The sequence below is a fragment of the Bombina bombina genome, chromosome 3, assembly GCF_027579735.1.
Source record: "Bombina bombina isolate aBomBom1 chromosome 3, aBomBom1.pri, whole genome shotgun sequence".
NCBI classification, from domain to species: Eukaryota; Metazoa; Chordata; class Amphibia; order Anura; family Bombinatoridae; genus Bombina; species Bombina bombina.
Genome location: NC_069501.1, coordinates 286855804 through 287128055, shown reverse-complemented (window position 1 = coordinate 287128055; position 272252 = coordinate 286855804). Strand labels below are relative to the sequence as shown.

The 272252-nt window shown below is 39.7% G+C and overlaps 1 protein-coding gene across 1 annotated transcript; it reads right to left on the bottom strand.

Annotated features, from left to right (window-relative positions):
- Nucleotides 1-28844: 28844 nt before the first annotated feature.
- On the bottom strand, nucleotides 28845-166263 carry ABHD11 (abhydrolase domain containing 11). Its single transcript, XM_053706342.1, has 7 exons — nucleotides 166172-166263; nucleotides 162883-163110; nucleotides 141349-141484; nucleotides 138798-138971; nucleotides 83828-84010; nucleotides 77291-77472; nucleotides 28845-30802 (listed from the first exon to the last, which is right to left on the bottom strand). Exons 2-7 carry the CDS (start codon nucleotides 163002-163004, stop codon nucleotides 30664-30666), a joined length of 936 nt encoding a protein of 311 aa, XP_053562317.1. The 5' UTR covers nucleotides 163005-163110; nucleotides 166172-166263; the 3' UTR covers nucleotides 28845-30663.
- Nucleotides 166264-272252: the final 105989 nt, after the last annotated feature.

Below are 272252 nucleotides of genomic sequence, written 5' to 3'. Positions count from 1 at the left end.
CCGCTCTGCTGAGAGAATTTACCTCCCTTCAAAGAAGTTTGAAGACCCCTGAGATCTGTCAGAGATGAACCGGATCATGCAGGAAATATAAAAGTAGCTGACTGGAATTTTTTGATGCGTAGCAAAGAGCGCCAAAAACGGCCCCTCCCTCTCCCACACAGCAGTGAAGAGAAACGAAACTGTCACAATTAAAGCAAAAAACTGCCAAGTGGAAAATAATGCCCAAATATTTATTCACACAGTACCTCAGCAATGTAAACGATTCTACATTCCAGCAAAAACGTTTAACATGAGAATAGTTATTAAAAGGATTAGTGACCTTTAACACAGTAGTTCCGGTGAAATACCATCCCCAGAATACTGAAGTGTATACATACATGTCATTTTAACGGTATGGCAGGCTTTTCTCATCAATTCCATTCAGAAAATAAAAACTGCCACATACCTCAATGCAGATTCATCTGCTCGCTGTCCCCTGATCTGAAGCCTTTACCTCCCTCAGATGGTCGAGAACAGCAATATGATCTTAACGACTCCGGTTAAAATCATAGTAAAAAATCTCTGTCAGATTCTTCCTCAAACTCTGCCAGAGAAGTAATAACACGCTCCGGTGCTATTTTAAAATAACAAACTTTTGATTGAAGTCATAAAAACTAAGTATAATCACCATAGTCCTCTCACACATCCTATCTAGTCGTTGGGTGCAAGAGAATGACTGGGACTGACGTAGAGGGGAGGAGCTATATGCAGCTCTGCTGGGTGAATCCTCTTGCATTTCCTGTTGGGGAGGAGTTATATCCCAGAAGTAATGATGACCCGTGGACTGATCACACATAACAGAAGAAAACAACACTAATTAAATTTGTACATAAGAAAACAAAACAACGTTTTTTATACACAGTCACTATAAGAATTCTCACAGCTCTGCTGAGAGAATTTACCTCCCTTCAAAGAAGTTTGAAGACCCCTGAGATCTGTCAGAGATGAACCGGATCATGCAGGAAATATAAAAGTAGCTGACTGGAATTTTTTGATGCGTAGCAAAGAGCGCCAAAAACGGCCCCTCCCTCTCCCACACAGCAGTGAAGAGAAACGAAACTGTCACAATTAAAGCAAAAAACTGCCAAGTGGAAAATAATGCCCAAACATTTATTCACACAGTACCTCAGCAATGTAAACGATTCTACATTCCAGCAAAAACGTTTAACATGAGAATAGTTATTAAAAAGGATTAGTGACCTTTAACACAGTAGTTCCGGTGAAATACCATCCCCAGAAAACTGAAGTGTATACATACATGTCATTTTAACGGTATGGCAGGCTTTTCTCATCAATTCCATTCAGAAAATAAAAACTGCCACATACCTCAATGCAGATTCATCTGCCCGCTGTCCCCTGATCTGAAGCCTTTACCTTCCTCAGATGGTCGAGAACAGCAATATGATCTTAACGACTCCGGTTAAAATCATAGTAAAAAATCTCTGTCAGATTCTTCCTCAAACTCTGCCAGAGAAGTAATAACACGCTCCGGTGCTATTTTAAAATAACAAACTTTTGATTGAAGTCATAAAAACTAAGTATAATCACCATAGTCCTCTCACACATCCTATCTAGTCGTTGGGTGCAAGAGAATGACTGGGACTGACGTAGAGGGGAGGAGCTATATGTAGCTCTGCTGGGTGAATCCTCTTGCATTTCCTGTTGGGGAGGAGTTATATCCCAGAAGTAATGATGACCCGTGGACTGATCACACATAACAGAAGAAATAAAGTATTATAGGAATATATCAATGTTGAATATTGTCCAATTAGCTTAAGAACTGAATAGGACTGAAATATTGTTGCAGCATACCACAGCAGAATTAATTATGAAGATTAGGCTTACCGGAGAAACTATTCGTTTGAGAGAGCTGAGTGATACAATGTATCGTTATAGAGCGCTGTGTAGTCCGACTGTGCTGAAGTTGGCGTGTGACGTCACAGCCTCGTGGCTTGCATGAGCGTAATTGTATCCCAGCTGACTGCCGAAGCAGTGTAATCCGGAGCAAAAGAAAATGACAAAGTGTTAAAGGGCGCTGTGGATAAATAACATAATATAGTTTTACCAAATGCTGAATCGTAGGAAATGTGAACAGTCTTCACTTTGGTAGATTGATCTGGTTGCGTGAAACCGTCTGTTAGGAAACTCAGTACAGAGCAGGAGTTGGCTTGTAGTGTATGAGAGGTATAACTTCAATACTAAGCACTTTGTGAAGTGGGAGGCAACCTTAAATAGGGTGGAGAGGATAAGGTGAGCAGAGAATTAAAGGGATAGTGATTACTGACAGGTAATATGAGAGGAAACCCTGACAACTGGGGAGGATGGGGGAGGGATATTTAAGCCTTTGGCTGGAGTGTCTTTTCCTTCTACTGGTGGCCAGGTGTTGTATTTCCAAACAGTAAGGAATTAAGTTGTGGATTCTCCCTGCCTTATGGAAAGAAATAAAAGGTATCATTTTTGTGGGTTCCTCACAAAAAAAGAAAGTTAAAATGTATTTGTAAATGTAATGAGGGCCAAACTAACTTGGCTCATAGAAAGTATGTTATTTGATGGGACAGTTATTTATTAAACCATTACTTATCTTTATTCAGTAGTAGTACTGTACGCTTAATTTGCTTATACGTTTCCTGTAACCGCTATCCTTACAAATTCATTTTATATATTTTTTTATTTTATTTTTTCTTTATTAATTTATATTGGTTTTGAACAAAGAAAACATACATGTCATATAGCATGTAATAATTACAATACCAGATGGAACATTTCTCTGATATTCGCTGAAAAACCATAGTTCGGTAATTGAAGTCTATAAAGACTGTTGGAGGAAGCAAAAACATCAGATGTAGTTCAGAGTGATTTTAAGACAATGTAGTTTTCCTCTATAAGGTATCTAGTAATAACTGATTAATACTCAGCAATCAAATATAGAAACCCAAAAGAAAAGAGGAAAAGAGAATAGAGAGAAAATGTCTGGAAAAGAAGGGTGGGAATGGAAAAGGAAGGGAGGAACCAGACCTAGTGAAGAGTTTGCAAAGGCGGAATAGGGTGAAGGTGTCTGTGATATAGGTAAAGCTGCTTGAGTATAATTAGTGGACTAAATTTTTCTGGTTAGCTTATTTGTGTTTGCAAGGTTTCCCAGTAAAATGTAATATCTTGGAGCATAGCTAGTTTATTTCTTCTAAGGTAAGAGTACTCAGGGGTTATCCCATGCTTCCCTGCTTGTTCATGGATTTTTAATCATGTCAAAATCATTTATTTTTTTTACTTTCTTTACCCTTGAGTGCTCAGGATTTCTGTTGTTTACTCTTCAAGTACCAATCAATGTGTGGGTTCTCTCTTTATCCCTTTACAAATAAGTATTTTTTATAAAGTAAGAAGTAAATTGCCCCAACTCTGCCTGGTTTGTTCCCTTTTGTACACAGATAATGTATAGTTCCAGGTACTGTATTTCTTTTTATCTTATATCCCATTTTATAAAGTCTGGAATAATGACAAGGCCCTATGCGTGACTACTTTGTGGTAGGAGTAGTGTGATGTCACCGACAAAGATTTAAATGCGGATTCCCTTTAGTGTTTTAAGTCTATATACTAGTCTTATGGCACAGATGCATCTGTTTCATTGTTGTAATAAAAAAAATAAAGCTACCTTTGCAGCTTTTTGCGCTATGTGGAGCAGTTTCGCATAAGCAAGCTAGCTGGGACAAATTTAAGAAGCAGAAACTGCTTCTTCTACCTCTCCGCCACCTCAGAGGTGGCGAGATCAATTACCCTGACACTCGTTTGGTGTGATTGACATGCCCTGCTCTAGTGCAACTGGTTGCGCTACATTAGGGCGCGGCATTGCACAAGAAATCTTTTGTGCAATATTTGTGCAATGCAACATCTCAAGTGGCAATTGCAGGCAGGGTCAACCTGTTTGCGTGCAAGGATGGTAATTTTGGCCTAAGCAGTGTTTTAAATTTTTAATATTTTTTTTTTTTACCTAATTTGTGAAGGGTCCAATACTTTTTGTCACTGCGAACAGCATGGCAAAGCAGCAATTTTCCTGGTTGCTAGGAGACACCATAAAATAGCTGCAGTCAGTTTATTGTCGCTGCTCAGTAGAAGACTTTTGCTGCAAAAATGATCCGACAATAGAACTTTTGTAATGGTAACATGAGAAAACAAGTTAATTGATGTTTTTACCACAATCTGTTTCTTTTTGTTTACTTTGGTTTAAAGGGACATGAAACTAACTCAAAATGTTTCTTCTGTGATTAAGATAGAGCATGCAATTTTAAACAACTTTATCATTTACTTCTATTTTCAATTATTTTGTTCTGGTGGTATTGTTTGTTAAAAAGCAGGGATGTAAAGCAAAGAAGCGTGCATGTGTCTGGAGTACTATATGGCAGCAGCTTTGCAAGAATGTTATCCATTTGCTAGAGCACTAGCTGGCAGTGCTATTTTCTGCCATATAGTGCTCCAAACACCTAGGTATCTCTTCTACAAAGAAAACCATGGGAATTAAAGTGATGGTAAATTCGCCCAGAGTTGGGCTTCTCTAACTAAAATAGTGGGAAGATGGGACTCTTCATTGCACTCCCCTATCTGCTCTGCAGAATCTGTCATTTATCCAGAATGGTGTATATATAAGATTAGTGATATGTTACTACAGGTTTTTGTGGCACTTTAGTAGATTATTGATCTGACTTTCTTCAAGGTTCTGGAAACATTTTGTCTTGCCTTTATTTATACAATGTATTTATTGTCTTGCCTTTATTTATACAATTTATTTATTGTCTTGTCTTTATTTATACAATTTATTTATTGTCTTGTCTTTATTTATACAATTTATTTATTGTCTTGTCTTTATTTATACAATTTATTTATTGTCTTGTCTTTATTTATACAATGTATTTATTGTCTTGTCTTTATTTATACAATTTATTTATTGTCTTGCCTTTATTTATACAATTTATTTATTGTCTTGCCTTTATTTATACAATTTATTTATTGTCTTGTCTTTATTTATACAATTTATTTATTGTCTTGTCTTTATTTATACAATTTATTTATTGTCTTGTCTTTATTTATACAATTTATTTATTGTCTTGCCTTTATTTATACAATTTATTTATTGTCTTGTCTTTATTTATACAATTTATTTATTGTCTTGCCTTTATTTATACAATTTATTTATTGTCTTGTCTTTATTTATACAATTTATTTATTGTCTTGTCTTTATTTATACAATTTATTTATTGTCTTGCCTTTATTTATACAATTTATTTATTGTCTTGCCTTTATTTATACAATTTATTTATTGCCTTGTCTTTATTTATACAATTTATTTATTGTCTTGCCTTTATTTATACAATTTATTTATAGGATGTGAACCTGATTCTGCAGGTGATAAAGAATATGTTTAATACTATGTTAAAAGAATTTCTCTGTGGAAAAAAATATAAGGATTTCAAAAGCTAAGCTTTCTCAATCTACCAGTTGTGGGGTTCTGTTGCTCCCCAATTTTAAAGGGACATAAAAACCCCCAAAAAATTATTTCATGATTTAGATACAAAATACAATTTTAAACAACATTGCAATTTACTTCTTTTATCTAATTTGCTTCATTCTTTAGGTATCATTTGTTAAATAAATAGCAATGCACATGGGTGAGCCAATCATACAAGGCATCTATGTGCAGCCACCAATCATCAGCAACTACTGAGCCTATTTAGATATGCGTTTCAACAAAGGATATCAAGAGAATGAAGCAAATTAGCTAATAGAAGTACATTGGAAAGTTATTTAAAAACAAAATGTATGCTTACCTGATAAATTTCTTTATTTCCAGACATGGAGAGTCCACAACGTCATTCTAATTACTAGTGGGATATTCAACTCCTGGCTAGCAGGAGGAGGCAAAGAGCACCCCAGCAAAGCTGTTAAGTGTAACTGCCTTACCCATAATCTCCAGTCATTCAGCCGAAGGAAATGGAAAACAGAATTTATGCTTACCTGATAAATTACTTTCTCTTGTGATGTATCGAGTCCACAGATTCATCCTTTACTTGTGGGATATTCTCCTTCCCAACAGGAAGTGGCAAAGAGAGCACACAGCAGAGCTGTCCATACAGCTCCCCCTCTAGCTCCACCCCCCAGTCATTCGACCGAAGGCCAGGAAGAAAAAGAAGAAACCACAGGGTGCAGTGGTGACTATAGTTTAAACAAAAAAACCACCCGACTCAATAGCCAGGGCGGGCCGTGGACTCGAAACATCACAAGAGAAAGTAATTTATCAGGTAAGCATAAATTCTGTTTTCTCTTGTAAGATGTAGCGAGTCCACGGATTCATCCTTTTCTTGTGGGATACCAATACCAAAGCTTTAGGACAAGGATGAAGGGAGGGAACAAGACAGGTACCCCAAACGGAAGGCACCACTGCCTGCAAAACCCTTCTCCCAAAAATAGCCTCCAAAGAAGCAAAAGTATCGAATTTGTAAAATTCGGAAAAAGTATGCAGCGAAGACGAAGTCGCTGCCCTACAAATCTGTTCAACAGAAGCCTCATTTTTAAAAGCCCATGTGGAAGCCACTGCTCTGGTAGAATGAGCAGTAATTGTTTCGGGAGGCTGCTGGCCAGCAGTCTCATAGGTCAAACGGATGATGCTTTTCAGCCAAAAGGAAAGAGAGGTAGCAGTCGCCTTCTGACCTCTCCTTTTACCAGTTTGAAGTTGTTTGTCTGAAATCCTTAGTTGCCTGTAAATAGACACAACCTTAGGAAGAAAACCGGGTTTGGTACGCAAAAACATAATTTATGTAAGAACTTACCTGATAAATTCATTTCTTTCATATTAGCAAGAGTCCATGAGCTAGTGACGTATGGGATATACATTCCTACCAGGAGGGGCAAAGTTTCCTAAACCTCAAAATGCCTATAAATACACCCCTCACCACACCCACAAATCAGTTTAACGCATAGCCAAGAAGTGGGGTGATAAGAAAAAAGTGCAAAAGCATAAAAAATAAGGAATTGGAATAATTGTGCTTTATACAAAAAAATCATAACCACCACAAAAAGGGTGGGCCTCATGGACTCTTGCTAATATGAAAGAAATGAATTTATCAGGTAAGTTCTTACATAAATTATGTTTTCTTTCATGTAATTAGCAAGAGTCCATGAGCTAGTGACATATGGGATAATGACTACCCAAGATGTGGATCTTCCACGCAAGAGTCACTAGAGAGGGAGGGATAAAATAAAGACAGCCAATTCCGCTGAAAATAATCCACACCCAAAATAAAGTTTAAATCTTATAATGAAAAAAAATGAAATTATAAGCAGAAGAATCAAACTGAAACAGCTGCCTGAAGTACTTTTCTACCAAAAACTGCTTCAGAAGAAGAAAACACATCAAAATGGTAGAATTTAGTAAAAGTATGCAAAGAAGACCAAGTTGCTGCTTTGCAAATCTGATCAACCGAAGCTTCATTCCTAAACGCCCAGGAAGTAGAAACTGACCTAGTAGAATGAGCTGTAATCCTTTGAGGCAGAGTTTTACCCGACTCGACATAAGCAAGATGAATTAAAGATTTTAACCAAGATGCCAAAGAAATGGCAGAGGCCTTCTGACCTTTCCTAGAACCGGAAAAGATAACAAATAGACTAGAAGTCTTTCAGAAATTCTTAGTAGCTTCAACATAATATTTCAAAGCTCTAACTACATCCAAAGAATGCAATGATCTCTCCTTAGAATTCTTAGGATTAGGACACAATGAAGGAACCACAATTTCTCTACTAATGTTGTTAGAATTCACAACCTTAGGTAAAAATTTAAAAGAAGTTCGCAACACCGCCTTATCCTGATGAAAAATCAGAAAAGGAGACTCACAAGAAAGAGCAGATAATTCAGAAACTCTTCTAGCAGAAGAGATGGCCAAAAGAAACAAAACTTTCCAAGAAAGTAATTTAATATCCAGCAAATGCATAGGTTCAAACGGAGGAGCTTGAAGAGCCCCCAGAACCAAATTCAAACTCCAAGGAGGAGAGATTGACTTAATGACAGGTTTTATACGAACCAAAGCTTGTACAAAACAATGAATATCAGGAAGATTAGCAATCTTTCTGTGAAAAAGAACAGAAAGAGCAGAGATTTGTCCTTTCAAGGAACTTGCAGACAAACCTTTATCCAAACCATCCTGAAGAAACTGTAAAATTCTCGGAATTCTAAAAGAATGCCAGGAAAAATGATGAGAAAGACACCAAGAAATGTAAGTAATATATCTTTCTAGATACAGATTTACGAGCCTGTAACATGGTATTAATCACAGAGTCAGAGAAACCTCTTTGACTAAGAATCAAGCGTTCAATCTCCATACCTTTAAATTTAAGGATTTGAGATCCTGATGGAAAAAAGGACCTTGTGACAGATGGTCTGGTCTTAACGGGAGAGTCCACGGTTGGCAAGAGGCCATCCGGACAAGATCCGCATACCAAAACCTGTGAGGCCATGCTGGAGCCACCAGCAGAACAAATGAGCATTCCTTCAGAATCTTGGAGATTATTCTTGGAAGAAGAACTAGAGGCGGAAAGAGATAGGCAGGATGATACTTCCAAGGAAGTGACAATGCATCCACTGCTTCCGCCTGAGGATCCCTGGATCTGGACAGATACCTGGGAAGTTTCTTGTTTAGATGAGAAGCCATCAGATCTATTTCTGGAAGTCCCCACATCTGAACAATCTGAAGAAATACCTCTGGGTGAAGAGACCATTCGCCCGGATGTAACGTTTGGCGACTGAGATAATCCGCTTCCCAATTGTCTATACCTGGGATATGAACCGCAGAAACTAGACAGGAGCTGGATTCCGCCCATACCAGTATTTGAGATACTTCTTTCATAGCCAGAGGACTGTGAGTCCCTCCTTGATGATTGATGTATGCCACAGTTGTGACATTGTCTGTCTGAAAACAAATGAACGATTCACTCTTTAGAAGAGGCCATGACTGAAGAGCTCTGAAAATTGCACGGAGTTCCAAAATATTGATTGGTAATCTCACCTCCTGAGATTCCCAAACCCCTTGTGCTGTCAGAGACCCCCAAACAGCTCCCCAACCTGTCAGACTTGCATCTGTTGAAATTACAGTCCAGGTCGGAAGAACAAAAGAAGCCCCCTGAACTAAACGATGGTGATCTGTCCACCACGTCAGAGAGTGTCGTACAATCGGTTTTAAAGATATTAATTGAGATATCTTTGTGTAATCCCTGCACCACTGGTTCAGCATACAGAGCTGAAGAGGTCGCATGTGAAAACGAGCAAAGGGGATCGCGTCCGATGCAGCAGTCATAAGACCTAGAATTTCCATGCATAAGGCTACCGAAGGGAATGATTGTGATTAAAGATTTCGACAAGCTGAGATCAATTTTAGACGTCTCTTGTCTGTCAGAGACAGAGTCATGGACACTGAATCTATCTGGAAGCCTAAAAAGGTTACCCTTGTCTGAGGAATCAATGAACTTTTCTGTAAATTGATCCTCCAACCATGATCTTGAAGAAACAACACAAGTCGATTCGTATGAGATCCTGCAAAATGTGAAGACTGAGCAAGTACCAAGATATCGTCCAAATAAGGAAATACCACAATACCCTGTTCTCTGATTACAGACAGAAGGGCACCGAGAACCTTTGTAAAAATTCTTGGAGCTGTTGCTAGGCCAAATGGCAGAGCCACAAACTGGTAATGCTTGTCTAGGAAAGAGAATCTCAGAAACTGATAGTGATCTGGATGAATCGGAATATGCAGATATGCATCCTGTAAATCTATTGTGGACATATAATGCCCTTGCTGAACAAAAGGCAGGATAGTCCTTATAGTTACCATTTTGAATGTTGGTATCCTTACATAACGATTCAATATTTTTAGATCCAGAACTGGTCTGAAGGAATTCTCCTTCTTTGGTACAATGAAGAGATTTCAATAAAACCCCAGCCCCTGTTCCAGAACTGGAACTGGCATAATTACTCCAGCCAACTCTAGATCTGAAACACATTTCAGAAATGCTTGAGCTTTCGCTGGATTTACTGGGACACGGGAAAGAAAAAATCTCTTTGCAGGAGGCCTTATCTTGAAGCCAATTCTGTACCCTTCTGAAACAATGTTCTGAATCCAAAGATTGTGAATTGAATTGATCCAAATTTCTTTGAAAAAACGTAATCTGCCCCCTACCAGCTGGGCTGGAATGAGGGCCGCACCTTCATGTGGACTTGGGAGTTGGCTTTGGTTTTCTAAAAGGCTTGGATTTATTCCAGACTGGAGATGGTTTCCAAACTGATACCGCTCCTGTGGGTGAAGGATCAGGCTTTTGTTCCTTATTGTGACGAAAGGAACGAAAACGATTATTAGACCTAAATTTACCTTTAGATTTTTTATCCTGTGGTAAAAAAGTTCCTTTCCCTCCAGTAACAGTTGAGATAATAGAATCCAAATGAGAACCAAATAATTTTTTTTTTTTTTTTATTATAAATTTTTTATTGAGTATAAGGATTAGTGATAACAATTGGGGACACGCAGGATCCCTGGTAAATATAAACAAGACGTTCAAGTACACATATCCAAAAATAATGAACGCAGATACAGCACATAAAGATATATCCATATATAGAAACAAATGATAAACAAATTAATTCTAGACAATGGGGAGATAGTGTTCCTGTAAAATAACAAAAATAAAGTTTGTGGCGAAAATAGTCCGCCTAGTTTGAACCCTAGTGTGGGTTCTATAAATGGGGAGGGAGGAGGTGAACTAGTGCAGAGCATTCTGTGTGTCTAAACATAATGGTGAGTAAGCATAACACAGTATAAGGATTAAAAAAAAAAAAGTGTTACTTGTCTTAAACATAATATTAATTCCTTAGATTACCCTCTGGTTTAGCACGCCCTAGAGTATTATAGAAAGCATAGCACTAGGCTTATCGTTGAGTCTAGGACCCATCTACCAAGCAATGGGGTCTTGTCATATAAAATAAATAGACTAAGTATCTTAAGCTAACCCTTCTCCTCGCTGTATATAAGAGTGTATATAAATTAATCCTAGGTTGGCGTGTTCACGTGTTAAAATTCCTTTATGTGGGCTCCCTCCAGACCCTGGCCACTGGCCTAGAAAGAGGAACACATGTGATGTAAGGGTTGTCCCGGGCAATAGTAAAAAGGATAATGATACAAAAGAGTACAATAGTAATATATACTTGTACCTATCGAGGGCCCCCTCAAACCCCCAAACCGGACAAGCGTATATACAGGGTTTATCATTATCGTTAAAGGTATAGTATCAATGACCCTCGTATATCACAGTTATATAACCGCTGTGACATTAGTTTCAAATGCACTTAAACAATTGTCTCACCCGGGGCTCCCTACTAACCCACAGGCGAGGTGTAAGAACCAGATGTCTGCAGCTATTGGTATGAAAGTCATCTGCCAACCACATGGTAATAGAAAATAGCGAACTAAGGTAGCATTAAAGACCCACAGCATTGTTAACAAGATTCAAGCAGCACTTATATGTCTCTTTGGACCTACAAGATTGAGGTAGTGGTATGACCTAGCCTATAAAATTAGAAATGTGATATGCCTGATTTTGGGCGCTTGATATTAGCAAACTACAACATATATAAAAAAAAATGCATACACCAGTCAATGAACCTTGTAAAGCAATGCAAAAGAACACTCTCTGAATGTGTGGAATAGATTATGCTCAATCGATAACTCACTATATATTATCTATAGCCAAATAGAGGATATAAAAATGTTAGCCTTAGTGGCCGCTTAACACCAAAAAGGAACATGACAAAAGATAGGGGTGTGTGAACATTCACATTCAACATGCAGTCAAAGAAGAGAAAAAAAAAAAAAAAAAAAGGGAAACAAAAAGCAACCTACAATACATCATCATGTTAAGCAGTGACATATATGTACAAACTGGCCATAGTCAAATCGGTTAATAGCAGCCTCAGAAGTGTATTCAGCTGCGATAGGAGAGCCCTGAAAATGTGAACTATGCACTACAATTCAAAAAGTCTGTTAGGTGACATCTAATGTAAAGTTGTTCCTGGGTTATCCCAGGAATATGCCCTCCTTATGCAGGACCTATATATGGTGTCGCATAGTTATTGGCACATATATATATATAGAGGCACTAGGCATGTAACATTTAAAACATGTAGTGAGAAACCATAAAGCCGCTTGAACAGAGTAATGAAATTTATCAAACATAAACTCGTATATACACTTAACATAACTGATGTCTATAGGCGAGAAGTGTAAATCCAAATGTATGAGTTCTTAGCGACAAACATCCACTGCACATCAGCGCTATTTACCCCACACCTAGTCTAGTAAGAGTGGGGGCAAACTAGTTTACCCCTCTGCCGGCATGAACAATCCCAGGTTTTTTGTTCAGATTTGCAGATGCTGCATGTGGATCCTTGGAAGGTAGGAGCAAGTCGGCCTGTCTCGCCAGGAGATAATTCCGGTAGAAGGCCATGATAGAATAGGCCCCTTCAATCCAATGGAGCTGATGGGGTAACTCCGGGTCCCCTGCAGCTTCTTGCGGGGGCAAGGTCCAGTTCTGAGGTGGATCGTATGAGCCATCTACAGGCAAAGCTGCGATTAGGCAAAGCTGAGAGTCACAGGGCCAGGGCAAGCCGGAATCGTAAACTGCAGAGTCAATCCAGGTATTTCCCTGGGTCCTGTCTTCTTGGGGCATGGGCAGTGCCCCGTCCACCGCAGCAGCTACGTGTCTAGTGTGTTCAACAGAGCCTGCATGTTCCTCCACATCACGGCCTGTACCGCTACTGACGCTAGCCCCACACTCCACATGATCGATCGTGTCTCCTACTAATGCGGTCTGCTGCTTTACATAAGGGCAGTTAGGCAATCTCCGAGCGGGTATATTTTCCATGGTGGTGGATATTATCTGTTTCAGCTCCAGGAAATGTGCATCAAGGAGCTCCAAGAATTTTACTTCCCACGTGGTAGTCGCCATCTTGGCCACCCGCATCCGGTAGTGATATGGCGGCTATCCTAAGTGTCTGTTTGTGAGCAGAGGTTTGCAGCCAGAATTCTAAGTACCCAGCTCAGGGTAGTGTTTTCGATTTGACCAAGGGGTCAGGAGAATTGTGGACAGGCACAGACCAGCCTTCAATAGTAGAGAAAACTGTCACCCGGCTCTAAATCTGTCTTGCCGCATTCCGGAGACTTAGCTGTAATATTCACCCTGAGGGCTTTATAGTCCGGTCCAAACAATGGTCTCTGTTGTAGAGATCTCAAGGGACAAGTTTATATGCAATAATGTAAAGATTATACTTTAAGTGAGTCTATTATTTTCAAGTTAGCCTCTGGAGCTCTTCACATACACGTCTACTTGCTCCGGTAGCTAGCTCCTCCCCCCACAATGCCAGAACCAAATAATTTATTACCTTGGAAAGAAAGGGAAAGCAAAGTTGACTTAGAAGACATATCAGCATTCCAAGTTTTAAGCCATAAAGCTCTTCTAGCTAAAATAGCTAGAGACATATACCTGACATCAACTCTAATGATATCAAAGATGGCATCACAAATAAAGTTATTAGCATGTTGAAGAAGATTAACAATGCTATGAGAATTATGATCTGTTACTTGTTGCGCTAAAGCTTCTAACCAAAAAGTTGAAGCTGCAGCAACATCTGCTAAAGATATAGCAGGTCTAAGAAGATTACCTGAACATAAGTAAGCTTTTCTTAGAAAGGATTCAATGTTCCTATCTAAAGGATCCTTAAAGGAAGTACTATCTGCCGTAGGAATAGTAGTACGTTTAGCAAGAGTAGAGATAGCCCCATCAACTTTAGGGATTTTGTCCCAAAACTCTAATCTGTCAGATGGCACAGGATATAATTGCTTAAAACGTTTAGGAGTAGTAAATGAATTACCCAAATTATTCCATTCCCTGGAGATTACTTCAGAAATAGCATCAGGGACAGGAAAAACTTCTGGAATAACTACAGGAGATTTAAAAACCTTATTTAAACGTTTAGATTTAGTATCAAGGGGACCAGAATCCTCTATTTCTAATGCAATTAAGACTTCTTTAAGTAAAGAACGAATAAATTCCATTTTGAATAAATATGAAGATTTATCAGCATCAACCTCTGAGACAGAATCCTCTGAACCAGAGGAACCATTATCAGAATCAGAATGATGATGTTCATTTAAAAATTCATCTGAAAAATGAGAAGTTTTAAAAGACCTTTTACGTTTACTAGAAGGAGGAATAACAGACATGGCCTTCTTAATGGATTTAGAAACAAAATCTCTTATGTTAACAGGAACACTCTGATTATTAGATGTTGACGGAACAGCAACAGGTAATGTAACATTACTAAAGGAAATATTATCTGCATTAACAAGTTTGTCATGACATTCATTACAAACAACAGCTGGAGGAACAGATACCACAAGTTTACAGCAGATACACTTAACTTTGGTCGATCCAGCACCAGGCAGCGTTTTTCCAGAAGTATCTTCTGACTCAGTGTCAATCTGGGACATCTTGCAATATGTAATAGAAAAAACAACATATAAAGCAAAATTGATCAAATTCCTTAAATGACAGTTTCAGGAATGGGAAAAAATGCCAGTGAACAAGCTTCTAGCAACCAGAAGCAATAAATAATGAGACTTAAATAATGTGGAGACAATAGTGACGCCCATATTTTTTAGCGCCAAAAAAGACGCCCACATTATTTGGCGCCTAAATGCTTTTGGCGACAAAAATGACGCCACATCCGGAACGCCGACACTTTTGGCGCAAAAAAACGTAAAAAAAGACGCAACTTCCGGCGACATGTATTCATATGCATTATCCCAAATATGAAACTGACTGTCTTAAATAAGGAATGTTTGAACATCCTGAGTCAAGGCAAATAAATGTTTGAATACATATATTTAGAACTTTATATAAAAGTGCCCAACCATAGCTCAGAGTGTCACAGAAAATAAGACTTACTTACCCCAGGACACTCATCTACATGTAGTAGAAAGCCAAACCAGTACTGAAACGAGAATCAGTAGAGGTAATGGTATATATAAGAGTATATCGTCGATCTGAAAAGGGAGGTAAGAGATGAATCTCTACGACCGATAACAGAGAACCTATGAAAGATACCCCGTAGAAGGAGATCATTGAATTCAAATAGGCAATACTCTCCTCACATCCCTCTGACATTCACTGCACGCTGAGAGGAAAACCGGGCTCCAACCTGCTGCGGAGCGTATATCAACGTAGAATATAGCACAAACTTACTTCACCACCTCCATAGGAGGCAAAGTTTGTAAAAACTGATTTGTGGGTGTGGTGAGGGGTATATTTATAGGCATTTTGAGGTTTAGGAAACTTTGCCCCTCCTGGTAGGAATGTATATCCCATACGTCACTAGCTCATGGACTCTTGCTAATTACATGAAAGAAACTACCTTATCTGCATGGAAAACCAGGTAAGGTGAATCACACTGTAAAGCAGATAACTCTGAAACTCTTCGAGAAGAAGAGATATCTACCAAAAACAAAACTTTCCAAGATAAAAGCTTAATATCTATGGAATGTAAAGGTTCAAACGGAACCCCTTGCAGAACTGAAAGAACTTAATTCAGACTCCATGGCGGAGCCACAGGTCTATAAACAGGCTTGATTCTGACTAAAGCCTGACTAAACGCTTGAACGTCTGGTACCTCTGCCAGACGTTTGTGTAAAAGAATAGACAAAGCAGATATCTGTCCTTTTAAGAAACTAGCTGATAATCCTTTCTCCAATCCTTCTTGGAGAAAGGACAATATCCTGGGAATCCTAATCTTACTCCATGAGTAACCCTTGGATTCGCACCAAAAAAGATAATTTCGCCAAATCTTATGGTAGGCTTTCTAACCTGAATCAGGGTATCAATAGCCGACTCAGAGAAACCACGCTTTGATAGAATTAGGCGTTCAATCTCCAAGCAGTCAGACGCAGAGAAATTATATTTGGATGTTTGAAAGGACCTTGTATTAGAAGGTCCTGCCTCATTGGTAGTGTCCATGGTCGAACAGATGACATGTCCACTAGGTCTGCATACCAGGTCCTGCGTGGCCACGCAAGCGCTATTAGAATCACCGAAGCCCTCTCCTTCTTGATTCTGGCAACCAGACGAGGGAGGAGAGGAAACGGTGTAAAAACATAGGCCAGATTGAAGGACCAAGGCGCTGCTAGAGCATCTATCAGCACCGCCTGGGGATCCCGGGGTCTGGACCCGTAAAAAGGAAGTTTGGTGTTCTGACGGGACGCCATCAGATCCAATTCTGGAGTGCCCCATAGCTGAGTCAGCTGGGCAAATGCCTCCGGGTGGAGTTCCCACTCCCCCGGGTGAAAAGTCTGACGACTTAGAAAATCCGCCTCCCAGTTGTCTACTCCTGGGATGTGAATTGCTGAGAGATGGCAAGAGTGATCCTCCGCCCACCTGATTATTGTTGTTACTTCCATCATTGCTAAGGAACTCCTTGTTCCCCCTTGATGATTGATGTAAGCTACAGTCGTGATGTTGTCCGACTGAAATCTGATGAATTTGGCCGCAGCTAGCGGAGACCATGCCTGGAGCACGTTGAATATCGCCCTCAGTTCCAGAATGTTTATCGGGAGAAGAGCTTCTTCCCGAGACCATAAGCCCTGAGCTTTCAGGGAGTCCCAGACTGCACCCCAGCCCAACAGACTGGCGTCGGTCGTTACGATGATCCACTCTGGTCTGCGGAAACACATTCCCTGAGTCAGGTGATCCTGAGACCACCACCAGAGAAGAGAATCTCTGGTCCCCTGGTCCAGCTGTATTTGAGGAGACAAATCTGCATAATCCCCATTCCACTGTTTGAGCATGCATAGTTGCAGTGGTCTGAGGTGCATCCGTGCAAAAGGGACTATGTCCATTGCCGCTACCATTAGCCTGATTGTCTCCATGCACTGAGCTACAGATGGCCGAGGAATGGAATGAAGGGCTCGGCAAGTGGTTAAGAGTTTTAACTTTCTGACCTCCGTCAGAAATATTTTCATTTCTACCGAGTCTATTAGAGTTCCTAGGAAGGAAACTCTTGTGAGGGGGGAGAGAGAACTCTTTTTGATGTTCACCTTCCACCCGTGAGACCTCAGAAAGGCCAATACAATTTCCGTGTGAGACTTGGCTCTTTGGAAAGTCGACGCTTGAATTAAGATGTCGTCTAGATAAGGAGCCACTGCTATGCCCCGCGGTCTTAGAACCCCCAGGAGGGACCCCAGCACCTTTGTGAAAATTCTGGGAGCAGTGGCCAACCCGAAAGGAAGAGCCACAAATTGGTAATGCTTGTCCAGAAAGGCGAACCTGAGAAACTGGTGATGATCTTTGTGGATAGGAATGTGCAGATACGCATCCTTTAGATCCACGGTAGTCATATATTGACCCTCCTGGATCATTGGCAAGATTGTCCGAATGGTCTCCATCTTGAATGATGGGACTCTGAGGAATTTGTTTAGAATTTTGAGATCCAGGATTGGTCTGAAAGTTCCTTCTTTCTTGGGAACCACAAACAGGTTTGAGTAAAAACCCAGCCCTTGTTCCGCAATTGGAACTGGGTGGATCACACCCATTGTGTGTAGGTCTTCTACACAGCATAAGAACGCCTCTTTCTTTGTCTGGTCTGTAGACAGCCGAGAAATGTGGAACCTTCCCCTTGGAGGGAAGTCCTTGAATTCTAGAAGATATCCCTGGGATACAATCTCTAAGGCCCAGGGATTGTGTACGTCTCTTGCCCAGGCCTGAGCAAAGAGAGAGAGTCTGCCCCCTACTAGATCCGGTCCCGGATCTGGGGCTACCCCATCATGCTGTCTTGGAGGCAGCTGCAGGCTTCTTGGCCTGTTTACCCTTGTTCCAGCCCTGGTAAGGTTTCCAGGCTGACCTGGGCTGCGAAGCGTTACCCTCTTGCTTTGTAGCAGGGAAGGATGAAGCGAGACCGCTCCTGAAATTCCGAAAGGAACGAAAATTATTTTGTTTGTTCTTTATCTTAAAGGACTTGTCCTGAGGGAGAGCATGGCCTTTTCCCCCAGTGATTTCTGAAATAATCTCTTTCAATTCAGGCCCGAAGAGGGTCTTTCCTTTGAAAGGGATGTTCAAGAGTTTGGATTTTGACGACACATCGGCCGACCAGGACTTTAGCCATAGCGCCCTGCGCGCTAAAATGGCGAAACCTGAATTCTTTGCTGCTAACTTAGCTAGTTGGAAAGCGGCATCTGTGATAAAAGAATTAGCCAGCTTAAGAGCCTTAATTCTGTCCATAATGTCCTCATATGAGGTCTCCGTCTGGAGCGCATCTTCCAGCGCCTCGAACCAGAAAGCAGCTGCAGTGGTTACAGGAACAATGCACGCAATAGGTTGGAGAAGAAAACCTTGTTGAACAAAAATTTTCTTAAGTAAACCCTCTAATTTTTTATCCATAGGGTCTTTAAAAGCACAACTGTCTTCAATTGGTATGATTGTGCGTTTAGCAAGTGAAGAAATAGCCCCCTCCACCTTAGAGACCGTCTGCCACGAGTCCCGCATGGGGTCAGATATGGGGAACATTTTCTTAAAAACAGGAGGTAGAACAAAGAGAATACCTGGTCTATCCCACTCCCTAGTAACGATATCCGCAATCCTCTTAGGGACCGGGAACACATCAGTGTAAACAGGAACTTCTAGATACTTGTCCATTTTACACAATTTCTCTGGAACCACCATAGGGTCGTAGTCATCCAGAGTAACTAATACCTCCCTGAGCAATAAGCGGAGGTGTTCTAGTTTAAATTTAAAAGCCAACGTATCTGAATCTGTCTGAGGAGAAACCTTTCCTGAATCGGAAATTTCTCCCTCAGACAGCACATCCCTCACCCCCATTTCAGAGCGTTGTGAGGGTATATCTGATACGGCTACTAAAGCGTCAGAATGCTCAGAATCTGTTCTTAAAACAGAGCTATCACGCTTTGCAGGTAACACGGGCAGTTTAGATAAAAACACTGAGAGAGTATTATTCATAACTGCCGCCAAGTCTTGCAAGGTAAAAGAGTTAGACGCACTAGAGGTGCTAGGCGTCGCTTGAGCGGGCGTAACTGGTTGTGACACTTGGGGAGAGGTTGACGGGCTAACCTCGTTACCTTCTGTCTGAGAATCATCTTGGGCCACATTTTTAAGTGCAACAATATGTTCTTTAAAGTGTATAGACATATCAGTACAAGTGGGACACATTCTGAGGGGGGTTCCACCATGGCTTCTAAACACATTGAACAAGGATTTTCCTTGGTGTCAGACATGTTAACAGACTAGTATTAAAACAAACAGGCTTGGAAATCACTTTAATCAAGTAAAAACACACTTTGAAAAAAACGTTACTGTGCCTTTAAGAGATAAAAAAGGCACACAATTTTGCAAAACAGTGAAAAAATGCAGCAAACTTTTCGAAATGTTTACAGTATGTACCTAAAGCATTAGTAAGATTGCACCACTAGCAATAAAAACGATTAACCCCTTAATGCCAAAACCGGATCGACAGTAAGCCAAAAAAACGGTTAAAAAACGTTCAGCACCCTGCCACAGCTCTGCTGTGGCCCTACCTGCCCTTAGGAACCAGATTTGTGGGGAAAAAACTTCTTATAGGCCCTGAAACTGCAGCCGGACCCTCCATGTGAAGCAGCCTGAACTTCTAGTCAAATATAACTGCGCATCTGAGGCGCAAAATTAGGCCCCTCCCACCTCACTACGGCGCTTGTGAGGCCTAAAGAAACACTCCCAAGTGTTTGAATAATAGCCATGTGGGTAACAACCCCTGAAAGAAACCCAAAGTAACTCTCAAAGTGTCTCAAACAAACAAAATTTTCAATAAAAACCGTTTGCCATGAAATAGTGTCAACCAGCATAAACTAGCCCTCTTATGTAAGCTTAAAATTCCATACTTAGTTTCTGAATACAGCTTACCCTCCCCTCATGGGGATATTATCAGTCCTTTCTAGCATTATCACAGTCTTGTCTAGAAATAAATGACTGAACATACCTTTTTGCAGTCTAACCTGCAAACCGTTCCCCCCAACTGAAGTTTTCTTGTACTCCTCAGTCCTTTGTGGGAACAGCAGTGGATTTTAGTAACAACATGCTAAAATCATCTTCCTCCCTGCAGAAATCTTCATCTCCTTTCTGCTAGAGAGTAAATAGTACACACCGGCACCATTTAAAATAAACTTTTGCTTGTAGAAAATAAAAACTACATTTCTAACATCACATTCACTTTACACTTCCGATTGCTTAGAGCCGGCAAAGAGAATAACTGGGGGGTGGAGCTAGAGGGGGAGCTGTATGGACAGCTCTGCTGTGTGCTCTTTGCCACTTCCTGTTGGGAAGGAGAATATCCCACAAGTAAAGGATGAATCCGTGGACTCGATACATCTTACAAGAGAAAAGAAAAAACACATAGGTGAAAAAGGTGCCTGAGGTTTACTCAAAAAAACTGCAGAATTAAAATTAAAAAGAAGAGCGGGGTCGTGGACATGGAGAGTCCACAACGTAATTCCAATTACTAGTGGGAACCAATACCCAAGCTAGAGAACACGGAATGAACAGGGGGGGGGGAGAAAAAAAGGCAGGAGGACCTAAACAGAAGGCACCACCGCTTGTAGAACCTTTCTCCCAAAAGAAGCCCCAGCCGAGGCAAAAGTATCAAATTTGTAGAATTCGGAAAAAGTATGCAGAGAAGACCATGTTGCCACCTTGCAAATCTGTTCCACAGAAGCTTCATTTTTGAAAGCCCAAGAAGAGGAGATAGCCCTAGTGGAATATGCCGTAATTCTCTCAGGAGGCTGCTGTCCAGCAGTCTCATAAGCCAAACGAATCAAACTTCTCAACCAGAGAGACAGAGAAGTAGAAGTGGCCTTCTGACCCTTACGTTTTCCAGAGAAAACAACAAGTAGGGCAGAAGTTTGCCGAAAATCTAAAACTTCAGAGCGCGCACAACATCCAAGTTATGCAAAAGATATTCCTTCTGTGAAGAAGTTTTAGGACAAAAAGAAGGAACAACAAATTCCTGATTAATGTTTCGATCCGACACCACCTTAGGGAGAAACCAAAATTTAGTATGAAGGACCGCCTTATCTGCATGAAAGAGAAGGTATGGGGAATCACACTGCAGAGCTGAAAGCTCAGACACTCTGCAAGCGGAAGAAATAGCAACAAGAAACTGTCAGGGTTTTTTCCGTGTTTTGTTTGCCATGTTCTGCTGGCAGCCATTTTACTCACTTCTCTTGCTGACTCTGGTGCATACTGTGTGATGCTGCTCATTTCCTGCACTTCCTTAAATTTGTCTCAGACCTGTTTGTGAGAGCTCCTGTGTATTACCTGGCTGTCTGATGTCCCTCCTTATTCCTGATCCCTGGCTTGTTCCCGACTCTTCTGTTCTCCTTGTTCCTGATTCCAGCTCGTCTGACTATTCGCTTTGGCTCCTGACTCGGCTCATCTGACTATTCGCTTTGGCTCCTGATTCGGTTCGTCTGACTACCAGCTCTGGTTTTGAATCCTGGCTTGTTATTTGACTTGTGGACATTTTATTATTTTTTCTATTAATAAAAGTTGTGATTATTTTTGCACTTCTCGTCTCAGTCTGATTCCTGGCATCCTGACAGAAACAAAACCTTACTTGATAACAATTTTGATATCAACAACATGCATTGACTCAAACGGAGCCTGCTGCAAAACTGTAAGAACTAAATTAAGGCTCCAAGGAGGAGCAACCGGTTTAAATACAGGCCTGATTCTAACCAGGGTCTGAACAAAGGCTTGAACATCTGGTAAGTCTGCCAGACATTTGTGCAAAAGGATAGATAATGCAGAAATCTGACCCTTTAGAGTACTGACCGATAAACTCTTTTCCGGTCCATCCTGATAAAATACAAAATCTGGGGAATGCTCACCCGGCTCCAGGAGAACCCCTTAGATTTGCACCAATAAAGATATTTACTCCATATCTTATGGTAAATCTTGCGAAAAACAGGCTTTCGAGCCTGAATCATAGTTTCAATGACTGCTTCAGAAACTAAGCATTCAATCTTCAAGCAGTCAGCTTCAGAGAATCTAGGTTTTGATGGAAGAAAGGACCCTAAATTAGAAGGTCCTTCCTCTGAGGTAACCTCAAAGGAGGTAGAAAAGACATCCTTACCTCATATTGACCGTTTAAAATATAAGTCTTCTCTACTGTTCTTACATACTCTACATACTGTCCCAGAGAAGTGAATACACAAAAAGTGCCCTGTATTCCTCTAATAAAGCTCTCTATGAACCATATCCAAAGTCCCTTCAGCCAAATATCCTCCTTAAACATAGAATATCCTTAACAATAAAGATATTATTTACCAAGCCGTATCCCATAGCCATAGTCTGTCCTATGAGTCCTTATTATAAAGGATACATGTCCTAATATGGATCAAAAAGAGGATTAACCTCTTAAGTGCTGCTGTCCTTCAAAACCTAGCAGGAAAAAGGCACTTACCTGAGAAACAGCTGTAGGACAGATGCTGCTACATCGGAGTGACAGGCACTTTCCTGACATAGACCTGTAGTAAAAGGAAGAACAGAGTAATTAACTCTGGCTTTCTGCAAGGGGAAGCAAAATGTTAAAAGCAAAGCAAAGACTACCTCGCTGCCTTTTAACTGCTTAAAAGCCACCACTACTCTTACTAGAGAGATTGACATGGACACAGCTAAACCCCATTCCTTGCTTGCAGGGAAGAGTACCCATAAAAGGATTATATCTTCAGACACCAACTTTGCAAATCCTCCATTGACAGAGGCAAAGAGAATGACTGGGGGTTATGGGTAAGGCAGTTACACTTAACAGCTTTGCTGGGGTGCTCTTTGCCTCCTCCTGCTGGCCAGGAGTTGAATATTCCACTAGCAATTGGAATGACGTTGTGGACTCTCCATATCTTAGGAAAGAAATCACATGCTCTTTCTAAACCATGAAAGAAAAAAAATTGAGTTTCATGTCCCTTTAAGTATTATAATTGGGCATGCTTATGCAAATATGCTGCAGAATGGCTGTTAGAGCTATCAAATAACGTGAGTTAAGATCTGGAGAAATAAGTAGTTATGCCATACTCATTAAAAGACTTACTTTATGTGGATGGAAGGACTTTACTAGTTGTTCTGCCGAAAATGATTTCTATCACTATATTTCTTTCTTTTTTCTTTTTTTTTCTTTTTATTAGGAAAAATATAAAATACAAAATCAGAGAAAAAAAATAGCATTCTTACACTATCATGCAAATTTATTTACATAGCTTAGAAGTATGGAGAGGCAATATGACTATGCCTCTAATAACAAATTCTAATAAAACAGTTGTCAACACAGAATATTCAAGAATTTGGGGTATGCCTGTAGCCAAGATCACCAGCATCACAAACCCAACTAGAACTGGACAAAACAGAGCCATATAAAAGACAGATAGACAGACAGACAGAAAAAAACGGAAAAGGAGAAAAAAAAAGGGGAGAGGGAGGATGGAGGCGTTTCTTATAGTTCTTAGTCCCATTGAATTTATAAAATTTAGTGTCAAGTGCCTCTGATAAACCTGTCTGGCCAGCCGTTCTTTAATTGATTTTATTGAGGGGATCTTATTCTTTATCCAGTTCTTAAAGATCAGGGATCTAACTAACACAACTCCCCATTGAATAAATGTATACTTCGACCCCCATTCCGGTACTTTGTTTACAAATAGTATATTTTCTATTGTTATTTTAATTTTTTCCTTTAGCACTAATGAAAAAAAGAATTCAACTTAACCCCAGAGTTGTCGGAGTTTGGAGCATTTGAAAAGCAAAAAGGGATTGAAATCTCCAGGGATTGTACACATGGATAGCACTCAGATTCCCAGATAGGTGGAATAATCGACTAAGTTACAAGATGGCGGATATATAGGATAATTTAAAACATAACTTTTATTGGACTTTAAAAATAATGGAAAAACAATATATTTAAAAACCCAGGAATGTATCAACTTAAATCGGAGTTACAGGTAGACATCCAATAACCGGATTTCTGATAAACACTCAAAATGCCAAAATTATGAATTAGTCTAATGAGAGTTAGATCCAGGATAGGCTGTTAATCCCAGGTCGTGAGACTAATTCTACTAAATTAATCACATGAAGTTATCAGGGTGAATAAAAATCAGGCACTACTATTGGTCAACGATTATGAGGATAATAATATGATGTATCACATATAATTATTAGTTGTGTGGATAATAGTGATATAATGTGATGTACCACGTGTAATATGTAGATGGTTATGGTATATTGTGGTATACCATATACTTTTGGATTGTGCAGTATCACAATCAGAGTTAATTCACATTATTCATAAACATAAATCAGAGAAAGGTATTGGCTACATATATTTGTAGCTAGTAAATTGTTCATCAAGTATAAGTATCAATTCTAGATGAAAAACCTCCCTTCCTGAAATGGCAGATATAGTGTGTGATAGTTAGCTGAGAGTTAAAGGGACATTATACACTCATTTTTTCTTTGCATAAATGTTTTGTAGATGATCTATTTATATAGTCCATAAAGTTTTTTTTTTAAACTAATGTATAGTTTTGCTTATTTTTAAATAACATTGCTCTGATTTTCAGACTCCTAACCAAGCCCCAAACTTGCAGTGGGCTTTCCAGCTACCTTTTCAACACAGCCAAACTGACAGCTTCTAAGTAAGTTTTTAAACAGTTTGATACTGGATTTTTATATCAGTATCTGTGCATATTATTCTTTATAGTAGTGTCTATTAAATGCAGTTATATGAAAATGAGTGTATACTGTCCCTTTAAATATCTGTAGGTAATGATCATAGTATACTCAAATGGATTACCTATAGTATATATTTATCCTATGGATATCAACAATCCTATATTGCTCTGAAAGTATGTGTGTGTCAAAACACCTCAGCTACACCTTTTTGGATAGTTTAATTAATCACACTGCATTGCCCAGATTAAAGTATAATATAACTAGGTACAGAGAATAATTTACCCCATAATAACTGTCTCTTATAGGAATTATGTTTATTTATTACTTGATCCACAGTCTAATACAAATGAAATGTGTAAATTGAAATGTAAATAACAGATCTTTCTGGCTTTAATCGCACCAATCTTATCAGTGCAATGGTGCTATGCACTTAATTTTGAGGCTTAGGTAGTACTCTTTGTAATGAACCTGAAATGTCTATGAATAATTTATGCTGCTTCTATTCGAATGTTGGAGTTTGGAGCATGTAGCTAATAAATGTAAGATATTAGGGTCTGCTTCTCTACATTTCTTGCATGCATTCTCAGTTTGCAACTTCCATTTTTGTGCTCTCCTCGGAGTAATATAGTCAAATTGTATAAGTCTAAATTGGGACTTTGGCTGAACCTGTTAAGCCCTGTATGATCCCAAAACTTTTCTCGATCTTGGCATCCGAACTAAAAAGGAGACATTTTATCCCATTTGTTATTATACTCTTTAATTAAATTCTCCTCTAGTGTAGTTTGTAGGATACCGTATATACTCGATATTAGGCCTTTTTTAATTTTAAGACAGTCTAATAATAGAGGACTATGACATAGGTTGGGTGTAATTTTAATCATCTGAAGTAAATAATGTTTTGCCTGCCTAAAATGTAGCCATTCTTTTTTAGAGATATTATAGATCCTTTGAAAATCTCTGAAGTTATATGGTTTTGTGGTTAAGGGATCGAGCAAGTGTTTAAAGGGACACTAAACTCATAGCTTTTTCTTTCATGATTCAGATAGAGCATGTCCTTTTAAGCAACTTTCTAATTTACTCCTATCATTAAAATGTCTTCATTCTCATGCTATCTTTATTTAAAAAGCAGGAATTTAATGCATAGGAGCCGGGCCATTTTTGGTTGAGAACCTGGGTTATGCTTGCTTATTGGTGGCTAATGTCAGCCACCAATAAGCATGCGTTATCCATGGTGCTGAACCTAAAATGGGCTGGCTGCTAAGAGAACGACAAAAAATTAATAATTGGAGTAAATTAGAAAGTTGCTTAAAATTTCATGCTCTATCTGAATCATGAAAGAAACAATTTGGGTTTAGTGTCCCTTTAAGCAAGATAATTGTTTTACTTTTCCAAATTTGGAATGCCCCGCAATGTACCCCTGGTGTGAATCTCGGGTTCCCTAATAGAGGCAAGTATTTTGAAACGGTGTAACTCCCTCTTATATTTCTTTCTATACGGCAAAAGAACAAAAATTGGTGTAAATTATACTATATCGAATACCTTACCTATTGCTGGTTCTCTGTTCCCAGAATGTTAAAATTCATCAATATTAAATAAATGGAAAGACCATGGTCTGGAGTATTTCTCACAGATAAACTCTTGTTCTTTTAAATACTTTGACGTAGTACAGAAAGAATTAAAAATCTAACAAAGATTTTTTTGCATATCTCCATGTTGGACATCGTGGTTTGCGGATTTAAAAGCTAAATTTGGCTGGGTTTGCTGTTGGCCTTAAATGGACAATTGTTTTAAAGGACCAGTAAATACAGTAGATTTGCATAATCAACAAATGATAACAAGACAATGCAATAGCACTTAGTATGAACTTCAAATGAGTAGTAGATTTTTTTTCTGACAAATTTCACATTTGTCTTTTTTCACTCCCCCTGTATCATGTGACAGCCATGAGCCAATCACAAATGCATATATGTAAATTCTTGCACATGCTCAGTAGGAGCTGGTGACTCAAAAAGTGTAAATATAAAAAGACTGTGCACATTTTGTTAATGGAAGTAAATTAGAAAGTTGTTTAAAATTGCTGCTCTATCTGAATCATGAAAATTTAAGTTTTACTTGATTGTCCCTTTAAATGATGTAAAGTGGTAATTTGTCAATATCTAAATGGTAAAATCTTCTGATAGAAAGAAGTCATGATAATTTGATGCAGTTAAGGCTTCCTTTCTTAGTATAGCAAAGACCAAAGTTTTGGCTAGCATAAGAGAATCTCATGTAAAATGATTTCACAGAATTGATATAACTCAATCATATAAACAGATGGTATAAAGAAGCAAATGCCTCTTGTTAGAAATGTTACAGCTCTCAAGCAGATATAGTGCATCTCTTATGACATTGTCCAAAAATAACATTCTGGAATAAGTTTGTTTGGTGGGAGAATAGGGGGCTAGGATTGACTATTAAGCTTGATAAAGAGCATGCTTCTGGAACTTCCAATTTAGATTGAATTAACTTTATTATTCTTTTGGTCAGAAACCATCTTAAAAAATGGAAAAGTAAGAACGCATCTAAGGTGTATGAGTTAATTAATCTATGTTCCAATCATCTAACAATAGAACAGTTTGACCCAATAGTGTTTTCAGAAAAACTAATGTGAAAATGGTATAGATTTATTCATTATCAAGAGAGTAAGATTTAATTACAAATTGTATATCCCTATAAAAGGGGCCTATAGGTTCAACAAGGTTATAATATATAGGTTTTTTTCCGTACCACACAGAGATGTATTAGGTTTATATTGTTTATTGCTTAGATTGTTTAGTATTTTAGGAGTGGTCTAAGAAATTGAATATTTTCTGTTTTATTCTGAATCAATGCTTTTTTTTTTGTTTTGTTTGTATAGTTGTATAAAGAAATTTGTTTCATATCATTCACTGAATTGATTTGAGATGATATTAGAAAATTATTAAAGTAGTAAAAGAAATGTTTTTTTTCTCTCTCTATACATTAGTTATACAGTTTATTGTTGAAACTATTTAGTATGGTTTTGAGATTGATGCCTTGTATACATTTTTGTTTTGATAAAGTCCATTATGGACAAAACTATTTTCTTTCCTGTTACTTGAAGAATGTTATGTTGTCAACTATTTACTTGAAAAAGCATTGAAAATGTTGTGGCATTGTACACAGCCAGAAGGGTTTTAGAGCTAAAGCACTGCTGTGTGTTCTTTATTTTCTGGGGGATTTTTTATTTGTTTTTTTTTTAAGAAAGAGAGGCACATACATTACATTATAATACAATAATAAAAAAATAATAATTTTTTTGTGTGTGATTTCTCTCCAAGCTGGTGAGATTTTTTAATGGGCCCTTAGCCACCATTTTAAATGTTTATTTGCACGCTCATGCTAGTGCTGCTTGCTCCCTTTTCTTGATCTAAAAAAAAACGTGAAACCCAAAATTGTTCTTTCATGATTCAGATAAAGCGTACAGATTTAATCAACTTTCTAATTTACTTCTATTATCAATTGTGCTTCATTCTCTTGGTATCCTTTATTGAAGGAGCAGAAATGCACTACTGAGAGCCAGCTGAACAAATTGGTAAACCAATGATGAGGTATATATGGTAGGCCAATGATGAGGTATATATGTGGCCCCAGCTCCTGAGCCTACTTCGGTATGCTTATCAACAAAGGCTACCAAGAGAACAAAGCAAATTAGCTAATCGGAGTAAATTGGGAAGCTGTTTAAAATTGTATGCTCTATCTGAATCATGAAAGAAAAGTTTCATATCCCTTTCACATCAATAGCAGTTTCTTTCAGTCACAGATTTTAAATTAACACTGAATAATTATCACCATTTAAAGTTTTTCTAAGAACTACGTACCTTTCTGGATGACATAAATATGTAGGAGGAATGCTCATTGTACACATGGCCTTTTCTACAAATGCAAAGGCAACAAATAATAATATGTACACAGGCTAAGAGTTAAAAGTACTTTATTGCAGGATATTATTTTAAAGTGATTTTATTTGCAACAATTAATTTATAAATATTTGGTAAATAAGTAGGACTGAATATGCCAGTTACAAAGGGACATGAAACCCCAACATTTTCATTTGTTATTCAGATAGAACATGCAATTTTTAAAAAAACTTTCCAATTTACTTCTGTTATCAAATTTGCTTCAATCTCTTGTTATCCTTTGCTGAAAGAACAGCATTTCACTACTGGGAGCTAGCTAAGCATATCTAGTCAGCCAATCACAAGATACAAATGTGTGCAGGCACCAATCACTAGCTAGCTCCTAGTAGTGCATGATATGTACATATTCTTTTTAACCCTTTCAGTGCTAATGACGGCTCTGAGCCGTCGCAGAGTTTCCCACTCTGGTGCTAACAACGGCTCAGAGCCGTCGCTAGCACTCTCCCACGTTGAGGGAGATCTGGGGTCTCACACCCGCTCCTACCCTGGTGATCGGGCCTGTATAGTGACATCGCCGGGGCTTCACGTTTTGAGCGGTGAAGTCACACGCAATGACGTCACCGCGCAACTTTATTTAAAAATAATGTTAAGAATAGGAAAAGGGGGCATGCTGCTTAGAAGCCTGTATCTCATGCATCTAAGCAGCTACAGAACCCCAAGACCCACCGTTGGAAAGGTAATCGCCTAACCTTTACATCAGTGTAAGTCTTGGGGATCTGGAGGAAAAAAAAAGTTTAAACAAATAAATATTTCAGAAAATAAAAAAAATAAAAGTCTTTAAACAGCTTAGCACCCAGGTGGGAAAGTGCTTAGCACTCAAAGGGTTAAACAACAGATACCAACAGAACAAAGTACATTTGAAAACAGAAGTAAATTTAAAAGTTTCTTAAAATTATATGCTCTACCTCATTGTTTCTCAACCGCGGTCCTCAAGGGCAGGTTTTCATTACAGCTAAACCAGTGCACAGGTGAAATAATCAGCTGATGGGTGAGAGCAGGTTAGTAACCATGGTTACTGATCAGCTGATTATTTCACCTGTGTTTAGCTATAAATGAAAACTTGGGGGTACTTGAGGACCGCGGTTGAGAAACAATGCTCTACCTGAATCATGAAAGACTAATTTTGACTTTTTTTTATCCCTTTAAGAGAGGGTTATGTTAAGAGAGGGTTATATATGTTATGCTATAACAGAAATGCGTATTTTTAAATTATGTCCAACCCAGAAAAATGTTATTGCAATTTTTATTTTTTTTATTTTTTTACAAAATTAAATAAAAACATAGTCAAAATAATATTCAGAACACTAGTAGAAGATTGAATAATCAATCTACTAAGCATGAGGCTTAACATCAAAATACTTGGAGTAGTTAGTAACTAGAATGCATATTTTATTCTTGACAACAAATCAGCAACTCAGACAGAAAATAAAACTGGCATAGACCTTTGTCTCTATAAGTGGAGGATGAGTCTTTGAAAATAAAGTTATACATATTTCTCTGTGTTATTTAAACATTTCTGAAACTTATGAAAATCTTAAAAATCCAACTAGAGTAAGGTTTTGCAATTATAAGTATTTAGGACGGTACAATAATGCAAAGCACACTTACCTAGAGCTTATAAACGAGAACCACAATTCCTGATCATACATCACTTAAAATGCTAAACCACTGTCAGTTCTCTCTTTTTAAGCAAGTTCCTTGGAACGTTTTCTATTGGTTGGCTTACTTGTTGTAGTTTTAGATCTCAGGCTGAACCCTAAGCAAGTCACTGGATCTCAAAGCTCTCAGGGCACAGAGAAAATAAAGACTGTATGAATTATGTAGTTTGTACAAAATTGCAGATTGCATTTAGAAAATCCTCCGTTTTGTCTGCATGTACCCAGTGGCCAGATCCTATGATGTACTCCACATTTGCATAAGGGAACAGGCGTTCAATTTCATTGTAATTCTCAGAGCTAGAGGGACAATAATAATATTAAAATTAACAACAAATAAGTAAAATGTTGTCCACCCTATTTTCAAGACCAATGTAATATATGTATACAAGTATGTGTTTGTGTGTGTCGAGCAGTAATGCTGGTACCAAACCATCAGTCACTTAAAGGGAGATAGAGAATATAATTTGAAACCACTTTCTAATTTACTTCCATTATCCAATTTGTTTCATTCTCTTGGTATCATATGGGTGAGCCAATGACAATAGGTATAGGTATATATATATATATATATAGCCACCAATCAGCAGCAGAACCTATGTTCTTTGCTGCTACTCAGCTTACCTAGATAAACCTTTCAGCAAAGTATAACAAAAGAAGGAAGCAAATTAAATAATAGAAGTTTCGTGTACCTTTAATTGGCAAGTCAAGAGACTTATTAAAAGGAACAGTAAAAGCAGTGCTGAAAGAAAAATACCTTTTGTTTTTATACTTGTAGTAGCATGTCCATTGCAGGAATTAAACACTGGATTGCAGGCATCCTAACTCTCCCTGAAGTTCAGGGAGTCTCCGTGATTTTAATAGCGGCCCCCTGATTCCAGCAAATGGAATGCAATCTCCCTGAAACTCCAAGTACTATGATCCAATGTGGCCCAAATATGGAAAAGTGCTTCTTTAAGGAATGCCTTTAGTTGGTGGGACGTTATAAAACCCTTAAAGCATGCATCAGTAACTAAAAAGCCCTCACTGATTTTAATAAAATAAAAACACAAATACTACCTTATTTACTGCATGTAATTAAACTTCGCATTCTAAAATATTTAAGCATTCAACAAGCGTACGATCACTGGAAAATAGGTTTGTTGTATGTGGTTGTGCAATAAAGCTACTTGTTTTTAATGTGACTTTAGTGGGAATCTACTTTAATGATAAGTCTTTATCTTATTTGGGGTTTCAAGGTGTCCAATATATAACTGGGAGGGGTGGGGGAGGTGCAGAAGCGGGTGAACCCACCTCCCTGAAATTAGTTTTTGTAGGTTGGGATGTCTGCACATAGCTTCTACGGAACACTAGTATTAAAAGAAAATGATCTACCAAATTAGTGGTAAACTCTGCTCCCCTCCTATTATGCTTCAATTCAAAGCAACAGATTGATCATTTTGATTTGAACTGGTCTTTGGTTGCAGACCCTTGCATGAAGTATCAGGGAAGGGAGTGCAGAGTTAAAAAAACATTTCTATGTGGGAGGATTTAATGCCAGAAAATACATTTTTACCTGACCTTATACATACATTCAGGGCCAGATTACAAGTGGAGCACAAACATTTGCAGGCGAGCAATAAAGGGTTTATTATGGAGTCTTGCTCTCGTCTGACTTACCGATTGTATTACGAGTTGAAAGTTAAAAAAAGTTAAGTTAAAAAAATATTGTGCACACAAAAAAGTTATAAAGGCTCAAAAATATGAGATCTCAGGCAAAGGGCTTTAACATTGCGATACATACACGTCTAGATGGATATGTATGTGAGATATATATATATATATATATATATATACATACACACATACACACAGTATATATAATCGCGTTTGTAATGCATCCGTCGGTATCGCCAGTTGCGCACGCATCCTCAAAGGAATGTTGGCAGTGCGAGGCAGCCAAAATAATTAACATGGATTCAGAGAAGCTGCATCCAGGTGGATTCCGAAAATTTTCGGAATCCACCGGGATGCAGTGAAGGCAAACTGAGCATAACAAAAAAAAAACAACAACAACAACAACAAAAAAAAAACGCCCGTAATAAGTATATATAAAAAAAAAAAAAACCTAACCGTTCGCAATAAGTATTTTTTTTAAAAAAAAACCCAATAAAATTATTAACCCCTAAATTCGCCAACCACAACATCGCAAACTACCTAATACATCTATTAACCCCTATTCCGCCAACCCCCCACAACGCATTAAACCTAATTTACCTATTAACTCCTAAACCGCCAACCTCCACAATGGAAAAATCTAATTTAATGACTAAGCCCCCTAACCTAACACCCCCTAAATTAACCCCTTAATTACATTTAAAAAAAATACTATATTACAATTAAAATCATTTTTTTTTAAATTACATTGAATTAATCTAAAATTACAGAAAATAAAAAAAAGGATAACATTACAAAAAACAAACAAACACACCACTATCCAAAATCCTATGAAAATAAAAAAGCCCCCCCAAAATAAAAACACCCCCTTATCTAATAATAAACTACCAATTGCCCTTAAAAGGGCTTTTTCTAGGGCATTGCTATAAAGATATCAGCTCTTTTACATTAAAAATAAACAAAGTCCCCCCTAACAGTAAACCCCCACACCCACCAAACCCCCCAAAATAAAAAAAAACTAAACTACCCATTGCCCCTAAAGGGGCGTTTGTATGGGCATTGCCCTTAAAAGGGCATTCAGCTCTTGCAAATTTCCCAATAAACCCTAATCTAAAATAACAAAACCCCCCCAAAAAAAACAAAAAAAAACCTAACACTAAAACCTCAAATAGGTGCCGACGGTTTCAGAAGTCCGGCGGAGAAGGTCTTCTTCCAGGCGGGTCCATCATCTTCATCCACAACAAAGGCGGTCTTCCCAGATGTGTGCGGAGCGAAGGCGTCGCGTTGCAGAGGTCCGGAGCGGTCTTCCCAGATGTGGCGATCCTTCGCGGCGCTAATCCTATTGGCGGTTTTAAAAAATTCAGCTAATAGGAATGCAAGGTACCCCAAATTGATTGCAGGACCTTGCATTCAATAGACATCAGATGACCACCGCTGAGGATCGCCACATCTGGGAAGACCCCTCCAGACCTCTGCTCTGCGCCGTCTTCGCTGTGGATGAAGATGATGGACCCGCCTGGAGGGAAGACCTTCTCAGCCGGACTTCTAAAACCATGAGTACCTATTTGGGGCTTTAGCGTTAGGTTTTTTTAAAAAAAAAATTTTTTTTAGATTAGGGTTCATTGGGCAATTTCAAAAAGAGCTGAATGCCCTTTTAAGGGCAGTGAAAAAGAGCTGAATGACCTTTTAAGGGAAATGCCCATACAAATGCTCCTTTAGGGGCAATGGGTAGTTTAGGTTTATTAGTGTTAGTTTTTTTTTATTTGGGGGGTTTGGTGGGGGGGGGGGGGTTACTGTTAGGGGGGACTTTATTTTTAATGTAAAAGAGCTGATTTATTTAGGGCAATGCCCTACAAAAAGCCATTTTAAGGGCTATTGGTAGTTTAGTATTAGATTAGGGGGTGTTTTTATTTTGGGGGGGATTATTTATTTTTATAGGGGTATTGGTTTAGGTTGCACCGGCCGGTTGCAGTATTGTGACAAAAGCGTTTGGAAATGTTCAAAGAGTTAATTCCGGCAATCTAGAAACAGTGTACTCCCAGCTTAAGCATTAGCAATTACCGTGATTTCATTACCTCATATCATTGAGGTCACAGATTGCAAGTGTGTTTTATCTTGTTTTTCATTATGCTCAAATTAAACGGAGTGTGCGGTGTGTGTGCGTGCATGTTATATGAGAATGTGTGTGTGTATTGTTTGAGTGTGTGTGTGTGTGTGTGTGTGGTGTGTGTGATCTGTGTATATTGTATGAGAGTGTGTGTGGTGTGTGTGTATTGTATGAGAGCGTGTGTGGTGTGTGTGTATTGTATGAGAGCGTGTGTGGTGTGTGTGTATTGTATGAGAGCGTGTGTGGTGTGTGTGTATTGTATGAGAGCGTGTGTGGTGTGTGTGTATTGTATGAGAGCGTGTGTGGTGTGTGTGTGTATTGTATGAGAGCGTGTGTGGTGTGTGTGTGTATTGTATGAGAGCGTGTGTGGTGTGTGTGTGTATTGTATGAGAGCGTGTGTGGTGTGTGTGTATTGTATGAGAGCGTGTGTGGTGTGTGTGTATTGTATGAGAGCGTGTGTGGTGTGTGTGTATTGTATGAGAGCGTGTGTGTATTGTATGAGAGCGTGTGTGTATTGTATGAGAGCGTGTGTGTATTGTATGAGAGCGTGTGTGTATTGTATGAGAGTGTTTGACTACAAAAACATAATTTATGCTTACCTAATAAATTTATTTCCGGATATGGTGAGTCCACAGAATCACAATTACTAGTGGGAATATCACTCCTGGCCAGCAGGAGGAGGCAAAGAGCACTACAGCAAAGCTGCTATATATGTCACTTCCCTTACCCATAATCTCCAGTCATTCGGCCGAAGGAAAAATGGAAAAAGAAGATAACACAAAAGTGTAGAGGTGCCTGAGGTTTTAGATAAAATAACTGTCTTAAATAGAGGGTGGGCCGTGGACTCACCATATCCTGACAAAAAACTTGCACATCTGGCGCATCCGCCAAACGCTTATGCAATAAAATAACGCAGAAATCTGACCTTTCAGAGTACTAGCTGACAAACCCTTCTCCAGACCCTCCTGGAGAAAAAGACAAAATCCTAGGAATCCTGACTCTACTCCAAGAGTAGCCTCTGGATTCCCACCAACACAGATATTTACGCCATATATTATAGTAAATTTTTCTTGTCACAGGCTTACGAGCCTGAATCATGGTCTCAATGACCGACTCTGAAAACCCACGCTTACATAAAATCAAGCGTTCAATCTCGAAGCAGTCAGCTTCAGAGAAACGAGATTTGGATGAAGAAAAGGACCCTGAAGTAGAAACTCCTTCCTCAGAGGGAGTCTCCACGGAGGTAGAGACGACATTTCCACTAGATCTGCATACCAGATTCTGCGAGGCCACGCCGGCGCTATGCCCTCTCCTGCTTGATCCGAGCAATGACTCTTGGCAGGTAAGCGAACGGAGGAAATATGTAAGCTAGACTGAAATTCCAAGGGACCGCCAGAGCATCTATCAAGAAAGCCTGTGGCTCCCTTGACCTCGAGCCATGCCTCAGAAGCTTGGAATTCTGCCGAGAAGCCATGAGATCCAGTTCTGGCTGCCCCCAATTGAGGATTAAACTGGAAAATACTTCCGGATGGAGTTCCCACTCCCCCGAATGAAAGGTCTGTCAGCTCAGAAAATCCGCCTCCCAAATGTCCACTCCTCGGATGTGGATTGCAGAAAAACAAGTGAGACTCCGCCCACCGGATTATCCTGGCCACCTCTGACATGGCCAAGGAACTCTGAGTCCCCCCCCTGGTGGTTGATGTACACCACCGATGTTATGTTGTCTGACTGGAACCTGATAAACCGGGCAAAAGCTGAGGCCAGCCCAGTAGAGCATTGAAAATCGCTCTCAGTTCTTTAATGTTTATAGGGAGAACGGACTCCTCCCGAGTCCAAAGACCCTGAATCTTCAATGACTCCCAAATTGCTCCCCAACCTAGAAGGCTGGCATCCGTGGTCACGATCATCCAGAAAGGTCTGCGAAAGCAAGTTGCCTGGGAGAGGTGTTCCTGAGACAACCACCACAGAAAAGAGTCCCTTGTCGCCTGATCCAGAACTATTTGCGGAGACAGATCCGCATAGTCCCCGTTCCATTGCCTTAACAAGCATAACTGCAGAGGTCTGAGATGGAACCGAGCAAACGGAATGATGTCCATGGAAGTTACCATCAGACCAATTACCTCCATACATAGAGCCACTGACGGCAGAGGAGAGGACTGAAGAACAAGACAAGAGCCAAAGATCTTTGTTTTTCTGACCTCTGTCAGAAATATCTTCATTAGTAGGGAGTCTATTATGGTCCCTAAAACACTACTCTTGTTGCTGGAATCAGAGAACTCTTTCCCAGATTTACCTTCCAACCATGGGAGCGAATAAAAACAACAAGATCTCCGTATGAGAGTTTGCTTGTTGAAAAGATGGCGCCTGAACCAGAATGTCATCCAGATAAGGCACTACTGCAATGCCCCGAGACCGGATCACTGCCGAAAGAGTCCCCAGGACCTTTGAGAAAATTCTGGGAGCTGTGGCAAGGCCGAATGGAAGAGCCACAAACTCTAAGCAAACCTTAATACCTTCTGATGATCCCGGTGAATGGGAACATGAAGGTACGCATCCTTTAAGTCTAGGGTTGTCATAAACTGACCCTCTTGAACCAAAGGAAAAATGGAATGTATAGTCTCCATCTTGAAGGACGGTACTCTGAGGAACTTGTTTAAACACTTTAGGTCTAAAATAGGTCTGAAAGTCCCCTCTTTCTTGGGAACCACAAACAGATTTGACTAAAATCCCAGACCCTGTTCCTGTGGAGGAACTGGAACTATAACTCCCAGGGCAAAAAGATCCTTGATACAATTTAAGAACACCTCTCTCTATCTGGTCTACAGATAATCTTGAAAGAAGAAACCTGCCTCTGGGAGGAAACGTCTTGAATTCTATCTTGTACCCCTGAGATACAATTTCCACGGCCCACAGGTCTGGGGCATCTCGTATCCAAGTTTGCAAATTGAGAAAGCCAGCCCTTTACTAGATCCGTTCCTGGATCAGGGGCCGACCCTTCATGCTGACTTGGAGTCAGCTGCAGGTTTTTTAGACTGTTTCCCCTTGTTCCAAGACTGACCAGACTTCCAGAAAGACTTGGATAGTTCCTGTTTGGAAGAGGAAGCGGAGGGTTTATTTCTAAAGTTACGAAAGGAACGAAAATGACTCTGAAGCCCTTTCTGCTTATTCTTCTTATCCTGAGGAAGAAAGATCCCTTTCCTCCTGTGATATCTGAAATAATTTCAGCCAAACCAGGCCCAAACAAGGTCTTACCCTTGTAGGGAATAGCTAATAACTTAGACTGAGAAGAAACATCCACAGACCAGGATTTTAACCAAAGGGCTCTGCGAGCTAGAACTGCAAAATTGGCTAATTTAAGAGCCTTAATCCTGCCCTGGATCTCCTCAAGAGGAGTATCTGTCTGAATAGAATCAGACAAGGCATCAAACCAGTAAGCTGCAGCGCTGGTAACAGTAGCAATACACACCGCAGGCTGCCATTGAAGACCTTGGTGAACATACATTTTCTTTAATAATGCCTCCAATTTCTTATCCATTGCATCCTTAAAAGAACAACTATCCTCAATGGGAATAGTGGTCCTCTTAGCCAAAGTGGAAATAGCTCCTTCCACCTTAGGCACTGTTTGCCACGACTCTTTAATAGAGTCAGCTATAGGAAACATTTTCTTAAAAATAGGAATACCAGGTCTCTCCCACTCCCGTGCAATAATCTCAGAAGCACGGTCTGGAACAGGAAATACCTCCACCGCAGAGGGAACATCAAAATACTTGTTCAGCTTACTAGACTTCTTAGGGTTAACAACGATAGTAGTATCGGAGTCATCCAAGGTAGCCAAAACCTCCTTAAAGGGACAGTCTACCATAGAATTGTTATTGTTTTAAAAGATAGATAATCCCTTTATTACCCATTCCCCAGTTTTGCATAACCAACACAGTTATATTAATATACTTTTTACCTCTGTGATTACCTTGTATCTAGGAACCTTCTTCCAGCCCCCTGATCACATGACTGTGACTGTTTATTATCTATTGTCTTACATTTAGCATTGTATTGTGCTAAATCTTAAATAACTTTCTGTGCCTGAACACAGTGTTATCTATATGGCCCACGTGTACTTTCTGTCTCTTTGTGTTGAAAAGAGATTTAAAAAGCATGTGATAAGAGGCAGCCCTCAAAGGCTTAGAAATTAGCATATGAGCCTACCTATGTTTAGTTTAAACTAAGAATACCAAGAGAAAAAACAAAATTTATGCTTACCTGATACATTCCTTTCTCCTGTAGTGTAGTCAGTCCACGGGTCATCCATTACTTATGGGATTATATCTCCTCCCTAACAGGAAGTGCAAGAGGATCACCCAAGCAGAGCTGCTATATAGCTCCTCCCCTCTACGTCATACCCAGTCATTCGACCGAAACCAAACGAGAAAGGAGAAACTATAGGGTGCAGTGGTGACTGGAGTTTAATTTAAAATTTAGACCTGCCGTAAAACAGGGCGGGCCGTGGACTGACTACACTACAGGAGAAAGGAATTTATCAGGTAAGCATAAATTTTGTTTTCTCCTGTTAAGTGTAGTCAGTCCACGGGTCATCCATTACTTATGGGATACCAATACCAAAGCTAAAAGTACACGGATGACGGGAGGGACAGGCAGGATCTTTACACGGAAGGAACCACTGCCTGAAGAACCTTTCTCCCAAAAACAGCCTCCGAAGAAGCAAAAGTGTCAAATTTGTAAAATTTGGAAAAAGTGTGAAGCGAAGACCAAGTTGCAGCCTTGCAAATCTGTTCAACAGAGGCCTCATTCTTAAAGGCCCAAGTGGAAGCCACAGCTCTAGTAGAATGAGCTGTAATTCTTTCAGGAGGCTGCTGTCCAGCAGTCTCATAGGCTAAACGTATTATGCTACGAAGCCAGAAAGAGAGAGAGGTAGCAGAAGCTTTTTGACCTCTCCTCTGTCCAGAATAAACGACAAACAGGGAAGAAGTTTGGCGAAAATCTTTAGTTGCCTGTAAATAAAATTTCAGGGCACGGACGACGTCCAGATTGTGCAGAAGTCGTTCCTTCTTTGAAGAAGGGTTAGGGCACAATGATGGAACAACAATCTCTTGATTGATATTCCTGTTAGTGACTACCTTAGGTAAGAACCCAGGTTTAGTACGCAGAACTACCTTGTCTGAATGAAAAATCAGATAAGGAGAATCACAATGTAAGGCCGATAACTCAGAGACTCTTCGAGCCGAGGAAATAGCCATTAAAAACAGAACTTTCCAAGATAACAGCTTGATATCAATGGAATGAAGGGGTTCAAACGGAACACCCTGTAAAACGTTAAGAACTAAGTTTAAGCTCCACGGTGGAGCAACAGTCTTAAACACAGGCTTAATCCTGGCCAAAGCCTGACAAAAAGCCTGAACGTCTGGAAATTCTGACAGACGTTTGTGTAAAAGGATGGACAGAGCTGAGATCTGTCCCTTTAAAGAACTAGCAGATAAACCCTTTTCTAAACCTTCTTGTATTAAAGACAATATCCTAGGAATCCTAACCTTACTCCATGAGTAACTCCTGGATTCGCACCAATGTAAGTATTTACGCCATATTTTATGGTAAATTTTCCTGGTAACAGGTTTTCTAGCCTGTATTAAGGTATCAATTACTGACTCCGAAAATCCACGCTTTGATAAAATCAAGCGTTCAATCTCCAAGCAGTCAGCCTCAGAGAAATTAGATTTTGATGTTTGAAAGGACCCTGAATCAGAAGGTCCTGTCTCAGAGTCAGAGACCAAGGTGGACAGGATGACATGTCCACTAGATCTGCATACCAGGTCCTGCGTGGCCACGCAGGCGCTATTAGAATCACCGATGCTCTCTCCTGTTTGATCCTGGCAATCAATCGAGGAAGCATCGGGAAGGGTGGAAACACATAAGCCATGTTGAAGACCCAAGGTGCTGTCAGAGCATCTATCAGTACCGCTCCCGGGTCCCTGGACCTGGATCCGTAACAAGGAAGCTTGGCGTTCTGGCGAGACGCCATGAGATCCAGATCTGGTTTGCCTCAACGTCGAAGTATTTGGGCAAAGACCTCCAGATGAAGTTCCCACTCCCCCGGATGAAAAGTCTGGCGACTTAGGAAATCCTCCTCCCAGTTCTCCACGCCTGGGATGTGGATCGCTGATAGGTGGCAAGAGTGAGACTCTGCCCAGTGAATTATCTTTGAGACTTCCATTATCGCTAGGGAACTCCTTGTCCCTCCCTGATGGTTGATGTTAGCCACAGTCGTGATGTTGTCCGACTGAAACCTGATGAACCTCAGAGTTGCTAACTGAGGCCAAGCCAGAAGGGCATTGAAAACTGCTCTTAATTCCAGAATGTTTATTGGAAGGAGTCTCTCCTCCTGAGTCCATGATCCCTGAGTCTTCAGGGAATTCCAGACAGCGCCCCAACCTAGCAGGCTGGCGTCTGTTGTTACAATCGTCCAATCTGGTCTGCTGAAGGGCATCCCCCTGGACAGATGTGGCCGAGAGAGCCACCATAGAAGAGAATTTCTGGTCTCTTGATCCAGATTCAGCATAGGGGACAAATCTGAGTAATCCCCATTCCACTGACTTAGCATGCACAATTGCAGTGGTCTGAGATGCAGGCGTGCAAAGGGAACTATGTCAATTGCCGCTACCATTAAGCCGATTACCTCCATGCATTGAGCCACTGACGGGTGTGGAATGGAATGAAGGACACGGCAAGCATTTAGGAGTTTTGTTAACCTGTCCTCTGTCAGGTAAATTTTCATTTCTACAGAATCTATAAGAGTCCCTAAGAAGGGAACTCTTGTGAGTGGTAACAGAGAACTCTTTTCTTCGTTCACCTTCCACCCATGTGACCTTAGAAATGCCAGAACTAACTCTGTATGAGACTTGGCAGCTTGGAAACTTGACGCTTGTATCAGAATGTCATCTAGGTACGGAGCTACCGATATTCCTCGCGGTCTTAGTACCGCCAGAAGAGAACCCAGAACCTTTGTAAAGATTCTTGGAGCAGTAGCTAACCCGAAGGGAAGAGCTACAAACTGGTAATGCCTGTTTAGGAAGGCAAACCTTAGGTACCGGTAATGATCCTTGTGAATCGGTATGTGAAGGTAGGCATCCTTTAAATCCACTGTGGTCATGTACTGACCCTTTTGGATCATAGGTAAGATTGTCCGAATAGTTTCCATTTTGAATGATGGAACTCTTAGGAATTTGTTTAGGATCTTTAAGTCCAAGATTGGTCTGAAGGTTCCCTCTTTTTTGGGAACCACAAACAGATGAGTAAAACCCTTGTCCGTGTTCCGACCGCGGAACCGGGTGGATCACTCCCATTAGTAAAAGGTCTTGTACACAGCGTAGAAACGCCTCTTTCTTTATCTGGTTTGCTGACAACCTTGAAAGATGAAATCTCCCTTTTGGAGGAGAAGCTTTGAAGTCCAGAAGATATCCCTGGGATATGATTTCTAACGCCCAGGGATCCTGGACATCTCTTGCCCAAGCCTGGGCGAAGAGAGAAAGTCTGCCCCCCACTAGATCCGTTTCCGGATCGGGGGCCCTCACTTCATGCTGTCTTAGGGGCAGCAGCAGGTTTTCTGGCCTGCTTGCCCTTGTTCCAGGTCTGGTTAGGTTTCCAGCCCTGTCTGTAACGAGCAACAGATCCTTCCTGTTTTGTGGTGGAGGAAGTTGATGCTGCTCCTGCCTTGAAGTTACGAAAGGCACGAAAATTAGACTGTCTAGCCCTTGGTTTGGCTCTGTCTTGAGGCAGGGCATGGCCCTTACCTCCAGTAATGTCAGCGATAATTTCTTTCAAACCGGGCCCGAATAATGTCTGCCCTTTGAAAGGTATGTTAAGCAATTTAGATTTAGAAGTCACATCAGCTGACCAGGATTTAAGCCACAGCGCTCTGCGCGCTTGAATGGCGAATCCGGAGTTCTTAGCCGTAAGTTTAGTTAAGTGTACTACGGCATCAGAAATAAATGAATTAGCTAGCTTAAGGACTCTAAGCTTGTCTATAATCTCATCCAACGGAGCTGAGCTAATGGTCTCTTCCAGAGACTCAAACCAGAATGCCGCCGCCGCAGCCGTGACAGGCGCAATGCATGCAAGGGGTTGCAATATAAAACCTTGTTGAACAAACATTTTCTTAAGGTAACCCTCTAACTTTTTATCCATTGGATCTGAAAAAGCACAGCTATCCTCCACCGGGATAGTGGTGCGCTTAGCCAGAGTAGAAACTGCTCCCTCCACCTTAGGGACCGTCTGCCATAAGTCCCGTGTGGTGGCGTCTATTGGAAACATTTTCCTAAATATAGGAGGGGGTGAAAAAGGCACACCGGGTCTATCCCACTCCTTGTTAACAATTTCTGTAAGCCTTTTAGGTATAGGAAAAACGTCAGTACACGTCGGTACCGCAAAATATTTATCCAGCCTACATATTTTCTCTGGAATTGCAACCGTGTTACAATCATTCAGAGCCGCTAATACCTCCCCTAGTAACACACGGAGGTTCTCAAGCTTAAATTTAAAATTTGAAATGTCTGAATCCAGTTTATTTGGATCAGATCCGTCACCCACAGAATGAAGCTCTCCGTCTTCATGTTCTGCAAATTGTGACGCAGTATCAGACATGGCTCTATTATTATCAGCGCACTCTGTTCTTACCCCAGAGTGGTCGCGTTTACCCCTAAGTTCTGGAAATTTAGATAAAACTTCAGTCATAACATTAGCCATGTCTTGCAAAGTGATTTGTAAGGGCCGCCCTGATGTACTTGGCGCCACAATATCACGCACCTCCTGAGCGGGAGATGCAGGTACTGACACGTGAGGAGAGTTAGTCGGCATAACTTCCCCCTCGTTGTCTGGTGAAATTTTCTTTACATGTACAGATTTGCTTTTATTTAAAGTATCATCAATGCAATTAGTACACAAATTTCTATTGGGCTCCACATTGGCCTTTAAACATAGTGAACAACGAGATTCCTCTGTGTCAGACATGTTTAAACAAACTAGCAATTAGACTAGCAAGCTTGGAAAATACTTTTCAAATAAATTTACAGGCAATATAAAAAACGTTACTGTGCCTTTAAGAAGCACACAAAACTGTCACAGTTGAAATAACAATGAACCAAATTAGTTATAGCAACCAAATTTTCACAGTAAATGCATTAAGTTAGCAAAGGATTGCACCCACAAGCAAATGGATGATTAACCCCTTAGTACCCAAAAACGGATAACAATTTAAAATATAAGCGTTTTTATCACAGTCAAAGCACAGTCTCACAGGTCTGCTGTGAGTGATTACCTCCCTCAAAACTAGATTTGGAGACCCCTGGGCTCTGTAGAGACGTCCTGGATCATGGAGGAAGAAATAGGAAGACTGTGACTGAATTTTTACTGCGCAATAAAACGCCAAAATAGGCCCCTCCCACTCATAATACAACAGTGGGGAAGCTCAGTAAACTGATTTTATTCATAAACAAACGACAGCCATGTGGAAAAATAATGCCCATAAAGTTTTATCACCAAGTACCTCAGAGAAAAATGATTAACATGCCAGTAAACGTTTTAAACATAAAATTATGAAATGTTATTAAAAAGCCTGCTGCTAGTCGCTTTCACTGCAGTATAGGCTATCAGTTATATGTATACAGTATCTTCTTAGTGAAGTGCCATTCCCTAGAAATACCTCAGTGTAAACATACATAAATATCAGCCTGATACCAGTCACTACTACTGCATTTAAGGCTGTACTTACATTACATCGGTATCAGCAGTATTTTCTCAGTCAATTCCATTCCTTAGAAAATAATATACTGCAACATACCTCCTTGCAGGTGAGCCTGCCCGCTATCCCCTGTTTTGAAGTTACCTCACTCCTCAGAATGGCCGAGAACAGCAAATGGATCTTAGTTACGACCGCTAAGATCATATACAAACTCAGGTAGATTCTTCTTCTAATGCAGCCTGAGAAAAAACAACACACTCCGGTGCTGTTTAAAATAACAAACTTTTGATTGAAGTATTAAAAACTAAGTTTAACAACCACAGTCCTCTCACACGTCCTATCTATTAGTTAGGTGCAAGAGAATGACTGGGTATGACGTAGAGGGGAGGAGCTATATAGCAGCTCTGCTTGAGTGATCCTCTTGCACTTCCTGTTAGGGAGGAGATATAATCCCATAAGTAATGGATGACCCGTGGACTGACTACACTTAACAGGAGAAAAGCAAATTTGATGATAAAAGTAAATTGGAAAGTTGATTAAAATTAAAAGTCCTATCTGAATAATGAAAGTTTAATTTATACTTGACTGTCCCTTTAACAAGTGGAGATGTTCCAGCTTAAATCTGAAGGAGACAACTTCAGCATCGGCAGAAGGAATTATACTGCCCGAATCTGAGATTTCACCCTCAGATGCACCCGAAGAATCTTCATCCTCAGATTTCTGAGAGGAAATACTATGATTAGCCACTTCTGGATCAGAAACCGAAGTTACTGTTTCTTTAAATTTCCTTTTGCGTTTTCCCTGCAGCATGGGAAAAGCAGACAGCGCCTCAGATACCACAGAGGATACCTAGGCAACATTATCTTGCAAAGTAACCCCAGATGGAGCATGAGAGGAAACGCAGGGCACTGCATGTGCAGATGAATAGGATTGGGACGCTTGAGGAGACAGCTGCGGCACATCTGAAACAGGAGGCTCCTGAACAGCATCCGCCTTAGCTAATGATGGCTCAGGGTCAAAAAGTCTATTTCTATAAGCTAAAGTTCTTTCGATACATGAAGAACAAAAAGGTACTGGGGGTTCTACCTGGGCATCAAAACATAAGCTACAGGTAACATCCTGCACAGCCTCTTGATCCATAATACAAAAAAAGGATATAATACAGAGCAAAAACATTTTCATAAATAAATGTTCCTTTTAAATGTATCAAATCAAGAAAACATATCCCAGGCAGCACTCTACAGCTCAGCAGAATTACTGAGGTGCCCTACCTGTCCTGCAACCCACAGCAAACTGAGGAAAAAAATTATCCCGTTTACAATCCGGATTCCAGAGAAGCAAAAACAGAATTTATGTTTACCTGATAAATTACTTTCTCCAACGGTGTGTCCGGTCCACGGCGTCATCCTTACTTGTGGGATATTCTCTTCCCCAACAGGAAATGGCAAAGAGCCCAGCAAAGCTGGTCACATGATCCCTCCTAGGCTCCGCCTTCCCCAGTCATTCGACCGACGTAAAGGAGGAATATTTGCATAGGAGAAATCATATGATACCGTGGTGACTGTAGTTAAAGAAAATAAATCATCAGACCTGATTAAAAAACCAGGGCGGGCCGTGGACCGGACACACCGTTGGAGAAAGTAATTTATCAGGTAAACATAAATTCTGTTTTCTCCAACATAGGTGTGTCCGGTCCACGGCGTCATCCTTACTTGTGGGAACCAATACCAAAGCTTTAGGACACGGATGATGGGAGGGAGCAAATCAGGTCACCTAGATGGAAGGCACCACGGTTTGCAAAACCTTTCTCCCAAAAATAGCCTCAGAAGAAGCAAAAGTATCAAATTTGTAAAATTTGGTAAAAGTGTGCAGTGAAGACCAAGTCGCTGCCATACATATCTGATCAACAGAAGCCTCGTTCTTAAAGGCCCATGTGGAAGCCACGGCCCTAGTGGAATGAGCTGTGATTCTTTCAGGAGGCTGCCGTCCGGCAGTCTCATAAGCCAATCTGATGATGCTTTTAAGCCAAAAAGATAGAGAGGTAGAAGTTGCTTTTTGACCTCTCCTTTTACCAGAATAAACAACAAACAAGGAAGATGTTTGTCTGAAATCCTTTGTAGCATCTAAATAGAATTTTAGAGCACGGACAACGTCCAAATTGTGTAACAAACGTTCCTTCTATGAAACTGGATTCGGACACAAAGAAGGTACAACTATCTCCTGGTTAATATTTTTGTTGGAAACAACCTTCGGAAGAAAACCAGGCTCAGTACGTAAAAACCACCTTATCTGCATGGACCAGATAGGGCGGAGAACACTGCAGAGCAGATAACTCAGAAACTCTTCTAGCGGAAGAAATTGCAACCTAAAACAAAACTTTCCAAGATAATAACTTAATATCTACGGAATGTAAGGGTTCAAACGGAACCCCTTGAAGAACTGAAAGAACTAGATTAAGACTCCAGGGAAGAGTCAAAGGTCTGTAAACAGGCTTGATTCTAACCAGAGCCTGAACAAACGCTTAAACGTCTGGCACAGCTGCCAGCCTTTTGTGAAGTAAAACAGATAAAGCAGAGATCTGTCCCTTCAGAGAACTCGCAGAAAATCCTTTCTCCAAACCTTCTTGTAGAAAGGAAAGAATCTTAGGAACTTTTATCTTGTTCCATGGGAATCCTTTAGATTCACACCAACAGATATATTTTTTCCATATATTATGGTAAATTTTTCTAGTTACAGGCTTTCTAGCCTGAATAAGAGTATATATTACAGAATCTGAAAACCCACGCTTTGATAAAATCAAGCGTTCAAACTCCAAGCAGTTAGTTGGAGGAAAACCAGATTCGGATGTTCGAATGGACCCTGAATAAGAAGGTCCTGTCTCAAAGGTAGCTTCCATGGTATAGCCGATGACACATTCACCAGGTCTGCATACCAAGTCCTGCGTGGCCACACAGGAACTATCAAGGTCACCGAAGTCCTCTCCAGACTGATCCTGGCTACCAGCCTGGGAATGAGAGGAAACGGTGGGAATACATAAGCTAGGTTGAAGTTCAAAGGTGCTACTATTGTATCCAATAGAGTCGCCTTGGGATCCCTGGATTTGGACCCGTAACAAGGGACCATGAAGTTCTGACGAGAGGCCATCAGAACCATGTCTGGAATGCCCCATAATTGAGTTATTTGGGCAAAGATTTCCAGATGGAGTTCCCACTCCCCCGGATGCTCCTCCATCGCCAGGGAACTCCTTGTTACCCCCTGATGGTTGATATATGTAACAGTCGTCATGATGTCTGATTGAAACCTTATGAATTTGGCCTTTGCTAGTCGAGGCCAAGCCTTGAGAGCATCGAATATCGCTCTCAGTTCCATTATGTTTATCGGGAGAAGAGAGTCTTCCCGAAACCATAGACCCTGAGTTTTCAGGGGTTCCCAGACCGCGCCCCAGCCCACCAGACTGGCGTCGGTCGTGACAATGACCTATTCTGGTCTGCGGAAGCTCATTCCCTGTGACAGGTTGTCCAGGGTCAGCCACCAACGGAGTGAATCTCTGGTTATTTGATCTACTTGTATCGTCGGAGACAAGTCTGTATAATCCCCATTCCACTGTCTGAGCATGCCCAGGTGCAATGGTCTTAGATGAATTCGTGCAAAAGGAACTATGTCCATTGCCGCAACCATCAAACCTATTACTTCCATGGACTGCGCTATGGAAGGAAGAAGAACAGAATGAAGTACCTGACAAGAGCTTAGAAGTTTTGATTTTCTGGCCTCTGTCAGAAAAACCTTCATTTCTAAGGAAACTATTATTGTTCCCAAGAAGGGAACTCTTGTTGACGGGGACAGAGAACTTTTTTCTATGTTCACTTTCCACCTGTGAGATCTGAGAAAGGCTAGGACAATGTCCGTATGAGCCCTTGCTTTTGACAGAGGCGGCACTTGAATCAGGATGTCGTCCAAGTAAGGTACTACTGCAATGCCCCTTGGTCTTAGCACCGCTAGAAGGGACCCTAGTACCCTTGTGAAAATCCTTGGGGCAGTGGCTAATCCGAATGGAAGTGCCACAGGTAATGCTTGTCCAGAAAGGCGAACCTTAGGAACCGAAAATGTTCCTTGTGGATAGGAATACGTAGGTACGCATCCTTTAAGTCCACCGTGGTCATGAATTGACCTTCCTGGATGGTAGGAAGGATCGTTCGAATGGTTTCCATTTTGAATGATGAAACCCTTAGAAACTTGTTTAGAATCTTGCGATCTAAAATAGGTCTGAATGTTCCCTCTTTTTTGGGAATAATGAACAGGTTGGAGTAAAAAACCCATCCCTTGTTCTCCTAATGGAACAGGATGAATCACTCCCATGCTTAACAGGTCTTCTACACAGTGTAAGAATGCCTGTTTGAAGATAATTGAGACCCGTGGAACCTTCCCCTTGGGGGTAGTTCCCTGAATTCCAGGAGATAACCTTGAGAAACTATTTCTAGCGCCCAAGGATCCTGAACATCTCTTGCCCCAGCCTGAGCAAAGAGAGAAAGTCTGCCCCCCACCAGATCCTTCCCAGATCGGGGGCCAACACTTCATGCTGTTTTGGTAGCAGTGGCAGGTGACTTGGCCTGCTCACCCTTGTTCCAGCCTTGCATCGGCCTCCAGGCTGGCTTGGTTTGAGAAGTATTACCCTCTTGCTTAGAGGGTGTAGAATTTGAGGCTGGTCCGTTTCTGCGAAAGGGACGAAAATTTGGCTTCTTTTTAGCCTTAAAAGACCTATCCAGAGGAAGGGCGTGGCCCTTTCCCCCAGTGATGTCTGAAATAATCTCTTTCAAGTCAGGGCCAAACAGTGTTTTACCCTTGAAAGGGATGTTAAGCAAAAGCACTCTGCGCGCCACGATAGCAAACCCTGAATTATTCGCCGCTAATCTAGCTAATTGCAAAGCGGCATCTAAAATAAAAAAGAGTTAGCCAATTTAAGAGCTTGAACTCTGTCCAAAACCTCCTCGTACAAGGATTCTTTATTGAGCGACGTTTCTAGTTCTTTGAACCAGAAACACGCAGCTGTAGTGACAGGAACAATGCATGAAATTGGTTGTAGAAGGTAACCTTGCTGAACAAACATCATTTTAAGCAAACCCTCTAACCTTTAATCCATAGGATCTTGAAAGCACAACTATCTTCTATAGGAATAGAAGTGCGTTTGTTTAGAGTAGAAACCGCCCCCTCGACCTTGGGGACTGTATGCTATAAGTCCTTTCTGGGGTCGACTATAGGAACTAATTTCTTAAATATAGGGGGAGGACAAAAGGTATGCCGGGCCTTTCCCACTCCTTATTTACTATGTCCGCCACCCGCTTGGGTATAGGAAAAACATCGGGGGGCACCGGAACCTCTAGGAACTTGTCCATCTTACCTAATTTCTCTGGAATGACCAAATTGTCACAATCATCCAGAGTAGATAATACCTCCTTAAGTAGTGCGTGGAGATGTTGAAATTTAAATTTAAAATTTACAATATCAGGTTCTGCTTGTTGAGAAATTTTCCCTGAATCTGAAATTTCTCCCTTAGACAAAACCTCCCTCCTGGCCCCTTCAGATAGGTGTGAGGGTATGTCAGAACAGATATCATCAGCGTCCTCTTGCTCTTCAGTGTTTAAAACAGAGCAATCACGCTTTCTCTGATAAGTAGGCATGTTGGAAAAAATGCATGCAATAGAATTATCCATTACAGCCATTAATTGTTGTATGGTAATAAGTATTGGCGCACTAGATGTACTAGGGGCCTCTTGTGTGGGCAAAACTGGTGTAGACACAGAAGGGGATGATGCAGTACCATGCTTACTCCCCTCATTAGAGGAATCATCTTGGGCAATATCATATCTATGGCATTATTATCCCTACTTTTTATATATCACATATATTTAAATGGGGAGACACATTGGCTTTCATACATATAGAACATCGTTATCTGATGGTTCAGACATGTTAAACAGGCTTAAACTTGTCAACAAAGCACAAAAAACGTTTTACAATAAAACCGTTACTGTCCCTTTAAATTTCAAACTGAACACACTTTATTACTGAATATGTGAAAAAGTATGAAGGAAATGTTCAAATTTCACCAAAATTTCACCACAGTAACTTAAAGCCATAAAAGTATTGGTTGTAGAAGGTAACCTTGCTGAACAAACATTTTAAGCAAACCCTCTAACCTTTAATCCATAGGATCTTGAAAGCACAACTATCTTCTATAGGAATAGAAGTGCGTTTGTTTAGAGTAGAAACCGCCCCCTCGACCTTGGGGACTGTATGCTATAAGTCCTTTCTGGGGTCGACTATAGGAACTAATTTCTTAAATATAGGGGGAGGACAAAAGGTATGCCGGGCCTTTCCCACTCCTTATTTACTATGTCCGCCACCCGCTTGGGTATAGGAAAAACATCGGGGGGCACCGGAACCTCTAGGAACTTGTCCATCTTACCTAATTTCTCTGGAATGACCAAATTGTCACAATCATCCAGAGTAGATAATACCTCCTTAAGTAGTGCGTGGAGATGTTGAAATTTAAATTTAAAATTTACAATATCAGGTTCTGCTTGTTGAGAAATTTTCCCTGAATCTGAAATTTCTCCCTTAGACAAAACCTCCCTCCTGGCCCCTTCAGATAGGTGTGAGGGTATGTCAGAACAGATATCATCAGCGTCCTCTTGCTCTTCAGTGTTTAAAACAGAGCAATCACGCTTTCTCTGATAAGTAGGCATGTTGGAAAAAATGCATGCAATAGAATTATCCATTACAGCCATTAATTGTTGTATGGTAATAAGTATTGGCGCACTAGATGTACTAGGGGCCTCTTGTGTGGGCAAAACTGGTGTAGACACAGAAGGGGATGATGCAGTACCATGCTTACTCCCCTCATTAGAGGAATCATCTTGGGCAATATCATATCTATGGCATTATTATCCCTACTTTTTATATATCACATATATTTAAATGGGGAGACACATTGGCTTTCATACATATAGAACATCGTTATCTGATGGTTCAGACATGTTAAACAGGCTTAAACTTGTCAACAAAGCACAAAAAACGTTTTACAATAAAACCGTTACTGTCCCTTTAAATTTCAAACTGAACACACTTTATTACTGAATATGTGAAAAAGTATGAAGGAAATGTTCAAATTTCACCAAAATTTCACCACAGTAACTTAAAGCCATAAAAGTATTGCACACCAAATTTGAAAGCTTTAACCCTTAAAATAACGGAACCGGAGCCGTTTTTACATTTAACCCCTATACAGTCCCAGGTATCTGCTTTGCTGAGACCCAACCAAGCCCAGAGGGGAATACGATACCAAATGATGCCTTCTATAAGCTTTTTCAGTGGTTCTTAGCTCCTCACACATGCATCTGCATGCCATGCTTTCCAAAAACAACTGCGCATTAGAGGCGCGAAAATGAGGCTCTGTCTATGACTAGAAAAGGCCCCCAGTGAAAAAGGTGTCCAATACAGTGCCTGCCGTTTTTATTAAAACAATCCCCAAGATTTAACAACTATTAAAAGTAATAATCTGCCAAATATACTTAGTAAAGTAATCGTTTTAGCCCAGAAAAATGTCTACCAGTTTTTTAAGCCCTAATGAAGCCCTTTATTATTTTACTTAAACTAAGAAAATGGCTTACCGGTTCCCATAGGGAAAATGACAGCTTCCAGCATTACCGAGTCTTGTTAGAAATGTGTCATACCTCAAGCAGCAAAAGTCTGCTCACTGTTTCCCCCAACTGAAGTTAATTCCTCTCAACAGTCCTGTGTGGAAACAGCCATCGATTTTAGTAACGGTTGCTAAAATCATTTTCCTCTTACAAACAGAAATCTTCATCTCTTTCCTGTTTCAGAGTAAATAGTACATACCAGCACTATTTTAAAATAACAAACTCTTGATTGAAGAATAAAAACTACATTTAAACACCAAAAAACTCTAAGCCATCTCCGTGGAGATGTTGCCTGTACAACGGCAAAGAGAATGACTGGGGAAGGCGGAGCCTAGGAGGGATCATGTGACCAGCTTTGCTGGGCTCTTTGCCATTTCCTGTTGGGGAAGAGAATATCCCACAAGTAAGGATGACGCCGTGGACCGGACACACCTATGTTGGAGAAAAACTTAAATTATGCTTACCTGATAATTTTCTTTTCTTCAGATGGAAAGAGTCCACAGCTGCATTTATTACTTTTGAGAATTCAGAACCTGGCCACCAGGAGGAGGCAAAGACACCCCAGCCAAAGGGCTCAAATACCTCCCCCACTTCCCTCATCCCCCAGTCATTCTGCCGAGGGAACAAGGAACAGTAGAAGAAATAACATAATTTATGTAAGAACTTACCTGATAAATTCATTTCTTTCATATTAGCAAGAGTCCATGAGCTAGTGACGTATGGGATATACATTCCTACCAGGAGGGGCAAAGTTTCCCAAACCTTAAAATGCCTATAAATACACCCCTCACCACACCCACAAATCAGTTTAACGAATAGCCAAGAAGTGGGGGGATAAGAAAAGAGCGAAAGCATCAAAAAAATAAGGAATTGGAATAATTGTGCTTTATACAAAAAAATCATAACCACCACAAAAAAGGGTGGGCCTCATGGACTCTTGCTAATATGAAAGAAATGAATTTATCAGGTAAGTTCTTACATAAATTATGTTTTCTTTCATGTAATTAGCAAGAGTCCATGAGCTAGTGACGTATGGGATAATAAATACCCAAGATGTGGAACTTCCACGCAAGAGTCACTAGAGAGGGAGGGATAAAATAAAGACAGCCAATTCCGCTGAAAAATGAATCCACTACCCAAATCAAAAAAGTTTCAATTTTTATAATGAAAAAAACTGAAATTATAAGCAGAAGAATCAAACTGAGACAGCTGCCTGAAGTATCATTCTACCAAAACTGCTTCTAAAGAAGAGAAAACATCAAAATGGTAGAACATAGTAAAAGTATGCAAAGAAGACCAAGTCATTGCTTTGCAAATCTGATCAACAGAAGCTTCATTCTTTAAAAAGCCCAGGAAGTAGAAACTTACCGTAATCCTCCGAGGCGGGAATCCACCCGACTCCAAATAAGCATGATGAATCAAAAGTTTAAGCAAGATGCCAAATAAATGGCAGAAGCTTTTTGACCTTCCTAAAACCAGAAAAGATAAAAAATAGACTAGAAGTCTATCTGAAATCTGAATAGCTTCCACATAGAAAGTAAGAATCTCACCAAAGAAGTCTTAGGAAAACAATAATTCCTTCCTAGTGTTTGTTAGAATTTACAACTTTAGGTAAGAATTGAAATGAGGACAGCAAAAACCACCTTTTCCTGATGAAAAAAATCAGAAAAAAAGAGATTCATAAGAAAGAACAGATAATTCAAAAGCTGTTCTAGCTGAAGAGATGTCCAAAAAGAACAATACTTACCATGAAAGAAATTAATGTCCAGAGCAAGCATATGCTCAAATAGAAGAGCCTGAAAAACCTTCAGAACCCAATTAAGACTCCAAGGAGGAGAAATTGGCTTAATGACAGGTTTGATACGAATCAAAACCTGAAAAAAATGATGACTATCAGGAAGTAACACTGCCTTATCCTGATGAAAAATCAGAAAAAGATATTCACAAAAAAGAGCAGATAGCTCAAAAATTCTTCTAGCAGAAGAAATAACCAAAAGGAACAATACTTTTCCAAGAAAGTAATTTAATGTTCAGAAAATGCATAGTTTCAAACGGAGGAACCTGTAAAGCCCTCAGCACCAAATTGAGACTCCAAAGAGGAGAGATTGAATTAATGACAGGCTTGATACGGACCAAAGCCTGAACAAAACAATGAATATCAGGATGATTAGCAATCTTTCTGTGAAAAAAGAACAGAAAGAGTAGAGATTTGTCCTTAAAAAAGAACTGCAGACAAAACCTTATCCAAACCAACCTGAAAAAAATAAAAAATTCTATGAATTTTAAAAGAATGCCAAGAAAAGTAGGTCTTCCAGACTCAATAATAAATCTTTCTAGAGACAGATTTACGAGCCTGAAACCAAGCGTTCAATCTCCATCCCTTCAAATCTAATGATTTGAGATCCTGATGGAAAAAATGGGCCTTGAGAAAGAAGGTCTGGTTTAAACGGAAGTGTCCAAGGTTGGCAACTGGCCATCCGAATGAAATCCGCATACCAAAACCTGAGAGGCCATGCTGGAGCCACCAGCATAACAAACAAATACTCCATAAGAATTTTGGAAATCACTTTGCAAGAAGAACTAGAGGCGGAAAGAAATAGGCAAAAAGATAATTTCCAAAGAAATGTCAATGCATACACTACTTCCGCCTGAGGATCCCCGGACCTGAATAGGCCCCTGGGAAGTTCTTTATTCAGATGAGATGCCAACAGATCTATTTCTAGAAATGCTCACATCTGAAAAATTGAAAAACATATCTGGGTATGAGAGACCATTCTCCCGGATGTAAAGCTTGATTAACAGAGATAATCCGCTTCCCAAATATCTATACCTGGGGAAAAAAACCACAGAATTTAGATAGGAGCTGGATTTAGCCTAAGCTAATATCCGAGACACTTCTGTCACAGCCTAAGGACTGATAGTCCTACCCTGATGATTGACATACACCAGTTGTGATATTGTCTGAAAAACAATAAACGTCTCTTCCTCAAAAAGAAACTAACTGAAAAAACTCTGAGAAAACACGGAGTTCTAAAATATCAAATGGTAATCTCGCCTCCTGAGATTTCCAAACCCCTTGTGCTGACAGAGATCCTCAGACAGCCTCCCAACCAAAAAGACTCACATCTGTAGAGATCATGGTCCAGGTTGAGAACTAAATGATGGTGATCTTAACCACCAAATCAAGAGAGATAAATATTAGGATTTGAAGATTTAAAATGCGAAATCCTAGAATCCCTGCACCATAATTCAGCATAAAAGACAGGAAAGGTTCTGTCTATTGAAAATGAGCAAAGGGAATTGAATCCAATGCTGTGGCCATAAGACCTAAAACTTCTATGCATATATAGCAACTGAAGGAAATAATAGAGACTGAAGGTACCGACAGACGGAACCCAATAAAATTGTCCCTTGTCTGATAGAGACAAAGACAGTGACACAAACTATCTGGAAACCTAAAAAAGGTGACCCTTGTGAGAGGAATCAAGAGCTTTTGAAAAAAAGATCCTCTATGTCCTGAAGAACAAAATGAATCACATGAGATTCCGCATCCTCAGAAAATAATCTGAATAAATACAGAAAAAATATGCATTTATTGTATCTAATGAAAACAAATAATGCTATCACTGACCAAAAAAAGGCAGAATAGTTTGAATAAAAACTCCAAAACCCAGTTCCTAAAAATGGAACTGGAAGAAATACCCCAGAAGATTCCAGGTCTGAGCAGCACTTGAACCCCACGGGTGACCAGCCATGCTTCAACAGTACCCAAAATAAATAGGACCGAAACACACTTAAAGAAAGTGTTAGCCTTACTGGAATAAAATCAAAGAAATTTGGACCGAATAGAACCAAATAAATTTCAAAAAAGTCTTAACCTGCCCCTTGCCAGCCAAGCTGGAATACGGCACATACATCGCAATTTAAGAGCTGATTTCGAATTGAAAAAATTTCCAATTAAAAACATGTTACTTGGGAAAGAATTCAGGAATTCATTCCTTAATAAGAACAACCAAACTAGTATAAGCTTAAAGTTTTAGTCTTAAAACTCAATCTTGAAGCCCAGAGTAACAGTTAAGAATTGAATCCAGGGGGGCGGAGCTAACCGCCAGAGCAGGAGGACGTGTTGAATGGGAGCTCCTCTCTATCTTTAATTTAAAGCTTTGATAACTATCGGAAAAACCTAAATCCTACAATCCTAAAGTGGATAATCTAACACCGGGACTATCTGAGTCACCTAGGAAAACAAACTAGGTGCCATTGACTATCTCCAACTGCGGGGACACAGGTTTGGCGTGTGTGAGCCAAGTAGCTGGGAAGGAGAGTTGCCGCCAGACAGATCACCAGCGCCGCCGAAAGCTGCACGACTAAGTGGCTGACACTCCGGAGGGTCGGGGATCCGCTCCGGAGTGTTTTGCTTGACTACACGCTTGCCAGATAAAGGGATAGACAGCTCCGGAGGCCCGCTAGTCATCTAACACCGAGGCGCGCACTGACAACACCGGGTGTTTCCCGGACCTGCACACAAGCCTCGAAGCTGTACATCGAACAGTGGCCCACGTAAAGTCAGCTAGAAAGCTGAAGCGCAGCCTGTTCAGGAGTGGGTCCTGAGTAGTTTCTCCCAGCGCCATCAAAGATTTGGCGCGAACGCCCGCCATCTTCCTAGCGAGACTACGCAGCAGCAAGGGCACATATATCTCCGCTCCGGAGGGGAATCCTCAACGCCAGCTCAAGTCACTTCATAGAAGGTGAGATTGCCTATGAATAAAACTTATAAGCAGCAATATCAATCAGCTTGAAGGTCTATGCCCTCCCTTTACCTACCCTTTGCAGTCTGGATATAACGGCAAAAGACAACTGTATTATACCTATCTGCCCAGACGGCTCCTGCCTAATACCTTAATACCTTGACAGGAATCGCTAGAGACTATGCACAGTATTACTGAGAGGGGATACATATTCCTAGTGTAACCTTTACATAGTTCAAAGACTGTGAGACACACTAGCAAACCCCCAAACTTTATTACTGAGACAGAGATACCAAAGAGGCTCCTTTGCACAGTCACACAGTGTTTCTTGCAAGCTAGTAGTTTTACTGTTTAAGACAGAAGTAATAAAGTCAATCTGCCGGATTTCTGTGGTCCCTGGGGACCAACTACGATCCTACTCCAGCAGGCCTTAAGAAAAGGCGCGAAGACCCGCCATCTTGGGGCCCTCTCACCTTTACAGCTTCTCTGCAGAGAGCCCAGTTGCTTACACGGCTCACGGCCCCTGAGATATATCACGAATCCATCAGCTTTCCACATCATAAGTGCCCCACTGCAAGACCGGGTAAGAGCCAGTTTGTTCAGCTGATATCCTTCTCTATCTCCTCTGACCCCGGTGAGTAGCCTGCATACATGTAACTTTGTCACACGACAGCAGGTACAATAAGAAGCACCTGCTATAGAGACTTTTTCTCTCAACCATACCTTCCTAAAGAAAGTAACTTTATTGGGATTTACTCATTACCCACGTTAAACGGACATTACATCTGCCACACATTTAATACTGATTGCTTGACTGGGAAAAGTTGTACTCTCACATATACCTAAGGCCACACTTTATACAGAAGAACTTCCAACTATAAGTGTACTGTTGGTGTCCATTTATTGCTGCTGCGTCAGCACAGGTGTCCTCGAGCATCAGCTTGAGGTGGAGTGTTATTTTAATCTGTCTAACAACCTTATTCCTTTTCAGGCCCTCAGATACTGTAGATATACAGGACACACAAAATTACAATTAATCACTGCTCTGTTTTACTGCTTGCCTAACTGCTATTTGTCTCTACAGGTTGCTCTCTTCATTATTAATGTGTATTGTGTTTAGATATATACGTGTAGCTGAGCTAGAGTAATCCCTCAAGACTCACCCTTTCCGGCCTGGCTTGTCCAGGCTGGTCACTTCCACTTCCCTTTTCCCCTTCCCTCGGGTCGTATCCCTCTACCCCGAGTGCAGTTAGCCCCACAATATTGCTGATGGAGTAGTGTGTACTAACTACCCCTTATAGTGGCACAGGCAAAAACAATTCTGTTTTGATGTAATATACCCTTTAACTATGTAGGTAGCTCCTTGATGCCGTGACCCCAGTCAGCCTGATTTAAGCAGACCACTATAGTGCTATCATTATCCTCAATTTTGCTGAATGTCCATGCAGAGCCGAAAAATGCCCCAAACTTTCAAAAGAAAACAAAAGCCCTCTAATACACCTAAACGTACAGTGGTGGACCATTTCAGTAAACCCCTCTCTAGATCCCTAGCTGGCACAGATGAAGAGCTCACAGATGTCAGTGATTCTGCTGAAACCCCTAATGAGTCTGCCCTGCTCCAATCAATGGGGCGATCCCTACACGCCGGCCATGAGGTTAACAACAACCTTATGGATTCTATTACAAAACTCTTGGCCTCTCACCATGACTCTCTCTCAAAGAAATTCGAGAAGAGCCATACAGATCTGAAACGTGATATAGCTTCTATTGGAGAACGCACTGACACCATTGAACGTAAGCAAGAAGATTTAATGATCGACCACACCAATCTGCTTGGCTACTCTCAGTGCCTAGCTGAACAAATCTCTGATCTAGAGGTCAAGCTAGCCGACCTCGAGGACCGCACCCGACGCAACAACATCCGAGTGAAGGGTATTCCGGAGTCTGTCCTCCCTCAGGACCTAGACAAGTACCTACGAGAGTTTTTCACCACTATTGTTGGCCCAGAGGAAGGTCAGGAAATGCTGATTGATAGGGCACACAGGGCACTGAGACCCAGGTCAGCAGAGGGAGATAAGCCGAGAGACGTTGTAGCACGGCTACACTATTACACCTTTAGAGATAAACTACTCCGAGCATTAGTAGGTGGCAGAAACCTCCCGGAACAGTACTCTGACCTACAAGTCTATCAAGACCTCTCCCCACACACTCTCCAACTAAGGCGCCACTATCAGCCCTACACTAGATTGTTGAGAGACAAAGCCATAAAATATAGATGGGGATTTCCTGTGAAGCTTCACGTCACTAAGGATGGCCACCAATACACAGTATCCACCCCACAACAAGCTAGAGAACTCATGCAGAGGTGGGATTTGTTACCTCCAGATCCGCCTGGTGATCACCACGACAAAGATCCCACCAGAGGACTGAGAGCCTCGGCCCCTGAGTGGCGGCCCCTTCCCCAGAGACTAAGCAACACCCAGAAGAAACATCAACAGCGATCGGGCCAGACCCCCTCTACCAGTAGTGCCACTGATGAGCCTCACACAACTTAAGATCCCCTTTGCTAGGCTCTTCCTCCTGCACCCTGTGTAGGGAATTACTGTACTTTTCTTTGAGAGGTTAGATATCCCCTCTAGGGGCTATCTTCCCCCTCTAAAGCCACCTTCACGACTGCTCATGGATAATTTCAGCAAAATTCTGTCTATCAGGTTTCTCTACCTTCATATTTCAATTACTACCTTAGAGTGTCAAAATGATATCATTACTATTGATTGTGGTTTGTTCCCTATTTTGATAACATATTCAAACATGCTGACATTCTAGAGAGTTTGCTTTCCCTAAGCTTTGCTCCATCCGCAAGTTGACTGCCACGCATCATAGGCGATGAGGAGTCTGGGGTACAATTAGACGAAGCTTGACTATAATTTAGTCGTACCACTACCTTACTTTGTCCTCCCCATGCTCCCCTCGCCACGCTGAAGTGTCACTCAAGTGTACTGTTGGGATACTACCCCTTCTTTGATTGTTATGTATTTACAGTTTTACCAGCCGATTCAGAAGTAGCGTAATTTGCTATTATTCAGGATGTCCTTACCGCCACTGTCTATGGCTTCTTCGCCATTCCCAAATGTATATTCAGATGTCCTGAGAACTTTGTAATGTTAGTATTGTTTGTTTTCCCTTTTTCTTATTTTATGTTTCTTTTCTCTAGGAATTTTGCTCTTGTTATATGAGGGCTGCCACACACTATGGGTGGTGGGGAATGCGGGGTGTAACCAGACGAATTTGGACTTTGGTCCACTGTTTGTTACTATCTGACTTCGTCCTCCCCGCCCTCCCTTCACCACGTTATAGGGTCTTGCATGAGCTTCATTCTTACCATATTACCTTTACCAATGATTGTTATTTGTTTATAGTTGGACTGCCATGTTAAGGTATATTGAATTTTACCAATGCTCGACCTATCTTGAGATATGTATTTATTATGCTTGAGCCATCACACACTCCAAGTAATAAGATATATCAGACACCTGTAGAAGAACCCCAATGCTAGTTTAGATCAGAAGCACGAGCCAAAAATGGCTGACTGGGGTTAGGCCTCACACTTGGCCTCCCCCCCACCTTGATAGTTGTGTTCTCTTGCTATCACTAGCAAGAGCACTCATTGAGATAGTGTAACTTACACATCACACTAAGTCTTGACAGTCCTTGTGACACTATACATTACCCTTAAGTGGAAGAGCGAAGCTTATCTTCATTCCAACACCTTATCTACTTCCTTCCCCTCAACTACTCCCCCCCCTGCAACCTACTTTTCCCCCCTTACCCCCTCTCCCCTCTCCTCTACCCAAAAGAGACCTCTACTCTGTGAACCCTATGGCTCCTATTACTGTAGCCACCCTGAATGTCCAGGGTTTAAATTCCCCTACTAAGCGAAGTCTCCTGTCCAATTTTTTGAATGCCCATAGATTACACATTGTTTTTCTCCAAGAGACACACTGGAATAAAGAACTTAGACCCTTTCGTAACCCAGCCCACTATCCCATATGTGAAACTGCATCTTTTACTGAAAAAAAGAGAGGAGTAGCGATCCTACTTCACAGAGATGTCTGCTGTACTACAGAGTACATAGAACGTGACCCCGAAGGCAGGTATCTGATTTTGATCTGTACCCTCAACGGTATCTTATATACCCTGGCTTCAATCTATACCCCAAACGTTAAGCAGATACCCTTTTTGAGAAAGTTTCTAAGGAGACTGAGTGAAGTTAGGAGAGGCCACCTGTTGATAGGAGGAGACCTGAATCTGGTTTGGGACCCCATCTTAGACAAAAAGACTCCTAAAGCTTATCCCACTGACCGCAACCTTAATACTCAATCCAATGCACTACGCAAGCTCATGTACCAACATGGTCTCTACGACATCTGGCGCTGCCTCGCCCCAACTGACAGGGACTACACCCATCACTCCAAACCACATAACTCCTACTCCAGGATTGACTACTTGCTTTGTGACTCCTGGACGTTGGACCAATTCTGCACCCCACGTATACGACCGTGCCCATGGTCTGACCATGATTTGGTAAGTGTTGGATGCTTGGAGTTGCGTCCCCCCGACAGTAGGCCCTCCTGGAAACTCCCAGACCACTTTCTCTCTGAAACAGAAATTCCCCAAATTATTGAGACCATCTCAGACTTTCTAAGACTCAACGACACGGGCGACACAAGCCAGGAAATATTGTGGGCCTCATTTAAAGCCTATCTTAGGGGTCACTTTATTAAAATGAGCTCAATCCAGAAGGCTAAAAACAAACTCCCCCTTGCAAAATTATATGCTGAATTGAGGCTTACCAAATTGAGTAACAAAAATGCTCCATTGCCTACCCTAGCTGAACAGATAGGTTCCATCAGAGAACAAATCAACAAGAGAGAGCAGCTTCGGGTCCAAGCCAATCTAGTGAGACTTAAACAGTTATATTTCTACAAAGGGAACAGAGCTGACAGGTTGCTTGCCCGTAAACTTAGAGACCGCGCGGTTCAAGCTAGAATCCCCCGGATAACCACATCTGCGGGCGTAGTTCGTTCTCCAAAAGCCATAGGGAAGGCATTTGCTGCCTATTACACCTCCCTATACAACCTGAAAAATGAATCCTCAGGGACTGAGGTAGACAGACTAGCTATCCAGCAGTTCCTGGCAAAATTAAACCTCCCTTCTTTGAATGTAGAATCAGTTGATGATCTACTTGTCCCGTTTGACATAGAGGAAGTAAAGGCGGCTATCCTCGCTTTGAAGCCTCATAAGGCACCTGGCCCTGATGGGTTCACGGGTCTATTCTACCGTAATCTTGTCCACCTCTTATCCCCTGTTCTACTACGCCTCTACCAGGAAGTTGCAGAAACTGGAACTTTCCTTCCCGAATACCTAGAGGCTAGCATTCTGACCATTCCCAAAGAAGGGAAAGATCCCTCGCTTTGCGAGAGCTACAGACCAATTTCGCTAATTAACGTGGATGTCAAGGTCTATGCCAAAGTCTTGGCAACTAGACTTGGAAAACATCTACCCTCACTTATCCATTTGGACCAAGTGGGATTTATTCAGGGCAGGCAAGGTACTGACAACACCCGTAGACTCCTAAATATATTCATGGAAGCGGCTGATATGGAATTGCCCCTCCTCGCCCTGTCCCTGGACGCAGAAAAAGCGTTCGACAGGGTGAGGTGGGAATACATGTTCTGCACTATGGAGCGTTTTGGGCTCCCCAGAGTGTTCCAGACTGCTGTTGCAGCCCTCTACGCCTGCCCGACGGCGGTGGTTAAGGGATTGGGTTTTTGTTCACCTAAATTCCCCATCAGCAATGGGACCAGGCAGGGGTGCCCCCTGTCCCCGCTTCTTTTCGCCCTGGTTATGGAGCCGCTAGCTGAGGCAATTAGGGAAAATATAGGAGTCCAAGGCCTTCAGATACATGATACCCTACAGAAGGTAGCGCTTTTCGCCGATGATCTCACCCTCTTCTTAACAAACCCGCTAGATTCATTGCCCCCTCTCCTTGAAATTATTGATGCCTTTGGCAAAATATCAAACTACAAAATTAATGTCGCTAAAACAGAGGCCTACACGATATTTGTTGGGGAGAAGGAACAGAGACATCTCAGGAGGTCTTATTCCTTTAAGTGGTCTACGATTGGTATCAGACACCTAGGGATATTTCTATCCCATGTAAAGGACACAGTGATACAGGAGAATTATGCAACTCTACTAAAGAGGTTGGACCCTAAGCTGAAGTCTAAGAAATACGAGGAAATCTCATGGATGGGCAGAATAGCTGCCCTTAAAATGATGATCCTCCCCAAATTAACCTACATTATGAGGTGCATCCCCATCCCAGTCCCAGAACGGATCTTACGCGGTTTCCAAACCTTATTCAACTCATATGTTTGGGAAGGCAAGAGACCGAGAGTAGCGGCGGCCACGTTGCAGGCCCCAGTAACCAGAGGTGGACTGGGCCTACCTAACGTTCAGCTATATCATCAGGCGGCCATGCTTACGCATGTCTCAGCGTGGGGACCTAGCTTACCTCCTACTAGGTGGAGGGAACTAGAACAAGCTTCCCTCCCGGCATACATTGATCTTTCAGACCTACTATGGGTCCCCCAACATTTAGCTACTCGAATACCAGTCTCAAACCAGCTTATCAAAGGTTGCCAATCAACTTGGTTCCAACTGAGACACAACCAGTTGATAGCTCCGCATCCGTCCCCCATTCATCCTGTCTTGTCACTCCTACGGGAACTACCTAATGTCAAGCTAGCTCTCTGGAAGACCCATGAGATTGCCTCCCTGGGTGATTTTTACCAGAATGAAAACCTCCTCACAAACCAAGATATGATAGCCAGGTTTGGCATCCCTCGTCAGCTAGACTTTGACCTCACGAGACTCAGATCCCTTATGAAGGCTTGGGGATTCCTGACTGACAAGATCAGGGCCCCCACCATCTGGGAGATAAGATGGAAAACTAACCAACAACTGTACAAACCCCTGACTGCTCACTATCAATCTCTTCTGGGGCCCCCTACCCTTGTAAAGACAAGGCATATGATCTCCTGGGAAACTGAAATGGGATTGACCTTCACTCCGTTGGACTGGTCTAGGGCTATACAACTAACCAAAGCTGCTCTCCATTGTGTCACTCTATACGAACTTTACTTCAAGATCATTACAAGGTGGCACCTGGTGCCGACCAAGCTTCGCACTATATACCCTAGCCACTCTCCCCTGTGTTGGAGAGAATGTGGCGAGATCGGCACACCACTACATGTGTGGTGGTCATGCGATAGACTGAGACCGCTCTGGTCTAAGACCTCTGCGATTTGCGCAGCGCTGGAGCTCCCGACACCTGACGCCCCGAGCCTAGCCCTTCTGCATATAGGGGTAAAAAAGATTCCGAAATATAAGAGATATTTGTTGGTCTACCTGCTGACATCTGTAAAGATGCTGATAGCCAGAAACTGGAAGAAACAACAGCCCCCACGATGGCAAGCAGTGGTTGACCATTTGCACTACATCAAATCAATGGAAGACTACGTCTTCCGCATACACAACCAATCTGCTATCTTTAGCCAGATATGGGAACCTTGGGAATCACTCCTTAAATTGGCTACGTAACTCCCCCTTCCCTTGGCCATTGTTGGCCTGCTCTGGCTGGGTCCCTGGTCGTCCTAGGAGCTGTGCCCCGCTGTTACTGAGCTAAGATACCGAGACATAAAATTCTCCCCCCCCCTCCCACCTCTGATTCCTTCCCTTTCCTCTCCCCCCCCCCCTTTTTTTCATGTGAGGATATATAGAGTAGAATCTCGCACTCCACCTATCATACATGTTTAGTATGAACACCTATTAGTTTCCGCGCATGGCTGTCAGACATATTAAGTATGGCATACACTGCGATACTTTAATTAAAATATAAAACTTTAATGGTTCCTTAGAATGACCAAAACATCACAACAGATATGTTCAGCACGCATTGGGCAATATCTTTATTATGTTTATGAGTTTTTTCCTAGATGCACTGTTCCTGATTGTAACTCATTCCTCCTCCACTTGACTGCGTGTAACCTCATTTTGATTTATGCCAAATACTATTTGTGTTGTTTTCTGGTTTATGTACCCTATTTATTAATAAAAACTTATTATGAAAAAAAAAAAAAAAAAAGAATTGAATCCAATTATAAAACAAATAATTGATTATCTTAGAACAAAAGAAATATGGATTTTTAGAAATCACAAAATTCTTCTAGCTCAAACAGCTAAAGACATAGATTAAACCTCATTTGCGAAAATATTCAATAAAATGAAGACACAAATGAAATTATTAGCATGATAGTCCAGTTAAAGGACCAGACAATACAGTGGACTTGCATAATCAATAAATGCAAAACAACAAGACAAATGCAACAGCACCTAGTCTAGTAAATTTTGTCCCTTTAACAATGCTAAAATAAATCATAATCTGATACTTGATCTTAAAGTAAACAGAAAAACTGAAGCAATTGCAACATCCAAATAAATCACAGGTCCGAGAAAAGTACCTGAAACTAAATAATTTTCCATAAATAAGATACAACCATCTAAAGGAAAATAAATACTATTTTGCTATAGAAACAATAGCATAATTAGTAGGGGTAGAGATTAAGGTCCAAAATAATCAACACCTTTTCAACAAAGAACAAATGTACTTTAATAAAAAAACAGAATTTATGTTTACCTGATAAATTACTTTCTCCAACGGTGTGTCCGGTCCACGGCGTCATCCTTACTTGTGGGGATATTCTCTTCCCCAACAGGAAATGGCAAAGAGCCCAGCAAAGCTGGTCACATGATCCCTCCTAGGCTCCGCCTACCCCAGTCATTCGACCGACGTTAAGGAGGAATATTTGCATAGGAGAAACCATATGGTACCGTGGTGACTGTAGTGAAAGAAAATAAATTATCAGACCTGATTAAAAAAACCAGGGCGGGCCGTGGACCGGACACACCGTTGGAGAAAGTAATTTATCAGGTAAACATAAATTCTGTTTTCTCCAACATAGGTGTGTCCGGTCCACGGCGTCATCCTTACTTGTGGGAACCAATACCAAAGCTTTAGGACACGGATGAAGGGAGGGAGCAAATCAGGTCACCTAAATGGAAGGCACCACGGCTTGCAAAACCTTTCTCCCAAAAATAGCCTCAGAAGAAGCAAAAGTATCAAACTTGTAAAATTTGGTAAAAGTGTGCAGTGAAGACCAAGTCGCTGCCCCACATATCTGATCATCAGAAGCCTCGTTCTTGAAGGCCCATGTGGAAGCCACAGCCCTAGTGGAATGAGCTGTGATTCTTTCGGGAGGCTGCCGTCCGGCAGTCTCGTAAGCCAATCTGATGATGCTTTTAATCCAAAAGAGAGAGAGAGGTAGAAGATGCTTTTTGACCTCTCCTTTTACCGGAATAAACAACAAACAAGGAAGATGTTTGTCTAAAATCCTTTGTAGCATCTAAATAGAATTTTAGAGCGCGAACAACATCCAAATTGTGCAACAAACGTTCCTTCTTTGAAACTGGTTTCGGACACAGAGAAGGTACGATAAGCTCCTGGTTAATGTTTTTGTTAGAAACAACTTTTGGAAGAAAACCAGGTTTAGTACGTAAAACCACCTTATCTGCATGGAACACCAGATAAGGAGGAGAACACTGCAGAGCAGATAATTCTGAAACTCTTCTAGCAGAAGAAATTGCAACTAAAAACAAAACTTTCCAAGATAATAACTTAATATCAACGGAATGTAAGGGTTCAAACGGAACCCCCTGAAGAACTGAAAGAACTAAATTGAGACTCCAAGGAGGAGTCAAAGGTTTGTAAACAGGCTTAATTCTAACCAGAGCCTGAACAAAGGCTTGAACATCTGGCACAGCTGCCAGCTTTTTGTGAAGTAACACAGACAAGGCAGAAATCTGTCCCTTCAGGGAACTTGCAGATAATCCTTTTTGCAATCCTTCTTGAAGGAAGGATAGAATCTTAGGAATCTTAACCTTGTCCCAAGGGAATCCTTTAGATTCACACCAACAGATATATTTTTTCCAAATTTTGTGGTAAATCTTTCTAGTTACAGGCTTTCTGGCCTGGACCAGAGTATCGATAACAGAATCTGAGAATCCTCGCTTCGATAAGATCAAGCGTTCAATCTCCAAGCAGTCAGCTGGAGTGAAACCAGATTCGGATGTTCGAACGGACCCTGAACAAGCAGGTCTCGACTCAAAGGTAGCTTCCAAGGTGGAGCCGATGACATATTCACCAGATCTGCATACCAAGTCCTGCGTGGCCACGCAGGAGCTATCAAGATCACCGACGCCCTCTCCTGATTGATCCTGGCTACCAGCCTGGGGATGAGAGGAAACGGCGGGAACACATAAGCTAGTTTGAAGGTCCAAGGTGCTACTAGTGCATCCACTAGAGCCGCCTTGGGATCCCTGGATCTGGACCCGTAGCAAGGAACTTTGAAGTTCTGACGAGAGGCCATCAGATCCATGTCTGGAATGCCCCACAGCTGAGTGACTTGGGCAAAGATTTCCGGATGGAGTTCCCACTCCCCCGGATGCAATGTCTGACGACTCAGAAAATCCGCTTCCCAATATTCCACTCCTGGGATGTGGATAGCAGACAGGTGGCAGGAGTGAGACTCCGCCCATAGAATGATTCTGGTCACTTCTTCCATCGCTAGGGAACTCCTTGTTCCCCCCTGATGGTTGATGTACGCAACAGTTGTCATGTTGTCTGATTGAAACCGTATGAACTTGGCCCTCGCTAGCTGAGGCCAAGCCTTGAGAGCATTGAATATCGCTCTCAGTTCCAGAGTATTTATCGGTAGAAGAGATTCTTCCCGAGACCAAAGACCCTGAGCTTTCAGGGATCCCCAGACCGCGCCCCAGCCCATCAGACTGGCGTCGGTCGTGACAATGACCCACTCTGGTCTGCGGAATGTCATCCCTTGTGACTAAGGTTGTCCAGGGACAGCCACCAACGGAGTGAGTCTCTGGTCCTCTGATTTACTTGTATCTTCGGAGACAAGTCTGTATAGTCCCCATTCCACTGACTGAGCATGCACAGTTGTAATGGTCGTAGATGAATGCGCGCAAAAGGAACTATGTCCATTGCCGCTACCATCAACCCGATTACTTCCATGCACTGAGCTATGGAAGGAAGAGGAACAGAATGAAGTATCCGACAAGAGTCTAGAAGTTTTGTATTTCTGGCCTCTGTCAGAAAAATCCTCATTTCTAAGGAGTCTATTATTGTTCCCAAGAAGGGAACCCTTGTTGACGGAGATAGAGAACTCTTTTCCGCGTTCATCTGAGAAAGGCCAGGACAATGTCCGTGTGAGCCTTTGCTTGAGGAAGGGACGACGCTTGAATCAGAATGTCGTCCAAGTAAGGTACTACAGCAATGCCCCTTGGTCTTAGCACAGCTAGAAGGGACCCTAGTACCTTTGTGAAAATCCTTGGAGCAGTGGCTAATCCGAAAGGAAGCGCCACGAACTGGTAATGCTTGTCCAGGAATGCGAACCTTAGGAACCGATGATGTTCCTTGTGGATAGGAATATGTAGATACGCATCCTTTAAATCCACCGTGGTCATGAATTGACCTTCCTGGATGGAAGGAAGAATAGTTCGAATGGTTTCCATCTTGAACGATGGAACCTTGAGAAACTTGTTTAAGATCTTGAGATCTAAGATTGGTCTGAACGTTCCCTCTTTTTTGGGAACTATGAACAGAATGGAGTAGAACCCCATCCCTTGTTCTCTTAATGGAACAGGATGAATCACTCCCATTTTTAACAGGTCTTCTACACAATGTAAGAATGCCTGTCTTTTTATGTGGTCTGAAGACAACTGAGACCTGTGGAATCTCCCCCTCGGGGGAAGTCCCTTGAATTCCAGAAGATAACCTTGGGAGACTATTTCTAGCGCCCAAGGATCCAGAACATCTCTTGCCCAAGCCTGAGCAAAGAGAGAGAGTCTGCCCCCCACCAGATCCGATCCCGGATCGGGGGCCAACATTTCATGCTGTCTTGGTAGCAGTGGCAGGTTTCTTGGCCTGCTTTCCCTTGTTCCAGCCATGCATTGGTCTCCAAGCTGGCTTGGCTTGAGAAGTATTACCCTCTTGCTTAGAGGACGTAGCACTTTGGGCTGGTCCGTCTCTACGAAAGGGACGAAAATTAGGTTTATTTTTGCCTTGAAAGGCCGATCCTGAGGAAGGGCGTGGCCCTTACCCCCAGTGATATCAGAGATAATCTCTTTCAAGTCAGGGCCAAACAGCGTTTTCCCCTTGAAAGGAATGTTAAGTAGCTTGTTCTTGGAAGATGCAGCAGCCGACCAAGATTTTAACCAAAGCGCTCTGCGCGCCACAATAGCAAACCCAGAATTCTTAGCCGCTAACCTCGCCAATTGCAAAGTGGCGTCTAGGGTGAAAGAATTAGCCAATTTGAGAGCATTGATTCTGTCCATAATCTCCTCATAGGAGGAGAATCACTATCGACCGCCTTTATTAGCTCATCGAACCAGAAACATGCGGCTGTAGCGACAGGGACAATGCATGAAATTGGTTGTAGAAGGTAACCCTGCTGAACAAACATCTTTTTAAGCAAACCTTCTAATTTTTTATCCATAGGATCTTTGAAAGCACAACTATCCCCTATGGGTATAGTGGTGCGTTTGTTTACAGTGGAAACCGCTCCCTCGACCTTGGGGACTGTCTGCCATAAGTCCTTTCTGGGGTCGACCATAGGAAACAATATTTTAAATATGGGGGGAGGGACGAAAGGAATACCGGGCCTTTCCCATTCTTTATTAACAATGTCCGCCACCCGCTTGGGTATAGGAAAAGCTTCTGGGAGCCCCGGCACCTCTAGGAACTTGTCCATTTTACATAGTCTCTCTGGGATGACCAACTTGTCACAATCATCAAGAGTGGATAATACCTCCTTAAGCAGAATGCGGAGATGTTCCAACTTAAATTTAAATGTAATCACATCAGGTTCAGCTTGTTGAGAAATGTTCCCTGAATCAGTAATTTCTCCCTCAGACAAAACCTCCCTGGCCCCTTGGTTATGGGCCCTTCAGAAATATTATTATCAGCGTCGTCATGCTCTTCAGTATCTAAACCAGAGCAGTCGCGCTTACGCTGATAAGTGTTCATTTTGGCTAAAATGTTTTTGACAGAATAATCCATTACAGCCGTTAATTGTTGCATAGTAAGGAGTATTGGCGCGCTAGATGTACTAGGGGCCTCCTGAGTGGGCAAGACTCGTGTAGACGAAGGAGGGAATGATGCAGTACCATGCTTACTCCCCTCACTTGAGGAATCATCTTGGGCATCATTGTCATTGTCACATATATCACATTTATTTAAATGAATGGGAATTCTGGCTTCCCCACATTCAGAACACAGTCTATCTGGTAGTTCAGACATGTAAAACAGGCATACACTTGATAACCAAGTACAAAAAAACGTTTTAAAATAAAACCGTTACTGTCACTTTAAATTTTAAACTGAACACACTTTATTACTGCAATTGCGAAAAAACATGAAGGAATTGTTCAAAATTCACCAAATTTTCACCACAGTGTCTTAAAGCCTTAAAAGTATTGCACACCAAATTTGGAAGCTTTAACCCTTAAAATAACGGAACCGGAGCCGTTTTTATATTTAACCCCTTTACAGTCCCTGGAATCTGCTTTGCTGAGACCCAACCAAGCCCAAAGGGGAATACGATACCAAATGATGCCTTCAGAAAGACTTTTCTATGTATCAGAGCTCCACACACATGCAGCTGCATGCCATGCTGTTCTCAAAAACAAGTGCGCCATACCGGCGCGAAAATGAGGCTCTGACTATGATTAGGGAAAGCCCCTATAGAATAAAGTGTCTAAAACAGTGCCTGCCGATATTATTTTACAAAAAATACCCAGATTAAATGATTCCTCAAGGCTAAATATGTGTAAATATGATCGATTTAGCCCAGAAAAAGTCTACAGTCTTAATAAGCCCTTGTGAAGCCCTTATTTACGATCGTAATAAACATGGCTTACCGGATCCCATAGGGAAAATGACAGCTTCCAGCATTACATCGTCTTGTTAGAATGTGTCATACCTCAAGCAGCAAGAGACTGCTCACTGTTCCCCCAACTGAAGTTAATTGCTCTCAACAGTCCTGTGTGGAACAGCCATGGATTTTAGTGACGGTTGCTAAAATCATTTTCCTCATACAAACAGAAATCTTCATCTCTTTTCTGTTTCTGAGTAAATAGTACATACCAGCACTATTTCAAAATAACAAACTCTTGATTGAATAATAAAAACTACAGTTAAACACTAAAAAACTCTAAGCCATCTCCGTGGAGATGTTGCCTGTACAACGGCAAAGAGACTGACTGGGGTAGGCGGAGCCTAGGAGGGATCATGTGACCAGCTTTGCTGGGCTCTTTGCCATTTCCTGTTGGGGAAGAGAATATCCCCACAAGTAAGGATGACGCCGTGGACCGGACACACCTATGTTGGAGAAAGTAGATTTGTTAGTGTCAATATCTGATGAAGAAAATTCTGAATGAGAAAAAACATCATCAGAGAAGGATAAATCAGTATGTTGTTGGTCATTTGAAACTTCAATAAATAAAAAAGAAGTTTGAAAAAGACCTAAAAATTTTATTAGAAGGCACAAAGTCAGACAAAGCCTTTAAAATAGAATCAGAAAAATATTTCTTAAAAATCTTCTAAATATTTCTTGTACATAAGATGTAAAAAGAATGGCAATATATAAAGCATAAATATTAATGGATTCTGAATGTAAAAGTTTATCATGATAACCTATTACAAACCATAGCTAAAGATAAACATTCATAACATTTAAAATAAATGAACTTAGCTTTGGTAGGACTGAACTCAGTCAAGAGTTTTTCCAGAAGTAGCTTCTGATCCAGGGTCAATCTGAGACATCTTGCAATATGTAATAGAAAAAACAACATATAAAGCAAAATCTATCAAATTCCTTAAATGACAGTTTCAGGAATGGGAAAAAATGCCAATGAACAAGCTTCTAGCAACCAGAAGCAACTAAACAATGAGACTTAAATAATGTGGAGACAATAATGACGCCCATATTTTTTAGCGCCAAAAAAGACGCCCACATTATTAGGCGCCTAAATGCTTTTGGCGCCAAGAATGACGCCACATCCGGCGACGCCGACATTTTTGGCGCAAAACGTAAAAAAAAATGACGCAATCACAAACAACTTCCGGCGACAAGTACGACGCCGGAAATGACAAAGAAAATTTTTGCGCCAAAAAAATCCGGAGACCATTGAATTCAAATAGGCAATACTCTCTTCACATCCCTCTGACATTCACTGCACACTGAGAGGAAAACCGGGCTCCAGCCTGCTGCGAAGCGCATATCAACGTAGAATCTAGCACAAACTTACTTCACCACCTCCACGGGAGGCAAAGTTTGTAAAACTGAATTGTGGGTGTGGTGAGGGGTGTATTTATAGGCATTTTAAGGTTTGGGAAACTTTGCCCCTCCTGGTAGGAATGTATATCCCATACGTCACTAGCTCATGGACTCTTGCTAATTACATGAAAGAAATCAGGGTGAAAAGGTGCCAGAAGAACAAAAATAACAGACGCCCCACAGAAATCATACGGGCGGGGAGCTGTGGACTCCTTCCATCTGAAGAAAAGAAAATTATCAGGTAAGCATAATTTAAGTTTTTCTTCATAAATGGAAAGAGTCCACAGCTGCATTCATTACTTTTGGGAAAACAATACCCAAGCTATAGACTAGAGGACACTGAATGCAAAAACAGGAGGGTACAAGAGGCGACCCATTCTGAGGGCACCAGGCCTGAAAACCCCTACCCAAAAAAATATCGCTTCGTCCGAAGTCGAGAACAACTTTGGAAAAAAAAAAGTAAAAAAGGCCCAAGGACACTGACCCGCAGATAGTCCACAAGCCTTGCTAGAGACCGCAGGCTCCAAGAGACACCTTCCGCCAGCAGTCGGTTTCCAAACACACCCCTTACTAAAGAAAGGGAACAAACTACTGTATCCTTCCACAAAGAAAAAAAGACATAGAGAAAAACATTATTGTACTTGTAAAGTGCAGCTAATCCCCCTTAAGGGACTCAAGGCGCTGCTCATTTTATCAACCTCAAAAGGAGAAAAGGCTGAGTAGACCTCACCGGGGATCGAACTTGCAACCCTCGGTTTGCTACAGTGCATTAGTATGCTGAGCTAGCTGACCAGCTAGCATAAGGAACTCCAGAAAAGATCCCTAAAAAGGGCACAACGAGTCCTAAACAAAAACACAGAGCAAAAAACCTGAGAAACCGGGTCAGGCTAATAGAGACCCAACCAGTCTCCTAGAAACAAGGGGAGGCAACGCCCAGACCCCAGAAATACAAAAACCACGGGATAAGGCGGGGGTCTGAAACAGAGAGAGGATCTTCCCCGAACCCAGTGCAACCGAAGACGAAGGTCCCCAAATCGCAAAAAGGTAGCTCAGAATACCGAAATATTAAAAAACGAAAACCTCGTGCAGCAAGCTCAGATAGGTCTGACGAACAACACCTGAAGCAAAAACACTGCACGCTGCAGTCATCTAAAAATGACTCTGAAACTTAAATACTTGCAGGGCAAGTAAAAAGCAGATTGCTAAGTATCCACTAACCAGCGGATAACGTTGCAGACTATCTAAGAGCCGCCAGTCCTTCCCACAAATACTGAACGTGAAGAAAGGAGAAACCTCAAAGAGGCTTACCGTACCTCGAATGCTCAGAGGACGAAATAGCAGAGCAACAGATCTCAGATCTTGCTCCAACACCGGACCAGCCCAAGCGACAGACATGTCTGATAGACAGGGGGGACAGAAAGACCCCAACCCAAGCCCCCAGGGAATGGAAAGAAAAAGGGGGGACCCACCCCAACAGAGCTCGGGTGCCAACCCAATCCGCTCCTCCCAAATAAGGCACACCCAAGGAGAAGCCCCTAGGACCTGGAACAGAAAAAAGTGCAATAGATCCATAGGAAGACCTGTCACAACTCTCTTAGACAGTCTCTACGTAGAGAGATCAGAGCCCACAGAGCAGCAGATGCTGCCCCTTACAGAATATAAGCCACCTGATTCAACCTCCTAAAAACAGGGCAGGACAATGACCCTCCAGAGAGGAAACCCCAGCTCATAAGGAAGAAAAACTATCCCCTCAAAAGGGAAGGGCACAGATAAGAACAGCGTACATGTCCACAAGACACAAAGCCATAGTATGATCAAAACACAGACAGAAAAAAAAAATCAACCAGACACCACTGTTGACCCAACAGAGAAAAAACTCCCCATGAGAGGAGCACACTCAGTCCGAAGGACAAGTCAGGCCTTAAAGTTTATAACCAGTACCCAAAAGGTGGATGTGAACTCTGGCCTTCCTCCTTGCAAGCCCAATGAGCTAGCCCCTATGTCGCAACATAGGGTCCCTGAAAAAACTGGGTCATCCCGAACCAGTCCACAGGATCATAAGTCTCTAGACATTCAAGAAGGATCCAAGACAAGAACCCTGGACCCAGAATCGTCCTAGCACGAACGACACCCTTAGGAACACAAGATACCCCATCTGAAGCAATCGGACCTCACAGGGGATGAAAACCGGGGAACCCGGAGAAAGGGTACAGGACTCACTCATAATTCCCAGTCCAAAGGGAAGAGAACACCCTTAGCCGGAGTTCACCAACAAGGTGCTAGGCTGCGACAAAGTCACACAATTTCTCTAGAGCCCAAAGGCCCCAAGGTCAACACAAAGGGAAATGAGAACGAGAATAGAGTCACCCGAAAGAGAGAGTAGAAAAGAAAGGCTAGTCTCCATAATCCTTTCAGATTAACGTTCCAGAGGACCACACCCAAGGGAGAAGAATGCAAAGCATACCAAACCCAGGCAGAAAACATCCCCTAAGCAAAAAGCTTGGAAAAAGAGACAACACCTCCTATCGCCCCTGATATGGAGACGACTAACTCCCGAAGGAAGACACTCACGGCCTTCACTTCCTAAATAAGCGGCCAAAGCTGCCAGAAAAACCAGACGAAGTCCAGAATGTCTGACCCAAAGGAAGAGGACCTCTAAAAGGAAAAAGTCCTAAAAGGACACTTCCAAATAGACCTTGAAAGGCAAAACCGTAAGAACGGTGGTATGATGGACCTAAATCCACCAAGCCTCCAACCCACAATGGGAAGGAACACTCTAGTTCCCGGAAAAAAAGGAAACGACTGAGCATGTTGCCGCGGATCTCAACGGAGTCCTGGCCCACTAGATTGAAAGGCGAATGAGGACTAAACCAATCCCCCATGCCCCTAAGCAACCACTGACCATCAAGTCCTCTCGGGATGCCAGTTGAAGCTTGTAAAATAACAAGTAAACAACACAAATCACATTGTGATCACTAGGCGCCCTCACCAGACCAGCCGGATATAAAAAAGGCGCCACGTGCCTGAACTAGGCCTCAAAGACAGAAGGATTTGTACCCAGTCAGGACCAGCCTGAAACTAAGGGCCCCAGCACTGTCAAGGCCACATAGAGTCTCAGACAGAACATAGGACTAGTACGTCCTCACTCTTGAACAAACTTTTGTAAACGTAAACAGCGCGACCACAAAATCACGAGTATCAATTCTAGACAAGGAAGTTCCTGAAGGAAACATCACACAACAACATGAGCTTTAGTTGGCCCAATAGGGGTCCGAGACTGCCAAGCTCAGAACTGGAAAAGGATACACAAATAACAAAGGCTATACGAAGATTACTTCATCCCCTTATGTCTATGCAAGCAAGCTAGTTGAAGATTAAGACTGAGAATCCCCAGACCCATTAAGAGTGGGATCCTCCAGCAACGGCAAAACATGCCTCAACAGAACACGAAGGCACGCCAGTCTAACGAAAAGGCGCAACATACCTCCGCCGGGACAAAAGAAAACACCGGCCCTGAAGGTTGACCCGAGGCCTCAGGGGCAGTCGCTCCCCGGAGGGCTAAACTGGACCAGGCGATCCCACACCTGACGAGCGCTGGTTAACGGAACATGGACAATATCGTAAGCATACTCTCGGGAGTTGCAGATGCGCCACGCCAAAGATATGGCCATGCGGATCCGGTGGGAACAGGCCACACTCCATAGAAGGATAAGTAGCGTTTGGGTTACATGCATGAGTAGTAAGAGTTGGTGGTAGGGAACTCGCCTCGTGGGAAATAGAATCCCCAGAGGCGGATGGCTCAGTGGGCACCAGATTCCCTGATCCAGAGGAACAGAGCCCTCTAAAACGCCATTCGGAACATACCTGATGGGCATGTATCACCCGGGCCAATTCATATTCTTCGCAAGAAGTAGAGTCTGAATCGAAGACATCCGTCTCCAAAAATCAGAATCCTCCATAACTGGGATATTGAATAAAAAATGGACTAATAAGAAAAATCTAAACGGCACCTTACACCCCCAATGGCTGGGGCACTCACCACCTCCAGGGAACCAGACACCAGCGGACCAGGATTTCTCCGTCGCCACACGGTCAGGAATGCGGAAATGGAGAGCCAAAATGTGGCCACGCACGGTCACAAGGTAAACCGTGCAGTCCATGAAAAAACGAGCCCGACCGCAAAAGCCGCGTCACTAGACATTATGTTCCAAAATAGCCATGAGCCGAAGCAACACTACACAGTAGCAGACCGAATCAGATAAACATGATTATATACCCCCCTGTTCAATAACCCCCTTTAGGAGATATTAACCCTTGATTGCGAGATACAAAAAAAGAGCCTCACTGAGACCCTATGTTAAAGTTATCCCCGAAAGGTTGTAGCCCCTCTCGGATAAACAGTTGTAATTACAATACATCCATGATGAAAGTAAATAAAACTATCTTACCGGAATCTATGCAGTGGAACAGGAACACGGCCCTTCAAGTGTGACAGATAGTAGCGTTGCTTCTGCCATGGATTTGAGAGAAAAAGCAGGCAGCGAAAGTCGTTAACGCGGATTGCTTGTGGAGCTGTTAATATGAGTCGGGATGGTTTCACAGAAAGACTCTCCCTGCATCTCCGGACTCTAACTTTCACCCATGCTCTCACTGAGAGGCTGACAGGACTACTTAAAACTTCAGTCCCATGACGAAGAGTACTACCCTCCATAAGAGACTATCGAGAACTTCTGACACTTCTCGGCTAACCTTTCTGAGATGAAAGGTAAAGAATGACTGGTGGATGAGGGAAGTGTAGTAGGTTTTTGAGCCTTCGGCTGGGGTGTCTTTGCCTCCTCCTGGTGGCCAGGTTCTGAATTCCCAAAAGTAATGAATGCAGCTGTGGACTCTTTCCATTTATGAAGAAAACAGCAAGAAGCCTTCTAAACAGCAAAGCCATCTGAAATATGCGCACCTCACTCTACAGGAAGTGAAGAAAAGCGCAAAAAAACTGGAGATTATGGGTAAGTGAAGAGACATATATAGCAGCTTTGCTGTAGTGCTCTTTGCCTCCTCCTGCTGGCCAGGAGTGATATTCCCACTAGTATTTGATGATTCCATGGACTCACCATATCTTAGGAAAGAAAGTACTTCAGAAATTTCCAGAGCAAGCATAACAACAAGGTTGTGAAGGTAATTGGTATCATTCTTGCACTGGGTCTTGGGATAAAAAAGTTTGAAGAACCCTGCTGTAAATTACTCTTAACGTAATACTAGAAAATATTTTGTGGTAATCACAGAATAATTGTTTAAAACTCACCTAATATAAGGAGAATCAGCACCACCTAAAAATAGTGTTGGCCCAGGATATGGCTCATGAAACTCGGGGAAGTCCATGAGGTCATGCAGGTGGGAAGAGATAGCCTCCAGATTCACTCTCCATTTGAAATTGCCATTCTCTTGGACTAAGTTAGTTATAAGAAAATTGCGAACTGCTGGTTTCTGTACGTAAAAGAAAACCAGACTGTAAAATAGGTGGGATGTGTACGGCATCAAAAAAACAATAACTGATAATGCATATAGTTGATTTTATATACACAGAGTTTATTTAAAGAGACATTCTAATACTGTACAAACTTTTTTGCATTACAGACCTTTCATAATCTTTATTAGTTAGCCAATCAGGAGTGCTAGTTGCACGGCTCACAGAACAATTAATTAATTTTGTGTTAAGAAAACAAAGTTGAATGGTAGCTAAAAAAACAGAATTTATGCTTACCTGATAAATTTCTTTCTCTTACGGTGTATCCAGTCCACGGATTCATCCTTACTTGTGGGATATTCTCAATCCCTACAGGAAGTGGCAAAGAGAGCACACAGCAGAGCTGTCCATATAGCTCCCCTCAGGCTCCGCCCCCCCAGTCATTCGACCGACGGTTAGGAGAAAAAGGAGAACCATAGTGTGCAGTGGTGACTGTAGTTTTACAAAAAATAAATTTGAACCTGACTTAATTGCCAGGGCGGGCCGTGGACTGGATACACCGTAAGAGAAAGAAATTTATCAGGTAAGCATAAATTCTGTTTTCTCTTACATTGGTGTATCCAGTCCACGGATTCATCCTTACTTGTGGGAACCAATACCAAAGCTTTAGGACACGGATGAAGGGAGGGAACAAGTCAGGTAACCTAAACGGAAGGCACCACTACTTGTAAACCCTTTCTCCCAAAAAAATAGCCTCCGAAGAAGCAAAAGTATCGAATTTGTAAAATTTGGCAAAAGTACGCAGTGAAGACCAAGTCGCTGCTTTACAAATCTGTTCAACAGAAGCCTCATTCTTGAAAGCCCATGTGGAAGCCACAGCTCTGGTGGAAAGAGCTGTAATTCGATCAGGAGGCTGCTGTCCAGCAGTCTCATAAGTCAATCGGATAATGCTTTTCAGCCAAAAGGAAAGAGAGGAAGCGATAGCTTTTTGACCTCTCCTCTTACCAGAATAGACAACAAACAAGGATGACGTGTGTCTGAAATCTTTAGTTGCTTTTAAATAGAATTTTAAAGCACGAACCACATCAAGATTGTGTAACAGCCGTTGCTTCTTAGAAACTGAATTAGGACACAGAGAAGGAACAATGATTTCCTGGTTAATATTCTTATTAGAAACCACTTTCGGAAGGAAACCAGGTTTTGTACGCAAAACAACCTTATCTGCATGAAACACCAGATAGGGTGAATTACACTGCAAAGCAGACAATTCTGTAACTCTTCGAGCAGAAGAAATAGTTACCAAAAACAAAACTTTCCAAGATAATCACTTAATATCTATGGAATGTAAAGGTTCAAACTGAACCCCTTGAAGGACTGAAAGAACTAAATTTATACTCCATGGAGGAGCCACAGGTTTATAGACAGGCTTGATTCTGACTAAAGCCTATGCAAACGCTTGAACGTCTGGTACTTCTGCCAGACGCCTGTGTAACAGAATAGACAGAGCAGATATCTGTCCCTTTAAGGAACTAGCTGACAATCCTTTCTCCAATCCTTCTTGGAGAAATGACAAAATCCTAGGAATCCTAATCTTACTCCACGAGTAACCCTTGGATTCACACCAACAAAGATATTTCCACCATATCTTATGGTAAATTTTCCTGGAGACAGGCTTTCTAGCCTGGATCAAATTATCTATAACTGATCCAGAGAACCCACGCTTAGATAGAATTAAGCGTTCAATCTCCAAGCAGTCAGTTGCAGAGAACTAGATTTGAATGCTTGAATGGACCTTGAATTAGAAGATCCTGCCTCGATGGCAGTGTCCATGGTGGAACAGATGACATGCCTTCTCCTGTTTGATTCTGGCTACCAGACAAGGGAGAAGGGGAAACGGTGGAAAAACATAAGCCATATTGAAGGACCAAGGCGCTACTAGAGCATCTATCAATGCCGCCTTGGGGTCCCTGGACCTGGATCCGTAAAGAGAAAGTTTGGAGTTCTGACGGGACGCCGTCAGATCCAACTCTGGAATACCCCATAGCTGGGTAAGCTGAGCAAAAACCTCCGGAAGGAGTACCCACTCCCCCGGGTGAAAAGTCTGACTACTCAGAAAATCCGCCTCCCAGTTGTCTATTCCTGGGATGTGAATTGTAGATAGATGGCAGGAGTGATCCTCCGCCCATTTGATGATCTTGGATACTTCCTTCATCGCTAGGGAACTCTTTGTTGCTCCCTGATGATTGATGTACGCTACAGTCGTGATGTCCGACTGAAACCTGATGAACCTGGCCTCCGCTAGTTGAGGCCATGCCTGGAGCGTGTTGAATATCGCTCTCAGTTCCAAAATGTTTATCGGGAGAAGAGACTCTTCCCGAGACCATAGGCCCTGAGCTTTCAGGGAGTTCCAGACCGCACCCCAGCCTAACAAACTGGAATCGGTCGTGACTCTGGTCTGCGGAAGCACATTCCCTGAGACAGGTGATCCTGAGACAACCACCAGAGAAGATAATCTCTGGTTTTCTGGTCCATTTGTATCTAAGGAGACAATCTGCATAATCCCCATTCCACAGTTTGAGCATGCACAGCTGCAGTGGTCTGAGATGAATTCTGGCAAAGGGAACAACGTCCATTGCCACAACCATTAACCCGATTACCTCCATGCACTGAGCCACAGAAGGCCGAGGAACAGAATGAAGAACTCGGCAAGTAGTTAAAAGTTTAACTTCCTAACCTCCGTCAGAAATATTTTCATTTCTACCGAGTCTATTAGCGTTCCCAGGAAGGGAACCCTTGTGAGCGGGGACAGAGAACTTTTTTCGATGTTCACCTTACACCCGTGAGACCTTGGAAAGGCCAGAACTATTTCTGTATGAGCCTTGGCTCTTTGAAAAGACGACGCCTGAATTAATATGTCGTCCAGATAAGGTGCTACTGCAATGCCCCGCGGTCTTAGTACCGCTAGAATGGACCCTAGCACCTTTGTGAAAATTCTTGTCCAGAAAGGCGAACCTTAGGAACTGATGGTGATCTTTGTGGATAGGAATATGTAGGTACGCATCCTTTAAATCCACGGTAGGCCAGAACTATTTCTGTATGAGCCTTGGCTCTTTGAAAAGACGACGCCTGAATTAATATGTCGTCCAGATAAGGTGCTACTGCAATGCCCCGCGGTCTTCGTACCGCTAGAATGGACCCTAGCACCTTTGTGAAAATTCTTGTCCAGAAAGGCGAACCTTAGGAACTGATGGTGATCTTTGTGGATAGGAATATGTAGGTACGCATCCTTTAAATCCACGGTAGTCATATATTGATCTTCCTGGATCAATGGTAAGATTGTCCGAATGGTTTCCCTTTTGAATGATGGAATTCTGAGGAATTTGTTTAGAATTTTTAAATCCAGGATTGGCCTGAAAGTTCCTTCCTTTTTGGGAACTACAAACAGGTCTGAGTAAAAACCCAGTCCTTGCTCTGCAGTTGGAACTGGGTGTATCACTCCCATCTTTAGAAGATCTTCTACACAGCGTAAGAACACCTGTTTCTTTGTCTGGTCTGAAGACAAACGAGAAATGTGGAACCTTCCCCTTGGGGGAGAGTCTTTGAATTCTAGAAGATACCCTTGAGCAACAATTTCTAATGCCCAGGGATCTGGAACATCTCTTGCCCAAGCCTGAGCAAAGAGAGAAAGTCTGCCCCCTACTAGATCCGGTCCCGGAGCGGGGGCTACCCTTTCATGCTGTCTTGGTAGTAGCAGCAGGCTTCTTGGCCTGTTTACCCTTGTTCCAGCCCTGCAAAGGCTTTCATGTTGCTTTGGGCTGGGAAACGTTACCCTCTTGCTTTGCGGTTGCAGAGGTTGAAACAGGTCCGCTCCTGAAGTTGCGAAAGGAGTGCAAATTAGCCTTGTTTTAAGCTTTAAAAGGTATATCTTGTGGAAGGGCATGGCCCCTTTCCCCCAGTGATATCTGAAATTATTTCTTTCAACTCTGGCCCGAATAGGGTCTTCCCCTTGAAAGGAATATTAAGTAATTTTGTTTTGGACGACACGTCAGCCGACCATGATTTGAGCCAGAGCGCTCTTCGCGCCACAATGGCAAAACCAGAATTTTTCGCCGCTAATTTAGTTAATTGTAAAGCGGCATCTTTAATGAAAGAATTAACCAGCTTTAGAGCATGAATTCTATCCATGACTTCGTCATATGAAGTCTCCCTCTGGAGCGACTCCTCCAGCGCCTCAACCAAAAAGCCGCTGCAGTAGTTACAGGAATAATGCAGGCAATTGATTGAAGAAGGATACCTTGTTGAACAAATATTTTCTTTAGTAACCCTTCTAATTTGTTATCCATAGGATCTTTGAAAACACAACTGTCTTCTATTGGTATAGTTGTGCGCTTAGCTAGTGTTGAAACTGCTCCCTCTACCTTAGGGACCGCCTACCATGCGTCCCGCCTGGGGTCAGTTATGGGGAACATTTTCTTAAAGATAGGGGGGGAACAAAAGGTACGCCTGGTCTCTCCCACTCCCTAGTCACAATATCCAAAACCCTCTTAGAGATCGGAAACGCATCAGTGTATACAGGGACTTCTAAAAACTTGTCCATTTTACACAATTTTTCTGGGACCACCATAGGGTCACAATCATCCAGCGTAGCTAAAACCTCCTTAAGCAGTACGCGGAGGTGTTCCAGCTTAAATTTAAATGCTAATAAATCTGATTCTGCCCACTGAGAAATTTTACCTGCGTCACAAATTTCTCCCTCAGACAGTACATCCCTCACCGCCACGTCAGAGGGTTGTGAGGGTACAACAGATAAATTATCCAAAACTTCTGATTGCTCATCCTCTGTTCTTAAAACTGAGCTATCACGCTTTTTAGGAAAAACAGGCAGTTTGGATAGAAATGCTGTAAGGGAATTATCCATGACTGCTGCTAATTGTTGCAATGTAATAGGGGCCAATGCGCTAGAGGTACTAGGCATCGCTTGCGCGGGCGTAACTGGTGTCGACACATGGGGAGAGGAAGGAGGGCTATCCTCATTACCTTCCGATAAAGAATCATCTTGGGCCACATTTTTAAGTGTCACTGCATGGTCTTTAAAATGTTTGGATATGTTAGCACACTTTAAACACAAATGTAAAGGGGGGACCGCCATGGCTTTTAAACACATAGAACAAGGTCTATCTGTAGGCTCAGACATGTTAAACAGACTTAGACAGCACTCAAATACAGTAAAATACAATTTTTGAAAAAACAGTACTGTGCCTTTAAATAATAAAAAGCGCATACTTTTTTTACTAAACCTCCAAAAATCATCCAATCTTTATGAAATTTTCACCATATGATCCTAATGATTTGAAATGATTGCACAGTAAATTTCAATTAACCCCCTACTGCCCAAACCGGAGCAAATTAACCATGCCACAGCCTTTGCTGTGGTCCTACCTTCCTTGGGGATTAGTTTTGATCGAAAATAAGCCTCTCTGAAGTCCTCAAGTAATCTTTGGACCCTTCACATGTATCTGCATGAAGCTGTTTGTAAAATCAACTGCGCAACTGAGGCGCGAAATTCAGGCCCCCTCCATCTTCCCTCAGGAGTTTGTGGGGCCTTCCCAAGCCAAAATAGGTGTCTAAATATATGCCATGCGGAATAAAACCCCAAAAAGTGTTTTAAATGCAATATAAAACTTGTATAATGTCAGATTATCTTAAAAAATAATCTATTGCCCCTTAACAGTGTCCACCAGTGTATTGAGCCCTTTCAATAAGCCTTCCTTCTATACTAAGTCTCAGAATATGGCTTACCTTTCTCACATGGGGATTCTGTCAGTCTTCCAGCATTACTAAGTCTTGACTAGAAAATATTGACTGAACATACCTTATAGCAGTTAAGCCTGCAAACTGTTCCCCCCAACTGAAGTTCTCCTGTACTCAACAGTCCTGCGTGGGAACAGCAATGGATTTTAGTTACAAGGTGCTAAAATCATATTCCTCTCAGCAGAAATCTTCATCATTTTCTGCCTCAGAGTAAATAGTACAAACCGGCACTATTTTAAAATAACAAACTTTTGATTGAAGAAATAAAAAACTACAAACTAACACCACATTCCCTTTACACTCCTGTGGAGATGCTACTTGTTAGAGCGGCAAAGAGAATGACTGGGGGGGGCGGAGCCTGAGGGGAGCTATATGGACAGCTCTGCTGTGTGCTCTCTTTGACACTTCCTGTAGGGATTGAGAATATCCCACAAGTAAGCATGAATCCGTGGACTGGATACACCAATGTAAGAGAAATTAAGGAATGTATAAACTTCCAATAAATAAGGTACAAAATGATTGTGGTTGATGAGACCTATATAATTTTTACTTGATTGCTTGTACCTTCACAATTGTACTAAGCTGTTCATCTGCCAGTCTTCTAGCTGTGGATCGGGGCATGTTCCCTTCCAGACGTACATTTTGCATGGCTGTAATAAACTTTGGGAAGCCAGACTGTGGAATAGACTGTGGAATAGACTGAGAAGGGCTGATATCTACAGAAACCAAACGCTCCACCAACTGAGGCTATGGGAAAAAAAAATAACAAAAAAGAAATACAGACAATGATTATTTTGTCAGTGAAATTGGACAAATCTTATCTGATGGCAGAAAAGACTATAGCTTTGCAACATGTGGCAGTTACATCCTAATGCACTGAAGTCATATGTTTTATATAAGATATGATTTACTGCCAAATAGGTTCATAGAATGTACTATGCAAACTCTTATGTTTAACTACACCTGTGTTCCACGGTTAGAAGAGAACCAAATAATTCCTATAAATCAGTTTTTGTTAGCGATGCCCCTCCAGTACACCTTAATGGGCATAGTATGTTTAAAAATCAGTGTTTTAATCATGTCCTTAAAGGGACAGTATACACAATTTTTCATATAACTGCATGTAAGACACTACTATAAAGAATAATATGCACAGATACTGATATAAAAATATAGTATAAAACCATTTAAAAAAACTTACTTAGAAGCTTCCAGTTTAGCTCTGTTTAAAAGGTTACTGGAACACCCACTGCAAGTGGGAAATATCAGACACTCCCCACCCCCCTTTGCATACGAAAAGACCCTTTACACAAACAGAAACAAGCTGGAGTAGGTATACGTTAGTATTCTCCTAAAACTTTGGGGCTTGGTTAGGGGTCTGAAAATCAGAGCAATGTTATTTAAAAATAAACAAAACTATCCATTTAAAAAAAAAAACAAAAAAAAAAACTTTATGGGCTATATAAATAGATAATTTATAAAACATTTATGCAAAGAAAAAAGGAGTGTATAATGTCCCTTTAACACCTGACCTTCTTCTACAGCTACTTGAGGACTTTGAGTTTACAACATCTGCCGTCAATTATAACATCTATATACTAATAGCTACAGTTTAAACGTTCTTTACTGTAAACTAGTGTTTGCTAAGGAATTTAGCCATGGGACTTTTACAGTGCTTTTTTTTTTAGTGAACCCCAGGAACACAAAAATAGCACACAGCAAATCATCAGCTGATCACAATCAGGTCTTCACACTAAAAATGAGCACACATTAAAGGAATAGTCTAGTCAAAATTAAACTTGTATCATTCAGATGGAGCATGCCATTTTAAGCAACTTTCTAATTTACTCCTATTATCAATTTTTCTTCATTCTCTTGCTATCTTTACTTGAATGTAAGCATAAAGGGAAACTGTATTCAAAATAAATGTGTCATCCATATGAAAGGAAAGCATCTTAATCTTGCTGATTTGTTTAATGTGAAGCAAAATCGGTTTAAATTTTTAAATAAAACTATTAAAGTGGGGCCAGTTATGTACTTCCTGCTAATGCTTAACAGCTGACAGGTACTTCCTGCTAATGTTCATTGTCTTATACATACATCCTGCTAATGCTCCGTGAGCTATGTAGAATATAACTATAAGGCAACGAGTCACTTTTCCTTTATATTTATTCAGGCAATAAAAATATTAGTATGTTTAAATATCGCTCTTTTGAGTAAAATGTCCCTTTAAAAGGGACATAAACTCCAAATTTTTCTTTCATGATTCAGATAGTGCTCACAGTTTAAAATAACTTTCTAATTTACTTCTATTTTCACATTTTCTTGTTATTCTTTGTTGAAGGAGCAGCAGTATACTACTGGGAGCTAGCTGAACAGATCCAGTGAGCCAATCACAAGAGATATATATGTGCATTTGCCAATCAGCAGCTAGCTCACAGTAGTGTATTACTGCTCCATGATTTTAAACAAAGGATACCAAGAGAATTAAGCAAATTACATGCTTTTTCTGAATCATGAAAGTTTAATTTTGACTTTACTGTTGCACTTCCTGTAACTTAAAACAAACAACTTTAGCTTCAAAAATATATGTTTTATGGTTAAATAGTGCTCTTTCAAATCTATAATATAAATTTACAGAATTTTCTGTCACTTTTTAAAAGGGACATTATACACTAGATTTTTCTTTGCATAAATGTTTTGTAGATAATCCATTTATATAGCCCATACAGGTTTTTTGTTGTTGTTGTAAAAATGTATAGTTTTGTTAAGGGCTGATGCTCCAATTTGGTAGTTACAACCCCCTTTAAACTACACTTATTTATTTACTCTACTAATAATAATAAACACACGGACACAGAGAGCTGGGTATAAGACCATATCATGGTCACGTTTATTTAACCTTTAAATAAACCTGACTTCAACTGAAGTCATAACTAAACGTTTAACTCGTGGTGGCATTCGAGGCCTAGTAAAGAAGTATAACAGCTCCATATGACTAGAGGTCGCAGCCAGGTGTTATGGAATTGGAAATCGCAAAGGGGGGCCGCAAAAAACGTGTCTCCACCCCATTTTTCTAGGAGGCGCAGACGTCCTAAAGGATCTTCAGCCAGCAGACCCGCGGGGCGGGGGCCCCCAGGTCACGACCTGAGGACATCTCCCCCGCCAATTAGCCCGACTGTCACCCCTACAGACTCTGCCCTCAGGTGTTTATAGCCACGACCTCCCGCCACAAGAGACAGGCTTTCTCAGAAAAAACTGATTCTTGCCGCCACCAGCTAAATATGTGTAACTAAGGCTCTTTTGAGGTCCGCCATGAAGATCAACAGCCCTTTGTCTGCCAAGTGCACGCCGTCTGGGCGATATAGCTGCTTCTTATCGGCTGAAATCTGTTCATGGCGAACCACAAAACCACCTACAGCCACAACTGCTCTACCCAGCTCCCTGTTCCCCTTCTTCCTCACTCTATAAGCTGTTTTGGGCGTGGGAAAAAACCACCAACACAACCGGGGGATTATGTTGGACCATGCCAACCTCACCCCCTGGAAACGTTGCACAAATCCACTGCACGTCGGATCTCATGATGTTGATGAGGTCCAGCGCCGGTGCGCAACCTAAGTCATTGCCCCCCATGTGCAGAATGATGATATGAGGCTGTCCCCATCTGTGCCTGGCATCTTGAAGGAGGGCTGGCAAACCATTCCATTGTAAGCCTCTACGACCCAACCATCTCACCAAGGCCTTTGACACCGCTAGCCCAAGCTGGTGCCCGTCGGGATGGGAGAGAGCCCGCAGGGCCGCCCAGTGTACGTAGGAGTGCCCCACGATCCAAACGCGGGTAGGGCCCCCCGCCACACCTAAAATGGATTACAATGATTAAGAACTGTAACGCCAAACGAAACTAGGCAACACGTTAACTATCAATTAGTCCTCCCCCCCTTCTCTACTATGCCTCAGTTGGGGGGCGCACGTATCCCTTGTAGCAATTTGATTTCCATCTACCCAATCTCTGAATGTTTTGCGCCTCCCATCCCAACGCAGCCGCGCTGGTTGCCGCCCCTATGCGGAACGAGTGAGGAGTAATCCTGCAGTTCCCCAAACCAGCCGCGATCGCCGCCCGCTTAAGGACCACGGCAAACTGGTACCTAGACAGATTAGACCCGTCGGCATGTACCAGGAACTGCGGCAGGTCCTGCGTACGCCGCGTTACGTATGCCCTGGTCACTCGCACCGGGCAAGCTTCCTAAATCGAAGGGGTCAGGGTCACCCATGCCCCCTTTCCGTCCTGGTCTGTCTTGGAATGCGGGATGAACAAGATCAGATTATCCCCGGCCCATTTAACATGAGCCATCTGTAACCCAGACTTAGCTGCCTGTTTAGAGGCAGAGACCAACTCCCCAGGCCTCAGTGCCGCAAAAAATGCCAACGAGAAGGCGCATTCAAACAAGGCCTTCTCATAGGCATCTAAGCAAACGGAATCTAAAACACTAATCAGTCCGAGCAGCCTGTGCAATGTCACAGGCTCCCTCGCGTCTCGTAATCTCCCTTCCAGCCTACCCCAACCCTTGACCACCTGCCTCACTATAAACCCTTTCGTAACATTGGGGTATTCTAGCAGGTTGCTGAAAAAGGATATAGCGGCTATTTTAATAGAGATTGCCCCCTTTGATATCCCCTGCTGATTCCAGCGGGCAAGCCAACATAGAAACAATTTCCGTGGGACTCCCCTTAAGTCCACGCTATGCGCCGAGCAATACTCTACCCACTCACCCCAATGTTGTGAGTAAGCCCTCCAGGTGTTCGGAGCCAGCGACGCCTGCACTAAGTGCCGAATGGAATTCCAAGCCCCGCCACCTGCCAAACAGAGGGGGGACAGGGTAAGCCGCACGCTGCTGCATTAGGCGCCAGCCTACGGAACTGTTCCCACTGAAACCTAGATAGCGCGTCCGCCAAGGTGTTATTCACCCCCGGGACATGCCGTGCCACAAATTGCATGTTATACTGTAAGCATCTGAGTACCAAGTGACGTATGTACCGAACGACCACCAGTGAGGAAGCGGATAACCTATTAATGGCGAACAAAACACAATGCACCGGTTTCTTAGGACCAGACCCTACAGCTCAATTGCCACAACAATGGGAAAGAGCAACAACAACGTTAGGTTCCTAGTCAGGCCTGCCTGTACCCATGACAACGGCCATGGTTCGGCACTCCACTGCCCATTGAGGTAAGCCCCATAGCCGAACGCCCAGGCTGCGTCAGTGAAGAGGTGGACTGCCTGGCTAGAAGCTTGGGGTGCCCGCCATAACAGTGTCCCATTAAAGTCTATGAGAAATCTCTCCCAAACCAGGAGGGACTCTCGCATTTCCTCCGACACCTTGATGGCCCGCGAGCGCTGAGGAGCGGCCAGCTTAGCTTCCATCCTCCTATTAAACGCGCGACCCATGGGTATCACCTTACACGCAAACTTTCTTCTTTGAAAATCCCAGGAAGAAGAGGCAGGAATCTTCCAGAACCTTCCTTATAAATTGGTAAGTCTAAGACCTCCCCTAACCTTGCAACATTGTTGCTAACACACTACACTGGGATTTTCACTACCCTGGCAGGCCCAGGCCCTTAACTCCATTACAGGAGACTTTGCTACCTTACATTCCCCTTATTTTTAAATAACATTGTGCCGATTTTCAGACTCCTAACCAAGCCCCAAAGATTTTGAAGTAGACTGTTGTCTACCTACTCCAGCTTGCTCCTGTTTGTGTAAAGTTTCATTTCATATGCAGAGGAAGGGGGGGGGGGGAAGTGTCTGCTTTCACTGGGTGTCCCAGTTAACCTAATCAAAAGTGCTAAACTTGGGGGGCGGAGCTAGCCACTGATGGAACAGGACGTGTGTGTTAGTAGCTCTGTCTAAGAATATGCATAGATCTGAATAAAGAGCAGATAAAGCAGTGAAAATCATACTTTTTTCCTCCTAATTATTTGCACTTATATCTGTGTGCATTTGGGTCTTAGTTGAAGGTTCTGGTGAGAACTTTACACGCAGCCTCCACATCGACTGCTTGCCTAAGGCGACATCAAGGCAACAGCAGGGGGGCTTGCTCTCCGGAGAGTCAGGGCTCCGCTCCGGAGGCTGAACTACCCACCCTAACAGAGATCTGCAGTTGAGGAGAAGGTCTTAATCCCTACAAGACTTCACCGGAGTGCAGCAAACTATTTACCTAACCCTAGCGCTCCTGGATTTACCCCACCGCTACTGATCCCGCCTCACAGCTAGACACACACTATATCTTGTTCCAGAGGGCCGGGGATCCGCTCCGGAGCTCTTATTTGCTGATCGGTGTCTGCCGGGGTCAAGGAGAACTCATCCTCTTCCCTTAGAGGAGCTTCAGGTTGGGGCCCACGTGGGAAGGAGATCTGTGACTTGGAGGCCCTGCAGAGCCTCGCGGTTTACCAGGAGCCGTCTCAGACGAGGAGAATAGGCAGAAACTTCATCCAGGAGCCATAAGGAGGTACCCGGGCTCGGGAAACTAACTTTATCCCAAGGACAGGGAGACAATTGCCTACTCCACAAGGCGGTTGAAAAGGGCGCGAATAACGGCCATCTTGGGCCTCTGCATTATCCCTTTACAGAGACCATCCGGACTCACGCAGCACAACAATACCGGAGCCTTGTGACTCTCTTTATCTGGCTCGGATTTTCGGAGGGGACATCAGATCACGGCAGTGAGAGACTGGGAGGCCTTTCAACCCTGAATACCCACGACCCATTGCAGGTCCCTTCCAGCCCTGAGTGCCCCACGTGGACCGGTGAGAGTAAATTCAAGCATACCACACTTGTTAGCTGGGTGTTTAGGGACTTCCACACATAAAATTTTAAGTGCACACACTGGGGCAACTAATTCTCCTACCAGAGATTGGGGAGCAATCTACAAGTCTATACTCCCTGGGTAGCAGGTATAGCTAGTGCTGTAGGGGACGCTCCTTACAGAGGAGTTGAACTAGACATTACCAAGGGAATTTGGGAGACTTATCCTCATCCATTGCTACAGTACCCAGCGCAGGGCCCCTCAAGGCATCTGTTTTCTACCAGTTTGCTCTCACATGCAGGACTGTGAACACTGATTATTAGAGGCCAACGTTAAGTTAACCCTGTCAGTTTGAGCTAGGCCTAAGCAGTGCTCTCTGTGAATCCCCTCTGTTGATTAGGAGATAAAGTGCCTCTCTTGGGCAATATAATAAGCAATCTTAAGTCAGTTCTTTGCATTCATACGGACTCTATAACCTGTTTTCACACACTGAACTGTCACCTTAACTTTGTGTCTAAGGCTGCTGCGTCAGCATAATTGTCTTTTAACTCTCAGCCCAAAGTGGAATGTAATTTTAGTGTCTGCCTGATAACTTCTATTTTTCTTTACAGGTTTCTTTTATAGTATCAACCATAATTGCTCATTAGATAAAGGTTTTCTAGGTTGCCCCCTCAAGACTCCCCCTTTATGTTTTTTGTAAGCAACTAGTTATTGGGACATTAGAGCCTAAGGGGGGTCCGCTCCCCGATTAAAATACTTTCCCACTGCTTAGACTGATATTTACATCCAGTTAGCCCCCAATAGGCGTTTTAATTTGTGCGCTAATTTTGTGAAGCCCATTTGAGACTCTCCCTTTCCGGCCCACTAGCGTGAGCTGGTCACTTCCACCTACCCTTTCCCCTTCCTACAGGTCGTATCCCCATTTCCCTGAGTTTAGAGGGGGCACATTGAGTATTGAGTACTAAGTGTTGATTATTACATACTGCAGCTTGCTGAGTGGTTTTCTTACGACGCTCGGAGACACCTTGGAGACCTAAGGTTTGGTCAGTATCATATATTCAGCGTGGTATTAATTCACTCACCAAGACCAACTTCCATGGTCTCAGATAAATAGGTTTTGTACAGTCTCTCCTCACCTCCCCACTCCTGCCCAGTTCGTCTGGGTGGGTCATATCCTACTTCCTTTTCCCCTTCCTTTGGGTCGTATCCTTTGTATCCCAGAGGTGGGGAGTAGAGCTGCAGATAACGTTACCCTTGTTGTAACTTGCATGTTGTCCACAGTCCACTGACCAGTCTTTCTCAGTTACACAGGTCTCAATAGGGCCTCCCTGCCTCAAGGTGAGGACATAAGATTGCTGCCTGTACTTACCATGTGATAGATTCTGTTTAGGTGACACTCAGCCCCGCTCTATAGGTTTTAGAGTAATGCTTGTTATGAATATGTGATGTGCTAACCTTACTTTTTTTCTTCAGTGGAGACATACGTTTGGTATTGGCAAAGAGGCCTTGGGTCTAGGTTTACATTTTTGCTGGACATTTCTAGAAACACCTTGCCTACTCAATATGCCTCATTCAGGTAGAAAGCTTCCCAAATCAACTCTGAAATCTAAGAAGACGGTTTATGACCACTTTGCACAACAGCCTAAAGATCCACGTATGGAAGCCCAAAGGGATATAAGTGACCCTGACTCACAGGATGAGGAGTCTCAATCTAGTATTCACTCTGCGTCTGCCTCACATCACTTTATCACTGAAACAACTTAGCAGAAAATGTTAGCGCAAGAAATACAACGTAGTTCGGCTGAACTTAAAAAGGAGATCTCTGAAATAGGAGAGAGAGTGGATTCCTTAGAACGAAAACAGGATGATATGGTGGTAGACCAGTCTAACCTTCTCTCCTACTCAGAAAATTTAGCAGAACAAATTTCCCAACTAGAACTTAAGCTAGCAGATATAGAGGATAGATCAAGGCGCAATAACATCAGGTTCAGGGGAATCCCTGAGTCGGTCGCCCCAACTGAGCTACAAGAGTTTCTGATGGAACTGTTTTGTGACCTAATAGGCACACCTGAAGGCCTAACTAACACCATGTAACGAGCACAAAGGGCTTTGCGCCCCAAAACTGTGGCCTCTGACAAGCCACGAGACGTCATAGTCTGTTTCCACAGCTTCTTGTATAAGGACAAACTGATCCAAGCAGCCTTCAAGAAACCTCCTTTAAGCAAGAGATTCAAAGAGATACAACTCCTACCTGATCTCTTGGCTCACACCCTTCAGCAAAGGAGGCATTTCCAGCCTGTCACTATCACTCTGCAGAAAAATAACATCAAATACAGATGGGGGTATCCCACTCGAATTATTATCACTAAGGATAATCAAACATACATGGCTACAACCCTAGCTCAGGGCCTATCTCTATTGGCGAATTGGGGTCTTTGGCCGGAGCCTCCCCTGCAACGGGACTCTCCTCATCCTAAATTACGAGCATCTGCGCCTGAGTGGTCTGTTAAAGACCAAAGAGTCAAAAAACCAAGGATGCTCCAACTTACAGACAATAGTTAACGCAGTTGATCCCTGCCAACTACCTTCCTCTGAAGGCCTGTCCGATATAAAACTCTGATATAGGTTTAGCTTTGCACTATGTACTTTGTTTATATGCTTTGTTGATGTTTTGCTGACTAAGTTATAGTTAAATGTTATTTACTAATAGTTCATTATCATTATGGTATAGAGCGGGGTTGATGATGTTCTCAGCCTCACACATTTAAGTTCTTCACCTAATTTACTCCGCCCCCATTTAGAAGTCCGTGCGAGGACTCTATTAGGTGGATTATTTCCACCACATTTTAGGACACTCATTTAGTGTCCGCCCTTTACCCCCTCTATTCTTCCCTATACCATTACCCCCCTTCTATTGCTACATTCCATATCCTATCCCCAGTGACATAGCTTTACTCTTTTTTCCCACTACCATCTATGTCCACTATTAGATTATTAACTCATAATGTTCGTGGTCTCAATTCTCCTCATAAGCACAGCCTACTATTAAGGTCCCTAAAACACCATAACCCTAATGTGGTCTTTCTTCAAGAAACCCACTGGCTAGGAAGAGAACCCCTCAAACTTAGCTCCAAGGCTTATACGCACATTGAAACAGCCTCTTTCACCAAGAAAGCTAGAGGGGTGACGATCCTACTGCATAAGCGACTTGCCTTTGAGTCAATACAAGTTGTCAAAGACCCTCAGGCGAGATATATTATCCTAGTCTGTAAGTTAAATCATGTTAGTTATACCCTAGCCTCTATATACCTTCCAAACACTAACCAATCAAGATACCTCAAACACATTCTTCATGTACTTGCACAGGTCCAACAGGGTAGGGTCCTTATAGCTGGGGACTTTAATATGGTCTGGGATAATACAGCTGACAGAATGTTGGAGAGGTTTCCGGTGAGAAGGCGGAGCTTTGTTACATGCTGCTCCAGGACGGCGTTCAGACCGATGGTTGCTATCTGAGCCTTCATTCCTTGCCCCCTATTGCAGTGGATGTTCGGGGCACATTGCGAGGCGTAAATCACGCCAGCCGGAATAGGAAACCCCAAGGCCGTGTGGGCCGCGGAAGATACCGCAGCTAAGTTGTATCACTGGAGAAAGTTGTAACCACAAAAAGGAAAAAAAAAAAAACTCTTTGCATAGATTTATAGCAACGTTAAAAGAAGCCTGACCTACCATGCTGTTGTTTCCTAACTGACCGGGGTGATTGTGGAGAGCGGTCGAGCCGATAAGGGATTGGGAGCCGCTTGGTGCTGGTGGTGAAGAGTGACTCTTCTCATTAGAGGGCAGTGCCGAGCTGGTGCGCTCCGGAGTGGACGGTGGCGGTGTGTGCTATCTGGAGGGCGTGTGTACAGCGGTCCGGGAGAGCGGTAGGCGCGCGGAGGGATCCGGGCGTCACGCTCACGCAGGGCAGCAACGCCGAAGTCCCGGCCCGGCCTCCGTATTGGGTCCCCTGGAGGAAACTGAAAGGGAACGTAAGGAGCGGCACATAGAGACACCCCAGCTGAAGCATCCCGACCCCGCTCTGTGACCAGTTATCGCAAGTATTCACAATATTATCTCAGCATTTGACATTTTTGTGATCTACCCAGGTCAGTCAGGCTCAGTATTTGTTGGATATCGATATGGTCGGTATGCTGTATTAAATTGAGACTGTTATTAAGTAATGGTGATATCCCCTGTAATCACAAAGAGGTGCAGAGGTCACTGTTTTGCAGATACAGTGTTCCCATAAGAGGAGGGAGAAGCGGGGAGGAAGGAGAAGGAAGAAAGGAGGGAAAGAAAAAAGGGAGAAAACAGCCTGATACGTTGATAACACAGTAACCCTTGGTTCTTTAAAATCCAGGAATTGGACATACACAAGAAGCAAAAGAGCTACTGTTGTGGATATCTGGTCTTAGGTTTCTAGATTGTATGCAGAAATACAAGAACATTTTTTCTCTCTCTTTCTAATCCAAGGGGGACTTGAACTATCACCCTCATAAAGTATAAGGCCGGGAGGTCGCTGAAGGAGCCTCTGACCAACCGTCTGAGGCATTTTTTTTATTTTTTTTCCTCTGTTGTTTTGCCTGATTTATCTCAGAGTATCATGTAGAAAGATTGGTATTTCTCAACAGTGTTGCCGGGGGCACATAAATATGTAAATCATAGTATCAGAAAGAAATGGTGTGACAAGGTGTCCTGAGCACCAGCCCAACCTGTTTTTGTGCACAAAATGTCATAAGAGGGGTAATCACGATATTATTATTCACATTAAGTCACTAGTTTGTTTATTGGATAGATAGTTTGTATTTAAGTATTCACAGACCACATTCCCAACCAGGGACATCAGCCAGATCACGACTTAGATTAGTCAAAAGGAAGGAAATCACAAACAGATGTAGTCACTGCCTGTTCAGCTCAGGAGGTCCTCATAGAAAGGAAGCAGCAGTAACAGCGTAGGAGACGGATCAGAGAAGCCTGAATCACGCACATATCACAATTATTTGCCTTAAGGGATTGTTATTTGTTTTCTTTTTTTTTTTTTTTTTTTTTTTTTTAAAATCCCACACTTGATGGAAAAGTTTGTAACACACGGGAAAAATAATTCACCCAAAATGCCCGTGAAATCTAGAGAAAAGAAAAATACCAAGTTGGGTGACGTTAGTGTGGACTTACCATCTGAAAATGTATCAGCTATTATTGATACTCAGGTGTTAATAGGTCAACTCACAGCCATTTTTGCTCCCCAATTTGAAGGAATCAAAAAGGAACTTGGAGCTATCTCCACCGAGATAGCAACACTTTCCGCTGAGGTTAAACAATTTTCTGCAAGAATAGGGGAAGCAGAAAATAGAATTTCTACAGTAGAGGATAAGGTGTCGATCCAAGATGGTATTATCCAAGCTCATGAGGCTAAATTAAATAACATGCAATTACGTCTGGAGGATCTTGAGGATCGCTCCAGGCGTAATAATATTAGAATCATTGGCCTACCTGAGTCCTCAGAATTCGAGGATCTTATTAAATTCACTTCTATCACTCTCCCCCAGGCAATTGGTGTAGCATCCCATCTGCTCCCCCTTGCAATTGAGAGGGCACATAGAGTTGGTCCTAGGAGAGATTCAGCCTCTGGGTTAGTTAAACCTAGGATGTGTATCGTAAAATTGCTCAAATTTCAGGACAAACTTGAGGTATTAAAATTAGCAAAGAAAGTATCCACTCTGACATTTGGGAACAGCAAGATATTGCTTTTCCAAGATTTCTCTGTAGAGACATCAGCACGGAGAAGAATAATGGCACCCTTCTGCTCTCAGTTGATTAGCAGAGGTATAAAAGCCAACTTATTCTATCCAGCTAAAATCATAGCTGAAAATAAGGGGGTTAAATTTATTTTTAATGAAGTCACAGAAGTTAAAGAGTTTATCCGGACTCTAGATCCCTAATGAAATCCAAAACTTATGAGTAGGATAGTAAGCATAAGGTGGTTAGGGAATATAGGTCTGGTTGGTAAAATAGAGTTAATATGTTTACTTTTCTCCAAGATAAATCTGCTTATATGTTTTTATGTACAGATGTATGTTACATTAGTATTCTATTGCTCCACGTTAGTAAAGTTGTTGAATTTTGTGGTCAAGAAAGAGCAACTGCAATTTATTAGACATCTGAAGTTTATTAATGTTTCTCTTCCTCTTTTTTTTTTTTTTTTTTTTTTCCCCTCCCCTCCTTGTCTTCTCCTCCCCTCCCCCCTGTTGCCTCTCATGCCCTCTCTCCCTCCGTCCCTTCCATTAATCTCAGCTGGACACTTAGTTGTCGGATAAGGTTATGTGTAGCGGGATTGTAGTAATGCAGGCAAAATGATGGAAAACAGCGTCAAAATATTATCATGGAATGTGGGAGGGATCTCTTCTCCGGCGAAACGTAAGTTAATTATTAAGACGCTCGCCAAAGAAAAGCCAGATCTAGTGTTTCTGCAGGAAACCCATCTGGACGGGGCCGAAGCTGCTAAACTCAAAATTAATTGGGTTGGTAAAGTAATCTCCTCCTCTAGTACCTGTAAAAAACGGGGGGTTGCGGTGTTATTCCATAAGGATTTGAATTATAAAATTATACATGTTGAAATTGACCCCGCGGCCAGATTTATATTACTGCAAGTTATGATTGGCACAGTGAAATATATTTTCTGCAACATCTATGCTCCAAATAAATTTTCAACTACATTTTGGGAGCATATCCAAAACAAAATATTTCCGTTTCAAAGAGAAAATTTTATTATATGTGGAGATTTTAACATGACCATATGTCCAGAGTTAGATCGTTTTTCAAAAAAAAATGTTGCAGAATATGGTAAACATGCAAAGTTTTTTAAGAGATTCTGTGTCAAATTTGGTTTGACTGATATTTGGCGAGTTCAAAATCCGTGGGCTCGGGCTTATACATGTGAGTCTAAAGCCCATAGGACCTTCTCTAGAATAGATCTCTTTCTGATCTCAGAATCATTAGTAATACAACAAGTCAAAGCCGGCATTGGTGAGTTTATGATATCCGATCACGCTGTCATTTCTTTATGCTTTATTAGATCAGAGGAGCTTAAATCCCCTGGATCCGTTTTTTGCTTTCCGCGTTTCTTATATACGAATGCTCGGTTTACGTCATGGATTAAAAAGATCTGGCGTGAATATATAACTCTGAACCATGAATATAGATATAAAGTAGAGATTTTTTGGGAGGCTGCTAAAGCAGTGATACGTGGAGAAATTACTGCTTTTATGAGCAAACGCTCAAAAAAAATGAAGGAGCAGGGCCTTCAGTTGGCTAATGACATTAAGACGGCGTACAGGAAAGTTCTTCTTGATCCTTCCTCTTTAAATTGGTTAGCATATTTGGAGTGTAGGAAGGTAAGAGATGTTTTTTTAAAACAAAAATCACAAGAGGAGGAGGCTAGACTGAATTTAAAGTACAAGAGCTTTCATGGGTGCTCCGCAAAGCATCTGGCGCGTCTCACCAGAAATAGAAAAAAGAAGAACTTTATTGCTGTTATCAAAAGTGGTGATGATAGGGTTTTTAAATCAGTTGAAATCAGCCAAATATTTTATAAGTATTATCAACAACTTTATACTGAGATTGATAGCAATCAATATTCCCAGAATATCTTCTGGTCTAGAATTACAACTCCAAAGATTCAAAAAGACGAGTTGGTAATGTTAAATCAACCGATAACTCAAGACGAAATTAGCGATGCAATTGATAGACTTAAATTAAATAAAGCAGCTGGCCCAGATGGGCTTCCTGCTGAATTTTATAAATCATTTAAAGATTATTTATTATCGGTTTTGGAGGAATTATATAATAATTATTATCTTTCCGAATATGTAACTTCAAAATATTTTGCGGCTGCAAACATTACACTTATATTGAAAAAAGGCAAAAATCCGGAAGATCCGGCCTCTTATAGGCCGATTTCAGTCCTCAATACTGATTATAAAATAATGGCGGGGATCATCTCAGCTAGGCTGAATTCTTGTTTACAGAAATTGATCCATACAGATCAAACAGGGTTTATGTCATCAAGAAATTCAACTAAGAACATACGAAAGCTTACCGCCTTTCTGGATTATGCATGGAGTCTAGAGCCGGAGTCAAATAATACGGCAATAGCAGATTCAGCAGTTTTGACTTTAGACGCGGTCAAGGCTTTTGACTCCATTACCTGGGAACATCTATTTTACTCGTTGGAAAATTTTGGGTTTCAAGGTAATTTCATCCGATATATTCATAAAATTTATTCTAACCCTATTTCTTATTTGTTGGTAAATGGTATTAGGTCATCAGAGATAATTTTACACAGAGGCACTAGGCAGGGTTGCCCATTATCTCCTCTCTTATTCAATGTAGCAGTAGAACCCTTAGCGGTTAGATTTCGCGATGTCTTAACTGGTATCCCACTTGGTCAATATAGTCTGAAGACTCTGCTCTATGCAGATGACATTTTGATCTTTATAGACAATGTCCATAATTGTATTCCAGTAATCATGCAGACTCTTGCCGAGTTCAGTTCATTTTCAGGTTATGCGGTTAATTTGGAGAAAAGTGAACTAATGTCAACAGGTAATAGTCACTCTTGTGTGGGGGATATACCATTCAAATTAGTGAAGTCAATTAAATACTTGGGACTGGAGCTACACAAAAATCCAAAATTATGGTATGGGGCAAATTATTCTCCATTATTGGTAAAAATTAAAGAGGATCTTCAGCTTTGGGTATCTTATCCTCTCTCGATTTCAGCAAAGATCAACTTAATAAAAATGATTATTTTTCCTCGTCTTCTCTATGTCCTTCAAAATTTACCTCTCTTTATATCTAATTTAGATGTAAAAAAATTATATAGTTATTTTTCTAAATTTATCTGGAAAAACAAAAAACCCAGAATAGCTTTAGCGAAACTCATGCAGAAGGCAAGCGTGGGAGGGTTAGCTCTACCGGATGTCAAACTATATAATGTCGCGGCTCTGGTAAAATTTGCTTTTGATTGGGTTGCTGAAACTAACTTGATAACTGACAGTCAAGAGGAAGCATTTTATATTCGTCCTTTTTCGTTAAAAGCTATTCTGCATTGTAGTACCAAACAGCTTCCGTTCAATATCTGCAGAATGATATCTTTTAAAAATATTGTCATCGCATGGCAGAAGTTTTGCCATACGATAGGATTAGATCCGTCCTTTTCGGATTTCCTACCTATTCAAGGTAACCCCAAGTTTATACCAGGCATTCATCATAAGGTATTCAAATCCTGGGCAAATAAAGGTTTATTGCTGATCAAGCAATTGTTAGATGAAAACCATCTGATACTCACAGCAGAACTCATCTTTCAGACTTATGATTTACCTAGATCAGATCTATTTGCTTATTTTCAAATTAGACATTATATATATGAGCAAAATTATATGGGCAGGCAGGTGGCAGCGTGGTCGGATGTCAGAACCCTAATTCAAAAATTCATTGGCGGGGTCTCATCTATCTCGTTGATGTATGACATTATGCTGTCCAAACAAAGTGAAAAATATCTAGATAAGATCAGTAATTGGTTATACCCAGTTATTTCTGAGATAGATAATGAAAAGATTGTTCAAAGTTTTAATATGTTACATAAATGTAGGATATCTATGGGCTGGAAGGAATCACATGTGAAGCTCTTGAATAATTTTTATTTACATCCGCTTAAAATCCAAAAAAAATTCTATCTCTAGTATAAGTAATTGTCCTCGCTGTGCTAATCATAATGCAGATTTATTTCATATGTTTTGGTACTGCCCCAAAATCAATCAGTTATGGCTTAAAGTTTGTTTCTGGTTTAATGCCCTCTACGATATTAATATGGCGGTGACCATACAAGAGGTGGTTTTATTGTTTAGTGCTATAGATAGTAGATACCCCCGTTTGATTCGTATCATCAATACGATTATTTTGGCGGTGCGTCATCTTATTCTCAAGAACTGGAAAGCAAATAGAGCTCCGAGTTTCGGACTGCTTCTTAAAGAGATTCAAGAACAAGTAGTTTTTGAATCATTTCATTTAGTGGATGCCTCTGAGAAGAGAATAGATGATTTTCTCTGGGGATGGTTTCCAATCATTAAGTCTTACTCCGTTCCAATCCAAAGACAGATACTTTTCCCATTTCGTTCGTCTATCAGTTTCACAGAAATGGTACTTTTGGGGAAATTTCCGGCCGCGTGGATCAGCAGTGGGCCATAGAGTATCTGACACTCTTCGTGGGTGTTTGATTGAGATCTGGATGGTGCGGTGGGGGGGGGGGTGGACAGGGGGGAATTTGTGGGTTTTTTTTTTTTTCTCTCTCTTTTTATCATTTGTAATTGTTGAGTTTTACGCAGGTTAGAAAAATCCAGTAAGACAAAGAAGATTACGGCAAAATATTTGTATTCATAACGTTCGATTTTTATTTGTACACATTTTCATGAAATGTCTTGCCATTGTTTGTTTTCATCATAATATCGTGTCTCTTGGAGATCAATAAAAATTTATTTAAAAAAAAAATACAGCTGACAGAAAAACCACCTCAGCGACGGCAGCACCTACACCAGCCAAACAATTATCTAATAGGTTTCGACACTTAATGTCGTGTTCGGGCCTCTATGACATATGGAGAGCCCTTCACCCACAAGATTATGACTACACACACTTCTCACATCCTCACAGACTGTACTCCTGACTGGATTACATATTTTCTACTGCAGACTCTCTAGACCTAGTTAAGCAGGCTAGAATTTCCCTTAGCGCCTGGTCTGACCACGACTTGGGACAGGCCGACATATACTCGACCAATACTACTCACCCGGGATTCAATTGGCGACTTCCCCATCATATTCTAGAGGATGTTCCCTTTAGGGAGGAGCTCCGTAGAGATATAACACATTACATACAAACCGATGACAATGCTTCTGTTAGGGATGACTCCTTATGGGGTGCAGCTAAAGCTACAATCAGAGGGCTGCTGATCACAAAACAAGCACATCTCAGGAAGCAAGCTGGCCTCACCCTCTCCCAAGCCCAAATCAAATTGAGACAACTAGAAGCACAAAATAGGAATGCTGTAAATAGAGATATCACATCTCAAATCACTGAAGTTAAGAACCATATTTCTCAGCTTGAGCTTCGTAGAACCCAGAATAACCTTACAAAACTAAAACAGCCGTTTTATTACAAAAGCAATAAGGCCGATTCCTTATTAGCTAACAAAATAAGAAATAGGGCAGGGGCTTCACGAATTCACTGCATACGAACCTCAAAATCCCTCCTTCGAGTTCCGTCCCAAATAGGGGAGAGGCATTTGCTGATTATTATTCGAAATTATATAATATAGCCACATCTGAATTTCCAAGGCCTACTCCACAGGAGGTTTTGCACACTTATCTTGAGTCCTTGTCACTCCCCACACTCTCCCCGAACAACGCAACCTTCTCAGTTCCCCTTTTTCGCTCTCAGAAATTCTGTCGGTTATCAGAAATGTGAAGTCCTTCAAGTCACCTGACCCTGACGGTTATCCGGTTCATTTTTATAAAATTTTTGCTCGGGAGCTCTCTCCCCTACTACTGAAGTTAAAGAGGGACATTTTCACAAAGAATTCCTGGAAGCCAGTATAGTAACCATTCTAAAACCGAACAAGGATCCAACCCTTTGTGCCAGCTATAGGCCCATCTCCTTAATAAATACGGATATAAAATTCTATTCTAAGATTTTGGCCAACAGGCTTGCTAAATTACTCCCCTTACTAATTGACCCAGACCAGGTGGGTTTTGTACCCCAGAGGGAGGGCCCTGATAACACGAGAAGGCTCCTCAACATTGTCTCTCTCTCTCTGCTCGGCTCCGGAAGCCGCTTTCGGTCATCTCTCTTGATGCTGAGAAGGCCTTCGACCGAGTAAGATGGCAGTAACTATGGGCGGTCCTTGAGTGCTTTCATCTCCCTGGTGATTTTATAGGGGCAGTCAAAGCCCTCTATTAGACTCCCACAGCTTCGGTAGGTGGTCTAGGTTTCCGTTCTCCCTCCTTTACCATCACAAATGGCACTAGGCAGGGTTGCCCCTTGTCTCCGCTGCTGTTTGCCCTATCAATTGAGCCCTTGGCGGAACAAATAAGAGCATATTTGGCACCTCGCACAAAATCGCACTCTTTGCGGACGATGTCACGCTATTTTCGGCTCAGCCCATGCAGAATATCCCTAGGCTACTGGACACGCTTGCCTCTTTTGGTGCCCATTCTTATTATAAATTAAACCTGTCAAAGAGAGAAGTGTATACACAGGGTTTTACAGATGCCCAATTGGCCTCCTTAAAAAAAAGGTTTAACTTCAGTTGGACGGATCATTCTGTTTTACACTTGGGAATTAGACTATCTAGTAGTTTCCCCCAAATCATTAAAGACAATTACCTTCCCCTTCTTGCATCGCTTCGCTCCTTGAGGAGAGACTGGAACATGCAGCATGTATCCTGGCTAGGCAGGGTCACTGCGCTGAAAATGCCGTTCCTCCCTAGAATCACCTACCTGTTCCGATGCCTTCCCATTAAGATTCCCAAATACCTTCTGCTCCAATTCCAGAGTGGTTTCACGAAATGTATCTGGCAGGACAAACCTCCCAGAGTTGCACATAAACTTCTCCAACTCTCTAGAACCTCGGGAGGTATTGCCTCTCCGTCGGTCTTCCGATACTATGAAGGAGCTATGCTCACCCATGTGTCCCAATGGGGAGTCAAATTATCTTACTCCAAATGGAGATCAATTGAGCAAGCCTCCTTACTGCACCATCTTAGTTTACAAGACCTAATCTGGACTCCACAGCACTGTCGCAGAGAGTTGGAGCTAATAAACCCAGTTATCATGGGATGTCTAGATTTTTGGGAAAAAATCAGGCATCACCCTAATATTGCCCCACACCCTTCCCCTATCTCTTCTATTCCGGGTCTCCTCTCGGGCCTACGGGACTCTCAGCCCAATAAATGGGGGCAACTGGGTGTCAATCTAGTGTCGGACCTGTGGTCTACGACCTTGCAAGATTCTTACAAGCAGCTTACCCAAATAGGCGATGGAGCAGGAGTACTTTATTTGCCCTTTGAGTTCCACAGAATTAAGAGCTTCTTGAATAGCTGGGGATTCAAACCGAATCTTTCCTGTCCATTAACCTTGTGGGAGACTAATTGGGCTCAGGGGGCCAGGCTCTGTAAGCCCCTCACGCTACATTATAGACTGCTAAGCGGATCACAAAGTCCTGAAACGCCAGCCCATTTGGCCCGATGGGAGACATTGTTAAGCATGCGGGTCCTACCTGAAAGGTGAGAGCGTGCCTTTTCTTTGACACAGAAGGCTATTCACTGCACAACGCTATATGAAGTATACTTCAAACTTCTATCTCACTGGTACTATGTACCTACTAGGCTAGCGAAGATGTTTCCGAGTGCATCTCCCGAGTGTTGGAGGAAATGCGGGCACAGAGGTAATGCGCCGCATATCTGGTGGGAGTGCCCTGTGATTCAACCTCTGTGGCGGCAATGCTTCGCATTTCTTTCTCGTATCGGAATTTCCCTCTCTAGGTCACCCGCTTTAGCCCTCCTGCACTTACACCTTCATGCTTTACCCAAACACCAAGCATACATTTCCATATACCTATTTACGACCATCAAACATGTTATAGCCTGTTCATGGAAAAAGGAGTCATCCCCTAGCTGGACCACAGTTTGTAACACCATGGCATATATATATATACCATGGAAAAGGACATATTTTATAAATTAAACAATTCCGACTTATTTGAATTGGTATGGTCAGACTGGAAGGAACAAAATGATACTGACTGGAAGCCTAACATAACCTCTAGTGATACTTAAGTTGAGACCTGGTCCCTGTGGACAATAAGGACCTACACAAATTGACCTAGTTCAAATATTAAGCACCCCCCCTATCCTCCTTGTTTCCCCCCCTCTCCCTCTCTCCCCCTCCTAACCTTTATGTTCCCCCCTTCTCTTCCTTTACATATATATTTATGTGAGTTTAAGAGGGACTGTAAACCCTCTCCTTGTCTCCAATTTACCTTCAAACTCTTCTACCTGAAACCCATGGGACTTTGTCTGAGCCCTCTATGCGAGGCCTCGTAGAAGACCCTAACAACCCGAACAATTTTCCCTTCCGCCCCCACCTTATTAGCCCAAGACGTAATAGGGACACCATTCTATGAAGAGTAAAATTTACCACGAGTCCCCAAGTATTTATGTTATTTACTGTATGTATAGTGGATTTTGAGTAACCTAATATTGTTTACTTGTATGTAACATTGTCTTGTTACTGAAACGCTCATTCAAACCCTGTATTGCGATTTTATTATCTTTAATAAAATATTTAAAACTCAAAAAAAAAAAAAAAAAAAAAAAAAAAAGAAGCTAAACTTGGAGCTTCTAAGTAAGTTTTTAAAAGGTTTTATATTGGATTTTTAGATCAGCATCTGTGCATATTATTCTTTATAGTAGTGTCTATTACATGCAGTTATATGAAAATGGGTGTAAACTGTCCCTTTAAGGTATTAGAGATAATGATATTTTATAGTAGTCTATTTTATAATGCAAACCTTTAAAAGGGACCTTGTAGTTAGAAGACATTTCTGTTGTCATGCTATAGAAGAACATATCAGCCTAGTCTAAATATTTTTTTAAAACAAATTAAAATAGTCCGAAAAAAACACGACACAAGGGCGCCAAATGCCCTAATACATTCTGAAGTCAATAACAATAATATTAGACGGTGTAGTGTGAGATCACTTCCGTTAGAGGAGGAACTGCGCCTAGACGCGCGAACCTGTAGATCCCTGTTCTCGGAAGCTGGCATCCTATTCTGAAATCCCTCCATGCCGAATATCCATATTGCCTTGAACGACAGCCGAGGTTGGGGACTCTCTGGGCGGAACAGAAGCTGAATGCATGGGACTTGGTCCCTTTGCGGAGACCAGACTGTTCGTGGGTGGCTACCCTAAAAGCCATGTAAATGTTGCACTACTGATAAATAAACTCCACAGTGCGATCGGGGTTGGGTGAAATTAGGGTGCTTTAATATGAACTGCAATAAAATGGAGGACATTCATCACTGAGGGAACAAGTGTGTAATTGAACTCAATAATACAGTATATAAAGCATAACAACTGTGCAGGTACAGTGCAGAATTATTGTGATTAACATCCAAATGCAGAATCAACATGTGCTCTGTCTGCTGAGAACATCCTTCCCCAAAGCTGCACTAAGGAAGATGCTACATGTCCTATAATCACACTGCATTTACTTTCCCTTGTCACTGGAACATTAGCTAGACCAGTTTAATCTATTATATTCCCAGTTATGCTTATAAGAATCATCTCCCTTACCTGCAATAAAATGGAGGACACTCATCACTGAGGGATCAAGTGTGTAACTGAAAGAAGGTTCCCCTCAGAAACAAGTAACTAAGTTTCCCTTCCCACTTACAGTGCAGCAGGTGCTCTGGTAAATGTGTCCTCTCTCTACAAACAGGAGTTTAGCTTAGAGTGTCAATGTGTCCTCACTAAGAGAACCTTAACATGGTATTAGATTATTATTTTGGGGGTGTCTATTTTTACATTCTTTACACTCTCCCCCACAAACTTTTATGTCGTCCACGACATATGCCAACCCTGTATGGTAAAACAATATGTGCTTGTCGTCTGACAACACCGTTGGGTAGTCAGGAGTACGTGTTACCAGAGGAAACATCCTCTCTGTGACAGTTACTCCCATATTCACAATTTCTCACTAGGCCTATTGCGCGCTATAGTACCTGGTGAGGTATTCTTGCTCGTACAGCAAGCTATTTGGTAAACCCCTTTCCTCACTTACTTGTGTAAGTTACTGTAGTCAGACTACAGATGGTGGTAACCTAGAGTACACACTCTTACTCTGTCCCTTTACTTGACCCAGCATGGTGGAAGACTAGATACACATTCACCATGTCAGTTTATAATTTCAACCAATACCTTTGGACAAACTTTTCCATCTTATCTAGTTCCATCATCTCAAAATTACTGCTTTTGCTTTACCATTTGTACATCTTTAACATTTGCTCTGTACATGAATAACTGCTGCATAATTTTATATGCAAACATTAGAACATTAAACCTGACAGCTTTACCAATGTTTAGAATCTACATCAAAACAATCTGGATCTAGATACCAATCAGGGTAGACAGGTAAAACATTTCTACACTGTATGGCTTGTACTGTTGGATCTCTGGAAACTATGCTGGGTTGACCTAAAGTATCATAAGTCAAAGTCTTTGGTTGTCTCCTTTCTCGGCTGGATTTTAGTCTTTTTAGAGGAATGGTATCTGAATAGTCCACATCCTCATCGCTCACACTTTCAACTATCTCTGTCGAGTTTTCAGGTGATGACATTTCCTCTTCCATGTCTCCTGATGGATTCTCAGATCTCTCATCTTCAGAAGAATTTTCTTCTGTAACAATCTCTGTAAGATTTTCATTGGTCCCTAACTGATGTGGGTAGAACTCATCAGCTTCTGGATTCAGATCTGTTGTGTTTCCATCTCTGTGATCGCTTTGAGATATAGGAATGAAAGCTTTCCAATGTTCCTGTTCCGTCTCTGACTCACTTCCTGTCTCATCACTGAAGTTTTGTGCAGATTGTAATGCAGTATTCTTACGGTTTTCTTGGTTTCTTGCAGTAGGTCTGTCTTTTGTTTTGTGACCTGGATCTACAGGTACATAATCACATGGCAACAACAAATTGCGATGCAGAACTTTGATTTTTCCTTTTCCAGTTTCCGGCTTAACTTCATAAACTGGGCTGTCTTTACATTTCCTTTTAAGAACAACATAGACAGTATCTTCCCAATAGGATCTTAATTTTCCAGGATCTCCTCTTTCTGTGAGGTTTCTTACAAGTACTCTACTACCGGGTATTAGTTCAGCTCCATAAATCTTCTTGTCATAGTGTGTTTTACCTCTTTCTGCACTTTTAGTAGCTGTTTCTGAAGCAACTTTGTAGGCCTCATTCATTCTTTTTGTCCAGATGTTCACATATTCAGAAGAGGTATGATATTTTTCAGTTACTGGAGTATCAAACATGCTATCAATGGGTAATCTTGGAGATCTTCCAAAAAGAAGGAAGAAAGGAGAATATCCTGTAGCTTCACTCTGTGTACAATTATATGCATGTACTACCTTTGCAAGTGAATTTTTCCAATCTTTCTTTGATTCGGATGACAAAGTGCGAAGCATGGATAGAAGGGTGCGATTGAACCTTTCCACTTGTCCATTACCTTCTGGGTGGTATGGAGTTGTATGAGAGTTTTGGATGTGGCAGTGCTTGCCTAATGCCACAAACAGTTCGTTTTCAAATTCTCTACCCATATCATGGTGAATCTTGGTAGGAAATCCAAATTTCAGGACAAAATCATTAAATATTTTGTCTGCAACAGTTCTTGCTGACTTGTTCCTGGTTGCATATGCTTGAACAAATCTTGTAAAATGGTCTATTACCACTAAGATATATTCATATCCACCTTTACATGTCTCAAGATGAAGGAAGTCAATGGAGACCATTTCGAAAGGATATGTTGTGGTAATATTACTCAAAGGAGCTCTAGTAGGCTTGTTTGGGCGTTTATCCTTTAAACAGGTACACTGTTGAGTAATGTAATGTTCAGTGTCCCTTTGCATATGTGGCCAAAAGAATCTCTGATGAGATTTACAGTCCTCTCAACTCCTAAGTGTCCCATCTCTTCATGTAATTCTTTAAACACTAATTGATGGTACTTCTTTGGCAACACTGAGAACCTGATAGTGTTTTTCTTCTCATAATTCCTTCATTGTCAAGATAAAGTTTATGCCATTGTCTCAGGAGTATAGAAAAATCAGAAGACTCACCTTGGCGCTCATGTTTTGATGGAAACTTATTCTCTTGTTTATATTTCCATACTTTTCCAATTGCAGGGTCTTCCTTTTGTGCTGTTCTGATAGTCCCTTTGGGAATTTCGGCTACACTTTTTAATTCACCATTGTCTGTCATTGGAGTTGTATTGGTTATTGTCAGTGGACACTGCCAAGGCATTCTTTCCTCTTGGTTTACTTGAATAGCCTGGGAGATGCTGCTGATGACTTTGGGATCTATTTCTTGAGAACACTGTTGCATGTACTGCTCAGGACTCAGTGGCATATGAGAAAGTACATCTGCATCCATATTTCTTTTTCCAGGACGATACTTAATGGTAAAGTTGAAATCTGCCAATTCAGCAACCCATCTGTGACCCATGGCATTCAGCTTTGCTGTTGTAAGGACATAAGTTAGTGGGTTATTGTCAGTGTATACCTCAAAGGCGGGACAGTAATATAGGTAGTCTCGAAATCTGTCACAGATTGCCCATTTCATTGCTAGAAATTCTAACTTCCCTGAGTGCATGTGGTAGTTTTTCTCAGCAGGTGTTAGAGTTCTAGATCCGTAAGCAATTACCTTTAGTTTACCATCCTGTTCCTGGTATAACACAGCACCCAGTCCTTCCTGAGAGGCATCACACTGGAGTATGAATGATGTCAAATAGACTGGATAACCCATAACTGGAGGATGAACTAAAACTTCAGTTAGCTGGCTTAACACTTCCTGATGGTCATCAGTCCAACCAATTAAATGATGGGAGGGAAGCTGACCTTTCACCTTTGGTCTAGATTTCTGTTTCTTTCTTGTCTTGCTATCAGGCACGGACATCATAGCAGGTACCAAGTCTGCTGATAGCAGTTCATAAAGTGGCTTTGCAATTCTGGAGACGTTTCGGCTATAGGGACGGTAGTAAGAGATAAATCCTAATAATTTCTAAGTTCTCCCACAGTCTTTGGTCTTTTATCTCTCAATGCAAGTACAGGTGCGATTTCTGCTGGATCCATGGAGTGGCCATCTTTTGATACAACTTTACCAAGAAATCTCACTTTGTCTTTAAAAAGTTCACATTTTCTGACTGTTAGCTTAACTCCATGTTGTTAACGTTGAAGAACGACCCGTACGTGTTCTACATGTTCAAGGAATGACTTGCTATGGACTAGATTGTTATCTAGGTAAGGTAGACAAATCTCGTCTCTTAATCCTAGTAAACATGATTCCATACTTCGCTGGAATTCTGCAGGTGCTGAGCTAAGACCAAATGGTATTCGGATCCATTCATATAGACCCCAAGGTGTAATAAAGGCAGTTAATGGTCGACTCGGTTCTTCCACAAATCCTTGATGATATGCTTTACCTTGATCTAGCACGGAGAACCATGAACTTTCTCCTAAACTATCAAGCATGTCTTGAATCCTTGGAATTGGATGACGGTTAGGAATGGACTTCTGGATTAACTCTCTGTAGTCACAGCACAGTCTTAAACTACCATCCTTCTTTCTCACACACACAATAGGTGAAGAATATGAAGATTTCGATTTGGCAATCCAGCCCCGATTTAGCAGATCTTGCAGGTATTCCTTAACTTCTTGGTGCAGGGGTTTTGGTACAGACATATACGTTCTCTTGACAGGTATGTTGTCTTCTAGGCGAATCTGTAACTGTAAGGAAGGAATGTATCCAACATCAGAGTCGTCTTTTGCAAAAGCATTGCATTCGTCCCTTAACATATTTCTGATTATCTGCTGATGTTCCTTTGTGAGATGTTTTACGGACACTTCTGGATCCCATAATTCTCTCTTGGTGTGGTTCTCCAGAGAACTGACCTTGTTTATATTGTCTATTTTATCCTCTGGTCCTGTCGTAGATACATGAATTTCTTTACTTACTGAGTGGATAGAGACATCTACCAACTGTTTCAGCTTCATCTGGGCAGGGTACAATGTCTTTATAGGCTCAATGCATCCAAGCTTAGTTAGGCCAGATGTCGTGCTTGGTTGTGTTCCAAACAGGAATTGTTAGTTTAGAGAACTGTCCCCTTCGAATGGTTACTAATGTCTCACATACATGTAGTCCATCAGGTAACTGGTGAGTGTCACAAGGTGTGAACAGAACTGTCTGATTTTGCAGTGAAGGTCCTTTGGTTCTTTGTACCAGTCTTTATGTTTGCATCACAAGATTGTACACATCTTGCTTGTAGAAGTTTAACCAGAATTTTGGCCTTACTTGTTGATACTGCCAGTGCTGTTCTTAGTACATCAACCAAACCAGGAATGGATTTGTTCCCTCTGCACATGTAGCTTTGAATACTTCTTCAATGACATTATAACCAATAATTGGTTGCTCTGCTACTTTACAGTCGTCTGATACTACCAGTGGCACTAAGAGTGGTTTTCTGTCATTGTTGCTTGATGTTAGCTGGAAAGTTACTTCAACCCAACCAGAAAAGGGAATTTCAGTCTCATTGGCTGCTTTTCCGCATAAAACTCCTGGTCCAAGCAATTCTTCCAATGATCTGAGCACTGTATGTGGCAAGAATCTTTGACTCCAACTCTCATTGATTAGGCTAACTTGAGAGCCAGTATCCCACAAAGCTTGAACTGGAATGAAGTCCATTTCGCAATTCACAAGACATCTTTTCCCAATGAGATTTAACAATTTTCTATGGTGTTTTGTGGTAACACCGTTCATTTTTGGTGGCAGTCCATTAGTAGAATTGTATGGTTGCTGGGCACGCTGAGCAATGCAGTCTTGTATTCTTCGTGAAGTATTCAGCTTTAACCTTTCCTTTGCTGTGTTCCTTGCTATATGAGGACTCTTATCTGATACTTCTTTGATATAGGGCAGTGTATTAATCTGGGACACAGGTGTGCTGTAGGTTACTGTCCCTTGATAGCAACCCTCTCTCTTTTAACGGTCTGTTTTCTCACTCTGCATCCTTTTGCAAAATGTCCCAATTGACCACATTTGAAACAATGGTTACATGTGGTTCCCTGACCTGTGCTCTCACAACATTCACAAACCCTTTTGCTTAGTCTCGGTGTAGCTGTAGGCCCTTTAAATACAAGCTCCTGCTGTGCTACTGAACTTTGCAAAAGTGTTTTCATTTCTAGCATTTCTTTTTGCATTTACAGTATTACCTTTTCAAGATCCAGTTTAGTATTCTGAATTTGCTGAGTATTTTGGTTACTTACTTGTACCTGCATCAATGACATGGTGTCAGCGGATTTCTGAGAACAATGTAGATGACTGGACTTACACTCCATCCTCATAGATTTGCTGATTTGAGATTTCTTCTGCTTTCTCTCTCTTTCAATCTCCATATTGGCAGCTTCATTCATTTTCTCTATGAGCAAATCATCTGAAGCAGATGGGCTTTAGCTGAAACTTGATGTGATCACTTACTAATCCAGTACCTACAGACCTTAAGAATTTCTTCTGTATTAATTCCATTCCAAAGTGTTCATCTGATCCTTCTCCTTGTGAAACAAACAAGAGACGATCTTTCAGTTCAATTGCTCTAAACAGAAAATTCTGAAGTGTTTCTTTGGTATTTTGTGAGACGATCAGTTGTTGGTACAAATCTGACGCATTCTCTTCCTTGTAGTGACTTTTCAGGATTCTTTTCAGTTGCACTAGAGTCGGCTCATTCTTCATTTCCAACATACCTCTAAGACTTAAACCAGGACTTATGGCCTTGACTACGGATTCCACAATCTCTATTTCAGAGTATCCTCTTTGTAGTCCCATGTCAATCTGGTGCATGAGGTTAGGATAGGACAATTTGTCTGTCTGTCCCTTCTCACCTATCTGACCAGCAATTTTAAAGTCCTTTCTTATTGCAACTTCCGGTAAGTTACTATAATGAGGTGTCTTATCCGTTAAAACATGTTCTTTTCTTAAATGACTGTCCCTTGAATCTTGACTTTTAGTGCCGAGTTCTTTAATTTGATCCTCTATGATCTAAGTTGTTTCCTGAAATTTTTCCTGCATAATGCAGTACTGTTGCTTTAAATATTCCAACTGTTGTTGTTACGGTTGGGGGTCTTTGTCACTATCACTTACTGCTTCAGCATCCTTTCTCTTCCCTAATTCAGAGATGAATTTCCTAGTTGTCTGTAGAAATTGCATAACAGCCTCTTCACTCTCTACCAGTTCATCCATCATATCGTTAATTATCCTCATGTAATGGCGGCGGTTTTTGCCTTTCGCCATACTCTCTTCTGACGCTTTAATAACCTGGCAGGTTGCAATCAGTTCACTGACTGTCATCTGTGTTAACGATCTGCTGATTTCATCTTGTAACTTCTCCATATACATTTTTGCAGCTTTTGGCATCAATGGGGTTAATTTAGTATATATCCTCCTTTGCCTAATTCCTTGTTTCTATTCCCCTCAGCAGACAGGTTGTTTCTTCACCATACACTATTACAGGGATTGCACCAAGTTTCTTTCACTCACAGACTGCTATTTCTATATGCAGCATTCACTTCTGTGTCTTTTCTGTGACATTCACCCGGCCCCACGTTGGGCGCCAATATTGTTGCACTACTGATAAATAAACTCCACAGAGCGATCAGGGTTGGGTGAAATTAGGGTGCTTTAATATGAACTGCAATAAAATGGAGGACACTCATCAATGAGGGAACAAGTGTATAACTGAACACAATAATACAGTATATAAAGCATGACAACTGTGCAGGTACAGTACAGAATTATTGTGATTAACATCCAAATGCAGAATCAACATGTGCTCTGTCTGCTGAGAACATCCTTCCCCAAAGCTGCACTAAGGTAGATGCTACATGTCCTATAATCACACTGCATTTACTTTCCCTTGTCACTGGAACATTAGCTAGACCAGTTTAATCTATTATATTCCAAGTTATGCTTATAAGAATCATCTCCCTTAGCTGCAATAAAATGGAGGACACTCATCACTGAGGGAACAGTGTGTAACTGAAAGAAGGTTCCCCTGAGAAACAAGTAACTAAGTTTCCCTTCCCACTTACAGTGCAGCAGGTGCTCTGGTAAATGTGCCCTCTCTCTACAAACAGGAGTTTAGCTTAGAGTGTCAATGTGTCCTCACTAAGAGAACCTTAGCATGTTATTAGAATATTATTTTGGGGGTGTCTATTTTTACATTCTTTACATAAACCTTCACTAGAAGACAGAAGGAAAAGCAGAACCCGAGAGCTGGCATGAGTGGAGACATTCTGGTAAAAGCTCCCAAGGGTAAAGAGAAAACTAAGCTGTAGCCCCTGAAGAGCCCTGCCTTACATGTCATCGGTGCGGTCACTAGACCTGGAGTGTGTTCCGTGCGACTTTGGCTACGTGGAGTTCTGGTGGTAACCAGGGGGGGGGGGGGGAAACTTGTCGAGCAGGACCTGCCCCAGGTAATTCAGGCTGAAGGGCTGGGAAACCTCAGAGAAGGTATAGCCCGCGACTTGAGAGGAAACGTTAAACAGCTACCTAAACACCTCCTACAAGGAAGACGACTAAGTGGGGGTAAGAGAAATTATTACCTACCTGGTTTTGGTACCGATTATACACTCGATCCCCAAGATTTACATGAACTAAATGCTTATGTATGGACTGTGACAACGCTTTGGAGGCAAGTTTTATGGGGAATATAGTAAGACCTAACATGTCTCTCCCATGGGAAGACTGAGGGTTAATGGAGTTGACACATTTCATGCTACCTTAACGGGAATATAACTATTTTAGGAGCGGAAACCCCCGTAGTTAATTCGCCTACTGGAGGGCTGGCATTGATGGTACCCCCTTAAAAAGCTCCGGAAATTGAGTGAAATTGAGTGAGAAAAGTTCTCCAGGGACGGTAAAATAGATACAAAAAGCCCTGCTTATATCTTTTCCCCCATACCCTAAATAAGGTTCTGTTAATATAAACCTTAGACACCGGACAGAATAGGGAGTAAGGAAAAGGATAGAGGAGAACTCCCTGAATAACGGGCCTAATTTGTATCTGGATATTCATGACATAACTGTTCGGAGCATTGCGACCATGACTTTGGCTGTATAACAGTAATATATACCTGCCTAATCTTTTGAAAATAAGTTGATTCTACATTACTCAAAGATATCAAAAAGTACTGCCTTTTTCCCTTTTACATTCACCTGCTGGTCTGGGAACGTGATATGAACTAAAGTCGCTGGACATTAGCTAGCTGCTGGTTTTGATCTGTCTTTGAGGGTTAAAAGTTGTTTTTTTTTTTTTAAATAACTTTGCCAAAATATTAGCAAATTAACGAGTTGAAACTAAGCCTAAGCTTTACTTTTATCTGAATAGGGGTATTATGTCCATGTAATGTTGTTAACAATTTACTATAGGTTGTTGTAATTTGATACCTCCTCTTATTTTGTCTTAAGTGATTGAACTAGGTCGCCTCTGACTTAGGGCTAGATTTATCAAAGGCTAGGCGAACTCTGTGTGCTTCGCCTGTAACTGCGCCCCAACTCGCCTCCTGAGAAGAGCACGTGTGCGCCTTAATTCATAAAAAAATAGACGTAAAACTTAGCGCAGGCGAGCTGGGGCGTAATAATGTTAAATTTCGCCTGTCGAAAAAAGCATTTACTCCCTATTTATCACAGTACATCCCTATAAATATTTACATCGCCATGTTTTGATTATTAAAAAAGCGTTTTAAGGTAACTATTTAGCTTATATTTATATTATATAATGTTTCTGTGCTGTTTTTGCCATATGTTGATAATTTAAGATCACAAAAATAAATATATCGATATATATATATAGCTAACTGTTGGTACCCATATGCGCCTGTGGAAGCGCAAATTTCTGGCAATAACAGTCTCTTCTTGGCGCTGAGCCTTTGAAAAATTAGTTAAAAGAAGAAAGTACTGCATCACAAGATGTAAAAGCATATATTATAATGGTGTTCGCCTCAGTCTGTATATACAATATACAACACGCAACTGAAGCCGAAATTTCAGTTCCCTATCGGCGCCAAGCAATGATAAAAAAGAAACTGGGTGTATTTGTAGGTCGGGCTGTTAAATTACGCCTATTACTAATGTATATTGTTGCACTCGGGAGTGCGCCCATGCGCCTAGGCGAATGCAAGCGGAGTGCAAAGAAGTTTCTTTCAGATTTGCGCAATTATAGGCGCAGAGTGCTTTGATGAATATGACGATCAGTTTGTATGCACTATTTTGGACGGAATTATAGGAGAATGGCTTTGATAAATCTAGCCCTTACGCTGACTTACTAGATTAAGGGGAGTTGGTAGTCTTGCCTAGACGAGCCTACTATCAAAATAAGAGGCAACGATATATTGTTTAACAAAAAGTTTTTTTTGTAGCAACCTGCTTTAAAGTGTAAGGTGGTTAATCTGCATCTTTTCTGTTTGTTTTATCTACTATTGATTGGTGTGTCAGTATTAACCTAATCTGTTATTTTGGCTTGCGTCTAAACTGCACTTTTTAGAGCTAATATAGCTCCTTGGTCTTGATTTACACTCTTTATATTAGACACACGACGACACTTTTTGTACGAAAGTTAATGTAAAAGGGGGGGAAAAAAAAGAGGAAAAAATAATCACCATTTTTACATGGTATGGTGCCCTAACCAAAGGCACAGTGCACTACATGTTATAAAAGATAGAGTCTTATACCCTATCAGTAAAAATTTGTTAAACACCTTTTTGTGAGGTCAACTCCTCCACACTTGTTTTGTTTTATTTCTTTCACTTTTTTTGGGGGGGGGGGGGTTCTTCACTTTCTTTCCTTGATAGAAATATTTATCACCCACTCTAAAACCAAATCACCAGCCATGCCTCCTAAACAACGTGAAAAAAAAAAAAGCCCTGATTTAGAATAAACTATGGATCTGCAGGGAGTACAACCCGGTAATTATGATCCACAAATACCCCTACAACAAATTTCTGATTTAATGATCCCCAAATTCAATTTAATTAAATCTGAGATATCTGGCCTTACAGATGAGGTTAGACAGTTCTCAAGAAGATTAGCAGAGGCAGAATATCTGACCTAGAGTACTCAAGAAAAACTGACTAAAACCCATGAGGAGGCAATTAAAAATGTATATGCTAAGGTAGAGGAATTAGAGGACCGCTCACGCAGAAACAATGTGAAAATAGTTGGCCTTTCGGAAACAATTCAGTCCCAAGACCCAATTAAATTTGCCTATTAAGATTTACCAACACTGCTGGGTCTGCAGACATTAGATACATCTTTTCTGGTAGAAAGGGCACACAGATTAGGAAGCCTTAGAACAGATAGGGATGAGAGGCAAAAACCTAGACCCATTATGGTGAAGTATTTAAACTTCCAAGATAAATTAACAATCACGAGGCAGTTCAGACTAAAAAAAACGATAATGATAGGGCAGGAGAAAATCCTTTTATTTCAAGATTTTTCGTCTGAGACCGCAATGAGACGTAGAGAAATGTCCCCATATTATACGACACTAATAAAAAAAAAAGGAGTTCAGGTTAGACTCATGTACCCAGCTAAAATATGTTTTAAAAGCGATAATGATAATATTACATTAAGAACAGCTCATGAGGCTAGAGAATATATTAGGTCTCTCCAGGAGTGTACTACGAAATAGTCTTGTGGATACTAGTGATAGTATCTGCAAAATAATCTGTCTCCCCTAGTACGATTTTACTAAAATACAGGATAACTGCCACTCAATTGGGGGTATATTTTAAACCCATGCTTAATAATAAAGGGGTACAAAGAATGGATGTATATTCTATTTTTTATACGAAGTTGTACTACCCTGAGAACAGTCATTGGTAGTTTGTGGGGGTTTTTTGTGGGTTTTTTTTTAATGTTTATTAGATAGAAGTATGGTTAACATTTTATCATGGAATGTAGGTGGGATAACCTCCCCGGCCAAGAGGAATATTATTTTTAAGTTATTAAAAAAAAAAAAAATAACCCTGATATCGCTCTCTTACAAGAGACCCACTTACAAGATGATGAGATAAAGAAACTTAAATGCAAATGGGTTTGTGAAATTATTTCTGCAACTGGGCCGAAACATAAGAGAGGGGTAGAGCTTCTATTTTAAAAAAACTTCAGATATAAAATTTTAGCGCAGGAAAGGGATCTGGGGGCGAGATATATTATAATAGAATTAGAATACGGAGATACCTCTCTGGTTATTTGTAAAGTATACGGTCCTAATGAACTAGATCCAGGGTTTTGGGATAAATTATATATTAAACTCTTCCCCTATATAAACAAAAATGTGATAATAGCTGGTGACTTTAATATGACAACAGCCCCAAGAATAGATAGAATTAGTATTGGTAAAAAAGCAGAAGAAAGACTATACTGTGCTTTCCGTAATAAACTAAATTTGTTAGACATTTGGCAAATTAAAAACTCTGATACGAAAGCTTTTACATGTATGTCTAAATCATATAAAGTAATGTCACGTATAGATCTTTTTCTAATAGATTAAAAAATGCTGTCTCGACTTAAAACCTACCATAGAAGATTTAATGGTTTCAGACCATGCGATAATTGGCCTATCGATAGATGGTATCTGACATCGGAAGGCAGGGGCTAATAACTTTTATTTCCCTAAACATCTCGCACATGATATTGACTTTAGTAGGTTCCTAGTCCAGAAATGGAACCAATATAAAATAGAAAACGATAATTATAAACATAAGGCTGAATTATTTTGGGAAGCTGCTAAAGCGGTCCTCCGTGGTGAAATAAAGGCCTATTTAGTTAAATGGCAAAAAAAAAAAAATGTAGGCACGTGACATACAATTGGCAAATCAGTTAAAAAAACAAATATAAACTTTATATTAACGATCCTAATAAAAGTATGTGGATCGCCTATATAAAAGCTAAAGCAGAAAGATGTTTTTTTTAAAAATAAAAACAGCAAAAGAGGACAGAAGATCAAATGCATTCTTATCCAGTTACCATGGTAGGTCAGCCAAATTTCTTTCCAAAATAATTAACAGGGAACAGGACGGGAAAAAGAATATAAGTAGTATTAAAAAAGGTAATATAAGGTTTACATCATCAAAGGAGATAAGACAGGTTATGTATGAATACTTTCAAGAAATATACACAATGGGACCTTGTAATGAAAGGGCTAAGGAAAATTTCTGGAATAAAGTGTTTCTCCCACAAATGACAGAGGATCGAGTAGAATTAAATCAACCTATAAAAGTAGAAGAAATTTTGAAAGCTATAGATAAAGCCCAACTAAATAAAGCGCCAGGACCAGATCAAATCCCCGCTGAATTTTATAGAATTCTTAGAGAGGAAAATGGTACCACTCTAAGAGATCTATTTAATCAATATTTTGTTAAGAATTTTGCAGAATCCAGCCTATTTTTTACCTCTACGGTTACTCTTATACATAAAAAAGACAAATATCCGGAAAACCAGAGTGCATATAGACCGATATCATTATTAAATAATGATTACAAACTTCTTACAGCTATAATAGACAGGTTGAAAAAAACAGAATTTATGCTTACCTGATAAATTTCTCTCTTGTGATGTATCGAGTCCACGGATTCATCCATACTTGTGGGATATTCTCCTTCCCTACAGGAAGTGGCAAAGAGAGCACCCACAGCAGAGCTGTCTATATAGCTCCTCCCTTAGCTCCGCCCCCCAGTCATTCGACCGAAGGCTAGGAAGAAAAAGGAGAAACTATAGGGTGCAGTGGTGACTGAAGTTTTTTAATTAAAAATATACTACCTGTCTTAAACAGACAGGGCGGGCCGTGGACTCGAAACATCATAAGAGAAAGAAATTTATCAGGTAAGCATAAATTCTGTTTTCTCTTGTAAGATGTATCGAGTCCACGGATTCATCCATACTTGTGGGATACCAATACCAAAGCTTTAGGACACGGATGAAGGGAGGGACAGGACAGGTACCCTAAACGGAAGGCAACACTGCTTGTAAAACCTTTCTCCCAAAAATAGCCTCCGAAGAAGCAAAAGTATCGAATTTGTAAAATTTGGAAAAAGTATGAAGCGAAGACCAAGTCGCCGCCTTACAAATCTGTTCAACAGAAGCCTCATTTTTAAAAGCCCATGTGGAAGCCACTGCTCTAGTAGAATGAGCAGTAATTCTTTCAGGAGGCTGCTGGCCAGCAGTCTCATAAGCCAAACCGATGATGATTTTCAGCCAAAAGGAAAGAGAGGTAGCCGTAGCCTTTTGACCTCTCCGTTTACCAGAATAAACAACAAACAATGAAGATGATTGACGAAAATCTTTAGTTGCTTGTAAGTAGAACTTTAAAGCACGAACCACATCAAGATTGTGCAACAGACGTTCCTTCTTTGATGAAGGATTAGGACACAGAGAAGGAACAACAATCTCCTGATTGATATTCCTATTAGAAACAACCTTAGGAAGAAACCCAGGTTTGGTACGCAAAACCACCTTATCTGCATGGAAAACAAGGTAAGGTGAGTCACACTGTAAAGCAGATAACTCAGAAACTCTTCGAGCTGAAGAGATAGCTACTAAAAACAAAACTTTCCAAGATAGAAGCTTAATATCTATGGAATGCATAGGTTCAAACGGAACCCCTTGAAGAACATTAAGAACTAAGTTTAGGCTCCATGGTGGAGCAACAGGTTTAAATACAGGCTTGATCCTGACCAAGGCCTGACTAAACGCTTGAACGTCTGGGACATCTGCCAGACGTTTGTGTAAAAGAATAGACAAAGCAGATATTTGTCTTTTTAAGGAACTAGCTGATAATCCCTTCTCCAATCCTTCTTGGAGAAAGGACAAAATTCTAGGAATCCTAATCTTACTCCATGAGTAACCCTTGGATTCACACCAACAAAGATATCTGCGCCAAACCTTTCTAGCCTGAATCAGGGTATCAATGACCGACTCAGAGAAACCACGCTTTGATAGAATCAGGCGTTCAATCTCCAAGCAGTCAGACGCAGAGAAATTAGATTTGGATGCTTGAATGAACCTTGGATTAGAAGGTCCTGCTTCATTGGCAGAGTCCACGGTGGAACAGATGACATGTCCACCAGGTCTGCATACCAAGTCCTGCGTGGCCACGCAGGCGCTATCAAAATCACGGAAGCTCTCTCCAGCTTGATTCTGGCAACCAGACGTGGGAGGAGAGGAAACTGTGGAAATACATAAGCCAGATTGAAGGACCAGGGCACTGCTAGAGCATCTATCAGTACCGCCTGGGGATCCCGGGACCTGGACCCGTAACAAGGAAGTTTGGCGTTCTGTCGGGACGCCATCAGATCCAATTCTGGTGTGCCCCATAGCCGAGTCAGCTGGGCAAATACCTCCGGATGGAGCTCCCACTCCCCCAGATGAAAAGTCTGACGACTTAGGAAATCCGCCTCCCAGTTCTCTACCCCTTGGATATGGATTGCTGAGAGATGGCAAGAGTGATCCTCCGCCCATCGGATTATTTTGGTTACCTCCATCATCGCTAGAGAACTCAGTGTTCCTCCTTGATGATTGATATAGGCTACAGTCGTGATGTTGTCCGACTGAAATCGGATGAATTTGGCCGCAGCTAGCTGAGGCCATGCCTGAAGCGCATTGAATATCGCTCTCAGTTCTAGAATGTTTATCGGGAGGAGAGATTCCTCCCGAGACCATAAGCCCTGTGCTTTCAGGGATTTCCAGACTGCACCCCAGCCTAGCAGGCTGGCATCTGTCATTACTATGAGCCACTCTGGCCTGCGGAAACACATTCCCTGAGACAGGTGGTCCTGAGACAACCACCAGAGAAGAGAATCTCTGGTCTCTTGGTCTAGATGCAGTTGAGGATATAAATCTGCATAATCCCCATTCCACTGTTTGAGCATGCATAGTTGCAGTGCTCTGAGGTGTAGGCAGGCATAAGGAACTATGTCCATTGCCGCTACCATGAGTCCGATTACCTCCATACACTGAGCCACTGATGACCGAGGAATGGAATGAAGAACTCGGCAAGTGATTAAAAGTTTTGATTTTCTGACCTCCGTCAGAAATATTTTCATTTCTACCGAGTCTATCAGAGTCCCTAGGAAGGAAACTTGTGAGAGGGACAAGAGAACTCTTTTTTATGTTCACCTTCCATCCGTGAGATCTCAGAAAAGCCAACACGATGTCCGTGTGAGACTGGGCTAGCTGGAAAGTCGACGCCTGGATTAAGATGTCGTCTAGATAAGGCGCCACTGCTATACCCTGCGGTCTTAGAACCGCCAAAAGGAACCCTAGCACCTTTGTGAAAATTCTGGGAGCCGTGGCCAACCCGAAAGGAAGGGCCACAAACTGGTAATGCCTGTCCAGAAAAGTGAATCTGAGGAATTGATGATGATCTCTGTGAATAGGGATGTGTAGATATGCATCCTTTAAATCCACTGTAGTCATATATTAACCCTCCTGGATCAGAGGAAGATCCAAGATCGGTCTGAAAGTTCCCTCTTTTTTGGGAACCACAAACAGGTTGGAGTAAAAACCTAGCCCTTGTTCCACTCTTGGAACTGGGTGGATTACTCCCATGGTATGTAGGTCTTCTACACAGCGTAAGAACGCCTCTCTCTTTGTCTAGTTTGCAGACAATTGAGAAATGTGAAATCTCCCCCTTGGGGGGGGGGGAGGGAGTCTTTGAAGTCCAGAAGATATCCTTGGGACACAATTTCTAAAGCCCAGGAATCGTGAACATCTCTTGCCCAAGCTTGAGCGAAGAGAGTCTGCCCCCTACCGGATCGGGGGCTACCCCTTCATGCTGTCTTAGAGGCAGCAGCAGGCTTCTTGGCCTGTTTACCTTTGTTCCAAGCCTGGTTAGGTCTCCAGACTGACTTGGATTGGACAGAATTCCCCTCTTGCTTTGCTGCAGGGGAAGCTGAAGCGGGACCTTTGAAGTTCCGAAAGGAACGAAAATTATTTTGTTTGGTCCTCATCATATTTGTTTTATCGTGAGGGAGGGCATGGCCTTTCCCTCCAGTGATGTCTGAAATAATTTCTTTCAGTGCAGGCCCGAATAGGGTCTTTCCTTTGAAAGGGATGTTCAATAACTTAGATTTTGATGACACATCAGCAAACCAGGACTTAAGCCATAACGCTCTGCGTGCTAAAATGGCAAAACCCAGATTCATTGCCGCTAATTTAGCCATTTGGAAAGCGGCATCTGTAATGAAAGAATTAGCCAACTTAAGGGCCTTAATTCTATCCATAATATCCTCTAATGGAGTCTCCACCTGGAGAGCCTCTTCTAGAGCCTCAAACCAGAAAGCAGCTGCAGTAGTTACAGGAACAATGCATGCAATAGGTTGGAGAAGAAAACCTTGATGAACAAAAATTTTCTTTAGGAGACCCTTTAATTTTTTATCCATAGGATCTTTGAAAGCACAACTGTCTTCGATAGGTATAGTTGTACGCTTAGCAAGAGTAGAAATAGCTCCCTCCACCTTAGGAACAGTCTGCCACAAGCCCTGTATGGTGTCAGATATGGGAAACATTTTCTTAAAAACAGGAGGGGGAGCGAACGGAATACCTGGTCTATCCCACTCCTTAGTAACAATAGTCACAATCCTCTTAGGGACTGGAAAAACATCAGTGTAAACAGGAACCTCTAAGTATCTGTCCATTTTACACAATTTCTCTGGGACCACTATAGGGTCACAATCGTCTAGAGTAGCTAATACCTCCTTGAGCAATAAGCGGAGGTGTTCAAGCTTAAATTTAAAGGCCGTCATATCAGAATCTGTCTGAGGGAGCGTCTTTCCTGAATCAGAAATCTCTCCCTCAGATAACAAATCCCTTACCCCTACTTCAGAACATTGTGAGGGTATATCGGATACGGCTACTAAAGCGTTAGACGGCTCAGCATTTGTTCTTAACCCAGAGCTTTCCATGTAAACCAGGCAGTTTAGAGAAAACCTCTGTGAGGGTTTTATTCATAACTATGGCCATGTCTTGTAAAGTAAACGAATTTGACGCATTAGAGGTACTTGGCGTCACTTGTGCGGTTGTGACACTTGGGGAGAGCTAGATGCTAAACCCTCATTTCCTTCTAACTGAGAATCATCTATTGCAATATTTTTAAGTGCTAAAATATGCTCTTTATAATTTATAGACATATCAGTGCAAGTGGGACACATTCTAAGAGGGGGTTCCACAATGGCTTCTAAACACATAGAACAAGGATTTTCCTTGGTGTCAGACATGTTAAACAGGCTAGTAATGAAACAAACAAGCTTGGAAAACACTTTAATCAAAGTAAATAACACTTTAAACAAAAACGGTACTGTGCCTTTAAGAGAAAAAAAGCTGCACAAACTCTGCAAAACAGTGTAAAAAAGCAGTAAACAAAACGAAATTTTTACAGTAGCATCATAAAGCCTTAGTAACTTTGCACCACTATGCAAATAAACAATTAACCCCTTAATGTAAAAACCGGATTGAAAAAACTTCAAAACCGGTAAAATAACGTTCAGCACCTTGCCACAGCTCTGCTGTGGCACCTACCTGCCCTTTAGGAACGATTTGTGGGGGGAAAAAACCTCTTTACAGCCCTCAAATACAGCAGGAATCTCTGGAGAAGTAGCTGGATGCTTCTGAGGTAAATAAACAGTGCAACTGAGGAAAATAGGCCCCTCCCACCTCACTCGATGTTATGGGGCCTAAAAGAAACACCACAGAGTGTTTCTTAAACTAGTCATGTGGGTTAATAACCCTTAAACAAGCCACAAAGACCCCTTAAAGTCCCTCAAAAAATGTTATATTTGTAATTAAACCAAAAGTTTTTTCCTATTAGTATCACCAGTAACTATGAGCCCTTTATGCAAGCTTGGATTCCTCTTTTACTGAATAAAGCTTACCTTTCCCTCATGGGGATATTGCCAGCCTTTTATAGAAATAACACAGTCTGTCTAGAAAAAAATAGACTGAACATACCTTAATGCAGTTTAGCCTGCAAACTGTTCCCCCAACTGAAGTTTTCCTGTACTGTTTAGCCCTTGTGAGAACAGCAGTGGATCTTAGTTACAAAATGCTAAGATCATCATCCTCCTTGCAGAAATCTTCATCCCTTTTCTGCCAGAGAGTAAATAGTACACACCGGTACCATTTAAAATAACAAACTTTTGCTTTAGAAAATAAAAACTAACATTTTTGTCACCACACTCACTTTACCCTTCCTAGCAGTTAAGCAGGCAAAGAGAATGACTGGGGGGCGGAGCTAAGGGAGGAGCTATATAGATAGCTCTGCTGTGGGTGCTCTCTTTGACACTTCCTGTAGGGAAGGAGAATATCCCACAAGTATGGATGAATCCGTGGACTCGATACATCTTACAAGAGAAAATATATTAATAATTTGATACATGAAGGTCAAACGGGATTCATACCAGGGAGAAATCCAACAAAAAATATCCGGAAAGTTTTATTGGTCTTGAGCCACTATTGGAACCAAATTAAGAAGACCAATAAAACTTGTGAGGTAGATTTAGCCCTCTTAACGTTAGACGCCGAAAAAGCGTTAGACGCTATAGTATGGGACCATTTATTTGCCTCACTATCCCACTTTGGTCTAACTGGTAATTTCCTTAATTTTGTAAAACTAATCTATAAAGAACCATATTCCCGTCTTTGGGTAAATGGGCAGCTCTCCCCCAAAATTTTTTGACTAAAAGGGACTAGGCAGGGTTGTCCCCTGTCACCACCACTCTTTAATCTATCAACTGAACCCCTAGCGGTCAGACTTAGACAAACAGAGGGTATTAAGATGGGAAATGGCAAGGTAATTTTATCATCATACGCCGACAATTTAATTCTTTTTTTATCTAAAACTTCTTAAAGTATTACAATACTAATAGATATAATTAACGAACTTGGTTCATTTTCAGGTTACAAAGTTAACCAAGGAAAATCTGAATTACTATGGATCAAACGCCCCATAAAAAATATATGTCTAGACACCCGTTCCAAGAGGTTGAGCAAATTAAATATTTAGGATTATATTTAAGTTTAAACCCTGGGCTCTGGTATATACTAAACTACAGTAAATTCTTTCAGGACAGTAAAATCTCATTAGAAAAATGGAGACCATTACCCATTTCATTGACCGAAAGAATTATGATATTAAAGATATTCTTATTTCCACGTCTATTGTATATATTGCAAAATTTGCCAATCTTTTTTAAAAACATAGATTTAAAAAAGTATGATAAAGAATGTAATGTCTTTATATGGGGGAAGAGGAGGGCGTGTCTCTCTCTAAAAACATTTTGTACCTAGATAAGGAATTTGGAGGGTTTGGACTTCCAAACCTTAAACTATATAATCAAGTCTCAGTTCTTAAAATAGCAATCGATTGGATAACAGGAAAAAACAATTGCTCCTTATTGGAAATGGAGTCTAGCCTAATAAAAACGTTTACGTTAAATACCATTTTACACATCCCTGTAGTGAAGTTACCATCTTCTATACTGAATATTAAAGTTATTAGTAACGCTGTTAAAGCATGGCAAAAGTGCTGCGCAGACCTTAAGATAAACTTCAGTTTATCCAAGTTCTTTCCCATACTAGGACATCCTGACTTTACACCAGGCCTGAGCTTTCGTATTTTTCTGCTTTGGAAAAGGAAAGGGTTAGAATTAGTAACACTGTTAAAGCATGGCAAAAGTGCTGCGCAGACCTTAAGATAAACTTCAGTTTATCCAAGTTCTTTCCCATACTAGGACATCCTGACTTTACACCAGGCCTGAGCTTTCGTATTTTTCTGCTTTGGAAAAGGAAAGGGTTAGAATATTTAGTTCAATTAACTGATAAAGAGACGGGGTTGTTCAAAACTTTTACTCAAATCCAAGAAGAATTTGAACTCCCTAGACAGCATTTCTAAGCGTTTTTGCAGATTAGACAATTCTATAACCATCTAACACAAAATCAACTTAGTAGCTGGGATCTGGGGACAATAGATAGTGGCATACAAATTTACCAAGCTGGCTAATATTCTATATCAATTTGGTATAAAATGATTATGAAAGGTCGAGGTAAAAACGCATATAGAAACTGTAACTAATAAATGGCAAAAATTCTTTCCAGAAGTAGTAGCTCAAAATATTAAACAAAGTGTAGAGATAGCGGGTTTTAAGTACACGTCCTGGGAAAAAACGCATAGTTATATTATAAATATGGCATATATTACTCCAAAATGGAGGACTCCGGGGAGCTGCTTTCATTGTTTGCTTCGCAAGCATAAATACTTCATTGTTTTTGGTACTGCCTGAAGATCGAGCAGTTTTGGAAACAGGTCACGTTTTGGCTCAACAAATTTTTGAGACAACCTGTAACCTTTTCTCCTGTATTTTTTTTTTCTCCAAACAATATGCAAAGGAAGAGTATCTTTTAATTATAACTGTAATACAGATTGCCAGAACTTTAATTCTGCTATATTTGAAAGCCAAAAATTATCTGAGTATTGTGGAATTTGGCCAAAAAATTATTTTGCAACTAATTATAGAACAGCTGAATGTTGAGCCAAACAATGAGAGACAGTTCAGAGTTTTTTTCCCCAAATGGTCCGATATCATTAGATCTAGTTAGTGTTTCATTATCTAGTTGGCCTGGGAGGAAATTCTTTACTGACGTGTAAAATCCATATAACTCAAATTGGTTAATATATATATATATATATATATTTTCTCCCCATCTTGTCTTGTTGTTTTGAATATCGTTATTTTATGTAATTGTTTTAAGTAATTAAAATAAAAAGAAATCCCAACAGTATAATTACGAGCTGTCTGATCTACACTCGATATATAGTCCAAGAAGGACTTGGTTGATTTATATTGTTTTTACATATTTGCTTTGAATTTGTCTTTATTTGTTTTGATCTATTTAAGACTCCCTACGAGGTGCAATGGAATTATAAATATGAACTGCATTACCTGTTACACTGTTGGATTATAAATAAAGAAATATAAAAACAATAATATTAGACTGACATCCACTAACAATTATTCAGACCTGAGGCTTCCGGTGAGGGAGGAGTACACGCTCAGTTTTAGGAGAGCAGTGTTTCTGTGAAACCATTTCCCCAGATGCCTATGCTCCTGTGCCTGCATTGCTGCAAGAGCTAGGAGGAGACCCATGGTGAGTCTGGCAGCAGAAGTATGTGCTAGTCACAACATTTTGGGGCCTAGACGCTGGGGCCATACCTTAGTTTACCCAAGCAGAGCCGCAACAGTCCGGATCACTGGTGGTGGAGATCGAGGCTGTTTACCGCCATACAAGTGCGATGAAGGTGAAGCCCGGTCTTGACAGAAAGAAAGAACAGGAGGGAGAAGTTGGAGATGCCGCAGTCCCTGTGGGGAGGTTTGAAGGGTTGTACCCCTAATTTGGAGCATGTGCTACGGGATAGGAGCGGAGGTCTGCTGAGTCTTCCTGTATACTTGTGTGGCAAAAGCAGCAAAGCACAAGTATTGTTTACTTCATTATAACAAAAGTCTTCACTAGTCTATATATATGCATTACTTTCGGTTGAGGAGGCACCATATTATGATAAAATCAAAATATAAAGGTGGCAAAAAGCAATCAATATATGTTTGACATTGGTTATAAATCTGTATGATCAATATGTCAAGTGAAGTGCATACTGTGAAGCTAAAAAAAATTGTGATTATCTATAATGGAAAATATGATAAAAATTAGCTAAGGTCCTGTAAAGTTCTTTTCTCCTTTCTCTCTTGGTTGGGGAAAATAAAGAGGAGAGTTAATAATTGTGTTTGCTATAATATACCGCTTTTTGGATACTACTACTTAAAAGATCTGTATAAACTGCAGCTGGGGGAGTGAAATATATCTAGGTGATAGATATATTGGTTAAAACTAGAAAAACATTGTTCCCTGCACATATAGAAGTTGAGACCCTGAAGTGAGCTTTAATAAGTTTCTATTGTTTGAGGCATCTAATGTTTAGGAACAAAAAGAAATAAGATTCTGACATTTACTTTTTAGCTGATATATAGATATATATATATATATATATATATATATATATATATATATATATATATATATATATATATATATATATATATACATATACACACACACACACACACACACATATATATATATATATATATATATATATATACACATACATACATACACACATAAATACATATACATACATACACATATATACATATAAGGTTTTAAGAAGGGAGGGACAAAAAAAAAAAAAAAAAGGAGCAACTCGCATATATATTGCACATCCAGGACTGAAACTTCAGTCGACCCAGCTGATCCAAAGGCCTCTTAGTCACCACCACCCGCAGAACACAAAAGTCATTCCAATAGTATAATCTCTGTAGTGGATATGACAAAAAAAACTACATGGCCAAGTATAGTTGCAAATGAGAATATATAGATATAGAATATCACTCACATAATAAATGCACCTAACATATGTATAACACAAGCTGGAGCTTCACAGCCAGCTGGCTGATGACCACAGGTAAGCCGGAACCAAAACTCCCTTCAGACCTCATTCCTAAATCAAACTATCATCCAAGGACTCCACAAGCAAGTATGTGAATAAAAAAACATAACATTTATTCAGAATTCAGCATTTCTCAGCCAACTAGGGCCGATTCCTCTGGCTAAAATAATCACATGCGTGCTATATAAATCCTAATAACACATATGATTAGCTTTTTATGATTAACATTTTTGGATTAACGTAGGCCTCGCATGTGATCGATCAATCCTTGTCCTTTGACAGCTTTTTTTGGTCAACACCCATTGACGTACTAGCCATAGCAGTGGCAGTTACGTCATAAATGGGGGTATGCGTTGGGCCTGTGTTTTTTAGGCCCTGCGTTTGTGGTGGTCTCCTATCACGCGTAGGATCCGTTTACACCATCAATGGGGGTGTGTATTGATTGGCGTCTCTCTGACTTTTTTGGTATACATTGCGGCATCATTTATTGTGATCTACCGGATCAGTTATCTCTGGTTAGAGAGTTTGGAGCATTTTCACTTTGCCAATTTGAGTCATATTTCACTTTTTTGTTTTTGGAATATGAATTTATTATATTGCAGAAATTGTCACATTATGGTATGAATAAGTCCACGGTAGGCAGATCAGTATGATTCTTTTAGGATTTTGCTATAATATGTGTTATTTACACTTGACAATAGGGGCACAGCGGTTATTTTTGAGTATATGTATGAGATTCTTATTTATCATGAGTGGGATGATGGGGCACTATATGTTTGTTTATGGGATTGTAGCCATGGTTACATCAACATGGAGGCCCCACACATATTTTAACAATTAATGATTTATGATTAACCAATCATATGTGTTTTTAGGATTTATATAGAAAGTATACTAGTATGTGATTGTATTAGCCTGAAGAAACTAGTTGTTTTCATTTTTAATATATTTTATGTTTTTTATTCACATACTTGCTTGTGAAGTCCTTGGGTGATTTTTTAATTTAGGATTGGGACCTGGATGGAGTTTTGGTTCCGACTTACCTTTGGTCATCAGTCAGCTTGTTGGCTGTGAAGCTCCAGCCTGTGTTATACACGTTGGGTGTATTTATTATGTGAGTGATATTCTATACCTATATATCCTCATTTGCAACTATACTTGGCCATGTGGCTTTTTTTTTTTTGTCATATCCACTACAGAGATTTTACCATTGGAGTGACTTTTGTGTTCTGCAAGTGGTAGCGATTAAGAGGCCTTTGGATCCTGCATTACCTGAGAGAACAGTCAGCTGGGTGACTGTGAAGTTCCAGTCTGCGTGATTTGCACCTGAAGGTGCAATGTATATGTGAGTTGCCCTTAACAATATCATTGTTATTGACTTCAGATTGTACTAGGCCATTTGGCGTCCTTGTGTCGTATTATTAAAATTACTATTTTAGAATGTCTTTTGGAAGGGATGGGAATAATCCCTTTAACAAGGAGCAGCTTTGGTTGTATATTGGATCTGGGAGAATACTTACCAGTTTTGGACTATATCTGCTATATCAGGTAGTATTGTTAGTGTGTTATTCCAGAGAGCGCCCCTATTTATATTGCTGTAATTGTTTAACAATAGCCAAATGCCACCTACCATTTGCCTAATTTGAAGGAGCCAATCTAGGCTTTAGTCTGCAGACAACAAGGATAGCCTCGGTTATTATGTTAATATAAAACACATTGTTATAAAATCCTCAATTTTCAGATCTAAATTTACAATAGAAGGGAGCAAAATAAAAGTCTCAATGTGTTTACTGTGCCTTTGAGTGTTGACATTATTGGGGGTTACCCTACTTTCTCCATGTACACAATTTTCACAAAATATTTCATACTAGTCCTAAAGCCTGTGTACACGGGCCATTTTCTGCAGGACAGCGGTCCCACCCGCCTGGACACACCCACTCCAGACAGTTCACGCCCACTCCGACAGGCCACGCCCCATCACGCCAAGCCCTCGTTCGGTCATGCCCCTGTCATGGCCGCTCCCGCCCAGTCAAGTCACACCGCTCCCGCCCACCCTCTCTGCTGTCTGATCCTCACTGACTGATCCTTCCTTACTGTCTGGTATGTTTGTCTTCGCGCAGTCTCTACTGCGCATGACAGCTTCGGACAAACATACCTGGCCTTTTATAATATAGGATGCTTGTGTGTGCTGATTTATTCTGTCATGTCAGTTACTCAGTGTACTAAATTTATTGTGTGTCATTCCTGTGTCAGTGTGTAAATCGACATGTAACAATTTCATCACCCAGAGCCATACAGTCTGAAATGGTGCCTTCTTGAAGAGGGTAAAAATATTTCAAAAATCGTCAGGGGATAGACATGGCAAATACACAAAAACCGACCTTGTGACTAATTTAAGCATAAAGAAATTGGTTTTAAGTGTAAAATTGTTTCTATTACAAACTTGTAACTTGGTGTGTTTCTACCAAAGCCACCTTTATAACGGTATTGGGGAGGGGCAAAAATAAATATATCTTATCTAAGCAGACTGCTTGCATCAAAGGACCAGTAAAGTCACACAAACTTTCACAATTCAGATAAGCATTTTAATCAACTTTACCATTAACTTCTGTTATCAAATTTGCTTTGTTCTCTTGGTGTCATTTGTTGAAAAGCATGCTCAGGAGCAGCAATGCACTGCTGGCAGCTTTCCGCTGATTGGTGGCTGCTTACATATACCTCTTTTCATTGGCTCACCTTGTGTTCAGTTTGCTCCCAATAGTGCATTGCAGCTCCTTCTACAAAGCTCTTTATAAAAATATAGTTTTCTACAACTATTTAGGACATATTAACCCTGTTGTGTTCACATCGGAACAAAGTTAAAATGCAAACACTATTAGTAAAAATGAAATCAAGCGATAGTTGATGCGATCGCGTAATTTTAAGGCCGGGATTGGATTATGGGGGACTGCCTACACTGCTAGGCATGTCACCCAAGCCAATTGTTGCCTACATCAGAGGGGGAAGCTGCAGGACACCATATATGGTAGGACGTTACATGCCATCCTAACGCCGTTAAAGCCCAGCGCTGTTAGGAAAGCAGGGAACATCCTAAGAGCATGAAGGGGTTAAAGAAAATAACGGCTAGATTATGAGTTTTGCGGTATGAGTGAAAAAGCAGCGTTAAGGCTCTTCTTCACTAAAGCTGGTATTACGAGTCTTGCAAGTTTAGGGGCACCGCACACTTTTTTGGCCTTAACGCAAATTAACTTACGCAATTTGCGTAAAGTCTTTTTTCAATGGGACTTCCACAGCGCCAGTATTACGAGTCTGCCTGGGAGGCCAAAAAGTGAGCGGTACACCCTATGCCGCCAAGATCCATACCGTAAACTGAAAGTCAGTAGTTATGGGTTCTATGCTACAACGCCGTAACATAAAACTCATAACTAAAGTGCTAAAAAGTACATTAACACCCATAAACTACCTATTAACCCCTAATCTGCCACTCCGGACATCGCCCCCACTAGAATAAACATATTAACCCCTAAACCGTTGCACTCCCGCCTCACAAACACTAGTTAAATATTATTAACCCCTAATCTGCCACCCCTAACATCGCCGCCACCTACCTACACTTATTAACCCCTAATCTGCCGCCCCCAACGTCTCCGCTACTATCCTAAATTTATTAGCCCCTAAACCTAACACCCCATAACTTAAATATAATTAAAATAAATCTAAATAAAACCTACTATTAATAACTAAATTATTCCTATTTAAAACTAAATACTTATCTATAAAATAAACCCTAAGATAGCTACAATATAACTAATAATTAAGCTTGCATTCTATTGGCTGTTGCAATCAGCCAATAGAATGCAAGCTCAATCTTATTGGCTGATTGGATCAGCCAATAGGATTGAAGCTCAATCCTATTGGCTGATTGCATAAGCCAAAATGATTTTTTCACCTTTAATTCTGATTGGCTGATAGAATTCTATCAGCCAATCGGAATTCAAGGGACTCCATCTTGGATGACGTCACTTACAGGAACCATCATTCTTCAGTCGCCGTCGTCAGAAGAGGATGCTCCGCGCCGGATGTCTTGAAGATGGACCCGCTCCGTGCCGGATGGATGAAGATAGAAGATGCCGTCTGGATGAAGACTTTTGCCCGTCTGGAGGACCACTTCTGCTGGCTTGGATGAAGACTTCTTCCGGCTTCGTTGAGGATGGATGTCCGATCTTCAAAACTGTAAGTGGATCTTCAGGGGTTAGTGTTAGGTTTTTTAAGGGTTTATTGGGTGGGTTTTATTTTTAGGTTAGGGTTTGGGCAATTGAAAAAGAGCTAAATGCCCTTTTAAGGGCAATGCCCATCCAAATGCCCTTTCTTTTTAGGGCAATGGGGAGCTTAGGTTTTTTTAGTTAGGTTTTTATTTGGGGGGTTGGTTGTGTGGGTGGTGGGTTTTACTGTTGGGGGGGTTGTTTATTTTTTTTTTTTATTTTTTTTTACAGGTAAAAGAGCTGATTTCTTTGGGGCAATGCCCCGCAAAAGACCCTTTTAAGGGCTATTGGTAGTTTAGGCTAGGGTTTTTTTTATTTTGGGGGGGCTTTTTTATTTTGATAGGGCTATTAGATTAGGTGTAATTAGTTTAAATATCTGATAATTTATTTTTTTTATTTTGTGTAATTTAGTGTTTTGTTTTTTTGTAATTTAGGTAATTGTATTTAATTTAGGTAATGTATTTAATTGTAGTGTAACGTTAGGTTTTATTGTAAGACAGGTTAGGTTTTATTTTACAGGTAAATTTGTATTTATTTTAGCTAGGTAGTTAGTAAATAGTTAATAACTATTTAGTAACTATTCTACCTAGTTAAAATAAATACAAACTTGCCTGTGAAATAAAAATAAAACCTAAGCTAGATACAATGTAAGTATTAGTTATATTGTAGCTAGCTTAGGGTTTATTTTACAGGTAAATATTTAGTTTTAAATAGGAATTATTTAGTTATTAATAGTAGGTTTTATTTAGATTTATTTTAATTATATTTAAGTTAGGGGGTGTTAGGGTTAGACTTAGGTTTAGGGGTTAATAAATTTAGTATAGTGGCGGCGACGTTGGGGGCGGCAGATTAGGGGTTAATAAATGTAGGTAGGTGGCGGCGATGTTAGGGGCGGCAGATTAGGAGTTAATAATATTTAACTAGTGTTTGTGATGCGGGAGTGCGGCGGTTTAGGGGTTAATATTCTGAGTATTTTGAGGAGAAACTCTCACTTGATTTCCCGACAAGCGGATAGCTTTATTCAGCACTTTTTGGATTACCTGCTTGGGCACACATGTAAGGGTAGAAGGCGGAAAAGATCAGCACTCTGTCATTGCGGCTTTTTTGTGAAACGGATTCACCTGCATCACCTGGTTTCCGGCCGTGAGGTATGACGGCAGTGTTCCTTCCACAATCACTTACATCTGGCTTACTATTGATGTTAGTGTAGAAGGATAATTTACCGGATATCGGTCTTCACGGCTGTTTGTATGCTGGACTTACCTGTCGTTTAGCCATGTGATGTGACTGTAGCGGCCTTCCAAAATCCCTTACGTGTAGTTTACTGAAGTATGGTGGTCATCCTTTATCACAGTTCCTGTAGTTGCAAGCTATAACAGGTTTCTGGGAGATTGAAAAGTTAAACTTCTCCTTTTGTGGATCATTCTGTGTTATGGCTACCTGCTTACACCACCCAGGACACTGAACGATAAGTACCTTAACTATTTTAGTATGAACTGTGCCTTTTTCAGCTCTGCAAGTGCAGACATATTTAAATAAGAGCATTTATTTCAAGTGTTATATTTCTTCCTTTATTTTATTATTGTGTGCATCTAATATGGATGATGTTTATTGTTCTATTGCCATTGGGTATATTAGATTATTGTAAACTGTGCACAGTAGGTTTGGTATAGGATAATTTACTATATCAATTAAATATTTCTTTATTAGACAAAGAGTGCTGTTGTGTGGTATCTTTTTTTTTTCTTTTGTATTATTGATTAGTTAGCTTAATACCTTAGAACCGATATTACCGTATATCATAAGTCTTAAAGATTATTAGTAGACCTGAGCAAAGTTTATAATTTTAGTCTAATTGTAAGTATTAGTTATATTGTAGCTAGCTTAGGGTTTATTTTACAGGTAAATATTTAGTTTTAAATAGGAATTATTTAGTTATTAATAGTAGGTTTTATTTAGATTTATTTATTTATTTTTTTAAATTCTTTTTATTGAGAGCCAACACATGGATACATCAATCAACAGTTCCAGACATTATCATGAAGATTACATCCAAAGATACAGTAGGCACACAATCTACTTAGAGGTAGCATTGTTCAGGACATAACAGAAATTCAGGAGATCAATACATGACAGATAACCCGAATACCTATAACAATTTACAGTCTTGTTATCTACATATGTTCAGCTCCCTCATTTTATATTTTCATCCCCAACTAAACCCCGAACCCCCCCTCAACCCTCCAAACACTAAACACCAACTAATAACACACAAACCAAACCAACAAACCCATCAATCAAACCAGACATAGCAAACAACCAGTCCCATCCACCGAGTTATCTAAAGTTTTAGCATTCGTAGCCGCCCGACTAAGCCTAATGCTCAGGTCCGTATTACTTATAGATTCCGCCAGAGTATGAGGCGGCACAGTGAGGTGCTGGGTAGTTTTCCATGCAGATGGGCTACATACAACCATTATAATATCTATACTGCCAGCCCAGTTCCAAAAACACTGCATTGCTTTATATAAATAAAACAGATTGCAAAGTCTTGATTTAGTTCAAAAGGCATCTGCAAAGGTTAGAGGGCAGTGTAAAAAAAGCAGTACATGTATAACCTGGCTGGGTATATATTTAATGCCCTACTACCTGAACGACATCCCTATTTAAAATTAATAATTTTCTGACCCTGGCAAAAGAAACAATTTGACTCATTCAAACACAAGATAAAATGTAATTAGAGCAAGAACAACACAGTTATAGTATGAGATATTTCCATAAGGAGTTACGGCGTTATGTAGGAGCATACTTATATATGTTAACCAAGATTAAACTAACTACAGCTTTGCAGAGGGAATTAATTACTTGCCGTTGGCTACGATATTAGGGTTCTCAACTATATAGGTGATACAAGAGAATATTCAGAAGATATAAGGAGGAATCTGACGCCACTAATAAAAGGCTGTTCTAATTTTTTGTGTTTCTAGTAGTGTTACGCTCGAGAAAGTATAATCAGGCGCGGACAAATAAACATTACGTCTAAGTGCTGAGGAGAACAGCGTATGTAACGCCCACATTCCAGTTCACCCAAAGCAATGGTCCGTTGAGCGTAGAACAAACAACTTGCTTAGAAAACGAAATAAAATAATGCTGCACACAGAGCATTTCTGCTTAAGCAGGGGGATGAGATAGAGAGAGTACAGGTGGGGAAATGAGAGAGGGAAAGTACAAGATGGGCCACAAGAAGATTAGACAAACATCTTTTCAACCTAAGAAAAACAGACTGACACCCCAATGCCATACCAATCTGCCCTTAATGGATCTTTTTTTTTAACTTACAACAAATACAAACACACAAACCAAGCAAACAAATTAATCAGTCAAACAAGGGATAAAAAACAACCAATCCCATCCACAAAGTTATCTAGAGTCTCAGCATTCATAGCACCACATAACTGGGTTGCACAATACTGCTATAATCTTCACACTGTTAGTCCAGCCCCAGAAATAATGCAGTAGTTTATATAATCAAAACAGGTTGCAAAATCCCAATTTAGTCCTAGATGTTTCTGCAAAGTTAGAGGGCAATGTAAAGATTCAGTACATAGATAGCCTTCACTGAGCAATTTTTAATACTTCACAACCTAATTAAATTGGACTCAGTTGATAGTTTCCTTTAAAGACAAGCACAAAGTAAGATGCAAGTAGAGCAAGAACAACAAAGTTGGAGTATGAGGTGTTCCCTTTATTCACTCCTTAAATCAGGGGCTAATGCAGATTGATATATTTATAAGGAGTTAAGATCTCTTGTAGGAACGTACGTGTATGTGCTTATCATGTTTAGACCATCTACAGTTTTGCGACAAGAATCATTTGCCTACCATTGGTTGTAATAGTAGGGTGTTCAACTATATAGCTGATGCAAGAGAACATTCAGAAGGATTACAAAGCCAGTTCTGCCGTCACTAATACAAAGCTGCTCTAATTTCATGTATTTCTAGTCATGGTGCTTTCTAGAAAGATATAATCAGGCGCTGGCAAATAAATACTGTACTGAAGTGCTGAGGAGAGCAGCATATATGTTTAACACCCTAGATCACCCAGAGTAGTGTTCCGTTAAGTGTGCAGTAGACCAATAAAATAAAACTACACACCAGGCATCTCTGCATAAGCAGGGGAATGGGAAAGGAAGAATATAAGTGCAGACACAGGAGAATTAGGCAGAATCAGTTAAATCAATAATACACAGTTCCCAGCATTTAACCCATAGTCAGATCTGCTGAATGCCGCGTATATGACATAGTCACCCCAATAGCTTGCTCAGCATGTGTAGCTTACAGCCTAGTCAATGAGCATCAGTGATCCAGAGTTCCGACAAGCATAGGGGAAGTAGTAAGCTCTGCTCTGTTAGTATCCTGATAGATCAGCCAACGCCTTTCCTGAGTCGCGGTGTGGAGTCATCTCCCAGTATTGGCAAGAGTCCCTTTGCGCTGTGGAAGTGTTGCGGCCTGCCCTTTCTCAGTAAGGTAAGACTCATGTTCTTTATGTCAAAACCATGCAGCCAATGGAGTGTCACAGAGCGCTCTCTTTCAGAAGTACAGTCCGGCTGCCTCCCCACGGCGCTGCATAGTGGATTGTTGTGAGGGCTGTCATCCAGCTGAGCGGGTGTGTTGGAGGGGTGAAATGGAGCCATGCCTTGATCCGGGATAAGCTGGTCGCACTCCGGCCCCGCAGCCTCCCCAGGAGTACAAGAGCATGAGGCACATAGGGGTTGAGGAATCTCCCCCGCAGATACAGGGGCGACATTTGGCAATGCGGGGAGTTTCTGAGCAGACCGGATCGCTTCGCAAAGTGCAAGATAAGACCTCATAAGGTTATCCAGCTGCGATGAGAAGATGGTTAATTCTTTAAGTAGGGAATCCATCTTGGACCGTTTCTCCCCAATATCTTGTAAAATGCCTTCCGTGGGAGAGAAGGTGGTGTTGTCTCTATCCACAAAGGTTCTCGGACACAGATTTGTCAAGAGAGGTGTGGATGGCTATAGATTCAGGCTATCATAAGGCTTGTTACTGACAAGATGTTTCAGAGCTTCAGTCTATTGCTGCCATCTTGGTGCGCCACCCACCGGAAGTCTATTTAGATTTAATTATATTTAAGTTAGGGGGTGTTAGGGTTAGACTTAGGTTTAGGGGTTAATAAATTTAGTATAGTGGCGGCGACGTTGGGGGCGGCAGATTAGGGGTTAATAAATGTAGGTAAGTGGCGGCGATGTTAGGGGCGGCAGATTAGGAGTTAATAATATTTAACTAGTGTTTGTGATGCGGGAGTGCGGCGGTTTAGGGGTTAATATGTTTATTCTAGTTGCGGCGATGTCCGGAGCGGCAGATTAGGGGTTAATAAGTGTAAGATTAGGCGTGTTTAGACTCGCGGTTCATGTTAGGGTGTTAGGTGTAAACATAAATTTTGTTTCCCCATAGGAATCAATGGGGCTGCGTTACGGAGCTTTATGGTGCTTTTTTGCAGGTGTTAGACTTTTTTCCAGCCGGCTCTCCCCATTGATGTCTATGGGTAAATCATGCACGAGCACGTAAAACCATCTCTCCGCAGCTTTCAGCAGCGCTGGTATTGGAGTGCGGTATGGAGCTCAATTTTGCTCTACACTCACTTTTTGCCTGATAACGCCGGGTTTTAGTAAACCTGTAATGCCAGCGCTGTAAGTAAGTGAGCGGTGACAATAAACGTGCAAGTTATTACCGAGCAGCTCTTACCGCAAAACTGGTAATCTAGCCGTAAGGTTTTTATTATGACCCTTAAGAGCAGCATTTATGGGGAAAAAAGGCACACAAACACATTATTACATTAAAAAAAGACTGTTCAATTTTTATATATATATATATATATATATATATATATATATATATATATATATATATCTCAATCACAAATACATACACACACTAGCTTGACAATGGGACTACCATTGTGCCCTGCATCATTTGCTAACTTACTTGCTGCAATGCCAAGGTCATGGCAGTTTTCCCTCCCATGCTATGGCCAATCAGGATACACTTTGGGATGTGAAGCTTCTCCAGGATGTGCTGTACATCAGCGCTCATTGCATGGTAAGTCATAATGTTAGTATGAGGGCTGCTACCATGGTTACGAGCATCAAGTGTCAAAACCTGTTTGAACATGCAGAGAAATAATGAATGGCTCTGCAAATATTAATTACTTCTCTTCATCCTTTATAGTTAATTACTTACTCAACAATATTGTTTATATGAGGTGTCTACAGGTTACACACTAGAGAACAATAAAAAGCTCATAACTTGCATTATATGTACAGTGTTCTCCACAGAAAATGTTGCCAGCCAGGTGGCATTATGAAGTAGCTGGGTGGAAGCGTTGTAATACTTTGCAATATTATAAAATGTTCTGATATTTATAAATATTACGTATGCTATTCAAACCACAAATTAATTGCAGAACTCAACATAAATGTAGTAATAATTTTTGCAAAAAAACATAAAATGTAATAGTAGTTAATTTTAACTTAAAGGGACATTAAACAATTTGAGATGGTAATATAAAATGGTAAACTGTATAAAGTAAAGCCTGATGAAACGGCATTGTTAGCCGAGAAACGCGTTGCACAGCAACTTTTAAATGTTTTTAATAAACTGACTTTTTATCACTCTTCCTTGCTCCTGTGGGTTTTGTGATTACCCTATACTGACAGCTACTGGATCCTTCATTAAGCTGTTTATAGCAGCCTATCACGGAGGTTGTTTGGAGAAACCGGACCATCGTTACCAGCACCTGGGCTTCTGTAGTTGTTTGGCAGAGTCGCCATTGAGGAGTCAGCCGAACGGCTCTGAAGTTTCGGCCTGTCTACTATTGCACTGTATGTGCACTCATGTTTGTGAGTATATTACCTTGAGCACTATTGGTAGATTTTCAGCTGTTTGGAACTCGCTGCACAAAGAGCGCCTCTTCTTTTTCTGTTTTTCAGGACACTCACAAAATACTTTCATTATTTATTATGTCCCCTTTTCCTTTAATTCCATTTTTAAATTGTGAGCTTTTCAGTTCCTGTTAGAAATGGAACTGCTATATTCGACACAACCATTGGCTACACACTCTAGTGACCTATTTATAACTGTCCCTAATTGGCCACAGCAGAGAAGGTAACCTAAGTTACAACATGGCAGCCCCCATTGTTTTATTGACACTAAAACCTTACACTTATTTTGTTAATATTTAAACTGGTAATGAAACTTTAAAAATACATCTATATGCTATTCTCAGACTATTCGTTCCTGTGAATGCTTCATTCTATCTAGCATTTATTTAGTGTTTAATGTCCCTTTAAAGCTACATAAACCCTAATTATTTTCTCTCTCAGATAGATCACACAATTTTCTAATTTACTTCTATTATCAAATTTTATTTCTTCTCTTGGGATCTTTTCTTGAAAAGCAGAGACGTAAGATAAGAAGCGCGCATATGGCAGCAGTTTTGCAAGAATGTTATCCATTTGCAAGAGCACTAGATGGCAGCACTATTTCCTGCCATGTAGCACTCCAGATGCCTACCTATGTATCTCTTCAATAAAGAATATCATGGGAATGAAGCAAATTTGATAATAGAAGTAAAATGGAAACTTGCTTTTAAAATCAAATGTTTTGTCTGAATCACAAAATATTTTTTTTTTTGGGGGGGGGGGTATTTTCATATCCTTTTAATATTGACTTAAATTTTAGCTGGGTGGTCAGTAAAATCAGCCAGGGGGTGTGCCCATTAAATAGGTCCTGGAGAGAACACTGTATACATCACTACATATCATTACATTAAAGAAACCATCTCAACTGGGGAGAGGGAAGAACCAAACAGTAATGGACATTACTGTGGATTGTGGTATAAAATGTTTGTATGTAGAAAAAAAAAATTGCAATATATATATATTCATTGTTTATTATTTATTTCCTCCCTTTTCCTGTAATTTCCTTAGAAAATTTGGGCTTTTGTCTTTTTAAAGGATACTGCAAAACAATGGAAAGGATGCCAAAAAATGACTGGCTGACAAATGTGGTAGGAGGCAAATTTCTTCTATTGAAGGTTCAACACACTAAGATCTGTGCAAATCCAGATCTAGTGCGTTGCACTTTCACAAGAAGAAACCTGGCTCAGAAAAAAAAAAAACAATGCCACGAGTGACTGTCTTCTTCCATATTCGCCAGCTAACGAAGCTGCCGAATACACATACCTAGTTTACACCAATAAGCAGTGAGATTGGCTATTGAAATACAATTGCAGCAAACAAGGCTTAATATTTTTATAAAGTTGGTTGGTACTGTGATTTATTATAAGGCTACACAAAAATCTTGTAATTACAAGTTGATTTATGTTTAGAGACAGCAGACATCTTGTCTAGCCGAGTTAAAATAATTTATGAAAGGGAATACAGGACAAAAATCGGTAGAGGAGCAGATAGACTGAAAGGATATGTATCTGTATATTATGGCAGAAATGCTGAGTGCATAAGCCAGACAATCTTACCTTCCTGCCTGTATTGCGCACCAAGGCACTAGCAATAGACTGGAAGTTAGATTTACTGCCAAACAGTCCATGAAGTAACACAAGAGGAGAACCAGGAGCACTTCCATCATAAAGGTCGTAGGACAAAGCCACCACTCTGAGAAGAAGAAAAAACAGGGTCAGCTAGCTCATACAGATGAATGAGAGTTTGAATTGAGGGTCGAAATTACAATCTTAAAAGGGATCTTAAAAGGGATATGAAACCCAAAAATTTAATTTTGTAATGCAGACAGAGCAGACCAATTTTAAAAAAAAAGTTTCCAATTTACTTCTATTATCAAATTTGCTTCGTTCCTTTGATATTCTGTGTTGAAGAGATACCTAGGTAGGCATCTGGAGCAATAAATAGCAGGAAATAGTGTTGCCATCTAGTGCTCTTCCAAATGGGTAACATTCTTGAAAAACTGCTGCCATATAGTGCTCCAGAAGTGGGCCGGCTCATAAGCCTACATTTCCTGCTTTTCAACAAATATACCAAGAGAACGAAGAAAATTTGATAATATAATTAAATTAGAAAGTTGTTTAAAATCGCATGCTCTCTCTGAATCATGAAATAACATTTTTGGGTGTCATATCCCTTTAAGTAACTTGTTTTGACATAGTTCAGAAGTGGCCATCATAAGAGGTCCATGAGTAACCTCTTTCTAAGTCACTTGTAGTGATAATCATAAGGTCCAAAATCAGCCTTTTTTATCATCCTTCTAATTGTTCATAATATATACAATGAATTGTGAGGACCAAAAGTGTCCTTATCTTTGTTATAGAAGGTCTCCAATGTTGTGTTGATTCTGTATTGTTTTAATTTCTGTGTTAATTCCTTTTATATTTGCATACTTTGTATTATAAAGCCAAAAAAAAAACTTGAAAAGAGTTAAAGAGAAAGAAAAGAAAAAAAAAAAAAAAGAGGCATGGCAGAACATGACAGTAAAATGAGATACTTCACATGAGCAAGTCTTTATGAATTCTGCAAGCTGGCCTAAGTGTAGATGAAAAATCCTGATCATGACTCTAGAATGGATCAACCCACATTCAACTGAGATGCCTTTTATTGGATAAGACTAATTTACCATAACAAAAACAAAGTTCATGCTTACCTGATAAATTTCTTTCTTTTGCGATGTACCGAGTCCACGGATTCATCCTTACTTGTGGGATATTATCCTTCCCAACAAAAAGTGGCAAAGAGAGCACCACAGCAGAGCTGTCTATATAGCTCCCCCCTTAACTCCACCCCCCAGTCATTCGACCGAAGGCAAAGGAAGAAAAAGGAGAAACTATAAGGTGCAGAGGTGACTGAAGTTTGTAATAAAAAATACCACCTGTCTTGAATAGACAGGGCGGGCCGTGGACTCGGTACATCGCAAAAGAAAGAAATTTATCAGGTAAGCATAAATTTTGTTTTCTTTTGCATGATGTACCGAGTCCTCGGATTCATCCTTACTTGTGGGATACCAATACCAAAGCTTTAGGACACGGATGAAGGGAGGGACAAAACAGGAACCTAAACGGAAGGCACCACTGCTTGCAAAACCTTTCTCCCAAAAATAACCTCAGAAGAAGCAAAAGTATCAAATTTGTAAAATTTTAAAAAAAAGTATGGAGCGAAGACCAAGTCGCAGCCTTACAAATCTGTTCAACAGAAGCATCATTTTTAAAAGCCCATGTGGAAGCTACCGCTCTAGTAGAATGAGCTGTAAATCCTTTCAGGAGGCTGCTGTCCAGCAGTCTCATAAGCCAGACGGATGATGATTTTCAACCAAAAGGAAAGAGAAGTCGCCGTAGCCTTTTGACCCCTACGCTTTCCAGAATAGACAACAAACAAAGAAGATGTTTGACGAAAATCTTTGGTTGCCTGCAAATAAAACTTCAAAGCACGAACCACGTCCAAGTTGTGCAACAGACGTTCCTTCTTAGAAGAAGGATTAGGACACAGAGAAGGAACAACAATTTCTTGATTGATATTCCTGTTAGTAACAACCTTAGGTAGGAACCCAGGCTTGGTACGCAAAACCACCTTATCAGCATGGAAAACAAGATAAGGTGAATCATATTGTAATGCAGATAGTTCAGAGACTCTTCGAGCTGAAGAGATAGCAACTAGGAACAAAACTTTCCAAGATAAAAGTTTAATATCTATGGAATGCATGGGTTCAAACGGAACCCCCTGAAGAACTTTCAGAACTAAATTTAGACTCCATGGGGGAGCAACAGGTTTAAACACAGGCTTAATTCTAGTTAAAGCCTGACAAAAAGCCTGAACGTCTGGAACATCTGCCAGACGCTTGTGCAACAGAATAGACAGAGCAGATATCTGTCCTTTTAGGGAACTAGCTGACAATCCTTTCTCCAATCCCTCTTGGAGAAAAGACAAAATCCTAGGAATCCTGATTCTACTCCAGGAGTAACCTTTGGAGTCGCACCAAAAACGATATTTACGCCATATATTATGATAGATTTTCCTGGTAACAGGCTTTCGAGCCTGAATCAAGGTATCTATGACCGACTCAGAGAAACCCCGCTTTGATAGAATCAAGCGTTCAATCTCCAAGCAGTCAGTTGCAGAGAAATTAGATTTGGATGCTGGAATGGACCTTGAATGAGAAGGTCCCGTCTCAGTGGCAGAGGCCATGGTGGCAGAGATGACATGTCCACCAGGTCTGCATAAAAAGTCCTGCGTGGTCACGCAGGATCTATCAAGATCACCAAAGCTCTCTCCTGTTTGATTCTGGCAATCAAACGAGGAAGGAGAGGAAAAGGTGGGAACACATAAGCCAGGTTGAACGACCAGGGTACTGCTAGAGCATCTATCAGTACTGCCTGAGGATCCCTTGACCTGGATACGTAACAAGGAAGTTTAGCGTTCTGACGAGACGCCATCATAGCCAAACCAGTTGAGCAAACACCTCCGGATGGAGTTCCCACTCCCCCGGATGAAAAGTCTGACGACTTAGAAAATCTGCCTCCCAGTTCTCTACTCCTGGGATATAGATTGCTGACAGATGGCAAGAGTGAACCTCTGCCCATCGGATTATCCTTGAGACTTCTGTCATCGCCAAGGAACTCTTTGTTCCGCCCTGATGATTGATATAAGCCACAGTCGTGATGTTGTCCGACTGGAGCCTGATGAATCTGGCCGAAGCCAGCTGAGGCCATACCTGGAGAGCATTGAAAATTGCTCTTAATTCCAGAATATTTATCGGTATTAGAGCCTCCTCCCGAGTCCACAAACCCTGTGCTTTCAGGGAATTCCAGACTGCACCCCAGCCCAGAAGGCTGGCGTCTGTAGTCACTATAACCCAATCTGGCCTGCGGAAACACATTCCCTGGGACAGATGATCCTGTGACAACCACCAAAGAAGAGAGTCTCTGGTCTCTTGATCCATATTTATCTGAGGAGATAAATCCGCATAAACCCCATTCCACTGATTGAGCATGCATAGTTGCAGTGGTCTGAGATGCAAGCGAGGAAACGGAACTATGTCCATTGCCGCTACCATTAGACCAATTACCTCCATACACTGAGCCACTGACGGCCAAGGAATGGAATGAAGAACTCGGCAGGTGGACAAAATCTTTGATTTCCTGACCTCCGTCAGAAATATTTTCATGTCCACCGAGTCTATCAGAGTCCCTAGAAAGGAAACCCTTGTGAGGGGGGAAAGAGAACTCTTTTTTTACGTTCACCTTCCACCTGTGAGATCTTAGAAAAGCCGACACTAAGTCTGTGTGGGACTTGGCTAGTTGGAAAGTCGACGCTTGAATTAGAATGTCGTCTAGATAAGGCGCCACCGCTATGCCCCGCGGTCTACACACTTCTCATCTGAAAATCACCAAAAACAGCTGTTTTTGGCGATTTTCAGATGAGAAGTGTGTATACATCCCTATGTGGAATACTATTTAAGCAAAATATTTTTGGAGTGACAACTTCTGGTGAGACGAGGAATTCCATCTGGCGACACACCCCTACGGAGGTCTACCGGACGACGTGTGGTTCCGGACTGCGAATACTGCACATTGGTGCTTTATACTGTGTGAGTAGGATTCTTGTGATCCAATTGTTGCCCTTACCTATATTTTATGACCTGCACCATGTGGCGCCCTCTATTCTTTCCTTCTTAGAGTTAACTCAATGTCAGACATGTTTAACAGGCTAGTAATGAGGTCAAGCAAGCTTGGAAAACACTTTATTTAATGAAAAAAAACACAATTTGCAAAAACGGTACTGTGCCTTTAACAGAAAAAAAGGCATACACAAACTGCAAAATAGGTTAAAATTGCTTCAAATTTCCTGAAATTTTAACAGTGTACCCAGTAAACTTTAGGAGGATTGCACCACAAGTAAATAAGCAGTAAACCCCCAAATGAAAAAAACGGATTGATAAATGACTAAAACCGGTAACAAAACCCTGTTAGCACCTTGCCACAGCTCTGCTGTGGCCCTACCTGCCCTTAGGGAATAATAATATGAGGATTATGGCCCCAGAAGAGTATCAGGACCTCTGGAGAAGCTGCTTGCTGCTTGACTGTATAACTAAATGCGCGAAAATAGGCCCCGCCCACCACACTCGATGTTGCTGGGGCCTACACAAAATCCAACAAACCTTGTTTGCAAGCCATGTGGGTTATAAAAACCCCAAATATGCCAGCCAAATGAACCCTCAAACAAATGTCCAAATAAAAACGTTACCCCCAGAACACACAAACGTTTGCCCAATCTCTCATATACAAACATGGGCCTAGATTTGGAGTTTGGCGGTAGCCGTGAAAACCAGCGTTAGAGGCTCCTAACGCTGGTTTTAGGCTACCTCCGGTATTTGGAGTCATTAAAAAAAGGGTCTAACGCTCACTTTTCAGCCGCGACTTTTCCATACCGCAGCTACCCTTACGTCAATTGCGTATCCTATCTTTTCAATGGGATTTTTCTTACTCCGGTATTTAGAGTCGTGTCTGAAGTGAGCGTTAGAATTCTAACGACAAAACTCCAGCCGCAGAAAAAAAGTCAGTAGTTAAGAGCTTTCTGGGCTAACGCCGGTTCATAAACCTCTTAACTACTGTACTCTAAAGTACACTAACACCCATAAACTACCTATGTACCCCTAAACCGAGGTCCCCCCACATCGCCGCCACTCGATTAAATTTTTTTAACCCCTAATCTGCCGACCGCCACCTACGTTATCCTTATGTACCCCTAATCTGCTGCCCCTAACACCGCCGACCCCTATATTATATTTATTAACCCCTAACCTGCCCCCCACAACGTCGCAGCCAGCTACCTACAATAATTAACCCCTAATCTGCCGACCGCAAAGCGCCGCCACCTACATTATAGCTATGTACCCCTAATCTGCTGCCCCTAACACCGCCGACCCCTATATTATATTTATTAACCCTTAATCTGCCCCCCTCAACGTCGCCTCCACCTGCCTACACTTATTAACCCCTAATCTGCCGAGCGGACCGCACCGCTATTATTATAAAGTTATTAGCCCCTAATCCGCCTCACTAACCCTATAATAAATAGTATTAACCCCTAATCTGCCCTGCCTAACATCGCCGACACCTAACTTCAATTATTAAACCCTAATCTGCCGACTGGAGCTCACCGCTATTCTAATAAATGTATTAACCCCTAAAGCTAAGTCTAACCCTAACACTAACACCCCCCTAAGTTAAATATAATTTTAATCTAACGAAATTAATTAATTCTTATTAAATAAATTATTCCTATTTAAAGCTAAATACTTACCTGTAAAATAAATCCTAATAAAGCTACAATATAAATTATAATTATATTATAGCTATTTTAGGATTAATATTTATTTTACAGGTAACTTTGTATTTATTTTAACCAGGTACAATAGCTATTAAATAGTTAAGAACTATTTAATAGCTAAAATAGTTAAAATAATTACAAAATTACCTGTAAAATAAATCCTAACCTAAGTTACAATTAAACCTAACACTACACTATCAATAAATTAATTAAATAAAATACCTACAATTACACCTAACACTACACTATCAATAAATAAATTAAATACAATACCTACAAATAAATACAATGAAATAAACTAACTAAAGTACAAAAAATAAAAAAGAACTAAGTTACAAAAAATAAAAAAATATTTACAAACATAAGAAAAATATTACAACAATTTTAAACTAATTACACCTACTCTAAGCCCCCTAATAAAATAACAAAGGCCCCCAAAATAAAAAAATGCCCTACCCTATTCTAGATTACTAAAGTTCAAAGCTCTTTTACCTTACCAGCCCTGAACAGGGCCCTTTGCGGGGCATGCCCCAAGAAGTTCAGCTCTTTTGCCTGTAAAAAAAAAACATACAATACCCCCCCCAACATTACAACTCACCACCCACATACCCCTAATCTAACCCAAACCCCCCTTAAATAAACCTAACACTAAGCCCCTGAAGATCTTCCTACCTTGTCTTCACCTCACCGGGTATCACACCGATCCGTCCTGGCTCCGATATCTTCATCCAACCCAAGAGGGGGCTAGACATCCATCATCCAACGGCTGAAGAAGTCCAGAAGAGGGTCCAAAGTCTTCATCCTATCCGGGAAGAAGAGTAGATCCGGACCGGCAACCATCTTCTTCCAAGCGGCATCTTCTATCTTCATCCGATGAGGACCGGCTCCATCTTGAAGACCTCCACCGCGGACCCATCTTCTTCCGACGACGACTTCCCGACGAATGACGGTTCCTTTAAGGGACGTCATCCAAGATGGCGTCCCTCGAATTCCGATTGGCTGATAGGATTCTATCAGCCAATTGGAATTAAGGTAGGAATATTCTGATTGGCTGATGGAATCAGCCAATCAGAATCAAGTTCAATCCGATTGGCTGATTGGATCAGATTAGCCCTTTATGCAAGCTAGTAATGCCTCTCTTAATAACACTAGGATTACTGCTTACCCTTCCCCTAATGGGGATACTGTCAGCCTTTTTACAGTCTCTGCAGAAAAAATGACTGAACATACCTCATTGCTGTATAGCAAGAAATCGTTCCTCACAGTGAAGTTTTCCTGTACTCCTCAGCTTCTGTGGGAACAGTAGTGGACCTTAGTTACAAATGCTAAGATCATCATCCTCCAGGCAGAAGTCTTCATCTATGTCCTGCCTGAGAGTAAATAGTACAACACCCGTACCATTTAAAAACAACAAACTCTTGATTGAAGACAAAATAAAACTAACAGCTTAACCTCTTTCACTTTACCCTTCCTGCTTAGAGCCGGCAAAGAGAATGACTGGGGGGTGGAGTTAAGGAGGGAGCTATACAGACAGCTCTGCTGTGGTGCTCTCTTTGCCACTTCCTGTTGGGAAGGATAATATCCCACAAGTAAGGATGAATCCGTGGACTCGGTACATCATGCAAAAGAAAACAGACATGCAGATATTAACACAAATATGTCCATTAACCATTTTGTAAGCCCGTTTACTGTGTTTGCTAAGTGTTGAAGGAAGATCCTTTTTACCTGCTGGATTGTATTAAATTGTTTACAAGTAGTTCCTTTACCCCTATTTTGGCATTTGAAATAGCCGATTTAGCCTGTGGTATCCCCGCCTATACTGAAAGTTTCTATACTGGAGTTTCAGCTATTGAATAGCCTCAGTAAACACATCCAGCAGACAAAAGTACACTCCCAGTGGGGTGCAGGATAGTTAAGTAATAAAATGATAATTTTCCAGTGTTCTTGAGATTTGGTTTTCCAGACAAATATAAGATAAAGAAGCAAGAGTGTGTACATAAAAGTGATAACATAATGAGATCTGATATTACCTGAAACTCAACCTATTGTAATAGGCTGTGGTTTAAAAGCACAAAACTAGCTACTTCATATACACAAAAACATGAAAATGCAATTTCTTATACATTTTATACTCTGCAGCTGGTTTAACAAGTCATTGGAAATACATTAATATAAGAACAATTTTACAGCGTACTGTCCCTTTAAGATCATACTTTTACACTGATGCATATTTTCTTTAGCTTTCCATTTGTTTGTTACTTTTATTACAAAGATTATTTAACTATTTAAAGGGCCAGTAAACTTAGCAAATAATGTTATGTAATTCTGCACATAGTGCAGAATTTTATAACATTAGCTTAGCGCTAGCTTTATAAAACAAAGGGCTGCATAGATATTTACCTAAGAAAATTGCTTTTATAGAACGCCGCTCCTTGCTCTACTGAGCGGGTCCGTTTTTTTCAGAAGCGCATTGTGGCACGCTGTCTATTCACAGCCGGCCTGATCACCTCATTAAAAGGGACATTAACCACTTTGAGATAGTAATATAAAATGATATACTGCTTGAATAAATAAATAAAAATATTTTTCCCATTTATCTGCAATTCCAATCTGAAATTGTGAGCTTTTCAGTTCCTGTTAGAAATGGAAGTGTAAAACACTGTTATTTTCCACACAGCAATTGGCTGCACACTCTAGTGAACTATTTATAACTGTCCCTAATTGGCTTCAGCATAGAAGGTAACCTAAGTTACAACATGGCAGCCCCCATTGTTTTATAGACACAAACTTTACACTTATTTTGTCAATATTTAAACAACTGATAAAACTTTAGAAAATACATCTACATTTTATTCACAGACTAATCTTTGCTTTGAATGCATCATTCTATCTAGCATTTATTTAGTGTTTAATGTCCCTTTAAACTCAATCTAGCTCTCTCCCGCTACCAGACCAGAGTGGGAGTGAGCTATATTGAGTTTAATGGCGTAATCGGGCCAGCTGTGAATAGACAGCCTGCCACGATGCGCTTCTGAAAAGAAACAAAACAGACCCGATCAGTAGAGCAAGGAGCGGCGTTCTGTAAAAGTCATTTTCTTAGGTAAATATATATGCAGCCCTTTGTTTTATAAAGCTAGCGCTAAGCTAATGTTATGTAATTCTGCACTATGTGCAGAATTATATAACATTATTTGGTATGTTTACTGGCCCTTTAACTCTCTTTAAAAATGGTGATTTTATTTTGGTAGCTTTTGTAATTTATCTAAGATTAAAGTCTATAAAGATCAGGTTTCAAGTCGTTTACGTCTAGCCAAGTTTAAAGGCCATTTCCCTTATTTTTCTTTTCTAGATCTCTCTGGGGCCTTTTCATAGTCTGTCTGTTCATTTGTTCCTTATAGCATTAATTTTCCAGATTTGCTCGTATTCTCATCTTCAAGTTTGAGCTATAAGGTTTGTAGCTTGGTTTCTGGCCGAATGGAGTCCCAAAATAAAGAGGAAGTAGGAACTGTGTTCCTTGAGTTTGTTACATTATTATTATTGGTCGTTATTTTTTTCCTGCTATGATACCACTCTGTCTGTGCTACTGTTGGGATTCAGTAAAGAAATTAATGCAAAATACTCACCTATCTTTAATAAAATATAGATGATTCGGTCACCAACGCTAGAATAAAAGTCCTTCAGCAAACATTATATATTAGCACCACAAAATAACACACCTGGAAATACTTGTTGGCCCTGGAGGAGTCGTGTAGCTTAGATGAAGGGGCCTTTGACCACAGGAGGAACGTAGGACGTTGGTGGGTGGAGCTTCAGATGTAACTATAAAAGGGGTGGTATTCAGCTTCAGATGTAACTATAAAAGGGGTGGTATACAGTGTTTGGTGCCAATTTGTTCTGTCAGGAACGTACAGCGGCGACTGCACTCATAACTAACATGGACATTGAGGATTTTTTATTTACAGGATTTGTAACGTTGCAGTGGACAGGGGTTCTGACTGTATGGCTCCTTGGAGTTCTTTCCGGAGGTGCTGTTCCTGTGGAGTCTCCTGCATCTTCTAGACCGAGACCTGCGTGGCACTCCTGCCCTCCTGAGCGGCTCAGCTTGATGCAGTCTGTGAATCTGGTCGGCGCAGGAGAACTCAGTTCATGCTGTTCCTGGTGCTTCAGGTGATATTAGAGCCATGGAGGATGAGGAGCCAGTACTATCAGGTCAGGTGTAGGTTTTCTTTCAGACAGGACCAGTCTCACGGCCCCCTTCTGGGGTTGCTCAAGGGGCAACTAGGCACGGCCAAAAGGTTGATGGGCTCTTTTCAATTATTCCTAGAGCCCATTCAGGCCGTAGATCTAGACCAGTAGCGAGTAAAAAGAAACAAGGGAGAGTGGTTTTTGCAGAAGATTTGAATTCGCAATTTATAGAACCCTTTTCTGGCTCTTCTTCTGAGGAGGTAGCACTACTTTCGCTCTGTGTGGAATCAGGGCCTCTGGATGTAAGGGGGAGTGAAAAAGGTATAACTTTGCTTAGAAAGGGTTAAGAGCAAGGGGTACGGTCAGTTCTAGTGGGTCAAGGTATGCCTAGTGTCAAGGATATTGTTCATGATGTTGACCCTTCCGATTTGTGCTTTGCCTTCAATGAAGGACAATGTAAATGGCAGGCTGGATGCAAATTCAAGCATGAATGTTCCAGGAGCGGAAAAGGCCCCAGTGCAACAAATTTTCCTGAAAAAGGGAGCATCGCCAGTGAAGGTAAAAAGGATGGAAAACTGGCTAAAAAGCTGGGGCGAAGGGAGCAAGCTGCTTTGCTGCTGCATAGATTTTCTTTTGGGTCCATGATTCCATCTGAAGGGGGCAAAGTTCGTTTTCCTGGTAATTTAAAATCTGCCAGGGAGTTCCCACATGTGGTACGGGAAATACCTTGGGAAGGAGATTGAACTCAGCCGTATGGCTGGACCTTTACCGGATCTGCGTGTTTCTCGTTTGGGTGTGGTTCCCAAGCAAGATCCGGGGAAGTATAGGTTAATCCATCATTTACCTTACCCGAAAGGGGTCTCTGTTAATGATGGAATTCCTAGTGACTGTAAAGTATGCATCCTTTGACCAGGCCATGGATTTGGTTCAGTCTGCGTGTCGGGCTTTAATGGCCAAGATTAATATTGAGGCAGCATTCCGGTTACCCAACGACTCATAGACTGTTAGGTTGTTTTTTCAAGGATTTTTTTTTTTACGTAGACCTTTGTCTACCTATAGGCTGCTCAATATCGTGTTCCCTGTTTGAGTGTTTCAGCTCATTTTTGGAATGGGTAGTGTGTGAGCTGTTTCCGTTGTCCACTAGTTTATTTTTTTATACGTAGGTTCGTCGGAAACTTCAGTTTGTGTTTGTTTGAGGGATGCACTTTTACGGATGCCAGATGATTTTGGTGTGCCCATTGCTTTAAACATATCGGAGGGCCCAACTACGATCCTTGACTTTCTTGATATCATCATCATCATCGACTCAGACAAAATTTGGGATCTTTCAGGTGTGATTCAGAGGTTTCTATCAGTTAATAAGGTGACTGTGGGATTTACAATCCCTCTTGGGCAAGCTGAATTTTGCTTGTCGAATTATTCCCATTGGGAGAATATTTTTGAGACGCCTGTCCCTGGCAAATGCCAAAGTGAAGGAGCTGCATTATTTTGTTCGTCTTTCGGTTGAACACAAGAAGGATTTGCGTGTATGGCTGGCCTTTTTGAAAGATTTTAATGGGGCAGCACTTTTCCAGTCACCTAGGATGTCTAATGAAGAAATCAGGCAAGTGACCGATGCGGCCAGGGGTGTTGGTTTCGGAGCCTTTTTCAAAGGTCAGTGGTGTGCGGCAAAATGGCTGTCAGAATAGGTCCGTTCAGAGCCGATTAAAACTTGGTTTTTCTAGAACTCTTTCCCATCATTGTAGCTATTTTTGTGTGGGGAGAGTCATTCTGGGACAAGTCGGTATTGTTCCATATGAACAATACGGGTGTGATGGCAGCCATTAATTCTTTGTCTTCTCCTCCTGTTATTCGCTTGCTAAGGGTGTTGGTGTTGCAGTGCCTGAGATTTAATGTGTTGGTTAGGGCAAAGCATATTCCTGGAGCCAACAACTTAATTGTGGATGCTCTCTTTTCTTTTCAGTGGCAGCGGTTTTGGGAGGTGGCTCCTCAGGCGGACAAAGCTTGAAGGGAATGCCCTGAGGAACTGTGGAGTCTTGGCAGTGGGGACTGGTGAGGACTTCATTGGCTTCTTATGCCAAAGTCTGGGAAGTTTGGCAGTGTTTATTGAAGGATGAAGGCATCCAGGAGGGTTGTGAAGAGAGAATTGAGATACTGCTTAAGTGGATATGGAAATTGAAAGAGGCGGGCCTGTCCAACTCTGTGGTGGACAAGCACTTGGCAGCTTTGGCTTTTCTTTTAAAGTTGCTTGGCGTTAAAGACATAACAAAGCTCTTTTGCATCCAGCAAAACATTAAAGGCCTCAAGAGAAGTAGGGCTAATAAAGATCTTTGTAGGCCTATTTCATTCTCTTTGCTTGAGAAGATGTTGTGGGTACTACCACAGGTTTGACAGATAACGAGGTGGTCCTATTTCGGGCTGCTTTCTTGCTATCCTTTTTTGGGGCTTTTCGTATTTCGGAAGTGGTCAGTGGGAATAGATGGGCTCGTGGGGGTTTGAGTTTGTTGGATGTGGGGCTTACGGACTCTCATGTGTCCATATTTTTAAGAAAATATAAAAACGGATCAGGAAGGAAAGGGTACTTCTATTCTGCTATTTCCCACAGGGACTGAAGTATGCCCATGGCTTGCAGTTTGCAAGTATTTGCACTGGAAGCCGCCTGTTGGGGGCTCTTTCCTGATCCACAGGGATAGTAACGCTTTGTTGCACTTTCATTTCAGGGCAGTGCTTGGTAAAGCACTGATGAAACTGGGTTTGTGGCCTGAGGAGTTTGGATAGCATTGCTTCAAAATTGGCGCAGCCATGAAAGCATCTGATTTAGGGCTCAGTGAGAATGTGGTGAAGCATGTGGGGAGATGGGGCTCTAAACATTACCGGTCTCATATACGGTCAGAGTTAAAGGTGGAAGCTGTTTTGCATTAGTTTATATTTCTTGTTTTTTTATTGCAGATCCTGTTTGGGTATGGTTGGTGGGCCATTCTTTTATATACTGAGCTCGGAGAGAAGCAGCAGAGAAAGAGGATGGTCTGCAGTTTGGTTTCTCAAGAAGAAACGCTGAGTTCAGATTGTTCAGAGTACAGGGTCTTCAATGGGTTTATGTTTTACTTTTAGTGGTAGATTATGCTAAACGTTTTCCCCCTCCGCATGTGTTACTGGTTCATGCTGGGGGTAACAATTTGGCCTCAAAGGGAACTCGTGAGAATGAGAGAGAGATTTTGCAAGATTAGCTGTTATTTTTCCCGAGTTGGTAATTGTCTGGTCTGACATGCTTCCTAGGTTAGTCCTACTGAGCATGTGCAAGAATTCACAGAATATACGTATATGCATTTGTGATTGGCTGATGGCTGTCTCATGGTACAAGGGGAGTGGAAATAGACATAACTTATTATAAATTTTGCAGAAAAAAAATCTACTACTCATTTGAAGTTCAGACTAAGTGCTAGTGCATTGTCTTTTTATCATGCATTCGCCGATTATGCAAATCTACTGTATATACTGGCCATTTAACAATCCAAATAAACACCCCACAAACTGTACCATAAAATGACCTTCAAAAGATGAAAAAAAGCTTTGTGGAAAATATAGGTAACAAACACGGTATAATAAAATAATTTAAAGCGGAATGTCACCATCTTGAGGAATATATCAACATAACCGATTTCTGACAGGCCTGATTAACCCCTTGCGCCAAATGGACGTAGGTACTATGTCACACAGTACATTTGCCCAGCGCACTGTATTGACGTAGAACCTACGTCCAAAACCATAGTGCAAGTTGCAGCACCGCTGTCAGCTTTGACAGCAGGAGCTGCAACCCAGGGGCAGAACGCACCTGCCTTTATATGGTCATGCTCCGTAAACATATGAAGGCAGATCCAATGTCACTGCCTGTATCGGATACTCCCATTGGTGAGGGGCTGGGATCAGTGCGGTTGGAAGGCAATCAAGGTGGGGTTGGGATGGGGCAGGGTTCCTTATGCTACAGAAAAAAAAAAAAGCGAGGAAGTGATGGGACCCTACACTATGGCAAATAATACTTGAAGGGGACCCTACTCCAGGGCTCGACAAACAAAGGAGCCTGGGAGCCATTGGCTCCTATATTTTTGGGGTTATTCTCCATATATCTAATATACAAATACTACTGTCTGGCTCCTAAAAGTATGTCTGGCTCCTAAATATTCTTACTATCTCTTAATTTTTAAACAGATTTGTCAAACACTGCCCTACTCTACGAAAAAAGCTATCTTGGAGGGGGCAGGGTAAGGGAACCACTACACTACAGAAAAATAAATAAAATTAAAAAAGTAAAGAAAAGAAAAAGTGTTGTTACTGGCAGTAACAAATATGGCAGCAGGCAACGGGAGGGGGGAACCCTACAGAAATACATACATAATATATTTTTAAAAATAAATAAAAAATAGATCTAATTGCATACTGGCAGACAGTATACTTTTTTCACTTTCTGCGATGAGATTTTTTTAGTGAAAATTTTTCTGCAGGTAATTTTTATATAAAATTTCATTTTAAATAAGGCAGTTACACTAAAGCACCAGTTCAGTTGCAGTGCGTTGGTTAACTGGAGAATAAAGACATTTTTAAAGTTTTATAATATAGCTCAGAAGTTGAAAATTGCAATTAGCTACAGACCAAAAAAATAGAAATTGTAAAATGTCTCTTGAATAAATTAGTTTCCTTTTCTCTTGGTCTAACAGAAATGTAGTAATAAAAAAAGGTGCATTGCTCATACGAATGTTTTAGGGGGCGGGTTTGAAAAAATATTAATCAGTGAGCCAGTCAACAATAAATGCACTGCTGCTTTATTATTATTTATAAAATAATTTACCAGGAAGGATACATTGAGATTTCTCTCGTTTTCAAGTATGTCCTGGGTCCACAAAACATTGCATTGATACATTTGCAACGCTACTGCATATTTGACTGTTCACTTCAATGTGGAGCAGCATTGTTTCAAAGTGAAAGTTCTAACCGTTCCTGTATGTGTCCTGTTCTTTCTGCAGACACAATGCATTTTCTGCGATGACATCTCAGATCACTGCATGCTCTGCCTTGGGGGTGGTGACCAGTAAGGGGGGATAGTGCTGTTTGGAATGGATCAGGGGGTGGGAGGGTAATCTCTACACTACAGCAACAAATTAACCTTAAAAGCTGTGATTAACCCCTTCACTGCCAGGAATTCCAAGAGTGGTGAACAGTTGCAATTAGAATCCTTCTAATTGCCAAAAACTAATTGCAAAGTCAGGCATGTCTGCTGTTTCTGAAAAAAGGGGACTCCAGTGAAGTTTTTACAACCATCTGTCTTATGACTGCAGTAGTTGTGTGTAAATAATTTCAGTGAGAAACCCAAAGTTTGATGTATGATATGGCAGCCAAATAGTGGCATGAAATATACCAAAATGGGCCAAGATCAATACTTTGGGTTGTCTACAAATATAATTTTCATAAGTAAATGAAAGTAATTAAAAAAAACCCAAAGGATCTATTAAATGCTAAAAATTATCCGGTACTTTGTCCAAGTATTTCTCTGAAATTCCAAGTAGCAAAGGGGTTAAAAAAACAACAACATGTGATCATAGAAATAGCTAAATAAACAAACATACAAGTGCCATCTACATCACAGAAATAAAACAATGAGTAGTTCTTAAAAAAATGATTTACTTGTTTTTATATAACATTTAATATGGAATAAGATCGCTGTCAAAAAGGCAAGCGTGTGATTATTATTATTATTATTATTAGTATAACGTAAATTGTGACGTACAAATACAAATCTAAATTTTCAAATACAATTTTTTTTGTAAATACAATTTTCTTTTTAGAACATAAATCTTTAATTACAAATACAATTCTTTTTTGTGCAAGTACACATTTGTTTTTGGTAAATACAGTTTATTCTTTTGGAAGTACAATTCTTTTTTTTGCAATTAAAGAATTGTACTTCCATTTTACTAAAGGACTTGTGATGTCACAACAGTTCAGTAGTTTGCCTGGGAACTAGCTGCTCTTTTGCTTTTAATTAAATGTGGAGAAATGGCTGAGAACAACCCAGCGGTACATCAACATCTCGGGTAAACTTTTTAACATTTGTCATGTAACATACAACATGGCTTAACACGCCAGAAGTGATTATTCTCATTTGCATCATACAACACTATACATAGGAATATTGATTTTGTAATTTTTTCAGAGTATGTTTTTACCATACAACATGCTTTAAGAAGTCCAAAGTGCTTATTCTGCCTTGTTTTATACAATAATGTACTAAGGAATATTGATTTTGATAGTTCCCAGACAAACTACTAAACTGAATGCTGTGACATCACAAGTACTTTAGCAAAATGGGAACTAGAATTTATTTTTGACAAAAGGTGAAAATGTACTTCTAAAAAATAAATAAATTTATGCTTACCTGATAAATGTATTTCTTTCCGGATATCGTGAGTCCACGGCTTGAGTAATTATTGTTGGGAATATCACTCCTGGCCAGCAGGAAGAGGCAAAGAGCACCACAGTGAAACTGCTAAGTAGGATTAGGACACAGAGAGGGAACAACAACAATTTCCTGATGGATCATTCTATTAGAAACAACCTTAGAAAGGAAAACTAACTTAGTATGAAGAACCGCCTTATCGGCATGAAAAATAAGATAAGGTGAATCACACTGCAGAGTTGAGAGTTCCGAGACTCTTCGAGCAGAAGAGAAAGCAACAAGAAACAAAACCTTCCAAGATAACAACTTAATGTCTATGGAATGCAACAGCTCAAACGGCGCCAGCTGTAAAACTTTAAGAACAAGGTTAAGGCTCCAAGGAGGAGCAACAGACTTAAAGACAGGCCTGATTTTGACCAAGGCCTGACAAAAAGATTGCATATCTGCCAAACGTTAATGTAGTAAAACTGTTAAAGCAGAAATCTGACCCTTCAGGGCACTGACTGACAATTCCTTCTCCAGGCCTTCCTGAAGAAAATATATAATTTTAGGGATTCTAATCCAAGAGTAGCCCTTGGATTCACACCAATAAAGATATTTATGCCATATCTTATGGTAAATCTTTCTAGTAACAGGCATGCGAGCTTAAATCATGGGGGCCGAATTATCAAAGGTCTTGCGGACCTGATCCGACAGTGCAGATCAGGTCCGCAAGACCTCGCTGAATGCGGAGAGCAATATGCTCTCCGTATTCAGCAATGCACCAGCAGCTCACAAGAGCTGCTGGTGCAACGCCGCCCCCTGCTGACTTGCGGCCAATCGGCCGCCAGCAGGGAAGTGTCAATCAACCGATCGGGTTGATTTGTGGCGATTCCTGTCCGCCTCATCAGAGCAGGCGGACAGGGTTATGGAGCAGCAGTCTTCAGACCGCTGCTTCATAACTGGTGTTTCTGGCGAGCCTGCAGGCTCGCCAGAAACACAGGGCCTCAAGCTCCATTCGGAGCTTGATAGATAGGCCCCATGGTCTCAATGACCGACACGTTTAGACAGAATTAAGCGTTCAGTTTCCAAGCAGTCAGCTTCAGAAAAACGAGATTTGGATGAAGGAAGGGAACCTGAATCAGGAGGTCCTTCCTCAGAGGTAATCTCCAAGGTGGGAGAGATGACATCTCCACTAGGTCTGCAAACCAGATCCTGCAAGGCCACACAGGGGCTATTATAATCGCCCTCTCCTGTTTGATACAAGCAATGACTTGTTGAAGGAGAGCAAACGGAAGAAACAAGTATGCCAAACTGAAAACACAAGGAACCGCCAGAGCATCTATCAGAACGGCCTGCAGATCTCTTGACGGCCTGCAGATCTCTTGACCTTGAACTGTACCTTGGAGTTCTTACGAGATGCCATCAGATCTAACTCTGGCACCCCCTATTTGAGGACTAACCTTGAAAACACCTCAGGAAGTCTGTCTGCTCAAAAAATCTGCTTCCCAGTTGACTACTCCTGGAATGTGGATGGCAGATAGACAGCAATTGTGAGTCTCTGCCCACTGAAGAATCCGAGTAACCTCCATCATGGCTAAGGAACTCAGAGTTCCTCCCTGGTGATTGATGTAAGCCACAGAGGTTATGTTGTCTAACTGGAACCTGATAAACTGGGCTGAGGACAACTGAGGCCAAGCCAATAGAGCATTGTAAATTGCCCTCAACTCCAAGATGTTGATGGGAAGAGCAGACTCCTCCCGAAGCCTCTGAGCTTTTAACAAGTTCCAGACTGCTCCCCAGTCCAGCAGGCTGGCGTCGCATGTGCCCTGAGACAGATGTTCCTGAGAAATCCACCACGTGAGAGAGTCCCTTGACGACTGATCTAACTCTATTCTCTGAGAAAGATCTGCATGGTCGCCATTCCATTGTCTGAGCATGCAAAACTGGAGAGCTATCAAACGGAATCCAGCAAAAGGAATGATGTCCATGGAAGCCACCATCAGACCGATTACCTCCATACATTGAGCCACTGAAGGATGAGCAGTAGCTTGAAAAGAGAGGCCAGAGGAAATTATTTTGTTTTTCCTGACCTCTGTCAGAAAAATCTTCATCAATAGAGAATCTATTATGGTCTCTAAGAACACTACTCTTGTAGCAGGGGAACGGGAGCTTTTTTCCAGATTCCACTAGGAGTTATAGAGGAACAGCAGGGCACTGCATGTGACACCATTGAGGCTTGGGACGTAGCAGGAGAAAGCTGAGGTATTATTTTAACAGCATCATCCTGAGAGACATTAGGCTCAAAAATGTTACCTTTATTTTGCAAGGTTTTCTTGACCCATGAAGAACAAAATTGCATAGGAGCTGCAATTTGTGCATCTAAACAAGCATGAATTCATGAGAGCAGGCTCTTGCTCCATATCAGACATGTTGTGAAACAGTAAATAAACTTGTGCAGGTAAGTTTCAAATAAGCCAAGGAAAAAATACACTTTAAATTTTATCCCAAATTAGGATCAATCCCCAAATTTTTTTTCAGATAGAGCATGACATTTTAAGCAACTTTCTAATTTACTCCTATTATCAAATTGTCTTTATTCTCTTGGTATCTTTATTTGAAATGCAATAATGTAGGTTTAGATGCCGGCCCATTTTTGGTGAACAACCTAGGTTGTCCTTGCTGATTGGTGGATAAATTCATCCACCAATAAAAAAAGTGCTGTCCAGAGTTCTAAACTAAAAAAAAAAAAAAAAAAGCTTAGATGCCTTCTTTTTCAAATAAAGATTGCAAGAGAACGAAGAAAAATTGATAATAGGAGTAAATTAGAAAGTTTCTTAAAATTGCATGCTCTATCTGAATCACAAAAGAAAAAATTTGGGTTCAGTGTCCCTTTAAGAAAAAACATTTAATAAACATAAAAAAAAAATCTAAACTACCCCTTAGGCAACCCCACCCCTTAATTACCGAGGTGCCTTACCGCTATCAATTAAGACCGGATCACCCAGAAATGGAAAAAAACAACTTTTTTCTCAGAAACGTTATGAAGTAAAGCCGGTCATATGACTGCAACTGCCGAGCTCAAATAGAGGCACCACTTCCTGGTTCACTGAGTACTAGAAATATCCGATTTTTCAAACCTGACAGTTTAAAATGTTGCATCGTTTTTTTTTTAAGCAAAGGGGAAATGAATAAACTGCTGAAACAGAAAATTCAGCCTTACTTTCAGTTTAAACTTGTATTGTTTTATCAAGTAAATATGTGTTAGAAAATAAAGCCTAATAAAAACATTTTACCCTTTCTTTTTAAAACAGTTTTAATGTTAGTCTCACACATGCTACAGTGCCTGTTTCATGCCCCAGTGTAACCCATACATCAGGATTATCTATGTCCCAATAAAAAAGCAGTGTCTTAATTTGTTAAGTGCATGGTCTCCCCAACTGAAAGAAAAAGCACCTGCTCTGCGGTCTGGCATGTAGACAGTTACAAGGTATGACCACCTTTGAAAAAGAAAGAACAGAGTAGCCATTTCTGGCTTTCTAAACTAGGGCAGCATTTGTTAGGAAAATGCAGTAAGTACCTCTTTACAAGTTCATAACTGCTTTAAAGCCACCACTACCCGACTGCAAGGAATGACGTGGAATATGGCTACAACCCAAAACATGCTTGTAGATTAAATCAAAATTTTTCTTCCAACACCTAAACTTCACCTCCTCCATGCACCGAAGGCATACAGGCCCATTTATCAAGCTCCGTACGGAGCTTGAAGGGCCGTGTTTCTGGCGAGTCTGAAGACTCGCCAGAAACACAACTGATGAAGCAGCGGTCACAAAGACCGCTGCTTCATAACCCTATCCGCCTGCTCTGAGCAGGCGGACAGGAATCGCCGGAAATCAACCCGATCGAATACGATCGGGTTGATTGACACCTCCCTGCTGGCGGCTGATTGGCCGCGAGTCAGCAGGGGGCGGCGTTGCACCAGCAGCTCTTGTGAGCTGCTGGTGCAATGTTAAATGCGGAGAGCGTATTGCTCTCCGCATTTAGCGAGGTCTTGCGGACCTGATCCGCAGTGTCGGATCAGGTCCGCAAGCCCTTTGATAAATGGGCCCCAAAGAGAAGGACTGGGGGTTGTTGGTAAGGGAGTGATACTTAGCAGTTTAACTGTGGTGCTCTTTGCCTCCTCCTGCTGGCCAGGAGTGATATTCCCAACAGTAATTACTCAAGCCATGGACTCACCATATCTTAGGAAATAAAAATGGATTTAAAAAACAGAAGATTGTATTTCCAAAAAAACTAAATTCTACTTCTAAAAAAAGAATTGTATTTGTAAATAAAGATTTGTATTCTAAAAAAATTGTATGTCCAAAAAAAAAAAAAAAATTGATTTGTATTCGTATGTCACAATTTATGTACAATGATAAAGAATCACACACTTGCCTTTTTGACAGCCATTGTATTCCATTGTTTAGGCAGTATGGGAATATTTGATCATTTGTATTTATTTTACAGAAGCAAAGCTGCATTTAACAACCCACCATTTAAGGGACAGCAAATTCAAAATTAAACATTCACAATTCAGACAGAACATACAATTTTAAACAACTTTTCAATTGACTTTAATGATCAAATTTGCTTTGTTCTCTTGGCATTGTTTGTTGAAGAGTAAACCTAAGTAGGCTGATAGGAGCATGCATGTGTCTTTCACAATATGTGGCAGCACGGTTTGCAACATTGTTTATTGCAGTGTTATACATAGTTGTAGACACTGCTGCCAGAAGTCTAAAGAAATGAGCACACCCCTGAACTCATCTTAGATTACTCTCTAACAAAGTATACAGAAACAAACTTCAGCCCCAGCCTCACTGAATAAGAAACTTTGTGTGCTGTTTTCCTGCATTTATCTTTAACAAAAGGATACCAAGAAAACTAAGCAAACTTGAAAATCAAAGTAAATTGGAAAGTTGTTTAAAATGCCATATTCTGTCCAATCAATTTAAGTTTAATTTTGAATTTACAGAGCGTTTAAGAGCTGACGTGACATTTACTTCCCATAGTACAAGAGAGGGGTGTTACACAGTACCATCCTTCTGTGACTTCAGGGTTCCCTTACCCTTCATGGATTTGTCTGCGTCCAGCTATAAGTGTTCCTGGGTCTGAAGATCCTGGGAAGATACGGACAAAGAGTCGAGATGAGCAGCTGCGCCATACTTGGCTATATACCAGTAGCTGCATATCCAAAAGAAGTGTCTTGAAATTGCAAGTCCACGCAGGTGCTGAATGTGCCCCACAAAGTCTCTGCAACTGAAGAGGCGGGGTTTGCCTGGAATCACGTGACCAACTAGAAAGAGTAGCAGTACAGGCAGAGTTAGCACGTGTATTTAAAGGGACATAAAACCCAATTGTTTCCCTTTCATGTTTTATATAGAGCAAACAATTAAAAAAAAAATCTAATTTACTTATTTTATCAAACTTGCAGCAGTGCACTACTAGGAGCTAGCTAAACACATCTTATGAAACAATGACAAATGGCATATATGTACCGTCACCAATCAGCAGCTAGCTCCCAGTAGTGCATTGCTGCTCCTGAGCCTACCTAGGTATGTTTTTCAACAATTGATACCAAACCAATCAGAAAAATCCATCTATTGCTTACATATTTGTTGCTATGTACATCTTACATTCTGAATCCAACATTGACACTTAAAGGGGCAGTCTACTTGGAAATTATTGTTTAACCCCTTCACTACCAGGAATTTCAGAGAAAAACTTGCCCTGCTTAGGGTTAGAAACAGGTAATCTTAAAGGTTATAAAATATATTAAAGGGACATTAAACCCCCAAAAATTCTTTCATTATTCAGAAAGAGAATACAATTTTTAAAAAGTTTCCAATTTACTTATATTATCAAATTTGCTTCATTCTCATATTATTATTTGTTAAACGGATACCTAGGTAGGTAGCGTGCACATGCCTGAAGCACTACATGACAGGAAATAGTGCTGCCATCTAGTGCTCCTGCTAATGTATAACATTGTTGCAAAACTGCTGCCATATAGAGCTGCAGACATGTGCACACTCATAAGCTTACTTTACTGTTTTTCAACAAAGGATAACAAGAAAACTAAGAAAATTTGATAACAGAAGTAAATTGGAAAGTTGTTTAAAATTATATCTTCTATATGAACCATGAAAGAAAAAAATTGGGTTTATGTCCATTAAAAACACTTTGAAATGGTAAAATAATATTATATATACATATATACTTTCGTTATTTATTTAGTTGTTTTTCTGTAATTCCATGCTGAAATTGTGAGCTTTTCAGTTTCAGATAGAAATGGAAGTGCAGAACGCGGTTATCTTCCACACAGCCATTGGCTGCACACTCTAGTGACCTATTTATAACTGCACCTAATTGGCCAGAGCAGAGAAGGTAACCTAAGTTACAACATGGCAGCTCTCATTGTCCCATCTTATGCCAACCTATTCACAGGGTGATATTAGAAGTCCAGCAACTTTGGATAGGGAAACTTTCAGTATTAGGTATGTTATTATGTTTGCTGCATTGATGACCCTTTAGAAACATAGAAACATAGATATTGACGGCAGATAAGAGCCATAGGCCCAGCAAGTCTGCCCGACCTTTACTAATCTTGCAAGAAAGCAAATAAGATGCACAAATTTTATGAGCTATTTAAAATTATATTAACCTTTTAAATATTTAAGAAAAGAAAATAAGGGTAAAAAGCAGTGGGTACACCTATATTGTTACTTAGGTTACCTTTTTTGCTGAGGCCAATTAGGAATGGTTATAAATGGCTTACTAGAGTGTGACCCCAATGACTGTGTGGAATACAGCTGCCTGCACTTCTTGCTAGGATTTACCATCACTAAACAAACTGTAGTTTCAGTCATAAGTTACTAACAAAAGGGTGCTAAACTCACCCGCTCTTCTTCAATGAGGTGATGTTTCCACCTCTAAACCAATAGCTGTGCGTGTCATCCGACATCCTAGCATGGCTATTGGTTTAGAGGTGGAAATGTCACCTCATTCGTAAAGAGCACTGTGCGGTGGGCAGCCTGAGATTTAGCTATTTACTGCGGCACAGAGTGAGTTTACTAGCACCCTTTTTTTAGTAACTGATGACTGAAATTAAAGTTTATTTTTAGTGTTGGTAAATGCTTGGATTTACCATCACTTTAACATGAATTGGAAAGCCCACAATATTCAAAATTAAATTACAGGAAAGGAGAAAAAAAAAAAAAAGTATATTGCAACTACATGTAATTTATTCATTAATATTAATGTCTTGAGATGTTAATGTCTGTTTAAAAATTGTATGAGTTTCAGGAAACACAAATACAATATCTAGATGTTTGGGGAGGTACAATTATTTAGAAAAGAAATAACTGGCAATACTATACTGAAAACCTATAAATGCATTAAAGTGATGGTCAAGTATGACTAACTACATCTTGCGATCCTAATGTAACTAGCAAAATAATGTGACTTTCATTCATCATTTCGCCATATTCATTCTAGTTTGTGCGCTCTCTTATATTATTTTCCTACCTTACTAATATCCATCCTCCCGTCGATTGTCCGCCATTGTTTTTTCTGCTGTCACGTGTTTTTATTATCCAATTACAGTACAGGCCACTCGGGGAATCAGCTCTAAGTAAAAACACCCTTATTCAATTCTGCGCATGCCCTAGCTCCGTAATCGCATCCTAATCTCTGTCTCACCGCGGTTACGGAGCTAGGGCATGCGCAGAATTGAATAAGGGTGTTTTTACTTAGAGCTGATTCCCCGAGTGGCCTGTACTGTAATTGGATAATAAAAACACGTGACGGCAGAAAAAACAATGGCGGACAATCGACGGGAGGAGGATGGATATTAGTAAGGTAGGAAAATAATATAAGATAGCGCACAAACTAGAATGAATATGGCGAAATGATGAATGAAAGTCACATTATTTTGCTAGTTACATTAGGATCGCAAGATGTAGTTAGTCATACTTGACCATCACTTTAACATTTATATCAAACAGCCATATGCAATAACCAGAAGCCAAATGCTCACACACAGACACCAACATACACAAACTAGTTGTCATGTGCACACAAGCAGGTACCAACAGATACAAACTTGTACACACTGACAAGTCGGCATAGACATCCTTGTAAATGCATGCACATATTTACAGATAACGGTACTGACATACAAGCAAACACACTGCCACAAATGTCTACATGACACAAGAACCAACAGGCATTCACATTTATACATACACAGCAACATTGTTTACAATACTTTTTCTTTGGATTTATGTAATGTTTATTACTATTTTTAATGATAGCCCCTTTACAGCTTGTGGGAATGAAGATTGTGTCAGCCTTACCTTAACTAACACATTGTGTCTGCACAGTGAACAGTGCTCCTGAAGTGAGGTCAGGAGTAGGATAGAGAGATGACATCACACGAACAGAGGAAGGGGAGGAGATATAGAGCAGAAAAAAGGAACGGGAGTGAGCATGTGACTACTTAGCCTTGGTCTGAATTCCCTGATATGCTGCTAGCTGGAGCATCTGGGGAATGCACTGAACGCCGCTAATAGAGGCAGGAGTATGGCAGCAGAATGTGAGTGCGTCCTCTCTGAAAACTCCAGCTCTGCACACACAGCAGCACAGCTCCAGTAACCCCCTTATTCATGCTCCACCCAACCAACTACTACTTCCTATAACTGCAGAATGAATAATGTAAAACTATTATGTGTTTTGTGCTGCTGATTTCTCTGCTGGGGGGAATCACGTGTAACCCTTTTCACGCTGACTGTATAATACCAGCTTTATTTACTTAGTACCGGTGTTGTAACTTGTATCAATTTTCGTCCCCCCAGCCCTCTGCAATCATTGGGACTCCGCCCACCCTGTCTTTCCCAACCTCCCTCCCTCCCTTCCCTTGTTCTCATTGACTCTGCCTTTTAAGGTGGATTAGATCAGTTGCTGCTGGCTAAAGTACTAAAAACAACCAGGATTTAAAGAGACAGTCTAGTCAAAATTAAACTTTTATGATTCCGATAGGGAGTACAATTTTAAACTTTCCAAATTTGTCTTTTATCGTGTTGTTTCTCCATTGTGCTGTTATCCTTGTACCCATGGGCAGTTCTGCGGAACCTGTTGGCGCTTTATAAATAAAGAATAATAATAAAATAAAGAATAATAATTTACTTTTATCATCAAATTTGCTTTGTTCTCTTAGTATTCTTACTTGAAAGCTAAGCCTAGGAAGGCTTGTATGCTAATTTCTAAGCCCTTGAAGGCTGCCTTTTATCTCAATGCATTTGACAGTTTTTTCACAGCTAGATGGCGTTAGTTCAGGTTGTGCCATATAGATAATATTGTGCTCACGCTTGTGGAGTTATTTATGAGAGGGCACTGATTGGTTAAAATGCAAGTCGTCAAAAGAACTGAAATAAGGGGGCAGTCTGCAGACGCTTAAATACAGGTAATCGCTGAGGTAAAAAGTGATATCACAGTGTTGGTTATGCAAAACTGGGGAATGGATAATAAAAGGATTATCTATTTTTTTGAACAATAAAAAATTCTATTGTAGACTGTCCCTTTAATAAGTACAACCAACTGTGTTGTTTGTATAATTTTTAAACTTTAAATTAACCACCTTAGTTTTACCATAGAGAGGTTATATAAAAAGTGTCATGATTATTAAAAAAAATATATATTTATCTGTGCTTAAAAGGACATGATACCCAAACGTTGAAGCACATGAAAGTGATGCAGTATAACTGTAAAATGATGACTAGAGAATATCACCTGAACATCTCTATGTAAAAAAAAGGTAAGTAGTCATACCCCTTTGTAAAGAAACTTTAAGCAGCCAGTCAGGATGTCTGTCCCAGGATGCTTGCAAGGGAGTGTGCATCTGGCATGTGAAGGCACAGTCATATCATTTTTCTAATCACTTTAACCACTTAATGACAACAGCACTTTTCCATTTTCTGTCCGTTTGGGACCAAGGCTATTTTTACATTTCAACAGTGTTTGTGTTTAGCTGAAATTTTCCTCTTACTCATTTACTGTACACACACATATTATATATACTTTTTTTCTCGCCATTAAATGGACTTTCTAAAGATACCATTATTTTCATCATATCTTATAATTTACTATAAAAAAATGATAAATTATGAGTAAAAAAAATTGAAAAAAACACACTTTTTCTAACTTTGACCCGCAAAATCTGTTTCACATCTACAACCACCAAAAAACTCCCATGCTAAATAGTTTCTAAATGTTGTCCTGAGTTTAGAAATACTCAATGTTTACATGTTCTTTGCTTTTTTGCAAGTTATAGGGCAATAAATACAAGTAGCACTTTGCTATTTCCAAACCATTTTTTTTCAAAATTAGCGATAGTTACATTGGAACACTGATATATCTGTCAGGAATCCCTGACTATCCCTTGACATGTATATATTTTTTTTAGAAGACAACTCAAAGTATTGATCTAGGCCCATTTTGGTATATTTCATGCCACCATTTCACCGCCAAATGCGCTCAAATAAAAAAAAACACAAAGTTTTTCACAATTTTAGGTTTCTCACTGAAATTATTTACAAACAACTTGTGCAATTATGGCATAAATGGTTGTAAATGCTTCTCTGGGATTGCCTTTGTTCAGAAATAGCAGATATATATGGCTTTGGCGTTGCTTTTTGGTAATTAGAAGGCCGCTAAATGCCGCTGCGCACCACACGTGTATTATGCCCAGTAGTGCAGGGGTAATTAGGGAGCTTGTAGGGTTAATTTTAGCCTTAGTGTAGTGTAGTAGACAACCCAAAGTATTGATCTAGGCACATTTTAGTATATTTCATGATACCATTTCACCGACAAATGCGATCAAATAAAAAAAAATTGTTCACTTTTTCACAAACTTTAGGTTTCTCACTGAAATTATTTACAAACAGCTTGTGCAATTATGGCACAAATTGTTGTAAAAGCTTCTCTGGGATCCCCTTTGTTCAGAAATAGCAGACATATATGGCTTTGGCATTGCTTTTTGGTAATTAGAAGGCCGCTAAATGCTGCTGCGCATCACACGTGTATTTTGCCCAGCAGTACAGGGGTTAATTAGGTAGCTTGTAGGATTATTTTAACTTTAGTGTAGAGATCAGCCTCCCACCTGACACATCACACCCCCTGATCCCTCCCAAACAGCTCTCTTCCATCCCCCACCCCACAATTGTCCCCGGCATCTTAAGTACTGGCAGAAATTCTGCCAGTACTAAAATAAAAGGTATCTTTTATTTTTTTTAGCATATTTACTTTTGCTGCTGTGTAGGATCCCCCATTAGCCCCCAACCTCCATGATACCCCCCCCCAAACAGCTCTCTAACCCTCCTCCTCTACATTATTGGGAGCCATCTTGGTTACTGGCAGCTATCTGCCAGTACCCAGTTTACAAAAATATATTTTTTATTTTATTTTTTTTACACTTTTCTGTAGTGTAGCTTCCTCCTCCCCAAAGACCAACCCCCCACCCCCTCCCAGATCACTTAGATCGTACATTTATACTTTTATTTCCCCCTCCCATTTAATTTACAGAAATTGTTCCATAGTGTAATGGTTCCCACCCGCTCCCTCCCCGCGCACGCGCCTGCCCGCTGCCCCCCGTGCACACGTGCGCGTCCGTGCGTGCCCCCAGCTTCCCCGCCCACGATCCCGCCCACCTCTACAGACAAGAAGCCATCGATGATGGCCCCCCACCCGCCTCCCGAGGCATCACTGCAATAACCGGAAAGCAGCTGGAAGTGATCAGGACCGACGCTGTACGTCCTTGGTCGTTAAGGGTATTTTTTTTTTAGGACGTACGGCGTATGTCATCGGTCATTAAGGGGTTAAGTAAATTATATTGGGCCGATCCTATACGTTCGGACTGATTGACAGCCGCTGCAGGGCCTGCTGGCGTAGATGTGATGTCAGACACCAACGGAGTCGATGCAAGCATGCTGGTTTGAATCTTATGTCAGGAATTGCCACAGTATTGAGCTATTATCGGATATCTCTCCTGCAGTAATACATACAAAGCCTCTTGAATCCGGGACGGATTGGGTGAGATCTTTCATAGAGCGCAACAATAACACTGTTATCACTGACTGGCGGACCTCGGTCCTGGAGTGCCGGTTTACTGTACATGTTTATGCCTGATCACACTGTGGAAAGTTACACATAGCAACATATCTAAGGCAATACCAAATATATGTATCAATACAACGCACATTACGTTGCATGAACTGCTTCATTTCTCTGCTAGCGCTTAAACCTTGTGTCAAACCACGCTGCTAGACTTGCATGAACTGCTACATACGTGTTTTTTGCTTTATTGCTTGCATCTTACCTGACACCCATGGCTTTCTCCTAATAATCTACATATTACATGAATCGTATAAGTTGATGGGACTGTTTGCTTACTCCTAAGTTTGGGCTGACATCCATTATTTGCTTCTTACTAACTGGGGACACCCAGTGTGCTTTATATGTTATGTTTGTTTGTATCTTTCTTTGTTTATGTTTTAGACTTAAGATTTTTTCCATTTATTATATTGTATTTACTGTTCATTTATTAAACTTTATTTCATTCTGATGTCATTTTGACTGCATTGTTGTTTTATATTGATTGACATCTCAAGTGCGGAGACATTTATTTATATTTATATATATATATATATATTTACATACACACATAAATATATATACACACACAGCACATATGTTTTATCTCAAGATCAATCAAACAATAAAACATTAACAAATAACAACTGCCAAATCTACCAGGTTACAAAAACACCAGGGCCTTCAGACATTGGCTAATTTCACCATCCCCATCACCCAAACATTGCTCATGGTCCATCCCAATTTACTATAGGCCACATCCCAACCTCACATAGGCCAGTACCAATGCCACATCTTCTGTCAGCAACACATGGAGCAGTGATTAACCTCTCTTTTTCCTGTGACATTTTTTTTCCACAGAAAAGATCAACTTTTGTTTTGTTTTATAGTTTGACTGAATGACAAATTTGTCACACCATCTCACATTGGGACGCTCTTTGGGAACATCACCTACAGCTATTTAAGGCACATTAAAGGGACATGGAATCCAAAATGAATAGATGACTCGGCAAAATGTTAGATTTACAAGAACCAAACATCTTCCACTTTCTTTAACAGCGTAACTTAATCTGATTAAGATTATTAAAGTGAATGTAATTAGTGCCAGTTTTTAAAAACAGGGGCAATTTAAATTATGAAAGTTTACATTGCAGGTGCAGCGTATTTTTACAAATACTACCTTTCTCTTCAGCAAAGCTGGATCAGCAATCCCCCGCCCGCAGCTCCTCTTTACTTACGTCACTAATGATGAAACCAGCTTACTACAATCATGGCATGCACCCCAGAGCGCCCATCTCATAAGGCCACGGCGTGGTTAGAAAAAGCCTGTTTCATCATTGCTGTGCTAAGTACAGCATGAAAATCGGGCGGGGGATCGCAGATCCGGCTTTGCTGAAGAGAAAGGTAAGTATTTGTAAAAAATGCACTGCAATGTAAACTTTTATAAATGAAAGTGCCCCTGTTTTTAATAGTATTTTAAAAAACGGGCACTAATTCATGAAAGTTTATATTCCCTTCACTATATTATACTTAAAGGGCTATAATACCCAAATGTTTAAACACTTGAAAGTGATGCAGCATAGCTGTAAAAAGCTGACTAGAAAATATCACCTGAACATCTCTATGTAAAAAAGAAAGATATTTTACCTCAAAAGTTCCTCAGTAGCCACATCCCATTATAAAGGACTTCTAAGCAGCAAATCAGTATGTATGTCCCGGGACAGCGGAAGGAGCAAGCTTACGTGCACTCTCATCTTATTTTGCTATTCAGCTTAAGGAAGTTTGCAATGAAATCTCATGAGAGTTAAGTGACATCTCATGAGATCACAGTAAAAGAGTTCATGACCTCAGCATTGTTGATGCTTATTGGCTGCTGTTCATTTCTTCATTTTTTTTTTTTTACCTGCAGCTGGGCTGCAGCTGAGTGTAACTTTTTTACACAGAACTTAGTCTGCTGAGCTGAGGAAATTGTGAGGTAAAAAATCTTCCTTTTTTACATAGAGATGCTCAGGTGATATTTTCCTGTCAGCTTTTTACAGTTATGCTGCACCAGTTTCAAGTGATTTAGCATATGAGTATTATGTCCCTTTAATGCCAGGGGCGTAACTATCGGTGGCGCAGAGGTCGCAATTGCGACCGGACCCAGCAGGTCCAACCCTCAATGGGGCCCCTGCTTCAGCACAACTAACTTTTTTTCTTTTTTTTTTTACAACCTTTTTATTTTTCCAACAACCTTTTTTTGTTTTCAGAATTTTTTTCAGTTTTAAATCAAAACGTTGCCGCGGGTTACCATGGCAATGCTCTGAAACATTTGCTGCTGAGCGGTCAGAGCCGGAAAGAAGGAGGCAGGAGCTGTCTGCGTGAATGCAGCCAGTAACGCAGGGACTGTCTGTGAAGTGGAAAGAAGTTAGGAAGAGGTAAGTCAGTGCATTGTGATTGCATCCTGGAACCCTAACCACGGCACCATCAGCCGTTCATTCATTGCCCCAGCAGTTTTAACGGAATACCTGAGAAATTCCTCACATTAATATCAGCTGCGCTTGGGAGTTATGGGGTCGCAATTACCAAGTAGATTATAGCTAGGTTTAGCAATGCATTGCTAAATCTAGCTATAATCTACTTGGTCATTGCACCCCCATAACTCCGCAGCACAGCTGATATGACATGAGGTATTCAGGAAAGTGGCATCTGAAATCAGCATGACAGCATCACTTAAATATTACTGTGATAGTGACAGTTTAGATATAACCATAACACAATCTATTATTTGTGAGCCTGTGATCAAATGTTTTAAGCATTTATTTTTGTTTTTTTCTCTATACGTCTATACTGATCTGATGGGGGAAAATGCAGGCCATTCAAACAAAAGACCTGTAAGCTTTAGAAATGTAATGCACACTGTCTATTGCAGACAATCACAAGTAAATATTCTCTAGATATGATGCCAGCTGCCTGTCACTCACTCCATCTTTTCTCTGGTGCTGACAGATGCTCTACAAATTGCATAAACCAGTTACAGTGGGGCAAAAAAGTATTTAGTCAGCCACCAATTGTGCAAGTTCTCCCACTTGAGAAGATGAGAGAGGCCTGTAATTTTCATCATAGGTATACCTCAACTATGAGAGACAAAATGTGGAAACAAATCCAGACAATCACATTGTCTGATTTGGAAAGAATTTATTTGCATATTATGGTGGAAAATAAGTATTTGGTCACCTACAAACAAGAAAGATTTCTGGCTCTCACAGACCTGTATCTTCTTCTTTAAGAGGCTTCTCTATCCTCCACTCATTACCTGTATTAATGGCACCTGTTTGAACTTGTTATCAGTATAAAAGACACCTGTCCACAACCTCAAACAGTCACACTTCAAACTCCACTATGGTGAAGACCAAAGAGCTGTCGAAGGACACCAGAAACAAAATTGTAGACCTGCACCAGGCTGAGAAGACTGAATCTGCAATAGGCAAGCCGCATGGTGTTAAGAAATCAACTGTGGGAGCAATAATTAGAAAATGGAAGACATACAAGACCACTGATAATCTCCCTCGATCTGGGGCCCCACGCAAGATCTCGCCCCGTGGGGTCAAAATGAACGGTGAGCAAACATCCCAGAACCACACGGGGGGACCTAGTTAATGACCTGCAGAGAGCTAGGACCAACATAACAAAGGCTACCATCAGTAACACACTAAGCCGCCAGGGACTCAGATCCTGCAGTGCCAGACGTGTCCCCCTCCTTAAGCCTTTACATGTCTGGGCAGTCTGAAGTATGCTAGAGAGCATTTGGATGATCCAGAAGCGGATTTGGGAGAATGTCATATGGTCAGATGAAACCAAAGTAGAACTGTTTGGTAGAAACACAACTCGTCGTGTTTGGAGGAGAGAGAATGCTGAGTTGCAACCAAAGAACACCATACCTACTGTGAAGCATGGGGTTGGCAACATCATGCTTTGGGGCTGTTTCTCTGCAAAGGGAACAGGACGACTGATCCATGTACATGAAAGAATGAATGGGGCCATGTATTGTGAGATTTTGAGTGCAAACCTCCTTCCATCAGCAAGGGCATTGAAGATGAAACGTGGCTGTATCTTTCAGCATGACAATGATCCCAAACACACCGCCCGGGCAACGAAGGGTGGCTTCGTAAGAAGCATTTCAAGGTCCTGGAGTGGCCTAGCCAGTCTCCAGATCTCAACCCCATAGAAAACCTTTGGAGGGAGTTGAAAGTCCGTGTTGCCCAGCGACAGCCCCAAAACATAACTGATCTAGAGGAGATCTACATGCAGGAATGGGCCAACATACCAGCAACAGTGTGTGACAATCTTGTGAAGACTTACAGAAAACGTTTGACCTCTGTCATTGCCAACAAAGGATATATAACAAAGTATTGAGATGAACTTTGGATATTGACCAAATACTTATTTTCCACCATAATTTGCAAATAAATTCTTTCCAAATCAGACAATGTAATTGTCTGGATTTGTTTCCACATTTTGTCTCTCATAGTTGAGGTATACCTATGATGAAAATTACAGGCCTCTCTCATCTTCTTAAGTGGGAGAACTTGCACAATTGGTGGCTGACTAAATACTTTTTTGCCCCACTGTATGTTCTCAAATCAGCAGTTGGGGATTAAATTGAGACTGGGTCTGGCTGCACATTTTTAGTTATTCCTTAATTTTTCACATTTGGATTCATTTGATCAATCATACAACATTGCTCACATCTACTGCCCTAGTGTCCAAAGAAAATAATTATTCACATCTAAGTATTGCCATACTTGAAATGAACACACACGCACACACACACACACACACACACACACACACACATATATATATATATATATATATATATATATATATATATATATATATATAGGAACAAAGCACTCTGCTGTGCAAGATATGCTGTAAAGAGTTCAAGCATAATTTCAAAACTCATACAACTGTAAATATATGGATGACACAAGTAGATAGATAGGTATGAGCAGATCTACTACTGTGATGAAGAGCAAGATATTGTTTAACAAAAAAAACAACAACAAAAAACTTACGGCTAGATTACGAGTTTTGCGTTAGAGGCTATGCGGTGCTAACAAGCAGTTTTCCCTCACCACTTACTTACCTACAGCGCTGGTATTACGAGTTTTCAGAAACCCGTCTTTAAAAGACAAAAAGTGAGAATTGAGCAAAATTTTGATCCAAATCTCACTCCAATACCAGCGCTGCTTAAGTCAGCAGTGAGCTGGTGTAACATGCTCGTGCACAATTTCCGCATAGGAATTAATGGTGAGAGCCGGCTGAAAAAAAGTCAGCTGCAAATAAGCAGTGTATAACTCACTAACGCAGCCCCATTGATTCCTATGGGGAAATAAAATTTATGTCTACACCTAACACCCTAACATGAACCCTGAGTCTAAACACCCCTAATCTTACACTTATTAACCCCTAATCTGCCGCCCCTGACATCGCAGACACCTACATTATATTATTAACCACTAATCTGCCGCTCCGGACACCGCCGACACCTACATTATACTTATCAACCCCTAATCTGCTGCCCCCAACTTCGCCGCCACCTACATTATATTTATTAACCCCTAATCTGCTGCCCCCAATGTCACCACCACCTACCTACACTTATTAACCCCTAATCTGCCGCCCCCAACGTCGCCACCACTATATTAAAGTTATTAACCCCTAAACCTAAGTCTAACCCTAAACCTAACACCTAAATAATTCATATTTAAAACTAAATACTTACCTATAAAATAAACCCTAAGCTAGCTACAATATAACTAATAGTTACATTGTATCTAGCTTAGGGTTTATTTTTATGTTACAGGCAAGTTTGTATTTATTTTAACTATGTAGAATAGTTATTAAATAGTTATTAACTATTTAATAACTACCTAGCTAAAATAAATACAAAGTTACCTGTAAAATAAAACCTAACCTAAGTTACAATAACACCTAACACTACACTATAATTAAATAAATTAACTAAATTAAATACAATTACCTAAATTAAATTAGCTAAAGTACAAAAACAAACAAACACTAAATTACAGAAAATAATAAACAAATTACAGAAATTTAAACTAATTACACCTAATCTAATAGCCCTATTAAAATAAAAAAGCCCCCCAAAAATAAAAAAAACCCTAGCCTAAACTAAACTACCAATAATGATGTTCCTATCATTAACTAAATTATTCCTATTTAAAACTAAATACTTACCTGTAAAATAAACCCTAAGCTAGCTACAATATAACTAATAGTTACATTGTAGCTAGCTTAGGGTTTATTTTTATTTTACAGGCAAGTTTGTATTTATTTTAACTAGGTAGAATATACAAAAAAAAGCAACCTAGCCTAAACTAAACTACCAATAGCCCTTAAAAGGGCCTTTTGCGGGGCATTGCCCCAAAGTAATCAGCTCTTTTACCTGTAAAAAAAAATACAAACAACACCCCCAACAGTAAAACCCACCACCCACACAACCAACTCCCCAAATAAAATACTAACTAAAAAAACCTAAGCTCCCCATTGCCCTGAAAAGGGCATTTGGATGGGCATTGTCCTTAAAAGGGAAGTTAGCTCTTTTGCCGCCCAAAGTCCCTAACCTAAAAATAAAACCCACCCAATACACCCTTAAAAAAACCTAACACTAATCCCCTGAAGATCGACTTACCTGGAGACGTCTTCATCCAAGCCGGGCGAAGTGGTCCTCCAGACAAGCAGAAGTCTTCATCCAAGCCGGGCAAAAGTGGTCCTCCAGACGGGCAGAAGTCTTCATCCTGACGGCATCTTCTATCTTCATCCATCCAGCGTGGAGCGGGTCCATCTTCAAGACATCCAACGCGGAGCATCCTCTTCATCCGATGACTAAAACAGAATGAAGGTACCTTTAAGTGACATCATCCAAGATGGCGTCCCTTAGATTCCGATTGGCTGATAGAATTCTATCAGACAATTGGAATTAAGGTAGAAAAAATCCTATTGGCTAATCCAATCAGTCAATAGGATTTAGCTCACATTCTATTGGCTGATTGGATCAGCCAATAGGATTGAACTTCAACTAAAACAGAATGAAGTCTTCATCCTGACGGCATCTTCTATCTTCATCCATCCGACGTGGAGCGGGTCCATCTTCAAGACATCCAACGCGGAGCATCCTCTTCATCCGATGACTAAAACAGAATGAAGGTACCTTTAAGTGATGTCATCCAAGATGGCGTCCCTTAGATTCTAATTGGCTGATAGAATTCTATCAGCCAATTGGAATTAAGGTAGAAAAAATCTTATTGGCTGATGCAATCAGCCAATAGAATGTGAGCTAAATCCTATTGGCTGATTGGATTAGCCAATAGGATTTTTTCTACCTTAATTCCAATTGACTGATAGAATTCTATCAGCCAATCAGAATCTAAGGGACGCCATCTTGGATGATGTCACTTAAAGGTACCTTCATTCTGTTTTAGTCGTCGGATGAAGAGGATGCTCCGCGTAGTATGTCTTGAAGATGGACCCGCTCCGCGCCAGATGGATGAAGATAGAAGATGCCGTATGGATGAAGACCTCTGCCCGTCTGGAGGACCACTTCTGCCCGGCTTGGATAAAGACTTCTGCCCGTCTGGAGGACTACTTCGCCCGGCTTGGATGAAGACGTCTTCTGGTAAGTCTATCTTCAAGGGGTTAGTGTTAGGTTTTTTTAAGGGTGTATTGGGTGGGTTTTATTTTTAGGATAGGGACTTTGGGCGGCAAAAGAGCTAAGTGCCCTTTTAAGGGCAATGCCCATCCAAATGCCCTTTTCAGGGCAATGGGGAGCTTAGGTTTTTTTAGTTAGTATTTTATTTGGGGGGTTGGTTGTGTGGGTGGTGGGTTTTACTGTTGGTGGGGTTGCTTGTATTTTTTTTTACAGGTAAAAGAGCTGATTACTTTGGGGCAATGCCCAGCTAAAGGCTCTTTTAAGGGCTATTGGTAGTTTAGTTTAGGCTAGGGTTTTTTTTATTTTGGGGGGGCTTTTTTATTTTAATAGGGCCATTAGATTAGGTGTAATTAGTTTAAATATCTGTAATATGTTTATTATTTTCTGTAATTTAGTGGGGGGTTTTTTGTACTTTAGCTAATTTAATTTAGCTAATTGTATTTTATTTAGTTAATTTATTTAATTATAGTGTAGTGTTAGGTGTAATTGTAACTTAGGTTAGGTTTTATTTTACAGGTACTTTTGTATTTATTTTAGCTAGGTAGTTATTAAATAGTTAATAGCTATTTAATAACTATTCTACCTAGTTAAAATAAATACAAACTTGCCTGTAAAATAAAAATAAACCCTAAGCTAGCTACAATGTAACTATTAGTTATATTGTAGCTAGCATAGGGTTTATTTTACAGGTAAGTATTTAGTTTTAAATAGGAATAATTTAGTTAATTATATGAATTTTTAGTTAGATTTCTTTTAATTATATTTAACTTAGGGGGTGTTAGGGTTAGACTTAGATTTAGGGGTTAATAACTTTAATATAGTGACGGCGACGTTGGGGGCGGCAGATTAGGGGTTAATAAATGTAGGTAGGTGGCGGCGATGTTAGGGATGGCAGATTAGGGGTTAATAATATTTAATTAGTGTTTGTGAGGCGGGAGTGCGGCGGTTTAGGGGTTAATATATTTATTATAGTAGCGGCGATGTACGGTTCGGCAGATTAGGGGTTAAAAATTTTCTTTTAGTTTTTGCGTTGTGGGAGGGCCTCGGTTTTGGGGTTAATAGGTAGTTTATGGGTGTTAGTGTACTTTTAGCACTTTAGTTAAGAGTTTTATGCTATGGCTTTGTAGTGTACAACTCTTAACTACTGACTTTAAAATGCGGTACCAGTCTTGACAGGAGAGGGTCTACCGCTCACTTTTTGGCAGACTCGTAATACCGGCGCTATGCAAGTCCCATTGAAAAAAGGATATGCAATTTACGTAAGTGGATTTGCGGTATTGCCAAGTCTGGTCAAAAAAGTGAGCGGTACACCTGTACCTGCAAGACTCGTAATACCAGCGGGCGTAAAAAAGCAGCGTTAGGACCTCTTAACGCTGCTTTTTTACCCTAACGCAAAACTCGTAATCTAGGCGTTTATTTGCTGCTGGTGCCAAGCCGCCTTAACATATTTTGGGCAATGACACCTCATTATTAACCAATAATTTGAAAAGATAAGTGATAGGCATTCATCATATCTGTTTTTCTTTTTTCATTTAAGAAATATTAAATACATTTCAGGTTGTGTTAAATACTCAATATTGAAAATTCAAAAGGACATTTACAAAAGTAGACAAACTGTACTGATCCATCTATAATGATTTTCTGTACTAATTTTTTGGAAGATTTTTTTTATTATTATTATTTTATTTTTTTTGGAGGGTGGGTGGTTTCTAGTTACGCCCCTGCTTAATGCAGTGCTTATATTAAGGAAAATATCTTAATTATCTAAACAGAAATTTCAAGACTTTCTTATGGGGTAAAGGTTAACCTTGTCTTGCGTTGGACAAACGGACGCAACTTAGATACTGTGGTGGATGTGCATTCCCCACTTTCCAGTATTACGATTTAGTATGTTTAGCTAAAGTTAGGAAAATATGCTTCTTTGTTTAAGATTGAGAAGGACATGGTTTCAAAGAATGACTACATTGTCCTATGAAAGATATACTGACAGAGATTAGAAGACTAGTTGTTTTTTATAACATAAGTAAAACTTGGCAAAAGCTGTGTATTAAAGGGACAGTTTCTCCACTTTTATTTGTTCCCAAAACATCCATTTTACCTTCCGGAGTGTATTAAAGTTTACAATCACTTTAAGCCGATCTATTATGTTATTCTCCTATAAATTGAAAATGTGAGGTTATATTTTCTTTTGCTTATGCTTACATGTACAATACAGGTAACTTTGAGTGCTGTTATATATTGTGTGATGTATACATTTTTGTAGACATTTGACTGTTAATGTACATGCAGTGTTAAAATATTTGCCTGTATTGTTATTACCTATATTTACCTCAACAAAAAAGAAAAAAAAATAGAAAAAACTGCTGTCCAGTCTTTCCTAGTCCTATTTTACACAACCCCACTACTTAAAGGGACATACAACCCTTTTTTTTATTTCATGGTTTAAATAGAGCATGTGATTTTAAACAACTTTCCTATTTACTTCGGTTTTCTAATTTATTTTGTTCTCTTGGTATTCTTTGTTGAAAAGGATACCTAGGTAGGCTTAGGAGCTGCTGATTGGTGGATGCACATATATGCTGCCATAGCGCTGCGGAACCTGTTGATGCTCTACAAATACCTGATAATAATAATAACAATGATATGCCTCATGTTATTGGCTCACCTAATGTGTTAACTAGCTCTCAGTAATGCATGTCCCTTTAATTATCCTTCTGACCATTTCAGAGGGACAGTCCCTAATTCTGAACTCTGTCCCGCTGTCCCTCTGAGACAGCCATATGTCCCTATTTGCAGAATTTCCATAGACTGACCAGAAACACCCACAAACCACCCAGACATGCCCACAGACCAAACAGATACACCCATAATCGCAAAAAATATCAACCTGTGACCCTGCCCTCTTCTGACACAGCCCTACCCACAAGATGGCACAGTTCCACTCAATCTCCCGAGCCCCTAATACCTAGCCACAAATGTTGAGGTGTGAATTTCATTACTTTGAATTATTGATTTATTTTAGCTTTGTTTCTACACTGTAATACATAATACACACCGAAGAGACATTAAAGGGACAGTCTAGTCAAAATTAAACTTTCATGATTCCAATAGGACATGTAATTTTAAACAACTTTCCAATTTAGTTTTATCGTCAAATTTGCTTTGCTCTCTTGGTATTCTTTATGCAAAGCTAAACCTAGGTATACTCATATGCTAATTGCTAAACTGTTGAACTGCCTCTTATCTCAGTGCATTTTGACAGTTTTGACAGTTAGACCCTGCTAGTTCATGTTTGTCATATAGATAATATTATGCTCACTCTCATTGAGTTATTTAAGAGTCAGCACTGATTGGCTAGAATGCAAGTCTGTTTAAAAAAACCCTGAAATAAGGGGCAGTCGGCAGAGGCTTAGATACAAGGTAATCACAGAGGTAAAAAGATTATTAATATAACTGTGTTGGTTATTCAAAACTGGGAATGGGTAATAAAGGTATTATCTATCTTTTTAAACAATACATTCTTGAGTAGACTGTCCTCAGGGCCGTCCTCAGGGCAAGGCAAGCGAGGCGGCCGATTTGGGCCCTGCAGTTAGGGGGCCCCGCCGCGCCGGTTCAAACAAAAAAAAAATGATATTTTATTTTATTTATTTATTTATTTTGGCGCCATTTAAAAAAAAAAAAATTGCCCACAATTTTTTGCCCGCCCGGGCACAGGTGAGTGACAGGCACTCGCTGCAATTGAGCAGTCAGGGCAAGCAGTGATGTCAGCACGCGACATCATGTGACCCACTTGCCACTCATACTGAGCATTGCCACTCAGCCTTCATACACATGGCGGCAGCACAGCACTTACCGACACCTAACTCTGCAGAGGTTGTCTGAGCCAGATCGCACTGCAGATAGACGGTAAGTAAGCAGGGTTTGTGCGCACAATGCTCACCTTAGTGACCTCAGATGTTCCACTCACTATAAACTACCCCTGCATCCTCCATACCCTGTTACAGTACAGAGCAGGAGGATGCAGGGGTAGTTTATAGTGAGTGGAACATCTCATATCCTCAGAAAACTTTCCTACCATAAAATACGTGGAATAGGAATATCCAGTGTGTATGTAGTATGATGTTATCAATAACACAAACGTGTACATGTAATAGTCATTGTGCCTGAGATCTATATATTATGTCATGGGCTCACTATAGTTATGTCACTGTGTGTGAATTGTATGAGATGGTGACTTAGTCACTGTATGTGTGTCAGTGTGTATGTTTATATTATGCCATGGGCTCACTATAGTTATGTCACTGTGTGTGTATTGTGTGAGATGGTGACTTAGTCACTGTGTGTGTTTCAGTGTGTATGTTTATATTATGTAATCCTGATGTTAAGGCCTTTAAGGAGAATTTCATGCCTGCTTTCAGACGTGCTCCCTCTCTTAGGGATAAGCTGGTTAGAAATGATGTTGGTACAGCTAAAACAGGTGGCACAAGGTATATTACTAGTGCTAATAAAGGTTGTTACCCATGTTTGGAGTGTTTTAGCTGTGGCAACATGATTAAAGGTGCAGTGTTTTTTCACCCACATACAGGAAAGAAGTTTTTTATTAATGGCTACTGCAATTGCAATAGCGAGTATGTAATTTATCTTATTAAATGCCCATGTGGGCTCCTCTATGTGGGTGAGACGACACGTAAGGCACGTGAAAGAATGAACGAACATAAGTCTAGCATCAGGAGAGGTGATTTAGATGCCCCTGTAGCATACCACTTCATTAAGGCAAAACATAATATTTCACAACTTAGGTTTCAGATCATTGAGCAGGTACATAGACCTAGAAGAGGTGGCAATAGGGAGAACTTATTAAAAAGAAGAGAAGCTTTTTTGGATCTTCAAATTAGGGACTTTACAACCAAAAGGTATGAATAGAGACCTAGATTGGTCTATTTTCTTGTGAAATAGATGTTATTACACTGATAGACTGCTTTCCATGTTTTTAAATTTAATTTTTAAGTCATTTGTGTGCACCTTGTTCTTCTTATATCATTTGTTGAAGGATTAGGAAATAATAAAATGTTATGATGCAATTGTAGGAGACTGCCACTAGAGGGTGGAGTATAAGCTAAATAGTTAAAGAAATCAGCTGTTTGCTAATTGTTTGTTAATTACACCTATGTGTAGGTACTTAAGGACAAGACTGTGTGCCACTTTGTATTCACATGATTAAGGGGTAACTCCCCGAAACGTTGTGGACTTTCATTGCCATAATAAACTTGGTTATTATCCATGCTGCTGCCTTTTTTGCATTTATCTGTTTAGGGATTTGCAGGAACCCTGGCAGCGAGCAGTTGATATTCAAGTGTGCTGGATTTCTGTCTGACTGTGATTTATCTATTACCTGCACGATCCTTTGCACCTTGGTATCATGGAAGGTGATATGCCTGATCAAGAGACCAATGTATTTGGCTACAGTGAAATGGAAGCAGCCAGGATCACGACTCTGGTGAGGGGTTCAAGAGACTTTCGAAAAACTACCCCGGCAGAGATTTCTGGCAAAGAATATACTAATTTATCTAAGAAACATCTGGCTTACGAGCTGCATTCCACAACTCTAGCTGAATATCATAGAGTTAAAAGAATACCCCGGGGACTGAGGATGACGGCTCGTCTAACCTTGATGCTAACAAGTTTGAGCGCATCCTCAACAAATGTGCCCTGGATTTGATAACTCTTACGGTGGAATGTTTACAGAAAGAAATGGAGGAACAAGATAATAACTTAAGAGAGATGGAAAGGAACTTACAAGCTACATTACCAGCTGATGGGGCCGCTAAAGTGCTGACAGATACCAAAAAATCAGTTGATGAGCTACGGAAGCAGCTGAAACAGCGCAAGCGTAGCAAGTTCCTGAGAGATACAGAGGATTACCAGACAGGTAACGTGTATCGTTGGACACGTGACCCAGCAGCAAGAGACCGGAAGGAAGGGGTTCCTGGTGTAGACACTCACGCAGAGGTAACGGTAAAGAAAGTGGATCCTCTTCATCCGGTTTGTCAGAAAGGCCGTCGGGGGACTCAGACAGCGATACTGCCATGGCGTCGTCAAATACCACCAGAGAAAAGGGAAAAACGGGGGTATGCCCCACTCGCCAAACCAGGTCGAAGGTAAAGAACTACCCTCACTAATTGTAAATACCTCACCTGTGACATTGGACAGAGATGAACTATTAATTCTTGAGAAAGGACTTTCTTATGTCCCTAATAAGGCATGTGATTATTTTGTACTTTATCAAGATCTTTACCGTTTATTTCGCACATTTAAATTAAAAACATATTTTGCAAATATTGATGGTAGTAATGAAAAAATTGTACAGGATTCACTTAGTGTAAAAACATTGGGGCTCAGGAATAAAAGCACCTTTACCCCGGGTGCACAGAATCACAGTATTGAAACATTTTCTAAATTAGTCCTCCATGATATTGAGGCTTTACGGGATTCTAAGAAATGTCACAGTGAGAAGTATTGTCACAATTTTTCTAAAACTGAGTATGCTGCTGTGGGGTCGTTGAAGGATAGGAAAGATATTATTTTAAGGCAGGCTGACAAGGGAGGTGCCACAGTTATACTTGACAAGAGATATTATATTGATGAGATCTTGGTTCAGTTAAGTGATCAGGAGGTTTATGGCAAATTAGACTGAGACCCTATATTTCAGATTAAAAAGGAGATATTGCATGTGGTTAAAAAAGCAGAAAGAAATGGGCTAATTGATGATAAAACCTTAGAGTACCTTTGTGTGGATGATTGTATTACACCTATTTTTTATACTTTGCCAAAGGTACATAAAGATGATAAAAGACCACCGGGTAGACCTATTGTGGCAAGTACCAACTCAATATTTTCTAATATCGCCATATTTTTAGATAAGATACTAAGACCTTTTGTTATAACCTCACAATCATATATCAGAGACACTGATGATTTCTTGGTCAAATTGGAGAATTTGCAATTAGAGGATGGGAAATATATCCTTTATTCACTTGATGTGGTAAGTCTATACACTTCCATAACCCACTCTAGTGGTATGGGGGCGGTGATTAGTGTTTTCAAATCTAGTGGCAAATACTCTGACCAACAATGTGAATTCCTTATGGAACTATTGGATATTATACTGAGATGTAATTATTTCTTATTTCAGGACCAATTTTTTATCCAAAAGCAAGGCACTGCCATGGGTTGCAATGTCGCCCTGAATTACGCCAATATATACATGAATATGTATGAAGAACGTTTTGTTTTTGAAAATTTGTTATTAAAACAGTATGGCGCCACCTGGTGGTGCTATATTGATGACATTTTCGGCGTGTGGTGGGGCGGCATTGGGACCCTGCTTAAATTTGTCAATGACCTTAACAGCTGCTCGAGGTACATACAGTTTACCCTGACTTGGAGTGAAGAACGTATAGAGTTTCTGGACACCTCTATCTATAGGGAGCAGAATTCTTTGAGAGCAGATATCTATAGGAAAAGTATTGATCAAAATAACCTTTTGCGTTATGAAAGTGCTCACCCCCCTGCTTTACTGAATTCTCTTCCCTATAGTCAGTTCCTTAGAGTTAAAAAAATTGTATCTGATCCAGTTTTGTTTGATAAAAGACTTAATGAAATGGGCCAATTATTTAGCAAACGTGGCTACCCTGATACGATAATTAAATCTAATTTGGAAAAGGTTGAAGGGAGATCTAGACAACATATTCTATATAACAAGAAAGTTAAGAAGGATAAAGGGACAGATGATAGGATAACCTTTATCACTGAATTCAACAGACAGAGTAGCAAGGTGGTAAATATTTTGAGGAAGCATTGGCATATATTACATGAATGTAATCCTGATGTTAAGGCCTTTAAGGAGAATTTCATGCCTGCTTTCAGACGTGCTCCCTCTCTTAGGGATAAGCTGGTTAGAAATGATGTTGGTACAGCTAAAACAGGTGGCACAAGGTATATTACTAGTGCTAATAAAGGTTGTTACCCATTTTTGGGGTGTTTTAGCTGTGGTAACATGATTAAAGGTGCAGTGTTTTTTCACCCACATACAAGAAAGAAGTTTTTTATTAATGGCTACTGCAATTGCAATAGCGAGTATGTAATTTATCTTATTAAATGCCCATGTGGGCTCCTCTATGTGGGTGAGACGACACGTAAGGCACGTGAAAGAATGAACGAACATAAGTCTAGCATCAGGAGAGGTGATTTAGATGCCCCTGTAGCATACCACTTCATTAAGGCAAAACATAATATTTCACAACTTAGGTTTCAGATCATTGAGTAGGTACATAGACCTAGGAGAGGTGGCAATAGGGAGAACTTATTAAAAAGAAGAGAAGCTTTTTGGATCTTCAAATTAGGGACTGTACAAACAAAAGGTATGAATAGAGACCTGGATTGGTCTATTTTCTTGTGAAATAGATGTTATTACACTGATAGGCTGCTTTCCATGTTTTTAAATTTAATTTTTAAGTCATTTGTGTGCACCTTGTTCTTCTTGTATCATTTGTTGAAGGATTAGGAAATAATAAAATGTTATGATGCAGTTGTAGGAGACTACCACTAGAGGGTGGAGTATAAGCTAAATAGTTAAAGAAATCAGCTGTTTGCTAATTGTTTGTTAATTACACCTGTGTGTAGGTACTTAAGGACAAGACTGTGTGCCACTTTGTACTCACATGATTAAGGGGTAACTCCCCGAAACGTTGTGGACTTTCATTGCCATAATAAACTTGGTTATTATCCATGCTGCTGCCTTTTTTGCATTTATCTGTTTAGGGGTTTGCAGGAACCCTGGCAGCGAGCAGTTGATATTCAAGTGTGCTGGATTTCTGTCTGCCTGTGATTTATGTTTATATTATGTCATGGGCTCACTAAAGTTATGTCACTGTGTGTGTATTGTATGATATGGTGACTTATTCACGGTATGTGTGTCAGTGTGTATGTTTATATTATGTCATGGGCTCACTATAGTTATGTCACTGTGTGTGTATTGTGTGAGACGGTGACTTAGTCACTGTGTGTGTGTCAGTGTTTATGTTTATATTATGTCATGGGCTCACTAAAGTTATGTCACTGTGTGTGTATTGTGTGAGACGGTGACTTAGTCACTGTGTGTGTCAGTGTGTATGTTTATATTATGTCATGGACTCACTATAGTTATTTCACTGTGTGTGTATTGTGTGAGATGGTGACTTAGTCACTGTGTGGGTCAGTGTGTATATATATTATGTCATGGGCTCACTATAGTTATGTCACTGTGTGTGTATTGTGTCAGGTGGGGACTTAGTCACTGTATGTGTGTGTCAGTGTGTATGTTTATATTATGTCATGGGCTCACTATAGTTATGTCACTGTGTGTGTATTGTGTCAGGTGGGGACTTAGTCACTGTGTGTGTCAGTGTGTATGTTTACATTATGTCATGGGCTCACTATAGTTATGTCACTGTGTGTGTATTGTGTCAGGTGGGGACATAGTCACTGTGTGTGTCAGTGTGTATGTTTATATTATGTCATGGGCTCACTATAGTTATGTCACTGTGTGTGTATTGTGTCAGGTGGGGACATAGTCACTGTGTGTGTCAGTGTGTATGTTTATATTATGTCATGGGCTCACTATAGTTATGTCACTGTTTGTGTATTGTGTCAGGTGGGGACTTAGTCACTGTATGTGTGTGTCAGTGTGTATGTTTATAATATGTCATGGGCTCACTATAGTTATGTCACTGTTTGTGTATTGTGTCAGGTGGGGACTTAGTCACTGTATGTGTGTGTCAGTGTGTATTTATATTATGTCATGGGCTCACTAGTTATGTCACTGTGTGTGTATTGTATGAGATGGTGACTTAGTCACTGTGTGTGTGTCAAGTGTGTATGTTTATATTATGTCATGCGCTCACTAGTTATGTCACTGTGTGTGTATTGTTTGAGATGGTGACTTAGTCACTGTATGTGTGTGTCAGTGTGTATGTTAATATTATGTCATGGGCTCACTAGTTATGTCACTGTGTGTGTATTGTATGAGATGGTGATTTAGTCACTGTGTGTGTGTTAAGTGTGTATGTTTATATTATGGCATGGGCTCACTATAGTTATGTCACTGTGTGTGTATTGTGTGAGATGGTGACTTAGTCACTGTATGTGTGTGTCAGTGTGTATATATATTATGTCATAGGCTCACTATAGTTATGTCACTGTGTGTGTATTGTGTCAGGTGGGGACTTAGTCACTGTATGTGTGTGTCAGTGTGTATGTTTATATTATGTCATGCGCTCACTAGTTATGTCACTGTGTGTGTATTGTGTGAGATGGTGACTTAGTCACTGTATGTGTGTGTCAGTGTGTATGTTAATATTATGTCATGGGCTCACTAGTTATGTCACTGTGTGTGTATTGTGTCAGGTGGGGACTTAGTCACTGTATGTGTGTGTCAGTGTGTATGTTTATATTATGTGTGTATGTGTATATCATTACATTATAGCTCTGTTTGGCAAGATACTAGGTTATTTAGGAGAGATGACTTGCATTTGGATGTTAAAGGAACAGAGTATCTGGGAGAGGAGTTCAAATGCTTTATTAGACTATGAAGGGTAAGGTTATAGTAATGGGGGACTTTAATTTGCCAGATATAGACTGGAAGATTCATTCTGCTATATCAGCTAGAAGCAGGTATATTCTTGAATCTCTGCTAGGGGAATTACTTGAGCAATTAGTTAAGGAACCAACTCGTAAGGAAGCTATATTAGATCTAATACTTACAAACAGTAATACAGTTTCAGATGTGTCTGTAGGTGAGAACATAGGATCCAGTGATCATCAATCTGTTTGGTTTAGTATTCATGTGCAGGAACTGTCCACCCAGACTAAAACGAAAGTTTTAGACTTTAGGAAGGCAGATTTTTCATTAATGGGAGAATACCTAAAAAACTATTTAAAAGGGAAAACTCTTATTACAGTGGTTCAAGAACAGTAGGAATTTGTGAAAGGTGCCATTTTAGATGCAACTGAACACTGTATTAGACATGTCTATAAAAGTAAAAGAAAGCGGAAACCAATTTGGTTTTCCAAAGAAGTAGCACATGCTGTAAAGACAAAAAAAGATAGCTTATAAAAATTACAGACACACACAAGCCGATGATGATATGAAAATATGGAGACTCCAACAAAAAAAGACTAAGCAGTTAATTAGGAAGGTTAAAGCTCATGCAGAAGAGAAGATAGCACAGTCAGTCAGTAAAACATGGGGACAAAATATTCTTTAGATATATCAGTGAAAGAATAAACAATAAGGTAGGAATAGTAAAATTGAAATAAGTTGATGGTAGAATAATAGAAGGAGATAAGCAAATTGCAGACTGTCTCAATGATTACTTCTGTTCTGTTTTCACAAAAGATTGTGACAATAGAATGTCTACATTAGGGGATGCTACGAAAAATAGAAACAAGCTTAACAGTAATCTTTTTACAGAGGATGAGGTTTTGTTAGCATTATCAAAAATAAATGTTAAAAAGGCAGTGGGTCCTGATAATATTCATCCAAGGGTTTTAAAAGAACTTCGATCAGTGCTAACTGTCCCATTAACTGATCTGTTTAATCAGTCACTATTAACAGAAGCTGTCCCAGATGATTGGAGAATAACAAATGTAATACCTCTTCATAAAAAGGGCAGTAGAGAAGAATCGGATAACTACAGGCCAGTTAGTTTAACTTCAGTAGTAGGGAAATTAATTGAAAGCCTATTAAAAGAAAGAATTATGACTTACATAAAGACAAACAATTTTGAGGACTAATCTAATTGACTTCTTTGATTATGTAACAAAAGTATTAGACAAGGGTGGAGCAGTTGATGTAGCATATCTAGATTTCAGCAAAGCATTTGACACCGCCCCACACAATAAACTAATTCACAAACTGTATCTCCTTGATCTATATTAAAAAATTGTGAACTGTGTGGATTGCTGGCTTAATGACAGAAAACAATCTGTCTTAATAAATGGAGTTCATTCAGCAGAGGGGGCTGTTACTAGTGGTGTTCCTCAGGGGTCAGTTCTGGGGCCTGTTTTGTTTAACATATTTATCTGTGATATCAGCAAAGGGCTACAGGAGAAAGTATGTCTGTTTGCAGATGATACAAAAATTTGTAACAGAGTGGATGTTCCAGGGGGGTAGACAAAATGAGAAGTGATATACAACAATTGGAGGATTGGACAAACGACTGGGATCTAAAGTTTAACACAGCAAAGTGTAAAATAATGCATTTAGGGAAGAAAAATCCAAATGTTAATTACAGACTCAATGACACTTTATGGACTGTTACAGATGAGTAACAGGACTTGGGAATTATTATTTCAGATGATTTAGAACTTAGTAAACAATGTAGTAATGCAGCGAGTAAGGCTAGCAAAATGCTTGGATGTATTGGTAGAGGTATTTGCAGCAGAAATAGTAAGGTTCTTATGCCACTTTATAGATCATTAGTTAGGCCTCATCTTGAGTATTGTGTGCAGTTCTGGAGGCCTTGGCCTCTAGTTATCAAGCCGTCAACCGCTAATACGCTGGAATTCCGCAGCGTATTTGTGGCGAGGCTGATTCGCCTTAGTTATCAACCCCAACTGCCCGGCAAAAGTAGAATATAGTGACGTAAACTCAGTCCGACACAGATCGATGGTTATGTCACTACAGATGTTCCGAACGCAAGTTCGGCACAATCTGACTACTTTTGGTAGTTATCAAACTACTACCAGGTACGCTCGCCACTATTCCGGGCCAGCGTACCTGGATTTCAATCTGCCGCCCTGGAGGTGGCGGATCCCATAGGAATCAATGGGAGTCTGACCACAGCGAAAGCTCATGTTCACTACTGCCCGATATCCCATTGATTCCTAAGGGAAACGTCTGCACCTAACACCCTAAAATGTACCCCGAGTCTAAACACCCCTAATCTGCCCCCCTTACACCGCCGCAACTAAATAAATTTATTACCCCTAAACAGCTGCTCCTGGACCCTGCCGCCACCTACATTATACATATTAACCCCTAATCTGCTGCCCCCTATACCGCCGCCACCTACACAAACTTATTAACCCCTATCCTGCGGATCCCGGACCCCGCCGCAACTAAATAAATTGTTTAACCCCTAAACCGCCGCTCCCGGACCCCGCCGCCACCTATATTAAAGTTATTAACCCCTATCCTGCCCCCCTATACCACTGCCACCTATAGTAAAATTATTAACCCCTACACCTAAGTTTAACACTAACCCTAACCCCCCAACTTAAATATTATTTTAATAAATCTAAATAATATTACACGTATTAACTAAATTAATCCTATTTAAAACTAAATACTTACCTGTAAAATAAACCCTAAGATAGCTACAATATAACTAATAGTTACATTGTAGCTAGCTTAGGGTTTATTTTTATTTTACAGGCAAGTTTGTATTTATTTTAACTAGGTACAATAGTTATTAAATAGTTATTAACTATTTAATAACTACCTAGCTAAAATAAGTACAAAATTACCTGTAAAATAAATCCTAACCTAAGTTACAATTAAACCTAACACTACACTATCATTAAATAAATTAAATAAATTACCTACAATTACCTAAAATTAAATTAAAGAAACTAAACTATAGTACAAAAAACAAACAAACATTAATTACAGAAAATATAAAAGAATTACAAGAAGTTTTAACTAATTACACCTAATCTAAGCCCCCTAATAAAATAATAAAGCCCCCCAAAATAAAAAAATGCCCTACCCTATTCTAAATTACCAAGTAACCAGCTCTTTTACCAGCCTTTAAAAGGGCTTTTTGCGGGGCATTGCCCCAAAGTAATCAGCTCTTTTACCCCCCCCAAAATTAAAACCCACCACCCACATACCCCTACTCTAACCCACCCAAACCCCCTTAAAAAAAACTAACGCTAACCCCCTGAAGATCATCCTACCTTGAGCCGTCTTCACCCAACCGGGCTAAAATCTTCATCCAAGGTGCGCAGAAGAGATCCTTCATCCAGCAGAAGTCTTCATCCAGGCGGCGTCTTCAATCTTCATCCATCCGGAGCGAAGCCATCTTCAAAGGAGCCGACGCAGAGCAATCCTCTTCAACCAACGACTGAACGACGAATGAAGGTTCCTTTAAGGGACGTCATCCAAGATGGCGTCCCTCGAATTCCGATTGGCTGATAGGATTCTATCAACCAATCATAATTAAGGTAGGAAAAACCTGATTGGCTGATTCAATCAGCCAATCAGATTGAGCTTGCATTCTATTGGCTGTTCCGATCAGCCAATAGAATAAATAAACCTAAGCTAAATATTGCCCTGAAAAGGGCATTTGGATGGGCATTGCCCTTAAAAGGGCATTTAGCTCTTTTACTACCCAAACTCTGAGCTAAAAATAAAACCCACTCAATAAACCCTTAAAAAAAACTAACACTAACCCCCGACGATCCACTTACATTTTTCGAAGACCGGACATCCATCCGCATCCAAGCGGCAGAAGTCCTCATCGAAGCCGGCAGGAGTCTTCATCTAAGCGGACAGAAATCTTCATCCAGACAGCATCTTCTGTCTTTATCCAGACGGCATCTTCTATCTTCATCCATCCGGCACAGAGTGGGTCCATCTTCAAGACATCCGGTGCAGAGCATCCTCTTCTTCCGATGGTCAACGAAGAATGTAATCAATCCAGCCAATAGAATGTGAGCTCAATCCTATTGGCTGATTGGATCAGGCAATAGGATGAAAGCTCAATCCTATTGGCTGATTGCAACAGCCAATAGGATTTTCTACCTTTTAATTCCTTTTGGCTGATAGAATTCTATCAGCCAATCGGAATGTAAGGGATGCCATCTTGGATGACGTACCTTAAAGGGAAACTTCATTCTTCATTGACCATCAGAAGAAGAGGATGCTGCACTCCGGATTTGTCTTGAAGATGGACCCGCTCCGCACCGGATGGATGAAGATAGAAGATGCCGTCTGGATGAAGATAGAAGATGCCGTCTGGATGAAGACTTCTGCCCGCTTGGATGAAGACTTCTGCCGGCTTCGATGAGGACTTCTGCCGCTTGGATGAGTATGGATGTCCGGTCTTTGAAAACTGTAAGTGGATCGTCGGGGGTTAGTGTTAGGTTTTTGTTTATTTATTGAGGTGTTTAGACAGACAGTAGTAAACAGTATATCAAGAATTACAGTTAATCTACACAACAATATTACATGCCAATACATACAGATGATTCAAGGTACAATATTCTAAAGGCATATCAAGCTAGAAAGATATTGATACTATACCATTTAATGTGTCATGTACAATAGAACTATAGTGCATATTACACACCTCAGAAATTTTATAAACTCCATTAGTCTTGCTGAGCTAGGTAGGGTAGGTAGGGTCAATATTATGTTATTCTGTTAGACTAAATACTAAGGGGAATAGTTAGGGTTGCGGTATAGGCAAGAAAAACCGCATAGTTAATCCTCCTAATCTAGAAGGCTTATTATTATTATATGGGGTGAGGTGTTTTCGGTGTGTTGGGTAGCAGGTACTAAAAAGTTTGCCCTTATAATTCTGGAGTAAAGATGATTTACTGAAAGATACAAAATTCTTATATATCTCTTATCAATCTTAGGACAGTTTGTGGCATAGCCAAGATAGATAATTCTAGTCCAAAGATGGGTCAACTTAATATCCTATCTTATAAGGCTCCATTCAAATGGTAAATCAGGATCAGCAGAGAAGGGCTCAAATAAACCTAGCTAAGATTATTAAGCAACTGTGACATTTAACTGTCTTAATTAAAATGTATTTATGCCCAATGAGTTTATAAAGATTTTGTATCCGTTTATACAGGGAGTGCAGAATTATTAGGCAAGTTGTATTTTTGAGGATTAATTTTATTATTGAACAACAACCATGTTCTCAATGAACCCAACAAACTCATTAATATCAAAGCTGAATAGTTTTGGAAGTAGTTTTTAGTTTGTTTTTAGTTATAGCTATTTTAGGGGGATATCTGTGTGTGCAGGTGACTATTACTGTGCATAATTATTAGGCAACTTAACAAAAAACAAATATATACCCATTTCAATTATTTATTTTTACCAGTGAAACCAATATAACATCTCAACATTCACAAATATACATTTCTGACATTCAAAAACAAAACAAAAACAAACCAGTGACCAATATAGCCACCTTTCTTTGCAAGGACACTCAAAAGCCTGCCATCCATGGATTCTGTCAGTGTTTTGATCTGTTCACCATCAACATTGCGTGCAGCAGCAACCACAGCCTCCCAGACACTGTTCAGAGAGGTGTACTGTTTTCCCTCCTTGTAAATCTCACATTTGATGATGAACCACAGGTTCTCAATGGGGTTCAGATCAGGTGAACAAGGAGGCCATGTCATTAGATTTTCTTCTTTTAGACCCTTTCTTGCCAGCCACGCTGTGAAGTACTTGGACGCATGTGATGGAGCATTGTCCTGCATGAAAATCATGTTTTTCTTGAAGGATGCAGACTTCTTCCTGTACCACTGCTTGAAGAAGGGGTCTTCCAGAAACTGGCAGTAGGACTGGGAGTTGAGCTTGACTCCATCCTCAACCTGAAAAGGCCCCACAAGCTCATCTTTGATGATACCAGCCCAAACCAGTACTCCACCTCCACCTTGCTGGCGTCTGAGTCGGACTGGAGCTCTCTGCCCTTTACCAATCCAGCCACGGGCCCATCCATCTGGCCCATCAAGACTCACTCTCATTTCATCAGTCCATAAAACCTTAGAAAAATCAGTCTTGAGATATTTCTTGGTCCAGTCTTGACATTTCAGCTTGTGTGTCTTGTTCAGTGGTGGTCGTCTTTCAGCCTTTCTTACCTTGGCCATGTCTCTGAGTATTGCAACCTTGTGCTTTTGGGCACTCCAGTGATGTTGCAGCTCTGAAATATGGCCAAACTGGTGGCAAGTGGCATCTTGGCAGCTGCACGCTTGACTTTTCTCAGTTCATGGGCAGTTATTTTGCACCTTGGTTTTTCCACACGCTTCTTGCGACCCTGTTGACTATTTTGAATGAAACGCTTGATTGTTCGATGATCACGCTTCAGAAGCTTTGCAATTTTAAGAGTGCTGCATCCCTCTGCAAGATATCTCACTATTTTTGACTTTTCTGAGCCTGTCAAGTCCTTCTTTTGACCCATTTTGCAAAAGGAAAGTAATTTGCCTAATTATTATGCACACCTGATATAGGGTGTTGATGTCATTAGACCACACCCCTTCTCATTACAGAGATGCACATCACCTAATATGCTTAATTGGTAGTAGGCTTTCGAGCCTATACAGCTTGGAGTAAGACAACATGCATAAAGAGGATGATGTGGTCAAAATACTCATTTGCCTAATAATTCTGCACTCCCTGTATTATCACTCTAGCATACAAATAACCATCCACTTTCTCATGAGTACAAAAGTCGTCTAGAGAATTGTTAGAAATGGGTTAAATAAAAAGTTGCCTAGATCCAAAACAAATAGGTAAATTCACATGTGTATGCACTAACTGGGTTAAATAGATTGAAAGCATTATTGTATCCCACATGGGGGATTAAACTATGTTCTAGCTAATTATATTAAATGTTAGGACATATCACGCTTACAGGTAAATGGATTCTGTATAGCAGCTGATCACTAAAAACAAGATAAGCTGTTGCATCGTAGCTCAAAGTAAACCAGCTTCAACATAACAAAGCGATATATCTATGCATATAGTCTCATGGGCATATAAGTTACTAGGAGGGAACATAGGAATGAGCTGATTGTATACTGGACCAATGTTACGCCTTACATATTGGAGCCTTTCATTTTATTATCTTATGTTTGACATGGTTTGTATTGTTTAGTTAAGATGTTATGAGAAAAAAATAGTAATGATCCCGATCCAGCCTGCGCTAGGGGCATGTCAAATGATTTGAAATAAAACTTTGCGTCAGAGTATAGCAATGGCCAAACCAACAGGGTATGAATTTTGCAAATTATACAGCATACTGAAGATGGAAAATAACAATAAAAATCAGCCCTAAGAATGATCAATATCTTAGGAAAACAATGGCAGTATTAAAAAAAATACAACCAATTACATCTGCTACAGACCTTTAAGTTATGAATACATGTATAGCGGTAGAAAAAGCCTTAATTTGCAGACATTGAGGCATTATGAGCGGCGTTCTGAATAGGCATGAGTTCACTATATACATGTACAGTAGTTCGTATATGGTGGGCTGAATGTCAGCTCTAAGTTAATCCGGAGTGCCACCAGGGTCCCATCTTCTCAAAAGTAGGGAGATTGCATAGAGGCATAAATACAATTGCAATGAAGCTAGTGGGGTGCGTTCTGAAGCTTGGAGGCAAACATACGGCTTCGATACAGACGTAGAAGGGTGCATGATGTGCACCATGAGGTTTTTACAGCTATGAACATATTCCTGAGTGGGAGTCTCTTGCGGGTTATCGTCGTTAGTCTCCTGGCTTTTTGACATATCTGATCAAAACGGTTCAGATGTGATTACACAGGGTTGAGGTGGATTTTCTGAGCTTTTGAAGGCGGTCTCTACTCTTGTAGCCCTCACTTTTTTATGCTGTACTGGCTGTTCCACATAACTGAATTCCAGGTCCCCTGTAGGTAAACTAAAGATAGGGTGTAAGCGCTGGGGCCCCAGAGCACCACCACCCCCATCCACAGACATAACAGACTCCCTTAGATTGGGATATTGGAACTGGTAAGTGCGACTCCTGTCAGGCGCAGCGTACAGCTTGTCTGCGTGATGAAAGAGAGTTTTTTATAACATGGCAAAATCATCCGTGTCAGCTAACTTGGCTGAATTAAACCTCAAAATACTTCACAGGTGGTACATGACTCCAGTTAGGATACATAAGCTCTTCCACACACAGACCAATGTCTGTTGGCGTTGTGACCTGGAAAGAGGAACATTGCCCCACATATGGTGGTCATGTAATAGCATAGCCCCATTGTGGGAAAGCATAGCTGCAGAATCGTCCAAAATATTAGACAGACCAGTGCCACTAGATCCTAAAATATGGTTATTCTTATGTACACCTATAAAAATTACGACAGCACAAAAAAAATGCTGTGTATTCTAAATAATAGTATGTAAACCTTGTTGGCCCAGAAATGGAAGTCAAGAAGTGTCCCAGACATAGCACAGTGGATTCACAAATGTAATGACATACTAAAAATGGAAGAGTATCACTACATGAGGGTTAGACGCACAGATTTATACGCACAGTTGCGCGTGATGTGGGAGACATATGTAAAACATAGATTTGAGAGTCAGCACCGAGATGACTTGGAGGTGTCACAATAATATAAAGCCTAACAGGTGAGGATTATGAGAACAAGTGGGAGGTTAGAATCAAAATGGCAGAAAGTAGCTTCTGAAATCTGTAGGTACTGTGTAGCGGACTGTACACTCTTGTTATATATTATCTAAGTCAGGTTTGCAGTTTTGTTTTTTCAAAATGTTTGATTGTTCTAAAGATAAATTTACCAAAAGGAATCCAATCTTTATGTCAAATGAGTCTTCACAAGTGCGATTCTAGTATGTAACCTATTCCTATTTCTGTATGTACTGACCATTGAATGTATATGTAAACTTTGTTTTGTTTTGGATGTCCAATAAAAGAAATTAAAAAAAAATAAAAAAAATGTATAAATCTTTCTCCAGAAAATATATGTTCCTAGTTAACTAATCCTTTCTGGGCACAGATATCAGCACTGACATCAAAAATATATTAATTTCAGACCATGCAGTTATTCTACTATCTGTTTTAACAACCCCCTTCAAAAATAAACAAGTAGGAAAAAACATTTTCCCCAAATTTCTTTTTTCTAATATTAAATTTAGAAATTAGTTGTTGCATACGTTGAGAGATTTAAGGATATAAGAGATATAAGGAATATATTTCTAAACCTGAGATCTTTTGGGAAATGGCAAAAGCCTATATAAGGGGTGAAGTTAAGGCGTATAAAAAGAAAGAAAATACTAGAGAAAAGAGAAATCCAATTAGCCAATCAATTTAAGAATAAATATGCAGAACATATCGCAAATACAGATAAAAAACACTGGTTAACATATATAAAGGCAAAAGAGGAAAGAAAAATATTTCTAAATCAACAACTAATCCAAACCAGCCTGAAAAGCAAAGCAGTATTCAATACACATGGCCCAAAATCAGCTAAATTCTTAGCCAATCTCGCTAAATCTAGGAAAAAGAATAATTTCATTGGCTCAATAAAAGTGGAAGGTAAAAGATTTACGTCCCCAACAGATATTATGACAAAGTTCCATGCATTTTTTCAAAAGGTTTACTCATCAGATTCAATTAAAAAATTATCCTTTCAAAAATTTCAACAGAACAGCGCTCTCCTCAATAAACAAAGAAATATTAATTGAGCAAATTGCACAGGCAATATGTAAATCAGCCAATGGTAAGGCTCCTGGCCCGGACCAGACTCCTGCCGAGTTTTATAAATTTTAGAAGATGAAATTCCTACATTTTTAGCTAATCTTTAAATAAATACTTCTTCTTTGAGAGTAAACCAACAAATTACTTTACTGCATCAAATGTTGTACTGATATTAAAAATGGATAAAGATCCAGATTCAATGGATTCTTACCGTCCCATATCTCTCCTTAATACTGATTATAAAATCTTAGCAAACATCATCGCAAACAGAATTAAAACAATGTTAGGAGATATAATACACAATGATCAGTCTACGTTTATGCAAGGGAGAACATCTACGAAAAATATTAGAACGGCTATGCTATTAATAGAACATTTTCATATGCAGTCAAAACAAAGTTAAACAACAAAAAGATTTCGCCCTACTTACTATAGATGCTAAAAAGGCGTTTGATTCCATTTCATGGAATCATTCATTTAACACCTTAAATAAATTTGGATTTTCAGACCATTTTCTTAAATGTATTAAAATAATTTACCCTGACCCAATATCCTTTCTAAGTATTAATGGTATTTTATCCCCTAGTATAACTTTTCTCCCTTGCTATTTAATATAGCACTTGTACCATTGGCAGTGATCTGTAGAAAAAAATTGGAAGGGGTTTTAATTGGCAAAAAACGATTTACGTTATCCCTATATGCAGATAACATTCTTTTCTATATGACTGACACTAATAAAAATATTCCATGTCTTCTAAATATCTGTTGGCGCTCTACAAATAACCGATAATAATAATAAATATAATATCTAACTATAGTGCTTTCTCTGGTTATAGAATACATTTAAACAAATCAGAAATATTATGGATTAAAAAAGAGAAAGATGGTCTGTTAAATAATCCTTTTATACAACTTGAAAAAAAAATCAAATATCTTGGGATAGCACTAACTAAAAATCCACTTAATGGTATAAATGTAATTTCCCTCCACTCTGGCAAAAATGTATTCTTAAGAGTTGGAGTAAACTTCCTTTGACACTCTCAGCCAAAATTACCTTGATTAAAATTATTCTATTCCCCAAAATCCTATTTCTCTTGCAAAATATGTTTTTTTTTTATAGAAAAAAGATATTCAAGCTTTTAACTCTCACTGCTCCAATTTCCTTTGGGGTAAAGGGAAAGCTTGCATTTCCATATCCAAACTCTCCCACTCAAAGGAAAATGGAGGATTCACATTTCCAAATATCAGATTTTATAATCTGTCATGTTTAGCCAAAATGGCTTTGGATTGGCTTTCTGATGTTAACTATACAACACATGGTATTGATGAAAAGGCTTTCACCTAGATTACGAGTCTTGCGTTAGGGTTAAAAAGCAGCATTGAGAGGTCCTAACGCTGCTTTTTAACGCCCGCTGGTATTACGAGTCTTGCAGGTACAGGTGTACCGCTCACTTTTTTTCCCGCGACTCGAACATACCGCAAATCCACTTACGTCAATTGCGTATACCATATTTTCAATGGGATTTTCCTAACACCGGTATTACGAGTCTTGGAAAAAGTGAACGGTACAGCCTCTCCTGTCAAGACTCGTACCGCATTTAAAAGTCAGTAGTTAAGAGTTTTATGGGCTAACGCCGTAACATAAAACTCTTAACTAAAGTGTTAAAAAGTACACTAACACCCATAAACTACCTATTAACCCCTAAACCGAGCCCCCCCCCACATCGCAAACACTTAAATAAAATTTGCAACCCCTGATCTGCCGACCAGATATCGTCACCACTTTAATAAATATATTAAACCCTAAACCGCCACACTCCTGCCTCGCAAACACTAGTTAAATTTTATTAACCCCTAATCTGCCATCCCTAACATCGCCGACACAAATTTTAAAAATTTGCATCAGCCAATAGGATTTTTTCTACCTTAATTCCGATTGAATTGAAGGGACGCCATCTTGGATGATGTCACTTAAAGGTACCGTCATTTAGTCGTCGGATCAAGACAGAAGAGGATGCTCCGCGTCGGATGTCTTGATGTCTTGAAGATGGACCCGCTCCGGATGGATGAAGATAGAAGATGCCACCTGGATGAAGTCTTCTGCCCGTCTGGAGGACCTCTTCTTCCCGGCTTGGATGAAGACTTCAGCCCGTCTAGAGGACCACTTCGCCCGGCTTTGTGGAGGACTTCTGCCCGGTTGGGTGAAGACTTCTCAAGGTAGGGTGATCTTCAAGGGGTTAGTGTTTTGGTTTTATTAAGGGGGGATTGGGTAGGTTTTAGAGTAGGGTTGGGTGTGTGGGTGGTGGGTTGTATTTTTTTTACATGTAAAAGAGCTGATTACTTTGGGACATTACCCCGCAAAAAGCCCTTTTAAGGGCTATTTGTAATTTAGTGTAGGTTAGGGATATTTATTATTTTGGGGGGCTTTTTTATTTTATAAGGGGGATTAGATTAGGTGTAATTAGTTTAATTTTTTTTAAATTATTTTATTATTTTCTGTAATTTAGTGTTTGTTTTTTTCGTAATTTAGATAATTGTATTTAATTGTATTTAATTGTAGTTAGTGTAGGGAAATAATTTAATTATAGTGTAGTGTTAGGTGTAATTGTAATTTAGGTTAGGTTTTATTTTATAGGTAAATTTGTCTTTATTTTAGCTAGGTAGTTATTAAATAGTTAATAACTATTTAATAACTATTGTACCTAGTTAAAATAAATACAAAGTTGCCTGTAAAATAAAAATAAACCCTAAAATAGCTACAATGAAACTATTAGTTATATTGTAGCTAGCTTAGGGTTTATTTTATAGGTAAGTATTTAGTTTTAAATAGGAATTATTTATTTAATTGTAGTAATTTTATTTAGATTTATTTAAATTATATTTACGTTAGGGGGGGTTAGGGTTATGGTTAGACTTAGGTTTAGGGTTTAAGAACTTTAATATAGTGGCTGCGGCGTTGGGGGCGGCAGATTAGGGGTTAATAAATGTAGTTAGGTGGTGGCGATGTTAGGGCCGGCAGATTAGGAGTTAATAATATTTAACTAATGTTTGCGAGGCGGGAGTGTGGCGGTTTAGGAGTTAATATGTTTATTATAGTAGCGCTGATGTTGGGGACGGCAGATTAGGGGTAAATACGTGTAGGTAGGTGTCGGCGACATTGGGGGCGGCAGATTAGGGGTTAATAAATATAATGTAGGTGTTGGAGATGTTGGGGGCAGCAGATTAGGGGTTCATAAGTATAATGTAGGTGGTGGCGGTGTCCGGAGCGGCAGATTAGGGGTTAATAATATAATGCAGGTGGCGGCGATGTCGGGGGCGGCAGATTAGGGTTAATAAGTGTAAGATTAGGGGTGTTTAGACTCGGGGTTCATGTTAGGGTGTTAGGTACATATCAGCTCATAAAACCCTTTGTTGATACATATTGTTAATTATTGTGTGTTCTATAATGACACTGGATGAATAATAACAATTTGCCAGGGACCAAGTTTGTGGACTATGATGTACTATTTGATGTTCTATTTATGTGAATCTATCTTTTGTTCTATTTTAGTTAATTCTGTAAAACAACAGTGTGTTCCATAGCAGAAGATGGGAATTCTCTGAAGTACAGAAGAAATATATAAAGTTGCATATTATTATTATATTATATTATATATTTTTTTATATATATTTTTGATAAATATGTCTCTGTATAATATTGTTTAATCTGCCTAATTATCCTGCATGGTGTTGTAACGAATGAGGATTTAAAATGTTTCCACTGTTGATTATAAATAAATATTCAAAAAAAAAAAAAAAAAAAAAAGAAAAGAAGAAATCAAATGTTACTGAGATGATGCTGGGGAATGCAACTTCACTGCAAGACACTAGAGGTCACTATTGTCCTTAACTGTTTCATGTGTCATCACAAACATTAATGTACCACACTTTATTTATGCACTGTGATTAGCAGTAACTAGCATTTAAAGTCTGTCCATAACAGGTTAATAGAAAATATTAGTTGTTTATTCCTGAAGTAAATAAGTTGGTCTACCTTCTGAAAATGTGTTACATTGGTGTGAATACTAAGAAGGAAGCCCACCCCTTACACAAAAAAGCCAGTTGTTATCAAATATCTTTATGTGATTTACATGTAATTTATAATGTAGGACAAAATCTTATGTTTCTTGTCATGGAACAAAACAACATAATGTATTACTGCCATCACTGGTGATAGGGACATCTTGGGCCCAATTATCTAAAATTTGCCAAATGGGATGCATAACCCTCTCCAATACTTGCAGGGTATTCTCTAATAATAAATGGGTTGTCCCTGTGTGTTGTGAAATACCTCCTATTGGACCAAATTACGAGCAGAGTGCTATTTATAGCTCCCGCTCAGACATTAACTCCACTAGAAGTAAGCATTTTGCGTGGGTTGGGTAGCGCGTGTATTACAAGCGGTAACCTGACTAGTGAAAAAAGCCGAACTTGGAAAATTGCGACGACATTAACGTATTCTCCCATAGACTTCAATAGAGCATGAAAAGTGGAAAAAACCCTAGTCGCGTGCAAACCCAATCGTGCTTAACCAAAGTGCCCTAACCCGACATGAAATATGAATATTTCACGTTCCAATGTTCTTCACATAGCAGAACATGTTCTGTTTATTCATAAATACATATTTCCATATATATATATATGATGATTTGTCAGTAAAATATATATCTACTAGTCCTAAAGCCCATGTACACAGGCCAAAATCCCCATCCACTTGGATCCCCTCTCCCTCCTTTCCCTGCCGCTCGCCCGCTTCTGCCCCCCCCCTCCGCTCGCAGCCCTCCCTCTGCTCGCCCCCCTCTCTACTGTCTAATACTCACTGGCTGTGACTGATCCTTCCTTATGGCCAGATATGTTTGTCCTCACGCAGTCTCTACTGCGTATGACTGCATCAGACAAACATACTTGGCCTTTTATAATACGGGATACCTACAGTATATATATATATATATATATATACACACACACACAGATAGAAGTACACTCACAGGAATGAACAGCCGGCTCAATACCATTGTTAGCCTGTTCTATAGTGATTTACTACCTGGGTGCAGCTTCTTTTAGCCCAGAAATGCTTTTTCACAGAGTAGAACTTTCCTGTAGTATATCAGTCTGATCCCGCCTATTACGGTCAGTCCAGCGCCGAAATATCAGGCAATTCCTCTATGAACAAGGAACACAGCATCCCCAGACGATCATTTTGGCCTTCATTGGGCCTCGTCAATGAGGTGTAGCCATATTCCTCTAAGCACACTGAGCAAGAGTCCACATCTGGTTGCCCTTTTTTCCCATAGGGAGACTAAATACAGAGAGAAGAACACTCACAGGAACAAACTTTGATATATATGATTATATAGAGGGTAGATATATACAGATATATATAGGAATATCGATTTAAAAATACTTATTATTATTAGTTATTTGTAGAGCGCCGACAGATTCCGCAGCGCTAGACTTAGAACATATTCATAAATATGAATATTGCATAAATATGATTTACTGTTTTCAGCTACTTGATTTTTATAGGGCTCCAATGCACTTATATATATATATATATATATATATATATATATATATATATATATATATATATGTATACATATGTATTTATGTGTTTATATGTGTATATGTATATATGTCTGTAAATACATATATACACATATAAATGCATACATATGTACACTAATATATATATATATATATTCACACATACATATACATATTAAGACGTGTATGTATGTATCTCTATGTTAAAGCGCTTTGCATTGCTTTTTTTTCTAGCACCTGAGACCTCATATCTTTGAGCCCTTATAATTTTTAATGCAATTTTTTAAAATTAATTTTTCTTAGACTGTATTATTATGAGTGTAACTGTACTTTTAAATGTAATTTTGATGTGTTTTTTTGACTCGCGTAACAGTTAATCAGAGCTTTGAAGTCACGCTATCCCAATGCACGTTAAATAAATTGCACTCAAGCAAACTCGTTTACTTTCAACTTTTAATAAGCACGCTGCTTCAACCTCTCGCAAAGATCAGCGATAAACCCATTTTCGCTCACTTGCAACAGTTAGCGCTCCATTTGTAATTTAGCCCATAGCAAGTAATGAATTTACTGAAAACAGAAACTTCACTGAGGACAAAATTATCAGGGGCGCACTTTATATTTAAATACTGCAGCCAATACTAAATGATATTACCCTGTTTTCAGCTTACATTGTCTTACAATTACCCCTATTTTTGTATGCACACGTTTTTGAATTAGGGTAGTAAGTGTATTACCACACATCAGTTTTCAAGATAAAATAGTTAGGTCTGCAGGGGATAATGTTTACCGACCTGGCAGAGAACTGCTACATCCATGGGATGCCCCTGTTTACCACTAGCTTAGACTGGGCAACTCATTTTACAATAAGAAGGATACACTTTGAATTTCGTACATAGATGTACTAATTTCACAGTGTTTTTTGCATGTGCAGTGTAATTTTATTATGACTTCTTCTGCATTAAAGTGACAGTCTAAACTAAAATTGCTATTGTTCAAAAAGATAGATAATGCCTTTACTACCCATTCCCAAACTTTGTACAATCAACATTGTTATATTAATATATTTTATAACATTCAAACCTATTAATTTCTGCCTGTTTATAAGCCACTACAACCTCTTATCACATGCTTTTGTATTTCCTTTTCACAACAGGAGACTGCTAGTTCACGTGGGCCGTATAGATAACATTGTGTTCACGCCCATGGAGTTATTTAAGAGTTAGCACAACACAGCACTAAATGCAAGTCAATAAATTATAAATAAAAACTTATGTGATCCAGGGGCTGTTAGAAGATGCTTAGATACAAGGTTATCACAAAGTATATTAATATAACAGTGTTGGTTATGCAAAACTGGGGAATGGGTAATAAAGGGATTATCTATCTTTTAAAACAATAAAAATTCTATTGTAGACTGTCCCTTTAAATAGATTTTTTACTCCTGTGTATTTACAATACACATTTAATTTTTTTCATAAAATACATTTTAAATGTTAAATGGATATTCTGGAGAAAAAGAAAATATTATATATATTAGAGCTTTTTTAAAGTTCCTTTTTTAGTATGTATTTACTCCCTGTAAAGGTCACGCTCACATCCAACTCCTGAGCCAGTGATTGGTGGATATGTACATATGCCACTGCTGAATGAATCACCCGGCATGCCTTTTTCAAGAGCAGTGAGTGATGCATTGCACCACAGTGCACTAATGTTTGTTAGAAACACATATGCAGAAGGTAAAATAAAATAAATAGTTTGTTTAAAAATAAAATGTGCCTAACAAAATAGCATTTTATTTTTACACCACAATGTCTGTTTAAAGTCAGAACGTTTGAGATCAAAGGACATGAAATTAAAAATGAACTGTTAAATAAAAAGTACCTAAACATTTTAATGTTTTATAAAATCAAAAGTAATTGAAACATGAAAACAATTTTCCGTGCTGAAACATCTGTTTTTTCTGCTTTAAACACATACATTTATACACTGAGCAGTTTGAGCTAAATTATCTTTTCAAACTATTTTTAATCTGCATTACTTTTACTTGTACAGATAAGTAACATTAAAGGGACACTGAACCCAAATTTTTTCTTTCATGATTCAGATAGAGCATGAAATTTTAAGCAACTTTCTAATTTACTCCTATTATCAAATTGTATTCATTCTCTTGGTATCTTTATTTGAAATGCAAGAATGTAAGTTTAGATGCCGGCCCATTTTTGGTGAACAACCTGGGTTGTTCTTGCTGATTGGTGGATAAATTCATCCACCAATAAAAAAGTGCTGTCCAGAGTTCTGAACCAAACAAAAAGCTTAGATGTCTTCTTTTTCAAATAAAGATACCAAGAGAACTCAGAAAAAAATGATAATAGGAATAAATTAGAAAGTTGCTTAAAATTGCATGCTCTATCTGAATCACGAAAGAAAAAATTTTTGGGTTCAGTGTCCCTTTAAAGTAAATTTTTACTAGCAAAGTGCTATAAAGGCAACACAACAATTAACAGAGAATGTCTGTGTCATAAATTCTTGCCTTTGATTGAAATATACTGCAGACGATGTGATCTAGAATAAAAAAAATGTATGCAACAGTCACCTTAATACCTCCTCCCTAAATAGGTTTCTCCGAAACAGAAAGAAAGCTACTGGATGCTTTTTGAATTACGTAGATGATTATGCAGGGACAGAGAAAACAATTCTGTCATTGTTTATGAAACTAATGGCTGGTATTCTCTGATTACTTTTACTCATTATGTAACGTGTGTCTTTATTTCTGTCTATTCCGGATTTCTCATTACACCATAAATGAAAATGAAAACACGCAGCAATCCTTTCTGACAGCAAATACATTAAACCAACTTAATCCCTTTAGTGTTTCACGTGACCATAGAGCTCAAATCCAACAATAATTTTAGACTATGAATGTTACATCACATTTAAAACTCTCTTTAAATCTTTATTTACACGTTTATGTGTCTGCATGCAGAGATTTTATTTTTCATTTTAATTTCTTTCAGACTTTCTTTGGTGTAATTTAAACAATATTTTTTTTTAATCTACCAGTTTTAGAAGGGTATTTGTTGAGGTGAAGGAGCCAATAAAATTGACAATTCATAATTATCAATTATTATATTAAATAAAAACATTATTAATCATTCAATCTCTTTTTTACGTTTTTGTGGAAGCATTTTATATCTATATATTATGCGGGATAATGAAAAAGCCATGGTACTGTATAATGACAAAGCTGCTTAGTAAATCAATGACTTACACAGCTCAGCCCAAAATGATACTGCATGACTGAGTGATGTATATATATATATATATATATATATATATATATATATATATATACACACACATATACAGTTCCAAATAGTAAATCCGCCCTCCTATTGTCAACTACCTGGCTGTTCAACTCGTATAATACAACAACTAATTGCTGTTTCATTAGTTGTTATATATATATATATATATATATATATATATATATATACATATATTCATTTTTCTCTTAAGTAAAATATAATTACATTAAAGGAAAAATATCTCTTAATCACTACATGGACTTCCTTCTCCTGACTATGGGCTAGATTATGAGTGGAGTGGTAGATTGTGACCGCGCATTAACTCTGCTAGACTTCAACATTTGCGCACGTTGAATAGCAAACGTATTACAAGTTGAAAGTAAAAAGTTTTTCATTGTGAGCTAATCGACGCACGTAAAAAAAACAAATTTGGAATGACTGTGTTAACGTATTCCACCATAGAATTTAATCGAGTGCGATGGCAAAAAACACCCAACAAGTCATGCAAACCTGATAGAATTGTCATAAGTGTACTAACCCCGACATGAAATATTAATATCTCACATTCCAATGTTTCTTCACATAGCAGATATATATCTCTGATGGTTTTTGGTAAAATAGCTATTTATCTATCTATCTATCTTTCTATCTATCTATCTATCTATCTATCTATCTATCATCTATCTGTCTATATATATATGATTATACATATATATATATATATTAATTAATATGTATATATATATATATATATATATATATATATATATATATATAAATATACATAGGTATATATATATATATATATATATATATACACACACAGAAGCTGCACCCAGGTGGTAAATCGCCAAAGAACAGGCTGGTATTGAGACGGTTGTTCGTTCCTGTGAGTGTGCTTCTCTATGTGTGTATATATATATATATACATATATATATATATATATATACATATATATATATAAATATAAATATAAATATAGGAATATCTATTTAGAAATACATAGAACATATTCCCGTATGTGAAGAACATTGGAATGTGAAATATTTACATTAAATACATAGTTAAAACCTTTATTAAATATGAATACTGCATAAATATGATTTTACATGGTTTCAGTTACTTGACTGCAAATGGCTCCAATGCACTTATATATGTCTATATATATGTATACATATGTATTTATGTGTATATATGTCTGTAACTACACACCCTTTGCAGTCCATTTTTTTAACATCTGCGCCATTATTACTTTTTATTGCAGTTTTTTCCAAAATAGTTTTTATTATTGTTATTATCAGTGTAACTTTACTTTTAAATGTATTTTTGTGCAACTTTATAGTCGAGAGTAACAGTTAACCAGATCTCTAAAGTGGCTCGATACGCAGTAAATTAAATTGCACTAGAACTTGTTTACTTTCAACTTGTAATACGCACGCTACTTCTGACACGCGCAAATATCCGCAATAAACCCCTTTTTGCTTGTGTGCAACAGTTAGCTTGCCACTCGTAATCCGCCTCTATATAGTTAACAACTTTTACCAGAGTCCAAGAAAAACCATGAATCCTAGCATTTACAATCTGCTTGTCATCCAGTGTTTTATTGCTGGCTTTCATAGCAGCACAGTAGCATTATAAACAACACAGTAACACTTCATAAATCAATAATATTCATAATCAAGCCAAATAAAATGGTGGAAATAAAATGAGACACTATTTTCCTCCCTTTACTTGATGATGCTAATACATGTCTTGTGTACACAAGGTGGGAGCGTGTTTTTGACACAGCTTTTGTAGACTTTGTTGATTTTCTGTTGAGGAAGAGGTTAATCCTCTGTGTTTATTACCGCTCTCCCTCCCCCATTTCCTTCTGCACCAGCCTCAGTTTCGGTCACATGACATGACAGTTTCACCTGGCTCCAGAGAGTAAATGTAATCCAGAGGGAGATTTCTTAGGGTGGGGGCCTGAAACACTCAACCGTACTCTACACAAATGCTTTGCCTGAAATAACACAACCAGGCAGACACAAGAGCAGTACTCTTTAATAAAGCTATAATTAGGATGTGACCTCAGGTGTTAAATTCCAGAGACAATCAAATAAGTGGGATTTAGTAGAATTGTATAAAACAGAATAAGCATATCTTAAAATGTGTCTTATGCATTTCCATTCTACAAGAAATTAATAGATGGAATAAGGTTGCACTATGAATATGCGTATTGTGCTGGCACAGTCGCAAAATATGATTCTACACTTAAAGGGACATTAAACCCACATTTTTTCTTTCATCATTTAGAAAGAGAATGCAATTTTAAGCAGCTTTCTAATTTACTTCTATTATCTATGTTGCTTCATTCTCTTGATATCCTTTGCTGAAAAGCATATCTAGATAGGCTTAGTAGTTGCTGATTGGTGGCTGCACATAGATGCCTCGTGTGATTGGCTCACTCACGTGCATGGCTATTTGTTCAGCAAAGGATATCTAAAGAATGAAGCAAATTAGATAATAGAAGTAAATTGTAATGTTGTTTAAAATTGTGTTCTCTATCTGAATCATGAAAGAAAAATATTGGGTTTAGTGTCCCTTTAAGCCATTTTTTAACTGTTTAAAAATACTCTATCAAGGGCTTTGAAGTTTCCAGATGTTTATGTTCCTGATACTGTTCTGTTCCTCCCCATAAGAAGTGACTCCTAAACCTGCTGTTCTCCGCCCTCCATAGATGACTGTCATTTTGATAATCCTTTTATGAAAAGAATGTCCTACTTCATCAAATCCCTTCTGTGCTGTGCTGGGTGCCCCATATTCACCTTCACACACCTTATCTCTCACACACGGCATCTTTATTAACTGTTTGGCAATTGCTTTCATTGCTACAGTGGACTCTGAATGGGAGTAGATGACTGCCAGTCTTATTAGGCTTTAATCATTTTGCCTATTACTAATAATTAATATGGATACTAATAATATCCCCTTAATGTTTAACTGTAAAGTCAAAATTAAACTTTCATGATTCAGATAGAGCATTCAGTTTTAAAGAACTTTTGAATTTACTTCTGTTAGCTTAAGTGTTTCGTTCTCTTTGCATCCTTTGTTGAAAAGCATACCTAGATAGGCTGAGGAGCAGCAATGCACTACTCAGAGGTAGATGCTGATTGGTGGCTGTAGATATATGCCTTTTGTCATTGGCTCACCTGATGTGTTTAGCTAACTTGCAGTAGGGCATTGCTGCTCCTTTATAAAAGGATACCAAGAGAATGAAGCAAATTTGGAAAGTTGATTACAATTGTATGCTCTATCTGAGTCATGAAAAATAAATGTGTTTCATGTCCCTTTAAATATGAGCTGGAAGGGGGTGGCTGTTCAAACTTCCCCCTCTCAGCTTCCTTACTAGCCACAGAACTCCAAAAAAACTTATTTTGGAAAACAATCACCTGCTCTTTCAAATTATACATCTTTCTAAAATAGTAAAAAGCATAAAACATGGGGTTTTGCTTGCGAATAGGAATTTATAATGTCAAGTCCCTCTTTGTTTGTATAGCCAGGTGATCACTGAGGTAACTGTGATCGCCTTGCGAGAACAAAAGTGCTTTGATTTGAGTACTGCACTAAGGGGCCTCTCTAGTTTATATTAATATCCGGAAAAGCCTGTATGGGCCCCTATTTCACTTGTGGCTATCCTTGATGACAATTTAGTCAGGTGATCATAGTAACAACAGTGGTCACCTGGTCATTTTCAATATTATTTACTAAAATCTTAACAACAATATAATTTTGTTTGCCGCACCTATCTCACAAGCCATGAATTATAAATATAATAATCGTATATTCTGAATCCGCTGGGCCTGCTGAAGATACAATATATAGTTTTTGTGAGTTACATACATACAAATATATATATACAGGGGGCAGTATTGCACAAACAGCTCATCAGAACTGCTTGTGCAATGCTAAATGCCGAAGGCGTATGCTGTCGGCATTCAGCGATGTCGGGCGGACATGATCTGCTATAGTGGATCATGTCCGTCCGATAGATAATAATACGGCCCCTAAAGCTTTACAATTGTTTTGTCAATATTTTAACAGCTAACAAAACTTAAAAAAATACATCTACATGTTAATCTCTGACTTATCTTTTCTTTAAAGTTGTCATTCTATCTAGCATTTATTTAGTGTATAATATCCCTTTAAAGGGACAGTAAACACATTGTAGTTAAAAGACGTTTCTGTTGGAACTAACATGTCAGTCAAGTCTCAACATTTTTAAAACAAATTGGCTTGTTTGCTGCCATTGTTTTTTAATAGTCAAAATCCAGTCACCACATTCCTTATTTGGAGGAGCCAATCTGGGCTTGAGTCTGTGTATGAAAGGCTAGCCATAGGGGATATGTTAGTATAAAGTGTATTAGTTTATAGTTCTTAATTGCTTAAGCCAATTAGATATATGTAGCAACTTTCCAATAAAACCTAAGGTGTAGGAAATCCAGGTGTTCTGACATTTTGAACTTATATTGAAAATGTAGACTACAAGGTATAGTAGATTGGTGTCTAAAATATCAATGTTTTTTTTTATTATTACTCAGATGAGAATAACACAGAGACTATAATCTAGGTAATTAAATACAATACCATATTAAACAAATTAAAATCCATTTGAAACTTTGAAGAATGCACTTTGCTTTTTAAAATGTCTTAATTATTATGCTACAGCATTTATTATCTTGTAATTAAATGGTTAATGATTACAATGTTGCTGATGAATTAGCACTTAACCTCTTGGCTGTCAATGAAGACTGCATCCCATTACGGCAATGTGTTTTTGTCATCAGGCATGTTAAGGGTTAATCCAAATTTACTACATTTGCAAAGAATTTAATTGTCACATTTGAAATGCTTCAATATTTTATAATATGATGTTTCTACAGTAAATCAGTTATTGTACACAAAATATAAAAAAAACATTTTATTTTACAAATTTAAAAGGAAAGTGGGGGGTGTGCAAAGTAAAATGAAGTTAGTGCTACGGTGTCATTTCCTGAGTAACACTGTAACACATTCTGAGTCATTTGGAAACAGAATACTAAGTAATTATGATAAGATATTTAATAGCATTAATGATATATACAGTATCTACAGATAGGTTGTAAATGGATAAAAAAAGTAAAATTAAAGTATCTGTACACTGGACAAATACAACTACAGGTATACCTCACTTTACAGCGCTTCACTTTACAGCGATTCGCTAATACAGCGCTCTGTGGAGCTGAGGTTCAGCCTCCAAGGATTTTGAAACAGTGCTGTAATCATTGTGAGATTGCAAGAAAAGTGACTGGCACCATTTTGTTATGCTTAGTTCACTCTGTTTATAGCATTGCAGTGCAATCTGTGTCTCAGTGTTATAGTCTGGCAAATTTTACTACAGTAATTGTCACTATTTTACAGGTACAGTATTTATTGAATACTAATTGAATACTGTGCTCTGCTAGTTTTAAACTAAATGTAGCACTAATGCACCCCTAATATATGTTAGTTCAAACATTTTTTAAAGTCTTTAAACACACTGGCAAGTGAATAAAAAGCTAAAACTGCCTTGTTTCACTTTAAGGCGGTTTTCACTTTACAGCGGGGCTCTGGTCCCTAACCCGCTGTATGAGTGGGGTATACCTGTACTTGCAGGGATAGCTTTATAACAATTAGGGGTCGATTTACCAAGCTACAGCGGACTGATGCATACATATGCACCCCTGTCCACCGCAGCTCGCCTCTGGCAGGCTGAATTCATATCATATCATATCTCATTATGTTATTACTTTGTGTACACAGTGGCGTCACTAGGGTTGGTGTCACCCGGTGCGGTAAGTCATGGTGTCACCCCCCCCCAGAAAGCAGACACACACAAAAACACAGGCAAACACACATACAAACACTCAGACACACTTAAACACATATTAGAATTTTAGTAATTCCCCTAAAAGAAGGGGATTTACGTTTGGGGACAGGTCAAAGTTTCCCAAAATATCCCAACAGGGTAGGCCTATGTATCCCTGGGGGGCAGTGCCTGATACCTGGGTAAATATCAAAGAAATATAAAGAAAGAAAAAGAGGTATCTTGTGGCACACTTAAATGGAAAACTTTATTTTCGATCTGATATTATAGAAAAGGCATTAAGGAGAAAATTAAAATATAACTTTTATTTATTTCTTTAAAACATTTAATGACATGAAAACAAAACATATAAAATAGGGAGATTTGATGTTTTCAAAAAGTGTATCCCAAATGGTACTAAATTGTCATTTGTAAGTCATATATGAACAGCTAGATAATTGCTGTTTAATAAATAAACTCTATCAATCTGTATTTTGTTTTCCTATTACCATGGGAATTTACTTGTACTCATTAGTGTCAAATTTCCCTAGAGATGATCTAAGTCATCAAAAATTACTTGCTTATGGTAAAAATTGGTGTGAAAAACATTAAAATTGCTGTGTCAGGGATCACACAGGGAGATAGTGTATAACCTATTGGTGTAGCTTGCGATCTCAACTTTAATGGGGAATTATGTCAAATATTTGGTGTAACTTGTTGTTTATTACCGATTGTTGAGTGAGGTGCTTAAACAAAGTTGCAGCATTGCCCCATCCCAAAACTAACTTGTTTGGTTTGGACCACAGGATAGCATGAGTAATGCCTAATAAATTCTTAAATATAAGGATTGTCCCCAAAAAAGTACACAGTATTAAGTAGAAATACCCCCCTCAGGAGTTAAAGTATTATTGGAGACGTCTTCCAATAATATGATAGTGTTCTGTGACACAGCTGGTTTTGTTAAAATAATATGTATATGCGCTTCTCGTTATACATAAGGGGAATTACCCCTAGATTACAGTATTCTAAATCGATATATTTTAGCTTAAGACCCGTTAAAGGGTGATGGACACAGTGTCACTGGTTAGAGGTAGTAAATAAGGCTATCGTAAGTAAAGCTATCAAAAAGTAGGAGCAATGTGGATACTCCACAATCCAATAATGACCATACACTATAATTTTACGATAGTTCAATAGCTAATTTTTTACCTAATTTTTTACCCGCTAACTGCCCACCAAGTTTAAGCTAAATTGCCGACATACGGCCAAATTTCTATTTTAGACAAAGAGCATAAGGAGAAGCAGAGCGTTAAGGAGAAGCAGAGCGTTCGCTCTGCTTCTCCTTATGCTCTTTGTCTAAAATAGAAATTTGGCCGTATGTCGGCAATTTAGCTTAAACTTGGTGGGCAGTTAGCGGGTAAAAAATTAGGTAAAAAATTAGCTATTGAACTATCGTAAAATTATAGTGTATGGTCATTATTGGATTGTGGAGTATCCACATTGCTCCTACTTTTTGATAGCTTTACTTACGATAGCCTTATTTACTACCTCTAACCAGTGACACTGTGTCCATCACCCTTTAACGGGTCTTAAGCTAAAATATATCGATTTAGAATACTGTAATCTAGGGGTAATTCCCCTTATGTATAACGAGAAGCGCATATACATATTATTTTAACAAAACCAGCTGTGTCACAGAACACTATCATATTATTGGAAGACGTCTCCAATAATACTTTAACTCCTGAGGGGGGTATTTCTACTTAATACTGTGTACTTTTTTGGGGACAATCCTTATATTTAAGAATTTATTAGGCATTACTCATGCTATCCTGTGGTCCAAACCAAACAAGTTAGTTTTGGGATGGGGCAATGCTGCAACTTTGTTTAAGCACCTCACTCAACAATCGGTAATAAACAACAAGTTACACCAAATATTTGACATAATTCCCCATTAAAGTTGAGATCGCAAGCTACACCAATAGGTTATACACTATCTCCCTGTGTGATCCCTGACACAGCAATTTTAATGTTTTTCACACCAATTTTTACCATAAGCAAGTAATTTTTGATGACTTAGATCATCTCTAGGGAAATTTGACACTAATGAGTACAAGTAAATTCCCATGGTAATAGGAAAACAAAATACAGATTGATAGAGTTTATTTATTAAACAGCAATTATCTAGCTGTTCATATATGACTTACAAATGACAATTTAGTACCATTTGGGATACACTTTTTGAAAACATCAAATCTCCCTATTTTATATGTTTTGTTTTCATGTCATTAAATGTTTTAAAGAAATAAATAAAAGTTATATTTTAATTTTCTCCTTAATGCCTTTTCTATAATATCAGATCGAAAATAAAGTTTTCCATTTAAGTGTGCCACAAGATACCTCTTTTTCTTTCTTTATATTTCTTTGACACTTAAACACATACTCAGATGCACACACAAACACTCGGAAACACACTCAGACACACACACAAAAACACACACACAAAAACACTGAGACACACAAAAACTCAGACACACACATACAAAATATGTAAACTGCACTGCATTAATTAGGAAGCTCATGCCTAGAGCTGCTCCCTGGCTCAGCAGAACATCAAATGAAAGATAAACAGAGCACTCTAAAATAAATCACTGAAGAAAAGGTTTAGGCGCGCAAACTATGAAAATTCTGCTTTCTGACTCTGTTCCAAGTCTGTCAGTGCATAGCACTGGGCCGCATGTCACTGAGCAGTGAGCACAGATAGGCAGGCAGGTTTAGGCTAGCAGCGCAACTTTGCACACCCACAACATTCATAGTGAAATTGGGCAGGGGAGGAGCAAAGTACAAACAAGCAAAAGCAGCCGGGAAAACTATTTGTTGAAATTGCAGCACTGGCTCAAGGGGCAAAAAAATTGTGTGTCTACAACTTCCCCAGTCCCACTAATGTTCACAAATGCCAGCCTCTAATAAAATAATCTATGCATCTCAACATTGTATTTCTTTGAATTTCAATAAAATTAAAAAAAAAAAAAAAAAAATTTTTTTTTTGGTGTCACCCCCTGGAGGGTGTCACCCGGGTGCGGCCCGCCCCCCCCTAGTGACGCCACTGTGTGTACACACTCTTGCTTCCTTATCTTATATTTGTCTGGAAAACTAAAGCTTAATACATAGAGAGAACAATGGAAAATGATCAAGTTATTACTTAACCATCCTGCACCCCATTGGGAGTGTAATTTCTTCTGTTTGCTGTGTTTACTTAGGCTATTCAATAGCTGAGACTCCATTGTCAAAACTTTCAGTATAGGTAGGGATACTACAAGCTAAATCAGCTATTTCAAAGGCCAAAATAGGGGTAGAGGAGCTACTTGTAAATAATTTAAAGGGACAGTCAACACCAGAATTCGTGTTGTTTAAAAAGATAGATAATCCCTTTATTACACATTCCCCAGTTTTGCATAACCAGCACTGTTATATTAATATACTTTTTTCCTCTGTAATTAACATGTATCTAAGCATCTTCTGACTGTCCCCTGATCACATAACATTTTATTTATTATCTATTGACTTGCATTTTAGCCAATTAGTGCAGTGTCTGCCACAAGCCACAGACGTGATCACAATGTTATTTATATGGATTACATGAACTAGCTCTCCCCTGTTGTGAAAAACAAATAAAAAACCATGTGATAAGAGGCGGCCTTCAAAGGCTTAGAAATTATCATATGAGCCTTTCTAGGTTTAGCTTTCAACTAAGAATACAAAGAGAACAAAGCAAAATTGGTGATAAAAGTAAATTGGAAAGTTGTTTAAAATTGCATGCCCTATTTGAAACATTATTTTTTTTTGGACTTGACTGTCCCTTTAGTACACTCCAGCAGGTAAAATGGATCAATGGCAACAATTTAAATGGGATAAAAAATTTGGGTGAACTGTCCCTTTAACTAAAAGGGCTCCAATGCACTTATATATATGTCAATATATGTGTAGATATGTATTTATGTGTTTACATGTGTATATATGTCTGTAAATACATATATAGTCATATAAATACTTAAATACATATGTACACACACACACACACACACATATATATATATATATATATATATATATATATATATATATATATATATATATATATATATATATATATATATATATATATATATACTGTATATATATATATATATATATACACATACATATACATCTCAAGCGATCGTGTTTACTTTCAACTTGTAATACAAGCAGACAAAAACTGATGCACACAAACACCCACGATAAACACCTTATCGCTCGCACGTAACTGTTAGCGCTCCACTTGTAATCTGGCCCCAAATGTTTTTATGTTCTTGTTCAGTACCCTACTCTGGGCTGGAGGGCATACTGTGTTCATAACAACAGTTTTCCAAACATAAAAACATGTCTGTATTCCCCAGGGTGTGTTTATGCAAACTGCTAACCTGTGTCACATACTGAGGTTTCCATTAGCAGCAGTGATTAGGGGTTTGCATCAATGTAATCAAGAACACATCTAAACTGTATCTAGTTAAACTATATGTACAGTATAATCCATGTCCTAATTAGGTAAGAATTTCTTTTAAAAAAAGTCAGTGCAATGAGACTGTTGAGATCTTTTCAATAGTTAACTTTTAAACAATTATTTACTTGCATACTTAAAAGGACCTAGACTAACTGAAAAAACAACAGCAGCTTTATTAAAACATGTTTAGATAAAAGAAATGCCTTTGCAAACACAACAAAAATGATTATTCAACTGTTATCTTGTATTTAGTTTTAAAATAATGACTGCCACAAAACACTGAGTCCTTATGAAATAAACTTCAAATAGAAATATGTTAAAAAAATAAACAAAGGCAGAGTTAAATATAGATGTGCCTGGATAGTTTTGTATAAGAATTGCCTTGTAATATCCTGGTGTATTACTATAAGTAGTTAAACAGGCTTTATGTTAGCTACAGAAGGCTGTTGGACTATGTAACCTAGCATGTTATATAAGCAGACGACAGGATGGAAAATTTAAAGCTGATGTAACAGGACAAATAAAAAAAGGTGTGTAGTGTGGAATCTGGGAAAGTCAGTGAGCCTGGAGGGTAGGTGTTTGTGTGAGAAGAAAAAAGGGATGTTCCCAGCCTCAGACCTCAAACAAACTTAGGTTAAATCTAACAATACAATCAACTTGGAAACAAGTAGATTTATGAGAATGCATTGTGGGTAACCAGCTACATGCTGACTGGTGGCTAGGGTGAACAGTATTTTAAGGGCTCCATGTACTAAGCAGTCAGCGAGCTACCCGCAACAAATCTCACGCCCAAACTCGCAAACTGATATGTACAAAGCCGTCAATTATGTAAAAACTCGCATCTTTAAAATTGCGAGCGTACTTATCCGCCATACCTCGCTACCTCTCCATTTTTTACTGTAATTAGACACATTTGACCACCAACTCGCCAAAAACGAATGTACTAAAAAATCTATTTGTCCGCTCGCGTCAATTTCCGCTCCCACCTCGTTATTTTTTCTCTCGCCACCTTTTAGGTGGCGGGCAAGGTACAAAACAATAGGAAAGTCACTCTAGACGCCAGTCTAGACATATATAAAAGGCAGTAATATCAGCATTGTACTTACATTGTTCATTTCAGCAGCTATGGAGAGAATTCTGTTTTTGTTTATTCTCCGTTTGATGCGAATCCGGGCTAGAAGACAGAATACTGGAAATGTAGCTAATCGATTGGTTAGAAGAAGGAGAGTTCGAGTCCCCCGTGTATTCCTTCCACGGGTTGGTTTGCACGGCCTTTCTGACCGAGAGATCATACAAAGATTCCAGCTTGATCGTGAATCGATATTACACCGATATCGAAATAGTAAATAAAGATCACAAAAACGAGCGCTCTGTAATTACTCTCCAAAAATTTTGGAACAATAATAAAGTTGTTTAGAAAACTTGTCCATTTATAGGAGCAAAATTCTATTCCCGCGTCTACTATGACGTTCATGACACCTTACATGTCACGTGTTAACAATTGGCCAGACAATTGAACTGAAAGTTAAGTACATCAGCTTATTCGCGGCGAGCGAGGCGTCAAATTTATCAATATTCCGCCACTGCTCGCGGCGGGCTAGACGTGTCTATTTGTTGTGGGATTATTAGTACATAGCTACAGCGGACACCATTTCGCCCGCGGCGAGTAACGGCGAGTTTAGCCGCGTCTAAAATGACGGATGAATTGACGGCTTAGTACATGGAGCCCTAAGTGCAGAATTTATCTTCAAGCACTGGTTGTGATGAAGCTGGAAGCCTGGGAGGGCAGTGTTCCTGGAGGGGAGCTGTATGTGTGAGAGGGAAAGGGCACCTCTGCTGTGCTTTAATTTTATGTTTGTATTTTTTACAATTTTTCCAGCAGCTATGGAGTGGTTTTACCTTTATTCAATTTTGTGTGCACTGGTGGAGAAAAGAGGCTTAGGGCTGAAGGAAAAGATGTAGGGAACAATGTGGTATATCTGCCTTGTTCTGGTTAATAACACACTTACATTTACAGTATGAGATTAAAGTTACATGAAACCCATTTATTTTTATTTCATGATTTAGAAAGAGTATGCAATTTTAAACAACTTTAAAATGTACTTCTATTATCTAATTTGCTTCATTCTCTTTATATAATCTGTTGAAAATCATATATAAATAGGCTCAGTAGCTGCTGATTAGTGGCTGCACATAGATGCCCCGTGTGATTGACTCACCCATGTGCATTGCTATTTCTTTAATAAAGAATATCTAAATAATGATGCAAATTAGATAAAAGAATTAAATTGAAATGTTGTTTAAAATTGTATTCTCTACCTGAATCATAAAACATTTTGGGTTTAATGTCCCTTTAAATGTTTTTTTTTCTGCCAAAACCAAATCTGTTTTAAAGTAAAGAAATAGTCATTCTATCTCAAATCAATTTGCTTGAAAATAATTGTATCACCCTTCGATTACCACTCATACTAAACCCACATTTTTCTTTAATGATTCAGCTAGAGCATACATTTTAACCCCTTAAGGACCGGGCATTTCAGACAAAAACTTCCCCAAAAGACCAGAGCATTTATGCCATCACTACATTTAAACAGAAATAGAGCCTGTGTTTTATATTTACCTATCAAAACTATATATTTTTTTAGTAGAAAACCCAAAGTATTGATCTACTTATTTACAAATAGACATGTGTGGTTCGTTTCGGATTAATTCGGAAATTCGGAAAATTCAGTAAATTCGGAGATTCGGATCGATTCGGATTTCCGAATTAAAATACTTCCGAATCTACCGAATGAATCCGAAATAGCTGCCGTATCTCCGAATAAATCCGAATTAGCTCGGTAAAATTCGGCATTTCCCCATAGGAAACAATGGGAGTTTCGGCTGAAAAAAAACTAACACCGCAGCCCCATTGTTTCCTATGGGGAAACACTAAGTCTGCACCTAACACCCTAACATGTACCCCGAGTCTCTAAACACCCCTAATCTAACACTTATTAACCCCTAATCTGCCGCCCCCGCTATCGCTGACACCTGCATTATTTTATTAACCCCTAATTTGCCGACCGAATATCGCCGCCACCTACATTATAGCTATTAACCCCTAATCTGCTGTCCCTAACACCGCCGACCCCTACATTATAGTTATTAACCCCTAATCTGCCCCCCCCAACGTCGCCGCAATCTAACTACAAGTATTAACCCCTAATCTGCCGACCCGATATCACCGCCGCCTACATTATAGCTATTAACCCCTAATCTGGTGTCCCTAACACCGCCGACCCCTACATTATAGTTATTAACCCCTAATCTGCCCCCCCAACGTCGCCGCAATCTAACTACAAGTATTAACCCCTAATCTGCCGACCCGATATCGCCGCCGCCTACATTATAGCTATTAACCCCTAATCTGGTGTGCCTAACACCGCCGACCCCTACATTATAGTTATTAACCCCTAATCTGCCCCCCCCAACGTCGCCGCAATCTAACTACAAGTATTAACCCCTAATCTGCCGACCCGATATCGCCGCCGCCTACATTATAGCTATTAACCCCTAATCTGGTGTCCATAACACCGCCGACCCCTACATTATAGTTATTAAGCCCTAATCTGCCCCCCCCCCAACGTCGCCGCAATCTAACTACAAGTATTAACCCCTAATCTGCCGACCGCAAATCGCCGCAACTATAATAAATGTATTAACCCCTAAACCGCCGCACTCCCGCCTCGCAAACACTGTAATACATTTTATTAACCCCTAATCTGCCCTCCCTAACATCGCCGCCACCTACCTACAATTATTAACCCCTAATCTCCCGCCCCCAACGTCGCCGCTACTATAATAAGGTTATTAACCCCTAAACCTAAGTCTAACCCTAACACCCCCTAACTTAAATATAATTTAAATAAAACGAAATAAGTTTACTATAGTTAAATAAATGAATCCTATTTAAAACTAAAGACTTACCTGTAAAATAAACCCTAAGATAGCTGCAATATAACTAATAGTTACATTGTAGCTATTTTAGGATTTATTTTTATTTTACAGGCAACTTTGTATTTATTTTAACTAGGTACAATAGTTATTAAATAGTTAATAACTATTTAATAACTACCTAGCTAAAATAAATACAAATTTACCTGTAAAATAAATCCTAACCTAAGTTACAATTACACCTAACACTACACTATCATTTCATTAATTAAATAAATGAATCATATTTAAAACTAAATACTTACCTGTAAAATAAACCCTAATATAGCTGCAATATAACTAATAGTTACATTGTAGCTATTTTAGCATTTATATTTATTTTACAGGCAACTTTGTATTTATTTTAACTAGGTACAATAGCTATTAAATAGTTATTGACTATTTAATAGCTACCTAGTTAAAATAATTACAAAATTACCTGTAAAATAAATCCTAACCTGTTACAATTAAACCTAACACTACACTATCATTAAATAAATTAACTACAAGTACCTACAATTATCTACAATTAAATAAACTAAAGTACAAAACCCCCCCACTAAATTACAAAAAAAAAAACCCCACTAAATTACAAAAAATAAAAAAATATTACAAGAATTTTAAACTAATTACACCTAATCTAAGCCCCCTAATAAAATAACAAAGCCCCCCAAAATAAAAAAAAATGCCCTACCCTATACTAAATTACAAAAGTTAACAGCTCTATTACCTTACCAGCCCTGAACAGGGCCCTTTGCGGGGCATGCCCCAAAGAAAACAGCTCTTTTGCCTGTAAAAAAAAAAACACAATCCCCCCCCCACATTACAACCCACCACCCACATACCCCTACTCTAACCCAAACCCCCCTTAAATAAACCTAACACTACCCCCCTGAAGATCTCCCTACCTTGAGTCGTGTTCACCCAGCCGGGCCGAAGTCTTCATCCGATGGGGCAGAAGAGGACATCCAGACCGGCAGAAGTCTTCATCCAAGCGGGGCAAGAAGAGGTCTTCCATCCATCATACAAGTACCAAAATACAAACAAACACTAAATTACCAAAAATAATAAAATATTACAATAATTTTAAACTAATTACACCTAATCTAAGCCCCCTACTAGCTATTAATATAGCTTCAATATAACTAATAGTTACATTGTAGCTATTTTAGGATTTATATTTATTTTACAGGCAACTTTGTATTTATTTTAACTAGGTACAATAGTTATTAAATAGTTAATAACTATTTAATAACTACCTAGCTAAAATAAATACAAATTTACCTGTAAAATAAATCATAACCTAAGTTACAATTACACCTAACACTACACTATCATTAAATTAACTAAATAAATGAATCCTATATAAAACTAAAGACTTACCTGTAAAATAAACCCTAATATAGCTGCAATATAACTAATAGTTACATTGTAGCTATTATAGCATTTATATTTATTGTACAGGCAACTTTGTATTTATTTTAACTAGGTTCAATAGCTATTAAATAGATATTGACTATTTAATAGCTACCTAGTTAAAATAATTACAAAATTACCTGTAAAATAAATCCTAACCTAAGTTACAATTAAACCTAACACTACACTATCATTAAATAAATTAACTACAAGTACCTACAATTAAATACAATTAAAAAAACTAAACTAAAGTACAAACCCCCCCCCCACTAAATTACAAAAAATAAAAAAATATTACAAGAATTTTAAACTAATTACACCTAATCTAAGCCCCCTAATAAAATAACAAAGCCCCCCAAAATAAAAAAATGCCCTACCCTATACTAAATTACAAAAGTTAACAGCTCTATTACCTTACCAGCCCTTAAAAGGGCCTTTTGCTGGGGCATGCCCCAAAGAAAACAGCTCTTTTGCCTGTAAAAAAAAAACACAATACCCCCCCCCACATTACAACCCAACACCCACATACCCCTACTCTAACCCAAACCCCCCTTAAATAAACCTAACACTACCCCCCTGAAGATCTCCCTACCTTGAGTCGTGTTCACCAAGCCGGGCCGAAGTCTTCATCCGATGGGGCAGAAGAGGACATCCAGACCGGCAGAAGTCTTCATCCAAGCGGGGCAAGAAGAGGTCTTCCATCCATCAGAAAAGTACAAAAAAACAAACAAACACTAAATTACCAAAAATAATAAAATATTACAATAATTTTAAACTAATTACACCTAATCTAAGCCCCCTACTAGCTATTAATATAGCTACAATATAACTAATAGTTACATTGTAGCTATTTTAGGATTTATATTTATTTTACAGGCAACTTTGTATTTATTTTAACTAGGTACAATAGCTATTAAATAGTTAATAACTATTTAATAACTACCTAGCTAAAATAAATACAAATTTACCTGTAAAATAAACCCTAACCTAAGTTACAATTACACCTAACACTACACTGTCATTAAATTAACTAAATAAATTAATCCTATATAAAACTAAAGACTTACCTGTAAAATAAACCCTAATATAGCTACAATATAACTAATAGTTACATTGTAGCTATTTTAGCATTTATATTTATTTTACAGGCAACTTTGTATTTATTTTAACTAGGTACAATAGCTATTAAATAGATATTTACTGTTTAATAGCTACCTAGTTAAAATAATTACAAAATTACCTGTAAAATAAATCGTAACCTAAGTTACAATTAAACCTAACACTACACTATCATTAAATAAATTAACTACAAGTACCTACAATTAAATACAATGAAATAAACTAAACTAAAGTACAAAAAAACAAACACTAAATTACAAAAAATAAAAAAAATTACAAGAATTTTAAACTAATTACACCTAATCTAAGCCCCCTAATAAAATAACAAAGCCCCCCAAAATAAAAAAAATGCCCTACCCTATACTAAATTACAAAAGTAATCAGCTCTATTACCTTACCAGCCCTTAAAAGGGCCTTTTGCGGGGGCATGCCCCATAGAAAACAGCTCTTTTGCCTGTAAAAAAAAACACAATACCCCCCCCCACATTACAACCCACTACCCACATACCCCTACTCTAACCCAAACCCCCCTTAAATAAACCGAACACTACCCCCCTGAAGATCTCCCTACCGTGTCTTCACCCAGCGGGCCGAAGTCTTCATCCGATCGGGCAGAAGAGGACATCCAGACCGGCAGAAGTCTTCATCCAAGCGGGGCAAGAAGAGGTCTTCCATCCATCATAAGTCTTGATCCAGGCGGCATCTTCTCTGTTCATCCATCCGGAGCGGAGCGGCAGCATCCTGAAGACATCCCACGCAGAGCATCCTCTTCTTTCTTGATCCGACGACTAAGTGACTGTACCTTTAAGTGACGTCATCCAAGATGGCGTCCCTTGAATTCCGATTGGCTGATAGGATTCTATCAGCCAATCGGAATTAAGGTAGGAAAAATCTGATTGGCTGATTCAATCAGCCAATCAGATTCAAGTTCAATCCGATTGGCTGATCCAATCAGCCAATCAGATTGACCTCGCATTCTATTGGCTGTTCCGATAGAATTCTATCAGCCAATCGGAATTCAAGGGACGCCATCTTGGATGACGTCACTTAAAGATACAGTCACTTAGTCGTCGGATCAAGAAAGAAGAGGATGCTCTGCGTGGGATGTCTTCAGGATGCTGCCGCTCCGCTCCGGATGGATGAACAGAGAAGATGCCGCCTGGATCAAGACTTATGATGGATGGAAGACCTCTTCTTGCCCCGCTTGGATGAAGACTTCTGCCGGTCTGGATGTCCTCTTCTGCCCGATCGGATGAAGACTTCGGCCCGCTGGGTGAAGACACGGTAGGGAGATCTTCAGGGGGGTAGTGTTAGGTTTATTTAAGGGGGGTTTGGGTTAGAGTAGGGGTATGTGGGTGGTGGGTTGTAATGTGGGGGGGGGGGTATTGTGTTTTTTTTTACAGGCAAAAGAGCTGTTTTCTATGGGGCATGCCCCCGCAAAAGGCCCTTTTAAGGGCTGGTAAGGTAATAGAGCTGATTACTTTTGTAATTTAGTATAGGGTAGGGCATTTTTTTATTTTGGGGGGCTTTGTTATTTTATTAGGGGGCTTAGATTAGGTGTAATTAGTTTAAAATTCTTGTAATTTTTTTTTTTTGTAATTTAGTGTTTGTTTTTTTGTACTTTAGTTTAGTTTATTTCATTGTATTTAATTGTAGGTACTTGTAGTTAATTTATTTAATGATAGTGTAGTGTTAGGTTTAATTGTAACTAAGGTTAGGATTTATTTTACAGGTAATTTTGTAATTATTTTAACTAGGTAGCTATTAAACAGTAAATATCTATTTAATAGCTATTGTACCTAGTTAAAATAAATACAAAGTTGCCTGTAAAATAAATATAAATGCTAAAATAGCTACAATATAACCATTAGTTATATTGTAGCTATATTAGGGTTTATTTTACAGGTAAGTCTTTAGTTTTACATAGGATTCATTTATTTAGTTAATTTAATGACAGTGTAGTGTTAGGTGTAATTGTAACTTAGGTTAGGATTTATTTTACAGGTAAATTTGTATTTATTTTAGCTAGGTAGTTATTAAATAGTTATTAACTATTTAATAGCTATTGTACCTAGTTAAAGTAAATACAAAGTTGCCTGTAAAATAAATATAAATCCTAAAATAGCTACAATGTAACTATTAGTTATATTGTAGCTATATTAATAGCTAGTAGGGGGCTTAGATTAGGTGTAATTAGTTTAAAATTATTGTAATATTTTATTATTTTTGGTAATTTAGTGTTTGTTTGTTTTTTTGTACTTTTCTGATGGATGGAAGACCTCTTCTTGCCCCGCTTGGATGAAGACTTCTGCCGGTCTGGATGTCCTCTTCTGCCCCATCGGATGAAGACTTCGGCCCGGCTTGGTGAACACGACTCAAGGTAGGGAGATCTTCAGGGGGGTAGTGTTAGGTTTATTTAAGGGGGGTTTGGGTTAGAGTAGGGGTATGTTGGTGTTGGGTTGTAATGTGGGGGGGGGTATTGTGTTTTTTTTTTACAGGCAAAAGAGCTGTTTTCTTTGGGGCATGCCCCAGCAAAAGGCCCTTTTAAGGGCTGGTAAGGTAATAGAGCTGTTAACTTTTGTAATTTAGTATAGGGTAGGGCATTTTTTTATTTTGGGGGGCTTTGTTATTTTATTAGGGGGCTTAGATTAGGTGTAATTAGTTTAAAATTCTTGTAATATTTTTTTATTTTTTGTAATTTAGTGGGGGGGGTTTTGTACTTTAGTTTAGTTTTTTTAATTGTATTTAATTGTAGGTACTGGTAGTTAATTTATTTAATGATAGTGTAGTGTTAGGTTTAATTGTAACTTAGGTTAGGATTTATTTTACAGGTAAATTTGTATTTATTTTAGCTAGGTAGTTATTAAATAGTTATTAACTATTTAATAGCTATTGTACCTAGTTAAAGTAAATACAAAGTTGCCTGTAAAATAAATATAAATCCTAAAATAGCTACAATGTAACTATTAGTTATATTGTAGCTATATTAATAGCTAGTAGGGGGCTTAGATTAGGTGTAATTAGTTTAAAATTATTGTAATATTTTATTATTTTTGGTAATTTAGTGTTTGTTTGTTTTTTTGTACTTTTCTGATGGATGGAAGAACTCTTCTTGCCCCGCTTGGATGAAGACTTCTGCCGGTCTGGATGTCCTCTTCTGCCCCATCGGATGAAGACTTCGGCCCGGCTTGGTGAACACGACTCAAGGTAGGGAGATCTTCAGGGGGGTAGTGTTAGGTTTATTTAAGGGGGTTTGGGTTAGAGTAGGGGTATGTGGGTGTTGGGTTGTAATGTGGGGGGGGTATTGTGTTTTCTTTTACAGGCAAAAGAGCTGTTTTCTTTGGGGCATGCCCCCGCAAATGGCCCTTTTAAGGGCTGGTAAGGTAATAGAGCTGTTAACTTTTGTAATTTAGTATAGGGTAGGGCATTTTTTTTATTTTGGGGGGCTTTGTTATTTTATTAGGGGGCTTAGATTAGGTGTAATTAGTTTAAAATTCTTGTAATATTTTTTTATTTTTTGTAATTTAGTGGGGGGGGGGTTTGTACTTTAGTTTAGTTTATTTAATTGTATTTAATTGTAGGTACTTGTAGTTAATTTATTTAATGATAGTGTAGTGTTAGGCTTAATTGTAACTTAGATTAGGATTTATTTTACAGGTAATTTTGTAATTATTTTAACTAGGTAGCTATTAAATAGTCAATATCTATTTAATAGCTATTGAACCTAGTTAAAATAAATACAAAGTTGCCTGTACAATAAATATAAATGCTAAAATAGCTACAATGTAACTATTAGTTATATTGCAGCTATATTAGGGTTTATTTTACCGGTAAGTCTTTAGTTTTATACAGGATTCATTTATTTAGTTAATTTAATGATAGTGTAGTGTTAGGTGTAATTGTAACTTAGGTTATGATTTATTTTACAGGTAAATTTGTATTTATTTTAGCTAGGTAGTTATTAAATAGTTATTAACTATTTAATAACTATTTTACCTAGTTAAAATAAATACAAAGTTGCCTGTAAAATAAATATAAATCCTAAAATAGCTACAATGTAACTATTAGTTATATTGTAGCTATATTAATAGCTAGTAGGGGGCTTAGATTAGGTGTAATTAGTTTAAAATTATTGTAATATTTTATTATTTTTGGTAATTTAGTGTTTGTTTGTATTTTGGTACTTGTATGATGGATGGAAGACCTCTTCTTGCCCCGCTTGGATGAAGACTTCTGCCGGTCTGGATGTCCTCTTCTGCCCCATCGGATGAAGACTTCGGCCCGGCTGGGTGAACACGACTCAAGGTAGGGAGATCTTCAGGGGGGTAGTGTTAGGTTTATTTAAGGGGGGTTTGGGTTAGAGTAGGGGTATGTGGGTGGTGGGTTGTAATGTGGGGGGGGGATTGTGTTTTTTTTTTACAGGCAAAAGAGCTGTTTTCTTTGGGGCATGCCCCGCAAAGGGCCCTGTTCAGGGCTGGTAAGGTAATAGAGCTGTTAACTTTTGTAATTTAGTATAGGTTAGGGCATTTTTTTTTATTTTGGGGGGCTTTGTTATTTTATTAGGGGGCTTAGATTAGGTGTAATTAGTTTAAAATTCTTGTAATATTTTTTTATTTTTTGTAATTTAGTGTTTGTTTTTTTTTGTAATTTAGTGGGGGTTTTTTGTACTTTAGTTTATTTAATTGTAGATAATTGTAGGTACTTGTAGTTAATTTATTTAATGATAGTGTAGTGTTAGGTTTAATTGTAACTTAGGTTAGGATTTATTTTACAGGTAATTTTGTAATTATTTTAACTAGGTAGCTATTAATTAGTCAATAACTATTTAATAGCTTTTGTACCTAGTTAAAATAAATACAAAGTTGCCTGTAAAATAAATATAAATGCTAAAATAGCTACAATGTAACTATTAGTTATATTGCAGCTATATTAGGGTTTATTTTACAGTTAAGTATTTAGTTTTAAATATGATTCATTTATTTAATTAATTTAATGATAGTGTAGTGTTAGGTGTAATTGTAACTTAGGTTAGGATTTATTTTACAGGTAAATTTGTATTTATTTTAGCTAGGTAGTTATTAAATAGTTATTAACTATTTAATAACTATTGTACCTAGTTAAAATAAATACAAAGTTGCCTGTAAAATAAAAATAAATCCTAAAATAGCTACAATGTAACTATTAGTTATATTGTAGCTATATTAGGGTTTATTTTACAGGTAAATCTTTAGTTTTAAATAGGATTCATTTATTTAACTATAGTAAACTTATTTCGTTTTATTTAAATTATATTTAAGTTAGGGGGTGTTAGTGTTAGGGTTAGACTTAGGTTTAGGGGTTAATAACCTTATTATAGTAGCGGCGACGTTGGGGGCGGGAGATTAGGGGTTAATAATTGTAGGTAGGTGGCGGCGATGTTAGGGAGGGCAGATTAGGGGTTAATAAAATGTATTATAGTGTTTGCGAGGCGGGAGTGCGGCGGTTTAGGGGTTAATACATTTATTATAGTGGCGGCGATTTGCGGTCGGCAGATTAGGGGTTAATACTTGTAGTTAGATTGTGGCGACGTTGGGGGGGCAGATTAGGGGTTAATAACTATAATGTAGGGGTCGGCGGTGTTAGGGACACCAGATTAGGGGTTAATAGCTATAATGTAGGCGGCGGCGATATCGGGTCGGCAGATTAGGGGTTAATACTTGTAGTTAGATTGCGGCGACGTTGGGGGGGCAGATTAGGGGTTAATAACTATAATGTAGGGGTCGGCGGTGTTAGGGACACCAGATTAGGGGTTAATAGCTATAATGTAGGCGGCGGCTATATCGGGTCGGCAGATTAGGTGTTAATACTTGTAGTTAGATTGCGGCGACGTTGGGGGGGCAGATTAGGGGTTAATAACTATAATGTAGGGGTCGGCGGTGTTAGGGACAGCAGATTAGGGGTTAATAGCTATAATGTAGGCGGCGGCGATATCGGCAGTGGCGTCACTAGGGGGGGGCGGGGGGGGGCGGGCCGCACCCGGGTGACACCCACCAGGGGGTGACACCAAAAAAAAAAAAAAAAAAAATTTTTTTTTTTTTTTTTTTTTTTTTTTTTTTTTAAATTTTATTGAAATTCAAAGAAATACAATGTTGAGATGAACAGATTTTTTTTTTATTAGAGGGGCTGGCATTTATGAACATTGGTGGGACTGGGGAAGATGTAGACACACAATTTTTTTGCCCCTTGAGCCAGTGCTGCAATTTCAACAAATAGTTTTTCCAGGCTGCTTTTGCTTGTTTGTACTTTGCTTCTCCCCTGCCCAATTTCGCTATGAATGTTGTGGGCATGCCGTGGGGCTTGCAAAGTTGCGCTGCTAGCCTAAACCTGCCTGCCTATCTGTGCTCACTGCTCAGTGACATGTGGAGCAGTGGAGTCACTCACTGCTGTGCTGTCTCTCTAAACGGGAACTGGCAAATCATGAGGAGATGCCTGGCACCTGACCGCATGACTGTTTGACACTGTCTTTAAAGTGAAGGAGCCACGTATGATGCCCACCAGACCATTACGGTTACGGTACACTAAGTGCACACTGAACAGGTAGGAGGGTGGGCGGGGGTCTGGGGGTGGGCAGAGTGCAGAGGTGATTGGCCATAAGAAGCGGTAGGCACGCGGCCCGGGGCTGTGCACTGACAGACTTGGAACAGAGTCAGAGAGCAGAATTTTCATTTTTTGCACCTAAAACTTTTCTTTAGTGATTTATCTGTGCTCTGTTTATCTTTCATTTGATGCTCTGCTGAGCCAGGGAGCAGCTCTAGGCATGAGCTTTATAATTAATGCAGTGCAGTTTACATATTTTGTATGTGTGTGTCTGAGTTTTTGTGTGTGTATCTGAGTGTGTTTCTGAGTGTTTGTGTGTGCATCTGAGTATGTTTTAAGTATGTCTGAGTGTTTGTATGTGTGTTTGCCTGTGTTTTTGTGTGTGTCTGCTTTCTGGGGGGGGGGGGGGTGACACCATAACTTACCGCACCGGGTGACACCAACCCTAGTGACGCCACTGGATATCGGGTCGGCAGATTAGGGGTTAATACTTGTAGTTAGATTGCAGCGACATTGGGGGGGGCAGATTAGGGGTTAATAACTATAATGTAGGGGTCGGCGGTGTTAGGGACAGCAGATTAGGGGTTAATAGCTATAATGTAGGTTGCGGCGATATCCGATCGGCAGATTAGGGGTTAAATAATGTTATTATAGGGTTTGCGATGTGGGGGGGCCTCGGTTTAGTGGTTCATAGGTAGTTTATGGGTGTTAGTGACTTAGTGTACTAAAACATACCGAATTTCGGAACCGAATAGAACCGAATTCAGCCGAATCCGAATAAATCCGAAACGAATTTATTCGGATCCGAATAAATCCGAAACAAATTTATTCAAATTTTGCCGAATCCGATTCGATCCGAAACGAAATTCGAAAAGTCCGAATCGATCCGAACCGAAAACGAACCGAATTTTTTAGCCGTGCACATGTCTATTTACAAACAGCTTGTGCAATTATGGCACAGATGGTTCTAAATGCTTCTCTGGGATCACCTTTGTTCAGAAATAGCAGACATATATGGCTTTGGCATTGCTTTTTGGTAATTGGAAGGCCACTTAATGCCGCTGCACACCACACTTGTATTATGCCCAGCAGTGAAGGGGTTAATTAGGTAGCTTGTCGGGTTAATTTTAGCTTTAGTGTAAAGATTACCCTCTCACCTGACACATCCCACCCCCGATCCCTCCCTAATCCCTCTCAAAAAGCTCTTTTACCTCCCCCACCCAACAATGGTCACCCCCATCTTAAGTACTGGCAGAAAGTCTGCCAGTACTAAAATAAAAGGCTTTTTTTTTTTTATATATATATATATATATATATATATATATATATATATATATATTCTGCAGTGTAGGATCCCCCCAACCTCCCTGATCCCCCCCAAACAGCTCTCTAACCCTCCCCTTTCTACCTATTTGCCGCCATCTTAGGTACTGGCAGCTGTCTGCCAGTACCCAGTTTGATGCAAATTAGGCTTTTTTATTTTTTTTTTAAATGTTAAAATACCCATTTTTTGCATAGTGCAGCTGTCCTCCCTCAATACCCTACCCCCTCCCTCTCCCAGATCGATTTCCCACCCTCTTATCCATCACTCAGTATAATCCCCCTCTCCCTCGTCCCCACTCCCTCCTTCCCCCTCCCTGCCGCTCTCAGTGGGATTTTTCAGTAAGTAGCATTCCCGCCCCCCTCCAGCCACCCACCAACGATCGGCACCAATGCTGCCCGATGCAGAGAGGGCCACAGAGTGGTCTTCTCTGCATCGGTACCTCTGCCCGTCTGTTTCTGCACTGCCCCACTTGTAGGGCATGCAGAAATAGCACGATCTCGCTCCAGAGAGAGGCCCAGGAAAGCAGCGTTGCACAGGGTACGACGCTGATCCTTAAGGGCTTAACGACCAGCGTCATACAGGGTACGGCGCTGGTCGTTAAGAGGTTAAGCAACTTTCTAATTTACTGCTATTATCAAATTTTCTTCACTCTCTTGCTATCTTTATTTAAGCAAATGTAACCCAGGTTCTGAACCAAAAATGGGCCAGCTCCTAAACGTTAAATTCCTGCTTTTTAAATAAAGATAAATAAAGAGAACAAAGAAAAATTGCTAATAGGAGTAAATTAGAAAGTTGCTTAAAATTGCATGGTCTATCTGAATCAGGAAAAAAAAATTTGGGTTTAGTATCCCTTTAAATGGCTATCAAATTCAACATTTTAACAATGCATAAAATCTTTCATTATTAAAAGTGAAACATTATTGCAATATACATTCATAATTTATTTTGCTTTCTTTTGCTTTAAAATACATTTTAAATTTGTACTTATTCCACTTTCTTCCAGTGAGGCTTGGGTTAATAGTTTTAGCTAACGTACCTGTGAGCTTATGTTTACCTTCCCACCTTTCACCATATTTGTAGTCATTTGTTCTTTAAAGTAGATTATTAGTTTTGCAGCAACAATCATGATATGAAAAGCTTTCCATGTGATAAGCATTTGGCATACTAGGTAGTTTAGGTGTTTATATTATTGTGTATAAATAAATATATATTTATATTTAGCTATTAAATGGAGATTATAAAGGAATATATGTCTGTTTGTTTAAATAGTTGCTAAATAAATTATTACTGAGTAAGTAAGTTTAATCACCATAAGAATAGAAGATGTAAGGCTACACCATCTCTTTCCTTAAAGGGACAGTCTACCATAGAATTGTTATTGGTTTAAAATATAGATAATCCCTTTATTACCCATTCCCCAGTTTTTCACAACCAACACAGTTATATTAATATAATTTTTACCTCTGTGATTACCTTGTATCTAGGAACCTTCTTCCAGCCCCCTGATCACATGACTGTGACTGTTTATTATCTATTGTCTTAAATTTAGCATTGTTTTGTGCTAAATCTTAAATAACCCCCTGTGCCTGAACACAGTGTTATCTATATGGCCCACGTGTACTTTCTGTCTCTTTGTGTTGAAAAGAGATTTAAAAAGCATGTGATAAGAGGCAGCCCTCAAAGGCTTAGAAATTAGCATATGAGCCTACATATGTTTAGTTTAAACTAAGAATACCAAGAGAAAAAAAGCAAATTTGATAATAAAAGTAAATTGGAAAGTTTATTAAAATTAAAAGTCCTATCTGAATAATGAAAGTTTAATTTCTACTAGACTGTCCCTTTAACTGCACATGTACAAACAGAGTTCATGCTATTTCAGTGTATTAGTTTGTGATTGGTTAGCAAGGGTTATTTTGTTCTGGAGGACAGGGAATTAGTGAAATGAACAAACAAAACAATATGCTAATTTGACAAAATAATAATGCATTAATCATTGGAAAACTCTTCTCAGATATGAAGGTACATTATCATGAAGCTTACAATTTGTGTTTAATATCCCTTTAAATACAAATCCCTCAACAATCTTCCTTTAATTGAGGCATTGACAATAAACTAAACACACAGGAATATTTATACTGTAGACAAACAAAAAAACTATAATATTTATTGATTTACAACCACCCAAATGTTTAACTCTAAAGCACATATCAATTGTATTACTCTCAACATTTCCCAGAGGCTTTCTGAGATGGGGAGGTTAGGGAACCTGTGGGTGGGGCCACAAAGAGAGCGGCGTGGTAAGGGCTAGGCCAAAACATGTTGTGGGTGGTACCTGAAAAACAGTATTTTCCCTGTCTGAGAAAATGCGGGTAGGAAGTGGGCCAGACCTCAACCCATGACAATACTGCAGGATACAGGGTGGTTGCGAGGTCTGCAAGTGGCCTTTTTTATATTAACTGTTTGATTTTTGGATGTAGGTATGAGTCATCATTTGAAGTATGGAGACTCTCCTCCATATATTGTGAGGCCTTGGGTTTGTGTCAATATATGTTTGGTAGAGATGGTACTTAAAGGGACACTGAACCCAAATTTTTTATTTTGTGATTGATATAGAGCATTGAATTTTAAGCAAGCTAGTTTACCCCTAATATCAATTTTTCTTCGTTCTCTTGCTATCTTTATTTGAAAAAGAAGGTTTCTAAGCTAAGGAGCCAGCCAATTGTTGGTTCAGCACCTTGTTTATTGGTGCTGTCTAATCAGCAAGGACAACCCAGGTTGTTCACAAAAAATGGGCCGGCATCTAAACTTACATTCTTGCTTTTCAAATAAAGATTTCAAAAGAATGAAGACAATTTGATAATAGGAGTAAATTAGAAAGTTGCTTAAAATTGCATGCTCTGTCTAAATCATGAAATAAAAAAATTGGGTTCAGTGTTCCTTTAAAGTACTTTGATTAATCCATCACACTGAACGTAATGTCTATTGCATTACATATTCACTTTTTTCCCTATCAATTATATGTGCATCCTCTCATTTAATAAAAGTGCTCTTTCACGGACTTCCGGTGGGCGGGCACCGCGGTCGGCAGCAGGTGAATTGAGCTCCGCTTGAACTCTGCATGAAAACTCTTAAAAAGTGGCCTGGAACGCTTATTTTCACCCTAAAACTACCTCTTGCCTGCCCTGCTGCTGACCGGGTGCCCACTGAAAAATCCTTGGCAGATACAGCTGCCCGGAACGGAGGGATCGCTAGGTCTAGGGCCCCCTCTGTCCTTTTCAGGAGAGCTAACATAGCTCCACCACTGAGACCTGCCGCTTGAGCTGCTAAACACCGGGATACGGATCGCAGCCAAGGGGTAATACTCGACCCCCTGAACACCACTGGAGTCCTGCCTACAGTCATCTGATCAGACACCCCCTGGACCGGGTGAGATCACCTCCTCTTTGACGAGCAGCCATCTTAGCCCCACGTGGCATACCCCCATCCTGAATTGAGGCGAAACCGGGCACTTGGTAGCAACCAGGGATTGCGGCAGTTGCCGCCACAAGCACCGGGGTATCTCGCATCACCCCCCAGATTGCCCAGCAGGGTCTGGTGAAGGGACTCACACCGCAGATCGCCTCCGCCACGGAACTTCCCTTCTGGCGCGAAACGGCACGGCTTCTTCTCGAGGGGTCCCATCTTGCATCAGACGCCAAACAGGAGCCACAGGACCCACCGGGGGTAAGCCTATTTTACTTTGCCCTATCTGGAGACCCTCTAATCACTGCCGGACATACCCGCTCCGCTCAAGGCCCATCCACAAATGAACAGCTCTCCTTTTTCTTCCCTCTGGGGACACTAACCGTTGGGAGGCCCCGGGATTACATTGACAGTGCAACTAGCCCACGCTCCTCCGGGACACTGCAAATACATCTAGACTTGATCCCAACTCCTACAGAGCCTCTTATTAAACTAAACTAATAGAGCCTACCTAACTTGCTGGGCCTCCTTTAAATCGCATAGACTCCTGTCACCCTTCAGCAGCTTTGAGGCAGAACTGACCCTGCGACCCCAGAATCTTGGCTGTGGAACTTACTGCCACCTGTTTTATTGAGCTGCACATACAGGGGTTCTTGGTCTCCTATTCCTAGGGTACTGAATGTGTGGCCACCTTGCTGCAAAACCACCACATGTGTTTCTCTGTGGAGCCCGCTGTATAGAACCTGAAATCTTGCACTGCTAATAATTTCTGTTCTTAACCTTTTTTCCTCCCTAGCAACCAGAGTATACTGTTGTGCTTATCCAGACCTTGTGAATATTTGTCTGCATACACTGTGTGGGATTTTGAAACTTAAATTTTAGATCTTGACATTGTTCACACTGGCACTTAACCATACATACTGTATCTCACTTAGTCTGGACATGCTCAGGGGTGCTGTTCCTTGTGAGATTTGACTGCCTGATTGTGATTTAGTGCCTCTGTTGGCGAGGCTTATAACTGAATCTTATCCAAGTTTGACACTGTTTCCTGATATTGCCTTTCTATCACTACCCATCTATCTCATACCTTTCATTGGTTTATGGAGAAATACCTAACTAACACACCAATGGCGAGCCGCAATAAAGCTAATGACCGCCGTCACAGGGCTACAAATGACCCTACTATACAGGGCCACAGTTCTGATTCTCCACTAGAAGGCGAATTTTTAGATACACACCCCATTGTCAAACAAATCAACATGCTTTTTATGCCTAAAATTGACAACCTTCAAAGGGGAGTAGACACCCTAGCGGGTGAGGTTAAACAGTTTTCCACCAGGATGGGGGAGGCAGAGGGTAGAATTTCAGACCTGGAGGACTCAAATGTCACCACCACTCATAAGATAGAGCAGCTAGAGAGGCAAACCGCAACCCTCCAATCAAAAATAGATGATCTAGAAAATAGATCGAGGCGCAATAACATGCGTCTCCTTGGCCTTCCCGAATCCATCAAACAACCTGATCTAATTCATTTCGTAGAAAATACACTGCCGTCTCTGTTAAAACTTTCTCCCAAAGACTTAATTGGAGGAGTGGAGAGGGCACACAGAGTGGGCCCGGACAGAGAGGGTCAGGACTTGCCACAACCCCGTCCCATAATGATAAAGTTCTTGCATTTTCAGACCAAAACAGCCATCCTGAGAGCTTACAGGAAATTGCATGAGCTGGTGTTTGAGAATGCAAGATTGCTGTTGTTTCAGGATTACTCTGCGGATCTCATGAGACGCTGCAGGGAGTTCGCGCCTCTCTGCTCTCGACTGCATAGAGAGGGCAGACAAGCGTATCTTTTATACCCTGCCAGACTCAAACTGGTCACCCCCAGGGGCCTTATATTCTTTGACTCCCCAACAGCCGCCCAGGAGTTCCTTGATAACTATGAGCCCCCTGTACGCAGTCCCACGCGTAGCCCACTGAGACAGATGAGAGAAGGTGAGGGCTGAATAGGTCTGATAGATTCATATTTAGTGTACTTAAACCCTTATACCTAATTACTACATCAACAATTTAACACTATGGCTGGAGTGGTATTGACACTGATCCAGTTGATTACATTGCTACTGAGCCTCTCCCTGGGGAAAAATCTTGATCGGGCTGGGATTCCTGGTTCTGGTCCCCCTAGTGAGATACGGGAGGGAGAAGCACAATGTAGGCCCCAGATGAGGAATAGTGAGGGTCAACTAAAGGGTTCCCCCCTTACACAGTTTTGCATGAAATGTTTTGAATTTTTTGTTATAATTACCTCTTGGAAACCACCTCCATTCAGATTCCAGCATAAAGAACACTGTTTTTGCCTCAATATATTACCTACTTTCAATTATGTTAAAAATAAATCTCTGCTATGGAATCCAAGGGTAAAACTGTTCTATGAGGACCACTTTGAGTCCCTTGTTAGAGTTGCCTTGTTTGTACTACTGCTATTTATGCATACATCTAAAGGTAAATGTCCTTGTCGCAACATGCTACCTCTTATTGGTTATGTTCTGAGATGTGTGTTAAAATGGTTTTCAGTGACAAACATGTACTCTTTTTTACAGCGTAGCAGCCATGGCATATTAAAGGAGAAATTCCACTTGGTGAGGTCTGGCGAGGGATTGGTGTGCTGTGAGGCTGAACCGGGAGTCTTGCCACACACCATGGGAGGTCACCAAAGTACGAGGTGTGAACTCCCTCTCCCCCCCCCTCTTTTTTTTTTTTTTTCTTTTCTCTCTCTTCTTTTCCTTCCTCTCCTCTCCCCTCTCTTCCCTTTCCTCCCCCTTCCCCCTCCACTATTTACGCTCTTACCCTTTCTCTGATGTCTCTCTCTTGCACTTACTATGCCGCATACACTGTACACTTCCTTGCCATCCATGTAGCCTCCACTTCAGGATCATTGATAGTAGAAAACATTTAATCTGTACTCTTGGAACATAGGGGGAATTCATTCCCCCATCAAGAGAAAATCGATCCTGACATACCTCAGGAAAAAAAGAGCGGAGATTGTGTTTCTACAAGAGACACACCTCTCGGACTTGGAACACAGTAAACTACGGACTGATTGGGTGGGTAGAGTAGAGTATGCCTCATACAAGTCAGCCAGCAGAGGAGTGGCCATACTTTTTGGTAAACAATTGAACTATGAGGTCCTGGAAACACTTAAAGACCCTGAAGGTAGATTCATTGTCGTAAAGATTCGCACCTCAGACAACATCTACATGCTATGCAACATCTATGCCCCAAATCAAAAGGATAGGAAATTCTGGGACTCCATACTGACGACACTCACACCCTTTCTAGGTACTCATATCATTCTAGGGGGGTATTTCAATTTGGCCCCAAACCCTCACTGTGATATGCTTAAAGACCCCAACAGATGCACGGAGAGAAGCCTGCCTAGGGTATCAGATAAATTTGAGAGAGATGTGTTTGGGGGCTTATCCACCTCCCTTGATGTCTCAGACATCTGGTGACAGCTTAATCCGGATGGTAGGGACTACACCTGCGTATCCCGAGCCACACCCTCTATGTCACGCATTGATCTCTTCATGATCTCAAACTCTCTAATCACCCGAGTCATCGATACTAAAATAGGCGAGATTATTGTCTCTGACCACGCCCCCATAGCACTTTTTCTGGATATAACTCCCAGGGCTGGCAACAGACGCACTCTACGCTTCCCGAGATATCTTGTAACATCTCAGGAATTCCAAGCCTACCTAACGCATTGTTGGGATGATTACAAGGCAAATAATATCCAACACATACATACTCCAGAACTTTTCTGGACTGCGGCCAAAGCGGTGCTCTCTGGTGATATTATCGCTTACCTAGCTCGGAGAAAGAAACAATGTCTAGAAAAGGTTGTTAACTTAAGAAACAACCTTGCAGAGGCCTACCGTGAATATTGCTCTACCCCCTCCAACGATTCCTACCGTAAATATGTTGGTACCAAAACAGAATATGATGCGCTTCTGGCGCACCAGGCCTCGCAGGCGCTCCTTCGGAATCGCGGTAAATATTATCGCTATGGGGATAAATCCGGGAAGCTTTTGGCTACCCTAGTGAAGCTCAATAACTCCTCCAGACACATTGCTGCTTTAAAAGCGGGTGGCAGAGTGCTTAAAGACTCCAATCAAATAGCGGAGGCTTTTGCCTCCTACTACTCTACCCTTTACGCAAGTGAGCTCCCCTCGGGAAATGAAGTGAGAGACAGATTCTGGGAATCTGTTGAGCTCCCAAAAATCTCAGAGGAGCAATTGAACAAACTGAATGCTCCGATAGAGAGGGACGAGGTTGAGAGAACCATCATGGCCATGTCTCTGGGTAAGGCGCCAGGCCCGGACGGACTGCCTATCGAATTTTATCGATTACTTAAGTCACAGGTTACCCCCTCTCTCGTAGATCTATTCTCTATCTACCTTAGAGAGGAGTCAGCACCCTCCCCAGAATTTGTATCGGCCTCCATCACTTTGATTCATAAAGAAGGTAAGGACTGCCTGTTGCCCGAATCTTATAGACCGATATCCCTGCTAAACGCTGACTATAAGATCCTTACTAAATTGTTCGCCAAGAGACTTAAGTTCATTCTACCCACTATCATTCATGAAGATCAGACAGGCTTCATGCATGCGCGCTCTTAAGTAGTAAACGTGCGTAGGGTCCTACAGATAGCTCAATTCTTCTGGTCTGGCTCAAGGAAGCATGCGGAGACACATGACTCGGAGGCCTTCTTGCTGTCGCTTGACGCAGAGAAGGCCTTTGATCGGGTGGAATGGGACCACCTTCTTCACACTATGTCCCAAGCCAACTTCTCTGGTCCCTTTCTCACTCTCATCAAAAATCTTTAACACTCGCCCGCGGCTAATGTGATTGTTAACAACGTCTTCTCGCCTGATTTCCAACTGCACAGGGGAACAAGACAGGGGTGTCCCCTGTCGCCCCTACTCTTTAATATAGCGTTAGAACCCCTGGCCGTTAAATTGCGGCAGACCTTCCCGGGTGTTGATATAGCAGGATCTCCACAGCATTTGGCACTATATGCCGATGATATGCTTCTCTTTGTGCAGGACCCTCAAAGACACCTGCCTAATATCATGAATGATCTCAAGAATTTTGGCCTATTCTCGGGTTATAGAATAAATGTACAAAAGTCGGAGATCCTTTGGCTAAATAGAAAAACTACCTCTGAGGTGAACTACCCCTTCACAATAGCCAAACATAATATTACCTATCTCGATATTAAGATTTCAGCCAACCCCAATAGGCTATACGCTGACAACCTAACCCCCATATGTGTTAAATTACAAGCCCAAATGAACAGTTGGAGATCTCTGCCACTGTCGTTGACGGGAAGAATTGCCCTACTTAAAGTGGTGGTGCTCCCCTGGGTTCTATACCCACTTCTAATGCTTCCCCTACTCTTGAGCAAAGCTGATCTCAAGCTTCTAAACTCTGCAACACGAGAGTTCATCTGGCAAGGGAAAAAATCACGGATCTCGAGGGAAAAACTTAATATGACATTCCTTAATGGAGGCCTAGCACTCCCTGATTTTCGGCTTTACAACTGGGCCGCTCTGATCCGTCTGGTAGTGGATTGGCAGGTAGGCACCCATCATTTTTGTCGCCCAGATCTGGAGCAGGCAGTGCTGGGGGACATATCCCTGGCCTACCTTCCGCATATTGCAAACACGAAGGCCTTGAAGAACTTGGGTCTCAACGCTCTATTCAGGGACCCCTTGAAGGCCTGGCACCTCGCCCACAAATATCTAGGCAAAACCTGCCACGCTTCGCCTTATCTCCCTATCAGGAGAAACCCAGATTTTCCGACAGGATCTGATACCCTGCCTTTCAGGATTTGGGAGGCGAAGGGAATAAAGTCTCTCAAGCCTCTCTTTGATCCGCTAACAAAAACTTTCATGACATTTGGGGCCCTACAGAGGGACTATGGCCTGCCAAGAACTCACTTCTATGCATTCCTCCAGATACGTCACTATGCTGGAACACTGGTCAGAGACACAACAGATTTTTGGGAAGGATCCCCTTTCCGTCTCACTCAGTCACTATATGCCATGGGCAGTTTTTCTCTCTCAGAAATATATCAAATCCTATTGCAACATCACCTCCCAAAGTTACAACCATCTATACAGACAGGCTGGATTAGAGAGGGACTGGGAGAGATCACGTGGGTGGAGATTAAGAATAGTATGGAAAAAAACAGGAAAGCAACTCTATCAGCCATGTTTAGAGAATCACAAGTACGCTTCTTACATAGGGCATACTTCACGCCCAGAGTCATGGCCAAGTGGATCCCCACCCACACAAATAAATGCTCTAAATGCTCACTAGATAACCCTAATCTCCTCCACTATGTATGGGATTGCCCTCCGATCAGGCAATATTGGGGTAAAATCCAATTTTGGCTGAAACAAAAACTCCAGATACAGCTTGAAATACGACCCGAAACTATCATATTCCTGTGCTGGGATGACAGGCACAAACAACATGACTCAGTACTGAGCTTAATCATGCTTGTGGCTAGGAAACACATATTGAAACACTGGATAAAAAAAGTTGGCCCCTCATTTAAAGGTTTTAAGAACCTTTTACAATCCCAATTATTCATTGAGCAAATGGACGTCAGGATAGATGTACAGAACAGATTGAGCCTATTCTTACGCAAGTGGCGCAGATTAATCCTCACCTTTGAACTGGAAATACAGAGGCTCATTCTTAAACCATTTAAAGGCTCTGTAATTTTTATGGAAAGTACTTTAAGGGGTGACTGGGCCCACCTGCTTCAGGAGCATGGTTAATGTCTTAGCTTTGGGCCCTACATTATGCTCCACACACACCCACATTTCATCTTTCAACGCCCCGCACTTGCCCCTTTCCACCTCCTACCTCCTCTTTCCCCCTTCCCTCCCCCCCCCCTTATTTTTTTTTTCTCCCCTCCGCCAGGCCTCGACCTCGACTGGCCCCACAGTAGGGCCCCTAAGTGGTTTAGCAGTAGTTTAGTCTATTTTTTTAGTTATTGAGTTAGTGTATTTAGGAACGTTTTGGTTTAAAAACATTAAAATGTCTGGGGATAGCAGACACGTACAGAGGTAACTTTTATACCCACTCATAGATCAATGATTGGCGGAATTGTCAATATGTATCAGAGAATAGCACTCCTCATGATTGTGTTCACTCCTGCTAATGTTATTCACTGTAACCTTGCCTACTAATTGTAAACTGTACATTGAATCTATGTGTCCTCTGCGCGTTTTGTTCTTGCTTTCCCTAATAAAAATGATATTTAAAAAAAAAAAAAAGTGCTCTTTCACACAGGGACAGACTGGGCCAGGGGGCAGGGTGCCACCCTAACCCCCAGGTCACTCATGGTGTTGGAATGAGGGCCAGTACCGAAGGTGCAGTGCCCAGCAGTTTATTTATTTTCGGCAATCCATTTAAATTATATATATTGGTGTGTAGGGTTTGATTTCTATCTGTAGATATAGTCACACTATGCTGTTTGTCCCTGAACTGCCATTGACAAAGCTATGCCTGCCCAACCCAGTCCCCAAATGACTATTTACCTTAGCTGTGGGTTGCTGCCTGCACTTTCCAGAAGCCCTGGTTATTAAAGTTACAGTGGACTACCCTAAAAGCATGTCATAGATGGGTCCACATGCTAACCAAGGATCCAGTACCATGTTCTATTTTGTGATTTCAAATATATTGTGATATCAAAGCTATTTAAAAGGTGTTGGTTGTTGTATCAGAAATTTTAGAATTGGAGGAATATCACTTCCGTCAGCTTCAAACTATAGAAATGAATTGCTTAAAGCAGAATCAATATTTCTCCATATTTTTAAAACATTTTGCAGCCAGTTCACACAGGACATCAATATCAGGTATATGCCACTATAAACAGAAAAAAATAGATCCTGGCACTAAAGGATTTAAAACTTTATAGGGATTTTCTATCAACCATTAATAATTATTTTAAAAATAATATTTGGAAGGCTGTGGAAGATAAGGATTTTCCCATAAAAGGGGATGAAAAATAAAATTTGTGGTTTGCTCTGATAAACCGCTCCTTGGATGGCTTAAGACAGTTGAAAAATTGCAGATCTGGTTTTACAAGTCTGTGATATTGTATTACTGTGCTTGGAGACAATGTTTACACATCAAGGTGCAGGAGGTAAAGGAGGAGTATTTAAACATTAGTTTATAGATCTGTAATAAATTCTAATTTGTCTGTCTATCTACATTGCATGTCTAGTTATCTGTCTATCTGCACTGTAGGTCTAGTTGTCTGTCTATCTATCTATCTATCTATCTATCTATCTATCTATCTATCTATCTATCAGTGTGTGTATATATATATATATATATATATATATATATATATATATATATATATATATATATATATATTTATATATATACAGGGAGTGCAGAATTATTAGGCAAATTAGTATTTTGACCACATCATCCACTTTATGCATGTTGTCTTACTACAAGCTGTATAGGCTCGAAAGCCTACTACCAATTAAGCATATTAGGTGATGTGCATCTCTGTAATGAGAAGGGGTGTGGTCTAATGACATCAACACCCTATATCAGGTGTGCATAATTATTAAGCAACTTCCTTTCCTTTGGCAAAATTGGTCAAAAGAAGGACTTGACAGGCTCAGAAAAGTCAAAAATAGTGAGATATCTTTCAGAGGGATGCAGCACTCTTAAAATTGCAAAGCTTCTGAAGCGTGATCATCGAACAATCAAGCGTTTCATTCAAAATAGTCAACAGGGTCGCAAGAAGTGTGTGTAAAAACCAAGGCGCAAAATAACTGCCCATGAACTGAGAAAAGTCAAGCGTGCAGCTGCCAAGATGCCACTTGCCACCAGTTTGGCCATATTTCAGAGCTGCAACATCACTGGAGTGCCCAAAAGCACAAGGTGTGCAATACTCAGAGACATGGCCAAGGTAAGAAAGGCTGAAAGACGACCACCACTGAACAAGACACACAAGCTGAAACATCAAGACTGGGCCAAGAAATATCTCAAGACTGAATTTTCTAAGGTTTTATGGACTGATGAAATGAGAGTGAGTCTTGATGGGCCAGATGGATGGGCCCGTGGCTGGATTGGTAAAGGGCAGAGAGCTCCAGTCCGACTCAGACGCCAGCAAAGTGGAGGTGGAGTTTTGGTTTGGGCTGGTATCATCAAAGATGAGCTTGTGGGGCCTTTTCGGGTTGAGGATGGAGTCAAGCTCAACTCCCAGTCCTACTGCCAGTTTCTGGAAGACACCTTCTTCAAGCAGTGGTACAGGAAGAAGTCTGCATCCTTCAAGAAAAACATGATTTTCATGCAGGACAATGCTCCATCACACGCGTCCAAGTACTCCACAGCGTGGCTGGCAAGAAAGGGTATAAAAGAAGAAAATCTAATGACATGGCCTCCTTGTTCACCTGATCTAAACCCCATTGAGAACCTGTGGTCCATCATCAAATGTGAGATTTACAAAGAGGGAAAACAGTACACCTCTCTGAACAGTGTCTGGGAGGCTGTGGTTGCTGCTGCACGCAATGTTGATGGTGAACAGATCAAAACACTGACAGAATCCATGGATGGCAGGCTTTTGAGTGTCCTTGCAAAGAAAGGTGGCTATATTGGTCACTGATTTGTTTTTGTTTTGTTTTTGAATGTCAGAAATGTATATTTGTGAATGTTGAGATGTTATATTGGTTTCACTGGTAAAAATAAATAATTGAAATGGGTATATATTTGTTTTTTGTTAAGTTGCCTAATAATTATGCACAGTAATAGTCACCTGCACACACAGATATCCCCCTAAAATAGCTATAACTAAAAACAAACTAAAAACTACTTCCAAAACTATTCAGCTTTGATATTAATGAGTTTTTTGGGTTAATTGAGAACATGGTTGTTGTTCAATAATAAAATTAATCCTCAAAAATACAACTTGCCTAATAATTATAGTATATATATAGAGAGAGAGAGAGAGACATAATGACCACAACTAACTGTGTCTACTCCAGTTCAAATTCTGCGTTGGTTCCTGCAAAAATGGCAAATTTTTGGTGGAGTTTTGCTATTATTAATTATTGCAGCAACCAGGGTGATAATGATATTGCATTCCAAACATTTTAAAACTCACCTAGTATGTTAGTTCATTGCAAAACTACAGAAAAATATTATAAATACAAGGTGTTTGCTATTACTTTAACTTTATTTCATTTTGTATAATTCAAATATTTCAGCCCTGAACTAAAGCATTGATCACTGTTAATGACAATAAAATAATGTAGTAGATATATGTATCCCAAAAAAAAGGAAATTGATCTCTTTATTGTTATTTTCTACTGGAACTACAATATTGCTGGAGTAAAGGACTGCAGTCATTTAAAGGGACATTTTGCTGTCATTAGAACGATTATCGCGATCTCAGAGCGGTGGTTAACTGTTTTGCAAAAATAAAAAGTGTCACAAAACACATCAAAAATACATTATAAAGTACAGTTACATTCATAATAACACTTTCTAATAAAAATTATTCACAAAAAATATTGTACACAAACATTATAAGGGCTTAAAAATCTGAGGCAAGATTACATATACGGCGCAAGCTTCAGCGCAACTGCTAAAATCCATGCCGCCCATAATTTCACCTCGCACATCGGGGTATTACATAAACCCCGCTGGCAGTTCATAAAGTGCCGTAAGTCGGATAAACTAGCAATGTCCAGAAATGTGCGTAAATACAAATTTCTGGAGTCCCAGTGACTTACGGCACTTTAGAAACTGCAGGTGCCTAAGAAAATAGAAATAAAAAGTCAAATCTCCCGTAAAAGTTTAACCCGCCTCCCAAAAATAAATCTGACACATAAAATGCCCCATATCCGCCATCAAACCCACATCGGAACTAATAATAAAAGTATTAACCCCTAAACCGACAACCTCCCACAACGCAATAAGCCTAATTAAACTATTAAAGGGACAGTCTACACCAGAATTGTTATTGTTTTAAAAGATAGATAATCCCTTTATTACCCATTCCCCAGTTTTGCATAACCAACACAGTTATACTAATATACTTTTAACCTCTGTGATTATCTTGTATCTAAGCCTCTGCAAACTGCCCCTTTATTTCAGTTCTTTTGACAGACTTGCAGTTTAGCCAATCAGTGCCTGCTCCCAGATATCTTCACATGCACGAGCACAGTGTTATCTATATGAAATACATGAACTAACACCCTCTAGTGGTGAAAAACTGTTAAAATGCATTCTGAAAAGAGGTGGCCTTCAAGGTCTAAGAAATTAGCATATGAACCTCCTAGGTTAAGCTTTCAACTAAAAATACCAAGAGAACAAAGCAAAATTGGTGATAAAAGTAAATTGGAAAATTGTTTAAAATTACATGCTCTATCTGAATCATGAAAGTTTATTTTGGCCTAGACTGTCCCTTTAACTTCTAATCCGCAATTCACCCACATCGCGATCTACCTAATAAAACTATTAACCCCTAATCCGCCATGAAACCACATCGCAATAATGCTAATAAAGTATATGAACCCCTAATCCGCCATTAACCCACATCGCAACAAACCTAATAAATCTATAACCCTTAATCCACCAAACCCACATAAAGCAATAATCCTAATAAATATATTAACCCCTAATCTGCCAAACCCCCACAATGCAAATAACTAATTAAATTACTAAACCCCTAACCTAACACCCCCTAAATTTATCCTAATTACCTAAATTAAAAAATACTGTTACAATTAAAATTAAAAAGCTAACATTACTTAAAAATAAAGAGAAAATAAATTTAAATTATTCTAAGATTACAAAAATAAAAGTCTAACATTTACATAAAATAATAAACCAAATTTTAAAAATTAAAAAAATTAAACCTAATCCCTATGAAAATAAAAAGCCCTCCCCAAATTAAAACACCCCCTAATCTAATACTAAACTACCAATAGCCCTTAAAAGGGCCTTTTGTAGGGCTCTTTTCCTTAAAAAAATACTAAGTCTCCCCTCTAACAGTAAACCCCCCCACCCACAAAACCCCCGAAAATAAAAAACCTAACACTAAAAAATCCTAAACTACCCATTACCCCTAAAGGGGCATTTGTATGGGCATTGCCCTTAAAAGGGCATTCAGCTCTTTTACTGCCCTTAAAAGGGCATTCAGCTCTTTTAAGAGTGCTCAGAAATCTCTAATCTAAAAAAAAAGAAAAAGCCTAAATCTGACCCCCCAAATAGGTACTCACCGTTCCTTAAGTCCGGCGGAGAAGGTCCTGTTCCAGGTGGTGAAGTCTTCTTCCAAGCGGCCGGCATCTTCTTCCAAACAGGGACCTCTTCCTGCTTCATCCAGGACCAAGCCGGCGCGGAGAAAGACCGGCGACTGCGGAGACATGGAGCGTGGAGGATCCTCTTCGTACGATCGCCGCTGCACACTGAATAGTTAATTCAAGGTACGCGTTTAAATATGGTGTCCCTTGCATTCCTATTGACTGATTTGATTCTTCAAATTCAAATCAGCCAATAGGATGAGAGCTACTGAAATCCTATTGGCTGATTTGAACAGTAATGTTAGACTTTTTTATTTTTTGTAATCTTAGATTAATTTAAAGTTAGGTTTTTTTACTTTTAAGTAATGTTAGCTTTTTTATTTTAATTGTAACTTGGCGGATCAGGGGTTCATATACTTTATTAGGTTTATTGTGATGTGGGTTAATGGCGGATTAGGGGTTCATATACTTTATTAGGTTTATTGCGATGTGGGTTAATGGCGGATTAGGGGCTAATATACTTTATTAGTTATTGTGGTGGGGGATCGCAGTTGACAGGTAGATAGATATTGCGCATGAGCTAGGTGTTAATTAATATTTTCAGGCAGCTAAAGGAGTTATGGTGCTCACATAATCAGCGCAAGGCTTGCTGCACCTGCCTATGTGTGGCAAGGTGAAAATAGAGTAAAATGTCTTCATTTTCGCCACGTAAATCCTTATACTTAATATGTGATACCGATTTGCGACGCAGTTGTATGTTAGCTTATGGGAGTAAAAATTGCGGCCGACAGGTGAAATATACGTGCCGCATTTATATGTGGTGCTGTATATGTGATACCAAAACCGTGTAAAAACCAGTGGCGGCGGCTTTTGCGGGTGCCGCCGCATATGTAATCTTGCCCATGAGGTCTCAGGTGTTAGAAAAAAAAGTCAGGCAAAGGTCTTTAACACTGAGTTACATACATATACATTTCTAAAGATGGATATGTGTGTGTATATATATATATATATATATATATATATGTGTGTGTGTGTGTGTGTTTTTACATATGTATTTATATGAGTATATATGTATTTACAGACTCATGTTAGCTTGAGCGCGATAACCTTTTATGTTCAACTCACAATACAAGTGCAACCCGACAAGCACAAAAACTTTACTTCTAGTGCAATTGAGTCTATCAACTACTTTTCAACAAAAATATTAGGAAAAGTACATTTGATAAAGTATTAAAATAATTTGAAAATTATGATATCATGAAAGAAAAATTTTGGGTTTCATGTTCTTTTAAGAAAATTAGATGTCCGCCAACATTGCATACATAATGTGATTGGCAGTGCTTCGAATGGCTTAGAATTCCATAGAAAGACAGTCCAGAAAATCTAAATTTTAAACTTTAAAGGGATATGTAACCACAGTTTATTCTCTCATTATTCAGGCAGAGCATACCATTTTATAGTTTACTTCTATTAATAAATTTGCTTTGTCCTCATGGTATTCTTTGTTGAATAGATACCTAGCTGGGTAGCGTGCACATGTCTAGAACCCTACCTGCTTTTCAAATTAAACAGAAAGGATATCAAGAGAACACATTAAATTGGAGCATGTTTTTTAAATGTAAATGCTATCTGAATAAAAAAAATATGTTTCATATCCGTTTAACAAATTGCAAAGGGGGCAACGAGGGTTAGTCTACAACTGTCAACCAGGGTACAGGAAGCGGATTTTTTTTTTTTTAAAGACAAATCTTTCTGGGATAATGAGTGTAATATATGGAAGCCACAGTTGTTATGGTAGATAGGCAAATATAATACATGTAAGTACATTTTCATGATATTTTTGGGTCATTCAATCCTGACCGTTCCTCCTATTATTAAGCCCTGGGGCTCTGTGAAGAAGGATCTCCAGCTAACGGTAAGTATTGTTATCCCCTAAGGTCATTTAAAGGTAAGAAATTTCATGGTTCATGGTGCTAAGATTGTTAAGTGGGTAGAATGCTGGCATAAAGATAGACGACAGAGGGTTTCAATTAATGAAGTACATTTAAATGAGGCATCAGTTACTAGTGGTGTTCCCCAAGGGTCAGTTCTTGGGCCTGTTTTGTTTAACATGTTCATAAATGATATTGGAAGTGGGCTTAAAGGGACAGTTTACTCAAAAATGTTCTCCCCTTTAATTTGTTCCCAATGATTCACTTTACCTGCTGGAGTGTAATAACTTGTTTACAAGTATTTCCTTTACCCTTATATTGGCATTTGAATTAGTTTATTTTGCCTGCGGTATCCCCACCCATCCTTAAAGTTTTTGGCCTGGCCAAGCTGTGTAAACACAGCCAGCAGTTGAAATTACACTTCCAGTGGGTTATAGAAGAGATACAGTAATAAAATGTTAATTTTCCATTGTTTTCTCCAAGTATTGGTGATTGTTTTACTGACAGATGTAAGATAAAGTAGGAAGTATATTTACACAATGTGATAAAGTAATGAGATCTGAGTATACCTACAAGCTCAACCCATTTTATTAGGTTGTGGCTTCAAAACACAAAATCAGCTATTTAATATACACAAATAAGCCTTAAAAAAGCAAATCTCATACACCTAGATTATGAGTTTTGCGTTAACAGGGGTGCGGTGCTAATGAGCAGTTTAAGCTCACCGCTCACTTACAGACATCGCTGGTATTACGGGTTTTTAGAAACCCGGCATTAACCGCAAAACAGTGAGCGAAGAGCAACATTTTTCTACACATCTCACCTCAATACCAGCGCTGCTTATGTTAGCGGTGAGCTGCTAAAACATGCTTGTGCACGATTTCCCCATAGGAATCAATGGGGGAGAGCCGGCTGAAAAAAAACCTAACACCTGCAAAAAAGCAGCGTAAAGCTTCTAACGCAGCCCCATTGATTCCTATGGGGAAATACTTTTTATGTCTACACCTAACACCCTAACATGAACCCCGAGTCTAAACACCCCAAATATTACATTTATTAACCCCTAATCTGCCGTCCCCGACATCGCTGCCACCTACATTATAATATTAACCCCTAATCTGCTGCTCAGGACACCGCCGCCACCTACATTATACTTATGAACACCTAATCTGCTGCCCCCAACATTGCCAAACCCTACATTATATTTATTAACCCCTAATCTGCCGCCCACAAGATTTTAAAACTAATTACACCTACTCGAATCCCCCTAACAAAATAAAAAATCCCCCCAAAATAAAAAAAGCCCTAAAAGGGCCTTTTGCGGGGCATTGCCCCAAAGTAATCAGCTCTTTTACCTGTAAAAAAAAGTACAAATGCCCCCCAACATTAAAACCCACCACCCACACAACCAACCCTACTCTGAAACCCACCCAATCCCCCCTTAAAAAAACCTAACACTAACCCCTTGAAGATCACCCTACCATGAGATGTCTTCACCCAACCGGGCAGAAGTGGTCCTCCAGATTGGCAGAAGTCTTCATCCAAGCCGGGAAGAAGAGGTCCTCTAGATGAGCAGAAGTCTTCATCCAGACGGCATCTTCTATCTTCATCCATCCGACGTGGAGCGGGTCCATCTTCAAGACATCCGACGCGGAGCATCCTCTTCATCCGACGGCCGACGACTGAATGAAGGTTCCTTTAAGTGACGTCATCCAAGATGGCGTCCCTTCAATACCGATTGGCTGATAGAATTCTATCAGCAAATCAGAATTAAGGTAGAAAAAATCCTATTGGCTGATTGCATCAGCCAATAGGATTGAGCTTGCATTCTATTGGCTGATTGGAAAAGCCAATAGAATGCAAGCTCAATCCTATTGGCTGATTGGATCAGCCAATAGGATTGAACTTCAATCCTATTGACTGATTGCATCAGCCAATAGGATTTTTTCTACCTTAATTCCGATTGGCTGATAAAATTCTATCAGCCAATCGGAATTGAAGGGACACCATCTTGGATGACGTCACTTAAAGGAACCTTCATTCAGTTGTCGACCGTCGGATGAAGAGGATGCTCCGCGTCGGATGTCTTGAAGATGGACCCGCTCCGCGCCAGATGGATGAAGATAGAAGATGCCATCTGGATGAAGACTTCTGCCTGTCTGGAGGACCACTTCTTCCTGGTTGGGTGAAGACGTCTCATGGTAGGGTGATCTTCAAGGGGTTAGTGTTAGGTTTTTTTAAGGGGGGATTGGGTGGGTTTTAGAGTAGGTTTGGTTGTGTGGGTGGTGGGTTTTTATGTTGGGGGGGTATTTGTACTTTTTTTCAGGTAAAAGAGCTGATTAATTTGGGGCAATGCCCCGCAAAAAGCCCTTTTAAGGACTATTTGTAATTTAGTGTAGGGTAGAGCTTTTTTTTTTGGGGGGGGGCTTTTTTATTTTGTTAGGGGGATTAGAGTAGGTGTAATTAGTTTAAAAATCTTGTAATTATTTTATTATTTTCTGTAATTTAGTGGGGGGTTTCATACTTTAGATAATTTTTTTAAATTGTAATTAATTGTATTTAGTTTAGGTAATTAATTTAATTATAGTGTAGTGTTAGGTGTAATTGTAACTTAGGTTAGGTTTTATTTTACAGGTAAATTTGTCTTTATTTTAACTAGGTAGTTATTAAATAGTTAATGACTATTTAATAACTATTGTACCTAGTTAAAATAAATACAAAGTTGCCTGTAAAATAAAAATAAACCCTAAGCTAGCTACAATGTAACTATATTATATTGTAGCCATCTTAGGGTTTATTTTATAGGTAAGTATTTAGTTTTAAATAGGAATAATTTAGTTCATTGTAGTAATTTTATTTAGATTTATTGTAATTATTTTTAAGTTAGGGGGGGGGTTAGGATTAGGGTTAGACTTAGATTTAGGGGTTAATACATTTAATATAGTGGCGGCAACGTTGGGGGTGGCTGATTAGGGGTTAATAAATGTAGGTAGGTGTCGGCGATGTTAGGGCCAGCAGATTAGGGGTTAATACTATTTAACTAGTGTTTGCGATGCGGGAGTGCGGCGGTTTAGGGGTTAATATGTTTATTATAGTGGTGGCGATGTTCGGTTCGGCAGATTAGTGGTTAAAATTCTTATTTTAGTGTTTGCGATGTGGGGGGGCCTTGGTTTAGGGGTTAATAGGTATTTAATGGGTGTTAGTGTACTTTTTAGCACTTTAGTTAAGAGTTTTATGCTACAGCGTTGTAGTGTAAAACTCTTAACTACTGACTTTAAAATGCGGTAACAGGCTTGACAGGAGAGGGTCTACCGCTCACTTTTTGTCAGACTCGTAATACCGGCGCTATGCAAGTCCCATTGAAAATTTGGATACACAATTGACGTAAGTGGATTGAGGTATTTCCGAGTCTGGCCAAAAAAGTGAGCTGTACGCCTGTACCTTCAAGACTCGTAATACCAGCGGGCGTTAAAAAGCAGCGTTGGGACCTCTCAACGCTGCTTTTTAACCATAACGCAAAACTCATAATCTAGGTGATACTTTTTTTACTCTGCAGCTGGTTAAAAAAGTAATAGGAAACACATTAAAGGGAAAACAATTTTATAGTATAAAGAAAGACTTTATGATCTAAATATGTATAGTTTAGAGCAGTGTTTTTCAACCAGTGTGCCGTGGCACACTAGTGTGCCGTGAGAGATCCTCAGGTGTGCCACGGCAGACTGACAACAGTGTGACATATTTTTTAAACTTTGCTTGTTTTTTACTCCCAGTGCAGGGGTAGTTTGTAGGAGGCATGGCATAACAGCACAATACATACAGTATGTGTGTGTTCGTGTGTATGTGTATATATATATATATATATGCTGTATTAGGCTACAATGTGTGATTTTTTTAAAATTTTGGGATGGTGGTGTGCCACAGGATTTTTTAATGTAAAAAAGTGTGCCACGGCAAAAAAAAGGTTAAAAATCACTGGTTTAGAGGATAAGAGGAAAGAGGTGACATGATAGAAACCTTCAAATATATGAAGGGACTTAATAAAATAGAAACTAAAACATTTTTCACAAAAAAATAAATGCCAAAACAAGGGGTCACAATCTAAAGTTAGATGGTAGCAGATTCAGGAAAAATTTAACAAAGCATTTTTTTACAGAAAGGGTGGTGGATTCATGGAATAAACTTCCATTTGAGGTGGTAAACACAAAGGGGCCTATCTATCAAGCTCTGTAAGGAGCTTGACGGCCCGTGTTTCTGGCGAGTCTTCAGACTCGCCAGAAACAGCAGTTATGAAGCAGCGGTCACAAAGACCGCTGCTCCATAATCCTGTCCGCCTGCTCTGAGCAGGCGGACGGGAATCGCAACAATTCAACCCGATCAAGTACGATCGGGTTGATTGACACACACTGCTGGCGGCCCATTGGCCGCGAGTCTGCAGGGGGCGGCGTTGCACCAGCAGCTCTTGTTAAATGTGGAGAGCGTATTGCTCTCCGCATTCAGTGATGTCTTGCGGACCTGATCCGCACTGTCGGTTTAGGTCCGCAAGACATTTCTTAAATATGCCTCAAAGACTGTAAAGAAATTAAAAAATGCCTGGGACATGCATAAGGCTATCTTAAGGAAAAATGTAATATGGGTAGACTTGCTCAGCCTTTTTGGTTCTTATTTACCGTCAAATTCTATCGCCTAGATTACGAGTTTTGTCGGTAAAAACTTGCGGGGATAACAAGCCTTTTTTTTCCAGCGCTCCCTTAAGCCAACGCTGGTATTACGAGTTTTCTGTATGGCTGCGTTAGCCTCAGAAAAGTGAGCATTGAGCCAAATTTAGCTCCACTTCAACCCTCAATACCAGCGTTGCTTATGGTAGCGGTAAGCTGGAAAAACATGCTCGTGCACAATTTCCCCATAGGATACAATGGGGCTGAGCTGGCTGAAAAAAACCTAACACCTGCAAAAAAGCAGCGTTCAGCACCTAACGCAGCCCCATTGTTTCCTATGGGAAAATGCTTTCTAAGTCTACACCTAACACCCTAACATGAACCCCGAGTCTAAACACCCCTAATCTTACACTTATTAACCCCTAATCCGCCGCCCCCGCTATCGCTGACACCTGCATTATACTATTAACCCCTAATCTGCCTCTCCGGACACCGCCGCCACCTACATTATCCCTATGAACCCCTAATCTGCTGCCCTCAACATCGCCGATGCCTATATTAAATTTATTAACCCCTAATCTGCCCCCCCCAACGTCGCCGCCACCTACCTACACTTATTAACCCCTAATCTGCCGACCGGACATCGCCGCCACTATAATAAATGTATTAACCCCTAAACCACCGCACTCCCGCCTCGCAAACACTATAATAAATTTTATTAACCCCTAATCTGCCCTCCCTAACATCGCCGCAACCTACCTACAATTATTAACCCCTAATCTCCTGCCCCCAATGTCGCCGCTACTATAATAAAGTTATTAACCCCTAAACCTAAGTCTAACCCTAACACCCCCCTAAGTTAAATTTAATTTAAATAAAACAAAATAAATTTACTATAATTAAATAAATTATTCCTATTTAAAACTAAATACTTACCTATAAAATAAACCATAAGATAGATACAATATAACTAATAGTTACATTGTAGCTATTTTAGGATTTATATTTATTTTACAGGCAACTTTGCATTTATTTTAACTAGGTACAATAGTTATTAAATAGTTAATAACTATTTAATAGCTACCTAGTTAAAATAATTACAAAATTACCTGTAAAATAAATCCTAACCTAAGTTACAAATACACCTAACGCTACACTATCAATAAATTAATTAAGTAAATTAAATACAATTTTCTAAAATAAAATACAATTAAATAAACTAAACTATATTACAAAAAACAAACAAACACTAAATTACAAAAAATAAAAAAATATTACAAGAATTTTAATCTAATTACACCTAATCTAAGCCCCATAATAAAATAAAAAAGCCCCCCAAAATAATAAAATTCCCTACCCTATACTAAATTACAAAAGTAATCAGCTCTTTTACCAGCCCTTAAAAGGGCTTTTTGCAGGGCATTGCCCCAAAGTAATCAGCTCTTTTACCTGTAAAATAACATACAAGACCCCTCCAACATTACAACCCACCACCCACACACCCTACTCTAAAACCCACCCAATCCCCCCTTAAAAAACCTAACACTACCCCATTGAAGATCACCCTACCCACCTAGCCGGGCACCGATGGGCCAGAAGAGGACATCCGGAGCGGCAGAAGTCTTCATCCGATCGGGGCAGAAGAGGTCCTTCATCCAGCAGAAGTCTTCATCCAAGCGGCATCTTCTATCTTCATCCATCCAGCGCGGAGCGGGTCCATCTTCAAGACATCTGACATGGAGCATCCTCTTCTTCCCGACGTCTAACGACGAATGAAGGTTCCTTTAAATGACGTCATCCAAGATGGCGTCCCTTGAATTCCAATTGGCTGATAGGATTCTATCAGCCAATCGGAATTAAGGTAGGAAAAATCCGATTGGCTGATGTAATCATCCAATCGGATCGAAGTTCAATACGATTGGCTGATTGGATCAGCCAATAGAATGGACCTCACATCAGCCAATCGGATTTTTCCTACCTTAATTCCGATTGGCTGATAGAATCCTATCAGCCAATCGGAATTCGAGGGACGCCATCTTGGATGACATCATTTAAAGGAACCTTCGTTCGTTGTTAGTCGTCGGGAAGAAGAGTATGCTCCGCGTCGGATGTCTTGAAGATGGACCCGCGCCGGATGGATGAAGACTTCTGCTGGATGGAGGACCTCTTCTGCCCCGATCGGATGAAGACTTCTGCCGCTCCGGATGTCCTCTTCTGGCCCATTGGTGCCCAGGTGGGTGAACACGGCTCAAGGTAGGGTGATCTTCAATGGGGTAGTGTTAGGTTTTTTTAAGGGGGCATCGGGTGGGTTTTAGAGTAGGGGTGTGTGGGTGGTGGGTTGTAATGTTGAGGGGGGTCTTGTATTTTATTTTACAGGTAAAAGAGCTGATTACTTTGGGGCAATGCCCCGCAAAAAGCCCTTTTAAGGGCTGGTAAAAGAGCTGATTACTTTTGTAATTTAGTATAGGGTAGGGAATATTATTATTTTGGGGGGCTTTTTTATTTTATTAGGGGGCTTAAATTAGGTGTACTTAGATTAAAATTCTTGTAATTTTTTTATTTTTTGTAATTTAGTGTTGGTTTTTTTTGTAATATAGTTTAGTTTATTGTATTTTATTTTAGAAAATTGTATTTAATTTATTTAATTAATTTATTGATAGTGTAGTGTTAGGTGTATTTGTAACTTAGGTTAGGATTTATTTTACAGGTAATTTTGTAATTATTTTAACTAGGTAGCTATTAAATAGTTATTAACTATTTAATAGCTATTGTACCTAGTTAAAATAAATACAAAGTTGCCTGCAAAATAAATATAAATCCTAAAATAGCTACAATGTAAGTATTAGTTATATTGTATCTATCTTATGGTTTATTTTATAGGTAAGTATTTAGTTTTAAATAGGAATAATTTATTTAATTATAGTAAATTTATTTCGTTTTATTTAATTTAAATAAAACGAAATAAATTTACTATAATTAAATAAAAAATATTTAACTTAGGGGGGGTGTTAGGGTTAGACTTAGGTTTAGGGGTTAATAACTTTATTATAGTAGCGGCGACGTTGGGGGCGGGAGATTAGGGGTTAATAATTGTAGGTAGGTTGCAGCGATGTTAGGGAGGGCAGATTAGGGGTTAATAAAATTTATTAGAGTGTTTGCGAGGCGGGAGTGTGGCGGTTTAGGGGTTAATACATTTATTATAGTGGCGGCGATGTCCGGTCGGCAGATTAGGGGTTAATAAGTGTAGGTAGGTGGCGGCAACGTTGGGGGGGGCAGATTAGGGGTTAATAAATATAATGTAGGTGTCGGCGATGTTAGGGACAGCAGATTAGGGGTTCATAGCTATAATGTAGGTGGCGGCGGTGTCCGGTCGGCAGATTAGGGGTTAAATAATTTTATTATAGTGTTTGCGATGTGGGGGGGCCTCAGTTTAGGGGTTAATATATAGTTTATGGGTGTTTGTGTACTTTGTAGTACTGTAGTTAAGAGCTTTATGTTCCGGCGTTAGCCCATAAAACTCTTAACTACTGACTTTTAAATGCGGTAGGAGTCTTGGAGGTAGAGGCTCTACCGCTCACTTTCTCCAAGACTCGTAATACCAGCATTAGGTAAATCCCATTAAAAAGATAGGATACACAATTGATGTAAGGGGATTTGCGGTAGCCTCGAGTCGCAGAAGAAAAGTGAGCGGTACACCTGTACCTGCCTGACTTGTAATACCAGCGGGCGTTAAAAAGCAGCGTTGGGACCTCTCAACGCTGCTTTTTAAGGCTAACGCAAAACTCGTAATCTAGCCGTATGTTTCTATGTTCAGATATTCGTCCCTGAAAAAGAAATAAATATCTGTGTTTCGTTAACGAACTTGCATTTGTAACAATGCAAATGAACATGCCTATTAAAAATATACACATCACATCTATTGGTGGTAAAGGGCTGAGTGCATATTTGTCATGAGAGATACATTTAGAGATAGATATTGTAAAATAGGTGAGCTACGAATTTAGAACATTATTCATTGTGACTTTTGAGGCCACACATAAGACCAAATTGTGGTTTCATTCCCACGGGAAAAAAGTCAAACATTTGATGTTAGCATATTTACCTATTGCGCTATCAAATAAAGTTAACCTTTGTAAAGAACACTAATATTGCTTAATACATGTATTTTAGCTCCATGTGGCTTTTTTTGTTTGTTTTCAGAAAGACTTCCAGTTCAAGCAAATTGTATTAGTTTGTCAAGAATAGTTGTGATTTTAATTGAGAAATATAGTTTATGTGAGACAGATAGTTCTCAGCTGGGTAAACAGGGATAGATAGTACTGTACAGGTTGATCCATTGTTAAACATATTATTTTTGAATGAGATGATGAAGGGTGAGGTGATTTATTGGAGGCACGAATAGCTTAAAGGCACATAAAAGTCAATAGTATATGGGCACCAACATAAAGTACCTAAAGGTGTTTAGAAAAAAAAGAAAAGGGTAACATAAGCTTTATTCTAACTGAAATAATCTTTATTGAAATTAAAAGAAGTACATAAGAAACAAAACATAATATAACTTCTAACAAGTAGAGCACTTCAAAAAAATCTTAAATAGGAAAAAGGAAAGAAGTAGAAAGTACACAGGGAAGATACTGAGGATGTTTTGTCATAGCGTCACGTTGAGCAGCATGTTTACTACAGTATATATAAGCTGAAAGAATAGAATTTTGACTTTTCACATTGAGAACCTCAGTTTACATTGTCCTGTTAAACCACAAACATTAAAATACAAATCCTAACAGTTAAAGGGACAGTCTAGTCAAAAATTAAACTTTCATGATTCAGATAGGGCATGCAATTTTAACCAACTATCCAATTTACCTTTATCATTACATTTGCTTTGTTCTCTTAGTATTCTTTGCAGAAAACTAAACCTATGTAGGCTCATATGCAGATTTATAAGCCCTTAAAGGCTGCCTCTTATCTCAGTGTATTTTGACAGTTTTCATAGCTACACAGTGCTAGTTCATGTGTGTCATATAGAATAGATAACATTGTGTTTACTCCAGAGTCAGCACTGACTGGCTAAAATGCAAGTCTGAAATAAGAAATGAAATAAAGGGGCAGTCTGCAGAGGTTAATATACAAGGTTATCACAGAGGTCAAAAGTGTGTTAATATAACTGTTGGTTATGCAAAACTGGGGAATGGATAATAAAGGGATTATCTATCTTTTTTTAATCACATGGGGGGCCTATTTAACAAGGTGCAGACGGACATGATCCGATATTGCAGATCAATGCTGTTAGCTTTTATCATTGCACTAGCAGTTCTTGTGAACTGCTGGTGCAATGCCACCCCCTGCAGATTCGCGGCCAATCGGCCGCTAGCAGGGGATGTCAATCAACCCGATCGTATTGGATCGGGTTGATTTCTTGGAAGTTCTGTCCACCTCCTCAGAGCAGGCGGACAGGTTATGGAGCAGCGGTCTTTAGAAACATGGGGCTTCAAGCTCCATACGGAGCTTGATAAATATGCCCCAGATACTACACCTTTAAAATGCTCCACTTATCTGTTGTGCAGAAGATTGACTGGCAGGTAATCTTCAAGTTGTAGATTTTGTCAAGTTTATACTAGACATGTGCGGTTCGATTCGTTCCGAATCGAAATTTGGATGAATTTGTGAAATTCGGATCGATTCGAATTTCTGAATTACGGTAGTACGAATCTACCGAATAAATCCAAATTAGTTCGGATTTATTCGGTAAATTCGGATGGCCATGGATTACACTAGTATTGTACAGTATATTAGGTTATATCACTCTGCTATGGGTTACACCTAATATACAGTACATAATACTAGTCTAATGCACAGCACATCCCACCTAACACATACCGAAATTCTGAATTTCCAAACCAAATTGAACCGAATCCAGACGAATTTATTCGAATCCGAAACAAATTCATTCTAATTTTTCCGAATTCGAATCGATCCGAAATTCGAAAAAATCCAAATCGATCCGAACCGAAACAAATTTTTCGATCATGCACAAGTCTAGTTTATACACTTCTCATCTGTATTACACTCATATCTTTTGTATGTAATTGCTATTGGAATTCTGTCTCTACAGTGAGGGGCCAACATAGTGGCTGTAATTGGTAAAGGGTCTAATGTTTCTCTTTAAAATGTGAGAGATGTGTGAGATTGCTAAGAATAATATTGTAGCAGAGTAGGGTGCTCCTACAGTGATGTTCAGCTCAGTACAGTCCACATGATATTTTGTGTTAGTTATAAGTAATTTTAAAAAGCAATATAACAATGATACATAATTTACATTTATTTTTTTTAGTGCTTAAGGCAAGGAAACTGTTGGCACTTTTTTTGTACAAACAAAATGCCTTTTGTATTGTTAGTATATATCATAACCCAGTAGCATATTCTGCTATTGATTTAAAATTGTCCTTTTTTCGAGAGATCGGGTGCCGGTGCCGAGAAGCACATACTGGAAGTGGCTCACGAACACAAGTATATCGATACTCCGCCAAGTCTCATACTTGCTTAAGAAAGCTTTGTAGCTGGAGCAGCACCTTCTGAATGCCACATCTGGGAAAAACTTGCTGGAGACGAACACACGAACGCTGCAACAAAAAGATAAGTCCTCTTTCTCTGGATTATATGTGGGCATGTTAAGTGTAAAGCTTAGAGTCTGGGTGAATATCACGCGCTGAGAATCCACGTGTAGTGGTGGTGTTAAATGAAGCATTGGGGAACATGGTTTATGGCATGGAATAAGGCTGCCAAGGATAAGGTGAACACTGCTAGCTGTAAAAACAGAGAAGGCTGTAAGGGTAAAAAGTTGCATATAAGTCTGGTGGTATAAAACGTATAAAGTCCTGATGGACGATTGTTGGTGTTAAGACCACAGTGAAGCTGCACACCCTAGGAAAGCAGTCTAACAATTGCCTCATACTTCTGATGAAATCTGCTTGATTACTGTGTTGGCAGGCCTTGAAAAATGTTATTAAATGTAAATACTCCCAGTGCTTCTCAGTGTCTTAAAGCTATTAGCACTTCAGCACAGCATTAAACCTTTACAAAAAGTCCCAGTGAAGAGGCTTACACTCATGTTTCAGTGAACATTTCATTACTCTCCTGTTGTCTATATTTGTTTTACAAGGGGTTGTCAAATCTCAGAAGAACTTTGCATAACTTGTATAATAGTCAAGTAAATAAAGTTAAAATAAGCTAAAAGGATTACAGGAGCAGTTCACAGGACTGGAGTGTGTGATTGTTTGGAGAGACTCTCTCAAGTATAATTGTGGGACTTATTCTGAACTTTTACTTGAAGGATAAAATTTTTTATAAGTTCTGAAAAAATCTCCTCCTTAAAGAAGGAAAAAAACCCCTGCTATGGTCATTTAAAAATCTGTGGATATGGAAATTGGAAGTCTCAAGACTTAGATGTTTATGCTCAGAAGAATCTCATTTAAGTTTGACAAGCAATTAGTGGAAAGCTGACTCTGAGACTGCTCTAATTCAGGAAGATATATTAATTGTTTGGGGTCAAGAAACCTTTATAGCTTCAGCAATGATAATCTGCAAATATTCTTCTGATATAATGTTTTCTAGCTTAAAATAATCTCTTTCAGTAAAATTCTCTTGTTATCTATATATTATATGAAGATTTATATCTCTATGATGATATTTATGGTGAATTTTTGAAATAACGCCCAATATATAAGTGTCTACTGTGTACAGATCTAAATGAAAAATTGGGGCTTTATTAAGAAAGAATCAAAAGTTTAAACTTGTTTTTTAAGGTGATCTCTCTATTTATAAATAAGCAAAATAAGTCTTAGATCTGTTTCACCATAAAGCCATTCATCTTTGCTGTTTCAAGATAATCCTGTTTTGTCTCTATAGTAGAGCTGCAATATTGCTGTTGCTGTTTATTAATTCTTTTTTCTTCCCCCTCCTTTGTGAATTTAGTATAGAGGCTTAATAGAGTGTCTTAGATAAGTTCTATATAATATTCTGGGCTATTATTTTGTTTTAGTCTAGGAGGTTTAGATTTTTTAAGTTAATACTTTATAGGAGTGTGATTGGGCTATACACATATAAGAAAGCAAAGGCCTAGAATGTAAAAAGTCAAGGTTAGATATTATCAAATCTATTGTGCTGCCAATTAAAACATTGTAAGTAATATATGACATTCATAGAGTATAAGACTCCCTCTTTTTCACAGTAGTGTGTACACTTTTTTTTTCTCTCCTTTTTCACACACACTTATCACCAACAGTCACTGAAATTTTAACACTTTTTTTTTTTTCTCCTCTATCATGGTTTCACTGGTATTAATTAAACTACACTTTTCTTTTTTCACTTATACTGATAACCCTCACTTCAAGGGAACAGATTAAAGATAAATGGACAGATTTGTCCATAATCTGAAAGATAAATCACCAATCACTATGGCAGCCAAAAGTAGAGAGGGAAACAAGAACAAAAATGTAAATGAGCAATTACAAGAAAGCTCAGAAAGCCTAACCGTAACGCATGCTAATATAGATACACAACTGTTAATAAATCAGATAACAGCTCTATTAATGCCTCAATTTGATACCATAAGGCTAGATCTCTCAGCAATTTCAAAAGAAGTAAAACAATTTAACCAGAGGCTAGGAGAGGCAGAAAATCGAATTTCTGATTTAGAGGATAAATTGGACACTAAAAATAACATAATTAAGCAACTTTCAGGGCAAATCACAAAATTACAAGAGAGAGCTGATTCAGCAGAAGATAGATCGAGAAGGAACAATTTAAGATTCATAGGTATATCAGAAAAATTTACAAATACAGATCTAGAGGCATTAATCTCAAAAGAAATTCCAAAGCGATTAGGAATACCAAGGGACGGCCCAGATATTATAATTGAAAGAGTACACAGATTAGGCTTTAACAAACAATTGGCAACAGAAGAGCACACAAGTAGATCCTTCTCCAGACCTGTAATAGCAAAATTTTTAAATTATAAAGATAAATTAGAAATTCTAAAACACTATAAAAAACTTTCAGAACCATTAACACTGGAGGATAGGAAGATCCTTATCTTCCAGGATTTTTCGCTGGAAACCTCCAATAAAAGGAAAGTAATGTCTCAGCTATGCTCACAGTTTATCCAAAAAGGAATACAAGCGTTTGTAATTTACCCTGCGACTTTAAAGATAGGAGATAAGGAAGGTTTTAAATCTTTCCAGACTAGTGAAGAAGCTACACAATATCTTGCAACTAGGTCATGAAGCTTATAATAAAGGATATTCAGATGGTGTTAAATGATTTTTATTTTTTCTTATATTTCTTTGTTTTTTCCTCCTTTCCTCTTTTTTTTTTTTTTTTTCTTTCCCTTCTGGTCCTGTCCTCAACCCCCTCTACATATACAGGTTTATTAAAGTTCGGTGGGAAAAAAAAAATGAGATGGTTAAACCTTGATTGCATATTAGTTTAATAAGATGGCCAAAGGTTTAAAACAACTAGTGCATTTTACTTCATGGAATGTCGGGGGAATTGTGTCACCTATTAAGAGGAAGTCAATTCTAAAGCATCTCAAAAAACTCAATACAGATATTGCATTTTTGCAAGAGGTTAGATTATCCACAGTAGAACTAGCTAAGTTAAAAGTTAATTGGGTAAAAGAGGTATTCGCTACGCCATGTAAGGAGAGGAAGAAAGGTGTTGTTATTTTGCTAAGTTAAAGTTTGGATTATAAGATTATAGAGGTAAAATTAGATGATAATGCACGTTATCTTATAATACAATTAGAAATTAGGGGAAAGATTTACACACTATGTAGTGTTTATGGACCTAATAACCTGGATTCGGAATTCTGGGGGAAACTACAGGCCCTTCTGCTAAATTATGTAGAGACAAATTTAATAATTGCTGGAGATTTTAATTTAACACCCAAATTCCCAATAGACAGGAAAAGTGTAAAAGGTAGAGGGAAGGACTATAGAATAACAAAGGAAATGAGAATCCTACATACATTTAAAAAAACACTTAAACTATCTGACATTTGGCGTTTACAGTATCCAGATGCTAAAGGTTTTACCTGTTTATCTAAATCATTATCATCATTGTCTAGAATTGACTACTTCTTGGTATCTGATTCAGTTCTTAGAATGGAATCTAAAGCCGATATAAAGGATTTCGCAATTTCAGATCATACCCCAATTACACTCGAATTAGTTCTAGACGATACAAACTCTAGAAGCTATAAGAGAAACTCCTTTTTTTTCCCTAAATATATGCTTAAAAATGCGTCTTTTGTATCTATGCTCAAAGAAAAATGGCATATTTTTTTAAATTTAAATACAGAATACGAAGATAGATTAGAAATTCTATGGGAAACAGCTAAAGCTGTACTAAGGGGAGAAGTAATAAGCTTTATGGCTATATTCAGGAAAAAAAGAAGGGAGAGAGAGGAACAACTGACTAATCAGTTAACTAATATGTTTAATAGATATCTTCATTGTGCCTCAAAGAATAATTGGTCTAGGTATATTCAAGCAAAACGTGAGAGAGATTTTTTTTTTTTTTCGAGAAACGACAAGAGAGGATATCAAAAAGAAAGCAAAGTATATGAAATTTGGGAATAAAACAGGCAGCTTTTTAGCTAGACTAGTGAAGTCTGAAAAGAAAAATAATATAATATCTACAATAAGAGTAACTGATACATCTACACATAATTCAGTAGAAATTAATGAGGTTTTCTATCAAACCTATCAAAAGTTCTATAGTGCATGCAAGCTAGACAATACCAGAAAGGAATTATTCTGGGAAACTATCACTGTCCCTAACCTGTCAGTAGAGGAAACTGAAAAACTTAATTTACCAATTACCGAGGAGGAAGTAGAGAGAGCAATTAATAAAACTCAATTAAATAAAGCCCCCGGTCCGGACCAAATTCCAGCTGAATTTTATAAAATATTAAATAAAGAAATTGTTACACATCTGACCCGCTTATTTAATTATTATTATATTGAGAATGGTGTAATGTCAAAGAATTTTACTAAAGCAGTTACAATTATGATTTTTAAAAAAGGAAGAGATCCTGAAAAGGTGGACTCATATAGGCCAATCTCCCTACTCAATGTAGACTATAAGATATTGACCACTGTAATCGCAGAAAGACTAAAAAAGGTCATGGGAAATATTATACATCCTAATCAGGTGGGCTTTATGAGTGGTAGAAGCTCAGTGGTAAATATAAGGAAAGCATGTATCATTATTGAATATTTTAAAGAAATTATGAGTCAACGTGAAAATTTGCACAGATTGAACTATGACGCAGCAATAATTGCTCTAGACGCTGAAAAAGCTTTTGATGCAGTGCAATGGGACCACCTTTTCACGACTCTGTCTAAATTTGGTTTCTCAGGATCTTTTTTGAAGTTCATCAAGGCAATCTATAAGAACCCGGTATCTATAATCTCGGTAAATGGGGAGGAATCTGCAGAAATAATATTGGAGAGAGGCACTAGGCAGGGTTGCCCTCTATCTCCCTTTTTATTTAATCTATCTATTGAACCCTTAGCGATTAAAATCCGTCAAATGCTCCAGGGGGTACTATGTAAGAATATAGAAGAAAATTTTTTACTATATGCAGATGACATTTTGATTTTTCTTAGAAATAGTAAACAAAATATTCCAAAGCTAATGGAGATTATAGAATTATATAGTACATTTTCAGGATACAAAGTCAATGTCAATAAATCAGAGCTTCTTTGGTTAAACAAGCATAAGGATACGATCACAAGCCCATTTAAAGTTGTAGATCAATTTACATACCTAGGTATTATCTTGAGCAAGAACCCAAAATTATGGTATGACTTAAATATAATACCAATTCTACAGAAAATATATGATTAGCTTAACGCTTGGAAATATCTACCATTAGCATTATCAGGAAAGATTAGTCTAATTAAAATGATCATCTTCCCAAAAATCCTCTATAAACTGCAGAATCTTCCTCTTGTACTCAAAAAAGCTGATATTTCACTCTTTAACAAAAATATAATTCATTTTCTTTGGGGAAAGAAAAGGAGAAAAATCTCATTAAAAATACTATCATATTCAAAAGAATATGGGGGCTATGCTTTCCCGAACATTTTGAATTATAACTTGGCATGTCTGATTAAGATAGCAGCTAAATGGCTGACAGATAAAGAATATTTCACAGATAAAGTATTAGAAGATATGATTGTTAAACCATATACTTTAAAAGCACTATTACATACACAAATAAAAGATATGCCACAAAGGATTAAAAACAGTAGCTAATTTTTTTGTATTATAAAAGCATGGCAACAATACTGTAAAAAACTCAAAATCAATTATACAGTATCTAATTTTCTAACATTAACTGGATATCCCTCGTTTCCCGAAGCATTAAAATCTGCAGTATTTCATAGATGGAAGAGAAATGGGATTACTATATATTAGTCAAATGATTAACTTTATGCCAGATACAACACAGATTAAAACATTTGAAGAGCTAAGGCGTGAATTTGATCTCCCCAGCAAAGATTTTTTTGCCTATCTACAATCTAGGAACCTAGCTAATAAATTTTTACATATTGAGAATAAAGACTGGGGTTGGCCCTCACTCATACACAATCTAGAATTGTGTAAGATGGATAATTTTTCTATAAAAAAATGGTATAAGGAATCATTAAGACAGGAGGGCAAGTTAAATCTTCAATTGATTGTTAACCCCTTAAGGACCAGCGACGTACCCTGTATGTCGCTGGCCTTTTTTTGGGACTTGATTGTTTTATAGCACGGTCTTGCCACCAGCGTTGAGACTGCTCTATTCCACTAAGCCTGCTGGAGGGAGGAAATTAATAGTGTGTTCTTGCTAGACTTGTGCTATTATGTCCTGAAAAAACCCTTAACGACCAGTGACATACAGGGTACATTGTGGTCATTAAGGGGTTAAGAAATGGCATTTAAAGGGGTTAACAGAATGTAATAAAGAATATATACAAAATAGTATTACTAGAATCAATAAGATCTTTATCTCTACAATTTTTAGAGAAGCTCATATTAATATATTAAATCAAATATATCTTACTCCCGCATCTATGGCAAGGTGGAATAGTAAAACTCAAGATAAATGTGTTAAATGCGGTAGCAGAGGGGCGGATATTGTGCACTATTTTTGGGAATGTACACGAGTTAGACAATTTTGGTACAAAATGAGCTTCTGGTTATCTAGGATTCTTAAATCAGAAATGAAAATTTATCGTGAGCTGGTATTCTTCTTATTCCCCATGGATAGAAAAAAGATTAAGAATAAAGAATTTATCGAAATGGTTATTGGAATGGCCAGGTTTTCATTGTTGGAAACCTGGATTTCAAGGAAGCTACCTACTATAGCTGAAGTAAACAATCAACTATTTAAACAAATGTCGGTAGAACAATGTATGATAGAAAAAGATAAAAACAAGGAAATTGAAAGATTTTTCAAAAAATGGGAGATATTTATATATTCACAGCCAAATGAGCTGCAAAAAAGAATAATCTATCCACTTAGAGCTACAGATTATGTAATGAATGCCATAAGGAATGAACTACCCCAAGTATATTGAGCTTGGAGTGGGGAGTGGTTGAGGGCAGGACTAATTCAATTTAATTTAACCCTTTTTTTTTTTTTTTTTTTTTCTTTCTTATTTTCTCTCTCTTTTTCTCCTCTTTTTCTTTCTCTCAGTTTTTGTCGCCTACAAGACTGTTTTGACTTGGAAAGAGAACCCAGTTAAGGGTTATATGTCTCTTAAAGAAATGGAAGAGCTGGGGGATAGAAATGAAAACAATTATTATTTTCATGTTTATTTTTGATTGAATGGTTTTATTAATTTCTCTTGTCAATTTCCATTGTGTATGTATAACCCCATGCAAGTACTTGTATTTTGATTTTCTTTTTTCTTTCTGTATCCCTGATGGTTACTCAATAAAAAGATTATTTAAAAAAAAAAAAAAATTGTCCTTTTTTCCAAAAGTTGTTATATATTATAATATTTTGACAATTTTACTACAAGGTCTTTATTTATTCACGTACTGAAAAAAGTATGTTTATGCTTGTATGGTGTGACAATGTCAACTTATTAAACGGTAAGACCTTTATTCATCAAATCTTTAGGAAACAGTAAGTATATGATAGATGTAGACTGTTCCTTTAACATAGGTTGGAGTTTAAAGTGCTGTACACATGTGTAGTCTGTCTCTTTCTATGAAGTGATCTCCCAACTAGTATAATAGCTCTGGCATCAATAGCACACACTGTAAAAAAAATGTACACCAGTGTGGTAACTGGAGAGAGGTGCAAAAGCAGATATAATTTTATGTTTATTATGTCTTAAAGTTGCATTTATATTGTTTAATGGTATCTTAGTTATTTACTAAATTAATTAATCTATCAGTCATGGTTAGCAAAAAATGGGAGATATTTATATATTCACAGCCAAATGAGCTGCAAAAAAGAATAATCTATCCACTTAGAGCTACAGATTATGTAATGAATGCCATAAGGAATGAACTACCCCAAGTATATTGAGCTTGGAGTGGGGAGTGGTTGAGGGCAGGACTAATTCAATTTAATTTAACCCTTTTTTTTTTTTTTTTTTTTTTTTTCTTTCTTATTTTCTCTCTCTTTTTCTCCTCTTTTTCTTTCTCTCAGTTTTTGTCGCCTACAAGACTGTTTTGACTTGGAAAGAGAACCCAGTTAAGGGTTATATGTCTCTTAAAGAAATGGAAGAGCTGGGGGATAGAAATGAAAACAATTATTATTTTCATGTTTATTTTTGATTGAATGGTTTTATTAATTTCTCTTGTCAATTTCCATTGTGTATGTATAACCCCCATGCAAGTACTTGTATTTTGATTTTCTTTTTTCTTTCTGTATCCCTGATGGTTACTTAATAAAAAGATTATTTAAAAAAAAAAAAAAATTGTCCTTTTTTCCAAAAGTTGTTATATATTATAATATTTTGACAATTTTACTACAAGGTCTTTATTTATTCACGTACTGAAAAAAGTATGTTTATGCTTGTATGGTGTGACAATGTCAACTTATTAAACGGTAAGACCTTTATTCATCAAATCTTTAGGAAACAGTAAGTATATGATAGATGTAGACTGTTCCTTTAACATAGGTTGGAGTTTAAAGTGCTGTACACATGTGTAGTCTGTCTCTTTCTATGAAGTGATCTCCCAACTAGTATAATAGCTCTGGCATCAATAGCACACACTGTAAAAAAAATGTACACCAGTGTGGTAACTGGAGAGAGGTGCAAAAGCAGATATAATTTTATGTTTATTATGTCTTAAAGTTGCATTTATATTGTTTAATGGTATCTTAGTTATTTACTAAATTAATTAATCTATCAGTCATGGTTAGCAAATATAGAAAATAAGCACCTGGTAATATAAAATGCTTATTTATGTAGAGTAAAGCAAAGGAAATGTAAGACAAATTGCCTGGAATGCACATAAGGGTTAAGGCCAAGACGGAGGAGTTAGAGTGTTCTGGTTTGTGTGTGTGTGTGTGAAACAATGTTGCAGTTAGAGAGGAGGGGTTTTTGCTTACCTTTTTAAGACCTGTGCAGGAAGTCCAAATCCTCTTTCTGCTTGTTTCTTCAAAGTTTTCACATGAAGCGTTCAAAGAGAGTTAAGGTACCTCCAAAATGATTCATGGAGGCCCAGGAGGAACCTGCAGAAAGAGAAGTAGTGGAAGAAAGTGATGCTGAAGCTGAGGAATGGATCGTACCTTCCCCTGATATGGTGGGTCATACCCCTTTACTTACTCCTTCCCATGTCCCTTCCCAGGTTGGGCTTTGTGAGGGGGGTAGCTCCACGGATGTACCCGAAATTTTGCATCAGGCACTGTTGGAGGTCATTGATCCGGGGGGCGGGGGTGCAAGACAATTTAGGCCCCTCAGATGTGGCATCTGAGTCATTGGGCTCTATGGCTCATGCTGAGCCCTCCCAGTTTGGGGATGATGTGGTCGCCTGTCCCTCCCATGCTTTTCCCGGTTCCCCTTGGCCTATTCAATTCCCTGCTATCGGTGATGGGCATAGTGGGAGCACCGGGGTCTTACCTGGGCCTTCAGCGGCTTTGTCCAGCGACTCCATTGCAGCAGCGGTGTCCCTCTTCCAAATGCTGGCATCGGCAATGTTCGGGGCTTCGGGTGGGTTCCACGTGGTCCAGGGTCCGGCTGCCGGGAGTCCATGTGCTCCTCCAGTGGCTTCAGCCTTTTCTGCATCAACTTCTGGTTCCGGGTCCTCCAGCAGCTGTACTTCCGGTGACGTCACTTCCAGTGACGTCACTTCCGGTATCGCCATTTGACGCCCGGCTGTGAAGAGGAGCGCATTGAGTTCCCCGCATGGCTCCGTAGGTAAGAAAGGAGTGCCGCGTGGGGGAACCTTAGCTCCAGGGGGTAGGCCGCAAGCCGCAAGGGGCGGTAGGCGTGCAGGTTAGACAGGTGCACAGTGCTGTTTAAAAAGGGGACAGCTGAGCTTCTAAGGGGCAATCTGGAACCGGAATGGGTTCAGAAAACAGTCTATCAGGGGCCAATAAAAGCGCTAGTGCGCGGTCAGGGGCAAAGGCTCCAGAAGGCCGAAATAAAGGTGCACCTAATAGGCCTAGTACGAGCAGGAATGAGGGTGATAATGTGGACTCGGATTCCACAGGCATGGCTTTTGGTAAGGATGATGGCAGCATGGAGGGGATTGAATGCGCGAATAGGGACTCTAGGCCTCAGCATGCGGTTGCAGGTCAGACCGCAACTAGGAAAGTGGTCACTAGATCAGCAGCTAGGCAGGGTATCCCATCACAATTCCATAGTCTAGATATGGAACTAGCGCCAACCAGAAGTCGTAGGAAGACTCCACCCCAGGCCCCTAAGACTGTACACTTTAGTGAGGAGATTGTGGATGCTTCAGAGGAAGAACAGAGTGTGCATGTTAGAAAGGGACGTGGCAAGTATGCATGTGTGCGTGCTTAAAGGGGGGGTGAGCAGATTATGAACAGCGGGAAGGGGTAGAGCTGAACTTCCCCTGCGTGGTACTCCTCTCTTGCATTCTGTTTTTCAGGATAGTGTTATGGCGACTACTGTCGATTCTGGGAGTGGCCTGGAGAGAGGAACGGAGAGCGGTGCCGATTCCATGGTGTCGGAGGATGAGCGTCCATCGACTTCGGGTGTGGTGGCGATACCGAAAGGGTTACAAACTGGGAAGTCCTCAGTCTCAGTGGGGTTCAGGAGTTTCTCGTCTTCTTCGGATGACTCTGGTTCGGAGAACGATAAGGAGTTGGGTTTAAATGCCAAAGGGCATAAGTATATGTATAGGATGCTTAGGTGGCTTACAGAGGATAAAAAAAAAACTGCTAGGAAGGGGTTGCAAAGATCATCAGAACCTGTTACCTCTGAGAAGTCTGCTAGGGCATCCCAACCCAGATCCAGATTCACTGATATATGTGGACCCGCCAACCACAAGGTGGCACTCCACGGCGATATATATATATATATATAGATATATATGGTGGAGATGTTTCAGGATATACTCTTCTTGCTTTTTGGAGAAGAGTAAACCAAGCACAATATAACGATCTCATCAGAATGGAAGCCAGGAGAGAGGTTATATGATTAAAAATTCCATTTATTTCATATAGGTTTAAAAACGAAAAAAGGACACAGCTAGGCAGAAGACACAGCTGACGCGTTTCCTGCCTCAGGGGCAGTTCATCAGAGCTGGGAAACAAACGTCACTCACAGCTGTTAAATCCATACAGAGAGCAGTATATTAAACCAATCAGCAGAATCTAATCTGTAGTAGTTTAAATTTAACTAATTCATTGACTCTGTCAAAGTACATAAATTGAAACAATAATGAACAAATACAAATAATATTAC

What these genes read in the sequence shown, in the direction of transcription:
- ABHD11 (XM_053706342.1), bottom strand. Translation starts at nt 163,004, where the DNA reads ATGCAGCTACTGGTATATAGCCAAGTATGGCGCAGCTGCTCATCTCGA. An exon ending in TGCGCAATACAGGCAGGAAG is followed by an intron (nt 138,972 to 141,348) that starts GTAAGATTGTCT and finishes ATGTTCAAACAG; the next exon opens with GTTTTGACACTTGATGCTCG. An exon ending in AGCTTAGTACAATTGTGAAG is followed by an intron (nt 77,473 to 83,827) that starts GTACAAGCAATC and finishes TTTTACGTACAG; the next exon opens with AAACCAGCAGTTCGCAATTT.